The following is a 235810-nucleotide window of genomic DNA, read 5'->3' as shown; positions in this document are numbered from 1 at the left end:
AAGCAAGAGATGAAGACTTCAACGCTTTCTTACGAATAAAGAGAGGATGTGCACGGCTTAATAAAGGACCAACAGCTTTTTCACACTTTTCCTCTCCACTCTAAAGGAACAGACAGGAACCAATCGAACTAAATGAAAGTGTAGAGTGATGCAGAAACGCGTGTTCTGGAGACCAATTTGTTGTAGGTCTTCATTTTTAATGCTTACCATAAGTTTCTGTTCTGGGTTTTCATCCCCCTCACTAACGCTGCACACAGGTTGAAGAGCCTGAAGCAAGTACTTGACAATGGCAACCTAAAAGTGACTTATGATGGAATCAAGATGAAAATGTATTGAATGTCAATGGCCTAATGAGACATAAAAAAAAACAACAGTGTTCATGACATGAATTCATGTTGGGTGTGGGATACATATGTATGTGTATATACGTATATATGCATATGTGTGTACCCATAAAATGAAGAGTCCGTCCTTAAGTCTGCTCTACTGTAAAGTGTCTTGAGATACCATTGGTTATGATTTGGCGCTATACAAATAAAGATTGATTGATTGATTGATTGAAGTAGTGCCTGATGGAGTAAACCAATTCTTACTGGTGTCTAATGAGAGGTCTTGTTTAACTTTTCTATTTCCCTCATAATTCTATCATATTCTTAGAGAGTTCTCCAAAAGAAAGATGTGGATGCATTAGAGCAGTGGTTCTCAACTGGGTTCAAGATTGTGGAAGAGAAATTCCACACAATAGGTATGAAGGTGAACAAAATGTCCTTGTTTAGAAGCCTACCGAAAATGGTTTGGAAAGATACATATTCAGTAGTAATGCAATAAAATTGCGGCCACCAATCATTTTTGGCCGAAAACCAAAAATGCACTTTTGGGCCATTTTGGAAACATTTTTCTTACCGAAACAAGGCGACCAAAACAGGATGTTGTGATGACGCGAGCCCACACATCAAACGCTGCGCGCTTGTCAGGAAACTGATCAACTTATTCTTTTGAGGAGAATTGAGGAGCATGAAAATATGACTTATATTTCTGTTTCACTTAGACACTGTAGTTAATTATAGTCCTCCGTCAGTGACGCGAGGTGAGAGTAGGCAAGGTAGGCAGTGCCTACCCAAGGGTAATAGATATTTAAATTCTTTGTTTCAATTATAATTATAGATGATTTATTTTTCAATTTCTGATAGCCTACAGTACCTATAAGTTTGAAAGTGTGTCAGCATTTTGTGCTTTTTATACACCAAATGATTAAACAGTGCTATTTCCTGGTACGGCAGACACTGCACAGTCTCACGCCGCTGTAAGGCAGGAGGAGGCCACGCCCCTTCCCAAAAGCACATTGTTGCTCTGCCTCTGCTCCCATAGTGTGTTTTTATATGTTTGCGCATGCGCAGTCAGTTCCCCAAGATGAAAACCATGTACGTAAAAAGGCAGCTCTCTACGCTGCCATTGGATGTAACGGTGCTATGCTAAATGCTATTAGTACATTCACGGGATAACACTACAGGCAGGATGACAACGCCAGAGACGATATAGAAACTTTTTTTTGAAGAAAAACGACAGCTTTTAAAAGATGGGAGACCAACACCTGACCTTCAGCCAAGGTAAGGTCAGAATATTGTTCTTACAGTGCATGGTACAATAGGAAGGATTGGCTTTGTGGATGCGCCTCACTGAACTGGCTGTTCTGAGTTGTTGTTGTTGGCATTTTCTCTCTGTTTCCAACACAAATAACGGATGCGCTGTCATGTCATGAGATAACTTGTTGGGAGAGTATAGAGACTGCTATTGCATAATTGTTTATGTTTCTTTAATGGTGTTTTACAATGTTGATTTTGTTAGATTAACACTTGCCAGCAGAAACATTTGGAATTGTCATTGGTGTTAACATTGGTGATCTTGATTTGCAACACCCTGCCTACCCAACCCTAGTGCTCATGGCACATCACTGCCCTACGTCAACATGGACCACACATCGGCCTGATACACGGCTAGCATCAATATCATCTGGTTTTATAGTCTGTCACAGTGTTGCCAACTTGGCGACTTTTTCTTACTGTTTTTGTCAAAAGCTACTAGCCACAAAATTGAGACGTAAGTTCATTTATAGTTCTTTTTTAACTAACTTTTCATCCTTCCCACGAGGTTATTCTTTTCCTGCAGCATCCATTACAATTACATGCAAATGGTTAATTATGCAAATTAGGCGATAACGTCATTTAGCGACTTCTAGCGCCTTTTGCGACAGCCAATAACTACCTTCCTTATCACATCTATACTCGGGGTCCGCGTTATAAAAATCATAACTTAAAATTAAAACCAGCGCGCACAAGATATGATCCATGCAGCAATCAAAGCACACTGAGCATTTGCGTCTCTAAGACACACACGCTCTATGTACCTCTCCAAGAACATGCTTGTATAATAAATAAAGCTAAGAAGCTGATTTGCATCAAGAACTTCAATGCACTTTGTGTTTTATATTTACATATTTAATGTGAATCTCTTTCAGCAGCTAAGTCAGTTATAGGCCTGTACAATATTATTTAATGTATGAGTGGGGTCAAGTCGAACATTTTATTGATTTTATTTTATATTGTTCATTGTTGGAATGTCAGTGCTAAATACATATCTTCATATTTTTAATTGATGTATTCTTTGAAGCAATAATACTAATGTACACAATTGCAATGTTTTAATTTTATTGATATTAGCATTCAAAGCCATATATGAAATGGGACTAATAATTTATTTTGGTTTTTGGCTTTGGTTTCCTCATTTTCATTTTTGGCCGAGAATTTGATTTTGGTGCATCCCTAATATTCAGGGGAAAACATGACCGAGCTTCAAGATTAGGTAGGGATGTTTCAAATTTTCTGAAAGCAGATGATGGAGAGTCTATGCCTTCTGTTTGGTTAAGAGAACCAAGAGCAAGAGCTTCAAAACAAACAGCAACAGAAGACATTTGCAGGCCCAGCAGAGATTTACCAACGACCCAACCCACCCTCTGGTGATGCCTGTGGACTCAAGGCTTCTACAACTGTGGAACAACAGGTCGATATTTGGTAATGCATGTAAAACGATTCACTGATCAATCATTCCTCCCACCCATAATGAGCAGACTCATAGCAGCAGCACTTTCATCTTCTGTTAGGACAGCAACACACATATGTAATCTGCTCACACTGTCACCCAGTGTCCAAATGAGTGCAACTGCAACTGATTCAGCCGATAATAAAAAGTAACCATTTTGTTGTTAAAAACTATTACTTATTCCCTTCAGAGTATTTTAAAAGCAGATCTCCTGCATATTTTAGATATCTGATTATAACAATTGGCTCATTAATGCTACCGAGTTACACATGGTACTTATTCGATTCAGGCAATAAAGAAGAAAAGACAAAACCTGTAAAAAAATAATATAATAAAAGTAAACCTTTGACTTTAACACCCCTACCTAATACGTGAACACATTCAGTGGAATCGGTTTCTTCAATCTATGATTTGGATGGAAGTATATTCTAAATAAAGCTGAGGTGTGCATATAAAGTACACTGTGGTTGTTCTTTTCAAACCCATTGATGGTATGCATAGTGCAGAGATTCTCGGTCCAAATATATATGTATATTTTTTAACCTATCAATTGGCTTTTGTTTAAATAAGTAAAGAAATAAACAATGGACAACATTTATTTTCTCTTTAAATTTAATCATTCATTCATGTACAAAAACAATTCCATGTCCTTTGAAAAATAATAATGGCTGTTGATTTTGAATGCATAATTCCTCTATGTACAATATAGCATGTGTGCAACTCTCATATTTCCATATGTACAAAGCAAACACAGGCCTGTGCCATATAAAGGGAGATACTACAGACTTATTGCTTAACTAGATACGCTGCCAGTTAGCTTAGACATTCTACAAGTATTTCTTTACGTCTTATATGGCGAGCACTACTTCACATTCATATGCTATACAGAAATGTTCAAAGAAAAAAAGTGTGGGTTTGCAGAGGGCGACGTCAGACATGGTTGATATATAAATCTAGTTGAACAAAGCAGTTTCCTTGTTCAGGACAAAAACACATGTGAACAAGCATGGATACATGTAATGTTTGGCCTTCAAACTGAAATTACATTTCTGAGCATTTTGCAATAAGAGGGCAACATGGATTGTGCTCTTTATTATTGATGTAACAGAACTGTTAGAATACCATGATATAACCAACTTATTCTTAGTCCTCTGAACAGTGTGCATACCTACAGTGTGTTGCGTGCACATTAGTGTGTTGTATGTCCCTGAAATGGGTGCATTTGTCTTACACCACAGATCAACCTCATTCAGGGCTTTAGAGGCAGCTGAAAGACAGACAGTGCCGATGTGCAGGGAATCATAATCATGGTAATTACAATGTGCTTCACTGGTACATCAGTCCTGTGCTTGGTTATGCAGGTCTTTGGAAGCTGCCATTATTTGTGTAACTTGAGGCCAGTGTACAGAGTAGTAACTGAAAGGTTTAAACAATGAAGAGTCGACTGAACCTCACTCTTTAATATTTGTTCTCATAACAAGACATCTTCTAAAAAAGAGACTATTATTACATCCTATAGATATATGGTACTGTGGTACTGGAGGTAAAAATGTATACCAGCATGTCCTCATTGAAGTCAAAGCCTCTAGAATTATTTTTAGATAGCCACTCTCTGAATCCTTTCCCGACTCATGCCCATCCTTGAAATGTAGCGGTAATCTAAGAGGCTAAACAAGATTTAAGAAAGCTTCTTACTATTCAAACACATGCAAAACACAGAATAAAGCTGGTGTTTTCTGTTCTCTTATTGCCATTCATCATGAAATAATGACAAAAGTTAATAGCAGTTGATGCCTTAGTCAAAGCAATAAACTGCAAATGCATGAGTACACATACTAGAACTAGTGTAATTGAAGTGCTAGACTAGGATGCATCCATGGCTGTCAGTGTACATACAATAAGACCATGGTGCATTACTATGGGTCCCTAGGGGACCTGCTCCATAGTGATAGCCCACAGTGGATTTGAACCTGCAACCCTCTGGTTACAAGCCCATTTTCTTAACCACTGCCCAGGTTTATTACGTTAAAATAATAATAATACAATTTAATAATAGTGCTTTTTTTTTTAACTTTGACAATTCCTTTTTAAAACTTTAGGTTATTTACATAACCCCGGTTCTCTGAGTAATATGAGTGAGATGTCTCACTATGGGATGCACGCCCCTGCATCACCCCTCAGAAACCCAATCTCATTACACCAATCCTGATTGGCTGGTGAAACGTATCCATCCGCCGCATTTCATCACACCTACTATAAGTAGCGTGGGCAGAGAATACTACGCCATTCAAAATAAGCACCTCTTCTCACCTGCTCAGCAAGGAGGGTTGCCTGGTGTAAACAACCTAAAGTTCTCTTTCATAATACTTGTTTCGATGTCTCACAATGGAATGTGGTAGCTCCTGTATTGCAGACAAGCTTATCATGCGTACATCAGCACGCAGGGCAAGCACTGTTCCGATCAGGACAGGCGAACCGCCCGCGCCATGCACGAAGCAAAGACATCCAGCCTGTAAAACCAGACAAAAGTAAGGGCCGAGGATAAGCTCGCCACAGCACAAATGTCCTGCACAGTCACTCCCCTGAACAAGGCCCAGGATGTGGCTATACCCTGAGTTGAGTGTGCATGCAAACCCGCAGGCGGCTGCAGACCCTGACTTGTATAAGCAAAAGCAATCGCCTCTACCACCCAGTGTGACAGGCATTGCTTAGTAACAGGCTTTCCTTTATGGGGCGGAGCCCAGGAGATGAACAGCTGATCGTTCCTCCTGAGGCTCCAAGTCATATCCACAAAAGCGCGCATTGCATAACACATGAGGCCGCTGCTCACCTTGTGAGGCAGAGAAGGCCGTGAGGTCAATAGGAGAAGGTAGAGCAGCACGTGCGGCCAATCGTGCGCTAGTGCGTTTAAGCCGAGGGGAGCACCTGAGCTGTGTTGGGAGTAAAACAGCTCACACTGCACGTTTTCTCCTCGGCAAAAAGATCCATCTCGGTCTGTGCGTAACGAGGCCACAGCCATCCCACAACCTTCGGGTGTAACATCCAATCCCGATAAATCGGCGCCCCCCCTGGACAGCAGGTCTGCGCCCATGTTCAGGGCTCCCGGGATGTGCGTCGCTCTCAACGAGAGGAGGTGACCACAGCTCCACGTTCTGAAAGCCTCCACCCGAGCCGCCAAAAGACCCCGAATACAGGGATAGACCCAGAAAGACTATCTTCTGTACCAGTTCCAACATGCTCTTCTCCGCGTTTATCACAAAGCCCAGATCGCCTAGGTGACGTAATAGAATACGTGTGCGCGCTCTGGCCTCCATCTCCAACTGTGCCAAAAGCAACCAGTAATCCAGATATGTGGCCAAACGGATCGCTGCTTCCACGCACCGTACAAATACCCTTTGTTTCTCATCGTCTCTTCATGGAAGCCAGCGCGGATCCAAAGATCCCCTCCGGAATAACGGGCATATGCAGCATATCTTCCTTCTTTTTCTCGGATAAGTTCGCAAGGTCGGGCCAGTGGGCCCTTTCCTGCAGAACCATAGTCCCTATTGCTTTTCCAGTGGCCTGGACCATGCAGCACTGTATACGGAGGCACAAGTCAGTGACCACCAACATCTCCTCTCATGTGGTTGGGTCCCGAGTCGGCTCAAGATCGTCACACAGCTCTGCCTGGTAGGCTGTGAGGAGGAACAACACATTGAGCACTCTGGCCGAGAGCGCCGCTGCCTTGTAGAACCGCTCAAGTCGGGAGAGAGCTCCTGCTGCTGGACGGACGGTCCTTCCATGAACGCGCCACCTTGTCGAGCAGCTCTGGGAAGATGGGGAGTAATTACCTCGCCGAGCCGCTTCCCCTTGTAGGCCAGGGAATGGCCAGTTGAGCAGTGACGCATTTGCACACGTCCAACATGTCCAAGCTGGGGAGAGAACAAGCTGGTGTGCTTCCCTCAGCTCCTTCCCAGGAGGCAACAGAGGCAGCACGCTGTGCAGCCCGAGCTGAAGTGACGAAGATGTTGTCCTCTTCGTTCTCTAATATGAGGAGTTCAGAGGTGGCATCTTCATCGTCCCCACAGTCCAGTTCCAGGACATATTCCTCGGTTGGAGGCACAGTGGCGAGGTCGAGCTGGGAGCCCCAGCTGGAACCAGGCCTCACTTCAGCCTCCAGGAAGGTCCCCGTCTCCACCCTCATTTGCAAAGGGGGTGCCGTGTGGAGAGAGGTAGGGGTCCTGCTCAAACAGACTAGTTTGGCGTGTCTCTTCACAGTGAACACGGCACAGTGATGGCAAGAACCGGGAGCGCCAAGGGCCTGCCAGGCATGTTCCAGCCCGATGCAGCCTGAGCAGACCTGATATGTGTCTCTGCTCAAAATCTTGTTCCCGCACCGGCAAAATCTCGCCACCAAACCCCCTGGTGTGTGGGGCCTTGTTCTCCATCCCTCTGTGCTGGCATGCAGGCAGAGAGAGGTGGTTAGCTAGCTCTAATACGTGGCGACTAGCTGGTATGCCAACTGGACAGACAACAGCTGGCGCCTGGCGACCGTGGTGGGGTGGGGAGGGCAGTGCTGTAACCGAGCCGTCAACTGGTGTGTTAACTCCCGGGCTTGACAGCCGTGGTGGGGTGTCGAGTGCAGTGATGGACTGAGCCGTTAACTGGTGTGTTAGCGGTCGGTGCTCGACGGCCGTGGTGAGGCAAGGAAGCACTGGTTGACCTGGTGTGGTCGAGAACAAAGAGCATCTACCAGCAGCGTCCGGTAACAGAATCCAAAAAAGGGTCCGTCTGCTGACAGTTGAGCAGCCAATGAACACGAGATAGCTCTGAGTGAGAGTATAATAAGTGAGACTACCTGCTGGGGATGAATATGTTTCACCAGCTAATCAGGATTGGTGTAATGAGAATGGGCTTCTGAGGGATCACGCAGGGGCGTTTATCCCTTATGAGACATTAAAACGTGCATTATGAAAGAGAACTAAAACCACACAGCTTATCAATGGTCGTCATAATCATGACATCCTTTAAAGAAATCCACAGTCTGCACCATAGAGCGTTCATGGCCCACAGACATTTCCTTTGTTGACCTGTGGGGGAAGCACCACGCCTCTGCTGCATTTAGTCTACTAAAGTGAAAAGAAGAATGAAAGGTAGAGAGAGTCAACATGTCAGAAATCTGAAGGGAAAAAAAAAATGCTGCCGAGGCCCTGCGAGATACTGTGGATCCCCCCACAATACATCTTGTGATGCGTCTCAAAACAGATATCTGGTACGGGTTAAGTTTAACAAAAGTTAAAAACAAATTTGCATAAATGATTAGGGAGAAAAGTAAGAGTCCTGCAGTTATTTTTACATTCATGTTGCATGTGCTTATCATTGATATTGCTCCAAGCAAATTTATTTATTCTTTTATTTATGTTATTTTGTGTATTTTGGAAAACTAATGTAAAAAATGTTGCACACTATCCATTCATTGAGCGATCCCAAACAGGACAAATACACAACAGCTGAGAGTGCAGAGATGATGGTGCACACAGTGAGGTGCCCTTTTCTATTATTTGTTGCAGGTAGATGTGGTCGCTGTGTGGTGACAGACGAACATAGAGAAAGACACCAGGAGAACTACAGCAAATACTTTAAACTAACATAATTCAATTAAAACTGTGACAGTATGGTGCTTTGGGTCAACAATGACATTTTTAAAAGCAATATGTGCTGAGGTATGGGGCTTCATAACGAATTATATTAATTCGCCAAAGGGTTCTTTGTCAAACAAAAAGAGAAGAAATGTTTTAGAAAATGACTTGGTTTTAATTCTTAATGCAGCCACAATTGTCACCTCAGCATTTATTTAGCTCTGCACGTTCAAACTTTCCAACAACAAAACCATTTTAGTTGAATTAGAACCAAACAAAGTATCATTAAAAGGTCTCCAGTGAGGGATCTCATCAAAACCTACAGTGTACACTATACTAAATACTAGGTAACACACCTGCTCTGCATCTGGCTTAAATCATTTTCTCTCAATTGCACAGTCCCATATAATCAGCTATTGGTGTGTTTTGGGTGATTTTGATGCATACTAATATACCTATTAGTAATTATCAGCATTTTTTCTGTGGATGACGCAAAATCAAACAAAGTATTTAAAAGTTTTTTGTCAAATCACATTTACCTGTTTATATTGTGTGAAGGCAAATCCAATTGAATTGACCTGAAATCAGATGAATCGAGCTTTATCCTTCAAACATGCATTTTTTCCACTCGCTCTCAGTTGCTTTACAGACAATGGTAGAAAGACAAATATTCAGGCTGGATTTTAAAGTGAGTGTAAGCCCTACAAATTTAAGAAACACTCATGAGGTGACATCTGATCATTGGGATTGAGTGTGTGAGAGGTGCTGACCTCCCCCACAGGGTCTGAATGGTCATTGTTCAGATATGGAACCTCCTTTTCTTGCTCCATGTTATCCAGCTCAGGAATTTGGTTGGAGGGGTCATAGTCACAGGCCAGCTCTGACACCTCAGTGTGGGAGGGGCTGCAGTCAAAAATAAACTCTGATTGGTCTTCATTGAAGGAGGGGCTTTCCTCTAGAACCATCTCTGATGATAGGTTCAAGTCATCACCAAGGTTGGTTTCACACTGCAGATTTGTTTGTTCCAAAAAGCTTACAGGGATCTCTTTGTATGGGAGATCGGGTTGGTCCTCTACATCTGGAAGGTTGGGTTCCCGTGGTAACGACAGCCCCCTGTGCCGGATGCACAGCTTGTGTAGTTCTGTTACCTCAGATACATTTGTGCTGTTTCCACTGTCCCGAAAACTTGCCAATGGAGGGCGCACTTTGACTCCGGTCACTGTCACAGAGCCTTCAATTGCCTTTCGTAGCTTTGTGACCAGAAAGGAAGAATCAAAGACAAAGGAAGTGGAAGTCAGCAAAGTGTTGAGAATGGGAGAAAAAAAATTTAATTCACTCTTCATACCTCTTTGAGAGAAACCACTCCAACCAGCCGTCCCATGCTGGTTACATAGGCATGATCCAGGCCCAGCAGAGAGAAGATGGTGTGAGTCTGTGGTAGCACAAGTGATTGGTCAGAAGATTTAAAATTTCACAAGTTGAATAATGGAAAAAAATGACTTGCACAGAGCAAATTAACTTCAGAACATGAACGCCGGGTGATTTTCATTTGTGTAAACGTTTTACATGATTGTCATAATGTTGCGTTTGAGTGTTATGTGTTCCTGTAGCTTCAGCATCATCTTAGACATTTTTCTTAGACAGGTTTCTCTTCTCGCCCTATGGCGACTTCAGTAGAGAACAGTTAAAAATAAATCTCAATAGTGAGAGGGCATACGTCAAAGACAATGCTGACGCTGCCCAGGGACCCATGACTAACATTAGTGACACCATCATGAACGCCTGTGTTTTTTAAATTTGAATTAATATACCCAATGACAAGAACTAATCCTCAAAACATAGTACTTTATTTATTATATCAGGTACTACTCAAATGTATTGCCATATTTTGATATGGTAATTATATCGGGTAAAAGTCCTTGTTGTTTACTTTTCTTCTACAAAAATGTAATACTGGGAACTCTGCAGCAGCTACCATCCTGCACATTTTTGGACGTTAGGATCAACATCTTGAGAATTCAGCCTTAAGGGGGGCACAAGCCAGTGTCTTCCTTGTGGCAGTCCCAAGTCCGTATAAATGCAGTGTTGTGCAAGAGCATCCAAGATGAATGCCAAACTGAATCACTCAAATGGCTTCCATGCTGAATCAGTCAAGGTCCGGGTTAATGAAGCCCACCATCAAAACTGTCGGTCAAAAATTTAACTACTGATGGTCGAAGAAGGAGAGGAGGTAGGTGTGTTTGTAGGCAGAGACCCATAATTTTGGGACAATGACATTGAAAGCTAGAGAGTTAGTTGACATGATGCAGAGGAGGAAAGAAACCAGGTGGAAAGATAGAAAGGCTAGGAGCTTAGGAGCAGGGTTCAAGCTGTTTTATCATGTGGATAGGAAGAGGAGTGGAGTGCGAGTTATCTTGAAGGACAAGTTTGTTAGGAATGTTGTGGAGGTGAAAAGAGTGTCAGCCAAAGTGAAGAGTTTGAAGCTTGAAATTGAAGGTGTGATGCTTAATGTTGTTAGTGGTGATGCCCCACAGTAAGGATGTGATCTCAAAGAAAATTTGAAATTCTGGTGTGAGTTAGATGAAGTGATGCTGTGAGTATCTCTAAAGATGAGAGAGTGGTGACTGGTGAAGATTTTAATGGACATGTTGGTGCAGGTAACAAATGTGATGAGGAGGTGATGGGAAGGTTTGGTTTGAAATGCAGAACAGATGGTTTCAGACTTTGCCAAAAGATAGAAATGACTGTGGTGAAAACTCTCTTCCAGAAGGGGCAGGAACACAGGGTGACCTCAAAGAGCGGAGAAAGGATCACACAGATCGACTACATCTTGTGTAGATGATGTAATCTGAAGGAGATCAGCAACTGCAAAGTAGTTGTAGGTGAGAGCATAGCCAGACAGAGGATGGTGTTGTGTTGGATGACTCTGGTGTCTGGGTGGCCAGGAGGTACTTCCAGATGACCTATCTTCCTGATAATGTGATCAGGGACGCAAGTAGAAGAGCGCTCGGTGTGTCATCTGGAAGGAAAGTAGACAAGGAGACTTGGTTGTGGAATGAGGAAGTGCAGGAGAGCATTAAGAGAAAGAAAATAGCTAAGAAGAAGTGGGACACTGGGACAACTGAAGACAGTAGACAGGAGTACAGGGAGATACAGCGTAAGGTAAGTAAATGTGGTAAAGTCAAAAGAATGGGTGCACACTGACTTGTGTGCTCGGTTGGATAGTAAAGAAGGAAAGACTGATTTATACAGGTTAGCGAGGCAGATAGATGGAGATGGGAAGGACATACAGCAGGTTAGAGTGATTAAAGATAGAGATGAGGATGTGTTGACAGAGGCCAGAAGTGTGATGGGAAGATGGAAAGAGTATTGAACTGATAAACAAGGCAAATGAGAGCAGGAAGTAACACAGCTTAGTAAGACTGAAGTGAATTGAAGAGGATGAAGAGTTGAAAGGCAGTTGGTCCTGATGGTATATCTGTAGATGTATGAAAGTGTCTAGGAGAGGTTGCAGTAGGGTTTTGACAAGGTGGTTCAACATGGTCTTGGACAGTGAGAGGATGCCTGAGGAATGGAGAAGTGTGCTGGTGCCCATTTTTAAGGAAAAGGGAGACTGCAGAGCTGTGGCAACTACAGAGGAATAAAGTGGATGAGTCATTCAATAAAGTTGTGGGAAAAAGTAATGGAAGCTAGAGTGAGGGCAAAAAGGAGCATTAGAGGAGTAATACTCATTCAGTTTTTGCTTTGAGGATGTTGATAGTCCAGAGAAGGTCAGAGGGAGCTAACATTGTGTCTTTGTAAATCTAGAGAAAGCTTATGACAGGGTGCTCAGAGAGGAGCTGTGCTATTGTATGAGGAAGTGGAGGTGGGACTGCAGCAATGATCAGCTTTGAGCAGCTTCTTGTTCAGTACACAGACTGACTGACAGATGAGGTTAAACATGTAGTTCCATGGACTATGATGTTTATAGTAGAAGAAGTAGTGGGAGGAATGGAGAAAGGAGAAGAATGAAGGGTTAGCCGCAGCAAGATAATACATGTGTTTGAATAAGAGGTTAAAGCAGACTGCTAGTTTTTATACACATATATATATATATATATATATATATACACCACGTAGTGCATTTTTACATTTAAAATGTTGATGAATTCTAGCTGAGTGTTTGGCTCCAAACATCACACGCATAACAAATACTGTTTAAGGTTTTTAAGGCTTATACAGAAGGTGGAGGATTTTAGGTACTGGTATATGGTTCTACGTCAGGATCTACGCCATCAATGTGACGCAGAGGTCGGCCAACTGCACTTCTGTGTCGAGCGAATGCATCGGTATGCAATTGGCCGCCATGCCGCTCGGGGGTTGTGTGTGTGAGGTTTTAGAGGAGCATTAAAAAGTGCTTGTTTATCTCCTGGTCACAGAAAATAATGTTTTATGTTTTTTAAGCATCTTAAAATGTAATTTTAAAATGTATTATTTGTAATTATTACTCACCTACCTAACCGTGTGTGTACTGTTGGACACAGACATGAAAACAACAATTTCAAAACATGTGCTTTTCACTATAAACATTTGCAACATACAAAAAAAGTATGTTTGTATATACTTTGTTATACAGTGACACTGTACAACTGTATATTATTGAGTGACAGTGCGCTCAATAAAAGTGTATTGAGCGCACTGTCGCACCGCCGTAGAGTGGAGAGGGCGCAGCGAGGAAACCTGGTCCACGGCTCCTGGAAGCGGGGAGTTAGGAGCGGGACAGCGGTTTAAAACTCGCTTTAAAAATAACGTCATGTCTGCTCCTCTGGGAGCCTCCACAGCATGTCAGCCATTGTTGACTGTTAACGCAACACACACAGAAACACACTGTAGGTACAGAGATGAGGCAGAGTAGCGATACTAACTGTAAACGCACACCTTTTGTCTGTGATTGACTTCGTTTGGCGGTGCTTCATGTGTGCTGCAGCAATGAAATGAAATAATAAAGCGCTTTTCAATTGTCTCGGTTCTGTCCTTGACTCAATCCACAGTAGAAACAACTCTCGTATCGCTCTGCAAAAAACTGAAACATGGCGGTGTTGAGTGGAAAAGGCAGTGACCGGGGCTGAGGTTTGGAGCTGACCTTACATTTTGCGTCGCCTCAATGCCTAGTCAGCATTTTTGGGAGGTGCAAGTCAGGTTATAGTGTGGGGGTCTAAGTAGAGCACTACGTAGAGCACTAAGGCATCGATTTGATGCAGAAACATATCTGGCTTTAGGTTCAACGCTCCAAAACAATGGAGTGTGTGGAAATGAGGTGAAAAAGCATTTGCAAGCAGGCTGGAATGGGTGGAGAAAAGTGTCAGGTGTGACGTGTGAGAGAAGAGTATCAGCAAGAAAGAAAGGAAAAGTTTGCAAGACAGAAGTGAGACCAGCCATGTTGTATGGTTTAGAGACAGTGGCACCGAGGAAAAGACAGGAGGCACTGCCAGAGGTAGTAGAGATGAAGATGTTCAGGAGTGACGAGGATAGATAGTATCAGGAATGAGTACATCAGAGGATGACACATGTTAGATATTTTGAAAATAAAGTCAGAGACCAGACAGAGGGTTTGGACATGTACAGAGAAGAAACAGTGAATACTGTATATCAGTACAATGATGCTGTGGTTGGAACTGCCAGGGAGGAGGCCTAGAAGAAGACCAAAGAGGAGATTTATGGATGTAGTGAGAGAGGACATAAAGTCAGTTGGTGTGAGAGAAAAGGATGCAGAGGGTAAGGATAGAAAGAGGCAGAGAATTCACTGTGGCACCCCCTGAAGGGAACAGTCTAAGGAAAGTAAGAAGGGGGAGGATCATCATATTGAGATCAGACCCACATGCCCCTTTCTTTAACCTTTGGGCTCCAACAACCCAACAAATACTGAATCAAAACAAAAAACTTAAAAAAAAAAGTCCTGCCAAAGAGCAGAATTGTTCCACATCCTTGTCATCATGCCTGTTGTGCTGGAAAGGCTTTAAAATAATCCATTTGTGGACATCTGGTCCATGGGGTCAGTAGACCTGATTTTAAAGAGTCTGTTACTCACAGTAACACACTGAACTTTTTTGGTTTATCTTTTTCAACCTCTGGTTTTGCATGTTATCTTATTTTGCCTTTTGTACTTGCCAACAATAAGACCGAGGATCAGATTCATCAATGATTAATTCAGTACAAACCTTTTAGTCCTATTTAACGCAAAGACCTTCCGTCGAAAGTCTCATTCAGATCATGTATGCATGGTGTTGTGGAAAGCAAAGCAGTGGCCATTAATAATTTGACCCTTGTCTTCAGGGGAATGTGTTCTTTCTTTAAAAGTCTCAGTTTCATTATTCCACAGGGACGTCATCACTGGCAGTTAACTGCTGTTTTCTCTAGTAATGTTTTGTTCAAATTCTTTCTCAGGTTTACCAGTAAGTAACCAGCTTTTCCCCCCTGTGAATAAGACCAAAATCTCTTTAAAAAGTTATTTATAAAGAATGACATAAAGGTTGGCAATGACTTAGATAATTGCTCTGCCAAAACTAAACTCTTCACATAAAGCCACAAAAAGTGTATAGAGCTGCAAGCCCATATTAGGTCATTGCAAGTAGGAATGTGCGATATTTTATCGTTTATGATTTATCGTCAAAAACATTCTCACCGGTAAGAATTTGTCATCCCACAATATAAACGATAAATTCCCATGTCAGAAATTAGCGAGGGCCACGGGACATTTGTCCCTCAATTTAACTAAGAATGCCACAAAAAAATGTGTTCCATGAGCCAAAACTACCCCCGTTTGTTGTCAACTTATTATTCTCTGGAGCGGAACGTTGTTTACGGAAGCTCTGATGTGCACCGCCACTGCCCCTTCACACACCGCCGTCTGTCCGTGTGTGTGTGTGAGGTGATCGTCACAGCTACCAAAAGCTGCCGTGCTGCGATACATCATGGACCACTACTTGGTTAAAACCAGACAACCATCCAACAAAGTGAACCAATTCAAGTTCCTCCGTCAGATCCACCCAGAGTTCCACAAACACGGTGACAGAGATGAATCTGTCTCAACAAAAGCTAACACACCGACACACAGAGCTAACGCTAACCACTCCAAATAAGGAATAGACCAAATAAAAAGAGCGTCTTACTGTTTATGGTCAGATTTAACACTTTACTATGGAAAGATAAAAACTCACATGTCACACGTTGTGTGAAATAAATGTTAGCATAAATAATGTCACTACTCATTCGTCCCAATTTGTGAAACAATATTTTTTAATTATATTTCACGCGTTCACAGACAAAGCTGGTCCCATTAGACTAATGTAACTATTGAGATTATTACACTAAAATAAACTGAATGATTAAATAATCAGCTTGATCTGGTTTAATTATATAAAATCAGAGATATATTTATTAACCATAACTAAGAATCTTGAATGGATCTGTTTAGCGGATTGTTATCTTTGTGTTTCTGTTGCACCTTATGCAGAGATGTTTGCTCCACCAGCTGAAATGGGGCGGGATCAATTTTGCAGTTCTTGAACTCCACTGGTTCATCGAGTTGCTGCTCCTCCCACTCGGAGATCTGTAATGGGAAAAGAGGCCAAAAACAAACAAACAAACCCTTTAAAATTATTGACCGAATAATTTTACTTTGATCATCTAATGTTTGAGCAGGTCTGACCTCGGAAGGACTCATGCAATCGTCTACCTCAGTGGTGTCCTAAAAAAGGCAGAACTTAAGTTAGTTTTTCTTCTGTTTAAAACACAAACGTGAGAAAAAGCGTCCACACCAACGCTCAACTATAACAGACACATGCTTCTGTTCAAAGGATTTATTCAACACAAAAAAACCCTCTCAGATGTTAGAAAAAGAAAATAATGCCTACTAAAGATTACTTTTAGCTGTGAACTGTAGCATGTTCTCAGTGTTCTCTTGTTTAGTCAGAGTGACCTTAAAGACCTTAGCACACGACGGCTCCATATAAATCGATGTGACAGCGGAACTGATAGATAACACCCACTCAAGGTCCTTACAAGTAATGACTTCACCATGTTTTGCTTAATATAATCAGGAATTCTACACTCTTATACAAGCTGAGTTGACGTAAGGGCATGTTTTTTCTTTTAAAACATTGTACGAGTTGCTGTGGAGGCCCCCTGTTCTCTGAATTCCAATAGGGGACACGATCCGTTTGAAAACAACCTTCTTCAACACACTCCTTTTAAGTGATTTTAATGTTGATTTGAACCTTTAACAGAGACTCGTAAACGGACACCAACAACAAAAAGCCTATGTTTCGACCACCAACTCCAGTTTTTTCCAAAGACATTTGGATTAAGCCACAAGAACTCTTCACCAAGGCATGACCAGCACCTGAGAAAGGAACGCAAATAAAACGTAAATTCCACCACTGAACTAACCAACAGCAACTAATGCATGAAATGAACCATCTAATGTCTAAAGCACAATATTTACACAATCTTATGTGAAGTATATTAAAGTGTATCAAATTTGAACACATTTCATCTAATATTCTTGTTTCAGAAATATACACATTACCTACGTTAATAGTGGTAAAATTCTGAAATCCATCTTTGTGTATCATGTATAGGACATATATGCTCAAAGGAATAATTTACCATTAAAAAAATTGTCTCTGAAGAGGTATTTTTACTTTTATTTGTTCTTGTGTTAAAAGATATAGTCCCACCTCCTCCTCTAAGCCCCACCTCCTCCTCCTGTCAGTGCTCTGTCCAAATCCACGCCCCCACAAACTTGAACACGCCATACCTGCCAAGTTTTGGATTTGAAAATAAGGGAAATTTTTTGGCACCCACTACCAGTCGTCCCACCCGCCCAACCAAGCTCCAGTATCCCTTATATTTTAGGATAGATGTACAAGAAATCTAAAATACCCACTTATCAACCACTTACTAAATACAATTATGTGATTAGAATCTGGTCGGTCGACCTTTATTAACATTGAAATGCTGTGAACATTCCTACTAGGGCTGAGCAATATGGACCAAAACTCATATCTCAATATATTTTCTCAAAATGGTGATATATGATATAAACCTTAGATAATTTTATTAAATAAAGTCTGACCAGAAAAACAATTCTGGGTTAAATTTGCTGATGCTAAATGCCACACAGGGACATTTATTAACAAACAGATGCACAATATGTGCACTCAGAAATTAATCCAACTGAGCTTTACATGTTGTTCTGAGAAGTAAAAGCAGCGACTCCTAAAACTAGTATTTTGATACACAATAAGCTATATATATATATATATATATATATATATATATGAAATATTATAGTTTTCTATATCGCCAAAATAGAAAACTCGATCTTGAATCTCGATATATCGCCCAGCACTAATTCCTAAATTATAAAACAGCCTAAATAAAAACAAATGTGTATATGAAGCACGTGTTTATTTAATATACTTACAGTTTATACAAGTCAACACGTTGCATATTTACTGTTAATTTCACGTTGCTTGTCTTTAAGTTATACATTTACATTTTATTTTCATTACATATTTTCTTATAATTTCTCATGCTCACTCATGTGGTTCTCTGGTATTCACTAATGACTTATTAGACACGTTTATTACCAGTGTTTGGAATAACGGCGTTTAAAATAACGGCATTATGTAATGGCGTTTGTTTTTCAGTAACGGGGTAATCTAACTAATTACTTTTACGCCGTTATCGTTACTCAACGTTAAATGTGGTGCGTTACATGCATTGATTGACTAAAATGTTATCCGAAAGCATCCCTGGCTTCTTACTCAGCTGTAGTGAGGAGGTGGGTTAAAAACAAGGTGAGCGATTATGATTGGGTAAGGCGACATGCCAGCACACGACACACACGCACACAGCAGATTGGATGAAGCAGCAGAGATGGCGAGCGTGGAGCAGTCTGATGAAAAGTTGTCATTTTTAAGGTGACGATATAAACACTACTTTAAATTACTACTTTAAATTAAGAACCTACATGTGAAGTGTTCATTATATCCAGGAGTGAAGACTTTGTCGACATCCGTTGTAAGCAACTCAAATTTAATGAAGCACCTCACGACATCTAAAAAATGTGAATTATTTGACATATATCAACTTTTTTTTTTTTTTAATAGTAACGCAAATAGTTACTTTCCTTGGTAATGAGTTACTTTTATTATAGAGTAATTAAGTTACTAACGCAGTTACTTTTTTGAACAAGTAGTGAGTCACTATAACTAATTACTTTTTTAAAGTAACGTTCCCAACAGTGTTTATTACAGACTTTACATTTTTTAACACCTTTTTAAAGCAATGTATATTTGTGGCGCTTGTGATTGGCTGATATTTCATGGTGACTTACATCGTTCCTTCCGCTGTGGGAGACGCTAAAATCTCAGTTATTAATCTAACAGAACGTGCAACTGTGTCCCAACCTGCTGCTCTTTAGGAAGGTAAACTCTGTGTCTCATTTTACAACGTATTTACACCAGTTCTTAGTTTTTTCACCGGAACGTCTTCATTTTTAAGCTCGTTACCCGAACTTGTCATTACCCTAACTCTACTTAACCCCACTAGATCCCTCCATCTAACCCAAAAAATGCCAACATAGCTCCAAAGGTGTCAGAATTTAGCAAAAGGTGTCATAATTTAGCCAACAACACTTAATGACCTCCTTAATGTCATCTTTTTCATGCTAATGACAGATAATGACAGCGTAATGTCAGCCTTATGTATCAACTTCAAAATAAAGTGGGATCATACATAATGTCGACTACTCTCAGGATGGAAGGACTATTTACATAAAAAGGTTTCTGAACAGAATCACAAATTAAAGCTTTACGTGCAAAGAAGTTCAAACTAGGGCTGTCACTTTAAAGGTGCAATAGGTAACTCTTACAAAAGTGACTTTTTGTCATATTTGCTAAAATTGTCACTATGTAAAGACAGCATAACATGAAATTAGTAATCTGTAAAACAAAACAAAAAAACAGGCTCATTAAGTCCCGCCTACTGCTCCAACTGCAATTAGCCAGAATCCACCCCAACTGAGCAAAAAGAGCCAATCAGAGCCAGGATTGTGTTTGATGGACTGTCTGACAGCTGTCGATCACAGCTCCTGCCCCCTTCCTCCTCAGCTAGCTCATGCCGATACCTCCGTTAGCATCAACAGCTTACACGGCAAAGACGACGAGTAAAAAGAGGAAGCAAGAAGAAAGAAAAACTAAAAAGAAAGGATTAGACAGAGCCTGGGACAAGTAGAGAGTCAACATCGGAGTGGCTTTTCAGAGGTGGAGGGAATTCCATGATCTGGAAGGACTCAAAACTGATGCAGAGTTGGCAAGTTTTAGTGAGGAAGAAGAATGTGACAAGGTAAGGAGTGTACTCCTTTCCTGTAGGGAGCAGTGTTGGTTCCCTACTGATGGTATGTGTATATATCTCCTGTTTGATTTGTAATTTGTACACAAGTACTCCGTAGTGTATGTTATATTACCATGATGTTGCAGTTGGGCTAAATTTAGCTTGTTTGTGATACTAATGCTAAAGTTACTGGTTGGTGTTTTATTAGTAGTTATTGGTTTTGTTGTGTGGTTTACTGGCCATTTAGCAATATTCACACCAGCCTCCTGGGGGAGGGACTTTGGAGCCAGGGCAGGAGAGCAGTGGAGAGGTAGGGGGAGGGATCTGAAAGTTGTACTTGTTCAAATTTAATGCTAAGTTTTCCCTCTCCTCCAAGTTAGCAACTGCACCTTTAACGCATTAATTGCTATTAATTAATTACAGGAAAAAATATTGCTTTTTTTTAGCATTCTAAACAGCGTGGAACCTTTCTCATTTGAAGTGTTCCCGGTATACCCATAATACTGATGCACAGACATTAGACCGCCGAGCTTCTCAGCTTCGTTTTGGTTAATTTTGACTTATAAAAACACCAGATGGAAAACACAAGCCAAGTTGTGTGCAAATCAAGCAAGAATGAGTTTGCCGACAACGGGGGCTTTGCAGCCCCCACTAGCACCTCAATGCTTAACATGTAGCAGATAGCACTCCCCGAGTGTTCGTACTATCTGCAACATGCTCCGAGCAAGCCGTGTTGCCAAAACTGGACAAGATGACAGGGATCAGAGCCAAAATGAATAATGCTGCGTCCACACCAAATGCGTTTCGTGTGTCAAAATCGTGCCTCACGTCCCTAGAGAGCACGTTGAATGAGTTTAGGGGAGGGGCTTCTCTGTTGCCGGTGGTGTTCATACAATGGATGATATTGTGGCGATCAGTTACGTTCATAATTCACCCAGTGACTGTGAAGTGGTGGGGAACATTGTGTTAAGAATGCACTCTTTCCAGTTGGATGTATTTGGTGTGTACTGTGATGTTAGAGGGCTATAGAGTGTGGGTGAATAGAGAATAAAGTGTAGAGTTCCTTGCTGAACACGCCACCTCCGACTTCCGTTCATCAGCTCTACATTATCGAGAGAGTGGCTTGGCTTTATTTGCGCCTCGGAACATTTCTAGATTCCCCCGAGCTGCGCTCAGACAAGAGTCACTTTCAGCGCTACTTCCGTCCCTCCCGTGCCCAGTTTGACAACCTGCTGACCCGCATCGGCCCTCGCATCTCCTATCAGGACTCCATCTGTCTCCGGTTAGTGTTTCTTTTTTCATTCTGAATTTGTCACGGTTGGGGAAAGGTCCTGATTGGTCGACGCACCGCGATATGCCCCAAATGTTCAACAATCCCAACTCCAACGCCGGCCACGTTCGAGGTGCTGGATGCATGTCAAATGCTTGAAATCTCAAAATGCCTGATGGTCAAGCCTAAAGGTGGCTTCAGCCCTTTGGACTAGTCTCAAATACAGAGGAATGTAAATGGCTGCAAGTCTGTTAAAAACAATGAATTACTTTATAAAGCCCCTTTGTTACATACCAATCTTTTAATCTGCCACAATTATGTGATTTAAGTGAAAACACCTCAAGTTGAGGGTGTTTCTCAGCATTTTTTTAGGTGCAACTAAAAATAGATTAATTAATTACCAAGCATAATTAATTAATCACACCATTTTTCTAATCTCTTTACAGCACTAGTTAAAATCAGTTAATTCCCTCATGGTAATGTTTGTCATCAGTAAATACATTAAAATAATAAATGAATACATTCCCTGTCTTATTGCACACACCACACCACACACTGTCTAGGAGTTGACTGATGCTTTGATCCAGGTCTGGGATGAGATAACCTTGCCAGCAAGATGGATTTTCTCTTCCCTCTTGTGCTGCTCCAGCCCTTACCCTTTGTAAGCAAACTGAACCGGTTCGAACCAATCATGAGGCAGTGTTGTGGTTTAGGGCGGGAATTCCGAGTGTGACAAAGCAGAATTGTCGAAGCAAAACTGGCGCATGCGCAGTTGCGGGGATAGGAACTAGCTGGGCTACCACTATTAGCATAGCTCCGAATCAAAATAGAAAGACGTCGACGCAGGAGGATGAACGTGTGGAAGCTGCTATAAACTCACTTTTAGAAGAATCCAGCATTTCCTTTTTGAAAGAGCAACAGCAATAGGCGCTTTGTGCATTTTTGGACGGTAAGGACGTATGTTTTCACCAGTGGAGCCCTGTTGTTGTTGTAGCCATAGCAGCGTCTCTGCCGTGTGATTGGCTAAAACAAATCATGGTGGACAGGCGCTTTGCCCTATTAGCTTCAAGTATTCTTTACATGTCCCTCCCCGGTTCTGAAAGGATTCACCAGACACAGACCCAGATCGATGTGGAGAACTCGAGTTAGAGGGAGGGCTACACATCAATCTGGCTCTTGCCAGGTTCGGGATGAGATTCCTCAGGAGAAAATCCATCATCTCATTGAGAGCATGCCCAGGTGTTATAGGGACATATAGGCCACACACATACACACAACTGAGGCTTTCCACAGAACTATATTCCAACATGTGAAATAATCTTTTTTAAGGTTTATTTTGAGAATGATTCTGAATCCAGAACACCATAGTATGATGATTTTGATATAAATTGATCAGTCTTGTTTTGTTCCCAATTCACAATGTACATTTCACTATTTTCAACTGAAATATTTAGAGTTTTGGTCTGTGTGTCACCAACATAATACGTGTGGTAAGCAATGGTTACTAGGCAACAGTCCCTCGGGTAGGCCAATAATCTTACCGCCATTGAGATTCTCACTCGTTTGGGCTTTGGGTTTCCTTTTTCGGGAGGAGTTGACTCAGTCAGGCTCTAATGATGGGAGAGAGAAGGCGACAACACATCACAACTTTAACATAATGTGAATTAAAAAGGCAAATCTCCTTTAATAGATTCAGTGCAACATTGGTCCACATTCTGTGTTCGTCTGAGAAAAATCTCTGAGGTGAGTACAGTGCTACTGAAGGGTTATAATTACTGCACCACAGAAGGTCACAGAAGAAGTTCAATGCGACACAGGAAAGTGCACAGCTTAACAAAAAATAAAACAACAAAACATCTTCTAATATGGTATTTTGGTAAAGATTTACTGATGTAGTGTTAAAAAAGCAGTGTTTTTCTGACTGATTAAACTTTTACTATCAGGTTAGAATAGAATTCGGTCATGACTGCAAATCAGGAAAATAAAATTTCAATTGAATATGATTATTCTGTTGAGTAAAATGTGTATTTTTAAAGCTAAAACTATATCAAATGTATGTATAAAATACTTTAAGAATAGAGTTTATCATCATTATATGTTAGAAACAATTATAGCAACAAACAACAGAATAACTGAGCATGAAAAGAAATTGAATGTCTGCTTATTTGAGTTAGAGATATAGTTATTAGGTGTACTTTCGTAAAGGTGTTCATTTGTCATGTTACTGTATAAATGTTTTGCTATTGAGTTGTATTTTGCTTATTGATTTTTGATTCATATTATTGATTTAATTTAATTTTTCATTCTGTTATTAATTTTTGTTTGCTTTTTGCTCCTTTTCTATTTCGCTTTGCTGTCACAACACAATGAATGTGTGGATGATTGTGGTATGAATGTATGGGGGAGTGGTGGCGATGGAATGGTCCCCATATTACACAAGATGACAATACATTCAAAGTCACCAGTTAATTAATCAATCAGGTAGTTGGATATCAAATTCAACTGAAAATTTCACAAAATGTTGTAATACTCAACATTGACAAAATCTACTGCAATGAAATATATAAATACACAAGTTTTGTTTGCATTTCAGATGTTGTAGGTAGTTTCACTCCAACACAAAATCACCAAAATTTCTCTTGAAAACCAACATTTGATTGGAAGGGGCTACATTTGTTATGGCTGAGTAGTGCATACTCTAACATATGCATTAGTGGTTTTCTTCTGTAACTCATTGACTGCCAAAGACATCTAAAGACATCAATTGTGTTTTTCGGCTAGGGTTGCTAGGAGACAAAGCTCTCCTGTGAATATCGAGCTTGTACCATGATGTAGTGATCAACTGATGCCAGGTAGATGGTAGCAGCGCACCTTTGGATGAGAGATCCCTAATGATGGGCAGAGGTCAGAGGGAGAGGAAAGGAGTTTACAAGACAAAAAAATGGCTCTACGAGAATTGATGCTGAAGCTCCCAGCAACTCACAGCAGCTCACACTCGACCAGAGCATGTGTGGAACCTAAGTGGACTATTGAGTGTCGCGATGGTGAGGGAAAACGGTCAAAAAATGGGGCAATCGCTGACACTCGGCATGTCTGGGAGGAGGAGGAAGTTGCGTGTGTGAAGACTGATGGGGGGGAGAGACTTGGAGGAATGCCAAAATATAGTAAGAAATCTATTCAATTCTGACCTAAATAGCAAAATAATAATAATTTTTCCATCAAAATCCCAGTCTCAGTGTTGTTTTTGTAGTTTTATAAAAGGAAACTAATGTTGAGTTGTCACTAAAGCTAAAAAAAATTGCTTCAAAGTCACTAATAGATTTTTTCAAAAAAAGCCGTTTTTCTCAGTTTTTGTCACAAACTAGTGATTTGTGAGAAACTTGCCTTTATTCAACTGCTGGTTACAAAAAAACAAAACAAGCTAGAAACAAAATTATTTTTTATAATGAAACTAGAGTCTAATTTTTCAGAATCAGATTCTAGATTGTCATAGTACAAAATATTCTGTGGGTCTTAAAAAAAAAAAAATCAGTGAAAATCATCTAAAATGCCTGGCAATGTGGGGTTGGCTGCTCTGAAAAGGGCTGGCAGTGAATTAGTTATATCAAACTAAAAATTATAATTATAGCATTTACAACATGCTTAACTTGCAGTGAAGGGGCTAAATACAAAAGAAGCAGGTGAGAGAGGAATAATTCACTCCTGATCACAGAATGTATGACAGTTATTAAAGCCTACACTTTTCTTACCTCTAGCAGCTCCTTATCCTGGTTGGCACATAACAGCGTCTGTGAACCTCAGAGAGAAAACAATGTATTCAGTACAGATTTTAGTGCTTTTCAAACAGAATAGTGGTAGTGCGTTATTCTACAACAGTATTTTGAAAAGGCCATTCCTTTGAGTTTTTATTTCCAGATATAGATTCATTCTAATTATGTTTAACCAAAAATGTTCATACACTTATGAATAATGTTAGTTTTTACTTGATCAGTAATTGTGCTGAATAAATCAAATTGTATGATAATATTAACCTTATTACTCAAATTATTTCTATTATAATATCAGGGAGGATCATGCTTTTCAACATCATATGAATATACTAGGCTGGAAAACACAATGCAAGTATCTTGAGACTTGCCCCTCTGGAATATTGCACCTATGTTTCTGCCTTTAATCATTTATTGCCTATGGTTTAAATCAGAGGTGCCATGATCTACTGTTCAAACTGGCTTTATAGAAAAACAGAAGTCTCAACCTAAAGGAATGTTGTCAAACTTCTTATTTTTTGCCCTGTTTTCCTGATCGTGTAAAGCCTAATATATATATATATATATATATATATATATATATATATATATATACACATACCTAAAGGAAATGGCTAGTAGCAAACATGTACCGTCTCCAAGACATGCACTCCTGCAACTGCACTCCTAATCTCTCAAAAATTGTATAGCTTGATCTTGTGATCAGAAAACAAGACACATTCCGATAGAAGCCATGTGCTTTTATAACAGCAAAAACAAAATAGGAGGTTGGTTCCCATTGATTGGAGAACATGCAGGATTGACTCGACTTAAACCACTGCTATCTACTCGGCACCCCTAAAAGTAAATAAACTCTCATAAAACAAAAATATGCTGTATATTCTGTCCTTGAACATATTTTGTATTGACGCACAAGATGACAATCAATATTTTTTCTACAAAATGATCTGCTGACTCAGCTAGGGGGAAATAAAATGTCAACATAATAATGAATTCTTTGTTTAGTCTGTGTTAAGTCTATAGGTATTGACAGAATTTAGATTATTTTTTCCCAGTAGACCGCTAAATGTGTGATACAAGCTGCAATGTTGGATATTTGTTGACAATGCATAATTATTTAGACTGCTGATCAATGCTATCAAGATACTTTATTTTGAGGTTCAAAATGCGCTCTCGTCACATAGGTTATTTCATTGTGTCCTTATGTTTTTTTTCTTTGTTTTGAAGGTTAGGTAAAATACGTACTGTTAGGTGTCACAGTGTCGCTGACAACTGACACGGTTTTCAAGGCTGATTTCAGAGGAAGATGGACGTTAGACACCACTGGGCTGAAGGAGGATGACTCCTCTGTAGAGATCTACATGGAAAATATATTAACAGAGGAAGCAAGAAAAAGGTACACATGCAGACACAAAAGGGATAAAAAGCAAACACCAGAACATGCATGCCGAAGCACAGGACACAACAGGTAACGGCACAGACAAAAGAAACACAGAGGGTGTGTGTTATTTAAATAATACAGATAATTTATCTATGCAATAAGTACACTCACCATGAGTACAGTCCAAAAACTCCATCTGTGCCTTTACCAACCACTATATGCCTGTCACATGCTATGCCTGTTCCACATTCAGTCTACAGCCAGATCCCAACCCCAGCCACACAATCGCCCCACCCTCAGCTGTGGCGCCCCCGGACGCCTCACACCTCTTGGTTGCTCACCAGGAAACGAACCCCTTGGCGAGCACTGGCATTAGTTGAGGTGTTAAGTGCGGCGAAGCTGCAGGCTGAGCTAGGACTGCTGTCAGTGGTCAGACTGGGCAGGTGATCTTGGTTGCCATTGTCTTGAGCCAGTTGCCGGAGGTACTCAAGCCTGCGCTGGCGGCCCAGCTGCTGAGAGAGCAGAGACTGGAGTTGCAGGCGCTCTATGGAGCCCAGCAGGATCATGGAGTCTGAGGGAAATAAGAGAGGATACTTGATGATCCAAGTGAAAAACAAAAACACAACTCATTTTTAGCCATTTATGAGGGATTGCTACTTATACCTGATGTGCATTAAAGTCAAGGGTGGTGTGTGTGTATAACAGACAGGTTGGTCAAGGAACTGCTCTGTCAGGTTGATTAGTTCAATCTAACCTATCAAACCTCATATATGCTCTTATATGGGTGTTGTATTGTATTGGGACTAACCGTGCAAGCAACTAACTGCACTGAAAAACACTCTCCAGCATGGAGGAGCTATTGCAGTGAACTTTTTGTTGTTGTACAGAGATATTTTGGCACCCGGTGTGCATAAAACCGTTATTGGGCGATTAAATCACTCCCTAAAACCAACAGAGGTATGCGTGCGACCGGTGACATCAAGGTACCTTGCTTTCCCATCAAAAAAGGCACTTGTTCTCATAAGAGCACAAGTACGACACCAACAAACAGCCTTACGTGTTTCAAACCCGGGCTCCATATTTACCTCTGGATTCAACCAATGCCAGTGTTCTCAGCTGACCAGTCAGCAGCATCTCTTGCAAATCTCGATAGGAGGAGTTAAGGGTGATATAGCGCACATCTCTGACCATGATGTCCTCTACACGTATATTATACTTCCTGAAATTAAAAAAAACAGGACAATCAACTGAGAGGATGTAAAATATCTTGAGAGAAAGATGAATAGATCATAAACTCACTCGTGATGTCCCATTCCCAGCTCCGGCAGGTAAGGAAGCTTCTTGATGCGAATGATGGAGTCGTAGAGTGACGGCTGGAGGGCCTGAGCCACAGCGTTGGCCAAGATGACGGCAATCATCACAGGCAAGATGTGGGAGATCTGACCAGTCAGCTCAAATACTATGACTGCAGTGGAAACTGTGTGTGTGACGGCTCCAGACAGTGCTGCAGCACCTGGGAATAGGAGTGTGTGCAATGAAGGAGAAGTCTTGAACATGCACACAGAAAGCCAATGAGTTAGTTCAGTTTACAACTTAAAACTGGGATTATATTTCAACGCCTTCGTTGGTCCTCCGTTATTGTTGTGACTGTTTTGGTGCATGTACGCTGATGAGGTTTTTTCCGAGTTTACACTGTGATTTCCAATAGGGAACTCAGTTTAGGCCCTGCCTTTTCTCCTCTCCTTTTCCTTCTGTTTTCCCACTTTTCATCTAAATACAGGTCGCTGCCCATGTGGCGACCTACAGTTCTCCCACCCCTGTCACCCCATGTTATATGTGATTACCTTTCCATGTTCTTGGATGGGATGAAACTGTGCTAACTGCCCCACAGGGATGAATAAAGTTGATTCTGATAATGATGGTGGTAATGGTAGTGACCCCTGTGGTTATTGGCTGTGTGATTTCTTGATGCAGGGTGCATTGAATGGGTAGTCTGGGATAAACGGGGAAAGATGCATCAGTTTTGAATATGTTCAGTGCATTGTGCCATATGTCTTTGTACAAAAAAAGCTACAAAGCAAGTACAAAGATTATCTATGGCAGGGGTCACCAACCTTTTTGAAACCAAGAGCTACTTCTTGGGTACTGATTAATGCGAAGGGCTACCATTTTGATACACACTTAAATAATAATTAGGGAGATTTTCAAAAGAGCGGGGGGGGGGGGGGGGGGGGGGGGTTGTTTGCTTTTTAAAGAGAAAATGAAATAATTCAATTTCACAGTGTTCTTTTATTTGAAAAACACATATAAAGTAAAGAACAAATTCCACAGTACCCGTGCAAATGGTAAATGGTGGTAGTAGTAGAATAAATAAAATAAATAACATAAAATTAAACAAAAAAGGCATACATTGCATAAATTATCCATCAATCTATGCAATGTATGCTTGAAATATAAAAATAATCAACAAAAGGAAAATTAAACATAGCCTATACAACATCGGCTATAACCATAACAGAAACACTTCCCTACACATGGTTGCATTTGATTTTCTCCCGATTTCCTCACTGACATTGTCCGGGCGGACCATCCTTCACTGAGCGTCGTTTCCGGCCGGACAATAATAACGATTACACCTCTTCTTATGCGGTGTAATCGTTATTATTATTACAACAATATTATTATTACAATAATATAATTACACCGCATAAGAAGAGGAAGAAGAGTCTTCTTCCTCTTCTTATGCGGTGTAATCGTTATTATTGTCCGGCTGGAAACGACGCTCAGTGAAGGATGGTCCGCCCGGACAATGTCGGGCAGAAATCAGGAGAAAATCGGGAGGGTTGGCAAGTATGTATTAAACACAAAAAACACTTTACATTTTAAGTGTTTATATATATGTATTGTCATTTCTAAGTTACATGTAAGTGTGATTTAAACAAGAATAGCTAAATAAATAAATCTATATATATATAAAAGCTCACTGGTAAGTGCTGCTATTTGAGCTATTTTTAGAACAGGCCAGCGGGCGACTCATCTGGTCCTTACGGGCGACCTGGTGCCCGCGGGCACCGCGTTGGTGACCCCTGATCTATGGTATGCAGTGCTTGTTTGACATCGGTGCCTGTGGCAAATAGGCAAGATCACCACTCAGTGCTTCGGGTAAAGATGCTTATTTATCACAAAATCCAGCCTGAATCTGATCACACCTTGAATAATGAATAATCCATCGCTGCTTTTTGATAGAACTATCTTGTTTTGTTAGAAGGCTTGGAGGGCTCTATTCTCCAATGCGTGTGAGACAGTAGCAGCACAGCAGCGATGTTTTTGGCTGCGCTCTATTCTTTCCCTGTACTTAAATCAGTCACTGCACGCCTTCGTCTTAGTTATGCACTCTGAATGGAGCAATCCTGAAATGTCGGCGTTCCCATTCAAATATGGCTTTATGCGCTTATGAACCAGGAATAAGTGCAGCGCCCTGGGAAGGTGAAACATTGTACTGCACTAGAAGTTTGGACTTTTGGACAATTTAAGCCACACAGACATATAATATTGCAAACAAGACTCCCAGAAAGAATCTCTTGACAAACTGACACTGCCACAGGGGTGGCTGGGGGTTCAATATGTTCACATATACAAATTTAACAGTTCTAGATGGGAAAAATGTGTTAGATTTCACTATATTTTATCCATGCCATCCACTCCTTTTCCTGAGTGGATGATGGGTGCTGCACCTCTGCTGCTGCTTGGTAAATTAAACTCTGACAGATCTCAGACCTACAGTATGTTCACACTGGTCAGACTTTTGTCCAACTATTTTCATTCTATGTCCAATATGAATCCACGGTTTGATCCACTACAGAGTAAATATGTGAAACAAGCTGTCATTTGCAGAGGTTGGTAAAATGCGCATAAGAAGGTGGACCCAAAACTGTTCCCCCAGTTCTGGCTCGCTCACATCAGCTCCATAAGACTTTCAACAGTTTATATTGAAGACTGTGTATTATGTAGGAAGCCAATGGGTCCGTTTCACAGTAAACATCTGTCTTTTCTGCATTAGAGCAGGATGCTCTGCAGCATCACAGACACTATACCTTGCATTATTCCCCTCAAACCTCCAGCGCATCACACTACGTAACGCTTTAGATCTCACAGGTACTGTATTGATGACAGATGATGAGGGCTAATGCCCTGATCATTTTTGAATGCAAGAAGTTAATAAAATCAGGCTTTCCACACAAACAAACATTAATCGGTCATTAGTATATGCGCAGGAGATAAAAAAAAGGCTTAAGTCCAGACCGGAGAATACGGCCCATAGGGTCTGCAATGTTTATTTTTGAAATTTTATATTAAAGAATGAGTTTTATAAAAACAGGGTAGCTCACAAGGTTTATCCACTCACCAACTACAGCATAACCTCCAGGAACTATTGGATACACTGTGCCATCAACCTGTATTCCATCAGGAAACATAACTGCCATGATCTCTCCAACAAGCCTGCCAAATCCTGCACCTGTCAGACACACACAGACACACACAGACACACAGACACACACACACACACAAATGTCAGGGAGCCATTGTGGAAGATGATAGGAAAGCAATTATTGGAGAAATTGTGTGAGTTTCATTAACCGATAAGAAACACTGGCATGAAGGCTCCACAGGGAACAGGCATAGTGGTGGCCACTGCAGACATCCAGAACTGAAAGAGAAAGAACAATGGGTGAGAAATTATTAGAAAATCCCTTTTGACACATCAGACAGACACGTATGAAACAACAGTACATTACAGTGCATAAAGTTACAAAACCAAAACCAATTTCTGCCATACAACGCTTGATCCAGAGATGAGAACTCTGAGCCCTGCAGCAGCTGTAAAACCCTTGAATGAGCTAAAGCTCAACATTGCACAACAGTCTGAGAATACATGATGAGAGAGAAAAAACTCACAAAGAAAAAAAGAAATCTTCAGAGTAAAATGCCTGCGGAGAGCTTGCATTCCTGTCTAAAAAGCATGGACGAGCATCGATTTACAGTATACTGTATATAACAGTTATCAAATCTACTTTTTTCTCCTAATTGGTCATTGAGCTGATAACACTTTTCTTATGCAATTTCCCAAGAATCCATGGCCAAGCCTTACCTTCATGATGATGAAAAGGATGAGTGTGATGAAGAGGTTGACCTGGGGGTGCTTCCAGGCATGGTGGTGGCTGATGTAGTCAAACTCCTCCGCCACGCCCTGACGGCACCATGTGCGGTTGTCAAATAGTGCGACCAGGGATTCATGCTGCGTTAGCTGATGAGACAAAATGGATAAAAGAATGGTGCCATAAAAGCTTGTCATAAGTGCTTCTGCACCTACAACACTGCTGTTTGCCCACAATGACACACATAGTTTACCGACCCCTGATCTACACAAAACACATTTCTCTTAATGGCTTTCTATTGATCTTTGGGACTTTCTTAAAATTAAACAAAGCCATATTAACACATCTTCACTAGAAATATAGATCTACCAATGAGCTCAAACCTATAATCTAAAACAGCGTGAAATGGGGGTCTGTGTGGCCCTTGGGGTACGCAATGGCACTACAGGGGGTACTTGAGAGAGAAAGAACTGTAAACAAAATGTTATAGTCGGACAAAAGGGGGTACTTGAGCCAAAAAAGTTTGAGAACCACTGATCTACAATACCATCAAGCTCTTTGGGATCTCAGACCTGCTACTTCTCATATTATTCCATCTTTGAATCATGGGTTGCACAAAAACAGGACATACACCCCTTCATTCCCCAGTGGACAATTGAATCTATCTATAAAGCAAGGGAGCTCTGTCTGTCTGTATCTCTGCGAATCAGACTCAGATTGACCTGAGACTTTCAACATGGCTGCTGCTTGGTTCAGAGGTGTTCAACGTTGGATTTGTTTGGACTGCAATGATACCATTAATGAATTATTTCATAAAATTGTCCACCGGGAGCGGGCAATTTTATGAAATTTTAGAGATGATGACATCATCACTATGGATTGAGCCTTTGCTGGCTTTGAGCACACAACACAGTTGGCCAAGTTAGAGGCAGCCTGTGGGCTCACCAGAACCAATTACAAAGTGTCCGGCCGGGGGCAGCCTGCCCCGGGAGGACCGTCCGTGTGCGTGTGTGTGTATCTCGTAATCGCTGGGGCGCGCGCAGCGAGCTAGGCAGAGGCTCTGTGTCGGGGAAGCAGAGCTGAGACCGGGGGGCTCAAGAAAAAGTGTGTCACGGCTTCCCCGTGGCGTCCCAGCTGGCAGAGCGCTGGAGTGGCTTCACTTTTTGCACACTGCGGGTGAACAGTGTGAGTGTGTGTGTGCCTGTGCCAGTGGAGAGATCACTTCTCCGACGAAGTAAACAACATCCATGCGTGTTTGAGTACTGAAGGGGGCGTGCTCATGGGCACGTCAGACAAGCTTGGATTTTCTTAAAGAGAGAGAGGCTAAATCGAAGCGTCATGAACTGTGCGTTACAGAAGGACATTTCTTTTAAGTTTTTTTTTTTTTTAATATTTGCTGCATTTTCCCAAAAAATGTGGGTAGCATAGTTATTTGAGTATGATATAGAATGGTACTATGTGGCTGAAAAAAACATGATACCCCCCCTTTAAAAATAACAATTTAATTAATATATATTTTGTACAGTCACTGCGTTTTATGGAACATTATATTAAGAACTGTATTTTTTGAACTTTTGAATCAACATCCACCCTCACCCCCCCGGAACACACCCGCTGTTGTGTATAGGATGATGCAAATATTTCCTCCCTCTACAGTATATCATCAATGAGCTGGTGCTGTAATCAAACGACCATCAGTGTCATTTATTTTGCTGATTAGTGGACAAAATGTGTTTAAACAATAATGTGGTTGAAGATTTATGGCATTTTTAAATCTGTGAACATTGGTCATTGCATTGTCATTCAGGCGTTTAAATACATGCAGACTTTGAGTCATGTTTCTTTATCACTTTTGTATAACCACTGCACAGAGTTTGCATCATACCTTTACATTAGCTATAGTGTTGCTTTAGATTTGGGGAGCAGAGCTTTCAGTCGATCTGCTCCACAACTCTGGAACTCACTCTTTCCTGACCTCCGAAACACACACACACTCACCACTTTCAAATCCCAACTCAAAACCCATTTGTTTAAACTTGCCTTCTCTCTCTGACCAACATTATTCCACTGAACTTCCATTATTGTCCACCTTATTTTGCTGTTCTCTACTGGTTTTTTGTAACCAGTTTTTCTGTACGGTGACCTTGGGTAACTTGAAAGGTGCCTTTAAATAAAACGTATTAATATTATTATTATTAGATCACTTTTGGTAAACTACCAGATATAAACCTTCAGGTTTCTGCAGAAGCGGGGTAAGGTGATAAAGAGTCCCATGATGCCTTTATGAGCTGGAGCTCTGTTTGGTGATTCATCCTCTCTCTTTGGCTGGAAGGACTTAATATTTGTACTTACCCTGAACTTTGTTTAAACTCTGTAATTTAACTCTAAGCATTCAATCATTAAATATTTTAGCTAGAAGGGTTTGATCCTGGAGTGTTTCTATCAAACAGCAGCCTGTCAGAAACATACAGGAACATTACTGCTCATACACACTAAGCCACTCTACAGGGTTAATGTTACACCTACTGTACCTGCTGTGAACACGTGCATTGTTCTAAATACAGAGGTATCAAATGCCACGTTCCCAGGTGCTGCTGCCTCCATAGCAGTGAAATAAAGAGCTGAATTATATATTTATCTATCGAGCTGCAGTGATTCCTGCTGAGCAGCCACAGCTCAAACTTCAGATATATGAAGGTAAAATACTGTATAATATAACAGTCTTAGTTCAGATGATTTTCTGCTTTCATTTGTTTTGTTTTTTTTTGCCCCATCTTATTTAATTTCATGAATGGATGAAAAAACCATGCATGGAAAAATTGACAGATGCAACCACAAGAAGCCTCATCAGCGGTTTTGCTTCCCTGCACACATTCAGACTAGAAACTAGGGGGATAGTTTTTTGTTTTGTTTTGTTTTGGCTTCAACATGATCGACTTTGAACGTGACTGAATAAAAGGAACAATGCCATAATAAAGTCACAAAGGCTTTGATTGGACATTGACATTATTAAATGGACATTATTGAGTTGTGTAGCATTATATTGCATGCTATTGGAATTAATGGGATAAAATGCACATGTTGGCAAAAACATGTTACAAAATATTCCTGCTAATAATTTTAATTGTGGATATCGACAGTTTTTCTTCCATTCCAGATATCTGAAACTGAATTGTAGATATCTGAAATTCAATTCTGACTAGTTATAATTAAATAACTGATATGTAAGCTTGGGATTGTAACTACTAAGAATGTAAGTTGAGATATCTGGAATTTAATTTATATATATATATATATATATATATATATATATATATATATATATATATATATATATATATATGATATTCAATGTAACTCCCACATATGCAAAATTCAATGTTTTAAATGTAATTCCTACAAGTAAAAATTTTAATTGCAACCAGTAAGCCCTACTACTTAAATGTTAAAACTTCTAAAGATCAACAAGATTGATCACAGATTTCATGATCAGAGAAGTGAGGGCGCATGCCCTGCAGCTTTTACTCTGAATAAACAGCCAATAGAAATCAATGCTGATGCCAACAGGATGTGACATCATCTGTTACTGACAAGATAAAGAAAAATTTATCTATAAAAGCAAGAAACTTCTGTGTGTGTGTGTGTGTGTGGAGCAAATACTGTATCTCCCCGACGCGGTGTGAGTTCGACCTGAAACTTAGTCAATGGGTTCCAAATAGTGTGTGTATCTGTTATTTTGAATTAATTTGGTGAAGCAAAACGATCAAAACTATAATTTTATAATTACGGCTCCCTCGGTAAAAGCGCGGTATTGAGAGCGCTACTTCTGGGTTCATGACGTCACTTTGTCGCAGTTTGTTTAGGTTAAAAAAAAAAAAGGTCAATATTAAAAACGTTTTTATTTATTTCCGACATGGTTACATTCACTTTTTTTTTTTTTTTTTTTTGTACATGCCGAAAAAGGAGACGAGAGAAGCAGTTTGCTTATCTGGGTCCCGTCCCCTGTTTTACCATCGCAAATTTACATGGGTTTACATGTCTCTCTGGTCAAACATTCTTGAGTTGTTCTGAACAGTCCTTTTTTGTGAATTCTCATCTGTAGTCAGTGTTGTTTTTTTTTAAATTTTTTTTTTATTCCTCCTCCTCTCTATCGTTGTTCGTGTTGGCCTTGTTCCCTGCCAGACGTTGTTAGCATTCCTCCAGTTCAAGAATAGTTCCTCTTTCGAAGGTGTTTGGAAGGTTTTTCCCTTTTCATCCATAATGTCACCACTCGGGAATGTCTCTTTCGGACACACAAGTTTGCAGCTTGTTTTGTCTCTACATCAAGGTTAATCCAGCTGTTGTTAGTTCTATTGGCAGTGTTGTATTTTCCACTGTTAGATTTAACTTGTATAAACACATTATTATATCTTAGTTCATAAGCAAGGTAGTAATTTCATTGTACAGGAAAACATGTTTCTAACTGCACATATGACAATAAACACTTTGAATTTAAATTTAATGTAATCCTTAATCACCCCACCACCTAGCAATTGAAATGAATAAATGACAGACCTTTTTTACTCTTGGTTTCCCCATTTAATTCAGTCTCCGTAAAATAATCACAGTCTGAGTTTTGTTTCCAGTGTTTATATAGATCTGGGTCCATATCCATGATTACCATCAGTAATGTTGTTATTTACGTGGATCCTTCGTATTTTCCCAAGTCTTTCATCGTTTTGATGAGGATTGGTTTTCCGTTCTCTTCTCCCAGTGGTGTGATGTAAATCCTGCAGTTCCTTGTCCACGTCTTTAAAATCTTTCCTCCTTTTTTTATTTGGCATGCCTTCCATTTTTTTTTGTCAGGCTTTCATTAATAAAAATCTTCGTTTCCTTCAGCTTTCTTCCTTGCTTCAGTAGTTCTCCTTTGAATTTCATATTCGTGAAGGTTATTTTTACAGCTCTGTTATCATTTTTCTTTGGCAGGAGATGGCAGGAGTTGATGTTGTCAGGGTTCAGGACAATGTCCTTCGACTCCAGGTAGTCAATGACCTGTTGTTCAATCGATTTTGTTTCTTCGTCACTCGCGTAACTACTGGGTTTTATCTTTAGGCCTGTGATGATGACATCTTTCTCTCTTTCCTTTTGTTACAGCTGTTCAACCCTGGCATTCAACAATTTTATCTCTTCAGCATTTCTTTCATTCTTTTCTTTCAGTACCTTTGCTTCGCTTTGTAGGTTTTCCAGTGAGTTTTCCAGCGTCTTTTCCAACGACTTTATCTCGGCAGATAGGTTTCGTAGACCCTCGCGTATCATCTCCTTGACCTCTTCCAAACCCGAATTGGGTTTGGAAGAGGGCCTCCCTGCGGTTTTTTCACCATTTTCCTTCAGTCTTGGGCCCAATTTTTCAGGCTGTTCAGCTGTAGTCAGCTGTAGCCAAGGTCGTGTTATCGGAGCGAATCAAAACACGTCTGCTCTCTCCAAAGACCAGAAACTCTTAATGAACTGCTAAAAGTCATTTAAGTTAATATTTCATGGTTATTTTATTTTATCCCGTGATTCCAAACTTCCTTTAAATCTCCGGGCACAGACTTCACTTCCTCCTTCGTCTCATGACTGTGGGTGGCGGCTGTGCTGACAGTCATGAGCCGATTATATCACAAACTATCTGGTTATTCAGACAGAGGAATGTAACGTTTTTGTGAGTGGCTGGGTCCACAACATGGTTACACTATGATTATTGTTTGTTCTGCACAAGGGTGAGTGTTTCTTCTTATATTATTCTATGAACTAAGAAAGATGCTAGCAGCTACAATGCAAACACACACATGGCTGAGCACGCTTGCACTACACCGGGATGCATATGGTGAACGCACACAGCCGTTTAGAGAGAGAGTTGCGACTTTGGCGTTGCAAAACGTTTATTTTTCGTGGTACTTTCGGGTCTCTCTCTCTTTTTTTTTTTTTTGAATCTCAACAACCTGACGATTATGTGCATGACGCGCGCACGTGTGAGAGAGATAACGCATGGAGGAGACAGACGTAGACACACACACATTATGTGCATGACGCGTGTGTAAGGGAGAACACACGGAGGAAGTGGAGTTACACACAAAAAACTAAACAATATTTATACAGGAAGTACACAAAACAACGGAAATGCCCAAAAATATACAAAAAGGCTCCAAAAACACACAAAATGACTCCAAAAAACATACATTACAGAAAAATACACCAAACAGCAAGAAATATGAAAGTGACTCAAAATACACAAAAAATAAATATTTATAAAATTACTCCAGTATTACACTACAATGGCAACAAAAAACAATAATTACAGAAAAAAATGCACAAAAAGACAACAGAGAGATACAAAAATACACATGACTCCAAAAAACATCCATTACAGAAAAATACATCAAACGACAACAAAAACATGAAAATGACTAAAAATACACTAAAATGACAACAGAAATGCACTAAACTACAAAAAAAAAATAAAATGATTCCAGAATCACTACAATGACAAAAAAACAAAACAATAAATATACAAAAAGACAACAGAAAGATACAAAAATACACATAATGACTCCAAAAACATACATTACAGAAAAATACAAACAAAAAAATTTTATAAAAATGAGTATAAAAAAAACAAACACATTCATCATGAACATGTCCAATAAAATTTAACCAGGGAAATCACACACGCTACTTTGCACCCGCAAATAAACCATTTATAACACTACAGAGAATGTATCCCTTTTTGTACATCCAACCTTCAAACACATACTCATCTGGCTATAATTGACAACTGCTGAAGTCAGCATCACATGTGAACATTTTTAAATCAAAGTTAAAGGCACTTTTTTTCTCTACTGCATATGATTGAGAGAGAGATTTTTAGTCATGTTGTTGATGTCATGATGATTTTACTGATGATTTTAATTGATTTTACTGATGATTTTAATTGATTTTTACTGATGATTTTAATTGATTTTTACTGATTTTAAACAATTGAATGTTTTATCATGTAAAGCACATTAAGTTGCCTTGAGTATGAAATGCGCTATACAAATAAATTTGCCTTGCCTTACTTATGCTCCCACATGAATGCATACTTCTGACGGGCACTGTACTAGTAGAATAAAATAACTTCAGAAGATTCTTGTGGTTTCAACATTTTAAAAATAGTAAAAGGGTTAAAGATGGCGTTATGTAGTCAATTTATCATAGAGACCAACTGAAGCATGTATGATCACACACTGATTATGTGAGTTTGATGAGATCACCGTTTCTTTTTGGTTTTTTTTTAACTCCAGCCAGCATTTTAAAAAGACGTTGCAGTAACTCACGATTAAATAATAGGTAACTTGTGAGCGTTTTGATGAATAGTTTGCTGAACTCAGCACTAAATATTAAATTTAAATGAACGGAGGAAGAAGCTGTGCTGTGTGACGCTGTGCTGCTGGTTCCATCCACTGTATTCTTGTCCTCCGTGCACGCACCAAATTGCTGTATCCTAAATGAGTGGGCATTCCATGCTGTAAACGAGAGGCAATGGATAAGCACGTATGCTTATATAGGCATATTACTGATGGTTTTAAACACATTTAAACTGTGATCATCTAATTAAAAAGTACAGTACACATTAAACACGTAAGAAGACAATGATTCTATTGTCATTTGTATCGATTTAAAATCATATTTAATAATTTACAATGATATTCTGTTTGATTTAATTTTAAACTTCTGTATTAAAGCCATATTTTGTTACTGTACTTGAGTAGTTTTTTTCTGGTGTCTGTACTTGAGTACATCCTTACGTTTTTAAACAAATATCTGAACCAGTCTCTCCGGGAGCTCAACTGTGTGGACACTTAAACTGTTGAAGAAGCTTTTCGTTAACTGGATTTTTATTTTTTTTATTATCCTTTTATGATGTTGCTCCTATGATGTAAATGCACCCATGTTTTATTATTCTTTTATGCTGTTGCACCTGCTGGATTAATTTATCCACAGCTCTGTACAGCACTTTGATTTTATTTGTAAAAAGCGCTTTATAAATAATTTACTTTCTACTCCTTACATTTTAAAAATGGGCTTGTTACTTTTACAACCTTTGAAGATGTCATGACGTAAAAAGACGCAAAAGTTTGGTAGTTTGAGCTTTTTTTCTGTTAGGCAGGTCTCTTAGTTTTATGTTATTGGTTAACATTTTCAAGTTTTTAAAAATGTTTTTCTTGACACATTCCACTTACATTTTTTATTTTGTTCCTAAAGAGTAACAGATTTAACTTGTTTCCATGTAACAGTTTTCTACAAGTTCTTAAAAAAGTACTTTTTTACTTTTACTCAAGTAAGGGGCAACTTCAATACTTTTCCTTTTACCAGAGTATTTTTTTATTCATTCACCTATACTTTTGAGTACTGAAGACTAGTACTTTTGCCATCTCTGATTAAAGCCGTAGATGGTGAAAAAATGTAAAATAAAAGTATTTTTTACTCATTCACACTTTTGTAGTTCTGTGTTGGTTTTTTAAAGCACCACAAAATGACATCTTCCAAATGAATATGAATCAATCTCAGAAAGGAAGAAATGAAACACTGACATGATATAAAGCTTGAAAAAGTGATTTTTACATGATCCCCTCCTTTAAAAAATACTTGTATAAGTTTTCAGCAAAATGGTCCCAAACTTTTGAGACTTCAGGTTGGTTCTTCTTCTGTTGCACAATTCTTCTTCACAATGTAAATGGTAAAGCGACACTACACCCAGCAGGGTGTAGTGCGTGCATGTATGGTACTGCAGCAAAAATTAAGCAGAAAGCGGCCACCGGCCGGATTTTATCATGAATTTACAACATTTAACAATATTATCAACTATGTTACTAATCATTTTTGCATTATTGTATATGTTACACAGATTGTAGTCGGAGCAAATCTCGACACGGTCTATATATTTAATTCTGTTTGTCTTTTGTCCCCACTTTTTGGCAAGAATCTCAAACTCTGCGTATGGCGTGTCCGCTAAACAAATTGAACTAAAAGCCTAAACATACTCGGGCAGACTGTAGGTGGTGCAGACTTCATGTGGAAAGTCTACAATGAGCTTTTATAGGCCCAATCCTAATGTCCACCCTCACACTCACTGCCTTGAGCCCTCATTGACTTCACTGACGTCACCTGTCAAGTGATGGAGTGTATGAGGCTGCAAGGGCTTGAGACACTAGAAATAGAAGTGGTACAGCCTTTTGTTTTTTGTTGACAATACATAACACTGCTTATGATTGCAGCTTTGGGACTTTGAGCTTCATAACCCTCACACACATGCTTCTTTATGATTGTGTTTACAATAGGATTACTATTGCAACAACATCATCAGTAGGGTAAAACTAACCTGTCTCATGACAGATTTATCTGGTATATTGCATGGCTAATGACGTATAGACTCAAGTCAAATATGAAAGTTAAGCCAAGTTATTTCTGTGACCAGTAAATGGATTTTGATGTTTTGTTCTCAGCTAAAAAAAAACTATAGGGTTCGCTGTTCAGTCCCTGTTTATTAAAAAAATGGGGGTCAATTGATGCATTAAACAGTGACAGAAATGTATTTAACTCCCTATCGGCTACATGAAGGAGCAAGCTCAGTACTGCTACAATTTGAGTAGTATATCATCTCATTCTTATTTTTGTCAAAAGTTGAGCAGGATTATAAATTAGTTGGAGTTTCTCAAACTGCATTTTAGTCAAGTCGTAAAAATGCATTAAATATCTACACAAACAAAAAGCATTAGCTTACCTTGTTGAGTAGTTTCATTCAGTTGCCATGGAAGCTCAAAGCTGACCCTGAGCTGAACTCGTTTCGGCACACCCCTCGGAAGAGAGGGGCGGGGGGAAGGGGAGGTCTTTGCAACTCCAGGGACACCCCCCAAAAACGGAGCGCTCTGAAAGAGCTGGTTTATACAGGGTCTTAAACCACCCCTGTCTTGATTCATGTTATGTTTTGACCAAACCCCAGCACAGAAATGTCATTTAAACCACAGGGAACTGTTTTAAAAGGTGAAAAATGGGAATAAAATATCCCCTTTAAAGCGGCTGTCAGCTGCTTTCCCCAGGAGATTCCTGCCATATGTCACAATGAAATGAACTATGGGTAATTCCCTCACCATAAGTCGCTGGATGGCCACTTACGGAGTAGGTGCATGAAGGGTTGAAAAATTGAGCGGAAGTTCCCTCACGCACGTCATGATTTGACAACCTTGAGCCCTCACGGACTTAGAGGGAGCGTGCCTCAAGGTCATTGAGTGTGGACAATGTATTAGCCCATAGTCGAGCACACCTGGAGCACAATGCTGAAGAGTAATTTGTACTGAAATTCCCAAAATCCATTACACTTCTTTGTAGTCCTTGTACTCCTTGTATGTGTTATAAAGGTGTCTGTACTTCTGTAGCTTGTCTGCCAGTCTCCTCAAAGCTCGTCTCCATCTCTCCTGCTCTGTCATGTCTCCTGGTTCTTCTGTCAGTCTGTTTTTGTCCACCTTTGTTTTGTAATTTGTAGTTTGAGTTTATTCATGAAATTGTTTTATTTGAATCTACTTGTGCCTCCCTCCAAATCTATGGATTTGTGTCCTCCAACAGACTCAACCCTGACACTCCCCATAAAAGGACCATTGCCTTGAAGCAGTCATGTCGATTTTACTTAGAATCAAATCTTTCCACAATATAGAGCTAAAGCTGATGGTGGCAGTAATGATTCCTAGAGAGAATATTGTTTGCATCTCTGCTTAAAATAGCCCATTACACACATCACTTTGCTGTTTCAGTCAGTGAGGTTTTCCAGTGGCAGCTTAAAACATCATTACAGCCTCCGGTCTCAAAACATTTGTAGAAAACATCTTTACATAGCATGAAATTCTATTGTGATCATATTTATGAAACTACTATTTAGAATATTATTTAAACACAGGGCTGATTATACTTTCAAAAAGAAGGCAGGCACAAAAGGAACATATGACCAGACATCATCGCTCACTTAATTTAATATGACCATAAATCCACTCACAACATTGTTTTCTTTCATGCTGTCAGAGTTGTGAAAGCCTTTTCTCACCTGTCCAGCCATGAACTGCCCGAGGCCTGGTGGGAATGTTAGTGTGGAGACCAGCAGGGTGACGAGCGCTGGATACACGAGACGCCTGACAGGAAGAGACGGACTACGGGGTCATTAATGGGCCAATTCGTCATGCTGGATGCACATACTGAATTTCTTCAACATGTAAATCTGCAAAAAGCTCTTTGTAGTATCTTTGTAGGATTATACCCAAGTGATGCTTGACTTCATGCATGCTGTGGCACCAAGTACTGTACATAAACACATTTAAAAAATTTACATAAATGTTAGTCTCAGCTTAAAAAAATGCATTTGCAATGTCCTATAACTCCTGGATCCAGAGAACGCTTTGTTTGGAACACAATCCTGGAAAAATTAATGATAAAATCATTCAAAAGAAACATTTTAGAACACAACGTTGCTTATTAATTTCTTTAATTCTTTAATGACAAAAGTACAAAATGGATCTCCAATTGCTTCTCAGTAGGATTGAAGTGCACACTTTTGAATGAGCAGTAGAACTTCATTTTTTTCTAGTTCTACTGTGACTTATTACATACTAATATGACTAAATCTAAATGTAACACTGATTTTAAAGGGTACCTGTAGTGAAAATATAACAAAAACATGTTTAATGTTATACCAATAAACAAAATATGTGCATCCTTTTATATTAAAAACTTTTTATTACTATTTTATACCTTCTGGCATAAGCTATGGAGAGCAGCCATATTGGACAAACTTTCATTGATCGACCTGGCCTGTCGCTTTATTTAAAAAAAAAAAAAAGTTTTTCTCTTGTTGTTACAGCATCGATGGGCTTCACACTCCGCCACTGTTCAGAAACTAGACCAATGGCGATGCGCACATATTGGTAGATTAGTGCATTCATGTGCTGGGTGGTGTATTGCTTTAAGTCGACATCTGGCATGGCATTTGATAATAGCTGGATCACTGAAATGCACTTTACACAAAGGTAAACTAGTTCCAACTAATACAGAAGTGTACATGTTCTTACATTTTAGTTTACAAATTTGGATGGAACATTTTAACACATCCTCGATTTGACTCTCAGTTTCTTGTAAATAAGTGGCTGTTACTGTAAGGTTGGGTCCGTTTTCCTTGTGCTTGCTTGTCTATCTATTTTTTTCTTCCTTCTGCTTAGGCGAGTGTGGTCACACGTGTACAATCGCACTGGTGGATACAGCCCACCTATAAGAGATGCCTGGGAGAAGCGGGGGAAGGCAGGTTGGGCTAGCTCTTACCGTATTGATGCCTTGCTATTTTATTTGTATGTTTTTCTGTTGAGTTTGACAGTTTAAGTGGTGCAGTTTGGTGTTTTTCTTTTAATAGTTTAGCCGTCCTTTGCTTATCGGGCTAACACTGGCTTCCAGGGCTAACAAAAAAAGTTCAGAGTACAAAAGTACCTGGGTGTTGTGTCTTTAGGTTTGGTTTCAAAGAAACAAGCTGAGTTAATCCATTTTGAGGCCAGAACAGAGGCAAAATAGATTTTAACAAACTTGGCAATTCAACTTTAAACGATGAATTGCAAATACTATTGCATCATCAGTAGGGTAAAGTTAACCTGTCTCACAACGGTCTGAACCCAGCTCACGTTCCCTTAACAAACTGGGCAGTTAGTTCATCTTTAAATGTATAGGACAGATTTTTAATTTCTAATCTGGGATACACGGTTTAAACTTCCATTAGAAACGCAAACAGGGTATTTGAGGTAGGAAAAAGGGACAAAGGTATGTGTGTAGATGTATCACAATTTTACATCAGACTGAGATCAGATACTCACTTTCTCAGGAGAAACTTGTTTATAGTCTTCTGTTTTCTCATGCACTCTACTATTAGTCGGTTTAAGTAGACAAACAGAGCACCACCAAATCCACAGGCAACCCTACACAGAAGACAAAAAAATGTTGATTGTTCAACAAAAAGACTTTGCAGAAATTACAGCTACAATGTCCTGGTTTGGTCAAAAATGCAGACAATTTGAGGTTGTTTATTTCTTTCAAAATTCTGCAAACAAACAAATAAATCACATTTGGTGCATGCAGTCGAGCCTTTTCTGGTAATCAGCAAAAATAAAAAGTTCATTTCACGGCCTGCTCAAGGAATACAAATGAGGCATCAAGCTCCCAACAGGAAAAGAGAGAGCTTGAATCGAACCAACACAGGCGTCAAATAGCTGTGGGATCAGGGCTCCTGTTTAATGTGGTGTCAGAAACACACTCACCCGAGGATAGCAAACGCTGGCAGCTCTTGAAGGTCAAAAGGGAAGTCCAGGCGGAACCGAGTCTTGAAAAGAGCTGTGATTGTATCTGAGAGGGAGAAAATATGATGGATATTTCTCAGCAGACACTAGAAAGCAGTGCAATGTTTCACTTAAATGTGGTAGGTACTCACAGAGAGGTGGCCAATTGAGTTATTGAAATTAGTTTGGACTAATTAGAGTAAATATTACATTTATTTAACCATCCAACATTAGAATTATTACAAGGGACCACTTGTCACACCAAAATGTATAACCATTTGTTGTATAGAGTCTCATTCACATTGTTGTTGTAAACTTTGTGATTTAACATTAATATACATTTAAGGGAAGGTGTAAATCACAGGACTCAACGGTGTGTGTGTGTGTGTGTGTGAGCCTGAGGCACAACTGACTAAGAAGTGCATATATTCAAACATGATAGGTGATTCTGCGCATGGTTGTGTGAGAACACAACAATGTATAGAGAAGCTAGACAGTGACAGTTCTGCAACTCTACACACACCAGAGCCGAGCATATGTGTTGAGCCGTCTGTGTGAATATGAGCCTGATTAACAATAACAGGTTTGTATCGTCAACATAGCTTCCTGGTATCGATGAGAGGAGTTAATGCATGGGGCAGTGCAGGTAAGTGCACTCCGTTTGCTAGTTGCTCAAGCACATGGTGGGACATTCTAGTTCATTGCCATGTGACTACCTGGTGAGATTGGAGCCACAGCTTCTATGCGGGTGTCCGTCAAAAACAAGGGGAAGCGCAAATCATTGTCTGCAGCAGCACAACTTGGGTCTGGCAAGTTGGCAACAGTCTTATGGCGTTTCCACTGGCGGTATCGGCTCTACTCGCTTTCGGGACCTGATACTGTTTTTGCAGAGCGTTTCCATTGAGTAACAACCTGACGCGCAAGACCATCGCACACACACTTACAAGGTGGCAGGGATGGATGATGAAGATGTTGACGGACTGGTATTTTTAGTGTGCTGTTTTACGGTCCGTTAGGGCAAATGTGACTGCAGCTGTTCCATGGATCATGGTTACAGGGAGAGATGTTTTAAAGAGAAGTGGAGAGAGCTTATGTCAGCGAATGGAGGGTTGCTAGCCAATAAGAGTGGGCATTCAGTGGTGACTGGGGCTATTTTGGTAGGCCTTGAGTAACCAGAAATTAGCAGCCATAATGGATGACCTGGTCTTGTTTTCAGGCTACGTGGTAAAGCCTTTGTTTGGGCCATGTGGGGTCCTAAGGTTCCTGGTAAGTGTCTAGTGTCTGTGAGGGTCCCTGTGGTACCCTGTCTTAGAATTGGGTGCCTAAAGCCTGATATATGCTACTGCATCTGGACCTATGCCGTGGGTACGGCGTCGATGTGATGCAGAGGTTGGCCAACTGTACTTCTGCATCAAGGGAACACATCGTTATGCAATTTGCCGCCATGTCGCTAGGGGTTGTGTCAATGTGTAGTTTCAGAGGAGCATTAAAAAGCCTTTACAGTAAACAGTTTATTGTTTTTTTTAGCATTTTAAAATGCTATTTACTTCTGGATTATTCCATTCCTACCTAACCACGTTTATATCGTTGGACACAAACATGAAAATGCACTTTATTCCTCAATATAAACATATGCAAACAAAGTATAAAAGTGTATTGAGCTGTAGACTAAACATAATGTCATGTCTGTGGCAGCCTCTGCAGCATGTCGCTTATTGCTGTTAATGAAAAATACAATGCTGAGACAGAGTAGTGGGAATAACAGAAAACACACACCTTGCGTCTGTGATTGACTACGCTTGGGTAGTGCTTCATGTGTGTTGCAGCCATGAGGACATAATAGAACACTGGCACTTTTTGTCTGTCTTGTTTCTCTCTTCAACTCAATCCGTCAACTCTCGCATCATTCCACAAAAAGCTGAAACATGGCAGTGTTGACTGGAAAAGGCAACGGCAGGGGGTGAGGTTTGGGGCGGACCAATCACAGCCCTTACGGACCGCGTCGCCTAGAAGCGCAGTCAGGATTTTTGGGAGGCGCACGTCAGGTTACGGCGTAGGGGTTTACGTCCACGTAGAGGGCTACAAGTAGCTATGAATTCGTCCTGACGCAGTAGCATACATCAGGATTTACTCCCCTCAAGTCCAAGGTGTAGCCTTGTTTTGACACTATTGGGCAACTCCAACACTGTCTTAATACCAGTAAAGTGTGTACAGTGGAGAGTTCCATCAAAACTTATGCTCCTGCAAAATTTGTTTTCAAACTTTAAAAGCTGGGCTTCTCCTCTAAACCTGCCTTGTGACCATGGAAGTATTCTATAGGTAGGCAGTACTCCCATGGCAGTTTGAGCTCTCTCTGCATGGTTTTAAAGTCTTTCAGGGTTGCGGAGGTTGGGTCACAGTCCTCTGATTACACTTTCCTTTGATCCAAACATAAGGCTGAGAATCAGCCTCTGACAATAGGTCGAAGTGTGTCCATGTGGTCATGGTTCTTTTCTACACAATGCAGATAACAGCATTTAACTCAGCTGAGGTAGTTGCCAACTATAGGTCTATACTCTCGGCTCCAAACGCAAGAAATGTCAAAGATGATGTTGAGTGCACAACATTGTGGGTGGGCAGGAGAACTAGCTACATCATGAAAAAAACATCAAAACTACCAAAAGCCCGACAATTTGTTGCCGCTCCATTATTGAATGTTGTAAAAGAGCAGGCGGAAAAGGCAAAATTTACATGCGCCCGCTTTGACAAATAGATGACACCCTCTTCTTCTGATGCTTGTTTTCCTAAATAAGTCTCTATTGTAGCAACGGCGCCGCAAGCGAGTTGCTCAGGCAACTGCATCAACGAGTTATAGCAGCTTTAGGTGCTAAAGAAGAAAACGCTGTGTGAGAAAACAGTGTCACTGTTTTGCAAATTGATGCTAAAAACATCAATTGCATTAATGCGAGTATTTTGCTTCAATTATTGTTTGCTTACAGTTTTACTCCCTTTACTTATCCTTAAATGTTTCTAACTATAGATTTTATTCATATCTATTTGTTTTATAATTGCAACCTTTTGCACACTACTTGGCTTCAAGTTCATTTTAAATGAATGATTGAGATGTGACAAACAATTATAATCAAATGAGAAAAAGCTTTAAATTATTATTTAGAAAAAAAAGAAAAATAACCATTAACATTAAAATGCTTTGTGATTCTTCAATATTTCAATTAACTTAACATTTAGACTTTCACATTTTGAGACATGACCTTCCATTTTAGTATTTTAAGTATTACGGTACTGAATGTATACTTACCAATGTTATCGTAATAGCAGTAAACAACGGAATATTTTTTCTCAGGGATAATACTGTATCTAATACTAACCTATTTAAGCAAAAAAGCCATGGTTTCAGCTTCATCATTAAGTCTGTGTGTCTACTTTAATAAATGATACTTATGCTTTACCTTCCTCCTGGTTCAACACAGCCAGCACTCGGAATATGAAGGCACTGAAGGTGGCAGCGAAGAAGCCCCTCCAGTAGTTTCTCACAGCAAAAAAGGTCGATGTTACCTCTATACTGAAGAGCACTCCTTACACAAAACACACACATACACATGACATTTTCACACAAAAACCATAGTATTTGATTGCCCTATTATCATCCACTTGTAAACTACTTTTCTGTGTTAACAATGTATTATGAATCACATTTTACTGGTGGAGTTTTAATAGTAGTAGAAAGTTTAATATGTTGTGAAAGGGCATTAGAATACCACAGCTCTAACTACTACAGCCCAAAATCTTGCATATCGGCTTGATTAAACAATTAAAGCTAAAATAAAGTGTAATTTAACTGCAGGAGTTAATGTGTGAGTCTACGATTGCCTGTGTGTTAGCACTGTGTTAAGGACAGTAGAATATAGGCTATTTAAGTAACTATGTGCAAAAAAAAAAACAACTTTAATTTAAGCATGAGCACATTTAGCACAACTAGGTATGTTTGTTAGCCAAGCAAATATGAGGCCTCCTCTTCAAAACAGCAGCATTACGTCACTTTCATAACAAAACTATTTTTTTTGTCATTTTGAGAAAACGCAAAAAAAACATTTTTGCCTCTAATGTTAGGCATGAATTCTCAAAATCTCTATGAGGGTGACGATAGTGACCTATTAAGAACCATAATATGATACAACTTACTGTATATCTTTCATCCAAGTGGGAGTTTAGATTATCCATAGTACATGTTGTATGGTGCTGTGGCTGTTTAGCAGGCTAAAATACGTGTGTGTGTGTCTGTGTGTGTTCGTGTTAATAGTGGCAACTGTTTATATATTCTGTATGTGATAAATTCACAATTGTCAGTAATAATAAATAAATAATTGACAGTTATTAGAATAATTAAAAAATGTACAGCACTTTGGTGAGCTGAAGTTGTTTTTAAAATGCACATAATTTGTTTTATAAATTTTGATATTATTCCCTACACCTCTGTTAATAAAGGTCCATGTGTGACATGATTTGGCATGTGGCTTTAACTGACTTACCTTATTTTAAGGTTTTTCTTCTGAAAAAAGAAACTAAAAGGTACACTATGCTATAATAGTTAGGGGGGAAACTCCAGGTATTGCCATTCTGGTTCAATTGTTTGCATCAAAGCATCATCTCAAGACAAGGGCAAAAGATCAAGATATATCGTACATCGTAATATAGCTTAAAAATATTGAAATATTGAAAAAAAAAAAAAAAAGGCCATATCGCCCAGCCCTACTATGGTATCAAAAATGGTATTGAGTTTGAAATTCTAGTATTGTGACGACCCTAGTAGGTTCAGTGTGGTGACAGCTTGTTGGGAAGAAGCCATTTCTGAGTCTCCTAGTGCTGGTTTGGACTATTAAACAAGAATATTTGTTCAATGTGACAGTGGCCTTATAGCAACGTAAGAGGCTGCAAAAAAAGCTACAACTAATACCACATCAGAGTTAACCTTTAAATAGATGTTTCGGCGTATGCTACTTTAAATCAAAGAGACGGATAGATCTCCTTTTGCTAGTGAAGTAAATGTCCTCATCTAATCAGTGTTTCTAATTGTCAGTAACACTTGGGTCAAATTTAATCAGAGGCTGCAGCCACGTGGTCTTACCTCCAATGGGGGCAGCAAAGCAGCAGCCCACACCCACCGCGCAGGCAGCCGACAGCATTTCTGTGTTCCTCAGCTCGTTCTGTGCAGAGACCACATTTACAACACATAGACAGGCCTTTTTCTTCATGAGAGCCTTTGGCAGCTTACAAATACAGCAATTTCACAGTGAAGCAGCTGCAGGAGTCCACAGATATCTCACATTCAAGGAGAGGTACATGGGAAGCCATAATTGGACAAAAAGCTTAGATCAAGCGTTTAAATCACGAAATGAAGCGAGGGCAACACAAATCAATGCCTTGCTTTGGTTGAATGAACAGAAACAACCACAACACAGACAAATGTATCCCAGCCTCTGAAATGGGCAGCATATATTATTGATGGTGACAGATTTGGTAATAAGATCTGACTTAGAAGTCCATACCTTGTTTGCCTCAAAGGGCTCTTCCTTCAGCGTTAGAGTCACAAAAGAAGACAGAAGGAGAATAAATAGGCGTGAGTGTAGAATTTACCTTTGTTTAAAAAATGCTCCTCCTCTTTGAATACAGCCTGCACAACTACAAACAAAAACAAACAGGGAATGAGTTTCTGTTAACAGTATTCATTCCAGCGCCGCAATTATTTCTCTACCAGAGTAATCTAAAATTATGTTGCACTGTAGACGTTCTCCTGACTACTTCTCCAAGTGTGCTGTGTCCTGCACACCAAGGATAGGGTCACTTATAACTGTAATTGCATAATTGATAAATAATTAAAGTTATGGTATAATTGTAATTGTGATTGTAATTTAAAAAAAAAAATCTGTTGTCATAATAGTAATTAAAGGTGCAGTCTGCAACTCTGATAAAAGTGACTTTTTGTCATATTTGCTAAAGCTGTACTAGTTTTGTGTAAAGCTGTCCTTACATGAAACTAGTAGTTTGTGTGGAAAAAAAAACAGACTCATTGAGCCCCTCCTGCTGCTTCTGCAGCCTTTGGCAGATTGCCAGAATGCACCGCGACCGAGCAAAAAGAACAGAGCCAGGATTGTGCTTGATAGGCTGTCTGACAGCTGTTGCTCACAGTCCCCACCCCTTTCTAGGAGCTAGAGTGCAGTCTTTTTTACAGTGTATGGTCTGGAGGAGTAGAAGATGGAATTGGTGACTTTTCTGCTTGAAAGGTAATTACTGCTGCTTGATTTACATCATGTTTGATTTGTAATTGTTACACTAGAACTCTGTAGTGCGTGTGTTGTTCATGTGCGCACAGCAGCCTACGTGTTGCTGCTGCTGTTGCTGAGGTGTGTGCACATTGAGAGAGAGAAGCGCTGCAGTAATATGCTTTTAACAGAGCATGTTATAGTACTATGAAGCTGCTGTCTGGCTAACGTTAGCTTGTTAGCGCCTCTGAGGGAGGGACTTTGGAAAGTTTGGAGGCAGGGCAGGGGAGGGGGAGAGAGGGATCTGAGAGTTGCGGACTGCACCTTTAAGATAATTTACTTTGTCAATTATAATTTCATGCAAAACTGGGAAACCATGTTACAGTTCTCCACACATGTAGTTAATTATTAAAATACGTTTCATATCAAGCTTTCCCACATTTTACTATTTAAAACAAATTTAAATCGAGGGGTATACTGACGCAAAAAAGGCTCAGATGCTCACATCAAAAATATTAAAACCTATATTTGAGTGGATTGAAAAAAATTAGATGAATATTTGTTTTTAGTGTACTTTACAGCTGATTTAGGACCTGTTATTATAAGAGATGCTAACAGAAAGCTAACACAAGTGGAAGGTTACATTTTATGGGCTTATTTACTTTATTTATTTTTTTTAATTTATTTATTCAGTTTATTTCCGACATGGTTACATTCACTTTTTTTTTTTTTTTTTTTTTTTTTTTACACATTCTTTTGTACATGCCAAAAAAGGAGACGAGAGAAGCAGTTTGCTTATCTGGGTCCCGTCCCCTGTTTTACCATCGCAAATTTACATGGGTTTACATGTCTCTCTGGTCAAACATTCTTGAGTTGTTCTAACAGTCCTTTCTTGTGTATTCTCATCTGTAGTCAGTGTTGTCTTTTTTTTTTATTCCTCTTCCTCTCTATCGTTGTTCGTGTTGGCCTTGTTCCCTGCCAGACGTTGTTAGCATTCCTCCAGTTCAAGAATAGTTCCTCTTTCGAAGGTGTTTGGAAGGTTTTTCCCTTTTCATTCATAATGTCACCACTCGGGAATGTCTCTTTCGGACACACAAGTTTGCAGCTTGTTTTGTCTCTACATGAAGGTTAATCCAGCTGTTGTTAGTTCTATTGGCAGTGTTGTATTTTCCACTGTTAGATTTAACTTGTATAAACACATTATTATATCTTAGTTCATAAGAAAGTTAGTAATTTCATTGTATTATATCTTAGTTCATAAGCAAGGTAGTAATTTCATCGTACAGGAAAAGTGTTTCTAACTGCACATATGACAATAAACACTTTGAATTTAAATGTAATGTAATCCTTAATCACCCCACCACCTAGCAATTGAAATGAATAAATGACAGACCTTTTTTACTCTTGGTTTCCACATTTAATTCAGTCTCCGTAAAATAATCACAGTGAGTTTTGTTTCCAGTGTTTATATAGATCTGGGTCCATATCCATGATTACCATCAGTAATGTTGTTGTTTAGGTGGATCCTTCGTATTTTCCCAAGTCTTCCATCGTTTTGATGAGGATTGGTTTTCCGTCTTCTTCTCCCAGTGGTGTGATGTAAATCCTGCAGTTTCTTGTCCAAGTCTTCACAATTTTTCCTCCTTTTTTTATTTGGCATGCCTTCCATGCAATGCTTGCATTTTGTTTTGTCAGGTTTTCATTGATGTACACCTTCGTTCCCTTGAGTTTATTTCCTTGCTTCAGTAGTTGTCCTTTGAATTTCTTATTCGTGAAGGTTATTTTTACAGCTCTGTTATCATTTTTCTTTGGGGGATGGCAGGAGTTGATGTTGTCAGGGTTCAGGACAATGTCCTTCGACTCCAGGTAGTCAATGACCTGTTGTTCAATCGATTTTGTTTCTTCGTCACTCGCGTAGCTCCTGGGTTTTATCTTTAGGCCTGTGATGATGACATCTTTCTCCCTTTCCTTTTGTTCCAGCTGTTCAACCCTGGCGTTCAACAATTTTATATCTTCAGCATTTCTTTCATTCTTTTCTTTCAGTACCTTTGCTTCGCTTTGTAGGTTTTCCAGTGAGTTTTCCAGCGTCTTTTCCAACGACTTTATCTCGGCAGACCCTCGCATATCATCTCCTTGACCTCTTCCAAACCCGAATTGGGTTCTGAAGGGCCTCAATGCGGTTTTTCACCATTTTCCTTCAGTCTTGGGCCCAATTTTTCAGGCTGTTCAGCTGTAGTCAGCTGTAGCCAAGGTCGTGTTATCGGAGCGAATCAAAACACGTCTGCTCTCTCCAAAGACCAGAGATCAATAGGCTCAGTAATTGTGAATAATTGTAACTGAACTTCAGTAATTGAGAACGTAATTGTAATTGACTTTGAGGACAAAAAATAACTGATCTAATTGTAATTGGAAAAAATGCTGGTCACTGCAATCCTAATTGAATTGTAATTGAACCTGGGTAATTGAAACCATAATTGTAACTGACTGGATCCTAAAAAAGTGAACAATGTTTACATAGACATAAACAGTGCATATTTCTGCTTTGATCCATGTTCACTCCCTTCAAAAGTAACACCTGTCTCATGCCATCTTTCACAACCACTTCATCAGTTCACACAACTAAATTGTGTGGATCAGTCTATAGTGCAACCTGCATGTTAAATCCATTAGGCTCTAGTATTCATTTATAAAATACTATCTTTTTAATGATCTCCAATGAATGAATGAATGAATATATATATACAGTATATTAGGGCTGCAACTTGATTACAGAAAATAAAGCTCTAAAAAATAAAACGACACGGTTAATCTTTATTTTTGTTGCACGCTAAAGAGCACAGAACCTGTCATTTCACAAGTTCCCGGTACACCCATCATACTGATGCACCGACTACAACACAAGAGATGGTAAAACTCGAGGACAAGTCATTCCTGTGTTCCACTCAAGATGAAAAAAGAACAAAGTCACTGGATAAATGATTATAGTGGACAATCGACCCCTCTTGAAGGTAGAGGATGTGGGGCTAGAAGTGCTGCCTATGAACTGTTATGTAAGATCATTTAAACAAAATGAATCAGCTTCATCAGTTGGTCTATTTATTTCATGCCAACTGTTTTGCAATGTTCAGTTTCCACGTCTCTGGAATGTTCTTTACCAAGTGCTGTTTTTTATTCTAATACAAAAACATTTGTTGACAAAAATCATGTCAAATCATAATATTCTTTATTCATCTTGCACATCATTATAGCACTTGAAACAAGTTTGTTGTTCAGGCTCATTTATTGTTTTCATTGATTCAATTATATACCAAAATCCATTCAAATAGGAAAAAAAATGCTGCTTCTTAAGTCAAATATTGTCATGTGATTACATAATTACAAATTCTCAAATTGATTAGATTATTATTTTTTATCGAGTTCCACCATTAAAATACACACCACAATGATTTTTCAAAACTTTTCCAAAATATTTTACCAAATTTCTATGACCGTTCAGAAACACTAAGATCTATTCAAGACCATGAAATGAGCGGGCCTTTCCAGTGTACTAGTGTAATAGGTCTGACAGTGTGCCATAGTTAGTAGCAAAAATGTGTCATAAAATATGCAAGTTGTGTCCATTATTTATCTATCATATAGCATCGTAATATGGTGCACAATTGCAATATATATATATATATATATATATATATATATATAAAGACTAGCTTTTGTTTCTTGCACATCCAAGCTCCCTCAACTTGATTCCTTTCTGTTACATAGGTCATTAAATTGGCTACATGCAAAAGATCAATATTTCAAAATCAGGCTTCAACGCATTCCATTTTGTAATGAGATCTAGGATGTCTTGTTGAAGTGTTGACTTTATTATTATTTTTTTTTAGCAGTGTAGTTAATTATAGCATTTACAAGATGTGAGTAAATCTGCAGGTAAATCTGATTTTCTCAATGCGTGAGTCAGAGAAGAACAATAAGTTATGTTTATTACATATCTAAGAAAAATGACGTGTATAAACTCAGGTCTGTGCAGTGTCTCTGGTGTCTACCTCCATGTACTTTAACAGGCAGACTTAGTTCCAGTTGGCAGCACATTGCTCACTATGCGTAGATGAACAAATGTGTTTCTGGTTAAATTAAATCACACCTTTAGCTGACGAGAATAACCACAGTTTATTCGTTTTTCATACATCACAATAATCCACGTACGCACTATATAGATGAAGATGAAGATTGTTTATGATTAACAAACATTTAAATAGATTTTAAACAGCCTACTGTATATAAATTGTAAGATGGCTGTCGAAGCAAACATGTAGACAGGGCCATCTTGCACTTTTAAGGTTATCACATGTGTTAAGTTGCAACTTCCACATTTAAACAACAAAAATTAAGCACATGATGATTGAAAATGCTCATTGACAGACACTTCTTCTAAGAAAGCCTTCACTATTTCAATGGTGCTGTGAAACGGAATATTTAACACTGATAAATATCAGTAAGCAGCGCCATGAAGTTATGAGCGAGTGTAAAACCCTAAGGTTGGAACAACTCCCTTATTCCCAGAGCAATAACTAAACTGTATTTACAATTAAATAGACTGTTTGCACACATTATTCAATGTTTATTCATTTTGCACATAGGGTTTAGTTGTACTGGGATTCATCTTTTAATATATTTTCTTTACACAACTTTTATGACCATGATTATTCTACAATACGGATTGTGTGTCGTCTACTTTTAATCTATCTTTACATGTCAATCATGTTTCCTATAGTTAGCATAAAACAGGTTTACCAACTTTTTAAATAATTTCATGTGTCATGTCTTATCAAGTGTGCGCACACTTCGATGACACACACACGCACACCTCATTGTTAAAGGAATTTGAGTCTTAAAAAAAAAAAAAAAAAAAAAAAAAATCCAATATAAAACCCGGTAGCATCATTTCACATGAAAAATGACTAGTTTTTTGTTCTTTTTAATAGCAGTGTCTGCAAATTTTAAAATTTTAAGTTTTCTTTTTCAGCAATACATGAGCAACTCATCTACATTCTACAGTTCTTAAAGATAGCAATCCTTTTCACATACTTTAAGTCTGTCAGTGAGTTTCCACAGATGCATATAATGTTGGCGATGCGGTTTATAGACAGAAATTGTTGTGACATTTGCTTATTAGATTACAGTAATCTTCTTACCATGTAACTCCCGCCGAAAAGAGCTGCCATGAATTTGCTCAGGAGAGCGGCACAGAGGCTGGCAACATGGACAAAGGGTCCCTATGAGAGAGAAATTAGGGAAATGTCAGTAAGCAAAGAGCATTTTATGATTGCATGGGTCAGGGACAGTCTTAAGTGATCTTTTTATGTAGAAATGTCCTGATCCAAATTTTTGAATTCCCGATTCAATTTAAAGGTTTTAAATCCCCACCTTTCCCCTAAAAACATTATTCTTAAAAGCATGTCAATTATCATTGAGTTTTTACAGCTATAATACATCTTCACAGCAGTCCACATCAAAACCATAAAGGAATCCATCACTCCTAGAGGACCGATGGGAAGAGATGTAGAGGAAAATCAAAGACAATACCTCCTTCCCGAGAGGCATCCCACTGCCTAGAGCGCAGGTCAGACCGATGACTTTAGCCACAAAGGTCTTAAAAGTCAGATACTCCTTCAAGACCACCCCTCGGAGAATTGTCTTCATCTCAGGAATCCCAGAACCTGGAAACATGCCAGGTGAGGGTGATGGAGTGAACAAAAAGGACACACTGAAAGAAAGCCATTACAAACAGAAAGAGAGAGAGAGCGCTGAGGGGATAATTAGAGTTAGAGTTTGTTTGATTGATATTCATATTTTTAAGTTCGTACCAGGGTTGGGGTCAATTATAATTGTAATAGCATAATTGATAAATAATTACAATTATGGCGTAATTAGAATTGTAATTGAAAAAACCTATTGCTGTTGTAATCATGATTATATTGTAATTGAGTTCAGTAATTTACTTAGGTAATTGTCATGGAAAGCCTCTAAAATCTGTCAATTACAATGTAATAACTATATTACCGTTCTATGGCTTACACATATGTAGTTAATCATTAAAATAAGGAAGTGAGATGAAAAACCAATTGAATGATAGATAATGTTTTTTAGTGTATTTCACAGCTGATTTAAGACATAGGTCAAAACTGATCCGTTACCAATAGAGATGCTAACAGAAAGCTAACACAAGAGGAAGATTAAAGCAGAACTAAGTAACGGGCTTAGCACTCCCCGTAAAGGTCCCTTTAGGTTATGTCACTGTCGTAAACACTCACAGCTACATGTGCACCTTTGCTCTCCCAAGACGATAGCAACCGATCACTAAAAAATCCTAACAGTGACACTCAGGGTGCGTTCACACATATAGTGAACAGTATGAGGAAGAGAGACAAGTAAAATAAATGAATGATGTGGGAGTAATACTGAAGGGTGTGTGGACATGTGTGTGATGTGTTTGTGTGCTGACAAAGCAGCTCTGAAAAAGGAAGGATGGATATTTGTGTGTGTGCTGCCTGATGGAGCACTGGGTTGCGAGTTGTTACTGCATGGAGTTACTCCATCCTTTGGGCAAAGGTCCTCTCTGCCTTTTTTTTGCTGGCTCCACCATGATATAAGTTTGAGAAATTTGTAGACAACCGTGTGCAGCCACAGGGCTGGTCATAATCTAGCATTAGTTTGTATTGTGCTGCCGTAAAGCCAGAGACAACAGGGACAGATGAAAGACCCCCCAATAACCCCATAAACACTTGTATTACCTTCACAGGGACTACGAGAAGGATTTAATAAGGTGAAAAAGATACTTAGTTCTGCTTTAAGTTTTATGGAGTTATTTATTTCAGGCCCAAGTAATTGTGATTAATTGAATTTGAACTTCAGTATTTGAGAATGTAACAGACTCCCAGAGGAAAAAATTGTTGTAATTGGGAAAAAATGCCTGTCAACGTAATCATAACTGAGTTGTAATTGAACATGAATAATTTAAGACGTAATTTTAATTGAAAAATGTAATTGACCCCAACCCTGGTTTCTACATCTCATTGATTCATGGCTTCCCTATAAGTATGACCACTAAGGGGCATGCAGCATATGTCCTTGACGGACCTCATGGTTCCCCACACTGCCAATTACATTAATCAAACATGAGCAGTGACCATGCCTATTAATAATCATGCTTCTGAGGTAGTAAGAGGAGAGTGTCTTACCCACAGCCTGAGGAGCCAGGATCTGTGTGAATCCTGCTGAGAAAGTGATGAGCACCACAGGGTAGGTGACCCAGGCGATGTACTGCAGAAGCAAGTTACTGTCCAGTCCACCATGCATCCACTTCTGTGCTGCACATATACACACACAGCGATACACACACATAACTTACTCTAAGCATAGAACCAAACTAATCCTCTTAACCATCACAGATAAGAAGCACATTGACTCTTTTGGATTTTCTAATAGCATGTTTTCCTCATTTTCACCTTATTGCATGCATTAATCTTCCTCACTAACTCTTCTGGATCCTGCCATTTAATAATTGTACGTCTTCATTAGGCTCACTAACAAATTTGTCTTTTTGTCTTCTTCTTGGTTTCCTAACTCTGCACTTCTCCCACATTGAGAAACACCTTTTTGGATTCTTTAAATCCCATATTGAGATGCCAACCTTGAATACAGAGGTTTGGTCAAATTGAATGCAATGCTATGTTTCATTATTGAAGAAATTCACTTTCTGCTCCACCTTTGATACCAGAGTCACCGAGCAGCCGCCTGCAATCAGAGCGTAATACTTTTTTACATTGGTCGGATAATTGGAGAACTTCTTCCTGAGCCTGCAGGAATAGAAATAATCTTCAAGTCAATATATAGTTATATACCTGGTATTAAGACCGCTTTTGAACCCCTCTTCATTGTCAACACCACTAAATAAAAAATGTCCCAAACACACACACAATCACTGCTGCATGTTTAGATATAGTAAGAAGGCAACATGAATAAAAGACAAAATATAAAGCAGCAAACATCACAGCATCACAGCACTAAATAGCTAATATACACATACAGTATATACAGTATAAAACCAAGAATACTTTGTGGCATAAACAGGGGTAAGAATCTTTAGGCACCTCAAGATCCCATTAGAGAAACTGTGATTCCATTATGAATCTTGAAGCATATTTTCAGTTTTTATTTGTTTCTCATTGTGACCACTGATGAATTGCAGTTTTAAAAACATAGCAGTTGCATTCAGAAGTGAGAAAAACTGGCCTCTTTTACCTTTGATTAAAGCAGCAGAGGATACTACATAGTAAAGTGCCAAATTATCAGCATGCGAAAGGGCTAATCTAAATGATAAATTTACATTTTATTATATGTAATAAACTAAATAGCTCAACCATAGCACTTTGAAAATATCAGTGAACATTTCTTCTTCAGTGTTTCTGGTAATTTACCATTTAAATAAACGTTTATTGAAAATGTATGCATCGATCATTGATTACTATGTCTGAATGATGATGCATCGATTATTTTTCCTGCCCCCTAATACACAAATCAACAACATTTGATTAGGGTCTTTGGGCAATGCAACACATTTAATGTTACTCATGGCTTCAGTCAGAGTGCAGACTACGCAGGCCAGCAGTTGTACCCATGCAGGGTTACCTTAAGACAGTAATGTCAGACACTCACTTTGGAGAGTCTAAGTAACTGATCACATGCTATGAATTCTGGGAGGAATACAATCAGGAGTGAAAACATGCAAGCTACCCTCAGACTGTTCTACCCTAGACACAGAAATTGAAATTTATTATGTATTAATTTAATGTCTTGTATAGTCAAAACTCAAAGTAGGTGAATTACAAAATTATTAGCAAGAAGCCCTCATATGTCCAGAGCTGAAGTTTCATCAAAAACTATCATGATATTTAATAAATAGTTTCTTTGAGTGGTTCAAGCTCTGATAAACCTTGGGAGAGGATTTAAATCACTTTGTGCTAATATTTTACTATTAAAATCCAGTTAAAATTTCCCCTGTGGCTCATCATAAGGCCATACTTGTCATTTCATTAATGCTTCATGCAGTTCCAACCCCTGAGTGAGAACCCCGTCAATCCATTTATCCTTCCATCTTTCACTTACCTTCTTGGCAGAAGGCGATGGCATAATCCATGACCCAGCTAACCAGAGCCATTAGCAGCCCCAGCAAAATCAGGAAGATCCAGTCCTCGCCGACCCGCGAGATCAGGAACTTTTGGCAGCGAGATGCACATACTAAGGCACAGAAATATGTACAGGATAAGAATAGCGTAATCGCTTGAGTGTGAGGAGAGTGTAAAACATAAGAGTAACATAGGCAACAATGTGTAATAATTAACAATGAAAAGTCACTCTTTGCAACATTGAAAACAGGTGTCCCACAGGGATCAATACTTGGGCCTCTCCTTTGTACACTTTACATTATTGATTTACCAAAACATCTGTCTAGGTGCTGGTTTCCAAATGTATGCAGACGATGCAGTTGTCTATGCGAGTGGCAAAAGTGATTGAAACCATTACTGCACAGCTCCAGCAATACCTTAACTCTGTGTTAATATGGTTTCAAAACGCAGGACTAACCCTAAATGTGAGTAAGACAGTGTCATTTTGTTTTGCTTCCAGATCACATCCCCTGGAAAAAGCTGCATCTGACAATTAATGGTCAAGACATTGCCCAGGTCAAAGAACTTAAATATCTGGGCCTAATCTTGGACTCTAATTTATCGTTTAAAAAAAAAAAGTGACCAAGCTGGTTGACGATGGACAACTCCATATGAAGAGGTCTACGTTGGACTCACGAGAAGCACACGAGTGGTTAAAGGTCACAGTGTTATATTTGAGCTTTTTTTTTGGGGCTAAACCTCTTAAGGGGAACACTACACATTTAATAAAGTAGTAAAGCTAAAACAACAGTGTGAGTCATTCCTGTGTCATAACCTGAGTTGTGTAAGAAAAAATAATCCTGAAATGTTTATAACAATTTGTAAGAAAGGGGCTTCTAAGTCAAAAGGTTCCATACTCATAGAGACTAGCATACATTTTGCAGTTCCAGTGGGTTCTATGCAGTACGATTACAAGTCAGAACTTATCACATCATTCCTGAAAGCTGATACCCGAAGTTTCTGAGAAATCTATGTTTATGTATGATTCTTTTGAAATGCAAAAAAATACCTAAGTAGTCTTTTACTATGGTCTACAGCCAGTGGTCATTCATATACATTAATTTATATAAGTCCCTCCTTCATCCTATAGATTCTATGCAAATGGAAACGATCAGAGTGATTTTGGCTCTCACCTGACCCATGACCTATATCAATGCAACCTTGTTATGTTCCGCAATACATGTGCAATAAAGTGGGCGTGGCTTCTGGTAGTTTAGCAGAGGCAGTGGGAGGAAGTGGAGCTGTTGAAGGCGGGACATCGAGATGTTTCTCAGAAACTCCTGAAATCAGCTTTAACCAACCCAGCAATACTGAAGATATGACTGACCTTTTAAAGATATCTACAGTACATCTTGCCATTGATCTGCCTTTTACATTACATTCCATCTGTGCTATTCAGCAAACATTCAACTGATACAGCAAACTGCAACATGGTTAATGGCTTGATGAAACCGTTTTACAGTAAATCATTTCTGTATTATCCAAGTTTATTTCCCTGCTGACTGCTGCCATTAACTGAATTAATTGCTAGCTGACAGACAGAGCCCAAACCAATATACGTATCAAAGAAAATGAACTAGTAAAGTAAAGCCTTTCTCCTTCTAAATAAATATTTCTAAAAAGTTGGTATACACACCTGGCTCAGACATACTTATCTATGGAATAAAGAAATCTTTAGAGTCATATTTTATCTTACTAACTTTAGGTATACAGGAAGTTGTTTGTCTTACTCAGAAGTGTTGAGAACGCCATTTCCTTTGCTTGAACTCTGTCTACAAGCATCTTGATAATAAGAAATCAGATGCTAGAATGCTATTCAAAGACTACAGTTTAGCTTTTAACTCAATGGTCCCAACAAAGCTTATTCTAAACTCAAATCCCTTGGACTTGATGATGCCATTTGTAAATGGATTTTTAATTTTTAACCTGCTGACCACAAAGGGTCAAAATCAACGGTTGTATTTCTGATGAGCTGTGTACTAGCACTGGTTCCCCACAGGGATGTATTTTAAGCCCTCTTTGTTTTTCACCCTGTATACTCACGACCTTGTAGCATCCCATGAAAGCAATGTGATAATTAAATATGCAGATGATACAACCATCATTGGTTGTATCAGCTCAAAAGATGAATCACTTTATTGTGAGGAGGTAGAAAAAGTAGCTCAATGGACAAAGGAAAACAACTTGCTTTTGAACACATCAAAAACATGTGAACATGTTATTGACTTATGTCACAATAAAAATCAGTTGCCTATTACTATCAATGATTGTGATGTACAGATTGTTGAGAAATGTAAATTCTTGGGCGTGACTCTTTCTCATGACTTGAACGGGAGCTCTAAAACCAGTAACATTGCAAAGAAAGCAAGACAGCGCCTCGTCTTTTTTACACAAGCTTCAGGACTTCTTCCAAAATGCTAAGATTCTTTTAAACTTCTACTATTGTGTAATTGGGAGTGTCTTAACTAATTGTATGACTGTGTGGTTTCATAATCTCACTCTGAAAGAAACAAAGTGGTTGGCTCAGCCAGCAGGACCATTGGCTGTACATTGCTGCTCCTGGAGGCCACACATAAAGCCAGACTCTTAAATCGAGCTTTACAAATAGTGAATGACGCGTCAGGCCACCCCACCAGGGCCATCTTTGAAACGCTTCTTTCAGGGAAAAGGTATCACTCTATCAAATGTTCTACTGCTCACCATTTGAACAGTTTCTTCCCAAAAGCTGTGATGACTAAACAAGGCACTTTAATTTTGTATGGACTTTTTATTGTACAGAATCGACCCAATAGTATTTTATGTGGTTTTATGTGACTCTTTTATTGTACAGTATTTTACATTATGGTATTTTTAGTGGCATTGACTGATTGTTTTTTCTTTTTAATTGTGAAATGTCATTAAATGTTGACTGCACTTTGAGCTCCTTGCACATTTTTTTTCCCATGTGGTTTTCATACTGCAAATGGCTAATAAACTCAACTGCACTTACTCTTCTGCAAGAATGTGTATGAATGTCATGATTTGTCCTGGGGGCCAGCACACTCCTTTTTTTTATTTTTTAATTATGAATTTTCATGCACTGACCCAACTTTACCTACTAATCAGAAATCTGCTGCCTACGATGAACACCACAACTGATCTAAGGGGACACTGGTTTTGACTGAACCCTTTCAGTTAATATTAATTTTAGCGAGAGCATCAAATAATGGGAATGAATTACTAGAAGACATAATAAATGGTGCTAAATATAAATCATGGCTCGTTGACAGTCACTGAGTCAAAGCTCTAATTTCCTTATTTTATTGTATTTTCCATTTTTGTTCTTCTTTCATCTGACCCTTACCATTTGGTCAAGTGTGCAGCCAAACCCAGAGACATAAAAGAGCCGAATACAGCGTAACGATGGGAGACGGAATATTAGCCGTAAAGTTTCACTTTATAAAGTTGTCTGACGGCTCGTTGGAGAAAGCAAGCTTTGAGGGATGGGAGAGGAAAACTAGCATTGTTTTGGGCTTTTCTTTAGATTTGCGCAATCCCTTCTATATAAACAAACCTCAAATATACTATACATTGCACACTTGAAGTTCAACAGCACACTAGTGTACCCCAGTACACTAGTAAAAAAAAAATATTTTGTATGGAAATACTTAGTTTTGTTGCACATGTTGATTTGACATGGAAAATACAAATAGTTACGCAGCTAATGCAAGAAGACACAAAAGTAAAGGTCTTTTTGTAATACACTTAGGCAGTATACGTTTGTGAAAAGCAGGAAAAATTCAAACCTTTGACGGCTCAGGGATTTTAAATATAGTTTACCCTCAGAGGAACAGGACAATTGTGAATGAAAAGATTTGAGCAAGTTTGACAAGTACGAAAACTACCACATTGAGACAAATCGATGACCAAGTCAGCAGCAGTGTAGAAGCCCGACTTTTACATTTAAGGATACGTTTGAGTTCACAAAGGGGAATGAGCTGAAAAATACAAGTACATTAACCCAGGGATTAAATTTCAACCATTTTTATTCTTTAAGTTCCAAAATAGATTCAGAAAAACCTGAACATTCAATTAAAAAAATGCTCCTAGACCATTTTATAGTTCTCATGACTGACAAAACATAAACATAGTGGAGTTAGAAAAACACAAAATCAGTGCAAAGTACACCAATAGTAGCTTACCACCACTAAGTGTGGAGTGAAAGAATATTTTTCTTATTATTCTACTATTTTATTATTCTTCTGTAACGCTAATGATACATTAATGCTAATGCTAGGCTAATGCTAACACTAGGCTATTGCTAACGCTAACGCAGTGTGACGCGGGCCAGCACATGCATCCTCACTTGCATTTTCTTTAGGAAATGCAAATATTCTAGTTATTATTATTAGCAACTTGTTCTGACACAAGATCCGGTAAAGTTCACTTTACTTACAGTGAATGAAAATTCTCCATTTCACCCCATCACAGAGGTAACGTGTGAATGGGCTTCAATGGAGCACAGTAAGTGAGGAATCAGTATAGGAACATGATTTAACTTTGTGATAGGATATATAACTCTGCTGGGAGAAAGTAGCCAATGTTAAAATACACTCCTAGTCGAGGCGCTGCAATAATTAAAAAGCCAATGGGCGGCACAAACAGATGCAATCCATTTTGCCAGCAATGACAGAACGATGATAGCAGGGGCTAGAAATCGTATCACTTTATCTCCAGCCAACTTAAAGGGCAGAACGAGAGCTAGGTCATGGTTTTAAATTCTACTGTTACATTACAATCGATAACTCTGAGTTAGGTCAGCTACAATAGGCATTGCTGGGTTCATTTGAAGTTCTTTCCTTTTTCTTGTCTGTAAGCACTGCCAAAAGCAGCATTCACAGATGTGACCGTCCCCAGGATCTCCCAATGGGCTCAGAAAAACCACACAGCGGAAAAAAGGAAAAAAAAAAAAAAGAAAAACCACAGCGGCGCCATTTCTGGCAGCGAGCTATTATGCCCCAACACTTAAATGAGTCGCTATGCGTCTTCATCCCAGTAACGCACTCTGACTGGAGCAGCCCCGAAATGTGGGCGTTCCCAGTCAAATCTGGCCTTTCGCACATTCTCCCGTCTGCTTAAAGCTGCAGTATGTATAATATATTTTTTGTTTTATTTGGTCAAAAATCCATAATTACCTTAGAGTATAATTCAAAGTCCTTCTCTTGGCACTGTAAATGAGCTTTAGAAATCAAGGAGAGTGACTAGATTTCAGCCAATCAGAGATCCTTCTACAAACAGAACTCCAGTTTGTTGAAAATTTAAACATCAGCCAATGTCGATCCTTTCCTGATGAAATACTTGGCTTGGACAAAAAAATTCAGCCGATCTACACACTGCAATCATATCTAAAAAACTTATGTTGTTCAACAATGAATATTGGGGTTCAAATTAAAAGTGTGCTTTATAGTTTCATGGTTTACAATGACATTTACAAGCATTAGGAAAACTCCATATTCCGTGATTTCAGGACAGCCCAAAAAAATATCATGACTCAGTTCGACTCCCTGTATATGAAGCACTTTAGGCTGCCTTCCTTCACAGACCAACGTGCGTTGGGTCTAATTACGTGCGGTGGGCGTGTCAGGAACCTGGATGGGAGAATACGCACAAGAGATACATGCGTAACTGCAGGCACGTAAAAAAAAAATGCTTAGCAGGGCCAAATGTGCAGTAAAGACTTTTGCAAGATTCGTCATGAAATTACAAAAGTTGAGTTATCACAATCTTTTATTAGCTGGATGAAATTATTAGATTTGGTGAAATTATCAGGTTTGGGGGAAAATAGGCATATTTAATCTATAACTAAACTCTTTTTGTTGAGTTTGACAACTGAAGTTAATAAAGGGTTTGCAAATGACAAACTTGATACCAATATGTATGTTGCAACCATGTTAAAAAGCAACTGTGACAAAAGCACAGTATGTGAAACTCAATTGGGACAAATCCTCTGATTCGGTTTGTTGAAAAGTTGAGCATCAGCCAATTCCGATTCTTTCCTGATGAAATACTTGCCAACTAGTTTCTTTTAATTATTTCTAAAGTATGTTTGAGAAAAGGAATTACTTTTCCACATATGAAAAAGTTATTTTCCACCTGCCATCTCAATGTGTCCATATATTTCACATCCTACGTATCATCTGAAGCCACCGGTTAGTGCTGCTAAAATAAACATCACAGACACTATTAGGACTTATTCTGACAAAAGAGGATGCTACTATAAAAAGGACATCGACAAATGATTCATCATTCAATCGTAATGGTTAAGGAAGTGGGCTTTAATCGCAGGGTTACATGTTAGAATCCCACCCGGGCCATCACCGTGGGATGTTGAGCAAGTCCATTAACCCTGACGGGTCCCCAGGCACTACACCATGGCTGCCCACTGCTCCTCAGGGATGGGTTTAATGCAGAGAACACATTTCCTGTATGTAGCGATACATTTGACAACAATAATATATTTTTATTTTAATTCAATAGTTTTCCATATTTAATAACTACTTTAATAATGTCAACAAAAAAGTATCCCTTCTGCTTCCTCATTGGTGCCAAAAGTGAAACAATCATAAAGCTAAGGCCGCAATGATTGGTCGACAATTGATTATGACGACTATAACATTGTATCATTCAAAGTGACTTTAAAAATCAACCACTGGCTTTAAAACAACTTGTTTAAGACTACTCACACTTTGAGTTTTTATTTTTTTTTTTACTGCGATCAATAAAGTTTTATGTAAAAAAAAAAAAACTATTTCACAAATGCATTCGTTGTCTCAATTTGTTTTTGTAAAACACATGCCATCAGAGCACAACAGGGTAACAGGTGTGATGATTTGCGTTAAAATAGCAGTCAAAAAAAGTGAAAAATAATTGTGACTAATTGAAAAAAGTAATCGATTGATTAGCCGACAACAACTATAATCATTAGTTGCAGCACTATCTAAAGCAGTTGTTGCATGAATAAGGAGGATTTTGGAGGTAGGTTAAAGCCACACATTATATCTTTATTCAGAGTCCCACAGAAAGTCTGGCACCTCCAAAGCCACACACTCGTGTGCGTCGTGGCTGGCACTCACATCTCGAGGCTCAGCTGCTTTCACAGATGTCTTCAACTGAACTCGTAATGAATTCACACCCAATGCCAGACTTTTTCTTCACCTCTACTATGTCTGCATTGAGTCACCTGACACCAACAAGCCTTCATCTGGAATAAATAAAAAATAGAAATGAAGCCCTTCCATGAAATGGTAGATGACGCTATAACATTCACCCACTGAATATGGACAGATAGTACATACTACTTGTTGTAATCCGTTTTGGGAGAATAAGTTCAGGGTTCTGACTAACATCAGTCAGAAAATATCCAGAAACTTCACCCCATGAGTCAAGATGAACAAAGTTAGGCAGTGCATGCTTTAAATGTCCTCCATGACCACCAACAGGGCCTATAGCTGCTTGTGTAGGCTGTCTTGTTCAAAAGTAACAGATCCAAACAGAAGCACTCATTCGCAGTCCATCACCCACAAAGATGATGTTCCCACACAAAAGCAGGAGAGGAAAACACTGAAACTCCCACCCAATCTGACGGCCCTCTCCGTGGGCATTACCTAAGACAAAGGCTGTGCCTGAGTCTCTCTCCACAGATGGGTCCAAAAATACACACTTCTCTTCATCTGAGAGCACACGAAGCAGACAGCGAATACATAAATCACTCGGGCTGACGACTGATCTGAGAGTGATTGTTTTAAATGGCTTCTATTACAGGCAGCAAGGCAGCCTGGGCTGATATAGTGTTGCTTTCACCTATAGTGTAATCTATAGCACTTTATTCAGATCACCAGTCACAAGGGCAAAGAGACTGAAAGGAATAGCACCCACTCGTACAAACAGTACAGTGCTGAATTGTTGAAACCAGAAAAAAAGATTAAAAGAAAAAAAATGATCAGTGACCAATGTTCTGATAAACCTTTGAAATTGTTCCCTATTAACAAAATATTTTTCAAATAATTTATTATTTTTTGGTAGGCATTTATTGCCTCGTTTCTACAAAGGGCGTGGTTTAGGTCATGTGATAGGTGCACCACATGACTTAAAATTTCCATCAATTGTATTTTAAGCCACCCCGCTAATCCTTTTAATTCAGCCCTATCCCTAACCTTAACCCTAAAATGTTTATTTTTGTCGGATATGTACTTTTAAACATGGAATTTGCTGGAATAAAATGAAAAAAATTACATGTCAAAAGCAGAATGAAGAATCTTTCAGTCCAGTGCCTTAGACAACTCGGCCATCCTGACATGGTGAAATCACATGCACATAATCATGGATCTGCACTGGATGAGTACCTGCACCATAACAGCTACAAAACAGCAACGCAGCTGATAGATTTCCATTAAAGTCAATGTGTCACTTTCCACCGCATGCAAATCAGTACCGTCACTGCTGAGTCATGATGCTGCAAATACGCAGCACATCTATTTCTGTTGGACGCTGGAGCTGTGCTGCAGCAAGTTAACAAAAATAAGCCAGTGCAGAACAGGAAGTAGGACAGACAGAACAAAATATACAAATTATTTTCAAAACAAAATACTACGTGTTCAAGGGGGAAAACACTGACCTTCCGGGACCTCCAACGGCCCATTTCGGACTTTATCCAAAAACCAACCACATATTCAGACTCAGGGGAATTAAACCTGTCCTTCTGGCCTGGGGTCCGGTCCCTGCTGGCTCTTGGCCCACCCGCCGGCTGCCCATTCGGTACGGTTCTGGCCGTCTGCTGGGCGTGGGCCTTGGCTCCTCTGCCTTCTACATAGACACTTCACTTCACTCACTCCCAGCTGGCCTTGGGGTTGGGGTGGGTGGCGGGATGCGCTGGGTGCTCGGCTCCTTGAGGCTTTCTCGGATGTGTGTGTGGGGGGCGGCGGCTGCTTCTCAGCCTGGGATCTTGGGGGCGTCTGGGGGGCTGCTCGGCCGTGGGGGGGTGGCCTGGGGCTCCCTGGCCCCCGCTCTTTCTGCTGGCCTGGCTGCATCTGCGGGCCCGGGGCAGTTCCTGGGTTTGCGGTAGCGGTTTTTGCAGATATACTGGTCTACGATGCACCGGCACGCCTTGGGATGTGGGATAAAACTCATACTGGGCTTAACTTTAGACAAGTTAATCCCAAATACCTGCTTTAGGTATTGCCACTCACTCATTCCCCCTGTCCACAGCCACCGCCATTATATATAAGCTTCACACTTGTCACCAAACTGGCTTGATTATACAACATAATAAGCACAATATGTTCTACAACTTCACATCTCACCCTCACTGTAAAATAATCTATTCTTCCCCACCCTTTCTATTTCCTAACTTGAGTCTCTCCTCCCTGCTCCCACCCTCCCCTCTACCTAGATGTAACACTGCTCTCCCTTTTTATATCCTCCCTATATTAAAAGATTTCTTACCCTTCCTTAGGGAGGGCAGGTGATGGTCACAATTAAGCAATAAAATAACTCGATTTATTTTATTGCAATAACAAAACATGCATTGTTGTCTCATAATGATTGCACTTCTTGTAGTGTTGACCTTTGACAGCATGTGCAGACAAAAAAAAAAAAAAAAAAAAAACCTGTCTTCTGATACCACATTTTTGAAAAAAATAAACACTTTTTACGGCAATAAAATTGTGCGTTTCGGCATTAGCGAACGCAATTCTGATTCTACAAAGCACATATTCGGACTCGAGGGACCAGACCTTTCCACTGATACCATGGTTGGCCTGATCTGAGTACTTTTAAAATCATATTTCACATATAAATAATGCATTTATCCACAGTTGAATCACACTTATGTACACTTACATGTGAATAAGCGAGATCTCCTGAGTCCTTGCTGCAACAGATGAGCAGCAAACGGAGGCAGTGGGGATTGCTGGACTGCAGATTGCGCTTAAGTAACGCAGCGGAGCAGTTTCGGTGAAGATACGCATCCAGTAGAAATCCAGAAAAGGTCCGGAAACATACTCATAGTCGGGGCTAAGGCTACGTTTAACGTATCTCTAGACACTTTCTTCTACAAACATGGCTTACAAGTTACCTGGTTGACTGAGGGATGATTTTGATTTAACACAGATTTATTATTGCTTACACAATTGTGGAGCAATGGTTTTTTATGCTAAACTAGCCCAGACAATGGAAATTAAGTAATCCAAACAGGGTCAATAATAAAATATTTTAAAATAAATCAATGAAAAAAAAACATTTTGACACATACACCAGCCACATAGAAACAATACAAGCTGTCAAAATGTAAGCTTTATGTAAAGAACATTTTCATTTTTACTAAAAGCTCCAAAATACATGATACAAAAGACAAAGAGTTATGTCGTATTGCTTCTTGACATGCATAACAAACTGATTTAAACACTATTAAGAACAATAGTCTGGTGTAAACCTAAAAGAAAAGTGATTCCTGGAGATGCTACTATTGCATATATAGTATATGGGAATGGAACGTGGGCACAACCTATTGTGTGATGTAAATAACAGATAACAGAGGGAGGCTTAGAATTGAATTTAGCAAACTTTAAAAATACATCAGATATACAAACAAATCAGTGGTTATGGGCTGTCTCGGCTTGAAACTGAAAAAACAGGAGGCTTGAAGTCTTGGTGTTTTCATAAATTTTCATGATTATACTAAAGCGCTGAGAGCTGATAAGGCCGCATCAGTATTATGCTGATTTGCACATATTCACACTAAATACATTATATTTCAGTTCTGATTAAATCTGACCTTTAGGATTCGTTCAAGCACCAATCCTTTGTAGGTTTAGACGTCTTTGAGGAATCATCACTTACCCTGGCATTTTGCACATGGGTCTTTCTCATACTCCAGAAGGTCTGCAGCACGACTACGAACACTGGTGTTTCTGCGCAGTCCGCTGCCATCCCGCACCTCTCCATCTCGTAGGCGGGCAGCCTCCACCTTGGCATACACTCCTAGCTCTTGGGTGTACCGCCCATACATCTGTGATTATGACAGATGACAAAAAAAATAAAAAAGGCTTTCACTGAAGGAGATTCACTTAAAAGAATGAATACTGCATCAGATAAGAGTAGAAACGGATTTTTGTAAACAAACTTAACCAGGTATTGGAAACATTTTTGCATGCAACCCAAAACTCCTTATCTATCACTCAGCATGATTTTGCAGTCAAGAAGTGTCTTTGCTTCCTGATGAATGAGCAGACAATTAGCTCCACCTGTCAGCTCCCAGCTGATTACCTCTGCAGGGCTGTTTCACAATTAACTCCAAACAATGAGAGGTGGAGCACATGGCAAACTACACCCACTCTATCATGTATAAAAGCCATGTCTGGACAGAAGGTGGTAGTGCTGTAGTTCTGTCTTGTGTTAGTTGTGTGTTATCAACACCACAATGGTGCCTTTGAAGTATGGGTTTGGTGTTTTGATGGGGATAGCTGTCCTTTTAGTAGGAGATATTGCTGCCCAGAGTTACCTGATGCCTCCACTGAAGAAGCCTCAGCAATCTTTACAGCGTAATCTGCAATATTCTAAATTAACTCCACACGAAGTGCCTGAAAAATGCCAGATTGGGGAGAATGAGAAGATTCGCTGTGGAATTCCTGATATTACTGTTGAACAGTGTGAAAAGATCAACTGCTGCTATGATGGGCACCAATGCTACTATGGGAAAGCAGGTATGTGTTCCCTCCTCAAAAAGTTTCTGTCTGGATGAAGTGAGCTTTTCTTTCTTGCAGTGACTGTGCAATGTACGAGGGATGGTCAGTTTGTAGTGGTTTTGGCCCGAGAAGCAACAGTGCCCCCAATCGACGTCAATGCCATCAGCCTGCTTGGATCGAACGAGGCCTTCTGCTCTCCTGTGGACAGTACATCTAGCTTTGTTATCTTTCAATTTCCTGTGACTTCTTGTGGTACAGTGCTTAAGGTAGGGAACATAGCAAGCTTTCTATTTAAACCTTTTCTTTGTGTCCATGTGCATTTCTCCTTGGTGTAATCAAAATTTTATTCTTTAAATGGCTATGTAACCTTTTTTTTTTTTTAATATTGATGTAGGAGGATGAAGGGGACTTTGTAGTTTATGAAAACCACATGTCTTCCTCATATGAAGTGGGGATTGGGCCTAGAGGATCAATCACCAGAGACAGCCATTTTGAGTAAGTTTCTAGCTTGCCTGTAGTCCTTCACTAAAAAAATGAGCCTTGTCTTTTTTTTTTTTTTTTTTTGCCATGATTTAGTATGTTAACTAAAAATGTACAGAGATTTAAAAGGTATAATTAATTTCCATACAACTGATATTAAAGGTTGTAAAACATGGTGGCATTGGTCAATTCAGTTGACGGCCAAAGCATGGTTTAGGACTAACTGAAACCACATCTAAAATGTCTACAGATTATGAGGAGCACTAAATGAATATTGTGCTTCACAGGTTACTGTTCCAGTGTCGATACTCTGGCACTGGAGTAGAGGCACTAGTCCTGGATGTGAATGACCTTCCTCCTCCCATTCCGGTTGCTGCAGCAGGTCCTCTTCAAGTCGACCTCCGACTGGGCAGTGGACAATGTCATGCTAAAGGATGTGTGGAGGGTAAGCTAGCAAATGTTAAAACACTGTCTAGCTTTGTGTCCTGACTCAAATTTGATTACAGAAGAGGCAGCGTACAACTCCTTCTACTCTCCAGTTGACTACCCCATCACTAGAGTGCTGAGGGAACCAGTCTATGTTGAAGTGCGTCTCCTGGAAAGATCTGACCCAGGTCTTATCCTAAACCTTGAGAACTGTTGGTCCACGTCATCCCCTGATCCTCAGAGTCTGCCACAGTGGGATCTCCTGATTGATGGGTATCTAGAACACAAGCCATCATTACCTTGACTTTTCTTGAAGTTGCTTTTAACAACTTTCTTGCCTATAGGTGTCCCTACCATGATGACCGGTACCTTACCACTTTAGTTCCTGTGGATAGCTCTTCTGGGCTTCAGTTCCCCAATCACCACAAACGCTTCATCATGAGAATGTTCTCATTTGTTGACGCAAGTGACTACACTCCCCAGAAGGACACGGTACAGCAGCACTTGTACAGTTATTTCCCCAAATTGAAAAAATCATTTACTAAAGGTTTTTTTCTTCTAGGTGTTTATCCATTGTTCAACATCTGTGTGTTACCCAAGCAGCACAGACTCCTGTGAACAGCTGTGTCACCGACACAGTAAGTGTAAAAGTTTACTGTGAATCGCATGATGGGCAAACCTGTGATTCTTAGCCTTGAAAAAATGACTGCAAAATTTGACTGCATGTGATTAACTGACCATTATCTGTTTCTTTACAGGGAGAGCAGCAGCAACTACAGTGAAGAAGGCTTCCTTTAACTCCAAGGCCCTGGTATCAAGTGGTGAGGTGATCTACACAGGACAGAAGACATCTCCTTAAAAAAAAAAAGTCCCTGTATCTGATCTGTTTTTTTTAAATAAAAGGTGGTTAAAGCTCAATGACTGTCTGGCTCTTTATCCCTTATCCATCTGCTTAAACTGGGTGTCTCTGAAATTTGTCAGATGGATAGATAACTTTAGCTCTTTTAGCCTAAAGAGCTAAAGTTTTTAACCTGTCCAAAAAGATCTGTGCTCATTGAAAGTCCACTAGGCAAGTGTTAATTCAAAACACTTGAAGGGTTGTCAATGCACTGATTATACTTTAGGATTAAAGCAGAGCACTCAATGTGTAAAAGCAGGTTTAATTGACCAGTAAAACATTCAAATTTTAAAGCATTGCAAGCTTAAATGTCAACCTCCACCAGGGTTGTTATAGATAACTAAAAAAGCAAACCTATGCATTTATACTGAAGTTTCTCTCTGAAATTCTGCTCATGTAATGACTAAAGTTGAGAAAGTGAGTCCTATTAGGTTTGAGTATGACTCGTGCTCTGACTGCAAAAATATGGGGAAACCCTCGCCACCCTAACAGTGAATTACTGTCAAAGGTAAGTGTGCCTTCTAGAAGAGGCTTTTTACCTGCACACTTAAAACTATCTTGTGGACTGTATTTGATTTGTGGGTAGCTGTTTATAACTGAAAACAAACTAGCAAATTTGGTAACATAATTTAAGAATGGTCAAAACAAGAACTAAAATTAATGGAAAAATCCAAAACTATATCCCTTACTTTGACCCCATTGCAGGAATTTAAATTTGTAGTCCTGACCAAAACTTTTTTAATTTTTAGTCACGAAGCCACAAGACGGTCTGCTCTTTAGTAACCAGTTTAAAGTAACAATTTCAAAGTTAAATGTTTAGAGTACATTTTTGCTGACATGTTTCTGGACTGGAAATTAAAACAGCCTTGATTATGGGCGGGGCTCCCAGAGCATTGAAGACTTGCCTAGTCATTATATTCAGTTATTTCTAGTGTAGTGCTATTAAATGTTAGAAAGTGCTGGTTAGTGACATAAAAAGCTACTAAAATGTTACACTCCTTCTCAAAATTTTAATGTATTAGCCAGGTGTCAACCCATGTAGGGCCGTCATATTTTTACAACAAAATATGCAAAATTTTAATACTTTGACGATAATGTCAAGAGTTGGACAAGGATCAATCAACGTTACTTAATACACATTTGTATTCAACAGAAAAGTGGGTTGGGAGTTTACACTTTAAAATTGTGGTTCTTAACCTTATTGGAGGTACGGAACATTGCAAGTGTTTTCTTTTTGCTTTTACAAAATGCTTTTTAAAAAGAATTTCAATTTAACATTGTTATTGTACTTTATTGTTTTAAGTAATTTTTCATGGAAATGTATTTTGTGTAACACATTTTTAATGTGTGTCTTGAACCTGCTGAACCCCTGAGACTGGCTCAACGAATTCCTGGGGTTTGATGGAATCCAGGTTAAGAACGACTGCTTTAAGAAATATGATCCATCAATCTGTGCAGCATTAAATAGTCCCCTTATTATTTTAGGCAATCACATTTTTTGAATTAGTGACTGGCCAAAAGGGGCCTACAATTTGTTAGGTGTGCTCAAAAGACTTTTACATACCTCCTGTCAATAGAGAAAATTCCCTCCTATACATCGGCAAGAACAAAATTGATCAATTTTTTGACTGATCAAGTCTCTCCTTGTTCTCGACAGATGTCAGAGCAGAACTTAGTTTTGCAGGGGCGACTAAGAGCTGTTTGTTCAGAAATCTGATGTACCTATATATAGGGCAACCGTGGCTCAGGTGGTAGAGGGTCGTCTTCTGATCGAGAGGTTGGGGGTTCGATCCCAGTACCTGACTATGTGTCGAAGTGTCCTTGGGCAAGACACTGAACCCTAAGTTGCTCCCAGTGGTCGACTAGCGCCTTGCATGGCAGTCCTGTCCCACTGGTGTGTGACTGTGAGAGTGATTGGGTGAATGAGCTGATATGTAAAGCGCTTTGAGACTGTTTCAGTGTGGTGATAAAGCGCTATATAAAATCTAGTCCATTTACCATTTATACATGGTTTGTTATCAAACTCCTGGGTTAGTCAGCATACTATGTGTGCAAGTTGAATTTGCGGCATCATCTGATGTAGGCACATGGTTTTCAAAACAATCTGTTGACATCCAAATGTATTCTTTAATTCCTCTCTCATATTTTTGGAACGGTCCCTTTTGGTTATGTTACTGTCGTAAACACTCTGCACCCCCCACCGCCTGCCCCACCCCACAGCTTTTGCTCTCCCAAGACGGTAGCAACCGATCACTGAAAAATCCTAATACAACAGTGATACTAAGGGTGCTTTCACACACATAGTCCCATGTGACCATGTGAACAGTATGAGGAAGAGAGAAGAGTCAAATAAATGAATGATGTGGGAGTAATGCGGAAGGGAGTGTGGATATGTGTGTGATGTGTTTGTTTGTGAGCTGAAAAAGCGGCTCTGAAAATGGATGGATATTTGTGTGTGCTGCCTGATGGAGCGCTGGGTTGCGAGTGTATGTGCATGCCTGTTGCCATGACGACAGTGTGTGTGATTGCTGTGTGCTGCTGCTGAGCTGTCACTGCATGGAGTTCCCCCGTTCCTCGGACAAAGGTCTTCTCTATGGAATCAGAACAGTATCATAATGAATGAACTCTTGCAGGGTTTTACACGAATGCACATGCTTTGTGTCACAGTTGTATTTCAAATTCACAAATGAACACGATCTGTTTCGCAAATGCACACACACTGGTTCACAAATATATGTTTGTTTCACAGTTGTATTTCAAATTCACAAATGCACACGATCTGTTTTGCAAATATATATTTTATGCAAAATTGTAATATAAATTCTGAAATGCACAAGCTCTACTTCACAAATATTATTTTGAGGCACACTTGTAATTCAAATCCACAGATAATACAAATTGCTGAATGTGCATTTAGAAACTGCTTCTGTGCTGTGAAACCTCTGTGTATTTGTGAGAGAAATGTGTGTGGTGAATTTTGAGACTGACCTGACGTCGCGGGTCAACGAATGTCACCATTGGCTGATAAAAGTGATTGACAGATTCATCAGCCAATCAGGTGTGTTTTCTTTCAGCCAATCATATGGCTTCTTAAATTTTCACCACACTTTTAAACCAATTGCAGAGCTACTGATATGTGTGCGCATACACAGTGTTCAAACAAGAGTGCATTTGCATTTGCAATCAAAGCATGTGCTTTCGTGAAAAACCCTGCAAGAGTTCGTTCATTATGATACTGTTCTGATTCCATACTTCTCTGCCTTTTTTGCTGGCTCCACCATGATATAAGTTTGAGAAAAGTGAATTTGTAGACAACCGTGTACAGCCACTGGGCTGGTAATAATCTAGCATTAGTTTGTATTGTGCTGCCGTAAAGCAGTACGTCTTGCCACCGGGTCGGAGGCAGGAAATTTGCAAGTGTGGTTTTCTGGCCAGAGACAACAGGGAGAGATGACAGACCCCCAATCACCTCATAAACACTTGTATTACCTTCACAGGGACTACGAGAAGGATTTAATAAGGTGAAAAAGTTACTTAGTGCTGCTTTAAGAATGTTTGTTTTTTTCAACCAATAAACTGCCTTGATTTTTTTCTTCTTCCCAAAAAGTGGGTGTGTCTGTATGTCAGCTATCATAAGGTGTTCTGCACCTGGGTTCACATTAGTATGTGCCATCATGGCTAAAATCCAACTCTGTTGATGTGAAGTATGAAGAAAGACAAATAAAATTAATGCGTATATTGTGGATAATCCCCCAAGTAAAAATGTGTGACACATTACAAACAGTGGGAAAGTTTATTTGGTTTAGAAGGCTCTAAATCAGGACTGACCAACTTATTTCACAATTAACTTTGATCTTAATTTGGCCAAACCCAAAAAATGCATATTGTTTGACAAGGGAAAAAAAATCAATTTTGACATTAGTTTGGATCAGACATGTTGGGATTTTGCTGCTCTTGCTCACATCAGTGTCATATGGCGTTTTAAACTTAAAACAGCTTATTATGTAGTACACGCTTTAACCTGTGTGTGTTAACTTGTGTCTGTAAGGGGTTTGTGGGGGGTGTATTTAACTGTGTAAAGCACTTTGAGTTACACTCTGTATGAAAAGCGCTTTATAAATAAAGTTTGATTTGATAGCTAAGGTGGTGGAGGGGTCACTTGGGACTACCGTACTAGTAGAGATTAAAGCACTATATAAATCAAGAACAGTTTACCAAAAAATGTGTTCAACTCATTCAATAATAACTCACATGTGACAGAAGAGTGATGGAAATGACGGGCCCGTGAAAGGATTGGGTACAGACACCATTTCCAAATTTCTACCCACTCAGTGCCAGCAGTTTTAGAGCATTTTGACTCATTTTTAAAGACTCTCTACTTTCATCAGAAAAAATAATTTTGCTTCTAGCTTTTTTCGTTCTTACGTAATCAGCAGGTGAATAGAGGCAAGTTTCACATAAATCGCCAGTTTGTGAGAATAAGCTGAGAAAAACAGCTTTTTCTGAAAAAACCTATTAGTGACTTTGAAGCATTTTTTTTTTTTTGCTTTAGGGACACCTCAACATTGTTTCCTTTTATAAAACAACAAAAACAACACTGAGACCAGGCTTTTGATGGTAACATTATTATTATTTTGTTATCTGGGTCAGAACTGAATGGATTTCTTACTATATTTTGGTCTTCCTCCAAGTCTCTCCCCCCATCATTCTCCACACACGCAACTTCCTCCTTCTCCTGGACGTGCCGAGTGTCAGCGATTGCCCCGTTTTTTTAAATTGTTTTCTCTCACCATCGCAACACTCTCAATAGTCCACTTAGTTTCACACATGCTCTGGTAGAGTGAGAGCTGGTGGGAGCTTCAGCATCAACTCTTGTAGCGCCATTTTCTGTCTCGTAAACTCCTTTCCTCTCCCTCTGAGCTCTGCACATCACGGGTGATCTCTCATCCAAAGGTGCACTGCTGCCACCTACATGTTACCAGTTGGTCACTACATCATGGTACAAGTTAGATATTCACCTTAGAGCTTTGTCACACTGTCTCCTAGCAACCCCAGCCGAAAAACACAATTTACGTCCATAGACGGGAATGGCACTCAGTGAGTTAACATCACTCTTCTTCGTGGATTTTTTTGTACCTCTGTTATCGTCACTCTTCCTCGTGAATTTTTGCCTGACGCGAATGTTGTGTTGTGAACATTCATGTTGGGTTGTGGAGTTTGTATTTTGTGTGCGCTTTCTTTTTGTCTTGCGTTCGTCATTCTGTGTTGTATTGTGTTGTGATGCAAGGTTCTTCATTCTGTGTTGTGAGCTTTTATGGCCAGCATAGATTTAGGCACATAAAGCAAGTATGGACAGAATATTATAAATGCATAAAGACAAATCCAAGAGGAGGATTTGAGCAGGAATATCAGATTTGAAGTTTATAGGTAAAAAAAAAAAAAAATTTGCTAATCTGTCATGAACATGATTCATCTCTTCAATTTTGCTTTCCTCCTGAAAGTCTGCTTCCTCTCCACTAATCCACAGACACATTAAGATGAACGTCACGACTTTTGACTTGCTGCTCATCTCCTTTCTACACCACTCTTCCGCTTTATTTTTTTTATAACAATCCGCCCAGCATTCCCATGTACTACAAATGTACAATACCTTTCCTCCACTGCTGTGTGCCCAATCTCTCTGTTTTGGCCCACTCCAACTCCTCCACCCCCTCTCCTCTCATTGAGATGGGCATCACGACTTCGCCAGACTCACTCTGGTGCAGAGGAAAAGCTGAGCAACCCTTTAGGTTTGCTTTGACTGACAGGCAAAAAGACGAGCATGCTGTCAGAAATGCTCATCTCCTTCCACTTAAACCTCGACCTGCTGAGAAGCAGTAAAACCAAACAAAGCTATGCATCATGCTCAAACAGGCAAACTACCTCAGCTATATAAGCCACATGGCTGTATTCTCAGAGGAATCAGCCACTAGGAGCAAGATGACAGCAGTTGGCAGTGGCTATATATCAACATATCAGTGGTGTGAAAATGTAAACACATTTTGCCACGAGTTAAAGATGCTGTCGAACCCAGTAGAAGCAGAGAAAATAGTGTGCATGTGATTAGCATACTAAATATGAAGACAGAAGCATAGCAGCAGAGTCTAAACCAGTATAATTGAATCAAAATGGATAGAAATACTACCGCTAATAAGGTTCAACAACACTAAAAGCAGCAGTGCTTCCACAAAAGCAAGGATTTACTAGAAACAGCTGTGTGACATTTGAATAATGAAGGAAAACCACACTAGCAACACTACAACATATAATTCACTGTGTAAGGGGACATTACCACGATTAATATAATGGACAAATATTCTCATTGGAAACCAAAAAGCACAACCATCAGATAATCATACACAAAGGGTTACAGTGAGTCTGTGAATATTATTGGCTCTCTCTCATCTGACAAGCATTTTAGGATTGTTTCAAAACAAGATCCCATCTCTACAAATTCACAGACTCTTTATTGGATTCATTTGACAGAGCCCACATTACAGAGGCTTTCCAACGAATATAAACTCAAGCCCAGGCTCTAGATCTCTGTGTGGATGCTCTATGTTGTAGTTGTTGGTTTTCTAACGCAATCCAAGATATTGTAGGCGATTCCTGTCTAATTTCAGTAATCATGTAATACTGTGAATGGGAATGAATGTCTTGGCACGCACTAGTTTGTAGAAATAGGTTACACTCTGCCTCAGATTAAAGAGGTTAGAACAAATAGAGACTATGTAGTTTTTTTGCATTCAAAGCATCTTCTTTATATACAGGAAGTTGGGCTTACAGAATACAGATGACGTTAGCGGTAGTAAATAAACGGGCGCCACCTTAAAATGGGAGAAATGAACCCAATGCAGGACTGATTTATATGGCATACAACTATCAAGAAACACTACCAGTAGAGGCCAAGGAACTGCGCCTGCAGTTGGCAGCCCACTGCTACAATTTCACTAAGGTGATCAATAAATGTTACATTATTATAAGGCAAAGTTATCAGTGCTAGGGATATCTGAGTGTCCATACAGTCCCAGCGACCACTTGGATGGACAATCCAAAACATTGGCCCAATTTCACCTACCCAGATCTTTACAATTAGCTAATAATAAACCCTGTGAGTAAGAGTGTGCGATCTGACGATATTAGATTGTCTGTGGCCCATACACTAGGGATGGGCGATATTGACAAAAAAAAAGTTATCCCGATAACTTCTGGTATTTATCACAATAACAATAAAAATCACGATAAATAAAAATAAAAAAAAAATAAAAAATTCTCAACTTAGTGTAAACAGGTTCATTACAAACACAAATACATCTTAATACATCAACACTAGACACATTTAAAAAGGTTACAATGGAATATATTCATGCATGTGGATCACTATTAGTGTTATTGTATGTAATTCCTTTATTTCCTCACTTGAAATAAAATTTTATCTAAAAAAAAACACATGAAAAGCACAAATAACTCCAATAGTGTTTTTACTGCTGATGAATGTTGTTTATTTCACATTTGATAATGAGTTACATAAAGTTATGGTTGATAAATTTATCTTTCTGATTTTCCATAATTAAACCAGATCAAGCTGATGATTTAATCATTCAGTATATTTTGGTGTAATAATCTCAATAGTTACATTAGTCTAATGGGACCAGCTTTGTCTTGTGAACACATGAAATATAATTAAAAATTATTGTGTTTCACAAGTTGGGACGAATGAGTAGTGACATTAATATTTATGCTAACATTTATTTCACACTCGTGTGACATGTCGATGACTCTCTGTGGCTTTATGACAGTAAGACATGTTGTTTTTACTTGGTCTATTTCTTATATGGAGAAGTTAGCATTAGCTCTTAGCCCAGTCGGTGTGTTGGTGTGTTAGCTTAGCATAGTTAGCTTTAGTTGAGTTTCCAGTTCATAATCGTTGCTACAGGTTCATCTTTGTTCCCGTGTTTGTGGAACTTTGGGTGGATCTGATGGAGGAACTTGAATCGGTTCACTTTGTTGGATGGTTGACTGGTTTTAACCAAGTAGCGGTTCATGATGTATCGCAGCACGGCAGCTTCTGGTAGCTGAGACGAGCACCTCACACACACAGACGGCAGTGTGTGAGGGGGGCGGTGGCGGTGAACGGCGTGGAGCTTTTGTAAACAGCGTTCCGCTCCAGAGAATAATAAGTTGTTGACAACAATCAGGGACAGTTTTGGTCTGTGGAACACGTTTTTTTGGTGCATTATTTTGACAATAAATCATAAACGATAAAATATCGCACATTCCTACCATACATATATAACACATCCAAAGGTTTTTTTCTCTGCCAAATCACACTTACAGACACACCGAAGAATTAATCGGAGCTCAATAAGCGCAGAAGTACGCTCCGCTAACACTTCCCTGTCCATCTCCCTCACTCCCAGTGCACGGACACACAGAGTTTGTTCTGCTCTTTCTGTGTTAGCGGCTGCCTGTCGGTTCTCAGTTCAGATGTCCGTCTGTCCTGTACAGCTCCATCAGTTCTGAGTGTCGGAAGCACTGAGAGACGTTTGAGCAAGTAGGTATTTCTCTTTTCTAACAATTTTAACTCACTGCGCAGTTAACCAGCTCAACTGGTTGTCTTAAAGCAACAGTAAAAAATACTTTCAGCAACTCAGAGCTCCCCTGAAAGAAGCAACACACATTTCAGCCTTAATAAAGGAAAAAGTCAAAAGTGGAACAAAATGCACTGACTTTTACCCTTTATTGTTTTTCTCGTAAAACTGAAAAATAATTTTGAGAAAAAATATTGAGATATAAATATTGGTCCATATCACCCAGGTCTAATGTAACCAAAGCAGTAACGTTTTATCTTGTAAAGTGTGTGAAATGAGAGGTTCAAACACTGCTTAAAGTAGGATTTTATTAATATGAGTGTGTTTTTCTACCTGGGTTACAGTTACCTCAAAAATAAATGGAAATCACTAGACTGATCTGCTGCCTGTTTATGTAGCAAGTGTTGCTAATCAGAATCAGAATCAGAATCTAATGCTAATGCTACACCACTTTAGTTAAACAAAGTAAAAATACTGTGTGACTAAAAGAACTTGAAGTTTTGCATGTCAGCCTTTTTGTTTGATGTTATTTATACTTGGAACCAGTTTGATAAATTGCTTACATAAAAAATGTTTGAAAAGTACCCTGACTTAAATGATTTTTTATCTCTTTTTTCCATTTAGAACAATGATTTTAAGTAGGTGATTTGGTTTGTTTACCTGTAAATAACTTGAAAATAGTCTAAATCATCTGAGTGAAAAAAATCGCGATCATGATTTTACGAAGAAAAAATAATTATATATTTTTTCTCCATATCACCCACCCCTACCTGTGAGTATCCCGCATGATAAAAATCCTGTGATAAAATCCTCACACGCCATTAATTACAGTGTACTCTATAATGGATACAAATTTAAGCCACCGAAGCCCTAAAATCCTCATTTCAGATCTTAAAGCTGCACTACCTGATTCTTGAACCATGACAGAGGGGCATGGCTGAATTCGAACCGTATATCCCGTCCCCCACTCTGATAAACCCTCCCAGTCTCCTCCTCTCAAGGAAGTGCACAAGATCGTGCACGAGAACTGAATGTGCACTACCGATAAAACACGTTGCCACGCAAAAGGATGCACACAAAATATAGGAAAATGGAACAATAGATCACCTGTCTAGAAGGAAACAGCCACTTGTGTGTCCAAAGTTAGTCCAAGACTGAAAACAAGTTAGCTCCGTGCACGTGCTTCAATATATATCGCGACAGCCAATGAGAAGGCTCCTTCATGGGCTCTGCTCACCCCTCCTTTCTCTAAATCCTGTGATTGGAGCTGGAGGGTGTGACCCCCAAGATTTTGTCTTCTGGAGTTTTATTAACTGAAATACTTAATTTTAAGGCACAGACAGCACACAGACATAGAATTTTTTCAGAAATGATTACTTTTACGATCTACTATATAATGCTAATAATATATTTTTTTTAATTAAAGAAAATACATTGAGTACCCCAGCTTTAATTTCTTACTTACCGGTTATGAAATATAAAGAGCACACGTAGGAACGGGACGTTTCAAAGACCAGATTTTACCCATCCATCCTATGAAGGAAAGCCAGCATTTTCTTATTTTTTTCTTGAGATGTTCCATTTCCAGTTTTTTCAGAATGAAAATGACTAATGAGTATTCCATATTCACAGAATTAAAATTTAAGTTATGACTCTTTAGAAAAATAACTGATTTTATCATAACGGTAATTTATTTAAATTAAATTACTCTGCTGGAATGGTGTGTGCCGTATATTGAGATAAACAACGTCATAGGTTGATCAGTTTATTCTACGACCCAACATGTTACAGGTATGTAGATGTGAAGAAGATGGCGGCCCAAGCCCCCTCGTCCGCTACCACAGCAACTAGCCGCAGATACGGATGTTGGTCACCAGGTAAAAAGGTCTCCACTCGTTCAAACCCTGTGTTTTTAACAACAGTCAACGACTGCACATCCAGAGCTGTACTGTAACTAACTGGTTTAGTCTGTCATTTAAGCCTCTGTCAGGCGTTTCTCAGTGCTGCTGTGTTTATGCTCCTGTGTCAAAGCACTGTCACTTACACCTGTCATTGCTCCAACTTTATTTAGAAAGGCTGCTGACATTGCTTTTTCCACCATTAAACTGTCTTATTAATAAAATAAAAAAACAAACAGTTTGTTGAGAGTAAAACTATCAATCAATCAACTTAAATACTTATACGTATCCAAAGGGAAATAAAAACAAACATCCGTAAAAACTGCTCGCTACCGAAAGGCGGTAGGTTAAAAGTAATAATGAAATAAACACACAATAAAACAAAGTAGAATGTGACAAGAATGAGTACAATAGTACACATCTTGGTATCAGTTTGGGGACATCCTTCATCACAACTCATCTCTTTATGCGGACAAGCTTTAATTTGGATCTACACTGCTTCAAATGACTGAGACGAATTGAAATATAAATAGGGCACATGACTAAACTCCTGCTAATTAAGATACAAACCAAATTGGCAGTGTCGAGTTAAAGCTATTCTTCTTTTGTAATGTGGAGTGTTTGACAGTGTAAATTATTTACTCTGGTGCTATCCCTAAAGTAGGAGGTTGAGTGACTCTATTGCTTAACTGTTATATGGATTGGCACCTGTGTGACAGATCAAATGATATAATAGACACATGTCAATTTTGGACAACCAGAAGATATGTTTATGTTTTCTGCATTGCAGAAAGAAAAAAAAAATTCTATTTTTGTTTTTAAGCGTAGTTTTTTTACACAATTTAAAAAAACAAATGTATACAGTATTCTTTTATTTTTACACACTCACCACGTGATACTTTTACGGGAAATATCAAGCGCAAATGAGGCATCTGAACGTTTGTGAGTGCGTGGCTTTAAACGGAGCCCTGACAGGAGCTTACAGGAGTGGGGTGTAGTGTTGTGTTCAAGACCACACTATCCGAGACCAAGACTTGCCCGAGACCAGAATGCACTGAGACCAAGACAAGACCAAGTCTTTCGGGAGCCGAGACCGAGTCAAGACCAAGACCGAGACAAGCCGAGACCGAGACCAACAAGACCATGACCTTTTTTTTTTTTTCAATTTAAAAAATATATAAATAAATAAAATTATGACAAAGTTCGACTGTTAAATAACATTCTCTCTTTAATCTTAGTTTATTTTAAATACATTTGACGGACAAAAAAGGTGCCTGCAAAAAATTTACTAAAATATTAAAACTACTACTGCTACTGATAAATTCACAATTATTCTAGATATCTGAAAACAAGATTTTTATGTCAGCTGAATGTACAGCAAGTGTTTAAAAGTATTTCTGCCAAGAAATAATGATTCTTTATTCTGATTCTTTGAGTTGTGCAGGTCAACAGGTCACAGATTTCACAAGATATTTTTTTAGTTTGAAAAAGCCTTTACACAGGTTATTTTTATTAATTCACTTAGTTGATATAGTTTAATTTGGTTGCTGTAATGTAACTAGGATATTCAATTAACAAAGGTTTCCAACTGTAACTGTAAAAGTGAAACTTTCTGAAATAAAACTACTAACAAGTTGTCAGCGTCTAAAAACATAGAGCTACAGGTAGATGTGAAACTAAAACAAACTCAAACCCTGGAAAAGTCATGTGACAAATCAATCAATAGTTCTTGTTGAGAATTATTATTATTATTATTCTGGATACAGTGGAAACAGAAACTATAAAAAATAATTATATTGTGAACCTGTTTAGATTGTGGAGGAAATAATATATGCATAAATGTAATTGGAGTATAAAGCCACAAAAAAACACCACTTACCACTTATATAATATAAGACCTTTTTACAGTTATTTGAGTCATTCTGCGCATGTGCAACTTGTGGCGATGACGCGCTGGTGACGACATAATCCAAGATGGCGATGGCCCGGACTACAGCCGACACTATGTAATAAAAGCCTTAAAAGACATGGATATAATGAAAAGAGTGGATGACTTTAACACGGACACACACGGACTTATTAAACACACACGGACCTCGGTAAACGGAACAGGCTGCACCGGGCGGCTGGCACTAGGACCCAGAGGCGAAGTAAGTGCGTCCCCTGTATTGCATTCACAGGCTGTAATATCAGCAGTTTATCATTTTACGTGTTGTTAGAGCTACTGTCTTTACCAGGGAGATAATATTTATTACTGCTGATTGTTTTCTGGAGTTTTACTGGGATTCTTTACCGGTAATTAGTTCATATCTCCCTTGCGGTCCAAACTGACACCGTAGCTAGACACACACACACACATACACACACACACGTCACTCAGTCACATTAAGGAAGGTTGCGGTCATCATACGAGGTGGATTAAAGAATGAATAAAAGATTGTTTTATCCAGTTCTTCTCTGTGTTATTATCACATTATAAAAAAGTTTAAATACAGCAGGAATTAGTGCTGGTCCTGAACGGTCTTGAGGGAAAATCCCGTGTCCAGCAGTCCGAGTCCGAGACAAGACCGAGTCAAAATGCTTCAGAGTCCGAGACGAGATCGAGACCTTTAAAATTTGGTCTCGAGACCAAGACCGGTCTCGACTACCACAACACTAGTGGGTGGAGCTTACAGGAGATCTTGCTAATTCAAATAATGCTAGCTTTCCAACATTGGGAATGCAAACTGCACCTTTAAATTGCCATGTATTTTATGGTTTTATGAAACCTCCAAGGATGTTGGGACAGGACGTAAAAAGTGGACAAACTAACTTACTGGATGGAGTAAAGGTCAGTCATGTTGCACAGATTGCTCTGCGCAACATTTTGTGTCATTGGCACAAACATCGTGAGACTAAGCTGGCTCAGCTTGTCCGCAAACCTCTTATTTTCAACTGTGAATCACACAACACTGTTTAACTGACTGGAAACCAGCTAAGCAGGTACTTTTTAGTGACTCTCTAAGCCCATAACCTGTGTTTTCCATCAACTGCCTTATTATCAAGCTTACAACAATGAACAGTATTGCACACATACATAATAATGGCTCCCTTTTGAACATTCAATCGCAATAATTACTCTTATATTCAACAGTGCTTCTATTTTTGCTGGTTTGCAACTAAAAAAGTGCAATGTGAGCGATGGGAAGCATTGCTGAAAAGCCTTTCCAGTAGATTCTGCAGCAAAGTGATAACTTAAATATATATATATCTTACAATATATCTTATCTTACTATATATATATATAATATAGATTATTAGTTATTAAGTTATTTTGGTGGCTCTTATTTTTTGACTGGGTTTTATGATGAATGAATAATTACGTTGAGTCACGTTGGTAGATAACTACATCCTGGACCCAGCCAGACAAAAAAGTCTTTGTACCCAACCAAATGTAAATACAATTTCAGGAATTATTCAGTGTACTCCTGGAATGTTGATTATTGTAATTTTAACAAACAAGTCAATAAAATAGATGACTTTTTCCATCTCAATTGTGTAAGGGTGTGTGCTAATTTTCATTTCCTTGTACTGGTTTTTATGCTGGTTATCAAGCTTTTTTGCTATTTCTGACAGAACCATGTCAGTAGTAGGCTGTGTTTCTGTATCACATGCCATGTTCTGCGGGCTTCAGAACACATCCAACATTGTGCCAAAGCAAAAACAGTGGCATGATGTGGAAAGGTCTATAAACAGGGCCTGTTGGGAGATTCATCTTTTTTTCTTGCTGAAAACTGTGTGAAAGCTATCACTGGCCATCTGGTGCTCGGCCCCCTGGGAGAGCAGCAGGTGGGGCACAGTGGGTTAAATGAGCTGTTATCTGTAATCAGTTTACCTCCCAGAGTGACTGATGTCCCCCCTCCTTTGGTTGGCACTGAATAGCTTTTCATAGATTCTGTTGCTCACACACACAAAGACAGTGATGACATAGACAAAACTGGTGTGAAGAACTGACAAACAAGTTGGTGAGAAGTCAGGAAGGATGAGCAAGCAACTGCTATCATGACTAATGGTTAAAGGCATGTGAAAGGGAAAGCCGGGCCACTTAAGTATATCTTGGTGTTCATTCCAGATGGCATAGATTTCACACAGGGGAAAAAAACCTATTTATAAAGAGTTAGTTGGAAATGACACAAGATCATGCAAATACATGCTGTACAACCATGTGACCGGCCTGTACCACTAATCACAAATACGTTTTATTGCAGAAGTTTACATCTCAGGTTAGTGCCCGTTATTAGCTACAGTTGAGTTATAATGTAGCGTATTGATATCGTTCCTTCCATGTGTGGTTTGTTCAAGTGGAATCCAGGAAAAAAACAACAGTGACCTAAAATTTTAATGAAATATAGAATGTGTTAACTTTATATATAAAACAGGGTTTTGTTCATTCTTAAAGTGCTATAGAAATAGCACTTTTCATAGGCTCTTACATTGCATAATTCTTTCACTCCATACACAGTGGTGGTAAGCTACGATTGTGGCCACTGCTGCCCTGGGGCAGACCAACAGAGGCGAGGCTGCCATAATGCGCCATCGGTCCCTCCGACCAGTACATCCATATGATGGCAATGTGGGTGCCTCGCCAATGACTTGGTTAAAGAACCCTCAAGCCTTCAGTTATTGGACAGCCCACTCTACCACTGAGCCACAGTCGCACCGATAAGATTTTGGGATTGTCTCTATTGGGATCAGAATCAGAATGAAAGTGTTTTTCCTGAGCTGTGGGTTGGTCACAGTGTTCAGATATTCCGCCATCATGTACTCCCTGTTTAGTAGACTTCCAGTTTGCTCTGGGTTTGAGGTGATGGTAGTTCAGGTAGTTTTCTTTTTGTTTTCTTATAATGTGGTTCAGTCTAGTTGGGGTTCTGTATGGAGGTTTTGCTTGTGTTTGAGTGCGGAGTCCTAGAACCAGCTGGCTGAGAGGGCATCTGTCTATGGTCTATCATAGAATTTGATCGCTCTCTTCTGGATTTGAATAATTACAGGGTATTGTCCTAATTCTGCTCTGTATGCGTTGTTTGGTGTTTTCCGCTGGACACAGAGGATTTGCAAAATTCTACATGCAGAGTCTCAATTTGGTGTTAATCCCATTTGTTAGTCTTGGTTAGCAAGTGGAACCCAGACTTAACAACAACAGAGGGAAATGGGTTCTATAACAGAGTTTATTATTTTAAGCCAGATTTGGACAGGGATGTCTAATTTTATGTTCTTTTTGATGGCGTAGAACGCTCTTCTGGCCTTGTCCCTCAGGTTTTTAACGGCTTTCTTGAAGAATTTTAGGAAGAATTTGTGTTTGGAATGCTGTCCTTTTTGGAATATCATTATTTTAGTTTTGGATTGGTTCACTTGTAAGGCCCAGGTTTGGGAGGATTTGTGCAGAAGGTCCAGGTGTTGTTGTAAACCTTCTTTGGTTGCCAACAGCAACACCAGGTCATCGGCAAACAGCAGGCAATTGATTTCTGTGTATGCCAGCATGATGCCTGGTGCTGCAGACTGTTCTAATGATTGTGCTAGATTGTTAATGTAAATATTGAAGAGGGTTGGGCTCAGACTGCATCTCTGTCTGAACCCCCGGCTCTGAGGGAAAAACTCTGTATGTTTATTGTTGATCTTAATAACGCACTTGTGTGTGTACATTTATTTTATTACATCGTATGTTTTTTCTTCTATTCCACTTTCTAGTAGTTTCTCTCGCTCTCTCTCAAGTACCCCCTGTAGTGCCATCAAATACCCCCATTTGTGAAACACTGAGCTAGACCATATAAACCTGAGGTTATGCTGGGGTAACACAGAGCTCCGACACGTTAAGAATGCCAGGAATTTATATTTGTGACAGAGTGCCTCACATTTCAACACCATGTTATGACGCAGTACAAAAAATGGCACGTCAGTGGCAAAATGTCACGCTCTGTGACGCTCGGTCACATACGTGGGCGCTACGCCAGTGCACATCGTCACAATAAGAATGTTGCTGAATGAGTGTATTTTGGTTCTCAGACAGTTCAAATTGCTCCACAGTGCTTTATATTCCACCATCAGGTCATCAGGCTGCTATTATCGGACCGTTCCCCATGATTACATCTAAGTGATATATGGTGAATTACAGAACGTTAAATATAGCATATGTAGCATATACTCCAGGTCTCTTGTCCTTTATTAACAGCTGCCCATTTCAATTCTAACCCTTCTGAGGAGCAGCAGGGGCAGGTGGAGGAGTAACTGGAGGTGCTAGAGGAGGCAGCCTCGATGTAGCACCCGAGGAGCCTTTAATGGTCAAGGGACTTGCTTAAGATACCACAGTGATGGCCCACGATGGATTAGAGCCAGTGACCCTCCAAATACCAGCCAGCTTCCTTAATCGTTAGGTCAGCACTGCCCTTAGTTCTTAAACTTTAAAAAATACTAATTAAAGGGGAAATATTATACAATTTTTTCACCTTTTAAAACCGTTCCCTGTGTTCTAAATGACATATCTGTGCTGGTGTTTGGTCAAAACATAACATTAATTAAGCAAGAGGGGAGGTTTAAGACCCTGTATTATCAAGGCACTCTGTTTTGGGGGTGTGTCCCTGGATTTGTATAGACCTCCCCCTTCCCCACCCCTATCTTACATGGGGTTCACACCAAACGCGACTAAAATCACTAGATTACATTCAAAATCAACGTAAATATTGAGACTTCAAGAGGTACAGTGCAACCTAGTCATTCAAAGTTGAAAAATTTGAACTTTTTCAAGCAACTTCAAGTGACAACTTCCCCATCCTTCACTGTCTGTAGAGCCGAGGCAGCAGCCCCTCCCTCTCGCTACAGTGACGCGGCTGCAGTGGGAGGCTTCCTCAATTTACTGGGGCAAAAGGAAAGCAGTTAACTTCTTGAATAAGCCTACATTCTGAGTGAACTCATCCTTAGTAACTCCGTAAGTTGATCATTTAAACCGTAAAAGCGGCGCTGATAATGATAAGTCCTGTAAACATACGGCCTGAAAAGAAGTGATCAGCCTTCTCTCCCCCCTGTCACTCGGCTCCACACAAGCACACGCACACACACACACACACGCACACACACACTTTTCACTGGAGCAATGAAGTGATGTGATGTAGTGACTAAAAAGCACCTCTACTGTATGTTCAAGCGACTCATCACGGGCGACTGAAGTGACTGTAATCGCTACAGTCGCGTTCAGTGTGAATGCACCTTCACTCCTTCGCTAGCGAGAAAAACAATGGCGGACTTTAGCAAAACTTTTCATCAGGTTGGGGGTGGAGTCCATGGGCTAGAGATACCAGTGGAGGGGAGAGTATTTTCTTTCCTGATTGTGACATCACAAACTTAGAACATTTGAAACTGAGCAATTTTCTCTTACACAGACCACAAACAAACAACTGGATGGTCTTATTTAACATTTTGTGTGCCGGTGGACACTCAAGTTACCTCATATGTGATTAAAAAAACTGCAAAAGTGGATTTTTCATAATATGTCCCCTTTAAAAACTGATCAATAACACTGAAAATAGGTTTAGGATTTAACTTCTACATGTGGCACCATTTTTAAAGTCAAACCATATGCAAGCTTAGGTTTTCCTTATCATTCAGAAACGTCTTGCAGGGTAATTTATTTACTGTGAGGAGACCGCAAGGACAACAATTTGAGGCATGATTGATAAAAGATTTAGTGTGTCAATTAAATTTCCTGCTGCAAAAGCAGCAATGTATTCATGGAGGATTTTAATCGCTGCTTTTTGTTTTGCATGAAAGTGAAGGGACTCATTAGAGCTGGGAGATGATGGATGTTTTAGGCCCTTAAACTTTTCACAACTGTGGGAAGCAGTGTGATTACTTGAGTACGTTCTGGGTGTGTATTGATGAGATCAGGGGACTTCTGCACTTGAGCTAATATGAATCCCAGGGCCAAGACTGAAAATTGAATTAATGGGGGAAGTGAAAAATCTGACTCATCCCACCTGTCTGCATTTGCATTGATATCGCTGAATACTTTCCCATTTCAACTAAACCAATTGTTAAATTCCAACATGCTTATATACAAAGTACAAAATCCAGTCTCTTGTAAAACTGACAAAAACAAATGCCATTGATAATATATATTAAATATGTTGGGTGCAAAGGGAAAACATGCTTAAGTCTCCTTATTTGTCACCTTAAAAACCTAGATTAAAAAAAAGAAAAGAACCAAAAGAATTCAGAGAGCGCATACCATTTCCAGCACCAAATATCCTCTTTGTCAGATATTCACATTTTTCACAAATTTACCATTAGTTTTTGAGTTTGACTGTTCACAAACACATGAACACTGGCAAAAACAAAAACTCCTTAGCGAAGGTAATAAAAAACTCCCTCAGTTTAGAGAGAATATAAAACAGAAGCTGTACAGAGTGCTCTTATCTTTACAGTTCAACAGTTGTACCATACTTAAATAGCTACAGTAAGTTGGTTAAAGTGTTGCATTTAATAAAAACATTTTTAAAGGAACATATCTATCCCATATTTTGTATTTTAAAGGGGACATATCATGGTTTTAAATCCTTCCTTTTTACATATAAATCATACAATTGTGGTCTATATAAAGCGGAACTGCAATGCTTGGGTCTGAATTCCTCATTATTATAGCTCCACAGGCCCCTTTTCTACCCCTTTTCTGATGTGCTTCTAAGGGCAACTCGTTTTGGTGCGGTCTCTTTAAATGCAAATGAGACACTTCATACCCCGCCCCCTCTCCAGGTTCAACTCCACCCTGCTCGGCCATTTTTGTAGTTTGATAGAAGAGATATGGCTATGTAGCGGCGTAGAAAAAGTTTATTCACACGTTATTTACACAATGTCAACAACAGAAGACTTGTCCATCCAGCCTTACATGTTACAGCCAGAGTCGGACCCGGCGGAGCGAGATGAAAATGAAGATGATGAACCTGCAGAACCCTAACAAGTGAGCTAACACAAGCACCGAGCTAACGCTAGCGCCAAGCTAACGTCACAAAATGCATTTTAATACAGTCTTTTCAAACGGCAAAATGAAATGACTAATGAAATCTTTAAACTTAAATTAAATCACGTAGGCCATATCATCAAGGATCTAAAACGAGCACACAGCGCTAACATATGAAGTCTGAAGACGGTGCAACTGTTAATGCTACCAAAACAATGACAGGGACGTCTTCTCATCACACTTTTTAGCGTTATTTACAGCTTACCGAAGTGCTCTGTTCGTCGTCTCCAAAGAAAGAATTGAACCCTCAATCAGTCTTTCGGCAAATCCTTCTTTATACTGGCAGAGGTTGCAGAAGCAGTCATCCTTGAAGTGCTTCGCGCACACAAAAATGACCTTACCCACAGATGTGGGTACATTTCCGTGAAAAATAAAACTCAACCAGGCACTTTGAAAAGGTTCTGATGCTGGGAGACGGTGTAATGAAGTGTGTGGGTTACTACATCCAACAACCCAACATTTAGACTTATCCTCTCCTAACTTCTGCATCCTTGAGCTTGGACTACAAAATAAAAGCGAAAAATAAAAATGGCGGATTGCTCGAAGTGTTGGGCCTGGAGTCGATGTCCTAATTTGGCAGTTCCACTGACGTTATTGTTCAAAAAACGTAATAGAGAATCGAAAAATCGAAACAGATTGAAAAATATGACCAAAACAGAATATAAAGATATCAACAGAGCACCTGAAGAGATTAATTTGATCTTTTCTGTGCTTCTAAACAATCTAAATATACATCAAAATGCACTTAAGGGCTAAAAAAGTGGATTTAGCATGATATGTCCCCTTTAAGGAAATCACTTATTGTTAACTTATATTGTTTAGAATGTAGGAAGTAAGTCGGAAAGTCTGCATAAACTGACACTAAAATCATTTTTAGTTCACGTGCTTTGCTGGATTGACTAGATGCATTTTACATTGTAATCAAAATGTACCAGCATTTACTGGTACAAGAACCCCTGTTTTTATAGCCACCTGTTTGGTTCTACAGCACCAATTGCACTTTTCTTGCTGATCACCGATTTTTTAAAAGCCTGACTCGCCTATACCGATTTTGGCCGATCCCAATTTTTTTTCATAACTGACATCATACACGTTGAATGGTCCAATCTTATTTTATTGTAAAACATTCAACAATAACAATAGAAAGATGTTATTTTAACTGCACATGAGGTAGCTATCTCAAATACAAATTCAAAGTTGAGAACATTGCTGTCCAAAATATTAAATTATATCAGTTCCTTTAGTCCATTTTTTACATTTTAAAAACTAAATGAACATGTCCAACAGGCTCCACTGCAGGCCTGCTTGTTGCTCTTTGACTAAAAAAGTGCACTGCAGTATTTTGGTTTTACATGTGAAGAAAATCACAGGATTTGGCGTACGTGATAAAATAATAATCTACAGGGCAAACTAACAAAACATCTCAAACTACCAATAAAGTGTCCTGAGTTTTAAGTTTTGTTGTAGTGCAAAAATAAAAAATGTCCAAATGCAGCAGCTTTGGGGTCATTTAAATGTAAAAATATTATTCTAAAAATAACTTGCAACATTGACAGGACAAAAGCTAAAAGTCAAACATTTTACAGAAAAAATATAGTGCAGCATGTGTAACATTTTCATGAGGGTAATGACAGAATGAACATAGCACAGGTTAGTTCTCACACTTATTACAGTCACTTATATATTAGTGGAAGGCTTTTATTCAAATCCAAAGCTGTGAACTCCATCATTTTCCTCGTAATATCTTTGCTTTTTTAACTGATAAGCGGTCTCAGCGGACCCCTGGCTCTGTCTACCGCTATAGCCGTAGCTTTGAGCATTAGCTTTATTTCTAGCTTCAAATGCTACATACTGTGGTTTCTTACAGGTGCAGTCCGCAACTCTCAGATCCCTCTCTCCCCCTCCCTCCCTGTTGCTCCCTTGCCCTGCAAGCAGAAAAAAGTTGCTAAATCCATCTTTTACTCCTCCAGACCATACACTGTAAAAAAGGGCGAAGACTGCCCATCAAACGCAATCCTGGCTCTGATTGGTTCTTTTTCCTCAGTACATTCTGGCAATCTGCCAAAGGCCGCAAGAGCAGCAGAGGGGGCTCAATGAGTCTGTTTTTTTCCACACAAACTACGTGTTTCATGTAAAGCTGTCCTTACATAGTGACAGCTTTAGCAAATATGACAAAAAGTCACTTTTATAAGAGTTGCAGACTGCACCTTTAAATGGTGAATGAGGTAGCGCTTTCTTTGCAGCTCCACCAATGCAAATTTTCGCGTTAAAGGAATTACAAATCGCGATCCTTTGCTCTCTTTTTTTGTGTAAAACTGCCGACATGCTAAGCTAATCGTGCTGTTGTTGTTATCCTGTGTAGCAGAGGCATGCGCACGCACACACATGCACACGAGCTGGTAGGCGGACCTGTCAATCATCTCACAGCAGAAGGCGACAGTGGCTGATTTCATGACGGATTTTAAGATCTTTGCGGCGGTAGAAAAGATCGGCAGAAAAGATTGGTTTCATATGCAAGGATCGGCCGACTGCCGATCTCCCAAAACAAGGGAAATCTTTTACATGCCTAAACCAGACTAAGGAAACTATCCATAGAATCAAACTGTAGTTAATTCAAAACAAACCGGTTAGGATGTGTGAATGCATCCTGAAAATGTTTTATCTTTGCTCACATAATTTATGTCATGTATTGCTTTCAGCCATTACAGCATTGTGTACAGCATCCACACAGACACAAGATGATGAGATAGCTCACCTTAGAAACTTAGATCAGCAGCATGTTGCTCAAGGACACGCTGATAATGAATTGATTCTGCAGCTCGATGACAACCTGCTCTGCCTGCTGACACACAATCATCTTTGTGTGATCATTTTGTTACGTAAAGCCAATTGCATCACTGTAAAAATCTAATTACGGCTTTACCCTCTCTAATGAGAGCACATGTTGCTTTTTCTTGGAGGTGGACAAATCTCTTTGTGTAGAGTTGCTCTAGAATCCTAGTAAATATGGATTATATGTAAAAAACACAATTACATTGGCATTGATACAATATTTTTCCTAATTCCAGGTCCTGAAGGAGCATAGTTTTGCTTGATTAAGGGCCACTTTTCCACACCTGATCTAAAGGTTATATCATCTTCCGGCAATGTTGAAGACGTGACTATACCAATCAGTTTTGAAGCAGGACAGCAGCCCTTCAGGACCAAAGTATGATGGGGTGTGATGGTTTCCATTTTTCATATTTCCTGGATTTAATTACACAGGTCACAGTGCTTTCTTGAAGAACCAAAATGATAGACTGAAACGATCATAAAATTGTGTATGTTCTAACGTAACCGCAGTTGTGATGGGAGAATGTGAAGGAAAAACCTAACAATGTGGGCTAACTATGATAATACTTAATGTTACCAACACATTTATTCTACACAATGTATCCAATCCAGTTTACACAATATATCATCTTCAACATCTTTGACATAACAAAAGCATTTTAAAATGTATTCAGGCCCATTTAGCGCATTAGAAAATGTACTGCATGAATTGCAAAATGTATTTTTACGTTTTATTTTTTAAGGTAAATAATATAGACTTTGCACCGTCAGCAGTTTCTGCAGTGGCTCCTTAAAATAGAGATCTGCTAAAATCATTAACTGAAAGTGACAGGACCTGAAATGGACTCCAGTTAGCCTCTGTGTGAAAAGGAACAGAATGCTGACGGTGAAGAATTTAACGCTGCGAAGACACAGTGTTTTTGTGGGCCTGTGACTAAGAAAAGGGCTAAGAATACAAACATAAAGTACTGTAAATGTATCAGGGTTTGGGGATCTGGCTCAAGTTTTCCTGAATCGGCACAAATGCTGGTTGCTACATGACGCTTTAAAACTATAGCGAAAAGCAAACCATGCATATTTGTCATCGCTGTCATTCTACTGCAAATTGTCATGAGCTGGAGATGGTGGGATTGTTCTGTATTCAGTCTCCCAGGGCTTTCACCGACAGGGCTCAAAGTTGCTGGAGATCATCTAGAGAAGTGGGACATCAAAAGTTAGCCATGGATTTTTGATAACTTTTACGGTGTTTGCATTGCGGAGCCGCAAATCTTGGCTTGTTCTTTTTTCTTTTCTTTTTTGAAAATACTCCCATTTGCACACACAAACTTTGATTTGCGTCAAATGTGAATCAGTTGTTAAACTCTCGGCCCTAAACCAGCTAAATGTGAAAAGACAAAAATTGGCACATTAGCACCCCCGACAAAATGAAGACATTTTAATATAGGGGGGAAAAAAAATCAAAAATGTTTGGAATTTTTCACAAACTTGTTTTGGCCTCTCGATCAAAGTGGCACGGCGTAGGTGGTGCGGAAAACGGCGCGGCGAAGGCAGAGTGGCGAAGGCGAGGGCTTTTTATCGTCGCTTGGGGCTATATTATTGTATTATTTTTATGTTGTAAAACCAATCAAAATGTATTGAGTATTGAAAATGAGAGCAGAAAAGTGTTGGTTTGACTTCATTCAAATAAAATATGAATACATTTGCCATTAAATGTTTACTTCTTTGTTTGTGTCCATAATTAGTTCTAGACACATCCCAAAAGAGATCCAGTCCAGTATCCAGGTATTTATTTCACCCACACTTGTTGAATTATTTGGCTAAAAAGTTACTGAATTGATTTCAAATCACTGAATCATTTCGGATCGAATTGTTCTAAATGAACCAATATCATCCATGAACCAATATCATCGAATCGTGATTTGAAATGAATCAATGGTAAGTGTTACATCCCTATTGTTTAGTGGTGCAGTGTTTCTGTTTGGTAATCATGGTTTTCTCAGGGTTGCGAGTTCAAGTCCCAGTGGGGCTCTATTTCAGTTGATCTGATCAAATGATCACGTTTTATTTCAGGTTCTGTCTTATTTTGTAGTTTCTGTGAATGTCTGCCTGCTCTTTAGTTTTAGTACTTTCTCTGGTCTGTGTTTAAGTGCAGACAGCAGGAATAAATCTCCCTCTCTATTCTTACAGGTGAAGCTCATCTCCCTGATTACCTGCGTTAAAGACTGGTTTGCTATTGAATTACCTTGTATGCCTACAAGTACTTTTATTTTCTATATTATACTCACAAGTTTCCCTTTGGCTGTCATCTTGTTTCATTGAAGTAAAGGCTTTTTTCCCCTGTGAATAAATTTGTTTTATAGACCTTGTTTATTTGGGCAATGTCCCAATACAACTTTTTCACTTCCGATATGATACCAATATTGCAGCCTTGTGTATCGGTCGATACTGATATTGATCCGATACAATATCAGCACGACGCATACTGTATATACTTTTATTACTTATTTTGTAGTGTGGAATGTTATAAAAGGCTTGATCAAGTGATGTTACTCAAACAGAGAACAGTAGTCAGCAACAGCAGGTTACTTTGTTGAAGTGTGAACCACAGTCACCTATGAATAGAAGTGCTGGAGCGGAACATTTGATCAGATATCTGTGATTTTAGATGTAGTCTGATAAAATCCAATATTCTTTTCCTGGCTGATATCTGATATCAATATCGGATCGGGACACCTCTAATTAGCATCTTTGTTTAACTTTTTTCTTTGCACTATTCTGGATTTATTTTGTACCTTGTGGTTGTGGGATTTGGACTGAGTTTAATGAAACTTTCTATATCTCTCAGCTTATTGTTATTGCTTGGCTACTCATCAAAGCGGACAATTCTGTGCCGTGGTTGAACCTGCTTTTTTTCTTGTTCTGCAGAGCTAATGCTAACAAGCTAACGCTACATGCGTTACTGCTCCTGCTGCAGTGCAAAGTGTTTCCACACACTGGACCCCAAAGGTGGATTGATCAATTTCTTGTTTGCCGGCTTCTCTGCCATTTTGTTGTCTGTTGGCACATGGCAATGATGTCACAGACAGCCAACAACGTGCATAAAAGTATGCTACATACTTAGAAATTACACGTCTAATAAAACTCATATTAAAAAAACAATGAATTTAAAGAAAAAGCAGATTAACTTCATATAGTTGATTCATATTCAGTGGTTTTAGATTGTGAACTATACAATCTGTTGCAATTTGTCTTAGTTTTCTTCTGCTGGTGTAATTTTACTAAACCAAAGCACAACTGAATTGGGCTTCAACACTTCAACTGAAGCAAGACAGGAGAATATTTTTCTTCCCCCTTTTTCTTCTTCCTGCACCACTGCGTGAGTATTTTACATAAATATGTTGCAGTAGTATAGCTTTAAATATTTATCACCTTCAGACACAATGAAAAATAAAGAAAAGAACAAAAAAAAAAGTGTGAGAGTTGGACTGGAGGACTGGTCACCTTTTCACATTTCTACATCGGAGCAGAAAGTGTCAGAAAATCCTTCACAAGGATAAAAGGCTTTTGGATGCCAAGCGCTGACAGTGTAAAGCTTCTTTATCTTTCAATGTCAATCAATATGAACCCTGAGATTGCTCACCTATTTATATTAAACATGAGCTGAGGTTTTATCATTGATAAAAGAGGCCCAAAGTGAATTACAAAATTACTATTACTACTTACACTTAAGGCTGGGTGATACAAACCAAAAATCTTATCTTGATATATTTTCTCAAACTGACAAAAATGATACAGCTACGTATATACAGTAGTTGAGTTCTATAGCATTGCTTGTTTCGGGGCAGGAACCTGGACAGGCTTCCCTGTCTGGACTGCAGCTCACGCTTTAGCACACTCTTTATACTGTACCTTATGCTGCTTTTGTAAATGCAAGTGGAATAGATTAATAGTGTTTGTACCTTTGGTAAGAACTTGTTTTCTGTATTCTCCACTGAATGCCATTTTTCTTCTCCACATCGGACACAGACGGACACGCACTTGCCGTTTGTGTCCCAGGGGTAGATCTAGAGCAGGGGTGTCCAATTCCGGTCCTCGAGGGCCACTATCCAGCATGTTTTAGATGTTTCCCTCTTCCAACACACCTGATTCAAATGATTAGGATCGTTATCAGGCTTCTGCAGAGCTGGATGAGGAGTTGATCATTTCAATCAGGTGTGTTGGAAGAGGGAAACATCTAAAACATGCTGGATAGTGGCCCTCGAGGACCGGAATTGGACACCCCTGATCTAGAGGATTCTCAGGTGGGGAGCAAAGAGTAACTAAGCCCCCAGGTTTTTGCTGACCAGCTACCATGGGGGAAATTTAAAAAATGCCGTGATTATGGGCGAGGCTCCTGCAGTTAAGACTTTCTAAGTCTATAGACCCCTTAATTGCCCACGTCACGAGTGACGTGACTGGTGGCAATAACAGGAAATGCCGCTGGCTAAAGCTTAAACATAAATACCCTAACTCTATGAAATATTGATGGATTTACAAATGGTTTGCCTTATTACAAACCTTATTATATGTAGGTATGCCATAGAATGCTTGCACATGTTGAAATTGCTACTTAAAAATTAGTTGAAAATTGAGCGTTAGGGTTATTTAAATAGCGCAGGCACCATTGACATCAATGTAATGAGCAGGGCCAGCTGTCTGAAGTAAGATGGCCGCCACGTTGCTACGCCGCTCCCCATTGTCAAACAGCGCAGGTAAGTCATCTATGGTGGTTTGCCTCCAGGCTAAAGCCCCGCCCAACAAAATACGTCACAATGTTTACAAACAAAAGGGGGTTTGCAATCCTAGCCAGTTATCTCTGTAGCTCTGCTGTTTGCATGTGATATTGTCTTGTGACCTTTGAAAGCATCCTGTTCACATTGCCTGCTCTTCCTCCAATTGTAGCTTCATGCCACAAACAATCAAACTCCGGCCTCGCGGCGTGTGGGTCTGGCGTGGCCTGCTGCGCCGAGGTGGGGGGTGGGCGTGCTGGGGGGTGCTGGCCTCTGCGCCGGGGTTGCTTGGCACTCCGGGATGGTGCTCTTTGCTGGGGGGCGGCTCTAGCTGTTCCGGTGGTTGAGGTCAGTATCGGCCGCTTGGTAGGTCTGTCCTGCTATCTGCGGGCTGGCAGGTGGGTGGGTTCTGCGCCTTTGGCGGGGGGCTGCTGCTCCGCATCGGTTATGTGCCGTTGGGGTGCCTCGCTCTCGCGGTGGCAGCCGCCGGTCGCCCTTGCGCCGAGGGGGGGGGGCATTGCCCCGTGGCTCGCGTTGTCCGGTGGGGGGCGGGGCCTGGGCTTCTTGTACCGCCTGGGGCTGTGGCCTGTTCGTGGGCTGGGGTGGGGAGGCGTGCCCCACGGGGGTTTGGCCCGGGGGCTCGCCCTTGGGGGTTCCCTGTCCTGTGGTGGTGCCCTTGGGGTCCGGTGAGCCTGGCCGACTGGCCGGGCCGGTCTTGGCTGGGGTCTTCTCGGGCGGGTGGTGCGGGCCGTGCACTACCATGCTAGTGGGTGCGGCGCCAGGTGGCCCCGGCTTGGGCGGCGCCCTGCGAGCCGGGCTCTGCAGTGTGGCTGGGCCCTTTGGTGGGGGGGTGGGAGGGGGCTTTCTAGGACTCATCGCGCGGGCGGCATCAAGGAAAGGTGATCTGGCGCGCTCAGGGGTGCCTGGTCGGTGTGCCTGGGGGCCGGCGGGGCAACTTGCAGCATCCCCTTGGTGCCCTCGGCGACTATGGGCGTGGTCGCTGTCCCTGGGGGCGCTGCTCTTGGTGCTGCTTCTGTTCCGGGAGAAACCAGCAATTGTCACTGGTACCAAGTGACAGACCGTCCTCATAATAGACTTTTTTTTTCCTTTAAATATATATATATATATATATATATATATATATATATATATATATATATATATATATATATATATATATATATCTGTAAATTGTGTGAGTGAGGGTGTCTGCAGTTTGATTAAAGGGAGGAGTTTATGTGGCAGGCAGACAGTAACATTAGTAAAAGGAAAAGTAGTGAACCTTAAAACTAGTATTTTTGCACAAAAACAAACAAGACATAATAAAAGTAATCTTTGCATTGGGGAAGATTTCAAGCTTCAAGGTTTTTTGTTGTTGTCATTTTCCAACATTTCCATGAAAAAATTTGTTCCTTGGGGCCAGCAGCATATGGAGGACAAGGAGTGCTTCAATTAAATATACAAATACACCGTTCATTAATTAATTAAAAGTGTTAATAATTAATTAAATGTGTCAATAATTCATTAAATCAATTTTACATTTCATTCTAATTCTGAAAAGTATAAAGAATAAATATTTTACTATTTATTTATTTCAGGGTCTGGTTTTGCTGCACTTCATGAGTTCATTTTATATGTCAAAGTCTCCAATCATGGCTACGACAATGGAGGATGTGCATGAACTTTCCAGGGAGTTGGTGAGAGAAATTTTAGACCTCGCTGAGAATGTAGAAGCAGGAATATACCAACATACAGATTGTATAGCGCCACTCAGTGTATCAGAATAATGTTTACTAGCTCTGCCTCAATCCATTGTCAGAGATCGATTTAGCTTGACTTGATGTGCAGGTAACCAATCAAGTGTTCGTAAACCGCCCCACAGACTCTGACGAGCAAATTTAAAATGGAGTGAATTAATTATTGACACATTTAATTAATTATTGGTACATTTAATTAATTATTGGTACATTTAATTAATTATTGACACTTTTACTTAACTAATGAATGGTGTATTTATTTATTTAATTGTGGCACTCCTCATCCTCCATAGCATACAAGAGAAATAGAAACAGTATATACACATAATATAACAAATAAATGATAAAGGAAATACTAGTACAGTAAAAGCAGGCACCAATGAGGATGTTTGCATCACAGCTTAGGCTTATTGTTCATCAGTCTTACAGCTTCTAAAAAGAAGCTACATTGTTTTAGCTCTGATGCTGCAGTCTTTTTCCAAAGGGGATGAGGGTGAACAGTCCATGTTGGGTGGGTGGGGTTACCCATGACACGAATCTCTCTACTTCTGCATCGGCTGGCGTAGATCTCCTCTATGGATGGCAGGCTGCAGTGGGTGATCATCTCTGCTCTTCTCACCACCCTCTGCAGAGCCTTCCTGTCCACAGCCAAGCATTTCCCGTAACATGAGGTGATGGAGGAGGTCAGCGTGCACTCCAAACTGCCTCTGGAAGAAGAAGCGTCGGCGGGCCTTTTTCACCATGCTGACTGTGTTGGTGGTCCACTTTAAGTCTCTGGAGATGTGGACCCCCAGATACTTAATGCTGTGGACTATCTGCACAGCTTTTCCTCCAATGTAGAGAGGGAGGGGGACATTGTGGTCTCCTCTTCTGAAGTCCACAACCGTCTTCTTTGTTTTCCCAACATTGATGGAGAGATTGTGGTCTGTATGTACTGTATGTTTGTCTGTATGCTGAGTCGTTGCTGCAGGATCAACAGTCTCACTCCCAACTCGTCACATATTGACGATCTGTCAGGACCCTTTAGTGTCAGTATTCAACCCACGGGGTACCTTTTTGGCATTCATTTTTGACGCTGAGGGTCTGTAAGATGCTTTTCAACAATCAGGTTACGTGACCACTGACTCCTCAATGAAAAACATGGAGGACATTTCGCATATTTTAGTGGCAAATTGCCTTATTTCAAGATAGATTGTGGCTAAAAATTGTTTTGATGACATTTCTAGTGAGAAATGTACCCTTAACTTTCATAGTACCCATTGGCCATAAGATTGCCCAGGTGTCGAATGTGTGCAGAGTGTAGAGCAGGAGGCTTAGGACGCAGCCCTGGGGGGAGCCAGTGTTGAGGATGATGGTGGAGGAGGAAACGTCATGGATCCTCACCGTTTGTGCTCTGTGTGACAGGAAGTCCAGTGTCCAATTGCACATGGAAGTTGTAAGTCCAATCAAGCAGCAGTTTGTGAACTAAAGTCTGTGGCTCGATTGTGTTGAAGACAGAACTAAAGTCCTGGACAAGCAGCCTGATGTAGGTGTCGCTGCTCTCCAGAAGAGTGAGAGCAGAGAGGGCAACAGATGAAATGTCATCATCTGTGCACATCTGTATGCGTATTGGTCTAAATCCACATTTATTTACACCTTCTTAATGTGGGCCATGACTAGACATTCAAAGCATTTCATGACTATTGGAGCGAGAGCCACTGGTCGATAATCATTCATGCTCTTCACTGTTGCACACCTGGGCACTGGAATGATGGAGGATCTCTTCAGGCACACTAAGACCACAGATTAGGAGAGAGAGGTGTTAAAGATGTTTGTCCAGACTCCATACCTCAGTGAGCTTGTTGGTGCATCCCTTCAAGACACTTCCCGGGACTCCTTCAGGTCCTGCTGCTTTGTAAGGATTGACACTTTTTCGTGACTTCAGCGTCTATAGTGGCTTAAATCACCCATGATGAGTCGCTTCATTGCTTCATCTACCCTGCCAATTTCAAAGCCCATTTCCGGCTGAATTTTCATTTTCACATAAAGTATGGCTGATCCAACCACGATTGCTGCACTGTACTTGTATAAAATGTAGTAAATGTATCGTCTCTGGGTCCCGGTTAAAAGGAGCACAGGTGTCGTACAAGACGGGGTAGCGGCATACAGCCACGATGACTCTTATCAAAGCTGACATCCGGAGTTTCTGAGAAACGTCTCAATGTCCCGCCCTAAACAGCCTCACTTTCTCCTACTGCCTCTGCCAATCTACTAGAAGCCACGCCTCTACTTTTTCGAGTTGCATTGATATAGGTCTATGGGTCAGGTAAGAGCCAAAATCATATTTATCTGTTTGCTATTGTGATGCACGGCCTTGTTTCCGTGCACAGTTCCGCATTCACTTTGATTGACAGTCTCAAAAACAGGAAGTCGAAGCCTATTGGCTGGGCAATCAAGGTGCTCATTTCTATTTGTATAGGGGTCTATAGGAATTAGGGATGGGAATCTAAAACCGGTTCTTTCTGAGAACCGGTTCCCAGTAATCCAATTTCTAAGAATTGTTTGTTTGCCTGCCTGTCAATTCCACTTATCGGTTCCTCTTACGTCGCAAGCTCCTTCCACTATATAGCTACGCTATAACTACGCTACTCACTTCCGGGTTCTGTGCACTCGTGCAAAAGTTGCTATTTGCACGGACTTTTCTTCCGAAAACAACAAACTTCAGTAAGAACACACACCTCGTTGCCAGTTTTATGTCCTCATAACAAGTAATCAGACACGGGAGGCGGACTGGTACTGATCGTTGTCTTTAGTTTGCTCTTTCACACGTTTCACACACACGCACACACACACACACACACACACACACACACACACACACACACACACACACACACACACACACACACACACACACACACACACACACACACACACACACACGGCTGATAATGTCACATGTAACAACGGGGACAGCGTCTCTGAAGGTCCATTTATAGAAATGTAAACAAAGTCTAAACTAGAGCTTTACTGTTTTAATACATAACATTAAGTGCAGCTGTACTTTTTGGTTAATATGTTCTTTTTTGCAGAGTAATTATTTGTTTTATGTCTGAATTAGTTTTGGATCGAGTTGTTCAAGTTCAAAAGGAGCACTGTAAATATTCTTAAATATTTGTAGCCAAAATGTGTCATATGTTGTAATAATAATAATAATAATAATAATTCATCAATTTTATATAGTGCTTTTGTATATATAACACATCCAACACTGAAAGATAATCGTGTGAGATAATCTTAAAAGACAAAAGTTAATCTGGTGTTTGCCATCCTTGGTTGGGAAGGGGGGAAATGTGTGACAAAAACAGTATTTTTGTGTGTGCCCTGCATTAGATACAGTTTCTTAACTACTCAAACTGCTTGGCACCAATAACAAAAAACCATGTCATTATGTAAAATTTTTTGAGAAGCTGCCGTATTATTAGCTGATTTGCTATATCTACTAAAACAAAGTCTTTCAAGATGTGTGTAGGCCTATGTCAACGTAAATTGAGAGTGCATGCACCTTTTGTTTCACTGCAGTGAGGACGACTGTAGTGGGAGCTTAGAGGAGCTCTTTACTTCACAGGTGGATCATTACTTTGATCCTCACAGTCTTGAAATTCTAAAGCCACCAGATGCAAAAGCGACGCCAACATGCTGTCGCTAACATCTGCTCTGGCTGAGATTTCACCAAACAATCATGAGCGTGTGTGTAGGTGTATGTGTGTGTAGGCAGGTTACGTAGGTGAGTCACATACACTCCTAAATACACAAACGTACTTTTCGCAGACCAGTAACTCAACTTACCCACGCTTCTGAACAGAGAAAACACACACTCACACACATATACTCGATGACAAATTCAGAACTCCTACACCGCTTATAAACGTCTCTAAAAAGGCTGCAATACGCCGACATCTACCACAACACAGCCTGGCTCTCTTCTCCTCAGCTTCTGACCTGCCTATTATTTAGTCTAATTCTTTCCTTTCATCCCAAAGGGACAGCAGGGAGGCAGCAAGCCTTTGCATGCAGCGCTACTACTACCTGACAGTTGTAGCATCCGTTGACCCGTGCTTGACACCCAACATGTCAATCACCTGCATCTTCACACAGAAGATAAAAACTGCTGTACCAAAGATTGAATTCCTCTTATTGTTTTCTACTTCTTTTCATATTGTGGATTCATTGAAGTCAGTGAAAATATAATTACAGTATTGGAAAAAACAGTAAACACAGTTAGTGCAGCTTGAGTGCACAGTATAATGAATAGCATTTACATATCAACAAACTGTTTACTCATGGGTTGTTTTAATCAAAAACAGACATTTGTGGGATAATCATATTAATTATTCATTTTGTAAAGGTATTTAACAATCATCAATGGAAGCTATTTAATTCAAGCCTAATTTATGATAAATTGTCATTTTAAATTACTAATACTTAATCTATTTCAATCATTTCTTTTAAAAAATAGCCAGGAATGAATGAACACTCAATAAAAATGGCATATGTTGAGCGCAAGACTCAAAAAGATGATGATATTTTGATGCTTTCTCCTTGTGGAGAAGTTATCAGACAGATCTATAATTCTTTATGTGCTCTATGTCATCTGTTCGCTCCTGCTGCAGCACAAGTGCCTCTCTGCTGCCACATCTAAGCTAACTGCATGTCTAGAAATCCTTTGAATCTATCTGATGGCAAATATTGAAACACAAAAATCTTTTTTGTCAACATTACAATTCAATTTTAGACTGAAGAAAATGTCATACAGTATGTTCATTATTCAGATTTTTTAAGTTGGAATCTATTTTCATAGATCATTTTAGACTATTATTCACTGGAAAACCTGCCTTCAAAGAATATTAAAGCCACTTATTCCTTTTACACAGCATCACTCAGGGCACATCCTGAATGAACACATACAGTATGTCTTATAACTCAAACATTTGTGCATTTACAGAGACTAAATCTGACAACTAATGAATGAACAGAATGATCGTACAAAGATAGGACAAACCAAACCTTAGAGACTCCGACTCCCATTTTACATCACTATTGATCCTAACGCTGAGACACACCGAGCATCATTGATCTTTACACCAATGTGAGCATAAAAATCAAAGCAGCAATGTGAAACTGCAAAAACCAGGCTCACCATCAGATTTCATAATCTGGATCCCTGCACTTGTGGAATTGCATGTGGACACAGAGAAAGAAAAAAAGGCACCTGCAGAAAAAGAAAACTCATGAATCATCTTAATTCACTGTCTTTCCCTCTGTGTCCATTAATTTGAATATGGTCATTCCTCTGTAAAGTGCCCCACGTTAATACTGTCCATCCTGCGGTGACATAAGTTGGAAAATCTGTTGCACAGACACATTCACATTGAGAAACACTCCACTTTTAGACCAGGATTACAAGAGGCCACTGAAGCAAAAAGCCTGGGCTGAGGGGGAGATGACAGAGAAAGATAGAAGAGCAAGATGATCTTCAGGAGAAATAGGGAAAATAAAAGAGAGACAGGACGTGAGCAAAATCCTCTAGTGCTCAACGAGTGGCTCTATGCTTCAAGGATTTTAGCATCTCAATTATTACTTATCAGGCCATTATACAAAGTTATCTGAGATAGCCATACATTCATTTCTGCAAGCTGAACAAATGAATCTGACATCGTTTAGTGAGGCTGAAAACGATAAAATATAATTAGGAAGGTGGCAGCAGGAGGAGGCAACGAATGTAACACCTGTGGAGGAAGGTGAGAGCAGAGAGATGAAGGTTCATTTTAACTGACAAAGCTCTCACTCCCCGAACAGCCAAGCATGTCTGCATTTAATCAGGAGAGCCTTCATCAAAGCCTGCACACATCATTTGTGACCTCAAATCCACTCACCAAAGTTTGCTGGTACTGAAGCGTCTGATCTTCAGTCTTGTCCTTCACCATTGCAGCGAAATCCTCTTTAAAATTCCAAAAGCACAGTTACCGGAGGCACTGAGTCTCCTCTTTATGGTGCAGGTCCACAGCGGCTGCATGCCATCACATGAGCACTGTGTAACAGGTTTTCTGATGTGAGTCTTTCTGCGTGCAGAAGCCAATGCCTCTGTGCTTGTGTTTGCCAAGAGCAGGACGGACAGAGGCAGACAGCTACACCACACCGCCCTCTCTCCTCCACACTTACTACACTGCTGTGTCACTGTGGAGTTTCAGCCTCATGTGCTTCTCTCCTTTGGAAAATGAGGATCAGCAGGAATAGGAAATGGATACAGCAGAATGGTATTGATATTCAATCTGTGAACATTCCTCATTATGTTGAGTTATGAAATACTTCAGCGGAATAGGTGTATATAACTTCCGTAAGATCAATAATAACATCAGTAATGTTGAATTATCTACGTTCACCTCTGCTGTTAATAAGTGATTCCCAATCAGGGGTCCACATACCCCTTGGGGACCATTAGCACATTACATAATGTATGTAATGATAAAAAATAAAACATATTATGATGTTTTTCCCAGGGCACTCAGAACAACCATTAATATTGCTATTTAATGGATTCTGCGATTCAAATACATTACAGAGTCCATGCCCATGCTTTTCATGGTTGTGCAAATGTGTTGCCATTCACTGTTTGCTCGGCTTAACCCTCAACTTTGATTTGTAAAGTCGTTGATCAATTCATTGCAAAAATGACAAATAAAGTAGCTTCATTTTATAACCATATTTCAGAGGAAATGACACTGCAACCCCAAGTAAATTTTAGCAGAACTCAACAATAAACTTTAGAAGTAAAAGAGACATGACTTAATGTGTAAATGCCAAGTTATTGTTGTCCTGTTTAGAAAAGTGTTCACTGAAAGATAAATGTACCAAGTCTAATCTTGTCTAAAGATGTGTTTATTTTTATTATTTTGCTATGAATTGGATTTAACATGATAACATAATCATCTGAGCAACATTGTTGTGTAGTGTTAAAGCCTTGAGTAAAGCCTCTCCAGTCTAATATTTAAGCCCCATGTACTTTGCACTTTGCACACAATGATTACTTCTAATTAGCTTATTTACCATTATGTCTTTCTCTTTCACATTGATTTGACCCACCTGGAAATTAGCAACTGATTAAAAAAGCAGTTGATGGTACCTGTGGCCAAATTGGAGCAGGAAAAAAGAACAAATACATACTTATACTCAAAGTAGTTAAATTATTTAATCCTGGGGCCTCCGGGCTGTGCTGGTGTCGGGGGGGTGTCTCATGTCAGCGCGTGGGTGATTGGGGCGGCCTCCTTGGGGGGGAGGGAGGGCGCGCTCTGCTGGCGGCATTGGTGTGGGGTCGCGGTGCGTGGCTGGGGGTGCTTAGGTTCGCCTGCCTATCGGTCCGTGGCTGGCGGGGCGGCCCTGCTTGGGCGGTTGGTGGCGTCCTCTCTTGTTGGGAGGGCCGGGGCTGGCCTTGTGTGGGCTGCATTGTGGTCCCGTGCGGGCCTGTGTTGGCCTTAATTCACCTACTTCCACCTCATCCAGCTTCGCTCCTACCCCTGCCTTCTTGGATTTAACTGCCCAGATGAACGAGCTGGTTCTGGCTGGCACAAGACTGACACCCCACCCTTTACCCCACCATGGTCCCATCTTAGCTCCTCTAAAGAACCAATCTGCACCACCCATCCCTCCTCGACGATACCAGGGCCAGGATCACTCTTCTCCTCAGGCCAGCTGTGTTCAACTTAGAGCGACACAGGTCTGATGTGTGCTGGGTCTGGACTGCAATACCTCTATTTTTAGGAGCAACCAGAAAAAATCAGGGCCTTATGGAGTTAATGCAGCTTCTTTAATTCCTGTGGTGACAGGTAACACAGGTAAAATTGTGAAATTAAAGAAAAGCAAAAAGCTTTATAGAGATAAAAATTAGACTCCTATAACATGTCATCCAAAAAGTCCACCAGTGTCTCCAGTAAAGTCTTTAAAATTAGCTCTTCTTAATGTTAGATCTCTTGTTAACAAGTTACTAATTAATGATATTATTTTGACACATCACTTGGACTTGTTATTTCTTAATGAAATGTGGTTGAATGATGGTATCAGTAATACTGTTCTCAATGAAAGTGCACCACAAGACTTCATTTATTTCAATAAGTGTCGTACTTGCAGGAAAAGTGGTGGAGTTGCTGCCATTTTTAAATCAATATTTCAGTGCAAAGAAATAATATTTGATGATTTTATCTCCTTTGAATATATGTCATTCTTACTGAAGGATGATTCGAGAGTTCTGTTTTTAGTCATTTATAGACCCCCAAAATATTCTGGAGAATTCATGGATGAGTTTGAGAAACTGCTGTCAGTTGTATGCACTGAATACAACTTTTTAGTAATAACAGGTGACTTAAATATTCATGTAGACATTAACATGGATAATACTGCCAAAGAACTGTATGCTTTAATGGACGCTTTTGGTCTTAAACAACATGTGACTGGTCCGACACACTCAAGGTCACACTTTGGATCTGGTTATCTCTAAAGGTGTTGATATCTCTGCTGTTGATGTAAGAGACTTAGCTCTATCTGATCATTTCTGTGTCTTTTTTTACCTAGAGACTGTAACATCTGTTCCCCCTAGTTGCAGTATGTGTGTTTAAAGAAAAGGTACATAAATGACAACACAAGTGCACAGTTTATGGAAGCCATAGCAATGACACCAACATTGAGTGCTGAGACAGTTGATGATCTTCTAGATGAGTATAATAGAAAAGTCTGTAATGTCATAGATGTGGTGGCTCCAATCAAAACTAAGAGAAAACCAAACACACAGAAAGCACCTTGGAGGAGGACTGAGATAATGCAGAATTTGAAATCTGACTATAGAAGAGCTGAGCGTAAATGGAGATCAACAAATCTCCAAATTCATCTAGAACTGTACAAAATAAGTCTGCGAAAATTCAATGATGGCTTGTTCAAAGCAAGGCAGCAATACTTTTCTGAAATTATTGCCAAAAATGTCAACAACTCTCACACGTTGTTTTCTGTAATTGAAAAGCTCACAACCCCCCCAGATCAGATAGCCCCTGAATTACTGTCAGCTGGAAAATGCAATGAATTTGCTGTATATTTCAATGAAAAAATACAATCAATAAGGTCAAACATCAGAACAAACCAGCAAAATCACAAAAAGCTTGAACAGCTTCAACCACTGAGGGATGAGTCAACTACAATGTTAGAGTTTATTACAGTGAACCCAAAAACAATAGAGGAGGTTGTTCAGCAGCTGAATCCATCAATGTGTTGCCTTGACACAATACCCTCAAACTTCTTTAAAACTGTTGTAAAGTCAATTGTCACTGATTTGTGTCAGATAATTAACTGCTCATTCCAATCAGGCACCGTACCAAAATCCCTGAAAGTAGCTGCTGTGAAACCTCTGTTAAAGAAGAGAAGGCTGGATGCCTCTATACTGGCTAACTATAGACCAATCAGCAACCTTCCATTCATGGCCAAGATCATTGAGAAGGTGGTCTTCAACCAACTGAGTCAATTCTTAACATTCAACAAAACATTTGATAAATTTCAGTCAGGTTTTGTTCTCATCACAGCACTGAAACTGCTTTGATCAAAATGATCAATGACATAAGGTTGAACACTGATTCAGGAAAAGTATCGGTTTTCATTCTGTTGGATCTAAGTGCTGCATTTGACACTGTAGATCAGGGATGTCAAAGTCAAACACATCAGAGGGCCAAAAAAACAAATTTGCTACAAGCCGAGGGCCGGACTGGTTCAATGTTTATTAAAACATATTAAAATAATTGCACATAACCTATTGAACCAAGACCTAACACAGTGTACTGTATTTTATTTAACTATGTGGTCTTTTTTCATACTGACACAGTATGTTAGATTTCCTTTCGGCCGTAGGGCCATTCTTGAGTTTTTACTGGTGTTTTTTAGGACAAAACCTTTTATTTTATCCCCCAATAATCAAAGCACGCAAGTGTAAGATGAGTCTGAAGACCGGGTTTGTTCATATAGGTTTTGGTGGTTTTATAGCGCTGAGCTTTCCACCCAAGATTTTTTACTCCTATAAATAAATACCTTTTTTTTTTTTTTTTTTTCTGTCACTAATTTCGAGTGAAAACATTTTTCAACAGGCTCATAGACAAAAACAAACTTCCTTCAAAGAAAAATCAAAAGTCCTGTACATTAAATGAATAAAGCAATATTTTCTTATGGCTCTGTCAGTTATTTCAAGGGAAACATTTTCAACAGGCAAAAAGCAAACAAGTAAATGTCCTTCAAAAATAAAATATGTTCCTTAATATCAAGATAAATGCATAAATGAAAATTCATGCATTATAAGCTGAAAATGCAATATTGTGCTGCTCTATGATCCTACCAATTAGGCTACTGCTTTCAAATAGTAAAATGAGAAAATAAAAAATAAATAAATTAAATCAGTTGTATTCTTTCTCATGGCTCTTATCTGCAATTTTCCCTGAGTCCATTAACTGAAAAATAAATATGAATAAATAAAATACAAAAATCTATGGCACAGTGACAAAACAATACTTTCTTCAAAGCAAAATCACGTCTTGTAGAAACAACTGTAAAAATGTAACTGAATTAAAAACTAAAAATATGTTAATGCTCGGTGATGCTCACTTGTCTGAGACAGAGCCTGATACTTGGTGGTGTCTCATCTTTTGTACAAGTTCATCAATGTTCGGGGTCAGGCTCTGAGCTGAGCAAATCCCCAGGATTGAGCCAAGGTGCTTATCAGTAAGACGGCTCCTGTGTGATGTTTTGTTTAGCTTCATCAAAGAGAAAATTTGTTCACACAGGTATGTACTGCCAAACATAGAGAGCGTCTGAGTAGCTTGGATGCGCAGCTGAGGGAATGTGTCGGGGCAAACTCAGCAGCACCCACTCTCTCATATTTTTCCCTCAGTGTGTCATTGCACTGGAGCTCAATCAACTCCATTTGGAGGTTTGGTGGTGCGCTCTCCGCGTCAACTCCAAAAGGATTGGCGAGCAGTTCAAATCTACTTTTTTGAGCTTCAAAGTCAGCAAATCAGCGTCGGAAGTCGGCGGCAAGTATGTTGAGTTTATCAGCGAACTGTGCACTCGGGAACACAGCGGTAGAGAGCTTCTCTTTCATGGTCTGGCAGCTGGGAAAGTGGCTCAAGTTTTCTTTCCGGATCTGCGTCTCCCAAAGACTCAGCTTGGTTTTAAACGCCTTCACTATACTGTACATATCAGAGATGACACACCCCCGTCCCTGCAGCTGCAGGTTCAACACATTCAGATGGCTTGTGATGTCGCACAGAAACGCCATTTCACACAGAAATGTCTCATCTCGGAGCTCTGTTGTGTCTTTCCCTTTGCTTTCCATGAACAAACAGATCTCCTCATGCAGCTCGAAACATCTTTGCAACACCTTTCCCTGGCTTAGCCATCGCACAGATGTGTGATAGTGCAAGTCACCATACTCTGTATCTAACTCGTCCAGAAATGCCTTGAACTGCTGGTGATTTAAACCTTTGACTCTAATGAAGTTAACTGCACGCGTTATGATGCTCATTACATGTTCCATTTTCAAGGCTTTGCCACATAACGACTCCTGGTGTATTACGCAGTGATAAGCTGTCAGCTCATCTGTGACGTTTTCGTTCCGCATCCTCTCACGTATTCTTGCCACCAATCCACTCCTGTGTCCACACATCGCGGGTGCTCCATCTGTTGTCAATCCCACGAGGTTTCCCCAAGGCAGCCCCATCTCATTTACACATCTGGATACTTCTTCATACAGATCTTGTCCTGTAGTTGTGCCATGCATAGGACGTAATGCCAAAAACTCTTCTGTTACGCTCAGGCTGGAGTCCACACCACAAATGAAAATTGACAGCTGAGCGATGTCAGTTATGTCGGTGCTCTCATCCACCTCAAGGGAATATGCGATGAAATCTTTTCCCTTTTCCACAAGCTGTTCTTTTAGATTGGTGGAAAGCTGGTCTACACGTTCGGCAACGGTGTTTCTGCTCAGGCTCACGTTTGCAAATAGCTGCCTTTTGTCTGGGCACACTGCGTCACAAACTTTAAGCATGCAGCTTTTTATGAACTCTCCCTCTGTAAATGGCCGGGCTGATATAGCAACTTCTTGTGCCACAATAAAACTAGCCTTAACAGCAGCCTCGCTTTGTGATGTAACTTTTGTGAAAAGAGCCTGCCGGGACTTAAGACCTCGTTTTAATTCTTCAAACTTCTGTAGCCTTTGTTCCGTGTCCATATTCTTGTCTTTGTGTTTTTTAGACGTTTCATAGTCCCTTCTTAGATTATATTCTTTCATTACAGCCACATTTTCTCCACAGAGAAGACACACAGGTTTGCCTTTTACCTCCGTGAACATGTAATCTGCCTCCCACCTGGCTTTAAACCCCCTGTTCTCACCGTCCACCTTCCGTTTAGCCATTATTGGGGAGGGGGGTTGCTGAAAGTTGACATCTGCCCTGAATGCTGATGAATGAATGAATGAAGCCGAGGCCCACTCACTGTGGTGAGTTCGCGGGTTACCGTTGCATTGTGGGGAATGGAGTTTTGGTGCCTGCAAAACAGTAGCAGGCGGCTGTGGCCTGTGGGCCCCGGCTCTAATACTAATCAAATATCATCCCGGGGGCCATAGATACAGTAATTAATTCGCGGGCCGGATCTGGCCCGCGGGCCTTGACTTTGACACCTGTGCTGTAGATCATACAATTTTGTTGCACAGATTGCAAACATGGGTTGGACTAAATGGAAAAGTAATGCAATGGTTTAAGTCCTACTTGGAGGAGCAAAGCTATTTTGTAAGCATTGGAAACTTTGAATCTGACAGATTACCAATGTCCTGTGGGGTTCCTCAGGGCTCTGTTCTTGGACCCCTTCTGTTTAGCCTTTATATGCTTCCTTTAGGACAAATTTTACAGAACTGTAAGGTTGATTATCAGAGCTACGCAGATGACACACAACTATATCTATCACTGAACCCAGATGACTATGGTCCCATTGAGGTGTTGTGTGACTGCTTAGAAAAAGTAAACTGCTGGATGAGTGAAAACTTCCTTCAACTAAACCATGACAAGATGGAGGTGATTGTCTTTGGTAACAAGGAAAAGAGGACTGCTGTCAGCAATTATCTTGAGTCTGGATCTTTAAAAGCTAAAGACCAAGTCAAAAACCTTGGTGTTCTGATTGACTCAGATCTTACATTCAGCAGTCAGATCAAATCTATCACAAAAACATCTTCTACCACCTAAAGAACATCTCCAGAGTGAAAAGTTTTAATGACTCAGAAAGATCAGAAGAAACTGGTCCATGCTTTTATATCCAGCAGACTGGACTATTGTAATAGTCTTCTGACAGGAATCCCCCAAAAGAGCATCAAACAGCTACAGCTGGTTAAGAACGCTGCAGCTCGGGTCTTAACCAGAACAAAGAGGTCAGAACACATTAGTCCAGTTTTGAAGTCTTTACACTGGCTCCCAGTCAGCCTCAGAATAGACTTTAAAGTTCTGCTGCTGGTGTATAAATCTGTGAATGGGTTTGGTCCAGAATACATAAGTGACATGTTAGTCAGGTATGAACCCAGCAGGTCTCTCAGATCTATGGACACAGGTCAGATAGTGGAGCCCAGAGTTCACAGTAAACATGGTGATGCTGCTTTTAGTTGTTATGCTGCAAAGAAGTGGAACAAACTGTCAGCAGAGCTGAAGTCAGCATCCAATGTGAACATTTTTAAATCAAAGTTAAAGGCACTTTTTTTCTTTACTGCATATGATTGAGAGGAAGATTTTTAGTCATGTTGTTGATGTCATGATGATTTTACTGATGATTTTAATTGATTTTACTGATGATTTTAATTGATTTTACTGATGATTTTAAATGTTCTTATTGATTTTAAACAATTGAATGTTTTATCATGTAAAGCACATTGAGTTGCCTTGAGTATGAAATGCGCTATACAAATAAATTTGCCTTGCCTTAGTGTGGGCGCTGGGCTCTTTCCTGCTTGGCCACCCCCTGCTTTTGCGGGGGGTGGGGGGTCCCGCCGTGCTCCATGTGGCCGGCATGGTTCAGGGGGTACCGCCGGGGTGGGTCTCCGGCTGTGCTGCTTGGCGCATCCCTGGGGCCCGTGACACCATGTGACTGTCTGCGCAATCTACCCTCTCCGGTGGCCCGCCATGTGGCTCATACCAGACAGGCCTCCTACATAGACACTTCACTTCACTCACTCCCAGCTGGCCTTGGGGTTGGGGTGGGTGGCGGGATGCGCTGGGTGCTCAGCTCCTTGGGGCTTTCTCGGATGTGTGTGTGGGAAGTGGTGGCTGCTTCTGGGGGCGTCTGGGGGCTGCTCGGCCGTGGGGGGTTGCCTGGGGCTCCCTGGACCCCGCTCTTTCTGCTGGCCTGGCTGCATCTGCAAGCCCGGGGCGGCTCCTGGGTTTGCAGTAGCGGTTTTTGCACATACATTGGTCTATGATGCACTGGCACGCCTTGGGATGTGGGATAAAACTCGTACTGGGCTTTACTTTAGACACGTTGATCCCAAATACCTGCTTTAGGTATTGCCAGTCACTCATTCCCCCTGTCCACAGCCACCACCATTATAGCTAAGCTTCACACTTGTCACCAGACTGGCTTAATTACACAACATAATAAGCACAATATATTCTACAACTTCACATCTCACTCTCACTGTAAAGTAATCTATTCTTCCCCACCCTTTCTATTTCCTGCCTTGAGTCTCTCCCCCCTGCTCCCCTCCCCTCCCCTCCCCCTCCACCTAGGTGTAACACTGCTTTCCCTTTTTATATCCTCCCTATAATAAAATGTTTCTTACCCTTCCTTAGGGAGGACTGGTGATGGTCACAATTAAGCAATAAAATAAATGAATTTATTTCATTGCAATAAAAAATCATGCATTGCTGTCTCAAAATGATTGCACTTCTTGCAGTGTTGACCTTTGTCAGCATGTGGAGACAAGTGGAAAATAAATAAATAAATAAATAATAACAATAATATTTAATGATTGTTTAAAAATGAGCCTAAATTTATTTGACTGTGAAACAATTACTATTTATATCACGCAACCCATTCAATGAATGCACTTTAGATGAAAAGTCTAAAGAGGAATAATATAACTTTGTTACTAATGATGTATGCAGTGAGGTTTTCACCGTAATGAGTCCCCGGGACCCACAGGTGGTGATTTGAGTGTGTTCCTGGGAAATTCAATGGGTCCCCAATAAAAAAAATGTTTTTCTTTCTATTTCTTATATTCTTTTATTTCTTAGAGTAAAAATCTCGTAATGGTGGTATGATATGGCTATAATTAGCAGATATACTGTATTAATATGATTAAAATGTATCTGAAATTGAACAAATACAATTCCAAATCTGAAAAGTTTATTGCACAACAACTGTCACAGTGGCAGGTTATATTGCACTTTTGTAGCACCATAAAAAAAGCACCAAAATAAATTACTAAAATTAAAATGAAAACAAACTGGTGTCTGTTGTACGAAAATACATTATCAATAACAGTGCTGATTTTAACACAAACAAAACATTCTAATAACCATGACAGAGTCACCATTTGTATGCCACTAAGCCATCTTACTACAGAGCCACGCATAAGTCACCTTAAAACTAGTCTTCACTACTATCCCAACAAGTGAATCCCTCTAACCTCATCCAACCAGCAAAGCGACCTCCACGTGTGCATTTGAAAGGGCAGCATTATGAAAAAAAACACTTCATAATGGTTTTGCTACAGTGACATACATTCCTTTAGCCTCATTCAGAGGGCCAATGTTGAAAAAGTTCTGTTTCCTCCCTCCCTTGTTATTCCACAATTTGTAAATAGTCAGCTCCAAAATAATTGTGTCAGTCCGAAAAAGAAAGGAAGAACTAAAGTCATTTCAAATCGTACAGGACCGAGTTAAGAGCCCATTGTGGGTCAGGGGCCAAAGGTTCTTGAGCCTCAGGATCTCCATCTCGGTGTTGAAGTGAAAGGTTTAATGGCTCAGAAAGATCAGGAGAAACTGGTCCATGCTTTTATCTCCAGCAGACTGGACTATTGTAATGGTCTTCTGACAGGAATCCCCCAAAAGAGCATCAAACATCTACAGCTGATTCAGAACGCTGCAGCTCGGGTCTTAACCAGAACAAAGAGGTCAGAGCACATTACTCCAGTTTTAAAGTCTTTACACTGGCTCCCAGTCAGCCTCAGAATAGACTTTAAAGTTCTGCTGCTGGTGTATAAATCTGTGAATGGGTTTGGTCCAGAATACATCAGTGACATGTTAGTCAGGTATGAACCCAGCAGGTCTCTCAGATCTATGGACACAGATCAGATAGTGGAGACCAGAGTTCACAGTAAACATGGTGATGCTGCTTTTAGTTGTTATGCTGCAAAGAAGTGGAACAAACTGCCAGCGGAGCTGAAGTCAGCATCCAATGTGAACATTTTTAAATCAAAGTTAAAGGCACTTTTTTTCTCTACTGCATATGATTGAGAGAGAGATTTTTTGTCATGTTGTTGATGTAATGATGATTTTACTGATGATTTTAATTGATTTTACTGATGATTTTAAATGTTCTTATTGATTTTACTGATGATTTTAAATGTTCTTATTGATTTTAAACAATTGAATGTTTTATCATGTAAAGCACATTGAGTTGCCTTGAGTATGAAATGCGCTATATAAATAAATTTGCCTTGCCTTGCCTTGCCTTGAACATTAAAATAGATACTGTATGTTCACTCTCAGCTACTCAAAAAAAAGTAGGCAACTTATCTTGCACCAAAGTAAGGCCGTTGCATGGATTTTAACTCAACATGTTCAATGGAGGTATTGTGTGTTTTTCAGGCACCTAATGCCATTCTATAGCATACTCAAATAACTATGCTACCCACATTTTTTGGGAAAATGCAGCATATATTAAAAAAAAAAAAACTTAAAAGAAATTTCCCTCTGGAGCACACGGTTCATGACGCTTCGATTTAGCCTCTGTCTCTTTAAGAAACTCCAAGCTTGTCTGACGTGCCCATGAACACGCCCCCTTCAGTACTCATACAAACACGCATGGATGTTGTTTACTTCTGTTTTTTTCTGTGCGCTGTATTTGGTTACTTTCTACATTTTTACATTGCTATTATCAAAGTGGAGAATGCTATCATACAGACGTGGGCGGTCACTCAGCTGGTAACGAAAGGTCCGAGGTGTCTCTAGTAGGTGGGGGCGTTCCTAGGAGGACTCAGACGTATTTACACCTAAAATGGATGCCGTCAGTGTTTTTAAAGATTACTCAAACATAGATGAATGAACCAAGGCAACACTCCAGGCATGTTTTTAATGAGAGAATGACATATAATATACAGTACATAATAACATGATAGAAATCTTGAAAAAGTCGATTTTACATAACACCCCCCCTTTAACTCCAATGCTTTAAACTAGGCCTGGGCAATAAAACGATAACATTATATATATTGCGATAGAGATGTAATCAATATTAATATAAAATAAAATATGTACAATAGAATGTTCGATAATTTCACTGAACTCTGTAAACCCGGAAACAACCCCTGACCCAGAACCGCAAAGCATTCTGGGGGATGTAGGCAGATGAACGGCTTGGTATATTAGTAGTTGTTTCATGTTTCACCACCTGAAAAGATGACCGAAGCGAATGCCATGGTCAGTGTGCGTTGCCCCTGCTCACACACACACACACACACACACACACACACACACGCACACACACACACCACACACACACACACACACACACACACACACACACACACACACACACACCAGCCGTGCACCGGTACATCATGGACCGCTACTTGGTTAAAGACCAGACACCCAACAAACTGAACTAGTCCAAGATCCTCCGCCAGATCCACCCAAAGTTCCCAGAAACACGGTGACAGCAACAATTATGAACTGGAAACTGGACTAAAGCTAACTAAGCTAAGCTAACCCACCGACACATAACACTGTGCTAAGAGCTAACAACTTCATAAGAGGAAGAAACTAGTAAAAAGTACACAGCTTACTGTCAATCCAACCACAAAGAGCCACTGATTTACTTATGGTAAGATGTATTGAAGATTGTATTGAAGGATAAAAGCTAACACGTCTGACGTCATGTAAACTAAATGTTGTTAGCATTAAACTAACGCCACTATTCATCCATCCCAACTTGTGAAACGCAATATTTTTAATTACATTTGATATGATCACAAGACAAAGCTGGCCCCATTAGACAGTAATGTAACTATTATGATTATTACACCAGAATATCCCATTAGTACCAGTGTTGGGAGTAACTAGTTATTTTTGTAATATATTACAGTAATATATTCCTTTTTGAAGTAATTCAGTAGTGTAAGTCATTACAAAAGTGAAAAGTGGTAATATATTACTAGTTACAATTGAAGTAACTCAAGTTACACACATATTTAATTTAAGTGCATATTTGCTTTGCTTTCTCACTGTTTGCAATTATTTGAGAAAAAAGATGATCATTACAGTTAAATATAAATAATGGGGAACAAAACAGAGCTTTTTGAAACAAAACTTAGACCGATGTTATTCGAACACTATCACTGTGATATAATTAGTGTTCTGGACCAAAAGTAACTCAAAGTAGTATACATTTAAAAAAAAAACAGTAATATTGTAATACAAATATATTATATTTCTATCCCAGTAACTAGTAATATAAATATATCACAAGTTTCGAGTAATTTATCCAACACTGATTAGTTCTGCTCTCAATAAATTAATAAATAAATCAACAACTTGATCTGGGTTAATTGTAGGAAATCAGAGATATATTTATCAACCATAACTATATGTAAATATTATCAAATATAAAATAAACAAGATTCAGCCACAGTGGTTTCTATTAAACAGTAAAAACACTGTTGGAGTTATTTTTCCTTTTAATGTGCTCTATTTATTTATTTATTTTTAAGAAAATAATTTTATTATAAATGAGGAAATAAAAATTGCTGCATAATATATTCTTAATACACATCCTGCTGTTCGTTTCATGTTAGAAATGTTAGTTCTACCTCAGGTGTGCACTGATTTATTATTTACAAACTTGCATTACACATTTTCTTTGATTAGGCATTTACAGTATTTAATGTCTATATTTGTACATTTAACGGTTTATTTGTTAATTGAGGTTTAATACTTTTTTTTCCGATAGTTTTGTTGACCACTTTTTAAATGGTAAAGATTGCGTTTAAAATAAAAAATATTTAAATTTGACCTTTTTTCTTTTGGTCCTTATTTTGAATAGGTTAAAAAAAACTAATCAATAAGTATCAATATCAACTGATATGAAACACTTATATCGTGATACATTTTTCAGGCATATCGCCCAGCCCTACTTTAAATTATCCAGTTCAGTTCAGTTTATTGGCCATTTGCAGTATGAAAGCCACATTGGAAAAACATGTGCAAGGAGCTCAAAGTGCACTGTCAACATTTAAAAAGACATTTCACAATAAAAGAAAAGAACAAAAAAGTTGTAATGCAGGTGTTTGTCTTGTCACTCACAGTTTGTGTCATTGTAGCAACAAGAGGATGAAAAATACAAAATCAAAAATTGTTAAAAAATAAATCACTTATCTAAATGTTCATTGGATTACATAAAAGGGAAAATGTAAGTGTTAAACCTTAAGCATGTTAATGTCACATGCAAAACATGATCAGAGACTTCCCACAGAGTCAGTAATTAGTGTATTTAATTGAGCTTTACATCAAGTGAAAGGCCCTCCACTGCATAATGTTTTGGTAGCAAATAAAATGCTGGAGCCTTAAATTGAAACATAAGATAAACTTAATAGCATCATTTCATTCGCAATATGCCAAAACATGTTTAGTCACACGCAGCGTGCAGCTGTATGCAGCGCACATCTCAGCTGCTAAATTATACACATCGAATCAGTCAAAGAACACTTTTGAATCTAAGAAATTCTGGTGTTGATGCAATCTGGGTCAGAACGACAGCAACTCCCTGAGTCTTTGAAACATGATGATGGCTATACAAACTTCGAGCCTTGAGAGGATATTGAAAATGAATACTGATGGATTTTTACAACGAAGCCAAAAATCCTTACTTTTAATTATGTATTTAATTGCATGCTTTAATCTGTTTTTCAAGCAGCAATTAAACTTTATTTTTTTTAGCAGCTCATAAGAAATGACCTGAAAACAAAATACGAGAATTTTAAAATTAAAATGTATATGACACCTGATGGGAACAACTCATTAATCACAAATAATCATTTTTTTAATAGAAGTATTTAACTTATTAATTAATTGCTAGTATGGCTGCTTCATTCAAGGAAAATTAGGGGAAAAAATAAAAACAGACAATCCAAAACAACTAAATACATTAATTTATTGTTTAAGGGTTGAGATTAGCATTGGAAATACTAGCCTGGCACGTTTTGAGGATAAATCATATATTACTATTAGAATTATTGTAAATTGTCCTGATATGATAAATGATGAGGTGTGGAGGGCCCCATTAAAGAGAACAGAGGAGGCAGGCAGTCCCGTATACTTTATAGTCCAATGGAGTACAGTCCATTTATTAGTGTGTTGATGATTTATGGCCCCATGTGTTGTATACCCAGTGGCTAACTGTCTTATTAATCATCATCGGTGACTGACAGTATTTACCATAGCAGTCTCTGTTATGCTAATGCATAAACAGGTACGTGTGTGAGCTCTTCAGATGTAATCCAGGACTGTTTCAACACCACAGACTGGAATAACAGGCTGCCACCTACAACAACTCTACAAACCTCCATGAATACACAGAGGCTGTGACTGCTTACATCAATAAATGATGTAGCAAAGACCATCACTGTCAGGGCCAACCAAAAACCATGGCTGACAGGTGAGGTCTACAGGGTCCTGAAGGTTTGGAATGCTGCCTTTAGAGCTGGGGGACTAGGTAGGCCTAAGAACAGCTGAGGGCCTAGGGCCAACCTGTAACGTGGCATCAGAGAGAGGCCAAAAGGCAGTACTCCAGGAGCATCAGCCATCAGTTCAGCGACAGCAGAGACACTCAGAGTCTGTGGCATGAGCTTCATCCCCCAGGCTCCTTCCATGTACTGCCCCCTCTCCTCCCTCTGCACATAAGAACCCTGGAATAATCCTCTTCAATTGAATTCACGTTTACACCAGCCACTTTATGCAGCATCAGACTGCAATACTGTAATATATCATAGTTATATTTATATATATATATTTATTTTCATATTCATATCTGCAATCGCACAGTAAATATTGTAAATACTTGTGTTGTTGTTGTCATGTCTTTATATTTTATATATTCTACATTGTCGTGTTTTTGTGTTTGTAAATGTGTGGAACGGAGACAATAGTAATGTTGAATCTCTACATGTGTTGTACATACAGTATAGTGGAATCGACAATAAAGATGAATTTGACTTATCTAATGGTGCTTAACCTCTTGAGATGACTTGCTATTTGATGAATTAGGGTTGCCAGATTTATAAAAACCTGCCCACCTCAATAAAAACCAACCTTAACCTCTTTAAAAACACTTGTTAAAACAATAAATATACTATATGTCAGAATCAGTATCAGAATCAACTTTATTGACCAAGTAATGTATGTTATACACACGAGGAATTTGACTTGGCGAACTGTGCTCTCTCTAATAGTGTAAACATGGAATAATAACAATCAACTAGAAAAAAAAAAAAAAAAAATATATATATATATATATATATATATATATATATATATGTACTGTATAAACATAAATATAAACAGTAGTTAGACTAATATGTGCAAAACTAACTAAAATAACAAGATAACAATAACAAGATAATAATATTAAAATAAAATATAATAATAAGATAATAGTGCAGTAGTGCATTGACGAGTAGTTTAAGCTACAAATACACTAACTACACATATTAGTATTTACATAAAATACCAACATTAAATGTTTCACATGGCCATAAAACAGCCACAATGATGAAGTCCATCACGATTGACAGCCCGCATTAGTGTAGCTGGGTTGAACTTTTAACTTTGATTGGCACATTTAAAATAGCAATAACCAATATAGCTGAGTAAAAATATTGATTTAATCAATTTTGGATCGATTTTATAAAAATTCATAAAAATCGATCCAAAGGTGCTGAAATCTATTTTTATTTAATTTGATTTTTTTACTTAAACCCTACTATTCTCACAATAGTAGTGCAACGCGGAGTGTTTTCAGTGCAAACATGGCGGACGCAGACGGTGCTCCACTGGGTAAGCCGCACCAGCTGAAGTCAGTTTGGAACTATTTGGCTTTTTTTTAAAAAATGAAGACACACGAGCTTGATAAAAGTAAAGCTATTTGGAAGTTACAGTGGATATAAAAAGTCTACACACCCCTGTTCAAATGCCAGGTTTTTGTGATGTAAAAAAATGACACCAAGATAAATAATTTCACAATTTTTTCCACCCTTAATGTGACCTATGACCTGTACAATGCAATTGAAAACCAAACTGAAACCTTTCAGGGAGGTGAAGTAAAAATAAAAACTGAGAGAATGAGGTCGCAAAAGTGTGCACACCCTCTTATAACTGTGTTCGGATTTAACCAATTACATTCAAACTCATGTTAAATTGGAGTCAGCACACACCTGTCACCATTTAAAGTGCCTCTGATTAACCCCAAATAAAGTTCAGCTGCTCTCACACTCACTGCGATGGAAATCCCCCCGTTTGCTGGAGACTGTGGAAATCGAAGAGCAAACCACGCGCATATTTTTTAGAACTGTCCCCTAATAAGGCAATACTGGACACACTGTACATTTACCTTTGAAATTAAAACTTTTGGTTGTGTACCACAAGACTGGAGAAAAAAGGACAAGTGTTTGATTAGTGCCTTGCTGGTTGCACGCAAAAAAGCCATAACAAAGAAATGGTTATCTCTGGACAAACCAACTTTAACATTATGATGGGAAACGTCATTAGAAATCTATAAGATGGAAGAGTTGACTGCCTTTGTAAATGACAAACATGGTTGGTTTGATTCCTGTTGCGATAAATGGATGACATACACCAATGCAAAGAGAACCAATTACAAAATCAAAATGTAAATTATAGTTAGCCTGTTTTTTTTTTTTCTTCTTCTCTTTCTTTCTTTCTTTTTTTCTATTACCATCTTTTCTTTAAATAAGAAACTTGGTATTATTATTATTATTATTATTATTATTATTATTATTATTTGGTCACTCCCTGCTCATTAATGTTCTGTATGGGTTATTGTTTAAAACTATAAAAACTCATGAATAAAGAATTAAAAAAAAAAAAAGTTCAGCTAGGCTTATCCTGACATTTTTGTAGCCACATCTTCCAGCATAAGCCATTTAGGCAAACAGGTTATCTTAAGTTTTTTATTTTTCCCCTTGAAAGGTTTCAGTTTGTTTTTCAATTGCATTGTACACGTTATAGGTCACATTAGAGGAGGAAAAAGTTGTGAAATGATTTATCTTTTTACATCACAAAAACCTGGCATTTGAACATGTAGACTTTTTATATCCACTGAAGGTACTGTGGAAATACCACACAACTCAGAAACCACTTAATGAGGTACCACTCTGACACACAACACAACGTCCGCTTCCGACATGGCGCCCATGTTTAAACAGAAGAAACTGACGGAATCACTACAACTACCTCCCGAGTCTCCGCGTGCCTAAAGAAAACAGAGGCTATCGCAGATTGTATTTGCAAAGATTTACGTCCATTTTCAGTGGTGGAAAACAAAGGCTTCAAGCGGCTCCTGAAGGTGCTCGAACCAAACAACGTTATGGTGTAACGTAAATGCCTGAAGGAAACCATAATCCTTGCGATGTTTACATCTGTGAAAGGAGACATCCGAATGAAGATGCAGTCAGTCGTGACAGTTGCCATAACCTGCGACACCTGGACGTCCATGGCAACGGAGTAGTACATCACAGTAACCTACGTCGACGGGAAGTGGAACATTATGTCCAAACTGTCAAACTTTGCACTTTATTACACTGTTCCCTCAGATGTTTGTTTACATAAATTGAAGTAATAGTTATTACTTCAATAACTAGCTATAACCAGTACTGTTTGTGTAACACTGGATAAATCTTTTTCTTTTTTATTATTTACGGACCAAACAGAAAATAAAGAACTTTCATATTTGTGACTGCATTGTAGTGATTTGTATACATAAATAGCAATATTTCTAATAATTCACAAAGTAGACAATTCATACTAACAGCTTTTTCTCTAACAATATGTATAATATCTAAGTAAAATTTTAAAAATAAATCAGTACTGAATCAAAATCGAATCGAATTGATGAAGTGATTATTGATTCAAAACCATAATAATAGAAATCAAATCGATTCAGGAAACTGGCCGTGATACCCAGCTCTAATAACAATACTATTTTCACAGTGACACTTGATTACCCATGACTATCACTGATTGTTGCTGTGAATGTGGACAGATTCCCTAAATTAAAAAAAAAAAAAAGAATGAATGATTTGAGTCCAACAGTTTTTTGTAAATGTGTACATTTTAACCTTTTTGCAACAGAATGAAAACTATTTTGTTTACATTTTCATTGGAATATTTTATAAAACCCGCCAAATGTGAAAAGCAGCCCAAATTTAACTCCCCCCCCCCCCCCCCCCCCCCCCCCCCGCCCAGTTTAGACTTGGAGAGCTTTGCCCAACCCAACGGGACCCAAAGGGTCAGGTTGGGTTCGGTCTCAATTTCTTTCATTTGACCAGGACTCAGGCCAAACTCGGGTGCTGCACGGTAAATGAGCGGTCAGGTAATACGTTTTGATTAACATGAGTAAGATGCCCGAATGAAGACTGACAAGGTGAATCAAAGGCTTGCCTCTGGAAATTGAATTTCATGATGTTAAACAGATTTGAATGAATAGTGTCAGGCTGTAACGGGTTCAGGCCTTTAAAAAAGTCTGCATCACTCAGGTTCTGGCTATATTGTGTCGTGGCTGGTCTAACTTTTGAGGCAAGATATTAAAGCTCTACACCAGTTGATGCAGTTCCCTGCATCCTCACCAGAGAACACTAACTAACCATGTCCCACTACTTGGCTCATGGTGTAACTATAATCGGGGGTGTACATAACCTATTTGGTCTGGTGCTGAGGGGAACACATAGGGTTGTTCAGGCTCCACCTCACAGGAGCAACAGATCAGAGGAATGTGTGAATAATAAACTTTACTTTCATTTCAGCTAGAAATGAACAGAAGAAGCACAGCAACAAGTCTGCTCTTTAAAGCTTCACAGAATATGACGCTTTCTGAGGAAATGATTAAAAACTAAATGTACAATATATCTAAAACCCAAATGAAATTATAGCTTTTTAAGCACTAACAACAGTTACTATTTTAAAGCACTGAATGTATTCAGTTTTCTTCAAACAAAGATATCTTAACAGTTTGTTTTACGTTTCCAAAACAAAATGATATTTGACATATTTCTAACTGTTGCTTTGACTATTCAAAAAGGCACTGTAATGTAAGGCAGATTTGGTTTATTCATTGTCAGAAAAGCTTGCCATGCAGCAGAGAAGCTTTACTTCCCTTCCGGATGTGTGCACCTTTTAGCAGGTCAAAGTTAGCGCAAAATATGAAGAAAAACCTTTTACTGAGACACTTTAAGTGTGTGCTTTTTCTCTTAAACGGAGGAAGCACATTGAGTCAGTATCACTGATGTTACGAGATGTGCCAAAGCTATGAAGCATGTCGAGTAATTGAGATGGCATTTCCATAAAGCGTGTATGAGACTTGCATAGTTCTGGGGAGGAGCCCAAAATGGTGATGTTTGTTCACTCTGAAATAAAAAACACTTCAATCATCCAGCTTTTAAACATAATAATATCAGAGAGCACCAGAAAAGTAGTGCCAGCACTATAAACAGGTCATCTTGGGCTGAACTAGAAAGAAGTAGGCCTTGTACATCTTCATTCTCTACATTAAAACAATAAAACAAATAGAGGGGGACTAGGGCTCGAGACGGCGACCAAAATAGTCGCATATGCGAGTATTTTTTCAGTGTGTGCGAGTTAAAATTTTATCTGGTTGCATACGTGCGAGTACATATAGGGTGACATTATTTTATACAGAGCAGCTGAGTCCTTCATCGCGTCCCACAGAGTGCACTTCTCTTTCTGTCTCTCTCTCCACGCTGCGGGATTACCGTAAAACCGTCTATAAACAGGCACTGCAAATTGGCTGGCGGCTAGGTTGACCGAGGATTTCGGAGTGGAGGCTGGCTTGACCGCAGTGCTGTGGGTGAGGAGACGGTGTACGTTCACGCAACTTGGCTGCGGGTAATGCAACGGTGAATGCATCGAGTATAAACACCGATGTGCTCCTTTGGAGTGCGCGAACGGAGCCAGGCATAACGAGCCCTTCACTGCGCGCTCACATTGAGGGCAGCAGTAAAAAGGAAGAACGTGCCGAGCGCAGCGATAGAGCGTACACGCTCATCAGAATCGACATGGAGGGACCAGAACTGATGGACTACGATGCCAGGCCAGATGTTCAGCTGTGGTTCTCCCAGAGCAGGGGTCTGCAAGCTGCGGCTCTGGGGCCTCATGCGGCCCTTTTAATCTTTTGCAATATATCTTTTGCAATATATATATATATACTTGTTTTTTTTACAGAGGCTATTAATGATTGACAAATAAAATCAAGATATAGCAATTTGTTAACCTAAAATAAGTCACTTTGTGCAATGACTCAGCACCTTCCTACTTCACCTCCTGCCACATCTACAGACCATCAACTTTCCTGTGACTAACCTTATGTTTTAAATCCCTGGTAAGATACCTAAACCAACAAAAACACTATTCTGGAAGAAAATAAAGATTAGAATTGTGTGGAAACAGATTAATTTAACCACTAATGTGCTGGTTAAATATGCATGCTTTATGTGTGGCAAGAAATGAGTAATTAGCATGTGTTGATCACATGATCACGTGTTATCAAATTCAAGTTACTTTTTGTAGCCTTTCAAATACATTAACTAAAAAAATCTTCTTTATATAGCATTGTGTTCATGTAAACTGAGATGCATAAGAATATGAAGATGCAAGATACTGTTTTATTTCTTGATGCAAATTTATTTTATTTTAAACTATTTTAAAGTTTCCATTTACATGATCAATATAAATCACATCAAATTAAATCAAACATTATTCTATATAATTTTAACTGTATAGAATTTATTACACTGTATTGTCTTCATTGAGAAGATATTTTTTTGTCTCCAGGAGGACTTTAATCCAGGTGAGATGAGGTTAAATGGTTCCTTGTAGAGTAAAGGTTGCAGATCCCTGACCAGGGAAAGAGGGTTAGGAGACCCCACTATAAGAGCTAGACCCTCTGAATTTCATTCCATGGGGTGAAGCAATGCAGATGCTAAGTTGGTTATGTTACTTTTAAGTTAATTCAAGTAAAGCCTGTCTGCAAAATAAAAAAAAACAGAATACATGTAACCTGTTGCTTTGCTTTGCTGTTATTTAAAAAAATAATTGTTACATCTTCTTTTAAAATTATATAAAATAAATGACCTGTTATTTCAGCCACTGCTTGTTGCAGAAAAACTTAATATTGTCACTAAAACATTAAAACATTGAGCAAATATATCTTGAGTCATTGTCAATCTTTACATCATACAGTTAAGTCAACTATTCATTAGCATGCGTGGCTATGCTGTACACTCCCCACCCCCGCTCAAAAAAAAGAAAAAAGGGTTCGACAAAATTCTGTGCTGGTGCGAGCAACTGAGAAAGTTAGTCGCACCAGTGCCACCACTGGAATAGTTAGTGTAGAGCCCTTGGGACTATCAGATAGCGAGTGATGAAGATGACATTCTGTGGGGCTTTAAATGACAGACATGTCGTAGTAGGAATGTGAATCTTTGGGTCTCACGATTTAATTCGATTTCGATTCTAATGGTCACGATTCGATTCAAACGTTTAAGTGTACTGTTTGATAACACTCCTAAGACTGTGTTTGTGAAAGTGTGTTATATAAATCACCACCAATAGCAGTAAATGTTAGCATGAGCATATACATGGGTTTTCCCAAAGATGTTAGCATAAAGCTAGCAGACTTTTTGTATAGTGGTATTTTCTATTTATAAGAACACTAAGATGCTTTTGTATGTTCCGTTTACAGTGTTTCCTGAGTAAAGACTCTAAGCAGATCTTCTAAATCAAAAAAAAAGTTCATGAATCGATTCAGAATTGTGGATGATTAGAATCGCGATTCTTATGTGAATCGATTTTTTCCCCCTTCCCCTATGTTGTAGTGCTTTTTAGTTAAAGATCCAGTATTATGCTATTTTTCACCCAGCTCCCTATTGGTCTAAGAACCTCAACAATATACTATTTGAGGTTTATTTTTCCAAACTCGCCTGTTTTCTGGAGTTTTAGCCCTCTGAATAGTCACTTTCATGTCGCTTCTAAAAACAGGCTGTTTTGGGGCCTTCATGCATATGTATGACTCCACGCCACAGCTTTATTAATATAGCGATTCTTTTGCTATCCACACACTCTTGTTATTGTTTTCAGTCAAAAAACTGCACATTACAGTACAACACATGGCTATTTAAGCGGCTAATGTGATTGTGAGTCCAACAATCCCTACTTCAGGGTGTGTGTTTATCACAGCAGCAGCAGAGTCAGTCAGCTGTTTCAAACACTCAGCAGAGCTGCTTTGTCGCTATTTTGTCATCCTCACCTATTCTGACCACAGGAATAGTCCATTTAAGGTGATAGTCTATTGTTTTGTCCAACCGCTGCGTCGCATTGAGTCACAAATCAAAGGTGACATAACGGCTGCTAAAAAATGGAACTAATTGTGAGTGATCACACTGTGCTTTGGATTATCTATATACTAAACATAAATATGTTATCTGTGACTAAAGGAACTGGAGGTTAAGGGAGCGGGCGTGTAATCATAGGCTCACTGGTTCTAATCTCTCTAGTTCATCACTGTGGGATGTTGATCAGTCCCTTATATTAACCCTAACTGCTCCCTGGGTGCTCCATCATGGCTGCCCACTGCTCCTCAGGAAGGGGTTAAATGAAGAACACATTTAGTGTATGTAGCTTTCCATATATGACAATAAAGTATAATGTATATTCTATATTAAACTGCAGTGTTTGTTTTACCTGTGAAGTAGTTTGAGAGGGAGGAGCTCACATTCTGATGTAGGGAGGAGGAGCCAGGATTGTCAGGAGGAGTTTTTTTACCTTATGATGTATTATTGAGGGGAAAATCTAACTCGCCCGTTTGGAGCTGACTTTTTACAAATTGCGGAATAACAAGGGAGGGAGCAAACAGAACGTTATCAACTTTGTCCCTCTGAATGAGGCTAAAGGAATGTATATCACTGTCGCCAAACCATTATTAAATGATTTTTTTCATAATACTTCCCCCTTAAATAAAAGTCATGTTGTGTATTAATGTATTGAAAAAAATGTGAGCACCAGGCAACAACCCTCGGTGCATCCCTGAGCACCTGGTCAAAAATGTAATGTGCACCTCTTGCTATAAGAGTAAATCGACTGCCCTTGAAAGAAAATACAAAACCAATCTTATCTGCACATGTGCAGTCCAATCTTGGCTAAAGTTTATGCTGCGCTGACCTCGGCAACCTGCCCATAATGATCAGAAATGCAGGACATCCTTTAAAAGTATGATGAGTTTATCTGAAATGCACCATATTATTGCAAGGTATAGGAAATATGTGTTGTATTTCAGTATGTTTGCTACCTTCCTATAGGTTAAGGGTTATGAATTCATCGCCCTGTGTTCAAACTTAAATGGCTTCTCGAAAAAAAAGAAATTGCCCAGTATCAGCAGCTGGCAATGTAGTAATCCATTCAGCATGTTGCTGTGTACATAAGATGATTGCTGCAGGTAATTCTTCCCATTTGAGCATGAGCTCCCTGGTTTAGTATGCTTATGAGTTTCAGCTTTCACACCTAACCAAGGAGACTATCAGAGAAAAAAACTCAAGTGCATTAAATGAGGAGTAAACAACATTGGTGTGAAAGCGCTTTTGATCATTTTCCCTGGATTATCATTCTGCCAAAGCTCATCACTCTGAGTTTCACTGAAGCTTTTTTTTTATATGCTCCATGCTGGCATTCAGTTGCATTGTAATGAAAGATGTGATGCCAAGAAAACATCAGACCTGAAAAATAATCACAGTTTTCAGTGTATCCTTTGTGTGTTTAACTTTATTTCTAAAGGGAGTTATTGAAGTATAAACTTGAGACACTTTCAGTTCTCTCTTGCAAACTCTGTTACATTCAATTATTCTACACTTTTTCTATCCCAACAATCCCTTATAATGAGATTCAGCTTTTCATCAATGGCAACTCACAACAGAAAATATGAGGTGGAAAGCCAGCATTCATTTGACTACCACGTTCCAGTCCTTTACCAGTTGAAAGACTTAATTCCCCTGGGATTCAATGCATCTCGCTGGCTGACAGATGAAATAGTCGAGTCCTGCCTCAGGCAGCATTTGATTGGCTGTCGGCAAGGTAACCAATTCAAAGAATTTGACCAGGAAGAAGAATGCATCATGGCCTGAGTTAACTGAGTGGCTTCATCCAAAAGGCCAAACCAGATAAATGATTGATACCATCCCACCCTCATATCACATCTCACTGAATCTGTGAGCTCCCACACACTAAAAGAAATGATAATGTAGACACGAGCCAGCAAAGGTAGACGAGTGTGTAGTGGCTCTGATAGCTGCAGAACTGGGTGCTCTGCAGCCTCGAGCACCAAACACACTGACCCATATCACTCCATCTTCACAGAACCCTCTCAAAATCCCACTGTGTAGGTTCCACTATGATTAAAGAGGAAGCATCAAATATTGAAGCAGAAGCAATAATCTGATGAGATTACATGTTCGGAAAAGCATGAGAAATATATCATTTATGGAATTTTCAGTGAATGACTAAATATTTCAGAATGCATTGATAGGGTCAATGCAGAATGATGTTGACGTATGCAGTTGTTGGAAAGTTGCTGCATGAATCCCCCCCCCCCCCCACACACACACGCACACCACATGCACTAAAGTAGTAAAGTGAATGATTAAAAATCTTGATTTGTTGAAAAAATAAACATCAATTATAGCTTAATGAATGTCTCATATTTCCTAAAGTGGAATAAAGAAATGCTCAGTGGAATCATACATCATTTTGATTTCCCCATCGGGATTTGCTTTCTTTTTTATTCGAGACGCACAAATAAAACTTCGATGATTTCATAGTCTCAGATTAAGACTCTGGAAAGCTCCAGGTTGAGAATAACTCACATAGGTTACATCAGCAAGAGAAACACACTGGAATATGTCCTCAGCAAAAAGAGCCATGAGCAGGACACATTTTACACATGTGGTTCAAGTGTTCAAAACAAAGCAAACTATTTGGTTGTGGAAATGTAATTACACTCTGTGAGCCAGTATCAGCACCAGATGAAAAGACAAAAGAAAAAACCTTAAATTTCTCAAATCTCATCCTAATCTAATCGTTTGTATTCTGTACCAACTTATTCCTGTACAGGACGCTGGGTTCTGCTGGTGGCGATCCCAGCTCACATGTGGTGCAGGCCAGGTCTACATCCTGAACAGTGACAAGAAAGGTCCTTGTTCTTCTCTTGCCAGAGTCAAACCATGCTCACAGGGCTTTTCTTGGCAGAAGTGCTAACCACTGAACCACTGTGCTGCCAAACACAAAAATTGCATATGCTAAAGAAGACTGTTAAGTAAGGGAGAACCATACACCCTTGGCCAATAAAGTTGATTCTGATTCTGATTCTGATATTGAATAAATGTGTAAGAAAAAAATGGATTCTGCAATGTATCGCAATATTTTACCGTGCGATTATCGTATCAATATAAACAAATGTTCAAATTGAATTCACTAGGTGTCAGTGAACTAGGGCTGCACGATTTTGACAAAAAACCTAATTGCGATATTTCTGACAGATATTGCGATTCGATTTACGATTTTTAAAAATAATTTATACATTTAAATGCATATGCGTTTTATTTTTTTCCAAATTGCATTTCATTTTTTTTTTCAAATTCCATTTTCCACATGAATTTTTTTTTTAAATACATTAGTTTTTAACTCGTGAGGAAACAAAAAAAAAATACTATAAAAAAGAAAACTATAATTAAACAAAAATGTATGTCAAAAATAAAAATGTAATTTAAAATAATGAGTAAGATACAATTAAAAGGTAGATATAAGTTGTAGTGACAAGGATTATTCTGTAAAGTCTATAAAGATGTATGAGAGCAGCATTAATGTCACCCAATTCCCCCTCAGAGATCAATGGTTTGCTGAATCTGATCAGGTTTTGATCAACTTAATATAAATGAACCTAATTTAAATGATCCTGATGACATTCCAGACCATAATGACTAAACAAAAACAAACGGACGCAAGGATGCATCAGTTATTTCACCACTAGGGGTCAGAATATTTTACATTATCAGGAGTTATCATTAACCTACGATGTTTCAGACTCTACAATCCCTGGCATCAATGGTCTCGTCCACAACAACAGAACCACTTTATCCATGGATCTTCTGTAGCTCTGATGAGATGTTGTTTAAACACTCTGAGCAGATGAAACTGATTAAAGGTCACATGTCATGCTATTTTTCACCCATCTCCATTTGTTCTAAGAACTCTAAAAACAGTATTTGAGGTAAATTTTCCCAAAATCACCTGTTTTCCAGAGTTTTAGCCTCTGAAAAGTGACTTTCTGAGCAACTCTACACAAACAGGCTGATTTGTGGCCTACTTATGCATAATCATGAGTGGGTGTGTCTATAGACAAGACACTGACTTCCTCCTCCCCGCACGGTGACGTAGGGCCAAAGGACGGCCCACTCCGTAGCCGAGCTCATGCTGCTTTATAAACATGAGACAGAGAGTGGGGGCAGGGCGTTTGCCGGTATATACATAGACTATAGAAAAAACATACATAGCACTGCACGAAGGACGCTGAAATGCTCACCTTTGTGGGCGTGTCTGTTTTACATGTCAATCACGGCAGAGAGCTTCCTGGAGGCGCAGCTTCTCCAGCTCAGTGCCGCGTTAAATTCGTCATCAAAGTGGGAACTCATCATCAAATTGGAGCAAGGTGTTTGGGCTCACCCTGGAGTAAGACAGGAGCAAATCACCCTCTAACTAACGATTGAGGGAATCAATGAAAAAACACTTTGGGCATGTGTATGAAGCCCTTATAGCACTTTTATGATGTTTAAAGCACAGAAAAGCTTGGCTACGGAGTGGGTGGGAGGAGGGCGGGCCGTCCTCTGGCCCTATGTCACCATGCGGGGAGGAGGAAGTCAGTGTCCCGTCTATACACACGCCCACTCATGAATATGCATAAGTAGGCTGCAAACCAGCCTGTTTGTGTAGAGTTGCTCATAAAGTGACTTTTCAGAGGCTAAAACTCTGGAAAACAGGTGAGTTTGGGAAAATAAACCTCAAATACTATGTTTTTGGGGATCTTAGAACAAATGGAGATTGGTGAAAAATAGCATGATATGAGACCGTTACAGTGAACTATATCAGACCTTGTTAAACTACATCACTCCTTAATGCATTTTAGCTTGGAAGTTGATTGCACTTTATTTTCATAAAACATACTGGGCACATTTACAGATGGTTATTTTATTATTATTATTATTATTATTATTATTATTATTATTTTAAGAATTTAAGAACTTAGAATCTGTTATAAAAATTTAACTTTTTTGAAAATGGAATTTGACAGTTTGATAAGCATACCTCTTGTTTTTGAATTAATTAGTTACCATTTACTTGATCTTGCAGATTTTTTTAAACCATTTTGTACTCGTCAAGGTGAAATTTGTAATTATTGATATTGCGATGAACATCGTATTGTTTTGTATCGAGATATATCGCATTGTGACATGCTAATCGTATGGTGATTCATGGCAATGCACACCCTAATATTGAATGAATAATAAAGCAACCGCATACAACATACAACAAAACATTTTAAAAAAAAAAGAAAGAAAGAAATGTTCTTTCATTTAATGTAAACATTATTCAACCAAGTAATTCTCGTATGATGATTAAAATGTCGTTTGCACCAGAGCATTTTAAAATACAACAATAAACTACCAGAGCAGTATCCAAATTAAGAAATAGTAGAAATGTATCAGCAAACCATTTCTGGATCCCAAACCCTTGAGTTGAAAATCACTGTTTAATAGAGCTGGGCAATATATCGAGATTCAAGACATATTGAGTTTCCTATTTGGGCGATATCGCCTATATCAAGATAATATATATATATATATATATATTAAAAAAAAATTAAAAAATTAAAAATAAAATATATATATATATTTTTTTTTTTTATTTTATTTTTTTTTTACTTGTTTTGATTTATACAATCACACAGCACAAATCACATAATACAAGTATTTAATTTATTCATAGAGTACAGCCAAACAGTGTCATTTTTCCATTTTTATGAGGTATATATTTTTATAGCTTATTTTGTAAAGATTGTTTTAAGAGTTGCTGCTTTTGCTACTTCCCAGAACAGCATGAAAAGCACAGTTAGACAGATTACTGAGTATGTCCTAACCCTGACCTTCCCCTAAACAAGCCACACTCCAGAACTCACTCACACGTGCTATCTCTCATAGGAGAAAAGGCCGAAAATGGCACATATTATACAACTGTTTGTTAATAAATGTGTCTGTGTGGCATTTTTCATCAGTAAATCTAACCCAGAATTGTTTTTATGGTCTGACTTTATTAAGTTAAAAATATTGAGATTCATATTGTATATCGCCATTTAGAGAAAAAATATCGCGATATGAATTTTGATCCATGTCGCCCAGTTCTACTGTTACTGCAAAAACAACTTGATAAATCCTGTGCACGTACATTAAACAACCACCTGTATCTATCCTTTACCGAAGCAAGTTTTCATTAATTGACAGTCAATCCTGCTCATGTAAGATGAGGAAAAAACGCATGGAAATAGTCACAGAATACAATCAAATTCCAGGAAAAACCACCAAACAGCAGATAAGACCTCCATCCACATAGAATTTGCCCTTGAGCCAGATGTGATCAGATGTGGTGGCTGATAGTGGTAGTGATGGCACAGAAATGCACACTCACAGGTCACGGTATCTACTCACTGTTGCTTCTGGAGCTGCTGTCCTCCTGGGTTAGCCTCACTCAGCTCCTCGGACTACGGATTCAAACCCGTCAGTAGTGTCCTTCCATTGAGACACAAATGAATGTGCGCACAGCTACAGGTTGCTGCGCTCGACTCTTCAGATCGACGATACGCGTGAATCACGCGTAAACCCGCATGGGACAGACGCAGGCATGTTGCTGATGCTCAGCATGTCCTCTCCGTGCAAAACTTGACACAATCGGTGTTTAATTAACGGCTTTGCGCCTCCGACGCAGAGCGCATACGGATACCATGGAGGATGAGAGTCCAAGAAACTATGGAACATAGATACAGTGGGATACAGACCGGGTGTCCGTGATGCAATGCGGGAACAGTCCGCAGTCTCCCCGTGTTCAGATATTGGGGCGCTCCGGGGTGTGTGTGTGTGTGTACGTGCGCGCGGCGCTCATTTGTCTCAATTAAGTACGATGAAGGCATTATCTGCAGGAAAAGGAGGCGACACGTGCAGATACAAATAGAAACATGTGTTAAATATATCTGTCTATTGCCTCTCTTTCTTTGTAGAATGTGCTAATGCACTCCCACAAACACTTCCATACTAATTGTAAGCGCCATGTGTCTCGATCATGGCACAATAAACGCAGCCAGAGGAAAACTGAAAACGGGCTCCAGCGGGTGCCGCAGAACAGTGCGCGTGTCAAATGAAGAATAATGGCGCGTCTTTGACAGCTATTGCACCTCCTTAACCTAACGTTAAACTTAATGAGAGAGTCTCTGCATCCTCCAGCTGTGGCCTGATGTTAATCCATGTTGTAAGGCTTTCAAACCATCCTTGGTTTGGTAAACACGTTGGCTGTGTTGCATTAAACAGTTGTTATTGTAGACTGGTCAAGCCAACGTAGAATGAGGGCTGAGCTTCTGTAGAGCCCTTAACCCGTGTACCCTTCATTCTATGGTTATTCTGTTTTAAAACCAAATCATAATAACAAATAAACAGTGTGGTTATTTTGTTTTATTGACTTAAAACCAAAACAGAAAAACCAATAACCAAACAAGCAGCATTTTTTCTGCTTTAAAATTAAAGCTGGTTCTGTTTGGTGATATTTGGATATTTACGGGGGAAACTATGACGAGAGCTGCATGTTTCAATCTCACCACACAGAACGACCAACAGACGTTTGATAAAAAATGATCTTGTATCATGTTGTCCACCTCACACCGATGGCAGAGGCGTAATGTATGTGTTTTGTTAAAGAGTTAATTCACCAGTTTCTACAGTAGATAAATTAAATGCTTGGAGAAATGACATACATGAACATAGACGAAGCAGATTGGAATGAAGCTTGTTTGAGGGCTCAAAAACAAATGATTGGCAAGGGTTTATATAACACCTGAAGTACTTCATCACATATCCAGCAATATTCCAGACACATGTACTAAATGTCGAGATCACAAAGGGACTCTTATACATTGTGTAGGAGTGCACAGATATACTACAATTCTGGAATGATGTGCTTAAATGTCTATCAGAAGTTTTTAAAGTGAAGATTCCCCTTTCTGCCAAACTTCGCTTACTAGAAATATACCCAATAGATTTTTAAAAAACAAAGAAGCAAAACAAATTACTGGACTTTGGGCTAGCTATTGCATGCCAGGAGAGCTATTGCCCTAAACTGGAAGAGAATGGAAGCTCCTTCAATATAACAATGGATCAAAGAACTTTCAGAATGCATTGGACAATAAAGATTAACATGCCCATTACGCATGCGCAAGAGAGACTTGAGTCAACGCTTGACATTCAGACCGTGACTTGCCAACATGTTGGTAAATAGATTAAAATTGGGTGGCCAGAAATGGAGAGAGGTAAAATGAAAGGTAGAAAGTACAAAAAGGAGGCAGGATATGCTAAAAAGGTTTACGGTTCATGGTTTAACTTTGAGTGAAGCTCAACACACACACACACACACACACACACACACACACACACACACACACACACACACACACACACACACACACACACACACACACACTTACCAAACCCCCCTTCCCCACTCACTCACTTCAGCAGCCACAGCGAAAATATTAAGACAGAGTCGAATGAAGAGTTAGTTAGTAAAAAAAAAAAAAAAAAAAAAGAAGAATACATTTGGAAATGGTTTGGCTTCAGAGTGTCACTGTGAGTGAGTGAGTGTGTGCGCACTGTAGAGATCCAGAGGTCTACACAGGTCTATTGAAAGCAGGGGAAGCTCAAACACTGCTTATATGTCGTTTCAGACGGGACGTAACAGAAAAGTAACATTAAGCTCAGTCCATTCGCTCAGTACTAATCAGGAAGTAGGCAGGTCTGACCAGGGACGTGCAGTGACCACTAGGGTTGAGTAGGCATGTTGCAAATTGAGACCACCAATGACAATTTCATATGTTTCTGCTGGCAAGTGTTAATTCAATTCAAATCAATTTTATTTGTATAAAGCAATTTCCTACAAAGTCATCTCAATGCGCTTATCAAAATATAAAATTCATAATAAGAAAGAAAAAACCCAACAAGATCCACATGAACAAGCATTTAGCCATCTAACAAAATTAACATCATAAACACCATTATGATACATAAACAATTATTCAATATAGCCTCCATACTCTCCCAAGATATATTTAATTATTTTTTTTTAACTTGTCTGCACATGTTGTCAAAGGTCAATACTACAAGAAGTGCAATCATTATGAGACAGCAGTGCATGTTTTGTTATTGCAATAAAATATATTGATTTATTTTATTGCTTAATTGTGACCATCACCAGCCCTCTCTAAGGAAGGGTGAGAAATCTTTTATTATAGGGAGGATATAAAAAGAGAGAGCAGTGGAGGAGAGGCTCAAGGTAGGAAGTAGAAAGGGTGGGGAAGAATAGTGAGGGTGAGATGTGAAGTTGTAGAATATATTGTGCTTATTATGTTGTGTAATCAAGCCAGTCTGGTGACAAGTGTGAAGCTTAGCTATAATGGTGGTGGCTGTGGACAGGGGGAATGAGTGAGTGGTAATACCTAAAGCAGGTATTTGGGATTAACGTGTCTAAGGTTAAGCCCAGTATGAGTTTTATCCCACATCCCAAGGCGTGCCAGTGCATCGTAGACCAGTGTACGTGCAAAAACCACTACCACAAACCCAGGAACTGCCCCAGGCCCGCAGATGCAGCCAGGCCAGCAGAAAGAGTGGGGGCCAGGGAGCCCCAGGCCACCCCCCCACGGCCAAGCAGCCCCCCAGGCACCCCCAAGATCCCAGGCCGAGAGGCAGCCACCGCCCCCCACACACCCACCCAAGGAAGCCCCAAGCAGCCGAGCACCCAGCGCATCCCGACCCCAACCCCCAACCCCAAGGCCCCCCACCAGCATCTCGCCCCCTCCACCAACCCACACCCAAGCACCCAACCCCCCGAGGTGAGGGCCCAGAGAGCCCCCCGCCCGAGACCGCAGTAGAGGAGCCAAGGCTCACACCCAGAAGACGGCCAGAGCCACACCGAATGGGCAGCCTGGGCAGCCGGCGGGTGGGCTCAGTGCCGGCAGGGACCAGAGCCCAGGCCAGAAGGACCCGGAACGGAAGCAGCACCGAGAGCCGCGCCCCCAGGGACGAAGACCACGCCCATAGTCGATGAGGGCACCAAGGGGATGCTGCAAGTTGCCCCGCCAGCCCCCAAGCGCACCGACCGAGCACCCCAGAGCGCGCCAGATCGCCTTTCTTTGATGTTGCCCGCGCGATGAGCCCTAGACAGCTAGGGATATATCTCATGACACGGCAGCACATCCATTGTTTGTGTTGGAAACACAGAAACACCGAAAAAATGACAACAACAATTCAGAACGTCCTCAGTGAGGAGCATCCACAAAGCCAATCCTTTATTTGTACCATTCACTGTAGAAAATACAAACAATGTTCTGACCTTGCCTTTGCTGAAGCACTGGTAGTTCAGGTGTTGGTCTCCTATCTTTTAAAAGCTATCGTTTTTCCTCAAAAAAAAGTTTGTTTATCATCTCTGGCGCTGTCATGCTGCCTGTAGTGTTATCCCGCCCACTAGCTAGAGAACGTAGCAACAGCAGTCACGTGATATCAATTCACTAATGCAGTGTTTTTCAACCTTTTTTGAGCCAAGGCACATTTTTTTCATTGAAAAAATCACGAGGCACACCACCAGCCAAACATGTTAAAAAATGATACTCTGTAGCCTATGGCCTATATTAACAATATAGCCATTCTCATCAAAGTGTCTTGAATAGGAATCAAATAAACACAAAGAATAAAGGACTTTATCATCATTTGTATTTCTTCTTTCAAATAAAAAGTGCACTTAACATGTCCACTTCAAAAATACAGCTTGAACATAACAAATGAAACAACAATGTGGTCTTAAAGGTAGTAGAAAACGTCAAAGTGTTTTGCAAACTCTAATTCTGTCCAAAATTATTAATTACCAGGAATACAGAAATATCGTGCTTATTATGACAGAAGCAATAATATTTGGGAAAGATTTCACTGTTCTACACTGAGAAATATGAAGAGTTCCATGTACAAAATTTATCCCCCCCTCAGCGACGCGACTTGCATGATCAAAGTTGAAAAATTTAAACTTTTTAAGCGACGTGAAGCGATATCTCCCGTCCTCCACTGTCTGTAGAGCGGAGGCAGCAGCCCCTCCCTCCCGCTCCCGCTTCAGTGCTGACGGCTGCAGCGGAGGCTGTTCTACTTCCTCAAAGTATCAGGTTCAAAATTAAAGCGGTAAATTTCTTTAAAACCACAGTAACTACTGATCAAACACATTCTGAGTGAAGTCATCCTTTAATATCTCCGTTAAGTTGGTCATTTAACCGTAGAAGCGGAGCAAGAAGGGAAAAAAAAGACGTCATCAACACTCTCTCTCTCTCTGTCTCTACTCTGTTACCGGGGCCACACACACACACGCACACGCACACGCACACGCACACACACACACATACATACACACAGCTCCCTAGTGATCGCGTCGCTGGAGCGATGAAATGATGGACTGACAAAAAAGCACCACTATGTGCAAACTACCGATCAGGGACGATTTAAGGCAACGTCATCGCTTCCGTCGCGTTCGGTGTGCACGCACCTTTATTCACTACTGCAGCACGGACACTCGACAATGGTATATTATTTGCAGATAATAATTAATATGTTTTCAAAAATTTTTTTTAGACCAATTAGGTGAAATTGGATAATTTCCCACGGCACACCTGACGATCTCTCGCGGCACACTAGTGTGCCGCGGCACAGTGGTTGAAAAACACTGCACTAATGTACTGTGAACTTACGTATAGCATTTAGCATAGCACGGTTACGCTGCCTTTGGACATAAATGGTTGTCATATTGGGGACCTGACTGCGCATGCGCAAACACGTAAAAACACGCTATGGGAACGGAGGCAGAGGAGCAATGTGCCTTTGAGAGGGGGCGTGGCCTCCCTCTGCCTTACAGTGGAGTGAGACTGTGCTGCTGTTCCAGGAAATAGCGCTGTTTAGTAATTTGGGCTATGAAACGCACAAAATGTGGACACTTTCAAACTTATAGGTACTATTGGAAATGGAAAAATAAATAATTTATAATTATATTATAATTAAAATGAATAATCAAAATATCAATTCACCCTTGGGTAGGCACTGCCTACCTTGCCTACCCTGACGGCACGTCACTGGGTCTGACTCAACTCTGGCATTCCGTTACCATGGCTCCCTTAAAGGGACAGTCCTCAGAAGGCCATCATGACAACGCATGTGTGGTAGTAGTGGTAAGTACATAATACTTTTTCTAATAATTGTATGTAATAGTATGACTACGCAATGATTTTTCTCCCCAGCCGAGAATTTTATAGGACCGGCCCTGAAGATTAACATATATTGCGAAAGGAAAACAAAAGGACTGTGAAAAGGTATGGGAACCTTACATACACATTATAGCAAAATAAGTGTTTTTATTTTTTTGGTTTTTATCATTTTTCTCTCTCTCTCTTCTCATTATTGCATAGGTTACATGCTACAACCATGTATAAGATCTTTACATGCAGGCTTCACTAGGTGTGAGTGTGTGTGTGGATGGATGGATGATTGTGTGTCTTTAATACGTTTTTTCTTTGTTTGTCATATTCCCTGGTTTATGTCAATGTGACCAGATTGTTAATTGTATTTTAATGTGAACAACTAATAAACATGTTTGTAAAAAAAGAGTTATTGATGCTGGAAGTCCGAATTTGTGAATATCTGCCAACTATACCGAACAGTGTTACGGTCCAAATAGTATCCATATAAACTGGTGAATGGGTGGACCTTTGCTCCCGGACAAAAAAGGAGCAACACATAAGTCACATTACTGATGAACTGGTAAATCGAAAAGTTATTAATACATAAATAAATCAAAACCAAAAAACTGCACATGATAGTGGCGGTGTAATGAATCTACTAGTACCTCTCGTTTCTTGTGATCAATTTCCATATGTGTTGACGGCTGTCGTTAACGTGCAAAATAAACATTTATAATCACCTCAAAAAAGCTGTAATTGGTTTGCAAACGTGTCAAATGGTAGAAATTCTAACATCTATTGTTCATCACACCAGCCTCACAGTTGATAGTCAGTCACCAGTTTATTTGAATACTATTTGGATTGTAACACCGCAAAACAAAACATAAACGCGAGCAGCTTTTTACGAGCTAAAACATCCACAGACTGGATGAAAACATGAGCAGGACCAGAAAATTGCTAATATAAATCCTAAACAGTCCTATTGTGTGAGGAGACCTGGTCCAGGACCTGGGGAGGGAAACGAGGCGCAGTGGACTTCAGTTCTCGCTCTAATTTCCCCATAAATATCCAAATATCTTACAAACAGAACAAGTTTAAAAAAACAAAACAAAATAAAAAAAAAAACATTGCTTATCTGTTTTTTTTTTTGTTTTTTTGTATTTCTGTTTTGGTTTTAAATCAGTAAAACAAAATAAACACGCCATTTATTTGTTATTTTGATTTGTTTTTAAAACGGAATAACTAAGGAAGGAAGGGTACACGGATTGTCCTTTCACTCTAACCTTGGAACCTACTTTATTCTGACCCTGCTTCTGGTGTCTGGTTAATGTCATCCAAACCCTGCTACAGCCTTGGGTGTGATTACCTTCACACACATCTCTTCATCTTAATGCATGTCACAGCTATCACTGAACATAGTGCTGTGCTTAGCGCAAAATTTGGTATCGAACTGATACCAAGTAAATGCAACATTAATTCAATATTAATTATTTTTAAATAATAATAAAGACGCATTCATCCTCAAATTACTAAATTTAAATGAATTGTGATTTTTCAATATTTATTTGCTAATTTCTTTGGATTTTAAGTTAACGCCTCCGCTGTACTGTCACCTGAACATGGTGGAGGAGTTTAAGTTCCCTAACAATTGAAGGAGCTACGTCATTGATGATGGCTAGCCCTAAGGTCACCCAAGGAAATTTCATCCAAGATGACGACAAAGACCCTGATGAGGGATGAAATCAAGTGTTTGTGTGTACCTGGCCTGGGGGATTACCAGGGTCCTGCTCTGGAGCCAGACTTGGGACAGGGCCTCATAGGCAAGTGTCTGATGGCTGGGCTTGCACCAATGGGGTCCGGCCTGGCCGAGGCCAAACTCATGACATGGCTACCCCAGGGGTCACCAACCTTTGTAAAACTGTGAGCTACTTCAAAGGTACTCTACTGTATAGATGGGTTTCCGTTTCTTGAGTTATCCATGATCCTCTGCGCACGTCGCCATCTTGTGTGTCACCATAACTTAAGGAGGTAACCCAGATTTTACCCAATTTTAGCCGTGTGTCATGCCGCATATATGCGTTGTGTGGGGTTGCTCAAACAGCGAAGCCAGGGTAAAATACAAGTTTGATTGCGTTCCTAAAATAATAACTAGTCAAGGAGAACAAACAGAACATCTGTCCACGGAACGCAGAAACAAATGACTTGCCATCATCAACAGGAAAGCTTTCCGACCTGTCCCAGTAAAGTGACACTATAAAGTCTGTAGCAATCATTTCATCATAGGCAAGTGTATATATTATACATGCATCTCGGCAGAGATGTTATGATGTTTTCATATTAATACACAACTCTTATGTTTACGTCATTCAGGCTGCACGTCATTGGAAAGCTACAATTCTTGCGATTGAAGCCTTATAAACCATTTAACAATCCAACAACCACAGCCGAAGGTATCAATGCTTTTGTCAGATCAATGGAAAAGTACAGTAATACGTCATCTTATCTTTGAAGCCTCATATTGACTAGGTAAAAAACAACATTCCAGCTAAAACAATCCTTGAAAGCTTCGGGGGACAAAAATGTATCGTGTCAGGATGTAAACAATGAAAGGTGACACAAAAAATGGACTACGGAATTGTGGGTGGTTCGTGATGTCATCGGAAACCCATCTATAGGCCGGAAGGCTACCAGTTAGAAAAGTACTTCATAAATACTACTGTGGCAAGATGAGGATTTGTTATGAGATTTGGGAGTCTCACCCAAGGAATTTAATAATATTTTTTAAATACATTTTTAATTATTGATTTGCAAAAAAAAGAATAAATGCATCATGCAAGGCACTCAGGCCCGTTAATTAATAGAGCTTCAGATGTGTTCACAGTTAAAAATATGTTTATTACAAAAATATTTTTTTTAAAACAGTGTTTATACAAAATAAGTAAATGAACAAAACAATATCAAACTAAATTAATCAAATCAATAAATGTTAAGGACCAAAGCTGGGAATTACCCCAAAGTCACAAGACAAAAGACATAACACCTGACCACCCGTGAGGTACAGCACTTGAAGGAAAGTCACCACCAGGGGTAAGGACTGGTCCACGGCTCTAATCCTGAAAACAAAAGAATGTTAACCCAAAATACAGTACACCCTTCAAGGCATCGCATTCCTACGTGCATTTACGGTGGGGGATTTTACACAGTACCTTAAATCAGGCTTGAGGCAATCTTCGTGATGAGCAGCCTAGTCTATCAAACGAACATGAAGTATAACAAAACAAGAGGACAACAAAAACATTAGGCTCCATGGTCAGTAATGATAAAACACAAATTCAAAGCAGTTCAGCACCACTGATAGCGATAACATCATTTTGCCCCCACTTTAAAGGTGCAGTTTTCAACTTTTATAAAAGTGACTTTTTGTCATATCTACTAAAGCTGTCACTGTGTAAGGACAGCTTTACATCAAACTAGTCATTTGTGTGAAAAAAAAACACTAATTGAGTACCCCCAGCTGCTCCTGCAGCCTTTGGCAAATTGCCAGAATGCACCACGACCGAGCAAAAAGAACCAATCAGAGCCAGGATTGTGTTTGATGGACTGTCTGACAGCTGTTGCTCACAGTCAACGCCCCTTTTCCGAGGCTGGAGCGCCATCTTTTTTGCTGTGTATTGTCTGGAGGAGTAGAAGATGAAATTAGTGACTTTTCTGCTTGAAAGGCAATTACTGCTGGTTGATTTACATTATGTTTGATTTGTAATTGTTACACTAGAACTCTGTGGTGCATGTGTTGTTCATGTGCGCAGAGCAGCCTCCATGTGGCTACTGTAAGTGACATTGTGTTGTTGCTGCTGCTGCTGATAGATTGGTGTGTGCACATTGAGAGAGAGAGGCACTGCAGTAATATGCTTTTAACAGCATATTAACTGAGGGAGGGACTTTGGAAAGTTTGGTGGCAGCGCAAGAGAGCAGCGGGGAGAGAGGGGGAGCTAGGGATCATAGAGTTGCGGACTGCACCTTTAACCATTTCAACTGTATAAGTATATCAGTAGCTATAAAGTTTAGTAAAACTGGCACAGTGGCCCATATTGTTTACAAACACAATATGAAGTACTATAGACCTACTCACCAATATATGAAGGGCATACGACGAGCCTTGCGCTCTGCGAACTCGTCCACGATGCTCTGTATGTCCATTTTCTTTGCTCTTTCCTTCTCTATGGACAACATGGCAAGTCCACTCAGTCTCTCCTGTCCCACTGTGCTCCTCAACTGGTTTTTAATGAGTTTTAACTTGGAGAATGAGCGGGACTTATGACGGACATGCGCAGAATCCATGTTGTTTACATATGTGGCGCTTGAAAAATGGCAATGAATGAACCACTGCGAAGGCTCGTAAATAGTTTGTAGTACGTAGAAAGCTTGTCACCCGAGGATGCAGCCGCTTATTTAAAGAAACTCACTTTATGTACAGGTGAACGATTGTGGGACCCATGCAGCATTCCTGAAAACAAGTGGTCAACTGATGTGTGCTCCTGGCCCGATGGTCACTGACCAGACATTTATACATATCTGACAGAAAAACCCAGTGTATAACGAAAGAAAACCTAAAAGCATTAAGTCTCTCAATGCTTACAACTTATTATGAACGGGCAGGTAGGCGGGCTGCTGTACTCTTGTTAACGAAGGTTTCCGTGTATTTCCGCATATTCTGATCAGTTTCAATGGATGAGTTTCCATCTCTACATTAAGCCTCCTCCTCACTGTCCCACATCTGCATATCAGTCCATTTACAGCTTTTTATGGTCACTTTTTACTGGATCCAGATTGAGATAGCGCTCCGTCTGCAGTCCTCTGGTTGTTTTGCACTGTGCCTGCAAGTGCATGCACCTAATTTAATATGTACACGTCACACAGAATGGGTCTATATAATCTCTGCATAAATCTGCATGATGGGTGACTGGCCATACTCTGTGCACCTCTGGGCACAAGTCATGCGAGGGCCCGCCTTCTTCAGCTCCCCTGAGCCGTGGTAGAGGTGTTAGCTTGGAGTGAGAGCACCTGAACTAAATTAAAAATCCATCTTGTTACACTCCATGGTTTCACTTTATTTATAGGGTAAGATCATGAGACTTTAAAAAGTGGTTAAGATTGAGGTTTCACATGACACTTTATTTTTTCGAATTTATATTATTGTTTCAGTTTCATTAAATTTGATAGAAAATCCACCTTGTGTTTTTAAAAATATATCATATATATATTTACAGCTCAGTGGTTGCCTCTGTTATCTTCTTTGGAGTGGTCTGCTGGGTTGGAGAAGTCTCTGTCCGGAACAAAAAGAGGCTAGACAAACTGGTGAGGACTCTGTTCTGAGCTGCTCCCTGGACTCCATAGACACAGTGGGGAACAGGCGGCTGTCATCCATACTGGACAACCCTGACCACCCCCTCCAGGACACTCTGACAGCACCGCACAGCACCTTCAGTGGCAGACTTTTACACCCGCCGTGTGTGAAGGAGAGATTCCACCGCTCCTTCCTGCCTGTAGCTGTCAGAACATTGGCAGCCAATCCACTGACAACAGTCAGCTAGTTTAGTGTGTATACTGCATGTATAGATTCTGTTTTTTTTAATAGTTTTTGTATACTTTTATACATATATATTCTGTATTATTGTGCAATTTCCTTTCTTGCAACATGTTTTTCCCTTTTCTATCTGTACTGTGTACAGGCCCTATTTGTCTGCTGCTGGAACTCTGTAAATTTTCCCCTGTAGGACAAATAAAGGACTTCTTATCTCATCTTATCTTATTATATATATATATATATATATATATATATATATATATATATATATATATATATATATGCAACACTTAAAAAAACATTTGTCACATGAAAAAAATCCCTTTAAAGAGGTTCATTTATTTTTGTGAGTTTAAATCCTGGAAAGTAAATCAGATTATAGATGGAGCTCAATGGTAACTAGAGCTCCTGAGGGCACTTCACATGGTCCATGCGGACTACCTGGTGGGCACCATCATGGTGACCCCTGGGCCCTTAGGAAACCCACCTGTAGGGGTCCAGTGTCTGAGGCCGGGTAGAGTTCGGGGCGGGTTCAGTCCTAATTTCGATATTTTACACGGGCGAAGGCTGGCCTCTGGAAAATGAATATATGATGTTTAAAAAACGTATCAATGACTCGTTTTTGAGCTGTCTGCTAGTGTCAGGCTATAACAAGTTTGGGCTAAAAATGTGGCTTCATTCGGTTTTGGGCCATATTCTGTCAGTCTCAGAGCAGTTACGTCTCTATGTGTTTACATCAAGACTGCCATACCAGAGGCAGCTGTATACCAGGCAATTCTCCCTCTGTTACCTGGGGTAATAGGTTGGGCAGGTACTGAAAACATATTCTATACATATTTTAATACTACTTTACTAACTTTACTAAGTTGTAGAACTGCTTTATTTGGTAAAGATTGCTATTTTATTTAGTAAAGTCAGTTACTTAGATTTACCATTTATTTTAAATGAAATTATATTCAACATTTTTTATATACTATACTTCATCTACTTCTCTCTATAAAAGCAAGGAACGTCTGTGTGTGTGTGTGTAGGTGTGTGTGCGTGTGTGTGGAGCAAATATCTCCCCAACGTGGTGAACGTTCGACCTGAAACTTTGTCGACGGCTACCAAATACCCTGAGTGTGTGTATCTGTTATTTTAGAGTAATTTGGTCATTTCCAAATGTTTATTTTAATTTTATTTCACTTCTGGACGGCCCCGAAATAAAACCTATTCAGCTTTTGACCTCAGGGTGTGAGGGGGCGCTAGCGCACCATCTATATCTACTGTATTTCACTACACAGCTCCTCACCAGAGCAAGAGTCACGTGTTCGGCCAGAGCCAATCGCTGCGCACACACCCAAGCAGACGGACTGTAAACACACGAGTGAGAGAGAAGAAGATTGAGAATGAGGAGTTGTCGTCACGGCCTAGAGCCCCTCCCCCCATCCTCCCTGCCGCCATGTTGGCATAAGTCCCTCGGCAAAACAGATTGTTTACATGTGTTTTTAACGCGGTAGTAGCGGAGGTACTTGCTATTCTGCACTGTTTGACCATGCCTGGAAGTCACTGCTGCGTTAAAAACTGCTACAATACCTCCCACGATAGCCATGGAAGACGGAGGAACAACAGGATACAGTTTTTTAGGTTACCAAAATGGACACAGCATCTAGGAGAGCAAGTGTCTGAGGAGACGTCGGATTGCTTGGTTGGCTGCAATTAGAAGAAAGGACCTTACTTTCGATCGCAAACCCCCGTGGATGAGAGTGTGTTCTCTGCATTTTCACTCTGGAACATTCTCTTAAAATTTCTTTCTGTAGTTGTCTCTTAAAGCTAGGAAGTGTAGGTTACCTTATGTGATTGTGGACGCTGTAGTGCCTTTGTCTCTGACACACTAAAACATATGTGAAGAAACTTACTTTTGCCAGTACAACGCTGTTTTCACCAGCTGGAGGCTTGTAGATGACCAAGTCCTGGACCCAGCCGCAGCAGAAAGTCTCATAACTTTCCAGAGACTTGTGGCTTTTGAACTCCTGCATTGTGTAGTAACTTACACCAAAAACTAGGAAATTTACGATGTCCATGTATGTGCACGGAGGTAAAAGGTCCAGGTCTCTGTGCCATTCCGCTGCAGATAGCTCGTATGGGTCGATGTTGCAAATGTCCACTAGCTTCTCCAAATACCTCTTTTTTGCGCTTGGTATCATTTTGTCCCTGTAAGGTCCCTTTTCTTTCGCCTTCTCTTTTTGCATTGCTTTTCTTTTTTTTCCTTGTCGTATTCCTCTACGTAAATGCGCAAAAAGTAAAGCTCTGGCAAATGCGTGAAATTCTGGGGGCGTCTACCACCATCATGGCTGACGGGCTCAGACCCCCCAAAACAACCCAACTCACCACGTGACTCCTCACTATCAATAGTTTAGACCGAGACACGGAGCTCTGAATAGATCATTTGAAACCGTCAGCCACTGGTGAGTCCTTTGCAGACAACTTTCCCAACCTGTTCAATACTCCATCTGGAAAACTGCGGATTCTCTGTGGTGCCGTGCATGGAAGCTAAGCTCTGACCACTCGGTTCAAAGGTAAAAAATTATTTTTGTTTTTAAGAAAGAGATAGCCGAATTGTAGATAATACTTTAATTTACTTATTCACTCGTAGTTTGGAGCTTTACGTTTTGTTTTGTGCAGTTTTGTTACTTTTCTGATTGGCGCTACAATGTCTATGCAGTTTGGTTATCAGCGTCTCAAACATTTCACAGGAACACACACACACACAAGGTATTTATTTATTTATAATAAAAATATACTAAATGAGTAAAATAAAACAAAAAAATATTTATAGAAAAGTACACAAAATGACTCCACAATCACACTATAATGGCAACCAAAAACAGTTATACAAAAAATGCGCAAAAAAACTACTGAAAAAACACACAAAATGACTCCAAAAAACATACATTACAGAAAAATACACCAAACAACAAAAATATAAAAATGACTCAAAATGCACAAAACTAAATATTTATACAAAAAATACACAAAATGACAACAGAATCACACTAAAATGGCAACAAAAACTATAATTATGCAAAAACACAACAGAAAGATACAAAAGTAGACATAATGACTCCAAAAAACATACATTACAGAAAAATACACCAAACAAGAAAATATAAAAGTGAGTAAAAAAAACAAAAAATACATTTAACACAGTACAGAGTATGTACACCTCTTTGTACATCCAACCTTCAAACACATAATCATTTGGCCATAATTAACTCTACTTATGCTCCCACATGAATGCATACTTCGATGGGCACTGCAATAGTATATATAATGGCTAAAAAAAACAAACAAAAAAAAAACACCATTAACCAAATAATAAAGGTATACCTATAATATCATACTAAAGGTATGCCTTTATTATTTGGTCGAAATGAATGTATAAGTAGGCCAAAATCAGTAACATAATTGTACGTATTTTGGGTATTATATTCATAGTTTCACTAATACCAATGAAAAGCCATGCACACTTCATTTTGTTAAGAACGTTAGAGTGTATCCCATCTCAATAGATTACATTCACACTTCCCACTGTTGAATGACAAGGTGGGAAAAAGACAAAAAGAGTCCAAGCACAATTCTTTCTAGAAACACTGCAGTGGAATCACAGCATTATTTAAACAGAACATTTCTGAATGGAGAAAATCCACTGATCAGGCAGGAAAAATGAATATGACTTGTATAGTTGTTGGTTTTTTTAATTCATCCAGGTGTCCTCCTGGTTTTGAATATAATGCCCTGACTTATAGATAATATTCTTTAACCAGAGGCTATTATTTTCTTCAGATCTCCTTGTCTATTGATTTGGAAGTTATTCATAAATATCTTTAATGATGAAAATAGACACAACTGACACTTAAGAATGAACTGGGAAATTCACGTCCACTCTTACACTGTTATGCTACAAACATTGTAACTCAATGTGCTAAAAACATATGAATAAGGGTGGGGTGATATATTGTGCAAAAGTGATATTGTAATATTAAAACTACAAATTTTCTGGTCTGTCAGTTTTCAGTGCATATCTCCTTGATAGTATATGAACAAAATGTGCTGATATTTTGGATTATTTTAACAATTTATCTGCAAAATAGATGTGGAAAAATCACTATGTTCTGTCTATCTTAAAAAAGTAGTCTTGTTACATTTACATCATAGTTCACAAAGTTATTTAAAAACCCTTTGTTTGAAATGAACACATTGTGAAAACACAGCATGCCTTTCATAGAATTGTTGCATCTAGTTCACTGGCATTACCGTGTTTACTAGGGGTGTGTATTGCCTGGCATCTAGCGATATGATTCGTATCCCGATACATAGGTCACGATACAATACGATATATCCCGATATTAAAGTATACGGTGATTATTGCGATTTGTTTTTAATATATATATATTGAAGAAACAACTAATCTGTAAATGTGTACACCTTCATGTGAGCATTATGAATGAAATTATATTTTATTGGCATATTTTACACTCAAAACATTGGCTTTAACATGCAATGTGCCAACAACTTGAAATAAAAAAATAACATACAATCTGCCTGTGGCTTTTAAACCAACTTTGACTTTAGTGCAATTTAACTGAGGTATACTGTATGCTTAGAACAACAAATAAATGCAGAACGTTAGTACTTTCTTTTTAGATTTTTTAAAAAAAACACAAGCTGGTCAACATGCCCAGGTTTCAGCACTTCTTTGTGCAGCTACAACATCTCCTGGAGTGGAAAAGACTTTCCTGAATAAAAAAAACAAAAACATTTATATTTTTTTAAAATGAAAAAAAATGATATGGATGCATTTAGAATTGATCCGAGAATCGCTGGACGTAATATCGCGATATATTGCTGAATCGACTTTTTTCCACACCCCTATTATTTATTATGTTTATGTAGAATCCTGGTATCTGACTGATTTGAAAAATGATTGATGTAATATATTTTTGAACCAGCAGAGGTCTGTGTTTTATCTTCTACTGTAACTGATTGCAAAGAAATACATCTTCTTTGATCTGTCAGGTTTTACAGAAAATGTGATTTGATCATTAAAAAGACAGTTCGCACACAGGAAATGGTTTTAATGTCAGATGTGTTGTGTATCTTATCCACTTGCCTGATTTTTTTTTTTTTCATCTTTCTACTTTGTGATAATCATCTCATGCAGCATATAAAAAGAAGTAATTAACTAAAGTGGCTACATGGAAAACAGAGTAAAATGGGACCATTCTGCTAAAACCACTCATTATAGCTGCGTATGTAAGTCTGTGACCCAATGTTCCAGGAGAAAATAAAGGCACGTGCTGTCCTGTTAGGTTTGTAGCTACCTGTGCTCCTCTGAAAAGTAACAGCTACGTCCTTTTTTCAAATTGTATTATTTATTGTGATAAATCATTTAAGATCAATGTTTTTGAACCAAAATATATTTAAACAGATTCAACTTCGCTGATCTTCTGAGCTGAGTCAACATTTTATTACTCTGCCATCTGCTGAACAGGGCTTTCATCTCCGATTTGAGAAACTGAGGCTTGTTATTATTTGAACACGTCTTTTTCTCCTCCAGACATGGTATTCTGGCAGAGCGACATTTGTCAACAGATGGCTTGCTGTGTTGATCTTTGTCTTTATGTATTTGGCTTCAGGAGTGCCTGGTGATTCAGTTGTTTATCTGCCTTGGAATAATGAGCAATAAACAGACAGAGACTTTGTGTTTGGTAATAGTTTATAACTCTACAGGTGGTGGCCTGGCTATGCAGAACGTTTAATTACTAAGCATGAAAAGCCTTGTTACAAGAAGGTTCTTTAATGGGCTGATGATGAGCAACTTTTGAACTTGACCTGTTTTCAGAGTGCGCTCACTATTTTATGATCACCTCTTGCAGTTGTCAAGTAACACTTTGATTCATGATATTTCAAAAGTTCATTTCAATGGCACAAGATCCTTCAGACATATCATTAGAGCTTTATTTGGTCTTAATTTGTTATACGTTTGTATAGTGCTCGCTGAAGCTGCAGATTCTGTCAATAACTACACATACTACAATGACTTTTATTGTGTTTAAGCAAAGCCAGAAAAACAAGAATCAAACTCTAATATCCATCCATCTTCTGCCGCTGATCCACAGCCGGTGTCACAGTCTGAGTTTACCTCGTACTGAGATTGATTATGAGCATGCGCACTACCGAAAAACGAATTTTTGCAAGTTCCTCTGTGAGTTTTGCTACTTGCAATTCAGTTTCAAAGCTAATGTTTTTTGACGAGTGCTGAATGGCTCTTTTTCTGGGGGAAAAATGTGCAACTGCTCAATATACAAGGCAGGAGAGGTTCCAACGCCACAAAGAAAGGATAGACAGGTTCAAACATGATTATAATATACATTGCAATAAATGACAGTTAACCTAATGTAACTTTACAATAATAAGCTGTTGTATTCATATAAATCTGATCATGACAATCATATTTTTTAATGATTAATTGATTTTTTATCAATGGTCGACTGATGTGATGTTTTAAGCATTTTTTTAAAATCAGTACAGCAATCATTATGCATGGCTAATCCAGCACGGGTACATCTCAGTGCGTAGCAGTCACGTATTGAGATTGTAAAAGAATCTCAATACGGAGGTAATTGATACTCAGACTGTGACACTGGTCGCAGGGCCAGGATACTTAGCAGGGAGGCCCAGATTTAACTCTCCCCGGCCACTTCTTCCAGGGGAATCCAGATGCCTTTCCAGGCCAGCCGAGAGACACATTCCCTCCAGCATGTCCTGGGTCCATAGGCATAGAACTGCGTATTGTGTCCATACCAATCTCAAACAATGGCTGAAATGTCCCCACCAATATTAAGGTTTAAGTGGAAAAAGGCCGCTCATGCGGGGCACACAAAGGGTTAAATCTTTTTCCGCTTTGGCACAGCCTCCCAAATACGTCTTTGAGGCAGGTCTGTTTTTTGATTGGTTAGCGTCCTGTCTGTCAAAATTGTTTTGCGTGCATGCTATGTCAGTGTTGGAGAGGGGGAAGTTTGTTAGCGTGCAGAGCGACACATGTTCGAGGATGTCAGGTACTAAAATAAAGGTGGAAGCGTAGCAGCTACTGAAGGATTTTTCAAGAAACTAAGTGTAAGTTACCCCAGGAAAATAGTCTCCCCTCATAGGCTACCGCTAATGAATGTAGAACATTGTTTCCAACTGTTTTGTCACTCTTAATGGCGATTAATTTGTTACTTTGTCAGGAGACAGAAAAAGCAACACAGCCAAAACCCTTCCCATTATCAGACAGTGGTGGAGTGGCAGAGTCACAGCTATAGATATTATTATGATTATTATTCAAATTAAAACAACACACAATCTTAAACAACTGTATTCGATACTTCCACGTTGTCAAATATAAATCTAGTTTATATTCTATATAGTATATAATAGTAATAATGATATTAATAATAATAATAAAATGCAGTCAAAAATATCTGAGCTGGCACAGCTTGTCACTAATCGTAGCTACTCTGTATTTGGTCATTGACGTATCATTGCATGATATTTCATAAAATGGTCATCACCCGGCAAGGTGTGCATGAATATTATGATGGAAATAAATATAAAAATAATTTGAACTCTTATACAGAATTATAATATAGCTAAAATAGAGCACACAATAATTTTGAAAATATTTAGAGTAATTTTAAAGATTTCTTCAAAACAGCAGTCATGGCCAGACAGTCACACCATATGATATTTTGGCGCTTTGAATAACAGAATGAACTAGAACTGCAAGCAGTTATGAAAGGGGGCCGAGCCGCGCGGGAAGGCAGGTTTCGTGGAGCCCATGGAAGTACGTCACAAACAGAGTCGGCGCCAGGCAGAATTAACTGGGGGGGGCATTAAGAAAACTGCGGGGGGCACAAAAACACTCCATTCTGAGTAGCATCTAACCCCCCCTCCCCAGTTAATAGCCAGTCACCAGTTTATTTAGATACTATTTGGACCGTAACATCGCAAAACAAAACTACAGCCTGACCAGCTTTTTACGAGCTAAAACATCCACACACTGAATGAAAACAGGAGCAGGACCAGAAAACTGCTGAAATAAATCCTAAACAGTCCTATCGTGTGAGGAGACCTGGTCCAGGACCTGGGGAAGGAAACCAGGTGCAGCAGACTTCAGTTCTCCATAAATATCACACAAACAGAAAAAGTAAAAAAAAACAAAAAAAACAGAAAAACGCTGTTTATCTGGTTTTCGTTTTTTCTGTATTTGTGTTTTGTTTTTAAATCAGAAAAACTAAATAACCACACTGTTTATTTGTTATTTTGATTTGGTTTTAAAACGGAATAACCAAAGAACGAAGAGTACACGGATTCCTAATGCTATATAAACACAGCCACAAAAACAGAGTTAGCTCGCTTACATACCTTATGAAGTGGTTGCTACAGCATCAGCAGACTCTGCTCCTCCCGACCACAGAAGTAGGTTAAAATCCACTTTTTACAGCGTTGTTCTGTGAGCTTTTTACATTTATCATCCTTGTGAACAACAATCTTCGGTACTCTATAAAAGCTCTTTTCCTTTTCTCGGTTAGAACGATTGGAGTAAACTACACAAAATATGGACATTTTAATGATTTCAGAAGGCAGATTCTCAAGCTTCCTGTCCTCCATCAGAATTTAGCGCTCTCGCTTTGTCGCGATGCAGCAATGTGACTGACGTCACGTGAATCAACAGAGCAGGCCATAGACATATACAAATTACAACAGCTCTAGGGTACGTTCAATAGCACAAACATTAAACAATTACACCACAATATATTATATCTATGAAGCAGATTCCCGTCCGCTGCAGTGAATTGACACATTGAGTTGATAGCCAATCAGATATCTTTGATGAATAAAAAACTCCCCTGTAGTGGCCAGGAAGAGTGTGTGTGTGTGGGGGGGGCACAGTAAGTCAGCTGGGGGGCACTGCCCGCGAAGGCCCCCCATGACACTGACACTGGTCACGAAGGATGATGGGCTTGGGGCGAGCGTCAGGCCACAAGCCTACGTGCCATTTGCAGTGAATAGGTGAATATGAAGTTTTGGAAGGAGGCCAAAATGCATTTGCACCCATTATAGCGCCAGCAAGTGGTGCAAGGTCTGTGCGCTTTTCTGTATGTAACTTGTAAATTTCACAGCCCTCAACAAAATAATTCAGCTGAAATAAATGTTTGTTCATTTATATGTTATGATGTAATAAGCCACGCCCACTTTGACCAATTGCGAACAACTTCAAGATATCACCTCAGGAGTGACCCAAGGTCATACTGTTACAAGGCAAAGGGGTTGTGTCATGGCAAGCTGCTCAAACATCTCCACTCCAGGCATGCTGCAGGAGCCATTTTGGCTTTATTTTTCCTCCTCACCTTCACTTCCTGCTCAGTCTTATAGGACTGAGGCTCCTCCTCCTCAATCTCTGCCTCTCATTTTTTTTTAATCAAAACTGAACCCTCTATAATTACAATATAACAAGAATTTAACAAATTATATTAAACACAACTTTTCCTCTTGCAGAACAAATACATGTTTGATTTATACATGAAAAAGATATATATATATATTTTTTTGTGAGGGATATGAGGGATATATATTTGGTATCTTTTTATGCATTTAAACCTTTTTTAACTAACAGAAATGCAGTTGGACGGAATATTTCGGTGTCATGTCGTGGCATGTGGTGGCAGGGTTGGAGGGGTAGGCTATGTCCCCACCAATGTCAAAATCAAACCTACACAGCTTTCCTGGGTCGTCCTCAGAGTCTGCCTCCGCAGGGATGGAGACCCTGAGGTCTCTAGTGAGGGAGACTCCGGTCGGCATCCGGGGGGCATCCTAATCAGGTGCCTTAGCCGCCTTATCTGGCTCTTCTCAATGCGGAGGAGCAGCGCTCTACTCTGAGCCCCTCCCAAATGACTGAGCTTCTAAGCTCTAATGTGATTAATTTAAAACATTATGTATTCAATTGGGAGCCTTTTGAGAAAGAAAAACAGTTTCAACCCAACGTAGTATCAAACTTTTTCCATATTTTTTTGCATATGTCATGAATACAAGATAAACACAAAAAAGAAACCCATGATGAGTTCAATGATTTCACAGTTCATATGGATTTTATTCTTTCATTCATCTTCTGATCCACAGATGAGGTACAAATAAATAAAATCCTAATCATTTTAAAATCAGGTTTTCCCCAGTTTTCATAATCGTGAAATAAAGATGAACTGATCATTTTCTTGTGTTTTTCCTACATACCTGTTTTACAAACAAAAAACTAAAGCCTTTACTATGATGCTAGATTTCCTCTTATTGTGCTATCTTTCGAGATTAAGCCTGTGTGTCCTGATAATGTTAGTCAACTTCTTACCAGGGTAAATCACCATGGTAACTTATGCAGAACGACAAACCTACTTCATAGCAGGTGATATTCTAGATAAGAAACCAGTGAGTATAAAAGCATCGCCTCATGTTTGAGAAGCAGGATAAAACTTGAGTTTTGAGTTGATTGACATGAGTACCTAATTAAAAAAAAAATACAATTAGTATTAATCGTTTTTTTTGTTTTTTGCTAACCCGTTAGCCATGAGCATCTACCTATAAAAGCAAGGGAGGTCTGTGTGGATGTGTGTTTGTGAAGCAAATATCTCCCTGACGCGTTGCCAGTTCGACCTGAAACTTGGTCAACAGGTTCCAAATACCCCGAGTGTGTGTATGTTATTTTGGAGTAATTTGGTCATTTCCAAATGTTTATTATAATTTTATTTCACTTCTGAACGGCCCCGAAATGAAACCTATTCAGCTTTTGACCTCAGGGTGTGAGGGGGCGCTAGCGCACCATCTATATCTATTTCACTGCACAGCTCCTCACACGAGCAAGAGTCACGTGTGCGGCCAGAGCCAATCGCTGCGAACACAGCCAAGCAGACACGGACTGTAAACATGAGTGAGAGAGAAGAAGATCGTTTTATACCGAAGAGGGGAGAGGAGTGTCTGAGCAGCCGTGCTTGCACTGATAAACTAGCAAAGCTCTTAGGTCTCACTTATTGGGCCTGATGTTAGTCACTGATGTTCGTGTGTGTGAGCCACTGCCGACTCCACTTCCTCCTGTGACATGCTATCGTTAGCTTCTCAAACACGGGAGCTCTCTGAATAGATCATTTGAAACTGCCAGCCACTGGTGAGTCTTTTGCAGACACGTTTCCCATTGTTTAAACCATATAACTGTTGCTCAATAACGCGCTGTTTCACTAGAGTCGGTATTGATCTCAACCTGTTCAATACTCCATCTGGAAAACTGCGGATTCTGTGTGGTGCCGTGCATGGAAGCTAAGCTCTGACCACTCGGTTCGAAGGTAAAAAATGATTTTAGTTTTTTAAAAAAAGGAAGCCGAATAGTAGATAATACTTTAATTTACATACTCACTCATGTAGTTTGGAGCTTTATGTTTTGTTTTGTGCAGTTTTGTTACTTTTCTGATTGGCGCTACAATGTCTATGGAGTTAGGTTATACGCGTCTCAAACATTTCACGGAACACGCACACACGGTATTTATTTATTTAAAGATACTAAATGAGTAAAATAAAACACAAAAACACAGCTGAAAGAATAAAAAATACACATGACTCCAAAAAACACACATTACAGAAAAATACAACAAAAATATGAAAATGACTCAAATACGCAAAACTAAATATTTATACAAAAAATACACAAAGTGACAACAGAAAGTTACACAAATACACATAATGACTCCAAAAAACATACATTACAGAAAAATACACCAAACAAAAAAATATAAAAGTGAGTAAAAAACAACAACATCAAACACATTTATCATGTTCATGTCCCATAGAATTAAACCGGGGAAATCGCACACGCTGTTTTATTTTGCACCTGCAAAAAAACCCCTTTATTACACTACAGAGTACAGAGTATGTACACCTCTTTGTACATCCAACTTTCAAACACATACTCATTTGGCCATAATTAACTCTACTTAAGCTCCCACCTGAATGTATACTTCCGACGGGCACTGTATCTATTTCACTGCACAGCTCTCTTCCGGTGCGTGCCAGCGGAGTTTGGCCCTGATCTCGCTCCTGTGGACTTCTCTTTTGAGGAAAAATATTTTTTTACTGTTCCTTATTTGGTGATGATGTCGTTTCAAAACGTTCGTTTGACCGTACGCTATTTAGACCGGACGGACCTCACCCGGAAGTGATTGACGACAATGGCTGCTCTGTTGAAAGCTACAAATTTCTCTGCAGTGCGTGTGAGAGAGAAAAAACATATATTACAGAAAATACACCAAACAACAACAAAAATATGAAAATGACCTAAAATACACTAAACTAAATACTTATACAAAAAATACACTAAAATGACAACAGAAATGCACAAAACTACACCAAAAAACAAACAAAAATACACAAAATTAGTCCAGAATCACACTACAATAGCAACAAAAAACTATAATTATACAAAAAATTCACAAAAAGACAACAGAAACATACAAAAATACACATGACCCCAAAAAAATACATTACAAAAAAAATTTAAAAAAAAAAAAAAACAGCAAACATTTATGCACAAAAAGACAACAGAATGATACATAAATACACATGACTCCGAAAAACCTATGTTGCAGGAAAATACACCAAACAAGAAAATATAAAAGTGATGAAGTCATGCACATGTCCCATAGAAATAAACCAGGAGAATTGGACCCGCAAATATACCCCTTATGCTCCCACATGAATGCATACTTTCGACGGGCACTGTACTAGTCCCTAGTAACAACAATACTTCTAGTAGTAGTTACAATGCTAATAATGTTAACCATAACAGTAACATTAATAACAATAGTAACCAATGACAACAGCAACAATGACATTAAACACTAAACTAAGGGATACATAAATGAATAAATATATAAAGGTTGAGGGAAGAGGGAGATGATTCTCAGGATATTATCATTAACATTACAAATCATGATATAAACAACAATATTAATAACAATAGAAGAAAAAAGTAATTAAAAAAATGCTTTTAGAACCAAATAGAGAGTAGTTCTACTGCTGAGTGTTGAGTGGTGGTGGGTGAGTTTTACAGTTAGATTTGTTCTATGAGTAATTGTTCCAGGGTGTGGTGTTGGTATTTTTCTTAGATATTCAGTTAATGAGTATGGTTTTCTTGGTGATAGTCAGAGTTGTTTGGAGTAGTTTACTGTTTGATTTGTTAAGGCTTGCTGTTGATGTGCCACTAAATAAGTAGAGTGAGGGGGACATGGGGATGTGGCAATCCATTAGGGGGAAGAGCGATTTGGTGACCTCATTCCAGAACTGATGAACCGTCAAAATTTATTGAAAAGATAGAAAATCCCAGGGTAAAATTGGTTCTAAAATTTTGAAAATCAACTTTAAGCATATACAAATTGAAAGAGGTTGTTAAAGTCCTGAGCCTGTGTGCATATGACTCTGAATTAGGGATGTAACGATTCACTCAACTCCCGATACGATTCGATTCACGATACTGGGTTCACGATACGATTCTCTCACGATTTTTTCATTTACAAAATGGGACTGTAGACAATTTTTTTTTTGGGAAAAAAACTAGAAAATACTGTATTATTTTCCTTTTATTTTTCATTGTCAAAAGAATTCCTTGATAAACTATTCAAAACAATGCAATTTAACTAAAAATAAATCTTGAATTAAATAAATAAAGGAATAATACAAATGAAAATGAAGCCTATTAATTTAAATTCTGGTTCTATAATAAACTATGCAAAACTGCATAATAGTTATTTTTCTTTTAAAAGTGCAACTGAAAATGTATTTTGTGCCTTAACAATTGGACTTTAAAAAAAAAAAAAAAAACCGTGATTGCACTGATTTACGTCATATTCGTTTGAACCAGCAGAGGGCGCCGGTAACCCAGTGGTCGGTTGGCATGCAGATATATTGCAGTGAAGAAGAGAAGCTATGCTAGCAGACAGAGCTAATAGAAAACCGTGACTTTTACAGATATTTAAGTAATATTACAGATATTCTTTCAGTGCTAAAGGGGTAATTAATCATTTATTAACATATTTAAGAGTAGAAGGCAGCCAGAAAGAAAGTATTAGCAGACTCCGCCCGCCGCCAACACTTCCGGATAGCGCCCTCTGCTGGTTAAAAAAAGTACTGCGATTCAATTGTCAGAAAATCGATATCAACCGTGACCCCTATGAATCGATTTTTAACTGCCTTACGATTAATCGTTACATCCCTACTCTGAATTCACACCAAATCAAGACTTTTCAGTGCTTGTTTCCTGCAAGCCCAACAGGTATCTAACAGCTTCTCTCTGCAGCAATCTAGCTAAAGAAGCATATGGCGCTTTGAGCAGCTGCTGCAAAAGGCATTCAGCTTCTCCACGAGGTTGAAGACAGATAGAGGGCCTTCTCCTCGAGTGTGCCAAATAACTGTGGCAACCGTCCCAACGTGCTGGCTCTGTGAGCTTTATCCTGTCCGTTGCCAGTGGAGACAGGTTGCAGACCAGAAGATGGAAAACTGTGGAGGGTCATCTCATAGACGTGTCCATTCTCCATGAACTTAAAAATAATAATAAATAATGTTATGACTATTACAAAGAAAGCCATCTAATAAACTATTTGCTATATTGTATGGTGCACATATTTAATCAGAAATCAATCAATCTCAATCAATCAATCTTTTATTTGTATAGCGCCAAATCATAACCAATGGTATCTCAAGACACTTTACAGTAGAGCAGTCTTAAGGACGGACTCTTCATTTTATGGATACACACATATGCATATATACGTATATACACATACATATGTATCCCACACCCAACATGAATTCATCATGGCGGCAAGGAAAACCGTCTGTTTAGCAGCAGGAACCTTGTGTGGATCCCATTCCTATGATGAACAGCCATCCACGTTATGCTGTGTTGGGTGTGTGCAGAGGAAAGGGTGGAGACAGAGTTGTTGAGACTCTGTAACTCCACACTAAGGATCCCACGGACCTGCAAGACAAAAGCCAGAAGGAGTACAGGAGCAAATACACAAGGGAAGAAGCAGACATAGAGGGAGTGTTTGAGAGAGGAATGGGACCCTCTCCGGTCCCTCTCTAACCTAAATGACCTCTCTCTTAACGCCCTCTCCAACCTCTCTCCAACCGAGCATGCCAGACCCCCCCACCGGCAGTCTATGCCTATTGCATCTTAACTATGAGCTATGAGCTGGTTCCTAACTAAAAGCTTTACCAAAGAGGAATGTTTTGAGCCTAACCTTAAAGGTAGAGAGGGTGTCTGCCCCCCGAACCGTGGTTGGTAGATGGTTCCAGAGAAGTGGGGCCTGATAACTGAAAGCTCTTCCTCCTATACTACTTCTAGAGACAAATGGAACAACGAGTAGTCCAGCATTTTGAGAGCGTAGTGTTCTGGGGGGATTGTATGGCACTACAAGCTCCTTGAGATAGACTGGTGCCTGTCCATTTAGGGCTTTATAAGTGAGAAGAAGAATCTTGAATTCTATTCTATATTTTATGGTAAGCCAAAAGAAATCCAAACAGACACACAGTTTAAACTAACAGACTTAATGCACTGTTCTAAAGACCTCCCCACACACTGCAAGAATCCATTCACACATAATTAATGTATACTATTGTAGACCCATGAACAACTTGAAGAATTTGTGTGTTCAGTCTGGCTTTAGAGACCATCACAGCATGGAGACTGCCTTAGTAAAAGTAACCAATCATCTCCTCTTAGCCTCAGACAGAGGGTTGGTCTCAGTTCTAATGAGACCAAATAGTGTCTCTGGATGGCATTACTCTGTCACCCAGCACCACAGTAAAAAAACGTAGGCGTTATCTTTGATACTGACTTATCTCTTAACTCTCACATTAAACAAATCACAAGGACAGCCTTCTTCCATCTCCGTAATATCTCTAAAATCAGGAATATCTTGGCCAAGAGCAGTGACGTGCCATCACGGTAGGCAAGGTAGGCAGTGCCTTCCCAAGGGTGAATTGATATTTTGATTATTTGTTTTAAATATAATATAATTAAAAATTATTTATTTTTCCATTTCCAACAGCCTACAGTACCTATAAGTTTTAAAGTGTCCGCATTTTGTGCGTTTCATAGCCCAACTTACTAAACAGCGCTATTTCCTGGAACGGCTGTAGTCTCACTCCGCTATAAAGCAGAGGGAGGCCACGCCCCCTCTCAAAGGCACGTTGCTGCTCTGCCTCTGTTCCCGTCAGCGTGTTTTATGTGTTTGCGCATGCGCAGTTAGTTCCCCAAGATGACAACCATTCCAAAGGCAGCTCTCTACACTGCCTTTGGACGTAACCGTGCTATGCTACATGCTATACGTAAGTTCACAGTACATTAGTGAATTGATTCCATGTGACCGCTGCTGCTACGTTCTCTAGCTAGTGGGCGGGACAGGCAGGATGACTGCGCTCGAGACGATAGAGAAATCTTTTTTGAGGAAAAATGACAGCTTTTCAAAAATGGGAGACCAACACCTGAGCTACCAGACCTTCAGCAAAGGTAAGGTCAGAAAATGTTTCATATTCTTCACAGTGAATGGTACAAAAGGAAGGATTGACTTTGTGGATGCTCCTCACTAAGGCTGTTCAGAGTTGTTGTTGTCATTTTCTCCGTGTTTCTGTGTTTCCAATACAAACAATGGATAAGCTGCCGTGTCATGAGATATATCTTGTTGGAAGAGTATGGAGGCTATATTAAATAATTGTTTATGTTTCTTTAATGTTGTTTTATGATGTTGATTTTGTTAGATGGTTAAATGTTTGTTCATGTGGATCTTGTTGGGTTTTTTCTTTCTTATTATAAATTTTATATTTTGATAAGTGCATTGAGATGACTTTGTTGTAAATTGCTTTATACAAATAAAGTGGATTTGAATTGAATTAACACTTGCCAGCAGAAACATATGAAATTGTCATTGGTGGTCTTGATTTGCAACGTGCCTACCCAACCCTAGTGGTCACGGCACGTCACTGGCAAAGAGTGATGCTGAAAAACGAATCCATGCATTTGTTATATCTTGATTAGATTATTGTAACTCTCTACTGTCAGGATGTCCTAGTAACTCACTAAAAAGTCTCCAGTTAATTCAGAATGTTGCAGCTAGAATACTAACAGGTACTAACAGGGGAGAGCATATTTCTCCAGTATTGGCTTCCCTTTGTTGGCTTCCTGTAAACCCTAGAATAGAGTTTAATATCCTCCTGTTAGCATACAAAGCTCTACATGATCAAGCTCCTGTATATCTTATAGACCTGTTAGTGCCCTATCGTTCAGGCAGATCACTGCTCTCAGTCTGCTGGTCTACTGGATGTTCCTAAAGTCTAGAAGTAGAACAGGAGGCAGAGCATTCAGCTACCAAGCTCCTCGCCTTTGGAACCAAATCTCAGTCTCAGTACGGGATGCTGCTACTCTCTCCACCTTTAAGGCTAAACTCAAAACCTACTTATTTGCTAAAGCGTATACCGTATAATAGTGTTAACCTAACCACTAGGAACAAAGCCCTAAACCTAAAAGTACAAACTAAAAACTAAGATTATATAGTAGAACACCAACATTATATTCAAACACAATTCACCATCTACACATAGCTCTAATGGGCTGCAATGGGATGATGTCCAGTCAGACCAGTTTGTAGCCAACCCCCCACTTCTGTCCCTTGTTGCATAACCCATCATACCGCTCACACTGCTTCACACCATTTATTCTGATGTCCACCTCATATATCATTATGTACGACCAGTACAAGATGAAACCTCGTCTGTAGTGGTCGCATTTCAGAGCATGGAGGATTCCGCAAGACGTTTAATGTTAACCTAACCTCGAGAAACGAGTTGATCATAGTGTATCATGCTTTTCCTGCTGTCTGTGCCTTGTCCTCGCCCTACGAGGGCTCTCTTTTCTGTTTCAGGTGTCTTGATGCTGGAGCTGGCGGTTCCTGATCGATGGCTCGTGGCTCAACTAGTCTGGGATACTCAGATGGACTATCTGACTTCTGGCAGCTGATCTGACAGCAGCAAAAGAGCAGAGCGGAGCTCACAGAGGAATTTATTTACTAAACATGAACTTTTTCTTCTGAGAAATGATACGATACTTCAACATCAAACTCTATCATCTCTATATCTCTGAGGTAATCATCTACTGCTTTTTTATTTGCTGGCTCAACTGGAAAGCTTAAGTAGCAAGCTAGCTAGCTACAAGTAGCAAGCTAACTAGCAGAAGAATGGCTCTTTCCACAACAGAATACAGCAGTCTTCTCCAAAAGATTACTGAACTGGAGACTACAGTGCGAGGAATACAAGTAAACACTGAGGTTAATGGACACGTGGACGTGATAATGATACGAATGTGCCGCTGTTTCAAAACAGCGGAGTGGATAAAGCTAACTTGCTACCAGCCCGTGCTAACAAAGCTATCAGGCCTAGGGAGGATCCTGTTCCAGTTGATAAGCCAACAGGTGCGAGTCCTCCTTGGAATACTCTGGGAGCTAAGCCTAAGAAAAAGTCATATCCACTTCACAGGCTAACGGGCCAAGCAAAGCGCCCTGATATCAATAATGAGACGGACTGGCCTGCACTGGCTTTGCAGACTGCAGCCTCAACATCAACTCCCTTGTCTGCCCAGGCACAAAAGTGGACATCTGTTAAAGGCAGGACTATCACCAAATCACAAACCCAATTTCATGTAGAACTGGGTAATCGATTCGCCCCACTGCTGAATGACCAAGGATCTGGCTATAATGAGGGCAACACACAACCTTCTGGAACTGCAAAGACTGAAAGTGCTTCAGGAAAACAGAAGCGACATGGTAGGCCAAAGCAACAACCTCACACACTGATAGTGGGAGACGTTTCTGTTAAAGATGCTCAGAAGATGTTTAGCAGCAACGTGAAAGTGATCTGTTTACCTAATGACACAGTATCAGACCTGGCTGACAAAATCTTGCATATTGCTGCAGATTACCCACATTTGAAAAATTTTGTGATTCATTTTGGGTTAAATGATTTAGCCAAGGAGGAGTCTGAGGTGTTAAAGCAGGATTTCACCCATCTGCTAAAAACTGAGCTGTTTGCAGCCTAAAGTGTTCATCAGTGGCCCGATACCTCCAGTCCGCAAAGGAGATCTGAAATTCTCAAGGATTTACTCTGAATAAATTTTTGTCTTCGGCTTGTGCTGCCCTTTCACTAAATTTTATAGAAAATGTTCCTATTTTTTGGGAACGTCGTCATCTTTTTAGAGCAGATGGACTGTGTCTAAACAAGGCTGGAGTAAAACTCTTCACATCCAACTTGTTTTACTTCACCAGTCACACTGCTATCAGTCCTGATAAAGACAGAGGACAACATGTACCATCGGAGAACAAAACAACAAGGAAAGAAAATGAAGTCGATGAGCTTCCAGCAAGAAATCAAAATCGCCAAAATGAAGAGGTCAACCCTACCCCCACATCTCAGGACCCACCTGCTTCACCCCAAAATTCACCTACTTCCACCTCATCCAGCTTCTCTCCTACCCCTGCCTTCTTGGATTTAACTGCCCAGATGAACGAGCTGGTTCTGGCTGGTACAAGACTGACAACCCACCTTTTACCCCACCACGGTCCCATCTTATCTCCTCTAAAGAACCAATCTTCACCACCCATCCCTCCTCGACGATATCAGGGCCAGGATCACTCTTCTCCTCAGGCCAGCTGTGTTCAACTTAGAGCGACACAGGTCTGATGTGTGCTGGGTCTGGACTGCAATACCTCTATTTTTAGGAGCAACCAGAAAAAGTCAGGGCCTTATGGAGTTAATACAGCTTCTTTAATTCCTGTGGTGACAGGTAACACAGGTAAAATTGTGAAATTTAAGAAAAGCAAAAAGCTTTATAGAGATAAAGATTTGACTCCTATAACATATCCAAAAAGTCCACCAGTGTCTCCAGTAAAGTCTTTAAAATTAGCTCTTCTTAATGTTAGATCTCTTGTTAACAAGTCACTACTAATTAATGATATTGTTTTGACACATCACTTGGACTTTTTATTTCTTAATGAAACGTGGTTGAATTATGGTATCAGTAATACTGTTCTCAATGAAAATGCACCACAAGACTTCATTTATTTCAATAAGTGTCGTACTTGCAGGAAAGGTGGTAGAGTTGCTGCCATTTTTAAATCAATATTTCAGTGCAAAGAAATAACATTTGGTGGTTTTATCTCCTTTGAATATATGTCATTCTTACTGAAGGGTGATTCGAGAGTTCTGTTTTTAGTTGTTTATAGACCCCCAAAATATTCTGGAGAATTCATGGATGAGTTTGCTGAACTGCTGTCAGTTGTATGCACTGAATACAACTTCTTAATAATAACAGGTGACTTAAATATTCATGTAGACAATAACATGGATAATACTGCCAAAGAACTGTATGCTTTAATGGACACTTTTGGTCTTAAACAACATGTGACTGGTCCGACACACACTCAAGGTCACACTTTGGATCTGGTTATCTCTAAAGGTGTTGATATCTCTGCTGTTGATGTAAGAGACTTAGCTCTATCTGATCATTTCTGTGTCTTTTTTTACCTAGAGACTGTAACATCTGTTCCCCCTACTTCTGTGTGTTTAAAGAAAAGGTACATAAATGACAACACAAGTGCAGTTTATGGAAGCCATAGCAATGACACCAACATTGAGTGGTGAGACAGTTGATGATCTTTTAAATGAGTTTCATACAAAAGTCTGTAATGTCATAGATGTGGTGGCTCCAATCAAAACTAAGAGAAAACCAAACACACAGAAAACACCTTGGAGGAGGACTGAGATTATGCAGAAATTGAAATCTGACTGTAGAAGAGTTGAGCGTAAATGGAGATCAACAAAACTCCAAATTCATCTAGAACTATACAAAATAAGTCTGCGAAAATTCAATGATGGCTTGTTCAAAGCAAGACAGCAATACTTTTCTGAAATTATTGACAAAAATGTCAACAACTCTCACATGTTGTTTTCTGTAATTGAAAAGCTCACTACCCCCCCAGATCAGATAGCCCCTGAATTACTGTCAGCTGGAAAATGCAATGAATTTGCTGTATATTTCAATGAAAAAATACAATCAATAAGGTCAAACATCAGAACAAACCAGCACAATAACAAAAAGCTTGAACATCTTCAACCACTGAGGGATGAGTCAACTACAATGTTAGAGTTTATTACAGTGAACCCAAAAACAATAGAGGAGGTTGTTCAGCAGCTGAATCCATCAATGTGTTGCCTTGACACAATACCCTCAAACTTGTTTAAAACTGTTGTAAAGTCAATTGTCACTAATTTGTGTCAGATAATTAACTGCTCATTCCAGTCAGGCACCATACCAAAATCCCTAAAAGTAGCTGCTGTGAAACCTCTGTTAAAAAAGAGACCAATCAGCAACCTTCCATTCATGGCCAAGATCATTGAGAAGGTGGTCTTCAACCAACTGAGTCAATTCTTAACATTCAACAAAATATTTGAGAAATTTCAGTCAGGTTTTCGTTCTCATCACAGCACTGAAACTGCTTTGATCAAAGTGATCAATGACATACAATAAGGTTGAACACTGATTCTGGAAAAGTATCTGTTCTCATTCCATTGGATCTAAGTGCTGCAGTTGACACTGTCGATCATACAATTTAGTTGCACAGATTGCAAACATGGGTTGGACTAAATGGAAAAGTAATGCAATGCTTTAAAGGGGACATATCATGCCAAATCCACTTTTTTAGCCCATAAATGCATTTTGTTGTATATTTAGAGTGTTTAGAAGTACCGAAAAAATCAAATTAGTCTCTTCAGGTGCTCCATAGATATCTTTATATTCTGTTTTGGTCATATTTTTCAATCTGTTTCGATTTTTCTATTCTCTATTACGTTTTTTTAACTATTACATCACAGTATTTGCAGCAGAACTGCCAAATTAGGACATCGACTCCAGGCCCAACACGTCGTGCAATCCGCCATTTTTATTTCTCGCTTTTATTTTGTAGTCCAAGCTCAAGGATGCCGAAGTTACGAGAGAAGAAATCAAAATGTTTGGTTGTTGGATGTAGTAACCCACATGCTTCATTACACCGTCTCCCAGCATGAGAACCTTTTCAAAGTGCCTGGTTGAGTTTTATTTTTTATAGAAATGTACCCACATTTGTGGGTAAGGTCATTTTTGTGTGCGCAAAGCACTTCAAGGATGACTGCTTCAGCAACCTCCGCCAGTATAAAGAAGGATTTGCCGAAAGACTTTGTCTGATTGAGGGTTCAATTCCTTCTATCTTTGGAGACGACAAACAGAGCACTTCGGTAAGCTGTAAATAACGCTAAAAAGTGTGATGATAAGACGTCCCTGTCATTGTTTTGTTAGCATTAGCAGTTGCACCGTCTTCAGACTTCATATGTTAGCGCTGTGTGCTCGTTTTAGATCCTTGATGATATGGCCTACGTGATTTAAAGTCTAAAGTTTTCATTAGTCATTTCATTTTGTCGTTTTTGTCTCCAAAAAGACTGTATTAAAATGCATTTCGTGATGTTAGCTTGGCGCTAGCGTTAGCTCGGTGCTTGTGTTAGCTCACTTGTTAGGGTTCTGCAGGTTCATCATCTGGAGGGTGGAGTTGAACCGAGTGTCACCTGAAGAGGGGGCGGGGTATGGAGTGTCTCATTTGCATTTAAAGAGACTGCACCAAAACGAGTTGCTCTCAGAAGCACGTCAGAAAAGGGGTAGAAAAGGGGCCTGTGGAGCAATAATAATGAGGAATTCAGACCCAAACATTGCAGTTCCGCTTTATATAGACCACAACTGTATGATTTATATGTAAAAAAGAAGGATTTAAAACCATGATATGTCCCCTTTAAGTCCTACTTTGAGGAGCGAAGCTATTTTGTAAGCATTGGAAACTTTGAATCTGACAGATTACCAATGTCCTGTGGGGTTCCTCAGGGCTCTGTTCTTGGACCCCTTCTGTTTAGCCTTTATATGCTTCCTTTAGGACAAATTTTACAGAACTGTAAGGTTGATTATCAGAGCTACGCAGACGACACACAACTATATCTACCACTGAACCCAGATGACTATGGTCCCATTGAGGTGTTGTGTGACTGCTTAGAAAAAGTAAACTGCTGGATGAGTGAAAACTTCCTTCAACTAAACCATGACAAGATGGAGGTGATTGTCTTTGGTAACAAGGAAAAGAGGACAGCTGTCAGCAATTATCTTGAGTCTCGATCTTTTAAAGCTAAAGACCAAGTCAAAAACCTTGGTGTTCTGATTGACTCAGATCTTACATTCAGCAGTCAGATCAAATCTATCACAAAAACATCTTCTACCACCTAAAGAACATCTCCAGAGTGAAAAGTTTTAATGACTCAGAAAGGTCAGGAGAAACTGGTCCATGCTTTTATCTCCAGCAGACTGGACTATTGTAATGGTCTTCTGACAGGAATCCCCCAAAAGAGCATCAAACAGCTACAGCTGGTTCAGAACGCTGCAGCTCGGGTCTTAACCAGAACAAAGAGATCAGAACACATTAGTCCAGTTTTAAAGTCTTTACACTGGCTCCCAGTCAGCCTCAGAATAGACTTTAAAGTTCTGCTGCTGGTGTATAAATCTGTGAATGGGTTTGGTCCAGAATACATCAGTGACATGTTAGTCAGGTATGAACCCAGCAGGTCTCTCAGATCTATGGACACAGGTCAGATAGTGGAGCCCAGAGTTCACAGTAAACATGGTGATGCTGCTTTTAGTTGTTATGCTGCAAAGAAGTGAAACAAACTGCAAGCAGAGCTGAAGTCAGCATCTAATGTGAACATTTTTTAATCAAAGTTAAAGGCACTTTTTTTCTCTACTGTGTTTGATTGAGAGGGAGATTTTTGGTCTTGTTGATGTAATGTGTTTGTTGATGATTTTAATTGATTTTACTGATGATTTTAATTGATTTTACTGATGATTTTAATTGATTTTACTGATGATTTTAATTGATTTTACTGATGATTTTAAATGTTCTCATTGATTTTAAACAATTGAATGTTGTATCATGTAAAGCACATTGAGTTGCCTTGTGTATGAAATGTGCTATACAAATTAATTTGCCTTGACTTGCCTATCCTTCTATCCTGTTCTGTTTGCCCTTCTGTTCTCTAACGCCAACCACTTGAAGCAGATGGCTGCCACCTCTGAACCTGGTTCTGCTGGAGATTTCTTCCTATAAAAAAGAGGGAGTTTTTTCTTTCTACTGTCGCTAAATGCTTGTTCATGAAGATCTTGTTGGGTTTTTTCTTTCTTACTATGGACTCTATAATTTGTTAAGTGCTTTGAAATGACTTTGTTGTAATATGCCCTATATAAATAAAGTTGAATTGAATTGTTCTAACACTGGAGTTTGTAGAACCCCATCCCCCTTCCTTCCTGAACGAACCTCACCGGTCTTCTCACGCACGCGCACACTGGAGGTCTTTGTGACTGTTTTCCATAGAGACTAGTAACAAATGTACGGACTTTATCTTGTGTTATTGGAGAGTATTCTGGTGTTTTAGAGACATGAAGGCATGTATCACTCGCTGCTGTGAGAACAGTAAGAGGCTCACAGTCACAGCTGCTCCTCACACACACGCAGCTGCAGCAAACACCGCTGATCAGAGCAGACAGACAGACATCCACACTGCAAATGAATTGCGTCTTTTCTCTCCACCTTAGACAATGTTTCTCTTAGGTTTACAAACTATTAATCCCATGTGTTCTCACTCTTTCTCTCTGACTCATTATGTGGGGCACGGACTGAAAACAGAACGCCGCACATACAGAGTGAAAGGGACCTCTGCGGAGTCCTTCATTTTGTTGCTTCTCCAACTCGGTCTTCCTTTTTCCTCTTGCTTTGCCGTCTAACCGCTGTGCCAAAAGCCGTATTGGAGACTTCTGCTGGTATATTTGCCATGAGACTGTCCCTAGTCTCAGATCGTGAACGCACTTAGACTTTGACGAGCAGCCAATAGTAATGCTTAAAACAGCTCATGGGATCGCCCTGTTGGTAGAAAGATCTCTGATTGGCTGAAGTCCTGTGTCATGCTCCTGTATTTCTAAAGCTCATTTACAGGGCCAGGAGAAGGAGAAGAGATGCACTGATCACTAAGAATGCTTTGGATTACAATATGTTCAAAGATGATTATGGGTTTCTGACCAAATAACCCCAAAAAAAACCTTCCTTACTGCAGCTTTAAAGACAAAGAAGACATAAGCAAGATCACATTCACCATAGTTTCATGGTTTTCTGATCTTAATTCATGTGTTTCGATAATCATTTATGGGTTTAAATGTGATGTCTTTATTGCCCTGTCAAAAAAAAAAAAAAAAAAAAAAAAAAAAAAAAAAAAAATCACTGTTTCAGGACAGACAATAAAGTTTTATCTTATTTTCACATGCTATGGCACACATTCACATTTCTTATTTACTATATTATATAAAGATATTAAATATATTTTAAACCTGGGTTAAGATAAAACAAATTACAATGTACAATAATTTAAATAACAAGAGCACTCAGAGTGCAAACTTTTGCAAAGTTTAGAGGCACAAAGTCAACAGCAGGTGATGCTAAAGTACCAGCCAAACATCAACATTATGCTCCAAAACTTGATCTGGATACTGTATTCACAATGTCTAAGAATGTTGACTGGGAAATATGCTGTTAAGAGTGACTGGTTAAAGATGGGAGTTAGTTGCTTTGTTAAATTAGCTAACCAGCCACTCAACAAATAGGGCGGTTTTAAATAGAACATTTTAACATTGCAACTTTATGGATCTCTCATTCACAGCAGATGAAAAATACAAGATTTCATTCTGACAAGATTGCTTTACTTGTGTTCTAATTGAATAAAACTCATCAGTGAATTCTTAGTGATAGTTCTGTATTAAATATAGGGCTTAGAAGATGGAATGACAGGAGAACACCTTCAACTGTGTACAGCATTTTATAAATTATCTGAGCTAACTTGTGTTCAGATGTATGTTTCACCAGCTGAAGAATGGATGGAAAACTCCCAGGCTTTGTTTGTTCTAGTCTGGACTGATTCTCAAAACTGTCTCTGCTGGATCAATCTGCTCTTTTCTATGGACGAGAAATGAAGCTGTTGCTTGTTCTGCTGCTATCTGCAACAACGGGTAAATCTGCCCTGTACACTCTATTTCTACTGTGCACATTTCTGAGCACGTCTTAGTTCGTCTGTTGTTTGATTTCTAGTGTTCGGGTGTGGAGTACCCAGTCACACACCGGACACCAGCCGTGTGGTCAATGGACAGGAAGCTCGCCCCTACAGCTGGCCATGGCAGGTAAGACAGTAGAAACACTAAAACTCAGTGTGTGTTGAACATGTTTCATTTACCTTTGCCATAGTTATTGTTAGGTTTTGTTTTATGCTGTAGATTTCTTTGGAGTCTTTTTTCCCCACTTGTGGAGGTACACTTATTGCTCCAAACTGGGTCTTGACAGCTGCACACTGCATCACGTAAGAAGAAAAAGACTTTGTTTTTGCATCACAATCAAATGACAAGTAGTATGTATAACTAATCAAGGTACTGAACACTGCTTGCATTGCTGACCCTCGCTTGCCTGTGTGAACCAAAGTCTGTATCTTCCAGTTTCCACACATACAGAGTTGTTCTAGCAGAGCATGACATGAACAAGGATGAAGGACCAGAACAGTTCATCAATGTGAAGAAAATGATCATTCATCCCAAATGGAATGACAACTGCGTGTCATGTGGGTACGTTGTCAGTTATCCTCTTTACAATCATTTTGGTAAGGAAAAAAAAAAATGACAAAAATAAATACTGTTAATGTCATAACCATGCGTTTATATGACTTTAACTCTATACATACTTACTGTGGATATAACCTTTTCAACTCAATATAAAAAAATAAAAACAATGTCACACACACGGTCAATGCAGCACATTTCAGGAAATCTTAAAGCACTTCATGCTTCCTTCTGCTGGATTTAGCACCTGGCCACACTGCCAAAGCTACCAAAGGTTGGTTCAATGACCATGGCCAGCAAACTCACCATATAGCTTCTCACCTGATAGAGAAGCTTTGGGGTTGAGGTCTGAAGGCAAGGCAAGGCACATTTATTTGTATAGCACATTTCATACACAAGGCAACTCAATATGCTTTACTGAAGGCTGCTATCAAATCTACTTGGACCTTCATTACACCCGAGCAGTGCCACAGGTTTATCACTACCGTGCCATATTGTCAATATTCTAGTTAGTTGTGGTTACATTATGTAAAATAAATAAATAAATAAGACACTTCTCCTTCTTGTATGGCAGCAGCTGCAGCCAATCTCACTTGAAGCACTTACTAAGGGTTTTTCCTCTAGTCTAAATATTGCTTATATTTGGGGTCAGTCAAATGAAATTGTAGAAAATATCTTCTAATTTATTCATCTTGTGCAAAATTCAAATTTTCTGAGACATGCAATTCCATTATTTATAAGCCATATCAACATTTCATGAAATAAAGGTTTGAAATATTTCACTCTATGTCATGAGTCTGTAACACATATGGGTTTCACTTTCTGAAATAATTTGCTTTTTAATGATATTCCAATTCTTAGAGATGTGCCTGTGTAACATTAAAAGCATGTGGTTTACAAAGTCAGCACCATGATATATCTGTCTTGTAGCAATAATGATCATGTAAACCCTGAACGGTTGCATTCTTTGTCTCATCCCTTTGTGTAGGAATGACATCGCTCTGCTGAAACTCGAGAAGAACGCTGTGATCAATGACAAGGTTCAGTTGGCCTGCCTACCACAGCAGGATGCCGCTCTTACTCACAATCAGCCCTGCTATGTCACAGGCTGGGGTCGACTCTACTGTAAGCTCCTGTGGAGTGCATCTCAGTAAATTCTTGATTGTTTGCTCAATGGTTAAAAAAGTGGGTATTTTGTCTTTTAGCTGGTGGTCCGAGCGCAACAACGCTGCAGCAGGCTCTTCTCCCTGTGGTGGGACACAGTGTCTGCAGACAGAGTGACTGGTGGGGAAGCTCAGCAAAGACAACAATGGTCTGTGCAGGAGGGGAAAGCAAGTCAGCATGCCATGTGAGTAAAAATCCAAAGTACACAACTATTTATATGGGCAGAAGCTGCCTTCTGTGTGCAGTTAGTCCCTGGTAAAATGTTGTCTATTTTTAAACTATTCTAAGCAACGCCCGAACACTTTATGTGTCCAGTTTCCCTTTTTACATCTATGATCTAGACTTATTTGTTTAGGGGCAGGGTATTTTGTTCCTCTTAAAGGTCCAGAATGATGCTATTTTTCAACCATCTCCATTTGTTCTAAGAACACCAATAACATAGTATTTGAGGTTTATTTTCCCCTCTGAAAAGTCACTTTCATGACGCTTCTAAAAACAGGCTGTTTTGGGGCCTTCGTGCATATACAAGAGTGGGCGTGTCTGTAGACACCGTCTCCACGCCAAAAAAAACGCACATTACAGTAAGACACATGGCTATTTAAGTGGCTATTGATATTGTCAGACAAATGCTGCTCCACGGTGTGTTTATCACAACAGCAGTGGAGTCAGTCAGCTGTTTTAAACATGTTTCTTTCTTGTCATCCTCACCTATTCTGACCACAGGAATAGTATTTAAGGTGATAATCCACTGTTTTGTTCAACCGCTGCGTCACATTGGATCACAAACACGTCAGATCATGTCAAAGGTGATACAAGGGGATATAACGGCTACTAAAAATGGAACTGATTGTATGCGCTCACACTAAGCTTCAGCCGATTATCTATATACTGGATAATCTATATGCTGAACGTAAATATATTATCTGTGGATGAAGTGACTAGTGGTTTAGAGAGGGCAGGCTTGTAATTGTAGGGTCACCAGTTCTAATCTCCCTGGTTTATCACTGTGGAATGTTGATCAGTCCCTTATATTAACCCTAACTGCTCCCTGGGTTCTACACCGTGGCTGCCCACTGTTCCTCAGGGAGGGGTTAAATGTAGAGAACACATTTCGTGTATGTAGCTTTACATATATGACAATGAAGTACAATATATATTCTATATTAAACAGCAGTGTTTATTTTACGTGTAAGGCAGTTTGAGAGGAAGGAGCTCACATTCTTATAGAGTAGGAGGAGCCAGGATTGTCAGGAGGAGGAGTTGCTGCGTTGTGATGTCACAACGCGGGAAAAATCCAACTTGCCCGTTTGGAGCTGACTTTTCACAAAATGTGGAATAACAAGGGAGGGAGGAAACAGAACTTTTTCAACTTGGGCCATCTGAATGAGGCTAAAAGAATGTATATCACTGTAGCAAAACCCTTATAAAGTGAATTTTTCATAATACTGCCCCTTTAAAGCACTTTCAAAAATGCATAATGAAATCTTAAGAAAGATCTTACTCGAATAAATAAATATCCTCCTTTCCCAGAACAGTCATTTTACTAACTGTTGTCCACTTCCAGGGCGACTCTGGAGGTCCTCTGAACTGCAAAGGCAAAGATGGCAAGTGGTATGTTGAAGGAGTAACCAGTTTTGTGGATGGACGTGGATGCAATACTCCTAAAAAGCCCACAGTTTTCACCCGTGTAGCATCTTTCATCCCATGGATCACTCAGGTCAGAGCCCAATTTGACTCCCTCAATATTGATACACATTTAAAGATGCAGATAATCTGATTACTGTAATATTTCCTACAGACAATGGCCAAAAACTGATGAAAGTCAAGCTGGCGAAAGAAAGAAGCAAGCAATAAAATGACGTGTCAGGACATATTTATATTTGACTTGGATTTAATCAAAATAAAAGATGGTACAAAACATTTCCAAAATGAAAAAAACATAAATTATTAACATAAATGTCAGATTATATAAAAAAAAATATATATAAGCAAGTTTATCAAAATTTCAAGCAGTGTCGATTAGGCTTAAAAAAAACAGTGGCAATTACAGCGTGGTAAGCACTGAAAAAGATGCACAAGCACGTGTTTAAAATCATATGCTTTTCTTTTAAGCTGCATGTTTAACAACTCAATTTGAATTATTCAGGAACTTTGTTGACATATCAGACATACACTGATATTTCATTTTGTCATGTGGGTGTCCAGGTGAAGAAGTCGACTCCCTGTAGCTCAGAAGGCAAGTACTCCTGCTCCACAGGCTCGCTGAAGTCTGGGTTGTATTTATAGCCTTTAGCGTAGCCCAGTTGCTTCATCAGTGTGGTCGGGGCATTGCGAAGGTGCAATGGAACTGGAGGCAAGGGGCCTTTGTGGGTCCTCAAGCAGGTCTTTACGTTATTGTAGGCTTGGTAGACCTGCACAGACTTGGGAGCTTGTGCCAGATACACCACACACTGAGCCAAGATGACCTGATGATGAGAAGGAATGAAAGGCAAAGAACACATGGCTACATCACAAAGTCAAAGCAATCAACAGTTGGTGGAATGATCATACCTCACATTCAGGCATCCCAATGAAGTGACAGGCTTGAAAGGTTGAAACAGCTTGAGAAAGTGCACAAGGATCAGCCAAACCTGAGCAGGTTAAAAACAAGTTTACTGTGAATCCTTTCACTGAAAAGTTACAAATTAATTAACTTATACAATTAGTCTTTACACTATGACAATAATAGGTGGAAAGAATAATAGTGGTTGTGATTTATAGGGTAGGAACCAGTTTGCCATGGGCAACCCTACCAGGGTCAAACTGTCTTTGAGAACAATGAAACATTTTAAGTTTAATGGTAAAATAATCAAATTAAAGGAAAGGAAATGTATTTCCTGCAGAGTCCTTTTTTTGTAGTGGTCAGAGGAGAAGGTTAGAGGACTAGTGTATGAATCCAGCAGAGACCAAGCTATGTTCCAATCCTCCAGTCTCACAGTAAGCTTTTGGCATTGAACAAGATTGTTATTACAAGCAGCCAAAGTGAGCTTCCTTTACAGGATGTCCAGGCTCAAAGTGGGTTCACACCGAACGCGACTGAAGCGACTAAAATTACATTTAAAATCAATGTAAAAAAACACAACGTCCAGCAACCACAAGCGACCTGCCGTCAAGCGACACAACTTGCTCGATTCCGGCGACTAGTCGCTCAAAGTTGAAAAATTTGAACTTTTCAAGTGATAACTTCCCCGGCCGTCCCTGTCTGTAGAGCCGAGGCAGCAGCCCCTCCCTATCGCTACAGTGAGACGGCTGCACACTTCTCAACTTACCGGGGCAAAATTAAAGCGGTTAACTCCTTGAATAAGCCGACATTCTCAGTGAACTCATCCTTTAGTAAAAAGTTGATCATTTAAATCGTAAAAGCGGAATTGTCTATAATAGGTGCTGTAAACGTACAGCCGGAGAAGAAGTGATCAGCCCTCTCAGCGCCCCCGCCGGCACGGCAGACACACACCATTTCCTGGTCATCACGTCGCTGGAGCGATGAAGTGATGGAGCGAGCAAAAAGAGCCACTACGTTCAAACGACTCATCACTGGCGACTTCGGAATGAACACACCTTCAGCCTTAAGGTGCTAGTTCAGATGGTTTGGAGACCTGATGAAGATGCAAGGTACTGACCCAGGTAAGAGGAGGACAACAAGGCAAGATGAAAAAATGGTAAAAAAAAAAAAGACCAACCTCAAACCATTGTTTTCTTGTACTGATCACCCAAATTTTGAACTACGGATAATTTAATTCATCAAAGTAAAAGAACGCCAGGACTGCCTTTTTAGTTTTGGCAGCACAAAAAAGGTGTCAAAGAAAAATAAGAGTGTTAAAAATCAATTGCACAAAACAGTTTAAAGAAGTCCCAACTCTATTACCATGGATAATGGCATACCAACAAGCACCAGGACCAAACAGTCGGACGCAGAAGGTTTCAGCTGTTCAAACGAGAGAGGCGACTTCAAAACAAACAGATGGATGTGGACAGATGCATCGGTATGGATTGTTACATCGAGTGCAATACAAAGATGTTTTGTTGTGTCACAGGAAACAGTTACAGAATGGATCAAGTTGACTGTGTCAGTGCAAAAAAAGGTCAATAAAATGATGTCAGATCACTTCATCAAATCCAACACTCAAATCCAATACTTCTACGTTTGTGAATTATGCGTTGCTCAATATCTCTTAAGGATTCAGAAATGCTTTTGCTTTCTTTCTTTCTTTTTTTTTTAAAGACCATGCTGAGGATTTTCATATATCTGTACAGTATAAGTTTGCTGCACAAACACAGCTTACATGTAAACAGTTCCCTGTGGTTATCAATGAAGGTAATCTAAATCTCACTTAGCAAGTCAATTTTACTCCTATTTAAAACAAATGCTCGAAACCCTAATCTCAAGTAATTCCAGCAAGTTCGTTTAAAGGCTTTTTAAATCTGAATCTGAAGGGATTTAAAAAGCCTTTAAATAATAGCTTAGGGTCGCCACAGCAATCCCTGACAATATTGAGTATATATTGGCTCCAACAAGACAGCTGTGTGACTGATGCAACCATGGCAACAGCTCCTGCAAGGCAACAAACACAATCAATATAATCTAATCTTTCCCTACCAATCAGCAAGGATGAAGAAAAAGACCAAACAGGAAAGGCTGTTAGCATTTCTTTGTTGCAAATGGGAAAATAATAACTTGAAAATGATGTATTACTAAAAATAAAACTGTAACAGATACTTTTTAAAGAAAAAACTTAATTCTTGTGGGAGCACAGAGAAACAAATTGATTTAGAATGGACTAGTTTTTTTTTTCTTACAGCTAATCAGCCCAATAAACCTGATTATGGAGGAAACCCGTAAAAATGTAACACACACAATCACCTACCCACGTCCTCACTTGCAAAGCGCACCAGCCTGCGTGCAACATATAATGGATCCTCCCCACCCTCCAGCATACGGCCCAGCCAGTAGAGAGAGGCGTTCTCATGGGAGCCTCTCATGGATTTATGCAGTGCTGATATACAGTTGTAATGCTCTTCGCCTGCGAGACACACAGTTAGGATTACATGTAAAAAGGGTGAAAAAAGCTTTTACACTCCGTGTACCCTTCGTTGTTTGGTTATTCCATTTTAAAATCAAATCAAAAATAACAAATAAATGGTGTGGTTATTTAGTTTTACTGATTTAAAACCAAAACAGAAATACAGAAAAATCAAAAACCAGATAAGCAGCGTTTTTCTGTTTAAAAAATATATATATTGTTCTGTTTGTGAGATATTTGGATATTTACAAGGAAATTAGATTGACAACAGAAGTCCGTTACGCTTGGTTTCCCTCCCCAGGTCCTGGACCAGGTCTCCTCACACAATAGGACTGTTTAGGATTTATTTCAGCAGTTTTCTGGTCCTGCTCATATTTTCATGCAGTCTGTGGATGTTTTAGCTCGTAAAAAGCTGCTCAGGTTTATGTTTTGTTTTGCAATGTTATGATCCAAATAGTATTCAAATAAACTGGTGACTGACTATCAACTGTGAGGCTGGCGTGAGGAACAATAGATGTTAGAACTACCATTTGACACTTTTGCAAAAACAATTACAGAGCTTTTTTGAGGGCAGTAAAAATATTTATTTTGCGCATTTTAATACCGCTAGACACTAACAGCAGCCGTCAACACACGAAAGTTGATCACAAAAAAAAGAGGAACACCAGTAGATTCATTACACCACCTCTGGTTCCTTTATCACACATCGTGTGTGCTTTTTGTAACATCCATTTTTTTGTTTTGATTTATTTATGCATTAATAATATTTCAATTCACCAGTTCATCAGTAATGTGACTTATGCGTTTCTCTTTTTTTGTCTGAAGGTAAAAGTCCCCACCCCGTCTCTCTGCGGTGAGATTAAAACATGAAGCTCTTGTCCATAGTTTCCCTTAAATATCCAAATATCTCACAAATGGAATAAGATTTAATTTTAAAACAGAAAAAGGCTGCATGTCTGCTTTTTGATATTTCTGTTTTGGTTTCAAGTCAGTAAAACAAAATAACCACACTATTTGTTATTTTGATTTGGTTTTAAAATGGAATAACCAAAGAACGAAGGGTACACATATTTTATTCCTCCAGTTACATATAACTCACCACATGTCCACGCTTTCATCCATCACCTCATAAGTGGAAAAGCTACGCTATCAATGACAAAAGTGATCAGACAAAGCCGATACTGTCTCCACTGCAGTCATTTGTCAGGCTGAGAGATTGTTTCATCACCCATGAAAAGCAGGGGACAGTAAATCTTACTCCTTTGGGACAGCTGAGGGTTACGTAACAGGGCAGCGTAGAGGGCTAATAGGTCTGACACTGAGAAACCCATGGATGCTCAGGAAGAGGTGCGACTGATTGCAGCAACTACAACAACACTGTGTTCATTTTGTAATATATTCTCCGCATTATATATAAATGGTGGTTCCCAAACTTTTCACAGTCCCGTACCCCTTCAGAAATTTACTCTGAAGCCCTGTATTCCCTACTCCTGCACACTTAAAAAACATAATAATGTGATGCGGTGGTTCCCAAACGGGGGTGCTTGTACTACTAGGGGTAAGCAGTGGCACTACATGTGTACTTGATAGAGAGAAAGAGAAACAGAGAGAGATGAAAATTAACAGATAAAGTGTGAGTCTTTGTCCCACACCCAGCGTGAGATGACCAGAAATGATAAAAACTATAGAAATAAATCTATTCAGGAGCCACTAAATCTGTGTTTTTCAGTGAGGTGGGGTCACCAGAAATTTCTGAAAATATAAAATCGATTTTAGAATTTATTTTACTCATTATTTTTTTAAATTAAAACAACACATTTTTAAACAACTGCATTTCTATACTTTCACTTTGTGAAATATAAATATAGTTCAGCTAAAATGCAGTAAATAAATATCTGAGCACAAACATGATCAAAATAATTCTAGGAAAAATATGTCTTTGTGGTTGCCAGGGGTACTTAGATTCAGAAATAAAAAAAAGGGGGTACTTGGGCCAAACACTGATAGGTCACATACAATATAACCCTACAAGGAAATATGTATCTGCATTGTACCAATCCTGTTGAGGAACAATATATAATAAAAAAAAAAAAAGAATAATAATCGCTAAGCACAAAAAAACCCATCTTATTCAGAATAATCACTCAGTTTATTTTAATAATTAGCCTACTGGTATTTTCAGTGAGAAAAACTCTTATTTGTTGATTGAACATATAGCAGTAATACAACATATTTATCACCCTAAAACTGTGAAATACCTCCATTTGAGAACCAAGAAAAAAATCTGTTGCTCTAAAGTAAGAACAAATATCTAATGAAATATTTAAAACATTAATTATTTAAATGATAAGATGAAATTCATTCAAGTTTTTCACTTTATCAGTTTGTAAAAATTGTTTTAATTATTCTTTGTGTACCTCAAAAAGGTGATTACTTTAACACAGTATAAATACAACTTTAACATGGCAGAATGTAAAATTACATATGCAGTATCATTAATGCCAAGGAGTAGCGTTTTCACCATTAATGTGGATGTTTGTTAGCAGGATATCTGTTCTGAATGGATTTAAATGAAATTTTGTGAGCTGCTATGTCAATGTGAAAAGTAAAAATGAGTTTGATTTTGGAGGCAGGTATTGTAGATCTAGTAGCTTTGGGGCATAAAATGGATGTTTGGCTGGTTCTACAGCACCACTTGCTGGTGACTTTGCACCTCTAAATTTGGCAGAGACTTGTACTCTGAGTGCTCTTGTTAATTTATATATGAATTAATTTACAAATCACAAAAAAGTATTTTTAAATGATATATAACTCATTGTTAATAAAGGTTAACTGCACTATGTATGTTTTACTACTAAACAAACACTTTTGTTTGTGTAGCTACTGAAAGACAAAAACAAACAAAGCCAGAGAGGGACCGTTAAAATCACATTCTTTTGATTCTGAGTTAGAAAATGCAGATGATATCACCCGATGCTCTATCATGAGAACTGACATAACTGACTGCTTTGAAAACCTGCATTACATCTACACCAGATCTGCATTAATAGGTGTTGCATTTACCAGGATGTCAGGTGTTAAGCGGTGTAGTTTTTCCCTTCAGATTCCGACATGCTGACTCTCTCTACTAGGGCTGCACAATTCTGGATAAAATTAGAAACACATTTTTTTTTTTTTAAAAGAAATCACTCTTTTCCTCAATAGATATTTACCAGTATAGCACTTATATGAAATGTAGCATAAAGAATATGATAGTGTATACTGTATGCTAGACTGGCACATCAGCTTTGGTCAACAGAGAAGTAACACTTCCGTTTTTAGCTGAAATGCACCAGAGTAGGTTGAGCAATGTTTGAAATGTAGTTACGGGAAAGTAAAACATAGCTTTTCCTAAATTTCACGTTTTGCATTGTTAATCGGAGTCATGTCTTTAGCCAGGTGGTGCGTAATAGTGTCTGTAATTTCTTGCCTGCGGGAGCTTGACGGTACGGATATGCACTGTATGAGATTTACGATATTGATATCAGGGTGGGTGAGCGGGAGGGCTGTTCTCCTGTCGCTTTCTTGGCATTTATAGCTTTGTCGTATTGCACTTTATGGTGACGGAGGTGGCTAAACAAATTGGTGGTGTTACCTTGGGGTGCTGCTACTATGGCTAGACACTGTTCACAAGTTTTGTGTTCTTAGTTTTCCGTCGTCGAATCCCATTTTGATACAAGTACGTTAGGAGTTTCCATTACCACCGGCCTCTGCTGTGTTCTCAACTCTTTTGTTTGTCGCTTCTTCTCTCTTATGTGTTCTTGTTGTTTTTGTGACCAGCCAGCTTCTACTGACGGCACTGCGTGACGTGGTAAGGCTCCGCCATTGTGATTTGTTGAGGGAGAAAGTGGAGACGCTTGTTTTTGTGCAGTTCATGTCCCGGATCAAAATGGAGTAGAATCATCTTTTTATGTGTGTGAAACACAGTCATTACGAAATAAGATCACATATAAGTGTGAGACAAGATCACGATTTTATTATTTGATTAATTGTGCAGCCATATGCTCTACCCTCCTTTGTTATTGTTGTTCTTCTACTAGACTAGATGCAGGAGAGGCATGGTGCCGCCCCCACAGGTCAGCAAATGAAATGTGTGGGCACACAGTCTATGGTGTAGACAACAATGTCATTATGATAAGGGACCATAAATTACTTGTGTGGTTCTAGTTTCAGAGTGGCATGAATTGTCTGTGGCACTTTTGTTTTTTGCACTTTAAATTTATTCATTAATTATATATTTATTTTATACATTTAGCTTGACATTTAAAAAACTCAAACTGAGTAAAACACATTTGAATTTGATAAATATAATAATTTAAAAAATAACATTGTTTTTTTTCTTCTTTCAAACCCTTGAAACCAACATTCTGCATCATATTGTGAACTCAGTGCAACATCCCACCCCTAATGAATAAGTATTCATACCTATGCTTATTCTCAATGAATACATTAAAGCAGTAGAGGTACAATTTTGTTTTTAACAATGAGCTTTAAAGGTCCAGTGTTATGCTATTTTTCACCCATCTCCATTTGTTCTAACAACCCCAACAACATAGTGTTTAAGGTTTATTTTTCCAAACTCACCTGCTTTTTTTTTCTTAAGAGTTTTAGTCAATCTTATGATGCTTCTAAAAACAGGCTGTTTTGGGACCTTCATGCATATGCATGAGTGGGCGTGTCTGTAGACGCAGACTTCATGCCACAACTTTATCACTACAGTGATTTTTTTGTTGCTTTCAGCCAAAAAACTGCACATTACAGTAAAACACATGGCTATTTAAGCAGCTAAAGTGATTGTGAGTCAGACAAACGCTGCTCCACGGTGTGTGTTTATCACAACAGCAGCAGCAGCAGCAGCAGCAGCAGCAGCAGCAGCAGCAGCAGCAGCAGCGGTGTCAGTTAGCTGTTTCAAACACTCACCATAGCTGCTACGTTGCTTTCTTGTCATCCTCACCACTACTGATTACAGAACTAGTCCATTCAATGTTTTGTCCAACCGCTGCGTCGCATTGAGTCACAAACACATCAGATAATTTCAAAGGCGAAACAAGGCAATGTAACGGCTACTAAAAGTGGAACTGATTGTAACTGCTCCCCGGGCGCTAAACTGTGGTTACCCACTGCTCCTCAAGGAGGGGTTAAATGCAGAGAACAAATTTCATGTATATTGCATTACTTATATGAAAAAGTACAATATATATTCTATAATAAACCGCAGTGTTAGTTTTGCCTCTGAGGTAGTTTGAGAGGGAGGAGCTTACATTCTTATGTAGGGTAGGAGGAGCCAGGGTTGTCAGGAGGAGGAGTTTCCACGTTGTGATGTCACAACGCGGGAAAAACCCAACTCGCCTGTTTGGAGCTGACTTTTTACAAAATGTGGAATAACAAGAGGGAGAAAACAAAACTTTTTCAACTTTGACCCACTTACCAGCCTTATCATAGAGAATGTGGGATCTCTGCAGACCTTCCTTGATGTGCTCCTCCGTTATGAGTATAGTTGAGTTGTTGGGTTGGCATGAGCTCATCTGAGCCTGAACTGAGAGCTGAAGACTGTTGAGTCCCACACGTGCATCTCCATCACAAAGGTAAGCAATGGTATCTAGTGCTTTTTGCTCAATAAATATCTTGGGGCTAGAATAAAAAAGAAAAAGTAAATCAAATCACTGATATCATTACACATATTATTAAGCTAAGTGGCTCAACTAAAAAGGATAGAATCAGTGAAAACATGACTATGGAATAGGACTGGGCAATATGTACCAAAACTCATATCTTGATATTTTTTCTCAAAACAATATCAATCTCAAAATGTTTAATTTAAAGTCTTACCAGAAGGACAATTATGGGTTAAATTTGCTGATGCAAAATGTCACTTATCTTCTCCTCAAAGGCAGGGGTTCTCAACCTTGGGGCCACGAGACACTAGGAGGGGGGCGCTAGATGCTTTCAAAAAAACTAAAATCAATATTTTGAACAATTTCAGCCCATTTTTGTTTATTTTTACTCTTTTTCTGCAATTACACCAAACTTACCATATTTTAACCTATTTTCATAATTGTTCTTGCCATATTTTTGCTCCTTTTAATGCATTTTTTGCTACATTAATCCCATTTCTGCCACTCTCCATCAAAATTTAAGGCCTTTTCTGCACATCTTTTCCACTTCCAAGGCATTTTTGACATTTATAAACCCTTTATACCACTTTTCCAGCTAATGTTGCACATGTTGACCCCTTTAACCTCTTTTCACCATATTTCAGGCTTATTTTTGTCAATTTAACCACGTTAATAATTTGTCATGCCCATTATTTGCCAGTTTAAACCAATTATTCCTACTTTTTAAATTGCATTACCCTAACCTCCCCTTCCACCATTTTCACCACTTTTTCTGTCCGTTTTGGCCCACTCTAATTTGCAACTATTAACCAATTTCAGTGGTTTTTAAAATCCCATTTCCATCATTTTTGGTTACTTTTAACCAATGTTATTTCTGATTAAGCAAGGATTTACATCTATATACTATGGCCCAAATAATAATACACTTACTTGTTATTATTTGCTGTGTATTCTTATTATTATCATAACAGTGGATATTACTCAGATCAATAAATAACTGTGGTTATCACAAATTCACAACTCACAACTCAAGCATGTTTGACCAGAGAGACATGTAAACCCATGCAAATTTGCGATGGTAAAACAGGGGACGGGACCCAGATAAGCAAACTGCTTCTCTCGTCTCCTTTTTCGGCATGTACAAAAAAAAAAAAAAAAAGTGAATGTAACCATGTCGGAAATAAACTGAATAAATAAAAAAAATAAAAAAATTCATAGAACAATAGACCATCATTTTGTGACTTGATGGATAAGCCCCAAAAATCTCTCCCCTTTATTCCCCCTTATAGATGGCCCCGTCTCCACGACTGTTCTTCAATGTTAATGTCTGTGTTCAACTACCTTCAGGTACAGTGGGGGTCCCCGGTCTCTGGAACCTTTATTTTGGGGTTCGCTGGCTAAAAAGGTTGAGAACCACTGCTCTAAGGGGCAGCACGTGTGAGTGAGTTCTGTAGTGTGGCTTGTTTAGGGGAAGGTCTGGGTTATGGATGCACTCAGAAATCCATCTAACTGTGCTTTTCATGCTGTTCCGAGAAGTAGTAAAAGCAGGGACTCCTAAAACAAGTATTTTAATTAAAAAAAGCTATAAAATAACAAATATATATATATATATATATATATATATATATATATATATATTGTAATTTTCTGTATCACCAAAACAGAAATCACAATATATCTCGGCTCTTGATATATTGCCCATTCCTATTATAGAATAAATATCCTTCTACAGCATCTGAAGTAAACGTGCATTAGGCTATAAAAGATAAACACATCCAGCTTTACTCTGGAATGAGCCTAAACAGTATGTGGCCAACTCTTTAATCATTCTGTGTTTCAAAGGCTGATATTCCAGTGCAACAACAATGCTAATGCAACTGTGCTTCAGCCTACATAGCATGTGAGACCAGCAGTCAACAGCTGCTTACAACTCCAATGCAAAACCTCTTCTGTCAACATTTCAGAGCAGATGAGAGCTGCAGGGATTGCTGTGGCTCCAACTATGAGCGGCCCACTCCTCCCAGATGGAGTCTAGCTGAACCTTCAAAGCCAGGAAGAGAAGAAACGAGCTGGCGTGCTACTTAGCCTGAGAATTTCATGCTGCGGTGTCCAATCCTGGTCATGTGTGGGACATGACAAACATGGGCCACTGGGGACCACTTACCCATGTTCAGCTGTTTGGGTTTGATCTTTGCTATTTGCTGGCTCTTGTTCCTGTACTCTAATTCCCAGTGTGGCCAGTGCCCTGTTCAGGATCGATCCCATTGCTTCCACAGAGAGCTTTTCCAGAGCCAGCACCCTGCAGCGGCTCAGAAGGGCAGCGTTCACCTGGAACGACGGATTCTCTGTGGTCGCTCCGATCAGAGTTATTGTTCCGCGCTCCACGTGGGGGAGAAAGGTGTCCTTCAGCCACAAAGAAGAAGTGAATGAAGACAAATGGCATGAACAGATTGACATCCAGTGAGATAGTCCACATGAAGGGTAAGTATTTGTTCTGCTGCTTTTATCAACTCTTCTAAGTATTATAATGATTAAACATTACAGTTATACTATGCATGTTACAGGCTCACACATGTATTTACTGCTGTCAGATATAATTCTGCAACACATGACTTCACAACATTTTAGAGTCAGTAAGTATACACTGAGCAAGCCGGGAATGAACAGTGCCGGCTTGCTCAGTGTATAAAACAAAACCTTGTCAGTTTAATTAAAAAGGTAATTTTAGCAAAAATGCTTATCATATTATTACAATTAAAACATATTGATAGGTGTTTTGTTGTCAGGATGGCTTGTTAAAAACTGATTTAGTAAGTATTTGCAACAACTGATTATCTCCCATTATTATTAAAAAAAAAAAGAAAAAAAAAAGATGTGCAATGAGGACTCAGTTATTATCTTAGACCATTCCATGTTTGTTTTTTTATACATACACAGTATCTAGAGCTAAGTTTTAAGATCATAATAGCTTTTGTTCTTACTGTTCAATAATTAGTATTGAATGATAAACTGTGGTTAGAGATCAATGTACAGTATACATTGGATTAAGTATAAATTGGGGCTTCACAATTAATCAAATTTTAATCGTGATCACGATTTTGGTTGCCACGATTAAATTAACCTGATCGTCGGCAATATTTACTTTTAAAATAGGGGCTATACACTTTGTAATGTATTTATTCAGTGAGCCTTTGGTACAGTTATTGGGTTAATTTCATTTTATTAATATAACTTTTATTTAAAGCATAATTTTGCACTGTAAACTGCAGACATATTGTTTGTTTAAAAGTAGTATAATAAAAACAGCTTTCTGTTTCCCTAAAATGATAAATAATTATGATTATAATCGGGATTACAATATTGAACAAAATAATCATGATTATCAATTTGGCCATAATTGTGCAGCCCTAATATAAATAAATACATTTCAATGTGACTACTCTCTGCATTAAAAATGATGTTGCACTGTTCATGTACAACAAGACAAATGAACTCAGATTATATAAAGTAATAAAGAAATAAAACAGAGCAACTAACAATGTTGTGTACTACATAATTTCATACTGTGTAAAAAACAAACTCCAGAAAGGAAAGTTTTTTTTTTAGTGTTGTACCTGTTGTAATTTGTTAAAGCGATGGATTTCATCAATAAACAGGATGGTCTTCCTCTTGCACAGCCGCGCCTCGTTTTGCGCCTGCTTGATAACCTCTCGGACATCATTGATTGACGCACTGGTGGCGGACAGAACTACAAACCGGGCCGTTCCATTCTTTTTGCTGCTGCTGGAGATGATGTGGGCAAGAGTAGTCTGAAACACACACACAAAAAGTGATTCAACAAAATTAAAAAAAAAAAAAAACACGACACAGAAAGACTGTATTCACAGGGATGCGTTAACATTTAACCAGTCAACAGAAAGGCCCATGTGTCAGGGGACAAATGACGAGAGCAGTTTAATGAGGTGAAGCAACAGTGAAGCATGTTGACAAAGATTAGGAATGGCTTTAGCTTTCCCAAGAAGTCATTAACACATTCTACTGACATCCATTGGGGAAAAAACTGACTTCAAGTGTAACAATCTGAATAAATCCAGTCAATCTTTATTTTTCTAGCAGCTTTCATTCAGTGTCACAAAAAGGGTCTCATTATAAAACACATATCCATCCTAATTGTTATTCAGTGTACATGATATACACACTTGGAAATTACAATAAATAAGATGGTAATATATCATTAATACTATGGGTGTGTGCCTGGCATCTGGCGATACGATTCGTATATCCCGACACATAGGTCACGATATGCTACGATATATCCCGATATTAAAGTACAAGGCAATTATTGCAATTATTTTTTAATATACGCCTTAAGAAACAACTGATCTGTAAATGTGTACACCTTCATGTGAACATTATGTATATTTTATTGGCGTATTTTACACTCAAAACATTAGCTTTAACATGCCATGTGCCAACAACTTCAAATAAAAAAATAACCTGTGGCTTTTAAACCAACTTTGACTTTAGTGCAACTTAACTGAGGTACTGTATATGCCTAGAACAACAAATAAATGCAGAAAGATAGTACTTTCTTTTTAGATTTTTTTTTAAAAACACAAGCTGGTCAACATGCCCAGGATTCAGTGCACACACAAAAAAAATTCAATATGGATGCATTTTGAATCGATCCGAAAATCGCTCAACGTAATATCGCGATATATCTGCGAATCAATTTTTTTTTCAAACAACCTTAATTATTGCACAAGGGAGTTTAATAGGTTTACGAATGACTGAAGATGGAAAAAAAATGTGTTGTTACTACGAAACCATCTTTAATACATAAAAACATTATTTAATTTAATTTAACCATAAGGCATTTTTAAACATATTGAGGCAATGGGTATTTAGAAATGTATAATAAGCCACTAATATCAACTCCTGTGTTTCATTATAGTCTACTACTACTACTATGCACCCTAATTTGCATTTGGACATAAACTTACAGTATATATATATATATATATATATATATATATATATATATATATATATATATATATATATATATATATATAAGCAAGTAGTGACCCATTATTGTGGGAGTGTTTGTGGGATTTTTTGTAGGCCCCAATAAATACTGTAGAATTTAAATGAATTTGGTACAACTGAGTTATTTTATGATTTACACAATGATTAAAGTATTCTGTGTCATTTGTACTTTCTCTTGTGGCCCAATTCAGATTTTTGGTTATAAATACAAAATTGTGTCAAATGTGTGTCAAAAGCAATTGCCGAAATGATTTTAAAAATGCTGCAGATTTGGTGTTTGGATTGTGATTGAATATGTATTTTTTTAAATAAACAAAAATAATGCAATAACGGCAAAGTTGATTTTTGTCAAATATTACAAAATTGTTAAATTGTACAGATATGTCACGTTTTACAATTAGTTAAAAGTTGTTTGTTTGTTCACCTATCCTTTTATAGGCACCGTATGGACAGAACAAGATGTTTCCTCAGGTGCGACAACTTTCGAGTTGATTGTGATTTAAAACGAAAACAGGCGTGGGACGAGCGTGCGCACCCGTTTATAAGTCTTAGAGTTGGTTTGCGTTAAGGGTGCACGATCTGACGATATTAGATCGTTAAGGATTACAACAATAATAATAATAATAATAATAATAAATTGAGTTTATATCACCTATTGCCATTTTGAGTAAAAGTATAGCGATATGAATATTGGTCCATATCACCCAGGTCTAATGTAACCAAAGCTGTAACGTTTCATCTTGTAAAGGATATGAATGTCTAAACTGTGTGAAATGAGGCATTCAAACACTGCTTAAAGTAGCATTTTATTTATATGAGTGTGTTACCTCAATAACAAATGGAAATCCCTAGACTGATATGCTGCCTTGTTATGTAGCAAGTTTTGCTAATGCTACACCACTTTAGGTAAACAAAGTAAAAAGACTGTGTGACTAAAATAACTTGTCAGCCTTTTTGTTTGATGTTAATTGTACTTGGAACCAGTTTGATGAATTGCTTACATACAATTAAAAAAAAAAAAAAAATAAGATAATTACTAAATGATCTTTTTTCCCATTTAGGGCGATGATTTTAAGTAGATGATTTGGTTTGTTTTATTGGTAAATAACTTTAAAATAGTCTAAATGATTTGAATGAAAAAAATTGTGATAAAATCGTGATTTCACAAAGAAAAAATCGTGATATGATATTTTTCCCATATTGCCCACCCCTAGTTTGCATATGCACTTCCTGGTATTTATAAATGAGGCCCCAGATCAAGGGAATTGAACCTTTGTAGTCAAATTGTGAGACACAATCTGTGGAGCTGTATGTGCTACTGAAGCACACCAAAATGAATTCTGAGGCATAAATTACTTTCTTTTGATTTAATTTGTCAACTTAAAGGAACATGAGGTGAATGGGGCAAGTATTTATCTGCAAACGGCAATAGTAAACAAAGTAAATTTACTAAAGTACTGTTCTTAGTACCTCTGTACCCAGCCATGTGCTATTGTCCTTATTTTAACCTGTGTGCTGGCAATTTAAAGTGTCTATTCATACATAAAACGTATAAATCAGCCAGAATGGCTGAGTGGTTAAGCACGTCTCAAGAACTCTCCCTTCCACTGAATCCCGCTTTTGTTAGGAATATTTTTCATTTTAACATATTTTACACAGCAAATTCTACCTTTAAAAATACATGTACAAAAAATATTAACATTTTAGGGTATTTCCTGGTTTAGGGTTAGGGCTAAAATAAAAGGGTTAGCGGGGAAGCTAAAAATAACAATGAGCTAAAATAAAACTGACGGAAATTTAGGTCACGTGGTGCACTTATCATGTCATCTAAAATGGCCAATGTGGGGGCGCTCCGTACGGATAGAGGGGGAGTAAATTGACACGTTTCCGTACGAATAGCCACGGCCTTTAAAGTTTGGTTAGCTAAACACAAAACACACAATACACATTGCATTGCATTAGTTTTTTTTTTTTTATCATTTCTTAAAAAATATACCTCATACCTTACATTGTTTTTGGTTTATAAATTATAATACAGGTGTTGGTTAGATGTTTTTAGGGGTGGGCAAATTAAACAATCGGAGTTAGATAACTCAGACTTATTTGTGTAATGTTGAGCCTATTATACAGTTTTTTGTTGGTTCTGTAAATAATAGTAATTTGGCTGGTTTGATGTGGTTTTATTAACTAATTAACTACCTAAGATGTCTAAAGACGTTTTCTGGTTTAGTAACGTTGACTGCCAAAGACATTTATAGACATTGATTGTGTTTTTCGACTGGGGTTGCTAGGAGACAGTGTGACAAAGCTCTCCTGTGAATATCTAACTTGTATCATGGTGTAGTGACCACCTGGTGACATGTAGGTGGCAGCAGCGCACCTTAGGATAAGAGATCGCTCATTATGGGCAGAGCTCAGAGGGAAAGGAAAGGAGTTTACAAGACAGAAAATGTCGCTACGAGAGTTGATGCTGAAGCTGACAGCGGCTCACACTTGACCAGAGCATGTGTGGAACTAAGTGGACTATTGAGAGTGTCGTGATGGTGAGATAAAACGATCAAAAAACAGGGCAAGCGCTGACACTCGGAATGTCTGGGATGAGGAGGAAGTTGCGTGTGGGGAGACTGCCGGGGGAGAGGCTTGGAGGAATGCCAAAATACAGTGAGAAATCCATTCAACTCTGACCTAAATAGCAAAATAATAATAATGTTGCCATCAAAAGCCCTGTCTCAGTGTTGTTTTTGTAGTTTTATAGAAAGAAACCAATGTTGAGGTGTCACTAAAGCAAAAAAAATTGCTTCAACGTCACTAATAGATTTTTTCAGAAAAAGCCATGTTTCTCAGCTTTTTGTCACAAACGGGCAATTTGTGTGAAACTTGCCTCTATTCAACTGCTGATTACAGAAGAACGAAACAAGCTAGAAACAAGATTCTTTGTTCATTGTACAAAATATACTTAAATTCTTAATATTCTTAAAAACTCAGTGAAAATCAAATAAAACCCCTGGCAATATGGGGTTGGCTGCTCTGAAAAGGGCTGGAAGTGAATGAGTTAAATGTAAACCTAAATGTTACTGTAGTTAATGAATTTGTACTACTGTATGATAAACAAGTAACATATCATGCATCAGTGGGTTTTTTTTCTTAATTGCAATTATAATGAGGAATGTTATGTTTGAGATTTTCAATTACTTTCAAAACTTGAGCACTTTTTTATGCAAATATTTCAGTAATTCCAGCAAGTTCTTTTCGTCTTCTTTTTGAATAAACAACTTTTTTTTTTCCCCAGGAAGTTTATATAGATCAAAGTAAACTTATCTGAATAAATACAGTCTATTTATACCGGCAGTCTATGAATAGACTGCCATATCAATCTATGTCTATTGATACATTTCCATATCAATAGACACTTCGATAAATCAAACCTTTACATATCAATATTTCAGTACTTTAACTTGAGTAATATAATGACTGAGCTATTGTATTTGTATTGGAGTACTTTTTTTTGACAAGGAGTATCTATACCTTTACTCAAGTATTGAAGTAGCATCAGTTTACATTCCTTACATTGCTTGAGCATTCACAGCTGTATTTTAGGCCCACAACATTTAAGTTTTTGAAACCAGAGAAGCAGCAATTTAATGCTGGTAATTTAAAGTTTGGTTAGCTAAACACAAAACCCACAATAAACATTGCATTTCATTAGCTTTTTTTTTACTTTTACGTTTCTTTAACCAGGTAAGTCTTTTCCACTGCAGGAGACATTATAACTACACAAAGAAGTGTACTGAAACCTGGGCATGTTGACCAGCTTGTGTTTTTTCAATAAAATCCATAAAAAAAAAATAGTAACTTTCTGCATTTATTTGTTGTTCTCGGCATATACCTCAGTTAAACTGCACTAAAGTCAAAGTTGGTTTAAAAGCCACAGGCAGATTGTATGTGTTTTTTTTTTTTTTAGTTTAAGTTGTTGGCACATGGCATGTTAAAGCCAACGTTTTGAGTGTAAAATATGCCAATAAAATATATTTCATAGATAATGATCTCATGAAGGTGTACACTTTTACAGATTAGTTGTTTCTTAAGTCATATATTTAAATTTTTTTTGCAATAATCGCCTCATACTTTAATATATCAGGATATATTGTATTGTGACCTATGTATCGGGATACGAATCGTATCGCCAGATGCTAGGCAATACACACCACTCGTATTAATCATTTCTTAAAAAATATACCTCATGATGCTCAAATGTTACAGCAAGTAACTAATTTTTTATCTTATTTTTTTTGGTTTATAATACAGGTGTTGGTTCGATGTTTTTAGGGAGTGGGCAAATGAAACACTTGTACTGATGAATGCAACTGAGTTAGTTAACTTAGATTTATTTGTGTAATATTGAGCCTATAATACAGCTTATTGTTGATTCTGTGAATAATAGTAATTTGGTTTTATTAAATGCAAACCTAAATGTTACTGTAGTTAATGATTTTGTACTACTGTATGATAAACAAATAACATATCATGCATCAGTGGGGTTTTTTTCTTAATTGCAATTATAATGAGGAATATTACGATTTTTAAATTCTATCAAGTATTTTTTAATAGAAATATTTCAGTAATTCCAGCAAGTTCTTTTTAAACAGACAACTTTTTTCTCCAGGAAGTTTACATAGATTAAAGTAAACTTCCTGAATGAAAAAAGGTGATTTAATAAATCAAACTTTTACATATGAATATTTCAGTACTTTATCTTGAGTAATATGACTGAGCTACTTCATTTGTATTGGAGTACTTTTTTGGAGTATTTATACTTTTACTCAAGTATTGAAAGTGAGTAACATCAGTTTACATCCCATACCTTCCCACATCCCGGGGGTCCCCACAGGATCAGAGATGGGACTTCCTGGGAGTTCAGAAGCGACCGGATCAGGGTCTCATGGCCGACCACTTTTGTCTGGCCGTAGTACTCCTCTAGTGTAGTCGGCCTCATGGTGTCTGCTAACGGTTTACTGAATGTAAACAGTGACTTGGAGGAAGCATCTGTCTCTGATACAGCTGCTGATGGTGCAACAGACACAGATGTTTCCGGTCCACGTTTCAGTCGCTTGTTGACAGGACTTTGTATACTTGTAAAGAGCACATTTCCTTCACTCGGAGCAAGAACATTCTCCCTATTGGTGTGGAACATAGAAAACACACTTGACTGGGTGGCAGTCGTAGACTCCTCTTTATTTTTACCCACGCTGTGCTGCGTTGATACCGCATCAGTCCAGGACCTTTTCCCGGGAGGAGGTTTGGTGTCCTCTGCGGCTGATGCACCGGAGGTTGGGTCGGTGCCGCCTGAGAGCAGACACTTATCCAGGTGTCCATTAATCTCGACATTCGTGAAGTATTTCAAACAAATGGGGCATTGAACCGGGCCTGTGTCCGCAGACGTCACACTACGTTCCGCCATGTTAACTCCAGCGAAACCTTCAGAACTTTATCATCAAATAACTTCTTCCTTTTTCTTCTTCTTCGCTTTGTTTAATGACGGGAGGCACCGAGCATAACAGCTGCATTACCGCCACCTACTATACTGGAGTGTGGACTAGACAACGTTTTACTTTGTTATTTTCACTAACTCAGTTTCTTTTAACTTAAACAGTGCTTTATGTTTTCATTCCGTAACGTTAAATATATTCTTAAGATCAAATGATCTCGTCTTTAGTTTCTTATTAAGTAAATTTCGTCTTCTTCTTCTACTTTAGAGTTTATCAGCAGTTTGTATCCTTTTTGTCGCACTACCGCCATCTTCTGGAGGTAGCTAAGTCCTACATACATATCCAGTGCCTCTAAAAAGCAAATGTAGCATGTTTAAATCAGGGTTTTTCAACCTTGAGGCCGTGACCCCATATGGAGTCCCCTAGAATTGAAATGCAGTCGCATGAAATGTTTACTAATTTACATTATTATTATTATTATTATTATTATTATTATTATTATTATTATTATTATAATAATAATAATAATAAAAAAAAATTGAATTTATTTTAATTATTATTCTTTTTCACAGTAAAACACCACACAAAATCTCAAACAACTGTTTTCTATACTTTCACTGTCTCAAATATATTTGTTGTTCAAATGAAATCCAGCATAAAAATATCTGATCTTGCTGTCACTTTGTGGGATAATACTGACGACCCTCACCTATGGTCATGAACTTTGGGTCATGACCGAAAGAACAAGATCACGGGTACAAGCGGCCGAAATGAGTTTCCTCCGTAGGGTGGCTGGGCTCTCCCTTAGAGATAGGGTGAGAAGCTCAGTCATTCGGGAGGGGCTCAAAGTAGAGTCGCTGCTCCTCCGCATCGAGAAGAGCCAGATGAGGTGGCTCGGGCACCTAATTAGGATGCCCCCTGAATGCCTCCCTAGTGAGGCGTTCAGGGCACGACCCTCCGGAAGGAGGCCCCGGGGAAGACCCAGGACACGCTGGAGAGACTATGTCTCTCGGCTGGCCTGGGAACGTCTCGGGGTCCCCCCGGAAGAGCTGGAGGAAGTGGCCGGGGAGAGGGAAGTCTGGGCCTCCCTACTGAGGATGCTGCCCCCGCGACCCGGAAACGGCTAAGTGGGAGAAGGTGGATGGATGGAATATTGACGACTCCGTCCTAAAAAACAATTCTAGAAGAGCAAAAAAAAAAGTATCTTGCATCGCCAGAAATTTGTGATATTAAAATGAGGTCACGAGCCAAACAAGGTTGGGAACCAGTAACACAGCTTCAAATTCTACAGTACTGTCAATTGGACCAGGGAACGAACACACACACACACACACACACACGCAGTGTCAGAATTCCACCAGTCTTCAGCTCACTTGTAAAGTGAATCCCAGGACACCATGGTACTGTCATTGGTTGAGTGTGTGGTAGGCCAATCATCACCATTTGTTAAGGCTTTAGTTATTAGAACAAGCTGTTCTATAGGAAACTGAAAACAAAGTCGTTTTTGTGTCCTCACGGTATGTGAAGAAATACACACCTACTGCATGTTATACACATCACTAGTGGCTTTAATTATGATGAGCAAACTGTTCAACCACGGTATAACAGATGTTTGCAGTATTTACATGCATTATTAAAAGACATAAATGAGGTGTGAAATGAAATGGCTCTGAGATCCAGAGAGCGGTTATGGGTCTGAACACCTGCCATACACTCTAAAAATTGTATTTCAGCATTAGTTGAAGTAGCTCAAAGTTCTGAGTGAGTTTTATTTAGAATTCTGCTTTAATGAAGGAATTCTACAACGTGCTATTCTCATTTCAGTGAACCTGAATCAATAAGGTTTCTTGTGATGCTGTGTGTCTGACAACATGACATCTCTGCCTTCTCTAGAATTTTTCTTGGAAAAAAAAAAATTCTGATTTTGTTTAGTTTTATATTTACTGCCAACTTAAAACTAAATTTAAATTTTGTCACTACAAAAATGAATTTTCATTAAACAATAATTTACGCAAACGGAGTGGTGGCCTAATGTTTACGCAAATTAATTTGTAACCAGAGGGTTGTTGGTTTGAGTCCCACCATGGGTCAAAGCAATGGACCCTTGAGCAAGGCCCTTTACCCCAAACTTGTGCTACAGCCTCAAGGGGGCACAAGGAAAATACATGAAAAGATGGTATCAGGGTAGGAAGGAGCAGTGTTTTACTTTTGGGTTATACAAATTATTGAGTTGGAACAACTGAAAATTTTAAGTTTCCTTAAAGTTGCCTTCATTTAAGTTGGGCTAATGCAAAATATTAATTTGATAACAATGAAATTATTAGGTCAATGTGGCTTAAATCAATTGAGTTAATCTAATATATTACACTTAATTTCACATAACTTGAATCATTTAGGTGTTACCAATTGAAACAATTCATTTAAGTTGGATATTTTATTTTGTCAGTGTAGATTTAAAGGCGCCTGCACTGTCGCAAAAATCAACAAACAGTAAGACGGGCCAGCCTTCCTTGTCTTTTGATTGTGTATGCAGACAGTAGTTGACCTGTAACTTCGGGATAAGGTTTGGCTCTAAGGGCTGGGTTGGTCGGGCTGGGGTGTGAAGTGGGGCTGGGCTCGCACCGTGGTTGGTCTTGTCACCAGGCCAGGGAGTAGGAGGGGAGCGCCACCGATGCGGCGAGGCGGGCCGAGCACCGGGTCTCCGGCGGCGGGGAGAGGAGGGCGACGACGGCTGCTCCTCCAGCCGCGGCGCGAGCCCAGCCCCTCTTCGCACTCTAGCCCGACCGACCCAGCCCTGGGAGCCAATCCTTACTTATCCCGAAGTTACGGATCTGACTTGCCGACTTCGCTTACTAAATAATCCACGTTTAACTGAACTATCGTGGAGATTAGTGCTTCATTAACCCAACACAAAACTACCATATTGTGCTCTTTTGGTTGTGAACAGAGGACAAACTCGTTTCAACTGCCCACAGCAATGGTGCCGGGTCGGGAAATGCCTGTATATTGTGACGTCATGTGGGAACTATTTATATCCAAGCCTGTGGTCACGTGACTGCTGTAAAGTGATACGTTCTCCAGGCATTCTCCAGGTCACATGACCTGGCCAAAGACGGTTCATCTCTCCAAACTTACATAGTCAGTATTTCAAGAGGGAAGCCCCGCTCGGGGCATTGATACTGTCAAGTGCTGTATATTGGACTGAGGAATCATTTATAATAACTCATATGGGTCAACTTTTTAGGTCAAAAAGTCTGCGGTGTGCCTTTGAGAAGATCTAGAGCTTAAATTATGTACAGTTAAAAAAATTAAACACTAATCCTAAATCATTTACTAAACTAAAACCATTGCTGACTCATACATTTAACACAGTATTGGTTCCTGCTTGCCATTTTTTTTTTTATTACAGGGGATTTGAAACATCATCAGACTACTCCTACAGTGTCTAGTGTCACTATCTGTGCCATCCTCCCTGCAAAACTTCTTGTACAATTTGTTTGCTATAGATTTCAATATAGTTCATCCACATTTTATAGGCTTACGATGGTTAAATAGTCATACATGTTGGTAGGTGGCAGTAGGTTGCAGAAAAAGTCTGTATTATGGTTGAATTGTTTGAAAGTTTGCCACAGAACCTTTTTGATGAGGACCCTAAGGTTTGCTGTCATTCTGGAAGTCGGGCTTACGTCACAGATGACGGTAGTAAATAAACCAGAGCCATTTTGAAATTGGGGAAAACATTCCAACCGCCTCCTTTTTTTGGAGACCAGTTTTTACCCATCTGTCCTATGAAGGAAAGCCAGCTTTTTCTTAGTTTTTATTTCTGTTGGGATAATATTACAAAATATAGCTGTATTGTTTTTTACATTGGACGAACAGCCAAACAACAGCCCTTCAGTATGGTGAAACATTTCTGTTACAACGGGAGTCAATATGTTGTTAAAGTTGTTTTATGGCCAAACAAATATGGCGGCTGGTGTTGCTAGGCAGAAACGTCACAACTTACCCGACTTCCCAAATACACAAAGGTTGAAAGTCACTGAAATAAAAGAGATTGCTCCAGTTCGTCAAAAGGAAATCGTTGTTCTTCATTGTACATGAACTCCCACTGTTTTAGTAAATAGAGCTAAATAAAAAGGAGATATTGGGCTGCTAGCATGCATCACTTTAGCCTCTTAGCATCAGTATCATATCTGAAAATACTCACTTTATTACTAGACTTCTAAAAACCAGCTATTTAAAAAATAAAGTGTTCATTTTGTACGATTGCCGTACGGACAACCCCCAGTGCTATCGGTACGATTATCGAAGTACAAGTACGTAGGGTCTTAGGGTTAGGTTTAGAGTTAGGTTTAGGGTTAGAGGTTTAGGTTTAGGTTTAGGGTTAGAGTTAGGGTTAGGTTTATGGTTAAGGTTAGGCTATAACCCAATATCACAATAATTTTTAGGTTTAGGGATAGATTTACGGAAAGGTTTAGTCTTAGTCACGCAACCTAAACTGGCCAATGACTGACCTATCACGTGACCTAAACTGGCCAAATGGGGCGCTGCGTACGGATAAAATGTTGGTATATTGATACGGCAACTGTAAGAATAGCCACTGTCTTTAAAAAATGACACCACTGTCTCCTTTCCCTGCTCAGATGAAAGACCTGGACTAACGCACCAGTAAGGCCCACCAGACTGGGAACGGCAAGACACTACAGAGCTGAGGGAAATGGCCTGCCTGAGATCAGTCAGTCCCTTCTCCAACAGAAGAAACCGGACTAAGTTGGCTTTCTTTCCCTATTTGGAAAAGGTGAAAACTATGCGCTGCTTCTGGGAAATGAAGTTTGAAATGCAGGTATCTACACATTGTCACCAGTCCATAGGCTCCTCCCCAGTATGCTCAAATTAGACACAAATCTACTAATAATTAGCTCACTCATTAAAGATACACTCGATGGAGGGGTAAATAAACAGATGGTGGGATGAATTTGAGGATTGATTGACGACTAACTGATTGTTTGATTGGCAGACTGGTTGATTGGTTGGATGCATGATTGGTTGGTTAATTTGTTGTGGTTGGTTTGTTTATGCATTGATTGATTGATTTTATTTGACAGGGACAATGCAATTTAACATGGATACAAAATACAGTCAAAACAATAAAACCTACCACCCACAATACAAATATTATAAAAACATTCACATACACACATACAATTTTCTTTCAGCCAAGACTTAAGCATTGAAGTGAACATTTTAAAATCTGATATGGTTTTGAGTTCCATTGGTAGTGGATTCCACAGCATGGCACTTTTGTAAATGAAGGCAGACTGACCAAATCTGAAGTCCTGCAGGTTGGGATCTGACACTTATGATTGATGGAACCTCTGGTGACTCTGTTATTGCCGTTTTGTCTCTGGATAAAGGAACTGAGTGGTACAGGTGCTAGGTTATTGATGCATTTGAATGTTAGTTTGAGAAAGCACAAGCTGCTAAAGCTTTCAAAGCTTGGTCTTCCATTATTTTGGCTTGGTCATTCACATTAAAAGCAGCAAAGTTTGGTTAGATTTATTACCAGTGACTTTACTACTGGCTTTGCAAAATAAAGAGCACAAACAGCATCTTAAATCCTGAGCAAAGATCTGTTGTCTCCTATTTTGGATTACTGGAGTGGTGGCCTCGTGGTTAAGGACGCTGAGCTTGTAATTGGAGGGTTGCCATGCAGTTCAACTGTCACCCGGGCCAACACTGTGGGATCTTGAGCAAGTCCCTTAACCCCCAATTTCTCCCCGGGTGCCGGACTGTGGTTGAGAAAAGATTTCATGTATGTACCTGTATGTATATGAGTTAGAGTAAATTAAATAATTGCATAATGTGATTGCAACAATGTATCAAAAACAGTGCAGACCAGAAATCACACAGTTGAGTTTGTCATTTATCATTACATGATGTTATAAAAAACCAGGACCAGTATATATTAAAAAAAAAAAGGAAAAAAAGCCCAATTAAGCCCCTCACCTGGTAGTTTGTGTGACATTTACAGCAGTTATCTAAGATCACAGGGTATTTATTTAACTACACTAGATCAAAGTGTGTGTGTGTGTTTGTATGTATTGACACACTGTTTTCACTGTCAGTGCTTTAATATTCTGCTTTTGGACTGTATAGTTAGCATTGTTTTCAAAACACAGTAATATAGACTGGGTAAAACACTTTTTCTAATGGTGAGTGTGAGACAGATCTTGTCTATCAGAGACCGGCCGCTGGCACCTGTCCTTTTTTTGTCATGAGGACACACTGCCCGTCCTCTGGCTCTGAGCGATGATTGGAGTAGGAAAGCCCAGTGAATTAACAGAGGCTGGGAGGATGGTGGAGTATTAATGTTTGGGCTGTTCTCACCACAAGGAGGTTCTGGCATCTGCTCTACTTGAGAAACTTCTCTCTAAGCTCCAAGAGGCCCACTGTAGTTAAAGATAGGCAGAGTGTACCTCAGGCTGAGGGATGAGGAGTAAAAAGAAAGCCCCGGAGAAATTTGTAGCAGTCTGGGACATCTGGCCTGTCAACAGCATGTGTCAGGTTGTTTCCTACCTCTGGCACAGGCTGTGTGATTTACTCTGCTACACCAGGAGGCAGAGAGCATCTACAACCCAGGTAACTACTATGTTGTATATATTTCACTTCAATTACAAAAACTCTGGATGAAAGATCAATTCTTTAACAGTTACAGGGTCCTTTAAGTTGTTGAATTACTTAATATGTAGAGTTTAACAGCCACATGCGTAACTTTGTCTGTTTCAGAGGATAGAGATTTACTTCATTTCTTTTCTTAAACAACTGCTGAATTAATCACTTGGCCTTTCATGTTATCCTATAATAACTGCTTTTGTTTTCTTTGATGTAGTAGTTTTATTGGTTTATATATATATATATATATATATATATATATATATATATATATATATATATATATATGATATATATGATAGCAGTTATAAACTAGGCAAAACCTGTATTAGCAAGGCGAATACGTATTTGGCAATTGAAAATTTGTTGACAAGTTTGGTCTTTTTACTAATTAAATTGAAAGTAATAATGCAGGAAAAACAGAAGACTGACCTTGACCTTAAATATGACCTTGAGTGAAGGTCAATGTCACACATTGAAAGCAAATGTTGTTCAATGGTACCAGTCTGAGCACTATATCTCAATTTGTGGCCAAATTATAGGGAAAAAAGTAATTTTTTGTTTTCGTTTGTGACGTCATGAACTTTGACCCCATCAATCTTTTTACTGGTAGGTCGTACAGCTTACGTCCAATTAAATAAAATACTCAACTTGATATGAGCTATTCATAAATGTAAGTAAATAATCCATGAAAAACAGAAGACTGACCTTGACCTTAAATATGACCTTGAGTGAAGTTTGTCACCGCAAATTTGCGGTTGACCTCATTTGGAGACATGATTTATGCTCTTGTTGAATGATTGAGTCCAGTCAAAGCTTGATGATTTTATAAAAACGGATTTATTATAAAACTAAATGAAAAAGAGTACAAAAAAGGAGAGTGTCCCATCCTGTATTGCAGCCCTATTCAATTAGTGGCCCGCAGGCCACATGCGGCCCGAAAGCAACCCTCAAGTGGCCCAAAGGCAACTGGAGCTGTACTACAATGAAGCAGACTTGCACAGCTCAGGAAAGAGCCACAGAAGCTTCCCTTCGTGTATCATGGATCTTGGCAAAGAAAAAGAGGCCGTTCACAGACTCAGAAACTGTGAAGTGACTGCATGTTGGCTGTCGTGGACGAAGTCTTAACCGGTGATAAAGTTAAGAAGAGTGTGACATCTGCTATCAAACAGGTACCCCTGTCTGACACTTCCAACATTCGCAGGGTTGACATTCTCACCACAGATGTCTTTGAGATGCTGCTAAAAGAGCTCAGAAAAGCTGATAATATGGCTGTAGCAGTAGACGAGTCTACAGATAGAACTGACACAGCCCAGCTTTGCATGTATGTCTGTTTTCAAAGAGGAACTGCTGGACTTGTTGCCATTAGATGGACAAACAACAGGTGAGATACTATTTGAAAAAATATCATTTTTTGAAGATAATGATCTGGACATGAAGCGCGTGTGCATGCTTGTTACGGATGGGGCTCCATCCATGGCTGGAAAAGTTAGCGGTTTGGTTGCACGTTGGTCCGCTGTTGCGCCTCAGATGACAACCCTGCATTGTATTGTGCATCAGACTGTATTGTGCTCAAAACTGAGCAATCATTTTAAAAAGACAATGGACAATGTGATGGCTATAAATAAACTTTATTCGCTCAACATCGAGCCTCCAACATTGCTTATTTCGCCAGCTGTTGTCGGAGATGTCTGCGGAGCACTAGGACCTATTGTTGCACAACGACGTAAGGTGGCTCTCCAAAGGCAAAGCACTGGAGCGTTTCTGTGATCTCAAGGAGGAGATAACGGCTTTCCTCCTCCGCAGCAAGTTAAAAAGAGCAGAGACATACTTAACTCAAATATTGGATGACAACTTCATAGCTGATGTGTGCTTTCTGTGTGACATATTTAGGCATCTTAATGATCTAAATATGAGATTGCAAGGTAGGGATAAAACTGTCATTGATCTTGTTAAACAGATGGGTGCCTTCCAAGTAAAACTGGACATTTTTACAACTGACTTAAGCACTGGGAGAATGCTGCATTTCCCCACACTACGCAAATGCATCTCATCCACCTTGCAAATCACTGACGCGATGACAGGTTTCATTGCACGGTTGAAAGAGAACTTCACCAGTCGACTCGATAGGCTTGTTCTGCCCACAGATGTAATGAGCTTTGCCCAAAACCCCTTCACTGCTGCAACACACCAGGACTTATCCACCAAAGCAAAGCAAGTGCTCCCCTCTATTGATGAGGGGAAATTCATACTCGAGCTTGTGGCTATGCAGTCATCCCGAGCCATGGCTCACAAGCGTCACAGCAATGGACCAGCAAGGTTCTGGTGTAATGTCAATGTACACCAGTTCCCTATTATTAAGAAAGTTGCAGTCCGCTTGCTCAGTATGTTTGGATCAACATACACATGTGAATCAAGCTTTTCACACATGAACATGATAAAAAACAGCTATCGTTGCTCTCTGACTGACAGTACTCTTAACCACTGCCTTCGGATTGCATTGACATCTTATGAGCCAAACATCCATGCTCTTGTTCAAAACAAGAGGTGTCATTTCTCCCACTAGAAAAATCCACTAGGGAAGTGTTACACTCACATCTACATAAGTTGAGATGTAATGCCTAATGTTAAGTGCAATAAAGTAGTGTGCTATAGCAGGAACAAAATGTAGTTTTATGTATTTATGTGACTATTTTCTTTTAACTCATTATTTCACTTAGTTGCACTTTTTTATGCACATTGATGTCAGCTTTATTTCATTTCAATGGGATAGTAACTGTGTCACCGTGCCCACTATTTATTTTTTGATTATATGCACTCAGAATGTAACTCAGATGAGACCAAATATGGACAGGGACAAACTCTGTTTTTTGTTATTTCAAGAGAAGAAAAATACCTCGTTCTGAAAAGTTGCTGAGTTGCTTTTTTTGCACTTTCAGATGTGACCAAATCCAAAAATGTCATTTCTAATCTGCACTTTGTTTTTATGTTCACATGCACCTTAACATGTGCTTGTATTGTATTGTATCAAAATGTGTTTTGATTTTATGTGTTTGAAATGTAAAATTGAAAGACACCATATTTCAGCACAGGTTTAGTTAAGCACTGCTCATCTGTTGTGTTTATGTCCTTTTGGATGTGGCAATACGTTAATAAACATCCAGTGTGTTCGTTATCTTTTCTATTTGTGTTTATTTTAAATGGTTAACTTTGCTCACTGTCTGCTAAAAATGTCCGGGGCCAGCTCATATCCTTAGTTTGAAAATCCGGCCCGAGTCAATTTTTAATTGAATAGCCCTGCTGTATAGGAAGGGCAAGCAGCCAGGTACAAAGCAGGATGGTCAAAAGAGTCTTGTCCACGGCTCAGGATATGCAGGACCAACTAACAGTTTCACAACTTAAGCTTTATACAGATATGAGGAAAAAAGTCCCAACCCTGAAGTGAGGAAAAGGAGGGGGTCAGATGCCCAACAGTGGAGACGTTGGAGAACGTGTATGTTATGAGGAAGGCTGGCGCCACTGATATCTGTCCTTGATAGTGTGTGTGCATGTATATCTGCATGTGAGTTTGAGTTTGGCCTTCAGCAGAGACTGTGTGTTGCTGGCACTGTGGATACCTTACAATCTGTACTGCTATTCTGTTCAAAAGTGCAAAGAGTAACACCTTGACCTTGACCTTTCCAAAAAAGGTCGACTACACATTCTTGACATTGCCTCTGTGAGATCACGTACGTGTCAATAGTGCTGCATCAATAGCCTAGGAGGAGGTCCACAACAAAGGAGTTGCGTAAGAAAAACAATAAAAACTCCTACGATAACAATGTATTTAACAAGAAATTAGAGCGGTGGAAAGAAAGTTGGCAACAATACATATGGAAACTACTTGTTGGACACAGTTTTTTGCATTATGAATTAATTACCTTTAGTACCTTCAACCACCACACACACACGCACACACGCACACACACACACACACACACACACACACACACACACACACACACACACACACACACACACAAATCCTAATGTTACAGGTATTGGTTCATGTATGCAAGAACACACCCAATAAAAAAGTTATAAAAGAGAAAAAAATTAGAGAGTATTTAACATCGATAAAAAGAAAGCAGAGAAAGAAACAACCAGTAAGTTTAATGAACAAGTAGATTGACAAAGATTGCTTCGTGATTGCTAGGTGGTTGCGTCAAATCATTTTGTCAATCATCAGGCATCGGAACGACATTACACCATGGTTAGCTGTGCACGTGGCAGTAAAAGTGGCACATACATGTGAAAAAACACTGGAATATGAGTGCTGTGTTGTGGGACTGTTGATCTTAGTTTCATGAAAAGCTGTGTGACATTTATGACAAAGTAGTAGTCATTCAGTAGGGTAGTCAGTTTGATCCTTGTGTTATAATAATCTCTAGACTAAAAACTGATTCTAACAATAAATACTTAATCCTTTTTGTTTAGAAATATAATATGTATAATTTATGTTGCTTGTTTTGCAGTTTCTTACATTTTGTTTTAAAAAAAGATTTATTATTTATAATTATAATACTTTTTCCCCATTTTTTGTGTTTTTGTTTCCTAAAACTAAAATAAATGGTCAAAGACAAAGATATTCAGATTCTTCTGTAAGGTTATCTCAATTTGGCTGTGATGCAAAGGGATGCCACCTAAAATCTTGTCTCAGACGCAAACTTGCTTAGGTTCAAACTCGGCACTGGCTAAATGTTACATTTAATGAGATTAGTTTCACACGGGGTGGATTATTGGTTAAACGTTGGATTGAATCTCATTATTGTGATGAAACTCAAGCTTAGTGATCAGCTCGCACAAGTTTTTTTGATATGTTGGAGATGAGTGGGAGAGTGTGGAGGGATTATCAGAGCAGGCCAGGGCATCAGAAAGATATACTGTAGTGAACTCTAGTGGCAAAACATGGTATAACAACAACGATATTCCTCATCTTTTTTTTTCAATTCTATTTTGCTTAAACGATGAGTTTTCCAACTATAGGCTTATTGTACTATTTATACTGCCACCTATTTACATTAATGGGTACATCATTTACAAGTCACTGCAGTTATCCAAAGAATATAATAATTGTATAAATAATTTCAATGACACATTTATATATGACATTTGTTTAAAACAACATACCTAATGATCTCTCATGAAACTGTGCAACAGTCCATTGGTTGGAAATGACTGCCATAATTTCAATTTCAATATAGAAAGGTTGTTTTCAGCTCTCGTTTTGATTTCAGTATTTATGTAGTTAAGGTTCTGTTTTTATTGCAAATTGCTTATAACAGTCATCATGTCTTTAGCTCTCATACATCTTGTGTTCTTCACTGCATTTGAGTATATAACCATCCTGTAGTTATCGCTAATGCTGTGATAATACACGTCAGAGACAACCTGAAACCCTCCGGGCATGTTTCCATTCCTTTTTTGGTATCACATAGATGCACACTGACATTTACTGTGCAAGCTCCACATGTATGTGACTAATCTTTCTTTGCATTCCGTCACTAACTCTGGTCCCTGCATGGTGCTGTCCCCTCAACGTAAAGCACATCATGTATTTCATGGCTTGATATTGATAATAATACTTCATGCAGGGATATTGCTCTCAAAAAACGTTGGGTGTTTGATATTTTTCCTGATTCGGATTGATTGGTTTGGTCAGATTTTAGCACCAGTGTTAATTTTGAAAGCAAATTTTGATTTAGTTTTAGTCATTGTCTTTTGATTCAAATACAATGAAGTCTTAGTCAACTAGACTATTTCAATAGTAGTCTAGTTTTATTGACTAAATCTGTTACAGATAACATAACATAAAGCATATGAGTTTATGAAAAAAAAAATTAAAAAAAGATTGAATTAGCATTGGCCAACCTGATATGGTATAATAATAATAATAATAATAATAATAATAATAATGATAATGATAATGATAATGATAATGATAATAATAATAATAATAATAATAATAATAATAATAATAATAATAATAAAAAATAATAACAATAATAATAATAATAATAATAATAATAATAATAATAGCATTTATCAAAACAAAAGTCACATGTTCAAAACTCTTAAAGCTGCTATCCGGAGTTTCTGAGAAACGTCTCGATGTCCCGCCCTAAACAGCCTCACTTCTCCTCATTTTTACCTGTTTGCTGTTGTGACGCGCGGCCTTATTTCCGTGTACAGTTCCACATTCACTTTGATTGACAGTCTCAAAAACAGGAGGTCGAAGCCTATTGGCTGGGCGATGAATGACCAGCGGCAGTAGACCATAAGTAAAAGACTAGTGAGGTATTTTTTCACATTTCAAAATAATTTTTCTCAGAAACTCCAGATATCAGCTTTAACACAGCCTGCAAAGTAGAAGTCCATGTGGCCTAAACTGTGAATCACTTTTCATTGCTTTCACACAAAATGCATTCAGTGACCACAGTCACCAAAATTCATGAACTTTTTTCTCAGTCACTAGTTCACCTGCAAAACACTAAACTTTTACAGCACATTTTCCAATTCTACCACACTTTGTTCACACAACTGAGTGTAGTTGAGTGGACTTTCTCTGTAACCATGTGATAAAACATGGACTTTCTCTGTACCATGTGATAAAACATGGACTCTCTCTGTACCATGTGATAAAACATGGACTCTCTCTGTACCATGTGATAAAACATGGACTCTCTCTGTAACCATGTGATAAAACATGGACTCTCTCTGTACCATGTGATAAAACATGGACTCTCTCTGTAACCATGTGATAAAACATGGACTCTCTCTGTACCATGTGATAAAACATGGACTCTCTTTTAGAGAAGCTGGTTTAAGGTTGCATCAATTTTGAGAATTTTCCAGCAAAACAACAGTTATTGTAAGACATCCATCCCACAATTACTGTGTTCAGCCAGATTTCACAAAATAAAGTAATATATGTTTTTACATCAGCTGAAAGTTTTTCGAAATATATTGATTATAGTATTTTGTGTTTTATAGTACTGTACTCTATAATTAGGATGCATAGGGACTCTGAGATAATTTTTTTTGTTTACAGTAATGTGTTTGTGCAAAGATCTTATTTTGTAATAAAATACGTATTTATCTGACAAAAATTATTCCAGGTCCAGGTCCAGGTCCAGGCGGAGACCCTGGTCCCAGACCCCATCGGTGCAGCATGGTTCAGCCGCGGCTTGCTGGGCTGACACAGAAGGTTGCTTCACTCGCTGGAGGCAGCTGACATGCCAGCGTGAACCATCGGTCACACTGAAGGTGGCTGGCCCCAGTTGTGCTGTGATCTGTGTTGGTGCAGACCAGACCCGTTGGAGTGGTCGCCCTAGAAGCGAACGCCACTGGACTGCGCCAACCGCAGTGTTGGAGGCGTCGCAGGTCATGAACGTGGGGCTCTCAAGGTCAAAGTGGGCAAGTACATGTGGGGAGGTCAGCTGAGACTTGAGCCGGCAAACTGCAGCAGAGCATGCAGGAGACCAGGCCCAGGGTGCATCTTGCTTCAGGAGGGCACGCAGTGGCGCAGTAGTGTCAGAATAGAAGAGAAGGAAACGTAAGTAATATGCAGTCATCCCCAGAAACGATGATAGTTGCACCGGGCAAGAGGGTTCAGGCAGGTGCAGGACTTCAGGCCCTCAGTGGTCAGGTGGAATCCCTGGAATCCCACAAACTCAATTACCGAAGCTGCAAAGATGCACTTCTCCCCATTCAGCGTAAGGTTGTGACCGGCGAACACATCCAGCACAAATTTGAAGGAAGTGCACGACAGGCTGATAAGTGAAACAGCACTGATCAGCTGATTTGTCGCTGTTTTAAAAGCAGAAAAAAACCTCAATTTTCAGCTCGTGTGCAGCATTAGCTTTAGCAGCTAACTCTGCATTTTTGCCTTGGAGAATGATACTTTCCGCAAAAAATCTTTCAAGGAATCAACGTTCCAACGGGAAAAATAATCTAAATCTCTGTCAGACTCGCTGTCAGCCATTCCGAGTTCATCCCTCTTGATCTTTGACTTCATGTACAAGAACTGAACGAGAGCGAGATTTCCGAGAGTGTGAAAAGGCTAATACCGCTCTATTCACTTTTCTCTCAATCCAACCTACTCACCACAGATTGTAGAGCCCACAGGTGCTAGTTTTTTTTTATAAAATGGGCGGGGCTAACAGTGCTTGTTTGTAATGCAAGATGACATGATCTTGTTCTCAGCCAATAGCAAAAATCAACTTTAATAGCCAGATTTTAACCCAGTCACTCTGACATTTTACAACAAAATATGCCAAATTGAAATACTTTAACTAAAATGTTGAGAGTTGGACCAGAGTCCACGGTAGCCACTTTGCTGTTCAGACAGGTGAGGAGGGGGAGGGGGGGGGGGGGGGGGATTCCTCCTCCTTCTTTGCCACCACCAGATTAGAGATCCAGGGCGAGGCATTGACTCGTTTGATGATGCCGGCATCCAGCAGTTTCTGCAGCTCGCCAGTGACATCATCACGCAACGTGAGGGGCAGCCTATGCAGAGGTTGGATGACAGTTTTCACGGCTGGGTCGATGAGCAGTTGGTGGTTCATACCCAAATACATTTGTATTCAGCTGAAAAGTGGTTTTGGGGTTTAGTTACTCATTATATCTAATTAGTTATTCACTTGTATCGATACAATCAATTGATTACCTTTTAAAACTATTTTAGATTGATTAATGTCATCCGGAAGGCCAATTTTCCGAGCACAGATGTAGTTGGATCGTAGAAATATAAATCAATTCATCAATCTAATGGATGAATCGTTACACCTTTAGTAATGACTGTTACAGTGTAATCATGGTATAGATTACTGCTACTTACTCCAAAACACTGAATTAATTAGAACTAAGGAATAGTTTACATGCTACTACTTTCAGTCATTGCAACACACATGTTTGTTTCATTGTGAGTTTACTGTATATCTAAATCAGCATACTGCTCTTTGACATGCTTTTGTATTGTAAAGGAAAGTAAACCAAAAAGACTGCCAAAGTGATGCAGCGTAATGCTATCTCACGAAAACAAGGGAGAAGTTCTGAGGAGACTTCTCTAACATTAGCACGAGGATTTAGGTTTCCAGAAAGAAGGTTAGCTGGAGCTGGCAGGCTGAGCTCTGTGTGAGGAGGTGGGTGAAGTGACTGGATAGTAGCCACAGCACATGCCGGTGCTTTCCAGGACATTGTGTCCTCTAGAAGGGAGGTCGGACTGCAGTGTTACAGTCACCTTTACCTAATGAAGAAGGCCATGAAGGCCACAGTACTGAAAGGTTTAACCTACCACAAAAGCTAGTTGATATAAGATGAATAAAGTTATGCATAAAGGAAATCTGAAGTGTCTTATTTTAGGCAAATTAGCTACATCAAAATGTTGTTCTTGATAGAAAAAGTTAGTGTAATATCAGCAATATGTTTGAGGTGCTTTTTTTTTATTGAGCCATGACCTCATTTAGAGGTCATGGCTTTTTAAAAAAAAAATATGTCTGCTTTGTTTATTCCCTATTGGGGACACCACATCAAGTCATTCCAACGATAGACTTGGAATTGAACCTGGGTGCTGGAATTTTCAGGTGCAGGACAGATAGTAGTGAAGTGTTCACATTTTCATCTAAAAAAAAACCAAACACAAATCAACAACATGCACTTCCTAAATTCCTGTGGTATTTCGGAGCACCTGTGTGCTCAGTAGACAATGGTCCCTATTTTGAGCAGCACAGTGCAGCCTGCACAGCGCACCCAGAGGTCAAGTTGTGTAAATATTCATGGTTTGGACAGAAGGTGTGTTCTCCCTGGAGAAGAGGCAGGATACTTTCATTATTCAGGGCCATGGTTAGTAGGGATGAGCAAGTACAGCATTATCTGTATCTGTATCTGTTAACCATATGAATTATCTGAATCTGTACTCGAAGTGGGTGGGACCTAACCAGGAAGTGGGTTGGGTTGTCTTGAAGTGGGCGGGGCATTAACAGGTGTGTTATTTTAAATAAGCAATAAGCCTTTTTCACACTGGAACTGTACATACATGACCTGGGTCATAGGTCGAGAAGGATATAAACGTAAACAAGCTCATTTACTCTTTTGATATTTCCAACCTAACAGCGTTTGTAATTTGATTCCAGAGATCTTTAGTGTTTTAATAGTGTTCATATTATTAATATTACGCATATTCAGACTCAAGGAGAGACAAGGGCTTTCCGCTGAAGCCACTTTTGGCCAATGTGAGCACTTTTATAAACCGATGGGAGCAGCTCAGCAGCAGTATTGAAGCAAGGCAGTCCCCTCCTTTCCACACAGGTGACACCTGGTGAACAATTATTATTATTATTATATATATATATTATATTATTATTGTTAGTTTCTTATTTTTCAATGCGCTTATCAAAATATGAAATTCATAATAAGAAATAAAAAACCCAACAAGATCCACATGAACAAGCATTTAGCCATCTCACAAAATCAACATCCTTAACACCATAAAAGAAACATAAACAATTATTTAATATAGCCTCCATACTCTCCCAACAAGATATATCTCATGACACGGCAGCACATCCGTTGTTTGTATTGGAAACACAGAAACACGGAGAAAATGTCAACAACAACAACTCAGAACAGCCTCAGTGAGGAGCATCCACAAAGTCAATCCTTCCTTTTGTCCCAGTCACTGTGAAAAGTATGAAACATTTTCTGACCTTACCTTTGCTGAAGGTCTGGTAGCTCAGGTGTTGGTCTACCATCTTTTAAAAGTTGTCATTTTTCCTCAGAAAAAAGTTTCTCTATCGTCTCTAGCGCTGTCATCCTGCCTGTAGTGTTATCCCGCCCACTAGCTAGAGAACGTAGCAGCAGCAGTCAGGTGATATCAATTCACTAATGCACTCTAAAGGTATGTATAGCATTTAGCATAGCACGGTTACGTCCAAAGGCAGCTCTCTATGCTGCCTTTGGATGTAAATGGTTGTCATCTTGGGGACCTGACTGTGCATGCGCAAACACGTAAAAACCACGCAATGGAAACAGAGGCAACGTGCCTTTGGGAGGGGGCGTGGCCTCCCTCTACCTTTCAGCGGAGTGAGATATTCACCCTTGGGTAGGCACTGCCTACCTTGCCTACCCTGATGGCACGTCACTGCTAACCAGGTCCATTATTATTTTTTATTAAGCTATTATTTTAATTAAATGTACAAATTTGAAGGAAGCGCACAAGATGTAAACTAAACAAACTGATTAGTGAAACCGCACTGATCAGCTGATTGGTCACTGTTTAAAAAGCAGGAAAAATCAAAGTTTTAAGCTTGTGTACAACATTAGCTTTAGCAGCAAACTCGGCATTTCTGACTTGGAGACCGATATCACGTTTCCCGCAAAAATATTTCAAGGAATCAATGCTCTAACGGTAAAAATAAAATAAAATCTAGAAATAAATCTCTGTCAGACTTGTTGTCAGGCAAGGCGAGTTTATCCCTCTTGAACTCACGCACAGTAACTGAACAAGAGCGAGATTCCTGAGAGTGTGAAAAGGCTTATTAATATGGGTTGATCAGAAATTGTTATATTTTTTGCTGATTTGAGTTTTAATTTGCAACAATTAATTCAACATATGCGGTTACACAATTATGAAGTAAAATGTAATAAACAAGAGTTTTCATACTCAACATAACTTTCTTTTTTGTAATTTTTTTTGGCTCTTTTTTATTTTATTTCCACACCAGGTGTGTGTGTGTGTGTGTGTGTGTGTGTGTGTGTGTGTGTGAGAGAGAGAGAGAGAGAGAGAGAGAGAGAGAGAGAGAGAAGCTTAATGTGTCTTGTATTATTATTTATACCACTACAACCTTTACTTTTTTATGAAATACAGCAAGAAAGTGTTAGACACTCAGTGCGTGAAGTAAAAAAACTGGTTAGAGCCAGCTTGACGGTTTAAAAAAAAAAAGAATGTGAGTGTGCGTGCGTGTGTGTAGCTTCATTTATTTGTAATATTTATACCACTACTACCTTTATTTTTTAGTGAAATACAGCAAGAAAGTGTCACATACTCAGTTAGGTCCCTGACGGTTAAAAAAAGAAAAAGAAAAAAATAACCGACAGGCAGAGACATAACGCGCTCTACCAAGCTCCACGTCTGAACGAACCCACGTTAACGAGAACTCTACTAATTAATAAGTAAGTACAAACCGAAGTAAAAACAAACCTGAAGCTGAAGAAACCCTAAACATTAACGGAAAAGACCTGCAAACCTGAGTGACTGAGCAGAGACAGAGTTGTTGTGTGTGTGTGTGTCAGTGAGCAGAGCATGTGTGTGTGTGTAGGGAGTGAGATTCGTCTGCAGAAAGCAGACACAGTCAGCGCCAATGAGGATTTTCATTCAATCGGAGCACAGATATTGACTTGTATTACTTGTATACAACTCGTACTCGGCAAAAGTGCTTTATCCATTCTGGATACTCGTTTCAGCCGAGTATCCAGGTCAACCCTAATGGTAAGATTAATATGCCTGACAGAGGAGGGGAGAAAGGGAGCCGGCGGTGTTCCACAGTAGAAGCTCATTTAGCCATCGCACAAGGACAAACACGGCGACAAAAAGTGCTCATCATCTGTGTGCTCTCTGAGGGCAGATCTGTGGTGTGTTCTCTCAGTGCAGTGTGGGTTGTCAGTTTATGTGCGTGAGGCTTGAGGGCGTCTGTCTGAATTGGTGTTGCTTGTCTGCGCAACCCGAGGGCTGGTGGTGCCCGTAATGTTGAAAATAAACAATAAGTACTCCTTTACGTTGTTTTTTTTTTAACATCTACAACAGTGCAAGTAGCAAAGCACTACTCTGAGAAATCAGGTGCTGTGATCAAACGCAGTACAAAGGTGCGCTTTAGGTCACCGAAATAAGTGCCATAATCTTTAAATCTGCTGTCACATTAATCACAGTACAGGGCTGGGTTTTCTCTACCGCTGCCTTAGCTGAAGGTGCAACAGAGGACAGGCAACAGCTTTCATGGCACTGTTAATCTTTTAGCTTTAGTTTCACTGTTAAGTATGAGTGCTATAAACTTGATCTAAGATTTATGTAGGAGACATGTTAGCCTAAACGTCTGTTTAAATCCCCTGCAGTGTTTAATACTTCTTCTCCACAGCCTTGCAACTTCACACGCTAAAGGTCTTGAAAATAGTCTTGTTGCAGAAAATAATTCTTTCACAGCCAGTCTGTCTAATGCACACTGTTGATCAGTAACATTGCCTGTCTGTGCCCCTTGTCTTTACAAAACATTCCGTGAATGACCTATGTTGTCTGTCATTCATGAGCTTCCAAAGACAGGTGTAAGTATCAGTTTTTCTCCCGAGTGATTGATGCCAGGTTTCTTTCCAATCTGTGTCCTCTTCATCAGAGTTGCTTGCTCACGCAGTCTCTACTTTTACTGGAGTGACTCCACAACAAAATATAAATACAGGGTTAAAAAAATAATCAGCTGGCCGACATGCTGGTGTTAGTCCCACCAGTGTTGGGAGGTCTCTGAAGGCTTTCAAACATGGTTTGTGTGTCTTGTCAAGTCATGTGATCGGATAGGTAGAGGTCCTCCCTTGCTTCACCTTACCCTCGTTTGACCGTCTATTCACATCCCTCCTCCTTGTTCTCAACTTATGATTCTGGGTTTGAGTTTCACCTCTAAGACAAGTTGTTCTAAGGTCACTGTGACTCCTTTCTGCAATACAGGATAGCTTGTAAATATAGTTTAGACAAGATTCCTATTTTTAAGCTTAATGAATGTATGATAAATTAGTCACGAAGGCTGATTCTCTCGGTTCTGAGTTAATGTTTTGGTTTTTAACTGGCACTATGTAAATGATCCACGTCACTCTTCTCTGTGCTTAGTTGGATGGCTAAACATCTCACTCCTGCCTTGTCTATTTGCAACAGCAAGTTTTTGATGTCTCTCCTAACTGAGTGGAAGTTAGACACACAGAGGTGATAAAGAGGGAACCAGCATTGCTTCATGGTTCTCATTCAGAATAAAGAAGCACATGCAGCTGTGCCAAATAACTAAGCAGCCGTGTCTTTTTCAGCCTCTTCACTTCAGGGTTATAGATCTTTCAACATTTCATTCAACTTCTATATCAGGCTTAGTTTTGAAATAAGTTATTGTGGTTTAACTGCCCTCCCACCTTTTTAGACTACATTAAAAATTGTCTTCACTTACAACCCATCATCACTTCTAACAATAAGACTTATAAGAATAACCTTACTTGTCTTGCACACAAGAGAGGAGCTGTGTGCCAGTGACCATTTTGACACATAGCAGTCAACTGACTGTAGTGGGCTTACCACTTGAAGCCTCTCAAATGTCTCATTGCCTGAGCACTGCCAAGACTCCACCCCAAACACTTGACCCCTGCTGACGTAGGCTGTGGTTTTACATTTAGGGACACGGGATGATTCCATTCCTAAAACCATTTCTAGGAGAAAGTAACAGGCACTGCTGATGAAGACTGAAATGGAAGTTTGTGCTTGTGAAAATCACTGCCTGGGTGTTTGGGCAACGATTTAAAGATCTTAACTATTTGATTTGACATTTTTCTGCAATTTGACTTTTGTTTGACTATTCTTTTTCAATTTTTCTCTTTGGATTTCAGTTGATTAGTTTTGTAGAGCTGGCTACCATTCTAAAGATAGTATTGTTGTCTGTGTGGACATTGCTGGTCCTACTCTTGTTGCAAGTTGGTGTGTTAACGTGACTTGTGTAAACCACTGGAAGCCATGAGTTCCTTGGTGATAAATGCAGGGGAGGTAGGCAATGGAGCAGGTTTTGACACAATGCAAAATCATATTGAGACATTAAGCTGCAAGATGGACAAGCTCATCAACATTCAAGCAAAGGTCCTCAACAGACTGGATGGAATGTCTCAGGACATTGATGACATTGAAAAGGACATGGAGCACTTGAAGGTGGACAAAGAGGAGATCCACTTTCCACCAAGGATGGTGAACCAAACCCAGGTGATGGGGCGGGAAGTGAGGGAGATTTGTAGGGAGATGAGCACCATCATGTCAGCAGTGAACCAGCGGTCTGAACAGCAAGCTCAGAAGCTGGAAGGAATGGAAAATTTGGTCCTAAGCATGCAGCGTATGATCAGCTTCATTGGGGAAACTGTGAAGAGTTCGAGGGTTACGGAACTGATGTTCAAGCATCCAGCTGCTCGGAGGAGCACCAAAATGAAAGACCATATGGGGAAACAAGCTGTTAAGAAGAAATCATCTACAGACGTAATAATTAAGAACCTTGACAAGGTGAGACATGCTTGAATGATCAAATGTAAGAAGGTTGAATATACACTGATTGTTGTCATAGTGTCAGCTACTACAATCCATTCACCACTGCAAACATCCCTTGAGACTGCCAGTGTTGTTAGGGAAACACTCAGTCTGTTCCGTGCTGACTTTGATTTCTGAGATCTTTGAATGTGTTGTTCTTGGCAGAACATGTGAAAATGATCATTGAGTAGATTACTCTCCAAAAGTCTTCCTGAGTGAGAATGTCACTTGAGGCGTGTCAATTTTTCCTTATCGTAGACAAGACAACTTCAGCGTGAAGGTAATTTACAGTAATTCCAATGTAATCAGAGCTATCAACCAATAAATCAATCATTCTAAACATTTAACAAATTCTATTCATCACATCTATCATTGCTGGATATCTGCCTATGCTGAATACAGCATGGTCTCCTAAGTGGCTCACTGTTGGGCTCTAGGTAAATATGAGAACATGTAAACTGATGCACTGATACAGTTCATTAGTGACTAAGTGGTTTTCCATGTTTTTCAAAGTGTGCTTGGCAAATTTTTCATTTTTGAAATGACAGACAGCATAAAGAACAGCCCATTCAGGTTGATCCAGACTATAGATGTCGTAAAAGTGAAATCACAGCAAAGCTAAATCCTGGATGTCTTCTCCTGTCTTATTATCAGTTAGACCAACTGGTCTCACCCTGGGACCCACATTTTGCCTCGGTCATTAAATCGCAACCCACTTTTTTTATTTTTAATTAATTTTTTTCAAAAATAGCTTTTGAAAAACACACACGTATATAATCTTTTTAAAAACATAAATATATGTATTTTCTTGTCAAAAGAAATGTTTCTTTCAAAATAAAAGACAAGTCCAACATGAGAGACATTAATCAGGCTATTTATTTATTTTTCCCCAGCTGTCCGCGACCCACCTAGTACAGGTCCGTGACCCACTTTTGGGTCCCGACCCACCAGTTTAGAATCACTGAGTTAGACCAGTGGTTCGCAAACATTTTGTGCCCAAGGCACACCAAAGGACAAGTAAAAATCTGAAGGCACACCTATTGTGTATAATAGCCTTTATAGTATGTTATCACAATATCTGTAAATGTGCATAATTATTTACTAATGCCAAATCAAATGTCACAAAGTCAACTGTATTACTCATGAAATATTTATTAACGAAATATTTCCCACAAAAATGTAGGTATAGAGTTTGCCTTTGTATTATGAAATAAGTGCATTGAAAGTAGAAAATTAAAAAATATGTATTTATGTGTAGTTGTAAATTGCCATAATTAGGGCCCTATAAATCAGTTTTATGTTGTTTCCAAATTCCGTGTTTTCCACATTCATTCTTTAAATTTCAGGGGTTTTTTTAGAAATATGAATCAATTTTTTCTGAAAATCTTAGTTTTTAACTCCTGTGAGGACACAAAATAAATACTAATAAAAATAAATAAAAAAAATTAAACAAAAATGTATGTCAAAAATAATGTAAGATGCAACTAAAAGGTAGATATACTTTGTAGTGACATGGATTATTCTGACTGCTCCTTTTTATTTATGTATATGTCATATAAAGATGTATGAGAACAGAATTAATGATACCCAATTTCCCTTCAGGGATCAATGGTTCACTGAATCTGATCAGGTTTATTGATTAAGTTTTGATTAACCTAATATAAATTATCCTGATGACATCATTCCAGACCGTAATGATTAAACAAAAACAAATGGTCGCAAGGATGCATCAGTTATTTCACCACTAGGGGCCAGAATATTTGACAGTATCAGAAGTTATCATTAACCTACGATGTTAAAGACTACAATCCCTGGCATCAATGGTCTCGTCCACAACAACACGCAACTTTTCCCACAGATCTTCTGTAGCTGTGATGAGATGTTGTTCAAACAGTCTGAGCAGGTGAAGCTGATTAAAGCTAATCACGTTTTCACGGAGCGCCACTGCTCTTGATGAGAAACAGAGTTCCACAGGCACAGCAAAGTTAAGAGGGCACTGGTTGGCTCTGATTTTAGGAGTCAGTGATGATTTGCATAGTTTTTTGGCAGTTTAAATTGTGTTTCAGGTGGTTTAGGCGGTTTTTAATGCGGCTACGATGGGAGGGGGTGGGCAGTGCACCTAATGAGCGGTCCCCAGAAACATTTACCCATAAAAAAAACTTTCCTTGCCTCACGGTGACGGCGTTTCATGCAGATTCTGTTCATTTCTGCGTTCAACAGTGGATTTGGTTTTCATTGGTTGATTCCGTGATTTGTCTGCGATTCCATTAACGTGGATATTATAGGGCCCAAAATAATAATGTATGGTTCTCGCAAAATCCCACGGCACAACCGGACTTGCTTCATGGCACACCAGTGTGCCGCTGCACACAGTTTGGGAACCACGCATTCTATTTCAAGCTGCTTGCATCAGAGGCATCAGAAATCACCTTAGTCCTATCAACTGCATAGCTGCTGTGTTTGGGTCACCCACTAGTATGACATAATATGTATTCGTCACATATTTGCAAGATAATACTTTGTGCAGTTAAAGTGTTGTACTGGGGTCTTCATACTCATTTTGTGTTATGATACAGCCCATTGATCCTAACTAAAAACTGCATTTTAATGATGATTTGATGGCTGGAGCCTACTCTGATGATTAATGAGTACATAACAGCATCATGGCTTCTGTGTGACTCACGTTTCAGGGAATTTCTGTTGTCGTCACAACTCGCTTCATCTCCCTACACCTCCAAAGGTGTGACATGCTTCCAAGTAACTTATGCTCCTGCTGCCTGTGCATGCACATGGCCCCATTTTCCTATCGAGGCTGGAACTTCACTGCTGTCACTACACTTGAAATATCTCCTCTCCAGTTCTCCTCACAACAGCAACTGAAAAAATAAAAACACAGCAAGGTTGAGGACAGTGTGTTGGTCCGTGTCTGCCTGAACAGAGGGTGTTTAGTGTGTTTCCTTAGAGGAGAAATTTGAACAACAGCCTGACGTGGCTTGTAATATTTTCCACTCGGGGTCAGCATTGCATTCCGTTGCTGAGTGCAACAAGTGATAAGCTATAAATTCACCACCCTGCTGCAGTCCATCCATTACCTATGAATAATCAAAAGCATGCTTTTATACAAGGCAGTCTGTGTATGAAGCTGATTGATGTGTGCTAGTTTGTAATCTGAGTAATTTTGTCTTGAAATCTAGATATGATCCAAACTTTGTAATGCCTCTTTTTTATGTTTGATGTATGAACTACATGCATCAGCTGAGCCAGTCATTGTGTATTATCTATGTTGTGTATAAATGTGACTTCATTATGTCTCATGTTGTCCTCTCGGATTTATCAGTGTTCACCCATTAAACCCATTCTGTGTCATGCATTTACGTATTTAACCCTACTAAGCATTGCCATTTTGTCTTTCTTACTAGATAACTACCTCTAATAAAGCCAAAAAAGGGAAACAAGAGATATTTCCTGCATGTGAGCCCAGTTCTCTGCTGCCTTCTCACAAGATAAAGCTTCATGGACCAAAGCATTTCCTCGTCTCCCGCAAATGTGGAAACTTTGTAGGTTCGGCTTCTAGTCTGCGTATACAGGAAGTCATCATTTCCTTTAGACCAGTGGTTCTTAAAGTGTGGGACACTTTTAGTAATTCCACTGCAAAGGTGACTTGTGTTCATTTTTTGTTATCTCATAATTTTCAAAAGAAAGTTTGTTGCAACATGTTGGAGTGGGGTTCTCAAGGGCTTCCATTATGCATGTTTTAAATGTCTTCCTGCTCCAGAAAGAGCACATGCTAGTAGGGAAGTGCTTAGCGATGAGAAACGTAAATGAATCAGGGGTGAGATACTTTAAAACCTTAAACATGCAAGACGGCAACCCTCCAAGACTGCAACCCTCCAGGATTGAACCATTGCTTTAGACCAAGGTGTTCAGTCATGGAGGAGTTCAATATTTAGTCTTAATCTTCCCTCCTACACACCTGCATATGATAAATGTTGCATCTTGCAACTCTGTAGAAATACTGACATACTTGCATACTTTTACAAATATGTTGGCTGAAGCAGTAAGACATACAGGATATGCAGTAGCTCTCGAGTACCAGATCTGGACAACTCTGCCTTAGATCATATATGTGGTTTTTTCATTACTGGCTTCACAGTCTTACCTTAATTCATAGCTGTCTTCATTGCTTTATATAAACAATACAGAAAATATGAGGAAAAACAGCAATTGATGATAAAAAGAAATGTTGGCATTTCATATTATATTCTTGGTTTATATAATTACATACATTTTGTACTCCACAGGTAAAAGACTACAAAAGCAGAAATGGCAAAGAAAAACCCAGTCTGAGTCCAAAGGCTCTAAAAGCTCAAAAGAAGATGAAGCCTCTAGATACAACAGGTGATCTGCTCAAGTACAGTGTTACCTTTACACGCTCCAGGATTTCTGACACAGCAACTGCAAATGTAAACTCACACATATGTGCTCCATCAGTGGAACATTTCACTGTCCTAGATGGAGAGATATTGTATTGCACATAGCTGTAGCCTACTGACATTTCTGGTTTAACATGTAAACCAAGTTCAAAAGGCCAGGGGAAATGGATATGTTGAACGCACTAATGTTCTGTCAACCACTGAAGAAATATAACAATTCTTAAACAGAATTACACTATTATTATTTTATTAAGACATTTTACTTGACTTTGATTGACAAACTTTATTTATTTGTTGGCATTTTGTAGATCACATCTCATCAAAGAAGCACGCTCTGCTTCTCGAAGAAGTCCAAAAACTCAACAAGGAGAACACAGAGAAATCAGGACACCAGCTCACGACAGGGTGTTTGGATCTGGAGGCTGGAGTGTCTTCAAAAGATGAAAAACCAGATACCTTTACCTCCAACTTGGTAGACTACCTGCGTGAAGATTCTAAAGTGGCTATAGCTGAGAATCAAAAGGCAGCTGAGGAGGTGATCACTGAGGGTGAGGATGAGGCAGAGGAGGTGGTTGAAGACAAGGAGGCCGAGGAAACAGTCTCAGAAGCTGTCAAGAAGTCCAAGGATGTATTGAAAGAAACATTAGTTACTGACCTTCCTACATACTCTGCTTTAGAAAAGGAGCCTGAAGTCCCAGATCTCTGTGATGCCAAAAACAAGAATAAAGAATCAGCTGCTACAGGGTAAGCCATGCTAGAAACTTGCCATTAGTCTTTGGTCACAACACAATATTTGAAAATTTGAAGAGTTTCAGTTTTTTTTTCATTTTTTATCACTTTCATAAACTCAAAAGTTACAATAGACTGTTTTTGGCTTTAAAATTAATCAGAACAATAACTTTTAAATGCTCATTTTATTCATGTTTAATCAAATTAATAAAACTAGTGCTTAATTTTCCATTCAGTGCTGATCAAGCCAAAGATGGTTCAATATCTCCAGTGTTGGCTGGAAAAGACAAGACAGAAGTCACCACCACAAATGTAAAACCTGCTGTGACAGAAGAAAAGCCTGTATTGGAGAGACCATTGGTGGAAAAGGAAGAAGAGAAGGAGCAGGAAGCGAAAAAGACTGAAGATGAGAGCACTGAGAAGCTGGAGTCTGATGGTTGGGCTGTCTTCAAGGCCGATGGAGTAGAGTTCAAGTTCAACCTGAAGCAAAAGATGGAGGAGGAGAAAAAGGAGAACAGCACAGAAAATGATGCCGAGAAAGAAGATGAGGATGACGAGCCTGAGCATTACTTCATTGGTGGGTCATGTCTATTCAGTTTATGTGAATGTGGGTCTTTTTTCATTAAGTTTATGTGAATGTGGGTCTTTTTTCATTAAGTTTATACCGTTAATCTGTAGGTTTGATGTTTTTTGTTGAAGTAGATGCTAAAACTTCTTCAGCCCCAATGGACCTGCCAGCTTCTGTGACTCTCACAGGTCTAAATTTTGTAAAGAATGAATTAAATAGCACATTCTATACCTCTCAGTAATCCTAAAAAACTCAGCTAAAACTGTAGCCAACTCAAAGTCAGAACAAAAGACCACAGCCCACACGGTCATTATGTTCAAAGAGGGAAAAATTGACAACTCCGCAAATTCTGCCTTTTTAGTCCTCTGCTTCACAAAAAAAACACAGAACTCTATGACAAGAGCCTTTGTAAAATTACAAGCCAAGCTGAATCCATTGATTGATACAAGTTGGATATGTTACGTACCAAAACAAAGCCACAAAATCAGAAAATGATGACAAATGGTGTCTTACCTCTGTTGTTTCTTATCAAAAGTTACTCCAATGTGCATAAAACTCCATATTTTGATAAATCCTAATCGTGTAGTCAGACAGATACTGCTATTACACACATTTGAGCATTTTTCAATCAAGAAATCAGTCCAATGAGGCGCATAGTGCTCGAGCGTAAAATGGCCGGTCCTTTCTTCACCTAGCTACGATTGGTCAGGGCTGAAGCCCGGTCCCATAGTGTTTGATATCACCAATTTGTACATGCTCTGAGCTTTCCAATGCTATGTCAATCATTTTGATTGGTTAAACCATTGCTCAATAACACCCATGCGTAACGGCATCTAAGAGTGGAACAGAAAATAGCATTACGCATGGCGTCGCAGACATCTGAATGAAAATGGATATGTGTTTACTTCAAGCCAAATTGCAACATTCAGTGATCAAACATAAAGTTAACAAGGATTGTAATCAATTTGACTGACATATTACAGTTACAAACTTGTTCTCAAGATTGTGGAAAACCTTGGCATACTTGTGGCAAAGTGGGCTTCCACTTGAACTTTTTTGTACAAAAACGTGTATCTTTGGCCTAATGTTTATTATCACCAAACTTGCTGCAGTTGATGTTCATACATTACTTCAATTATTTCTGCTTTTATAGCTTTCGCTAATGAGAATTGGTTTTATATTTGATGTAAATCTCTAGTGAGATTTCTGTATCATCTGTAACCACTAAGGGTCATACTTCAATCTGAACAAAAAATAGCTATGTAGGTCATGTAAAAGCTTAGAAATTTGTTATTTGTTATGGGTGTGAATTTTGGAGAACAGTTGCAGGTTACCAAAGTTGGTTTCATTTTGAATTGGGCCCATCACGCTGGCGTCTGTTTGTCTCAAGAGACAATAGGTTATTGCGCTAGGGTGTTTGTCAGTTTATAATGCTGGTGTTGGTGTTCTTTTTCTGCGTTCTCACTTTTTCTCCCACTGCTGTACTCTTCTGGTCACTCTGCCGTATGCCCGCCTTCATTTTCCCCGGTCAGCTGAAGAGACTTCCCAGTTTGAAGGGTTGATGTCACTGGCCTTCATATCCCGCTTGCAGACATCTTTGTAGCGGAGGACAGGTCTTCCAACAGCCCTGGTTCCAGAAGCAAGCTCTCCGACAGGATGACTTTTGGAATACTGGTGTCTTCCATTTAGCTTACATGACCAAGCCATCTGAGTTGTCGTTGTGTGAGGAGAGCAAAGATTGTCATCATTCCTGTTTTCTTGAGAACATCCTTGCCAAAGTTGGTTTCATTTTGAATCGGGCCCATAGTTGATGCTTATCAAAATGCATTAGATTGCCGTGTGCTGATAAAAAATAAAATAAAATAGGTTATGTCCTTTTAAAAGCTTCACTGTGGCTTAGGAACAACCCAAACTCATATTAATATTCTAATCAGGGGATTGTGAAACTGCCATGCTAATTGATCTATTGTTTTGTGATTGCCAACACAATTTCCTCATTTTTTTGTGTTGCTTCAAATGACTTTTGTAGCTGCTTGAAACTAAAATATGCTACGGGTGAAAAACTTATGGCAGAAATCAAACTCATTCTGCCCTTGTGAATTACAGATGTTTTAACTTGGGTTACAGAAAATAATTTAGTACAGCTAATATTTAAGGGGTTGATTAGGATTAGGACTGTGGGAAATGGTAAAGGTTCTGGGTTAGGATTAAGGAAATGACTTCCACTATATAATTACATCGCTTTGAATTTCCTTCCAAACAGCATAAAAAAAATGAAAAAAATAGTGTTGGCTATTCATTTTATTCATTTAAGTTTCATGATCCCCCGTGAGACTGGCCTGATAGAAATGTTTATATTCTTATGCTCCTCTCTGTTTGATAAACAGTATTATGCGTTTTTCTCTTGTACCTACATTAGACACTGCGCCTCCCCCATCAGCTCCTTTTAATCACCGCATTGTCTCAACCAAACCCAACCAGATCAGAAACTTCTACACCATCTATTGGCAGGAGGTGTTGGGTGGGTGAGTAGAGTGTCTCCATGATCTGAACTAATCTTCATAGCACACAGACTAAAACACCCTCGATGAGAAACTGATCAAAGAGTGTGAGAAAGTGTTTCTTACTTCCACTTAAAATCCTAGTTGCATAACCACTTCCCATCAACCCCTTTCCCCCTACACGATGGTTCATAACTTCAGAGTCACAACAGTTATTTTTACTTTAGACTGACTGGCATGTGAAATCGTATCCTTGGTGCCAGCTGGTAGCTAATCATCAGGTGTTAATTCAAGTCTTCATAGAGGCGACACAGACAATATCAGATTAAATGAAATAACTTATTAGGCAAAGCACTCTTCAAAAAACACAGCAGAGCCATTTGTAATTTCTTGTAGGAAACCATGTGTCAATTCAATATACTCCACATCTGTTTACAACTTTTGGTAAGACATTTTCTGTCCTCCTTTTGAAGGGGTCGTTTTGGCCAGGTCCACAAATGTGTTGAGAACTCATCAGGTCTCAGCATGGCAGCAAAAGTCATCAAAGCTCGGAGTCAGAAAGAAAAGGTACGACAATAGACAAACACACTGTCTCGACAACAGATCAGTCCTATTCTAAGAGTGAAAGCCACACTACTGGATATAAAAAGCAGAGGCCCAGTGTTAGTTTTTACTTGGACTCTAAAAGAACACACTGGAAGCAGAGGCAAACGAATACTTCTCACCGAGGTGACAGATATTTGACCTAGAAAAGAAGATAGATTGTCTCACTATCGAACAGCTTACACTTCTCAATGTCTCTCTGTGTGTGCGGTTGCCTTACTGTGTTACGTACGTGTTGTTAAATCTGTGTGCGTGTGTGTGTGTGTGTGCGTGTGTTTGTCTGCCTGCTTGTGCATTTGTCTGCATCTGTTGTCTTTGCTAGGAGGTGGTGAAGAATGAGATCCAGGTCATGAATAATCTGGACCATGCCAACCTGATCCAGCTCTATGCAGCCTACGAGTCAAGGAATGACATCATCCTTGTACTTGAATAGTACGCTCCATCTCAATCTTTTTATTTTCAGCTTGTTAATTCATTTAACACCAGCACATTGATGACCATGCAGCAGGTTAGACGAGTTTCATCAATAATGCTTGAATGCATTTTTTGCAACAATGATGTAAAAATTTCATTTATCTAGGGATGCACCATTACTAAGGTGGGTTACTTGTATTTATCAGGGGGATTTACATTTTTTTTCCTAAAATAATGCAACAATATGAAAAATTAGTGTCAACACGGGCGCACAGTGGGTTCAAGCCCTGGGGTGGACACTTGGGTCCCCTCTTCATGAAGTTTGCATGTTCTCCCCGTACTTGCGTGGGTTTTCTCGGGGTACTGCCACTTCCTCCCACAATCCAAAAACATTACTGTTAAGTTGATTGGAGTCTCTAGATTGCCCATAGGAGTGAATGGGTGTGTGAGTGGTTGTCTGTCTGTGTGTATGTTGCTCTGCAATGGACTGTACCTCGATGACCACTAGAGATAGGCACCAGGAGACCCCCAAAACCTTAAAAAGGAGCAAGTGGAGTCTCTCCTCCCTGATAGGGCCGGGACCTCTCACACACCCGGGACACCATCCCCCATTGGCGGTGCGAGGATGGAGAATTGATACGGCCGGGTTGGGGACTTTTATTTTGAAAGTCCATTTTTAGTAGGTGTTATACTGTTTTCAAAAAAGGTGCGTTCTGCCTCCAGCAGGCTCAATTCAGACTTTACCGCCATGAGAGGCACATTTTCAGGCTCAAGAGGACCAGACCTATCCACTGATACCAGGCACGGCCCAGTCCGAGCTATGAAAGTGAAGTTGCGTGTCAGAAACAGGCGAACAGCCGAAGTACAGTCCCCAACGGTGATTCGGTCAGAAAAATGCGGCCAATCCGCATACTGCAATAATCTGTTGCAATGTTCTTCAACAAATAAAGCCTTTTAAAATTAAAAGTGTGCTTTATCATTTTTACAGATTTCAATGACATTTACAGTTAGGAAAACTCCATTTTCCATGATTGACATCATGACCCAGTATGCCTCCTTGTAAATGAACCACATCAGACCGCCTTCATTCGCAGACTTAGGCACGTTGGGTCTATTTTCGTGCGTTGGGAGTGTCGGGAGTCGGGAGAATATGTGTAAGAGATGCGGCGTGTATGCAAATGAGCAATTGTGAACACAAAGATAGCTAAATTGAGAGGGTACATTATTATCTTCTCCCATTCAGACTTATTCCTGGGCAATCCTGGTCTAAAAACACTCTAACTGACAGTCATTCAGAAAAAAATGGTATTGGTGCACCCTTAGATTGATCATATTTTGTGTAATTTAGTAATCAAAAATGATTAGAGTAAGGTCGCAAAACTAAAATCCATGTTTTGGATCTGCTGTGAGGTGTTGCTGTGTAAGGTTTAATATGCATTTTCTGTTATTAGTGTCGGTGGAGGGGAGCTGTTTGACAGGATTATTGATGAAAACTACACTTTGATGGAACTGGATGCCTTGGTGTTCATCAGACAGATCTGTGACGGTCTACAGCACATGCACAAAATGTCCATTTTACACCTTGACTTAAAGGTCAGTTACTTTTGATGAGCTGTCTTTTTCTGGAAAATAAATATACTTTTTTTGCATTTAAAATTTATTTTCCTTTTTTTTTTTTTTATTTCAGCCAGAAAATATTCTGTGCGTGAGCAGAGTCACAAATAAGATCAAGATCATCGACTTTGGTCTGGCCAGGGTGTAAGTGTTTGTAGTGGCTTTGATTTTTATTCCCGGTTTTTGTGACGCTTGTAAAATGTCCATTATTCTTCTTTAGATATAAGCCAAGGGAGAAGCTCAAAGTAAACTTTGGGACTCCAGAGTTTCTTGCTCCTGAAATCATCAACTACGACTTTGTGTCATTCAACACAGACATGTGGAGCCTTGGTGTAATTACTTATATGCTGTAAGGAAACACATGCACGCACCCACTTAAGCTTTCTTTACACACACACCAACAATGCTCCACTTTCCTTCTAGTCTGAGTGGTCTTTGCCCGTTCCTCGGGGATGATGACAATGAGACGCTGAACAACATCTTGGCCTGTCAGTGGAACTTTGAGGAGCAGGAGTTTGTGGATACCTCTGAGGAAGCCAAAGACTTCATCTCAAGGCTGCTCATTGTAAACAGAAGGTATTCACATTCGAAGTACGATAACCAGCATATCCTGCTAAACAGGGTTGGGGTCAATTACATTTTTCAGTTACATTTACATTTCCAATTACCCATGTTCAATTACAGTTAAATTACGATTACAGTCACCAGCATTTTTTCCAATTAAAATTCAATTTTAAATTGTTTTTTTTTTCCCTCAGAAAGTCAATTACAATTACGTTCTCAATTACTAAAGTTAAATTAAAATGAATCAATGAATTACTGAGCCTGTAATAAATAACCTAATAAATGTTAACCTTTCTCTTGTGTTTGCTATCTGTTCCTAAATCAGCTGTAAAATGCACTAAAAACAAATATCTATCATCTAATTTCTTTCATATCTTTTGGTTTCCTGTTAGGCTCAATGAAAATATAGGTTTTAATATTTTTGGTGTGGACATCTGAGCCAGTTAGTGTATCCCTAGATTTCAATTCAATTCAATTCATTTTTTCAAATGGTGAAATGTGGAAAACCTTGATATGAAACATATTTTAACTGTTTACTACATATATGTAGAGCTGTACATAGAACTGTAACATAGTTCCCCAGTTTTGCACTAAATTATAATTGCCAGTTTTTTTCAGAATTTTCATGGCAATTACAATGACAAACTAAAATCAATTATCTAAACTCAAATACAATTCATGTACGACTATGACAGTAACAGATTTTTAAAAATTAAAATTACAATTATGCCATAATTATAATTAGTTATCAATTACAAAATTACAATTATAATTGACCCCAACCCTGCTGCTAAATGTATCTGATCTTTGTGCATGATGTTTGTAGGAAGTCTGGTTCAAGCACAAACTTTCAGACATGCTGGTTCACTGTTTCATGCCGTACAGTACATGTATTATATATCTTGTTCACAATAAGAGATTGACTAGAATTTCCTTGAGCAGCCACAAAAGCACCATCAGCTTGCATGTTTTTAAAGCCTTATATTCATCTTCTAGTGATGTCGTACAAAGACTGATGAGCTAAACAAATAGTTTTTGTACTCCTCAACAGCTGGAGGATGGGGGCCTGTGAAGCCCTAAGGCATCCCTGGCTCTCTGACTCAGTCCTTCATCATCGTCTTCACACAAAGGTAGAGTGTGGCAGGAGGCAATACCACATCTCACAGTCACCTTCATGAATACAACTAAAAATACTAAAAAAGATTTAGAAAAATCATGGCTACCAAACATGCCTTCATATGATTTTGTTTTTCTCCTAATTTAGAAAACCATGTGCAGATCACGGCGATCATCATGTGTGCCAACAACTGACAGCTGAGGTGAGTGTGCGTCAGGGATGGGGTCAAATACCTTTTTCAATTGCAATTACATCTTCAATTATCCATGTTTAAGTACAACTCAATTATGATTACGGTGACCAACATTTTTTCCAGTTACAATTAAAATTACAATTATAATTTTTAAGTGTGTTTATGATTTGAACTAGTTTTTAAGTTCTTATGATAGCCTTATCACAAAAAATAAAAATTCCAAAATATTTCTATTTTTATGCCTTATCTAAGAAAATAATAATCCCAATTTGCCTTGGTTTTTGGGCCAGTTTTTATCAAATTTCTATGACAATTACAAATACATAGTCAATTATCTGAACTAATTTACAAATTAACTATGATTACAACAACATATTTTTTCAAATACAATTACAATTATAATTGTAAATGTCATAATTGTCATAAATGATCATCTACGCAATTCCTATTATAACTGACCCCTACCCTGGTGTGCGACCTATTGTGATGGTGGATAATTCAGCACAAAGCAGGAAACAGGCCTGAGACGTTGATGTTATTTACTAGTTTGAAATCACATGAGAAAAATACAATTCAAATTCCAGTAGAAAATGTTGGAGTGTCCATAGTTGTCTTGCAGGTTCCAGATTAGCAGTATTCAACTTCTGGGTTGGGACCCTAAAAGGGTCCACGAGCTGATTTTCAGTTGGTTGTCGGCAGCCTTTGGGACAAAACCCTGACATTCATAATTTTGAGAACAAACAAACTATTTTCAGACAAAACCTTTTTGGAAGAAGATCTCAAGTTTTTGTATGTGATAGGTAGTTAATGCTTCTTTGAGAGACCCTTAGTGGAATTAAAATCCCGGTAAAATATTAAAATGAATGAAAATATGAATCCAAAAGCTTGTATAGTTTGTAGAGCACATTTAACCTCTTACCAAACGAAATGGTGGAGAACACCCAAAATCTTCACTGACAGGGAAATGTTTCACATTCCTCCACAAGAGGGAAGCATGTCTTAAAATTAGACCCTACAACCAAAAAGCGGTATTTTGGGAGTTTGATCATTGTTATATTTCCACCTACAGCTCCTGATGCTTTCAGCTGTGGCCACTCGGACCAATGCTTCGTCCATGTTCACTAATCTGAACCCCAGTCCATTAACACAGACCTACTGTGGGAAATGAAGATCTGGCAACCTTCCTTTTCTTTATTTGACTGTCTCACAATTATACAACTAAAGTGCAATTAACCTTTTCAATCCGAATAACTGCAGACAATTTCTCATTTTAAATATTCATGTTATATTTATTCTGGATAATGTGTGTGTGGTCATTGTAGTAGAAATATGTGCACTTTATTTTATTTATTTAGACAAAAAGGATTGTGCAGTGGTACACTGAAATAACTCCAGATATCCTCACACTTTATAAAGAAAAATAGCTTCTGCTGTAAAACTCCCCTCACAGCAACATTTATGTCTTATCAAGTCAATCTCTTTGTGTTGCATGTTTTGTGTTTTGTCAGTCACTGAATCTTACACTAATGTAGTATTTTTTTTTCTTTTTGTAAAAACGGTACTGTATGCTCTCACCACTGTAGTTTCACTGTAGCTGCATATTCCTGCAGGTGCTTGGCATGCCTTCTGTGAAGGTTTAGAGTGATATTTAACACACTACCTGCCTACACACTGTTCCTGTTGTCACACTTAGGTCTGCTAATGGATTTCTTGGGTGGTAGGGTGTTAGAACACATTGTGGTAAGAAATCCGTGGTGATCTCTGAGTCACAACATATTCAGCATGTATTTGTGAAGTGTGTAAACAACACCCAATAAATTGTAATACTGTCTTAATGTTGTTGTTGTTTGTGTTATGATTTTGATGAGTTATATAATGTATGTATTTGTTTTTTGTTGTTGTTTTTTTTTTTTAAACAAGTATTCAGCGTAAACTCATTCCCATTTAGAGAGAACAGACAAACTACACACAGAATTAGGCAAACAGAGTTTGAATAAACCCTTTGTTTTAAGGCTACAGAGATACAAATGCCTAGCAG

The 235810-nt window shown here is 39.2% G+C and overlaps 5 protein-coding genes across 14 annotated transcripts; 3 read left to right on the top strand and 2 right to left on the bottom strand.

Moving 5' to 3' along the window:
• Positions 1-3690: 3690 nt before the first annotated feature.
• LOC114478906 (chloride channel protein 2-like) lies at positions 3691-138413 on the bottom strand. 7 transcript variants are annotated; one of them, XM_028472262.1, is made up of 25 exons: positions 138328-138413; positions 71385-71553; positions 60451-60582; positions 58524-58652; positions 56869-57002; positions 56478-56558; positions 50569-50592; positions 50148-50226; positions 48472-48597; positions 45005-45089; positions 44564-44665; positions 42760-42862; positions 31661-31816; positions 31150-31219; positions 30917-31027; positions 27811-28024; positions 27597-27730; positions 26838-27082; positions 26376-26487; positions 25113-25159; positions 22905-22973; positions 16402-16440; positions 16198-16302; positions 10060-10146; positions 3691-9964 (listed from the first exon to the last, which is right to left on the bottom strand). In XM_028472262.1, exons 2-25 carry the CDS (start codon positions 71551-71553, stop codon positions 9416-9418), a joined length of 3102 nt encoding a protein of 1033 aa, XP_028328063.1. In that variant the 5' UTR covers positions 138328-138413; the 3' UTR covers positions 3691-9415. The 7 variants fall into 7 exon arrangements, with proteins under 7 accessions (XP_028328063.1, XP_028328056.1, XP_028328057.1 ...); XM_028472255.1 differs by lacking the exon at positions 138328-138413 and adding an exon at positions 108878-108989; XM_028472256.1 differs by lacking the exon at positions 138328-138413 and adding an exon at positions 108878-108989 and having other exon boundaries at positions 26853-27082.
• On the top strand, positions 71965-73994 carry LOC114479529 (zona pellucida sperm-binding protein 4-like). Its single transcript, XM_028473262.1, has 8 exons — positions 71965-72247; positions 72308-72495; positions 72627-72724; positions 72997-73154; positions 73216-73408; positions 73480-73627; positions 73698-73773; positions 73894-73994. Exons 1-8 carry the CDS (start codon positions 71965-71967, stop codon positions 73992-73994), a joined length of 1245 nt encoding a protein of 414 aa, XP_028329063.1.
• Positions 138414-175920: 37507 nt separating the features above from the next.
• LOC114478935 (chymotrypsin-like elastase family member 3B) lies at positions 175921-179620 on the top strand. The gene is made up of 8 exons (XM_028472296.1): positions 175921-176011; positions 176091-176179; positions 176273-176355; positions 176489-176614; positions 177597-177733; positions 177814-177956; positions 179337-179489; positions 179571-179620. Exons 1-8 carry the CDS (start codon positions 175972-175974, stop codon positions 179586-179588), a joined length of 789 nt encoding a protein of 262 aa, XP_028328097.1. The 5' UTR covers positions 175921-175971; the 3' UTR covers positions 179589-179620.
• Positions 179621-179645: 25 nt separating this feature from the next.
• Positions 179646-199257, bottom strand: wrnip1 (WRN helicase interacting protein 1). Of its 2 annotated transcripts, XM_028472268.1 has the most exons (7): positions 198397-199257; positions 192101-192295; positions 190651-190889; positions 188300-188502; positions 182677-182832; positions 180323-180402; positions 179646-180237 (listed from the first exon to the last, which is right to left on the bottom strand). In XM_028472268.1, the coding sequence occupies exons 1-7, from the start codon at positions 198991-198993 to the stop codon at positions 179962-179964; spliced, it is 1746 nt and encodes a 581-aa protein (XP_028328069.1). In that variant the 5' UTR covers positions 198994-199257; the 3' UTR covers positions 179646-179961. The 2 variants fall into 2 exon arrangements, with proteins under 2 accessions (XP_028328069.1, XP_028328070.1); XM_028472269.1 differs by lacking the exon at positions 182677-182832 and having other exon boundaries at positions 198397-199256.
• A 6177-nt stretch (positions 199258-205434) lies between these two features.
• On the top strand, positions 205435-235607 carry LOC114478908 (myosin light chain kinase 2, skeletal/cardiac muscle-like). Of its 3 annotated transcripts, none has more exons than XM_028472265.1 (15): positions 205435-205660; positions 224456-224692; positions 225338-225434; positions 225778-226213; positions 226435-226775; positions 229186-229291; positions 229741-229834; positions 230193-230302; positions 231736-231877; positions 231972-232042; positions 232119-232247; positions 232322-232474; positions 233514-233592; positions 233727-233781; positions 234842-235607. In XM_028472265.1, exons 1-14 carry the CDS (start codon positions 205511-205513, stop codon positions 233778-233780), a joined length of 2199 nt encoding a protein of 732 aa, XP_028328066.1. In that variant the 5' UTR covers positions 205435-205510; the 3' UTR covers position 233781; positions 234842-235607. The 3 variants fall into 3 exon arrangements, with proteins under 3 accessions (XP_028328066.1, XP_028328064.1, XP_028328065.1); XM_028472263.1 differs by lacking the exon at positions 205435-205660 and adding an exon at positions 220160-221012; XM_028472264.1 differs by lacking the exons at positions 205435-205660; positions 224456-224692 and adding an exon at positions 220161-221012.
• The last annotated feature ends 203 nt before the right edge of the window (positions 235608-235810 follow it).

The sequence above is a fragment of the Gouania willdenowi genome, chromosome 17 (assembly GCF_900634775.1).
Source record: "Gouania willdenowi chromosome 17, fGouWil2.1, whole genome shotgun sequence".
NCBI classification, from domain to species: domain Eukaryota; kingdom Metazoa; phylum Chordata; class Actinopteri; order Blenniiformes; family Gobiesocidae; genus Gouania; species Gouania willdenowi.
The sequence above is the reverse complement of the archived record's forward strand: the minus strand, read 5'-3'. Positions and strand labels throughout refer to the sequence as shown.

Excerpts from the sequence above, each read along its gene's own strand:
- LOC114479529 (XM_028473262.1), top strand. The coding sequence starts at position 71,965 with ATGGTGCCTTTGAAGTATGGGTTTGGTGTTTTGATGGGGATAGCTGTC. Across the intron at positions 72,496-72,626 it reads CTTGTGGTACAGTGCTTAAG|GATGAAGGGGACTTTGTAGT; the intron begins GTAGGGAACATA and ends TTGATGTAGGAG. Across the intron at positions 72,725-72,996 it reads ACCAGAGACAGCCATTTTGA|GTTACTGTTCCAGTGTCGAT; the intron begins GTAAGTTTCTAG and ends TGTGCTTCACAG.
- LOC114478906 (XM_028472255.1), bottom strand. The coding sequence starts at position 108,928 with ATGGTGAAGGACAAGACTGAAGATCAGACGCTTCAGTACCAGCAAACT. Across the intron at positions 60,583-71,384 it reads CCCATGTGCAAAATGCCAGG|TATGTGCATCTCGCTGCCAA; the intron begins GTAAGTGATGAT and ends TCTGTGCCTTAG. Across the intron at positions 10,147-16,197 it reads AGCAAACATCTCTGCATAAG|ACTCACACCATCTTCTCTCT; the intron begins GTGCAACAGAAA and ends GTGCTACCACAG.
- LOC114478935 (XM_028472296.1), top strand. The coding sequence starts at position 175,972 with ATGAAGCTGTTGCTTGTTCTGCTGCTATCTGCAACAACGG. Across the intron at positions 176,012-176,090 it reads GCTGCTATCTGCAACAACGG|TGTTCGGGTGTGGAGTACCC; the intron begins GTAAATCTGCCC and ends TTTGATTTCTAG. Across the intron at positions 177,734-177,813 it reads AGGCTGGGGTCGACTCTACT|CTGGTGGTCCGAGCGCAACA; the intron begins GTAAGCTCCTGT and ends TTTGTCTTTTAG.
- wrnip1 (XM_028472268.1), bottom strand. The coding sequence starts at position 198,993 with ATGGCGGAACGTAGTGTGACGTCTGCGGACACAGGCCCGGTTCAATGC. Across the intron at positions 190,890-192,100 it reads GCTTTAACAAATTACAACAG|GACACCTTTCTCCCCCACGT; the intron begins GTACAACACTAA and ends TTGTGGCTGAAG. Across the intron at positions 182,833-188,299 it reads CATTCTCTATGATAAGGCTG|GCGAAGAGCATTACAACTGT; the intron begins GTAAGTGGGTCA and ends TGTGTCTCGCAG.
- LOC114478908 (XM_028472263.1), top strand. The coding sequence starts at position 220,482 with ATGAGTTCCTTGGTGATAAATGCAGGGGAGGTAGGCAATGGAGCAGGT. Across the intron at positions 224,693-225,337 it reads TTAGTAATTCCACTGCAAAG|GTAAAAGACTACAAAAGCAG; the intron begins GTGACTTGTGTT and ends TGTACTCCACAG. Across the intron at positions 226,776-229,185 it reads GCCTGAGCATTACTTCATTG|ACACTGCGCCTCCCCCATCA; the intron begins GTGGGTCATGTC and ends TACCTACATTAG.